Genomic DNA, 278,005 nt, shown 5'->3' with positions numbered 1-278,005 from the left:
GCAACTACAGGTAGCTTGTTATCGTAATATCGTCAAGAAGTAAAAACGTGTCTGTGGAGAAGCTGGCCAACATTTATCACAAATAATAAATAGCAAGAGCAAATAAAGTAAGAGCAAAAAAAAAAAAAAAAAAACTTTATTTAAACCAACAAACAAAGCAAACCAACCTCAGCACACAGTCAACTGCAAAAGAAAAAGGTGAGCTCTCCAGCCACATGCCTGTATTTGGTATGCTGTTAATTAGGCAGGTAGGCTGGTTGTCTACAATTAAATTACACAATGACAATTTCAAGGATTAAACAATTAACCTGTTTGGAATGACGCTGATAATATGACATCCGTCTGTTGCAAAAACAGTACATTGGAAGAATGAAGGATCCTTACACAGCTGAACACAAACACATGACTAACACCGTATTTCACCGTATTTAGTTCTGGAGACAGCTGAAGGCTACTCCTTTACATTGCCCTTAACGTCTGCACACTTCCACTTTTTTCTTGACCTTTTTACCTGTGAGAATGATGACACAAGTCCCGTCTCAAAGGGAGGTGAGTTGATCGAGTCCATTTCAATGTTGTGTTTTTAGCTCAGCAGTTTTTCCTGGGGTTGTTTCTCTGCGGTGGACAAATGCTGTGATGTGGTTATATGCCTCCGCAGTAATTTAGGGGATGATCATTGGGTTGGTGATGGCTTGCATTCGGCACCACACTTGTTCTGTGATTAAAAAGCTCCCAAGTCTGAGATTGTATAGCTAGCTCATTTTCCCCCATTGTGATTTGATTTCGATTTGGGCAACAGTGAGGCAGTTAAGTACTGGGCCACAAGATGCCCATCTCTGCACCTCAACTGTTCTTTCAGGGTCTACCTCATTCCTACCGGGACCCTTTCTTTCTTTATGTAAAGTATATCATTCGCTCAATTTCACTGCAAGCATTTTGTTCAGTTACGTACCAAGAATGTGCAGTTTTCCCTTTGAAATAGGTTAAAGTGGAGGCTGAAATAAATGCACAGATAATATAAATACAATGCTGTGATGGGGATCACGCTAAACCTGTACAGTCTTCGGGTACTTTATTATGAAAAAGACACTAAAACAGGTGTTGTGTTTTTATGTGTCATGTGAAGCCTCTGAATGTCTGAATCCACATTTTGAACCAAAAAAATGTATGGTTTGTGTGTGGCGGTATATATTAGAGGTGCACCAATTCTGTATTTTAGGTTTTGGTCAAATACAGAATCTAGCACAAAACTATTTCATTATTTAACATGGCTGGGCTACATATTGGTTGTTATTCTTCTGGAAGGATCTATGGCTGCAGTTACCGCTTATATCTGTATCACTGTGGCTGTACATGAAGAGCATGGAGTTCTTCCAGGCAGGTCCCAGCTGACGCTGTACAACAGGGTATCCAACCCATTTTCTGATTAAAGAGGTTTTTACGGTAAAGCTGTTCTTGGGAATCAAGTTCTCTACCTCAGGGTAGAGAAATTGCCTCATAATGAAGAAGAAAATTGTGGTATTGTTCTTGTGGTTGTGTCAGTGTGGTTCGCCAGATCGCATTTTAAAAATTCTTCATTTGTGCTTAGCCGGCCGGTCTTGTACTCGTTAAACTGAAGATGCAAAAACCATGCTACAATGCCTTGTTTATATTGCCTTTGGCAACGATTTACAAGTAAAATTTGAAAGATGTGTATATGTATTCAATATCCCCCTTGGGAGATGCACACAAATTCACTTTACTGCAGCCTTGTGGGCAATTCTTTGCAGCATTTTTTTCATTACAGCGTTCCACGATACGATAAATATAGACAGTGACACAAACCGGTTTCACAATTTTTAGCTCGCAACATTCCTAACATCTTCAGTTCTGAACTGACTTAAGTGTAGAGGAATTTCTAATTTCCACAAGTTCCTGCTGTCAGCTGTGATGAAGGACCAGGGTCCAGTCTTCAGCTCAACAGTCAAAGGTACGGGAAATGCATGGGAAAGCGTGTCTGCCACTCTGAATAAAGATGTGGGTGTACCTCTCTATTTCCAGGGCTGATCATAAGGATGCGTGAAAGGAAATGACAGAGACAATCTATCTGGACGCAACCCAAATCTTACTGGAAAAAATATGTTTGACCGTGAAACTGTGCGGTCGTGTCTTTCAAAAGGAATGCTTTTCACTGATCATTTCTGAATCTTACATTTCACGCTGTTGAAATGTTTATGATAACAAAACCAACTATGGTGGACCTGAGCCAAGAGCCGTTTAAAGTGCAGTGTGAATTAGACACGCATGGAAGGAGTAGTCTTAGGACACTGTGAGTCCAGGGTACTGCATATTTTAAGTTTGAAAGACAAGATATGACAAAGACCTTGTGGAAAAGTGCTGCCATGAAATCACTGAAGCATACAGAAGGCTTTTCTGTTTAGGAGTGTAAAAAGGTACATTTTGGCAATATTTTTGATAGCATATTATGGATGTTGATGTTGATATTGTACACTTTCTGATCTGACTCTCACTGTGATGTGTTGTTTTCAATATGCTGCCTACACTTGTACAGCACATTTGTTTGTATTTGGTTGTGTTCATGTTCTCAGATGATTTACACCTACACTAAAGTATGCTGGCAAGCCTTCACATTTGTGAGGTCATCAGCACGGGTCACAGTCACCTTTCATTGCGATAATCTTTGGAAATCCAAAAAGTCGAAAGTCTTCCAAAGTCCACAGCGGTATAAATAGAAGTTATGGCAAACATGGCAGTACCTAAAGGTTTTCTCCCTGACCTCTGACCCCATACAGGCAGCTATGGTGTAAGAGTCAGAATTCTGAGTTGTCCCATGATAGAGATATTTACACTGATGTACAATTAAACACGTGGTGAGGCTCGTGTTTTTGGAAAACAGATGTGTGTTCTTGCAGTAATCCCTTGTGAATGCAGCATGCTGGGTTTTGACACGGCCACGCTGTGATCTTCCTTGCTGCTGGCAGTCTCATTTCCTCAGGGAAGGGAGAGCGATATAACCTCAATGCTGTTGACAATTTTCACAATGAGCCTGACAGCGATGCCTTTGGATCTCCTTCAAGAGGAAAGTGATCACAGCTCCACTAGACAGACATACTGAAGGCCTTTCACAAGGCATTGGAGGTCATTCTATGGAAGGAGGAATCACTCACCGTAGCCCTGTTGACTCTCACTACGCCGGCACTTCTTTGTGATGTAACTGGAAAGGTATGGCCATCTACACTGAGCTTATGTCTAACTCCGCGGATTGCCTGACCACAACAGACCTTAACCCTGTCAGTTCCAACGGGGTGTGAGTAAAGCTGAAGACAGTAGAAACAATTCCACAGCACTTTACAGCAGATATCACCTAATATCACTTTTTGTTTCTGTGTAGCAATTCACATTCTGTGGCCCCTTTATCCTGAAATATAAAGTGCAAACCCCCTCAGGAGATTAACAAAGGGAAAGAATTGCCTCATCTCAGCCAACTAAGTCTTTGATGAAAAAAAAAAATGAACAAACTATTGTTATTAACTAAAACTGAAGCAAATAAAAGACATTTCATATCTGGACAAATATTCAATGTCTATTTGCATTTCAGCTTTTCAGAAATAGACTCAGAATGTGCATTAGCCAAGCTAAATGTTAGACATATTCAAATATGAAATACGGAACCAACAGGACTTTCTGGGCCCTTGACTATAATTTTCTTTGAAATGTGTTCATTTTTGTTATTTTTATCAGATACATATATATTTTTTAAAGTTTTAAAAAGTGTGCCTTTGTTCTTTTTTTTTTTTTTAGTCAGTTGAACACAGAAGGATGTGAAAACCCAGAAGATCCAGAATGCAGCACAAACAGTGTAAAGAGCATTGTGTTTAATTATGACCCTTTCTGTAGCTGAAGACAGTCTTTACTGTATACAAACTGAGAAACTAAGAGAACAAAATAACCCACTAGTGTTATTCACACTACTGTTAAACCGTTACTAAGACACTGTTACTAAGACTGAAACAGAAACGAACACCCCAGAACAAAAAAAACTGAAACAAAAATGAGGTCTTCTTAAAACAAAAAAATCTAAGCTGAAACTGAAATGAAAGGCTAAAATAGAATGGTAATAAGAACCAATTCAAAAAAAATGGCCTTCACCTAATTAGCTTAGTAACAGAGTCACTCGCTATCAGTCACAATGGCAATGCTAAAACAAACTTCTGATAAATTGGCAGAGAGATAAAGAGTTGGGGTCACGCAAGGTTCCTTAAAAATGTCAAGTCTGAACTGTGAGTCAAACTTCTCTAGTTTAGAGGGCGTAAAACAATAGTCTTTCAACATGTTCAGTTCAACTTTCAGACAGTAATAGCTAGGGAAAATTTTTGGAAGCTTAGTAGGGCACAATTTACACCTCAGAGAGCTCAGAGAATTGCTCTCTGGTTTTCCGAATCTATTCTCTGTGCCAGCTATTCTCAGATAACCTGGCAGAACCAATGGTGCTTTGGCACTTGTATGATAAATATTCAGTCAGTGATTTGGTGCCCATTATTTATTTTGTTGTTTGGCAGTCGTCACTTTGACAAAGCTGATTTGCTACAGCATCTTCTTCTAATCAAATTCAAGAAACCACACTGACATGAGTAAAACAGGTACGTAAAGCTTGCATGTCAATTATTAGTGAGCATTTTGTTCAATCTATATGTTTGAGTAGGTTTTAAAATTGCAGTTAAAGGTCCTGACCTTTTTAAATTTTGGAATCCACATTTCTGTTTATTTATTTATTCATTCAGAAAGCTCCTTACTTGTCCTCTTTGTTCCAGATTTTGGGTAGAGTAAGCTGACACCTGTTCACCTGCAAAAGAGAATCAGGATGTTTAGTTGCCTATACAGTAACCTTTGAAACTTTGCGATATGACATCTCTGAATCCAAAATTATGATGACAATAGGATAGATCCTATTTTTCACCTTTCATATCCCACATCACTTAAGCCATTTAATGCACAGATGACACAATGCACACCCCTCTACCAGCAAATCTAGTCATACAATTCGATTTTTAAATTCAGTCTTTTTCTCAGCTTTAATAAATTTAAAGTTGATGAAAAAGAATTAGCTCTTTAGTAAGTTGGCTGTTTTTCTGTGAATCACAAATGACACTTGATAGATAGTTACAAGAAAATATGAGGTGCTAGAACACTGCTCCTGCATGAATTTTTATAGGACGAGGAACAGTTTCTTGGCCCATTCCAACATATTCTCAGAAGATTGAAGGGGAATTAAAATTAAATCCGTCTATGGTGAACTTCAGAAAGATGGAGAGAGTCTTGCACTGGCCACACAGAAAGATGTGATAAATGTAGCAGAGAACTCAAAGTGCCTGTTGGAAATACAACTGACAAAGAAAAACGTTCTTTTAATTTGTGTAAGATGTTGGAGGATTAAGGAATACAGATAAACAGGGTCTTTCGAGCGTTCAAGTCAAGTTAAACTTGCTGCAGTTTTAGAAGGTTTACTTTGTAAAGCTTCAAAATGAAAAGTTAACGAATTTCAAACTGATTCATATGTCTGCTATGGGCCAAAAGAATTGAATCCTGCACCAACCATGAGTGTTGTTGATTTGCTGTCTGAAAATAGAACAGCAGCACATTTACTAAAAACACACTCTGCCACACACGCCACTTTAGATGGGGTTTTAAGATGTTTTATTAGCATCCATAAAGTGGTACGCCAGTAGTTAAACCAGGCTTTCTAATTGTAACTGGACTTTAAGAACAAATATACCGCCACATGTGGTATCAGTAGGAACGGACTGTGTGTGATGGTGTTCTCTCTGGTCCTATTTATTGCCACAGTGATTGTGTAAATGGCGGCTGTTCCTTTTATGGAACCACAAAGAGATGTAAAATGTTGATCATTAACTTCTTGTAATAACCCACATCACGACAACATTAAAACTGATCAGTTGTCAAGAATGCAGTTTCCTTGTGGGTGGGAACAGATTGATTGAGGTAGACGTGGCATATTAACCATTGTAATCACATCACGACGTTTTATATCATGCTGGTCGATCACAGCGTGTTGTAAATAACATCGTAAATACAGGCTACACAGACACATCAGAACTGGAATGGAGCAGGGAATGAAATCAGTGTGGTGCTGGACTGGAATGGAGGATGAACTGAACGCCACAGTCACATAATGTTCAAGGTGCTCTATGACTAAATAAAGTAGCCCTGACCATATGATAGAACCAGTGCTCTGTTTCTGATTCCTGTGATAAGGTCTACAAATATCCAGAGTTTTGTCATACTACAGTGATTACAATGGTTTTAATTGCACCGGGGAGAGATAACAACTTAAGGCTGGCATTAAATTCATATGGCAATTAATGACAGTAATAAAATTGTTAATAGCTTGATGAATTCTCAGTCATGGATGATGTTGTGTTGTTTAGTTTCAACACTCTGATGTTTGTTTGAGAGGGCTGGTGGATCATGCTGTGCTGTGTTTGATTTGTCTTTGACATGATCCAGTAGAGGATGCATCATACCTTGGTCTATGTTTTAATCTCATCCGCTGGTCAGCTGCCCACCATAGTATGAAAATATGCTTTAGCTTGCAGTTACGGACATCTGTGTATCCGTAACACTTGGTCAATATTACTTTTTCAACAAGCATCAAGTATGAAGCAAATAAGTAATCTAGAAATAAGCAATTTGATGGGATTGTGCCATTTTGAGGAAATGATTAACACTTGTAAATAGTTTTATTTTTTTATTTTGTCCTACAAAGAAGTGCACCAAAAAATCTCCCATCAGACAAATGATGTAGAGTCTTTATGCAGAGATTATCAACTGTTTATCCATATTTCTCTTCTTCAATGGAGATATAAACAAATTGAGCTCAATTATTGTAATCAAGGGAGAGCTGTCCACAGATGCATTCTGGAGAGAGTTAAAAGATCAGCTGTAGAGCTCTGCTCTGTGTGTGGTTCCATGAGTTGCCAATACACCAATGAAAATCCATCAAAGGTTTATTCAGATTGGTCTGTTAACTACAGGAACTCTATCTGCCATATCATGACTCAGAGGGGCCCGTTTAAACAGCATTAATGAACAGAGAACAGCATTTCTGAGATGTTCTTTGGCTTAACATTTTATGAGTATCCTACTCGCTGCACCCAGCAACCACCTTGGGTCATTTGGGCAAAAGTTTGTTAGCACATGTTTCCATATATCAGTAGCAATAAACATAACTAATTAATCTGACATCAGTGATTTTTTTTCCCACTTTTATACTTTAAGTAAGGGCTTGTCCTAAGGGGCAGCTCAACGAAGCGGTTTGGATTTTCAGTCACACACATTTAAGGGAGTTTTAAATTTAAATTTAAATTCTGGCAGCATTTCCCTCTTATTTCAAGCAGACATAAACAAATTGTGTTGTGTGAGGAAAAACAACAAAAGTCACACTGCTTTAAATCCTCTCTGCATGCTCCGTGCCTGCTTCTATGTCCCCTCAGTGAGGGCTTTGGTATTACTGGCTGTATGATGTGGATTTGGCTGAATCAGAGGCCTAATGAGTTCACTCACCATGTCAGCTTGAGCCAATCAGCAGATCTGCTCTAGCGTGAAATTTGCAATGACAGAACCAAACTATTCATAAAATAGAGGAAACACCCAAAAACAAAGGTCCTCTTTCTGGGCAGCACTACTGACAATCTCTTTAGTTAGGTTTTGATTCTGAAGAAATTATAAACATGAACACGAACCCCTAACCCTTTAGTACATCTTGCTTGTCTTAAGACTAACAGAAACGGCCAGGGCTATCAGTTGTTGAGTCTTGTATAGAATGTAAATGTATAAAACAGTATATATTAACATTACGAGTTTTAAGCAACAGATCATAGCTAAGGATTTAAAATTAAAATTAACCTGTATGACAGGTTTATGAACCCCTCTTCCATCACCTTAACTTGAATTGCTTCTGGCAGCAGTATGTGTTATGAACCCTGCTTGCTGCTTGTAGTGAAAAGTAAAAGACGAGGGCCACAGAATTCCACTCAAAGACTGAAAAGGAGACCTGTCTGATACATCCCAGAGAGCTGACCAGAATACTGAAATGCTGTTGTGAAAAGAATGCTGTACGCCCCACGCATATACCTCAGGATCCATCCAGCCTGGTGCTTCTGCAATTTGCCAACCTCTACAGACAGAGGGATCACCCCACACCTCCCTCCCTTCAGACATGTGGAGTCTCAGCTAGAGATGCCAGAGCCTCCACCTACCTCTCCTCACTCTAATATGTATATGAATCGCTGTCTTAGAGGCACAGCTATGGTGACCACATGAGGGCAGAGGATGACCAATAATCAGCTCCACGTGCACTGTGGGATCAGACCCAACCCATAAAAAATTCCCTGTGTTTTGGACAGAAATACAAAGGGGCCTTAATAAAACAGAGAACAGTAAATCTTGTTCAATTTGGTTAAAGGTAATTGTGCTGGTATAAAAACCCTGATCGTTTCCTCTCATGGTACTAAAAGCAATAATTAATATTTGCGTGAAAACATGGCCTTAGGATAATGTGTGCAATTCAGAGAGAGAAAGTGGTCAGGGTGGGGGTGGGGGTGGGGGGGCAGTCTTAGAATAAAAGCATAATTAAAACCAGTTATTACTCTCATTCCCTCATGTGGAATTGTGAGTTTTTTGTTTCATCCAATCAGCCTCGTTAAATAAATACAAGTGCCACTGCCAGCAGGTATTTCCAGTCTTAATCGGAATAGAAATACATTTTAGAATGGGAAAAAGTGGGCAAAATTAGCAGATCCATTCGAAAACACAACAGGAATAAGGATGTGGTTAGAATGGCTAATTACCAGAACCCCTTCTTGTCCGTAAGAGGAACTGAAGGAGGAAGCACAGGGGTTTTCATGTAAACAATCATCCCCCCCCCCTTCACTTTTCCCCAAACTGACTCTCTTTTCATCTCCAGCGAATGCGTTATTGACTATATGCTTTCGTTTTGCAGCTGTTCTGCCAGCATATTTGACAGCTAGTGTTTCTTTCCATGTTTTTTCTGTTTATTTTCCACATCATTTCATTTTAGAGGCATAATTGTGAGCAACAAAAGCATGACGAATTTACACGCATAACAAGCCAATACTCTAAAACAGGAAACAGTAACTAAAAACATTGAATATTACCATTTTCTTTATGTCTGTTAATCTGCCTGTTCAATATAAAACTGGTAATTAATACACTCATTTTCATAGTATAATGTATTTAAAACATATTTAAAAGTAGGAAGTGTAGCGGTCAAAGAGAGCTTATCATGTTGGTTTTTTGTATACCACTCAAGGTAAAGAAATAAGTAAAACATTTTACACTAAAAATGACAAATATGACTATTAATAATGAATGAATAATAATTTGACTGTAAACCCCTGACCAATATAAATGACAGCTACAAATTAGGATGTCTGCATACTGTACCTCTGATGTCTGAGAAGTGATTTGCCTTTCAAAGAAAAAAAACACAGTGCATTTTATGGTTTGCAGGACCATTTCTACAAATATAAGCAGCCAGGATCTCTGGTAAAGCTGAAAAGAGCTTCATGACCTGCATGGATTATTGTCATTTTCCTTATGCCGTGTGGAACTCAGTCTGTACCACTAAAACTTGCTGAGGTGAAGTGTTTCTGCCTCTGGGAAAGTCCCACAGGGAAAGTTTGGGGGTTCCATAATCAGTATAAAGAAAGGACAATGCTATCCTGTCATCAGAAGGTGAAATTCAAGATGTGAGGAACATAAAAATGCATGATTTTGGACAAATTAAGGCTTAAAGACCGTTCTTGTAGTCTGTTTCAGGTTACAAATGACATTAGATGTGGGGTAATTGTGTGAGATATGAGATAGGAGAAACTGATGGTATATTTATTTAACTAAGGTGATATTATTTCTTTTTTCTTCTTCTTTGACAATTTTTATAATTAGTTTTGGCTGAGACTTTCCCCTTTCACGTACATGTCATGCTCATCTTAAGCAAGTATTTGGGAAACAGACTTGTTATCTGAAGGTAATATTAACTGTAAAAGCAATCATTCACTCATTGCACATGTAAAGTGCACTGCAAGTGATATTAATACCATCCACAGCTTGATCCAGACTGTTCTTAAATAATATCCAATGCATATCAGAAGAGCCTTTTTTAAGAACAATTAAAAGACTAGACTTATTTGCTTCCCACAACTTTGAATACTGATGGTCAGTTTTGACGTCCTCGGTTTTATGCACGTTTGTTTACTGGCTGTGGTAATCGAGAAACCCCTTAAAAATCAGATCCAGATATAAACATCCAGGACCGCTTTCAGCAAGGGGACATACGTGCACAAGATCCATTAAGAAATACTATGAAAGTCGTTTGACCTTTTAAATCTGTAAAATATGTTGGAATGCCTTTGGATTAATTCCGCAAAGCTTTTACAGCCAGACGAACCCCCTCATAATGACTTTTTTTGTTTAAATCATTCACCCTGACTTATGAGCTTCCAGTGGTAAGAGGCTGAGAAGCTGAGTGCAATTGTTTTGTGTTTTATAGATGTAAGAGGTTTTATGATGTCAATAGCAAAAAGAATTGTCATGCACTTCAACTTCAGCCATTGACACCGTCCTTCCCTTTGTTTCTTTCGACATGGATGATTTAATTATGTGAGCTCAACCTACCCACCAGACCTACTCTTTTTTTTATTATTTTGGAAATTCAAAGCTTCATGTTTATAGCTGTTTTCCATAATCTCCCCTCACTTTTCCACTCACTTTAAGGAGAAGAGTCTGTAAACAGTAACGCTACACACAGCTCCATTCAGCTCGCAGACGAACCCCCAAACCACAGAAGATAAATACACCTGAACTGTCTCAGATCTCCCTGGTTCAGATTCACTCAGTGTTGTGCTGGTCTCCTGGTTACAGAGCCAGTCTGCTGACAGAGCAGCAAGGGTCTGTAGGAGATCCAATTCTGACCTCCAGGAAAACAAATGAAGACTTAAACGTGGTGATCATACAAGGGAGGCAACTTCGGGATCAGGGTCACATTGGTCACACTCCCTTGAGGCAGGACTCATGCAGTAGTTAGCAGAAGTGGTGACCACAAATATCAGAGTGGAGCACAGTCAGGCTGTACTCTGGAGCCTACCAGAGATGTCCTTTGATCCAAGCTGTCTCATGAATTAATCATTTTACTACGAAAATAAACAGGGACATTACAACATAGAAAATGCTTTAGTCATCGAAATGTTTCGCCAAATTTCGCCAGATCCACCTTGTTAAGAAGTCTTCATAAATAATTTTCTTTCAGCACTATTTAGTTGAGACACAAACAGTGTCCTGATTAACAGCATGCATTGTTCTGGTGTTTTTTTCAAGGCATTTCCCCTTTTTTTCCATCGCTAACTATGTAATTGGGAAATTGTGCATTAGATTCATCTCACCTCTGCATCTTCTACACTCATGAGGGAGCTCTGTGGAGTTGCGAATGCAATCCACTCACACACACACACACAAACACACACACACACACACACACACACACACACACACACACACACACAAACACACACTAACCAATCATTTTTCACACTACAATTCCCACAGTGCACCTGTACAGTAAATGCTGAACAGAGGATCGACAGGTCTACCTGATGTGATCTGAGCAACTCTTAGGCGTCTGACGAGTTGCAGGATGCCAAAAGCAGGTGAGGAGGGCCAGCTGTGTTCCACCACTGTGGATTTCCAGTTGCTGTCAGTAAATGTCACACCACAGCTGAGGTTCGAGTCTCGGCCTTCTGCTGGCGACAAGCGCCTTAACCAGCTGGACTGCTCGAGAGCCCCCATTTGTTGTGATACCTGATTTCCTGGCTGTGCCTTAAAGGACTCATATAGACACAAAGTGCTGATGGTTCAGATAATGAATTTTCTCTGTTAGTCACTCCAATGACAAGCACACTTGGAAGTTCAAAATGTCCTCCACCAGCATGACTATCATCTATGTACCTCGTGAGTCCCCTTTGTTAGTTTTACTTCAGACCAATTCCCGTTTAAGAACACAGTGATCATTATGTCAGTCATCCTCTCTGATCTCATCTAAGCTCTTCTTTTCCTTTTTTGGACAAGCTTCAGACAAAAGGCATCTGTTAAATGTCACGTACAGTGGATGTGTAAATACATGATTACATCTTATCACACAGGAGACAGATTATGTTACGAAAGTCAAAACGATACACCATCACACAGGCAGATAAGAAGAATTCAAAACAAGCTCATTGCTCTAAAAGAGTGGTTTCCAAACTGTGGCACAAGTACGCCTCGGTGTACACATTATGTTGTGATGGAGTCTGTGAAATAAACTGATCAAACGTATGTAATATGACAAAAAGATAATATATAGAGTTGATGTTTAACTGTTGCAAAAGTGAAGTTACATTTCAAACAAAAATGATAACTTCTCATACATTCAGTTCAAAGTCTGTCAATTCAAAAATGTAAAATTACCTGTGTGTGGCTACTGTCTCTCATACCATGTCTCATACAAAACATACCAAACAGCACCTCCAAAGTGTTCCATGGATTAGCCACGATCTTGCTTGAGTTGTTGATTTTACTCTGCATCTCATGACGTAATTAGCAAATAAAATGGAGAGATGGCTTTCAGTGTGATCATTTTGTAAACAATTCAAATGGAGAAAAGGCTAAAAAATAAAAAAGTGTAAGTATGTGATTCTACCAGTAAGAAGAAACATGGACAGGGAAAAAAAAAGAATGTTTAAAAAAGAATTATGTTTGATGACAACTATATTCAAATTGGGTTCACTTGGACACGACCTGAGGATTACTCAGAGCCACAGTATGCATTATGCGGTGTGTTATCGAACCACAGATAAAAAACCTTTACTTTTAGGCAGATATTTGACAATCAAACATGAGCAGCACAGAGCCAAACCACAAGCATTTTTGGAACAGGCTCTGGCATAGCTTGTGGCGGACTAAACACGGTTCTGCTATCCGTTTCAACAGATGGCACCACAAAGGCCCTTGACGAATCAGACTTGGTGAGTTAGAGAGTGACAAGGTCAGACAAGTCTCACACAAAAGCTAAGACACAAGCTAATACTTTCAGCAGCTTCAGACCTTGATGATTCACTAATTGGAGAGGCTGGGAAAAATGACTTGGGCTGTGCCTTTATCATACAGTTTTGTCACCTGGGGCTTTGGTGACATGGCAGATGAGGTTTTGTAGAGGTCTGCTTTTCAAAAGGAAGAGTCTAGTATTACAAGCTTTGTATAACTCATGTGAGGTATGTGCAGAATATATAGGGTTGACTTTTCCTTTTGTGAACCCAAACCACAGCTAAGGTGATTTTCCACCTGCCTGACATTTTCAACATGGCCTGCTATGGTCAAAATGTGCTGGAATGTGAACTGTGCACCGCTGATGGAGCGGTGAAGCACCTGCTGCCTCCATGCCACTATAGCTGCTGGTCACAGAGAACCGCTGGGCGTAGCTGTTTAAAATGGTGAACTTTATAAGGACATGACCTCTAACTTCACAGGTCCTCTCTGCTTTATGCTGTGAAGTGGAAAGCTGGCTACAGTCTGCTGCTTCACACAGTGGTCTGTGGAGTCTCACACAGAAAAGTGCTATCCTGGCTTTTCAGTCTCCTCTGTGAGGCTATTCCATTCCTCACACTTTCCCTTTCTCTAAACTTCTGCACAGTGCGACCTGGATTTCGCATTTTGGGCCACTTACTGTAGATAATCTTGCCTGGATTTTGCATTTGGTCTGCTTATCTGACATTACCTGGATTTCACATCTGGGATACTTATATTAGACATTTGCAGTCTTTTAAATGAACTGAACTACAAGGGTGGAGAGCCATGATCTTCAGGCCGTGGGGCAGATCGAATGGAGGAAACGCACAGCACTGACAGAAGCACATTTCCCCACATGACAAAAAAAAAATCAGCTGGATCTGCAGCCCTTCTGTGAAATTTCTCCTGACACCAAACAAACAAGGGTACATTATTGAAATACCGTATCTGATCATGAGATCAAGTCTGAGCTCTAATAAAAGCAACAGGCCAAATGTTTGTCAAGCTGAGCTGTTAGGGGTCTATTTACCCTTGCCACAACTTGCTCCCTTGGGCCCACAATTGCCTCAGGAAATATCCAGCTGTATAAATGGATTACATGTAAAAATTGTAACATGTGTAAGTCACTCTGGATAAGAGCCTCTCCTAAGTGACAATAATGTAATGTAATGTAATTAACCAGCATGAAAAACAATCATCGGCATGCACCAGAATGAAGCAAAAGCATCATCTCTAATGGTGAGTATCAGTACCCTGAGTATCAGCTCAGGCTTCCCTTGAAACACCACATGCATTTCAGCACATCCAAGCTGAAATCTCCCACGTACTCCTAGCCAGTGATTCACCTAACACAAAAAAACAAGATAAGCTAGGCAAAGCTCTGAAATTCCTGGACTTCGCCAGATGGGATTAGTTATAAGTGGAAAGTGATAACTGATTTCCTTCTAGCTACATCTTTTATGTGTCACATGCACATGTGAAATTTTCCAGTTCCCCCCACAATCTTTTGTTAATATTCCAGTATATCCAAATCATATTTTAAAGGGAAAGATTATTCATCAGACATCATATGTAACAGATCCAGTTACTTGAAGATAGATCCCCTACTTGAAGATAACGGTGGTTCAGATGGCTCAGATCAGAAAATACTTTCTCTGACCTAAATCTTAGAAAGACTCCTACTACCCAGGTACACTGGCTGACCCCTTGGAGGCTTTTTGATAACATGATGATGAATTGAACAGGTAATGGTAAATCAAACAGGGGTCTTATGGTTGCAAAAGTGGATATGAGTTTTTTTTAAAAAACCCAAGTTGTCTCCACAGTCTGTCCATATAAATGTCTTTAACACAATGCTGATCTCCAGGCTCCAAAGACAAAATGCTGGATATGACAAGATGGACATGATTATTGTTGAACTGAGTTTAGCATACTGTGAGCAGCCACCGTGGCCTGCAGGCTGGAAGTTCACCTTTAGCTGTGCCACACGTCACCATAATGACAGCTACAGGAAATCCTACAATGAAAGCGACACTAAAGCACAACACGAAAGTGTCAATGGAGCATATTTTCAGCCTATTGTCTTCCTGAAGGGACGGAGTAAGGGGGCTGTTACCTGATTCAGACTCTAAGAGTTTCACATTCAGAAATCACTGAGATCTCGTACAAGGGCATGCAAAAGGCCTAAGCCTTGTACAGCTCAATATCACTTGCCTTCACAAAAGGTGAAAACACACTAAGCCCCGTAATTCAATGGTGTCCCATTCCATATGATGCACCTTCTATCTAACCACTGCTACTGTAAATCCACTTTCCCACAAATGCATGCAAGCTGCCGTTCCAAGAGGGGTCCATTAGATCATTGCTGTTAAATCCTGGGTTTGGCAGATGTTCTACGACTTCTTCCCCAGAGCATGTGTTACAAGATCTCCCCAGCAGTTGCCTTAGGTTTAGTTCCATCATGGGCTTGGGAGGATCAATGTCCATGCTCCTCACCTCATACAGTTTTTACGAGTTTGCTTGGGACACAAAGCAGCAACACAAATGATCTAACGCTCCTGCAACACCCATGTGAGAATCATGTGATAGAGAAAATTGTAATAAGAAAACACAGCGCTGCACGGCTTACAGAACAAGGCCTGGAACCCAAATGTTGCCTAGTTAATCAGTAATAGCAGTGCCCTATTGTGCTCTTCAGCAGGATACCCTCAATTGCCTCAGTAAACATCTAGCTGTATACATGAATTGTATGTGAATCGCTTTGGACAACTCATGTCTGCTAAGCTAATTATGTTTTCCTTTAATTCTGTGACAGAAAATAGTGGAAAACAGGAAATGGAAGGATACCCCTGGGGATCCATCAAATAATTAATGAGTAAATTAAGTTTCAGTGCCCTGGAATGGGTTCTTACTAAAAAAGGTCTTCTGCGCTGTTATTTAACCACCCGCTGCATTTTGGGAAGCAGAATCAAACATTTTATTCAGTGTGTGGTCTGTGGCTGGTGAGGGGACGGACACCCCGCAGCATCTCAGACCTCCGAAACAACCAGGCTTCTTCAGGATTTGCCTTGGTGCACCCATACTCGTATACTTTGACAGAGAGGTTTTAAAACCCTGATTCATGATGAAATATTACCTCTGTGTGACTGTGCGTCTTTACAGTCCTGTCCCATGGCTCTCAGTCAGACCGCATGAAATGGAGCCCATGCCGGAGGCCCATGCTGTGTTCTGGTTAGCTTTGCCGCCACTCATTTTCCGGTGGCCACTTTCATGTGTTTTGTGTAACACGCAAAAAAAAAAAAAAAAAGCAGAGACTTTTCATATCCATTTATCCCCCCCACACCCACCACCACCATGTTTCGGGGTTTTTCAGAAAGCCCTCTGTTGCAACCGAATATCCAATTTCACAACAACAACAACTCCCTGGCCTCATCGGTTACGGGAGGCAGGGTGTTGAAATCGGAGACCGTCCGACTAATTTCTTCCACTGTTTCTAAATCCCATCAATATAAACACACGGTAGTGCTCAGAGCCCCTCAGGACATCTGATAGGCCTCTGCATGTGCCACTTGTAGTGGTTAGGCTGGCCCTGTCCTTTGGGATCGGGCGCTGACACCACTTCTTACTTCTCACATCCCTCCTGCCCCCGCGATGTCTTCACTTTCCAGTTTGTTTTACGGCTGTTATTCCAATTTCCATGGATACTTAACATAATGAAGAGGGGCTATTTATACGGTAATGGTTTTTCGTGTAGTTTTTTCTGAGAAAAAAAAAAATAATGGACCAGGGGGAGCCGTGCTGTTAATTATTCATGACAGAGAGCAGCTAGGTTTGATATGAAGTATCATTTTACAGGCCAAAGAACACATCACTCTGCCCACCACAGGAGTCAGGCCTCTGGCTTGGCTAATCCTGGTAAACGTATCATATCGTTTCTAAGAGGTGATAATATATTTATGGCTATATTCTTAACGGCTGGGACGCCTGCATTCAGCGCTTCCAGCTCTGCAGTCAAGTACAGGCTAAGTGCACCGGGTTTGTAATATTCCATACTTAGGAAGGGGTCAAGTTGTCTCTTTTGTCACACTTAAGTGTAAATGATGCTCCTGTGTAATACACATTGGTGGGGGGAAATGCAATATTTTTTGCGGTGTGGAATACCTGGCGTGTGGCTCTCATCAGTATCAGGAGCTGGGGTGATATTGTAGTCAGCTGGAATACTGGGATTAAATAACTATGAAATATAATCAGTAACAAATTTTGTTTAGTTATACCATTATAAATGGTACTCCTATCAGTTTATGGCTAAACAGTTGAAAGAAGGGGGTGGTGGGGGTTTCATCTTCTTGACCTCCAAGTTTTGACAGACAGAGCAGCTGAGAGGCGATATTCAAAGTCACGTTAAATCAACTTTAGAGTCAACCACAGGTGACCAGATGCTTGACTCTAAAAAAATCCTCTCCATCTGCCATGGAAGGAGTATGAAGCCATCTCGCCTACTCTACAAATGCAGTAGGCTTCTGATGGGCCATCATCAAGCAGCCTTAACCAAATTAGCCAGTGAAAGAACAGGAAGGCACCTGAGGACCATTTCAAACTCTCCATAAAGTAAACTATATATCAGAAAGGGCACTGTGCAGCCAGCGTTCACTATCCAGAAATGAACCTCTAAAAATCAAAGTTCATTTACAGGGCTCGATTACAAATACTAACACATGGTAAGGCTCGCATTTTAAATGCTACGGGCCTTTACTGGGTCTAAATTAAAAAAAAAACCTCTAGCACCACTTTGCCCTCCCTACGACTGCTTTTACATCTGTTGTTTGTTGAGTGTAAGGCACTGACAGTGGTTGACGTAACTTGTTTATTCGCCCCGTATCCTGGACTGTGAAGAGAGCAATGAAGCTGCTTCACAGTCTTCCACCATGTTTGTGTTGTTCCTCTGCACAGACCTGGCACCAGTTCAGGAACGGACGCTCGCATCTGTTTACCCTGAAAAGTAGCAAACAGTCCTCACCAATTGGCAGTCCTTGCTAGTCGAGTCACCTATGGGTTGCAGGTTTCCTTTTGGGTTGGAAGGGCATTACTGTGAATGCCCCCCAGAATCATGTGCATTGCATTGATACCTTATTAAAATTCTTTATGCATTTATGCATTTATGCTTTATGCATTTATGCATCAGCGGACGTCTTTATGGAATGAGTTATCAGCATTCACTGACTACCATATTCATTATCTCCATGGCACAAGAGGTCACCAAAGATGCATCACTAAGGACACCTTCGCATAATGTTCACTTGCAAATGATCCAGGTCCTGGTGAACTGTTCGGGTGAAGACTGAAGTTGTGTTTCATGTTCAGTTCAGGTTTCAGTACAGGAAATTTTATTCAAATTCCAGTATGACCCAAAAACCCATGACTCTCCATAAATAAAGTTGTGGTAAAGAGGAGGCCTTATTTCTTGACAACTTTGAGAATTTCCAACGACAGCCATTCAAACATAGAAAAACAACGGATTAAAACCTCAGCAAAACAAACCAGTGATTACAATCTACAGAATACTAGCCCAGTGAAGCTTCTTCCCTCATTTGCATACCAGCATTTCAGTTTCAACTGAATTATTTCCAGATACATATTGTAAAGTAATCATTGATTCTACCTCACACACACATACACACACTCAACAAATTAAATTTTTTGAACTGAAACTGGTGATCAAGATGCTTGGACTCATAAATAAATAAATTCTTTCATTCAGATAAAAAATTTCACATGGACACATATTGGTAGACACCAGATTTATTTTGGGGTTAACTGTCCACTGTCAAATCAAAATATTTACAGTCATTTTCTGGGAGATAAGCGAAGGTTCATTATCACACTCACCTCAAGTAGTAAATAAGAACACCATTTCAATTGTTGGGAAAATGAATTGACACTCCAAAAAGAAAGAAAGTAGATCAAAAGTTGCCAGTTTGATTCCCTGGTAGGCCATTGCTGTACCCTTGTGCAAGGTACCTAACCAAGATTGTCTCTGTAAATATGCAGCAGTACAAAAAGCACAATATGTAAAAAATTGTACGCCTTGTGAGTCACCCTGTGTAAAAGCGTCTGCCAAACACATGTAATGTAAGCAAATGTACTTTAATGGACAAAAAGTCCAACGGGTTTAAATTTTCTGGGTGGAATTTGGTAAGCAAGACTCTCAACCTCAGTTGTTCCAGTGAAAATCCATCTGTTGGATTGCATGACAGAATGTGTAGGCATTGGAAATCGGCTTGCATAAGGCCATCTGCTAAACAAATGTACAATGGTTACAAATAATGAAGTGTTCAATTTAATTGTTGTTTCTTCCATTCCACAATTTTCAGCGCTCCCTATGGCTGGTAACAATTCGAAAGGGAAAACAAATACAAATGACAAAAACTGTTATGCTGTTAACTGTGAACATGATTGAAATTCCCTGAAAAAATTAATGAGATTCCTCAAAAACGAGCCTTCACTTGACACGCATTATGCTCAGGATATCTGAGCATCTCTTTTCCAGACATTTGTAAGCCTGAGAACGGCAGGGGTGGAGTGTTAAAACAATGTTAAAACGTATTCAAACATTCATCGTCTGTTCAGGCAAGTAACATACATTAAAGTATGCATTACTAAATGTTCCTGTGGTACACTTACAGTAACAGACTGATGGGTTACAAGAGGAGTAAGAGAGAAGACGTGTTCTTCTTTGGAGGTTTCTGTATCATTTGTACTTGTCTTTTCTGGGTTTCTGGCAGGCAGCAACAAGAGGGGAGAAATGCGCTAGAGGGGAACATTTTCACTTCTTCTCAGTTCATTTTTCTTCAAGCTTCCAAAATATTTGATGTATAAATATTATCGCAATTATTCTTACTGTCTGCAGTTTATGGCCGTCCATTAAGGAATGGGGAAAGTTAGTGCGCTCTCAATCAGCCTGAAATGAGGAAGAGGTGAGCCTCGGCAGGACCCTGCGGGGCGCTGATGGCTTGTGGAGGGAGGAGGAGGGCGGGGCTAGGGGAGTTGGGTGGGGGGGGGGGGGGGGGGGGAGCAGTGAGCTATCCTGTGAGATCTGCTCATTGAAGTGGGCCTGGCACTTTTTACAGGCAGGGGAAGGATGTCTCCTGCCTTGATGAAACTCTGGCGTCCCTTTGTTGTTTGTGAAAACAAAAAAAAAAAAAAAAGAAAGAAAAGAAGGGTTTTCAGCCCCGGACAACAATGGCGTCTGCTCGGCGGCAGAGACGTGATGTCATGCCGTGGCCTCCCTGGTGTAGTCCGTGGGGTGGGGCTCTCTCTCTCTCTCTCTCTCTCTCTCCCATCTCGGATGAGCATGGGAGACACCAATTACACACAATGGCCCGGCTAACGGCTTCACTTCCGCACCGCGGTCATGTGAGACGGCAAAATTTCCAGGTCGTCCATTCACGCCGGTCCCCACTGGGCGCGCGGGAGCGCTAGGGGAGGGCGAGACCCGTAAAAGATCTCTGCCAGGGGAGCGCTGTTTGTCGCTGGTGAAATGGAAATAGGATCGGAGGCATTTGGTGTCTGAATGAGCGCCGTCAACCACCTGGGTACAGAAAGCATTCTGCTCACGTGAAGCAGCTCCCAGCCAATGAAATCACTGCGTGAGATTTATCACTAAACTCACATATTAAAAAATTCACTCCATTTTAAGCTCGCATTTCGGCATCTGCTTCAGGGCTGAAAGAATTGACCGTGTCAAAATGCCTGTTATTAAGAAAGCGCCTAAAAGGTCACCCTTTCCAGCTCTAGCAAACCATGTTTACAGAACAGCATGGGAGATGCACTGCTTTTTGTCAGCATTTGTCCCAGTTGATTAGAGTACCAATGAACAGGGAACACATACAGCTTCAGTCATGTGAATGCATGTCTGTGGTCAATGTTTTAACTGGTAGAATATGTACCATAGACATAAAAGACACTAATGTTATTGGTACTCTTCTCCAGCTGTCCATGCCAATGCCTCATATCCAATTCCCTGACACAGAAGAATTCAACTAATCTTTGTGTAATACCCGACACAATTTACAGTGGAACGGAATATACTCTGCTGGCATGAACGGCTCATCCCAGCACTCAAAGCATGTCAACATGAAAATGAATTTGAATGATTTCATTTAAACTCGGCAGATGTTTTTATTTGTTGTTGACTGTTCAAAAAGGCGGCATTCTCCAGCTTCTTAAGTATTAAACCGCAGCTTTGGATCATTGGTTCGTTTCTGAATATAGTATGGGAAAAATAAACAATGGCTTTGGAATTCACCACTGAAGTAATGCTAAGGTTATTCAAAGGTGCACTCAGATGGACAATATTACACATTAATTGCTCCCCTGAACCAAAGAATTGCACCTCTCAGGTGAAATTGCCAGAACGGAGACACTATGATAAAGTGTTCTTCAAGAGATGAGGAATGGCTGGCTCTTAGCTGGAAGAGAGGCCGTTAAGAGCTGGTCTCCAGGGGGTGGGAGGGGCAGTGCCACTGATTTCCACTGTTGAAAAGTGAACAATGACCCAGGGTTTCACATGCTCCGGTCTGACAAATAGATCCCAGCATTGGCTGCAGCAGGTGCAGCTGCTCTTACTTGGATTCAGCCATTGGTGTTGGTGATGGTGGGGGACACACAGCAACATGCTGTCTGCAGTTTACTCTGAAACTGGTCAGATTACCACAAGGCCTCTACAGATAAAATGGCTTTACATATAAAAACGGTTTGGTGTGTTCTTAAGAATAATAAAAAAAGCACTTTTACCTTTTACCATAGCAGAGAAAAGAATGCATTGTATTGAAATCATCTATATTCTATGCACATTTACAAATAAATGTGCGTGTGTCTGTGTGTGTGTTCAAATGTGTGCGCACTGTATTTCGATAAGCACTGAATTGTTAGTTAAAATATTTAGATTTTCTTTGAAGAACTCAACGGCATTGAACCCATCAGAATAGATTTGGGGAGTCTGTGAGGGTTTGTGACAGACAGAAATAACACCGCCAGCCCATTACTTCTGACAGTACTGACTGTGGCTTCAAACTCTCAAAGCCACAACTGAGTCCATTTACAAAATATACATCACATTGTTCTTTTGAGCGCCCATTTCATAAATAAACACTGCAGTAGCAGTCTCTGTTTGTGTAATTATGTATTATGTATTCTGTTCCTACAAAATACGTATCCACTTCTATGTATTCTTTCAGCTTGGTTTACAGTTTGACACAATTAAACATAAGAATCAATCAAGAGCTGTGCTTGACTGTTAAGTTTACTCCACAGCTTTATATTGATACCATACAGCTGCCATGCTCTGAATATTCCCTTACTGTTTGACCGGCACACAAAGGAACTGAATGTACATAAAATAGCTACGTATTTTTGGCGGAGATTTTGATTACATCTCTTGCTGATGTGAGTGGTAGGCCTCAGTACAAATGAACGATATTGCATCTCACTTTATCAGTGAGGGGATCAGGTTATATGAAAGAAATTCAGGACTGCTGACCTCTCTTTCATGTCTGAGAACTGAATCAAGATGGCTAAGATAGTTAGCCACTTTGCTAGCAGGATTTCAGGCTTTTTTAGCTATAGGGCTAACTTTGGCTGCACACTGTGTATGAAATAAGGGTAGTTAAGCCTAATGAAAATGCGTAAATTGGCCATTTTTGTCACCTCCATATTCAATCTGCTATTAAATCCAGCAGGACCAAGAGATTTTCTACCAAATCTTGCAAGAACGGTGGCTGCAGCTAACACTACAATCCTGCTGTTTTGATAAGGGCAAAGTGCACAGTATGTTAAGCTTTGATTATAGCCAGTCAGAGTGAGTTACAGGCTGATTTGCTAAAGTTCATGGTCCAATTCTACTTGAATAAATAAGAGTTAAAAAATGATTAGATACAGAATTGTCATTTGTAAGCATGTCAAGCCAGCACTGGCCATGAAACAAGTGCCCCAACCCTCCAAAACCTAAAATGATCCTAAAATGAAATTTATTTATTTTTTTCCAAGGAATAATGTCAAGTTATGATAAATATATTTTTATATATATTTGAGTATCACTATGGAATGTAACTAATTACATCAATTGACATAATAACTAATTACTTAACAACACTAACTACATAATAGCCCCCAAGGACTGTGGAATATAGAGAGCATAACAACATTAGTATTACATCAGTCATATTCATGTCTGTATTTTAAGCATACAATAAAGGGTTTTGTTTTGTCTGGGGCAAGCAGATTGAATGCCGACTGTGTGAAACTCATATCAGACAAAAAGCAACAGAAGGAGAAACGAGATATTCTGTGGGACATTTGAAACGTATTTGATGGATTGAACAGAATCCATAACCCTCCTCTAACACACCTGGACACACAGGGGATTGACTTTATAATGAAACCCCTTTGAAGCAAAACTCTGCTGTCCTGAATTTATTTTCCCCTATAAAAGCATGCACAAATCTTCAATCCGGGCTTGTAAATCAGGCAGGATGTCGATCAAAGGGCCATTGTGGATCTTAGATGGCATACCCGGCATTCCAGTTTGAACACATTCACATGCTTCAAAGTCTCCGGGAGATTTATTGACCCCCTGCTCGTTTTGTGTCTTGACTTTCTTAAATTGGATTTGTATTTTTTTGTCCAACCATGTCACAGGCATGGAAGCTAGGCTAGCTCCACGTTCCATACCGGAAGGGTCCCAGAAGATGTATTGCAAGGGCCAAGGCCAAGAAATATGCCAGTTTCTGTCATTTGTAGAGGACAGACAGTACAGAGAAAGGCTGCTGCAGGGAATTGGCCGAATACAGCAAGTGTAAAGCCTAAAAATGTACGATTTCAAGCCTGCCCATACCAGAAGATGACCCAGCTGAAATGTCACGTTGTTATAATTGAGGCGTAAAATCTGCAATGTACATACAACAAGATTTACAGAACTTTGTTTTTATGCCTATAAACAATCAACAGATTGGAGCTACTCTGTTTGCACAGCAGATATATTTCTATGACACCAATGGCAAAGATATACTTTTTAATTTGGGGGGTAGCCCAGGTTATTATGCATCAAGTGTCAAGTATCTCATTATCCGACGTACTTCGACATCTAAATCAGCATAAAAGTATCAATCCGCCAATTATTCATTAATTTGGTGCGGCAATAACAACGCCGCAGATAGTATTTATGAAAACGTGAGAGTTAAAATGATTAATTTTGTATACCAAATGTTTCATCAAAGGAGAGCAATGCTAGCTAGCTAGTGGTTCCTACTGGTGAATATCTCTTTAAACTGTTGGAGATATAGTTCATTCTTTCATTTGTTGTTGTTCTTAACACTTCCTATTTACTTCAAATTTGTCCCTACTTAGTTTCACGATAATTTTTATGAAAATGCAGCTGTGGATATATGTCCAGACCCATGGACTGCAGTGCACCCCTGTGTTTTGAGTTATAAATAAGAATTTATATCCTGCCAATGATGAAATAAAATACAGCTAATTCCCTGGGGTACAGCTGATACATTTGATGTGCTCTGCCTGGCTTGTACAGTTATCTAAATAGCCAGAACAGATGGATTGCATATTGAAGTAATAAGACTGAAGAGAAAGGATCATAAAAAGAGCGATAAATAACCCTTGTAGTCCCAAAAACATGTGATTGGTACAGTATACCCACATTTTGCTTAAAAATTATAACATAATGGAGGATAGAGAAACAGAACTATATATGTTAATATATGCAAATCTTACATCTTGAGATTAAAAGCATTTTGAATAAATTCCTCTGTGTTTTTTTCTAGTGCAATTTAATCCTATTTAGTTTTGTGTTTGACTGTGCACAGCTGAAACATATATATACAGTGTAACCCATGCTATTTTATATCCACACTGTAGTGACAGTAGGAGTACTCACTCTAAAGTCATCACTGTGATGTGACAGATGGTGAATGACCACATCGTACAGTATCACATCTGCAAGCACCATTCTCCTGACTATGTTTCTAAAAATAGAGATATTTAACCCATAAAATATACTTCATTCCCTCACTCCATATCCTAAACCACAGCAGTGTAGTGTAAAGGTAAGGAGCAGGGTTTGTAACCAAAAGTCTGCTGGTTCAATTCCCCACCAGGGCACTGCTGTTGTACCCTTGGGCAAGGTGCTTAATCCACAGTTGCCTCAGTAAATATCCAGCTGTATAAATGGGTAACATGTAAAGTTGCTCTGGTTAAGAGCATCTGCTAAATGATGATAATGTAATGTACATGTATGTCACCTAACATTTCAACCTCATGTTTCCTGCATATTATCTCTCATATTTTCAACAGGGCTTTTCTTTACTGGTGACATGAATTCTGATCTTTTATTATTTCCAAGTAATTTTAATGGTGATGCAGAGTGATTTTGATACTGATGTGAGACTGCCATCCAGCATAAACCAGCAGATGTAAAAATGTGTTCATTTTGGTGCAGAGAGAAATGACCAGGTATTATGGCATTTTATTGGTCTCTATATCATAATACCTGAGATATTGGTCTATTTTGTACAAGTCTGTAGACTTTAGATACATGAAATGATTTATTGTCATCATAATCAAAAAATGAAGCATACGTAAAACAACTTTATTATTCGGCATAAAACATGTTTGACTGTGCAGAACACACAGAGCTGTCGTGTCTCTGTGATGCTGTGCCAGGGTGTGTCTAGACTGTATATTCTTAGTCGATATAAAAAAGAAACAACAGGAGCCTTGCAAATTTGGAGCTTTCCCCACGCAATGAGTAATGAATAATAATGATCTATGCCAACCTGAGTTTCTGCTTAAAGTAGAAAAATGGATGCCAAACTGAGTTTCTGCTTACTGTGAGGAAAATGGACAGTGACATTTTTTTCGGGTTGGCTGCACTGGACTGTTTAAAACATCTCACTTCAACCTCACATAAAAGGCAAACATGAAAACCCTCACATATTTCTGCTGACACAAATAATCATTTAAAAGCATCAAGCCAGAGCCACTCATTAGTCATTTTTTCATGCAATAATTTAATAATCCTATCCTCATTCTTTTTGTAATGTAGTGCTCGTACTCTATTATATTAATAATATTTGAAATGGAACCTGTCAAGTTTAATTTTTGCCCTTAGAAATTCCTGTTGTAGCTTTGGGAAACCATAGGTATGCACATTTGTCTGAAGGATTAATGTACTGTAATTAACAGGCAACCTCTAATTATTGCATACTGCTGTGACACTGTACACACACCCAGACCCATGCACATAACAAGTGTAGTTGAGTAAGTGAAGTCAATGGGACTGAATTAAACCACATGCATGCTATGCAGTAAGAAGGAATATACAATTACCAAATAGGGAGTTAGACTGTAGAGAGATATCACCTTCATGTTTTTATCTTCATGATCCATGTGTAATGGATTTAGTATGACATTTGCATCATATATTTAGAGGACCCACAATCATTCAAAAATTGTATTGCAGAATGTATTGTTTTATTTTATACATAATTTGTTCATTTTTAGCTAGGCTGTCTCAACTTTCTTCCTGTTTTTAATGATAACTTCCCTAATGGCATCACAAACAAAGAAGTGACAAGGGGCCTTTTCTGCCACCTCAAATATAAAGCTGTTTATGAAACAAACCCAGCACACTGTGGGAACTAGTAAATATAAAGTTGTCTTTGTGCTGGTGCAAAGTGCTGGCACAGATAATACAATCTGAATAAAGGATGCATGACTGAGTAGAATTAATAGTAGAATCTGGTAGCTACTTTTCGGGGGAGACCAGTGAAGTGAATACTGCCCTGATTCATTATTTTCTGTGGTTGTTTTTGCTCATTTACTCCTAATTGGTCTAATAATTGATAGTGTTTTTTTGTGTGCTGTGAAGAAAACAACAATGAACATTCTCATTTGGGTAACACTTTTAGTTATAATCCTTGTTATTGGGTAATTACACTCTAATAAACAAAACATTGATTACAGAATAAACTACTCATGCAGAGTAATTACAGTAGAAAGACTTTGCAGCTTTGTTTCACAAAAAAACACACATGCTTGGCTTGAAAAGATGACTCTAAAAATAAAATTTATTTTATAGCCAGGCTGTACTCCAGAAGTACGGAATTCGCCAAGAACATCAACAGCGTGTTTGTATAACCTTTGAAATGAAAACTGTATTTTTCTTGGAGTTTAGGTATGATAAATTTTGGTGGAAAGAAAATGACTTGACAATTGGATAGAAAATATGTATCGCATCACTTGGACGTTAATGTAGCCAGAATAAAGGAAAATGTGACCATCTGTTGAAATTAATGATGATAAACCTCTCGTTCCGGCCAACCATGATGGCAACAAGAACACTGGATCAGAGCAGAGGTAGGGCTCCAGTTGAGATGGATATATAGTGCATACAAAAATGATACAGACAAAATCGAGACGGTATTGTATTGGCATCTGGTTTTTTGCAGAGGTGCAAAATAAATGTTTCAACATCCCCACAGAGCTGAGGAGCAGTACCAATCTCTGACTCCAAATTCAAAACATATGAAAGGCTGTCATTATTTTTTAATCGTCTTTGATTTGAAATTGTCTGGCCAAAGCAATCTAGTGCTGTATAAATAATTAGAATAATCTTTGTATATTTTTTCAAGGTAATACAGTGTGCACAGCACGTCAGATTTAAAGTGCGCTTGTTGCAGGATTCCGTGTATCCGGTATTAATGGATTCCAATCGGCTACTTCTGTTGTGTTGTCCATGCCATTTGCTCTTTTCTGAAAGTGAAGAAAGTCCCCAGATGTTCTTGCTTAATGTAAGGCCTTCAATGCTAGCATTGCTTATTAACACATTTATATTTGTGCTTATGTGTTCTACTGATTTGCAAAGCTTACTTTAAGACTATGCCATGCTTGTTAGCTTTATGATGCACTGTAAATTAGGAATATAAAGGAGGAACCAGAGAGAAACACTACGTGGGTTCATGTGAGCATAATGCCTGAATCTGCACTCAAAGCAATTGACAAGGACACATAAAGGGTAAAGATGGCTGCTGCCAATGAATATTGCATGCAACCTTGTGGTTTCATTTGATACGAGCTACAAAGTTATGTCAGCTGTAAAATGAGGAGTTCTAACAAAAGATCTTAGTCAAAACACTGATGCTCCTTTGTTTGAGGTAACGATATGCCTTTCTTCATAGCTTCTACAAAAAGTCAATTTCTAAGTATTATTCTAAATAACTGAAGCAAATAATCCCATAGATGGGAGAATACAGAGCAGTGTATCTGACATCAGTTATACCAGTAGGTCTAAGTTAATTTAGTTAGTGTTTTTTACTTTAAAAGTTATATGTAGTTATATTTTTTATAGACATATAGAATAATGCGGACAGAAACATCAGTAGGGATTGTTCTATCACATGCTGTAAACTTGCAACATGTATTGTCTACAGCTGGTCCAGCAAAGCAGAATTGCAGGTACTTTCCACTGACAATGTTTTGCGTTTGTTGCTTGGATGTGATGTGTAAAGTCTGAAAAATCAGACTCTCTTCCGATGGTGAAATGAGAAAAAAAAAAACACAGGCCAAGAAACAGGTTTTTTTTTTTTTTTTTGCAAACATTATTTTGAAATAGTTTTACTGATTTGTAGAGAAATATTCATTTTTGCACATGACTGACTTTGTTGTTGTTTGTGGAGCTACTGTTGTATAAAAATTGAATAGCAGTTTAGAAGAAGGAGGTGAAGATGACATCACGGCCTTCTTAAGAGGAAAAACTGAAATGTAGAAAAAAAACTGAAAAGTGAAAAAACACACATGGCATTTATTTGAAGGAAGCTTCAACAGGTTTAATTAACTGATCATCCATCATACCACTGAGAAACCTCAAAATATTTCCTCACCTAATACACTTATCATGTTGCACATTCTCTTCGCTACATTTTGGAATAAAGTAGGATTTTGAACAGAATTGTTCCCCAAAAATAGCAGCTCCAAAGCCATTCTGTCCCTCTCAGACTTGGATGCTACCAGCCGGTTTGGTTCAGCGGAATGTGTTTGCTTGTCTTTGCTGAGTCAGCAGCGGAACCTTGAAGTCAGAGTCACGCTTGCAGCCTCATTTGTCAGAGAGACAGATTTTGATCAGGTCTTTACACCCGTGGGTGGCCTGTCTCCCAGGGAGACGTCCTTTGATACGTTTCCACAATCCTTGTAAGCTGTTCTTTTTTCAGTTTCCACCAAAAAGTTCAAACTTGTTGTTAGCGTTCAGGAACTGCCTGCAATCTGCTTCAATGTACATATGTTTGCCTGCCAATGTTAAACTTAATGATAATAGAAACCACAACCGGTTTGCAATCTGAAGATATTTAGGTGGATCATTATTTTCCATCAAAACATGCGGGAAACATTAAAATCACAGCTGCAGAATAATTGGATAGAAAGGTAGTTGTAACTTTATTAACCACGGATAAATGGGTCTGTAGTTAAAATTAAAAATGGGTTTGCTTTGTTACTGATATGAGTGAGAAAATGACTTGTTATGACTCCGTGTGCCATTCACTCTGGGGTTCATATTATAAGTGAAAATTCCATTATAGTAACCATAATACTAACCATGCCTTTTAATGCTTTTTTGGCAGTTGGTGCTTTCCAGAAATAGGAGTCTGTCTAAACACAGTACTGAAAATGGGACAACTTTCCTCAGTATATTTGCATGGGATTTAAAAACATGGCTTCAGTGCGTTCCTATTTCCCATGGTCTACTGCAGTAATCCTTCCCATCTCCCATTTTACAAGTCATAATGGCCTCTTTTGATGAAAAGAATCTGGTGCCATAAAACAGAACAGGAAAAATTCATGGTACTAAAGTATATTTGGAAAAAAATATCTTTACTTTTTGTTCAGGAGGAAAAAAGAAACGAATATTTGAAATGAGGAAAAAAACAGGAAAAAGTATTATGCTCAACTGGCAGTATATTTACCTACTGTATTAATAATAGCTCAAGAACTATTAACGTAACATACAACACAGACACAGTGGGCCCTGCAGTTGTCAGTTAGTGAGACTGAAAACAATTAATTATCTTGCGCCAGGTCTTGTACCAAGTCAGCTTCCACAGATCATCAAGTGGAATCAAGTAGCTCTGCTTCTTGTTGGTTCCACTCAACAGACTCACCAATTTCCCCCGGTCCTTCCTGTCTCCCTTGCCTTACACCTGGGCTGCATTCAACACACAAAGCAGCTGCACAAAACATTCTAAAACGGAATGGTGGTCAGCTGAACCTTCAGTTGCAAAACATTCCGGGTACTGTACGGCACAGATATGTACTTTCAATAGCCAACAAAACCTGATGATACTGAATGATGTAAATGATGTTTAAGCTCCCTGACCGCTAATAACATAGGAGTTGTTGTCATGGTCATAGCTGCACTTTAACTTGAAATGTAATACAATTTTTGTGTTGTTGACTGTTTTATGTCAAGTACTCCTGATGCTGTCCACAATCTTTGTTGAGTTTTTATTGTCCAAAGCTGGTCCTTCACTAGCCTCCTGTCAGGTACAGCCAGCACCAGGATGGCTGACACACGAGGTTAAACATCTTTGCTATGGTGACAAGGCCATATAACTAACATGATCTCAAAAAGGTTGTTGCAAAATATTGCTTGCTCATGAGCAGCGCCTTCAAGGCATTCTAAATTGTTACAGACATTGAATGCAATTTGGATGCCCCTCTATCTAGTCATCATTAGGAAAAAACACTGTCTATTTGGTAACTGAAAAGTGAAAGAGATTAAAGTAAGGGCCCTGTGTCAGTCAGCCAAATAGCCCTCAGTTTTTTATGGCTGAAGAAACAGGATCTGTACAAGACCTGTACGACTGTATATAGAGCGTACTCAATACCTACCTTATCTGCATACCTACAGCAGTTGTTGGTTATGGGTAGGAAGGATTTTATTGCATACAAATTCATTCACTTAATACAGAATCTTTATGCTTTGGCTTGGGAGTAGTTAAAGACTGTTCACTCATTTAAATGTGCTATTGGTGAAAATATTACCGGACATCTGGGAAGCATATTGGAACACATGTCGGGTTTGGAATTTCCAAGTCTGTTAAAGAGTTTAATAACGGGGAGAAAAATTAGAACAGGAGAAGAGCAGACCTCCTTGTGGGACACTACAAAGCACCAACTATGGCAAACCTATCAAACTAATTACAGAACGGCTATGCAAAATGGCATTTTTGTAAAATGAAAAAATGTGTTCATCATCGTGATTAGCAGAAATGTTGTGTAAACGACCAAATAATGTTAATGGAATTAATTGCATTATTTTTCCCACATGTGCATAATGTCTTGGCAATACCTGGAAACAAATCATGTGATGTTTGTACCAAGAGGAAAATTATCTGAAAAATATCATGAGAAATTAATATATCATAGTGTACTTGGCTTTTGCTGGCTAGTCAGGTTGCACAAGTTAACTTGTGGTAGGGCTTGAACAATGAAATGCTCACATTCACTGGTCTGGGAGTGTTGTTAGCCTGGTCAGACACAGTTGATCATTTAACTTGAATGGATACGCTTCTGTTCTTTTGTGCTGCAAGTCACTCTGGATAAGAGCGTCTGCTAAATGCATGTAATTTAATGTAATGTAAATGCCGGTACCTGTTGAAACAGCCTGTTGGAACAGAGTTTTATGAATGTAGCGACATCACAAAGGCAAAGTTCTGTTTACATTCAATTTATGAAGAAAGAAATACATGCCTCTGTACCAGGAATACACAGCAATTATCCAAGATCCAAAACAGTTCAAACTGTTTTTAATATAGGATGCATGTGCATTCTAAATTTATGAACAAATATGTTTCAAATGTTTCTCATAGGAACACCTGTTGTGAAAGCTGCACGGATGAAAATAGAGGATAGAGCAGACAGTACAGGCTGCTGGCCAGGGATTAGTGTTCATACTCACAGTGAAATCTTTACTTCAGCCACAAGGAGCCATCAAGATTGTATATAGACACGGTTATGATCTGTAAGCATTGATTGTGATCTCCTGGCTGTAAGGCAGCTCTACTCTTTTGAGAAATGACGCAATAATGGCTCGTTAATGACAGACATTAATGTTGTAGGATCAAATGTGAATTTTTGAAACATGTGGAAAGCACTGATTTGTATCTATTTACTGCTTTTTAAAATGATGCTAATATTTTAGAAAAATATGACATGTAACTCATAAATATCTGATCTGGCTGAGAATACAAAGCACAATTAAATCATACAATAAAAAAACAGTATAAAAATAAAGCAGATTTGAATTATGAAGTTACCTCTGAATAATGGTTGTGCTGTTTGTTTTGCTCTCACTTTTATTTTGTTTTGCATTATGCATAATGGTTATACAATTTCATAGTGATGTTATCTTCAACAAACAAATGTAAAGGCCAGTTCTGTGCCTTATTAGTCAGACATGAGGTACAACGATTGCACTGGTGCATTGAATTATTCATGAGTGGAATTTCTGTGTGAGTTTGATTTCTGCTCTGCAGCGGTGTTCAGTTTTCAGATTCTGACTGCAGATGTAACTCTCTTGGAAAGGTCAGATGGAAAGAACCTCATACAGGTTTGCCTTGCTCTCTGAACAACACTGACAACTATTCATCTCTATTCCAACAGTGCTGCACAAACGTAATGTTTCTTCGTTAAATTAAATAAAGCACAATGGCACAACCTGACCCGCACCGTGTCATTTGTCTGCTATTGTGTGTCGCTACGATGAGAATACGTGGTGCAAGCTAAAACGTTGCTCTTTATTCGAGATGTTTCCCACGTGCAGAGTAGTGATGCTGATATATGACCGTTAGCATCACTATTGCATACGTGTGTACAGTTGCAGTGCGGACACATTCCCTACCAGCATCACTGCTACACACATTTGGATCAGATATCCCTGCGCTGTCAACAGATGTTTCCTATCAAACAAGAGGCTTTGAGGAGCCCTGTACATCTGGACTGGCAAGTTTATGGCATTAGAGAGTATTACCCCTAACACAACCCCCATGGGTGGAATGCTACTGTATGACTGTATTCTACTGTATAACCACATGACAAAAGAAGGGTGGATAGTGAATTGAACAGCACTGTAAGGTTTTCCATTGTTCTGACAGCAACACAGAGCAATCAGGCTTTTTGAGGTGGTTCACTCCAGATGGAAGAACTTCTTGGTGGAGTGGCCTTGTGTTTGTGGCCTGACCTCAGCAGGAGCCGAGAAAACCTGTTTAAAAGGGTAATCAACACACCTATGTAACACATCTCTTGTCATGTGTTTCTGTGTTCATGCCAAAAAATAAAGTGTAGCTTCCAGAAGTGGGCCTCTGTGCCACTCAGTGTTGCAACAGATACTAATTGAATGACGATGAGGATGAAGGATGAAGACGAGGTGTCACCCGCAGAGAGTCAGAGGATGGGAAGTTACAGCGATACAAAAATTATTTTTCACGATTGCTTTTTCCATTGAATAACTTTTTGGCATTAGTTGCACAATGAGTATATCAAAAAATTAAATAAATATAAAAAAATCAACAGGAAATTATTGCTTCCAGAGTCACCACTTAGTGTGACAAAACAGATTAAAATTCAAACTTTCTTATGCAATATTATAACCCAAAAGCAGTGAAAAACAAAACACAACAGATGCAATAACCTTTGTGCAACAGCCACTGACCACAGTTTTGAAAAAATTAAGAAAAGGTTGATTCATTTGGCTCGATGTGAGAGGAAAGAATGACGGGCGATTCTAGAACAATCCGCCCAGGCTCGCAGCATCAGAGCTTGCGCTGGGTTGGCCACATGGAATTCATTTCAGGACTTGGATAATCAGTAAAACCTAATTCATTTATGCACTCGGAAAGAGAGTTTCCGTAATTCAGGGTCGTATGATTCTCAGATGCAACTGCAAAATGCTGTGCCTTCACCTCAGTTCCCTGGGCAAACTTTCAATGCGCATAGATTTTTTTTTTTCATCCATTTAATATTGTTTCTATAACTACAGGTATCCAGGTGTTCAGCCGCACTGCTGAATAGATGTTAATAGCATGACATGACCACCTGGGGTAAACCCACGCATTAGGCAATCTCATTGGCTTCAGCAGTGTATTTGCAATCCTCCAATTTACAGAAAATGTGGAATTCAAATTCAGATTTCTTGCTTTGAGGCTGGTTCCCAGAAAAGTTTGTTATATTTTCATTCAAAGGTTACCAATGTTTTGATGTACATGGAAAGCTTCACCAGAAGCTTCAACAGGTAACTGAAGCTACAGAAAACTTCCAAAATTGTTTTTTTTTTGTCTGCAATTTATCGTCTCTGCAATGTATTCTTTAAATTGTTTTCTGTTTTCCATGTTTACTCCATATTCATTCACAGTTGCCATAGCCAGAGTTTGCCCGCTTTAATGAGGTTGCTGCTGAATTGAGTTCAGGTGTCTGTGTGATTCTGTGTAAACCTGGATAAGAGTGCAAAGAGACAAGATACGAGATGAGACGTTTGCAAGATATATCAGCATTTGCAGTCAGAGTTATGTAACAACTGTGTTGTCTATGTATAAAGCGGTTTTCTATTTGATTGTCAGACTGCACTCAAAATTCCATTTCTTATACTGTAAGCTACAATATTGGGACAACCCTTTATCAACCATAACAAAACAAAACACGGAAAAGACGATATTAAGATTTGATATTACATTTTGCACTTAATCTGGATCCTTAGCTTGGTTGGTATTTCTGTACTATCCTTTGGCAAGACAATAAAATAACAAGACATCAATGGAAATGCCTGCATGGATGTGTATGTAGGTGTCTTGCATTCATTGTCTGTCAAGTTCTTTGATTCCAGCTCAGAAACTCAAGATGAATGTCAGAGTTCTGGTAGGATTCAGCATTTACGGCTCTTTTCTGGTACAACACCCTTGTAAATGTAAACAATTCCTTTATATTGATTTGCTCCTCATGAATTTCAATGAACTCTGACAGGATCCTATTTTGTTTTGCTTTATTCATACCTTACTTTGTTTGTGCTTGAAGCATAGTGATATCTGTCTATTGGCAGAACTGGGGGTTTTCATTTTGTGTTTCCTGTAAGGCAATAAAAGGTATAACGATGCAGACCAGATCTTTTGTTCTAGCCATGTCATTTGAAGCTTCTCCTTCAGGAAATATCATAGACCTTCAACATATCCTGCATAAAGTTTAAATGAAGTATCAATGTGTTGCTGATTACGTTCTACAGGTCTGTAGCTCAGTTTGAGTGGAGGCCCTATGGGAGCACTTCCTGTTAAAGACAGACTAAAGTCATGGTATTTGGGTCTTGAGGTAATAAAGGAATATCCTGGACATTATTTATTTTTGGTTGGCTAAACATCGGGTACCTTTGAGTAAGCGGATATCAGCCAGTCAGCCGGACTGGTTGTAATTAATTGCCCAGTTTGTATCCTTCCAGCTCTTGTGCTCCTGGCCTGCTATGCTTGCTTGGGAATACATTGGCGGAAAATGCAGCAATTACAAACATCCTTTGGCAGAGAACTGAGGAAAAGGTTTCTCATTACAATTAAAAAAAAAAAAAAAAAACATTCGCCTGAAAAGCCAGTTTGACTCACCTTTTCGAAAATATCAAACAAATCTGCATTCAATTAAACACTGTGAGGATCACTTTGGCAAACGCATGGCAATAGAAGTGTTTTTAGGCCCTGCATTTTTGAGATGTTCCTAGAGATCCAAGCTGTGTTTAACTTTGAATATGCAGGTGTTCACCAAATGTTGTCCTTTGAAATGATTCAATAACCTTCCTGGATAATAGTACGTTTCCTGGACTTGTTTTGAATGAATCTTTGATCTTTCTAAATAGATTGTTTTACTGTGTATTAAACATGATTCATGTTGATTGGTGTTGGATTGACTGTGATTGCACTGCTTCTTTTGATATTTATTAAGGACAAAGCAAAAAAAACTGATCACTGCAATACAAAATGCATTTAATTTACAACTATAAAAGCACAGCATTTGTTTTGAAGTTATAAAACCAGCTGCCCAGCACATCGGTTGTATCACCAGCTGTCTCCAGAACAAGCAAATCCCAATGACATCTCTGCACCTGACAAATACCTGACAAATCTGTTGCAGCTGACCAAGCAAATCAGCTGCACTTCCTACAGGGACATTTTTTTAAATTATTTCTCACTCAGACTTTGGTCTGTAATGCAGCTGTCTTCCATGTGTTCTCTGGCAGCTTAACATACACAAGGAGTAAATCCTCCTGTCCTTTCAGTCGGACGCCATGTTGTCCTTTAGCATGTTGGCACATGCAGTTGCCCGTGTGACTATCTGCATATCCTGATACCGATGCTTTCTACCCCCACTGCTTGCAAAGCCAAGCAGCATTTTTGTGCTGGTCCCAAAACCGCTTCTGATTTAATCACCGTCCTTTCTTAAGTACTTAACTGCACAAACTCTCAATTCTTAAATAAACTTCAAAAGGTTTCCACTTTATTTACAATATAAAAGCTTATTGCATTTGTTTAAAGACTACAGAACTAAATTGTGTAGAAGGAACAACAAATGAAATGGACCCGCTACAGGAGACACATGGTACACACTGGATTAAGTAGTATTCCGGAACACAAACCCAAAGTTAGGTTTCAACATAAAACAAGCCTGTTTCCAGAAAACAGCATTGCCTTGGTGCATTTTCCTTTAACCAACGGGACTTTTTATTAACAGTGCAGGTGGTTAAAACCAGTTCAAAAACAAACAATATTTAATTTAAATGATCTGAGTAGAAGTACATGTCATGAAGTGCATTCAACATGACAGCTACATTATCCAGGGCTAAATCCATGTAAACCTTTGATTATTCTCAGGGGAAAATAAATATCAGGGAATTCTAGGGCAGCATTGATATATTCTGTAGATTTATAAACATGATTCATTATTTCTAGAAGCCTTTAAATATGATTCATTCCATTTGAATGTACAAGCATGCAGGTTTTTTTTCTTTTTTTCCATTAAAATCTAATGTTCTTAATTAATTAGCAGATCCCTGAATCATGCATTACATTTTGGTGCCATTCTCCTCATGTGGATGTCATTGAAAACAGAGCTTCCAACATTAATTTCCGCTTTGCTGCAGCCACGTACAATATTGCGGTTTTAAATGTTCTCTTTTCCTTGCAGCACAAAACAACAATGACCACAGGGAGACAAATCTACAAAGCATTTTACACATAAAAAAACTCTTTAGTGCATAAAATGAACAAAGCACACATGACATTGGTAAATATTGTTCATTTTCTATTGCGACCAGGTCAGTCTCAGATGAACACGCTCTCGATGTCTCTTAAAAGGCACCTAAGATAGTTTTACGAGAAAGCAAAACAGGTACGCAATCAATAGGGTGTATAAAACTCTATTCATGTGTACAAATGCTAACTGTAAAGTTAACTACGTATCATTTTAGTGGGCTGTCCAAGGTGCCTTTCAAATCCATATATTTGGTATCTTTTCCCAATTCAAATAGTTCATCTATTCTTTGGCAATACAAGGCTTTCTGCATCACATTTAAGAGGAAAGATATACGTCTACGCTCTTGACTATACAAAAATATATGTATTTATTTTATTATAGACTAAATATACCAAATTTAGATACTCTTAATGTTGCTGCTATAAAACCATGAAGAGGCCTTACCTAGTTTTGATAGCTGTAATGAACAGACTAAAATATAGACTTAAATCAGCTCAGTTGATGCAGATACCACAATAACTCAGATAATAAGGATATATATACAGATTCTTCAGGTTTTATGTTCCTGTGAAAAGCTAGTCCGTATGATAGGAGTGATGTGTGTGTGTGCGTGTGTGTGTGTTTCCTTCAGAGATACTGTATGTGCCATGAACAAAGTAAAATAACAAGACAGCAAGTGAACCAAAGGAACTGAACCATTAGCTGTGCTACAAAAAACATGACTCTTTTCCTTCCACGCGTCTTAACAAAATCAAAACAATGCCTCCCAATTCTCGCCGAGCTCCAACCACTTGGAAAAGGTGTGTACCGTTGACTGAAGGAGGTTAACGTGTATACATGGCTTTAGATGACTGAAAACTCTTCGCTGCAGGTTACAGTGGTGCTCGCAGCTACTGTCTGGGAGAGATATTCAAGAAGGGAGGCCAGGTGAGTATTCCGCCGGTGCAGGCGATGCCCCCTTCCCTCCCTCCCCCAACCCCCCCCCCCCCCCCGTCACTCGTCCACCCAATTCTGCCACCAGCGCCTCCGGAATGCGGCCCCCACCTCTCTCCTCCCCAGCCCGCGTGTGTCTCTCTCGGCCGCCCCGGGGGGGAGGCGACCCTCGCCCACCCACCCAGGCCCGGCCTCACACCCGCTGGCACATGTGCAGTCTGGACTTGGAGGAGGAGGTGGCGTCCTTCCACACCTTGCAGGAGAGGCCCTTGGCGCAGTCGCAGCGCTGGAAGATCTCCAGGCTGTGCGCGCCCTTCTTGCGTTGCCGGGTGCACACCTCCCCCTGCCGCAGCACCGGCTTGCAGATCTTGGTCCAAAAGTGGCGGGCGCAGCAGTGGCCGTCTGCGCAGTCTGACGAGCGCAGGCAGGGGTCCCCCTCATGGGCTGCGGGGGGGGAGACAGAAGGCAACGGGTGCGCCATTTCAATTTGGGCATCATTTAACTGTGTCCTTACAAACACCATCAAGAGAAGTGATACTAAACTAACCCATGTAGCTACAGATCACAACATCCTAACGAAAACACTATATCAGGAGTACTGATACTAAACTAACCTATGTAGCTACAGATCACAACATCCTAACGAAAACACTATATCAGGAGTACTGATACTAAACTGATCCTATGTAGCTACAGACCACAATGTATCGTGTCACCATTTTGTTTCATCCTTTAATCAAACTGGTCCACCACCGGCTGTTAATTTGTCATGGTTATTACAGTAAGTTCATATTTATGTCTTTTTATGTGTTCAGACTTATCCTCACCCATCTTTGGCTAAACATGATTATGGCATATATAAACAACAGAAACACAGACAACAACAGAACATTATGATTTGGCAAAACAGAGTTAGACTCAAAGGCTCCACACAATGTTTTCTTGTCTGGGGCTTTTGATGTTAAAACTGAACACTTGGCTCTGACTGCATGCTGCACTGCGATTATACTGCAGTGGTAGAGTGTCAGATCCATAAAATTTAATTGTCAGGTAACTGAACCCCCCATTATTAACTCATTGTGCCCCATTTAGGTACAGTTTGATATTATCTAATGCAGATATTGAGGTTTATCTCAATCCTCCAAAGGCATAAATTTACCAAAACATTTATGTCCCATTAATGTAATGTATCCTTTTTGTGAAATTATACAGTACTCCTCTTTCTCTTGCCAAAGGCTTTTTCCTCACACACAAAGAGATGCTCAGAATCTCCTCCTGTCCAGATAGCCTAAATGAAGCTCCAGTCAACAACATGAAATGACATTGCACCTGTGCCCATGATCCTACTCATTACAAAAGAAGGACAATTTTGTGACTTTAAGAAATCAGTGGACATGCTCAACCCAAAAGAAACTTTATATCATGTGTTTTTGGGGTGCAAACACTCAAATCATCTAAAATAATCTACCGTTATGATGTATTCATGAATAGGAGAAATACCTAGTCTGCAGTCACCCAAAACTGAAAAATTGCTTATGCTGAGTACAATATTTGCTGCTGCTTATACATTTGAGCCATGACACTTGTTGATACTTGTCCACCTAAACATAACGCATTTTATATACAACACTTGCTGCTGGTGGATGTGTATATCTTTTTTTATATAGGTACCAAACCACAGTGCTATGTGGTTTAGTCTACACCTCACGCTGTGCTTTCGGCTCAAGGCTTTGCTGACACAACAGCAGCAGGTAATTATGGGAATATCTCTGGACTGGCGTCTGCCTCTCAACATGAGACTCCTGAGTCAGGACACTGCTAGCTGTATACACAAAGGTCACTGCAGACGGAAACCATGTGAATAGCTGGAGGCAGTGAGGTGCAGTGGTTAAAGAGGTTGCATGTTTGATTCCCCTCTGTGTCCTTGAGCCAGAGTTTTAGTCTGCATGTGTCAGTGCATAGCCAGCTGTGTAAACAGATGATGTAAGATCTGAGCTAGGTACGTCTCCTGGGATGTGTGCTGACTGGGCAAACAATCAATGTCTTGAAACTAACGCTTTGTTAGGGATTTCGTCCATTACAGCCAAGATCTCTCAAAAGATGAACTGTGGCAAGGTTTGTAATAGTCACACCCTTTCAGGAGTGTTGGTTTGATATTGCAGTTCACCAGACCGACCTTTGACAAGAGCAAGCTTCGGCTGTGTTTTTCCACCCTTCCTCCAGTCCTTGGTTGAAAGCTTGTTGTGGTCCTCTAATGCTGGTATATGAGGGGAGAGAACTCTTTCTGATTCAGGAACACAGATATCTGCAGATATAGAGGAAAGGAGAGACACGGAGAGCATCAGATAAAGTGAGATAGTTGAAGTAACACTCAATATCGTTGCATAATCTGAAGTTATGGCCTGCACAATGCTGCCTATGAAAATGAATTACATCTTGCTAAAGGTTTTGAATATATCCATATGTGTGTTATCAGTAAATAAAAAACACACCAAATAACAACAGTGTTGATTTGGGAAGAGGAAAACATCTGTCTGAACCATCTTATTTTTTTCCCCTTCTTTTAAATCATTGTTAATTGTAAACTATGTTAGCTATTCTTTAACTAAATATGCTGTCGATATATGTGTATATATCCTGCAATTTAAACAGCCCCTACAGCATCAAGTCACTGTGTCAGTATATCAATAAATCAATTAATCTTCATTGATTCAATCAGTCACCCATTTTTATATTCAATCATTCAGTATTCTACAGATATCCAAATCCATGTGTGACATAAACTGTAACATTTTATGATCCTAAGACTAATTCTCTGATAACTACAGTTTATTTTAGTTGTCGCATATGACAAATAGGTATGCAGTAGGACACACAGCATTGTCTTCATCTGATATACTTTTTGGCCCAAAATATCCTCATTTTCTTATTGGTCTTTAAAGACACGCTGACCACGACTATCAAAGCCATACATCACAGCTCTACATGTCTGTCAAGCGGAGAGCGGGAGTGGTGTGGACGTACAGTTGCTGCAACGGTTGCCAGGGCAGCACATGGCATCTCTGTGGCAACGCTTCTTCCTCTTCCTGCAGGTAAGACAGCGGGATGGGGAGTGCTGGGGGCTCTGGCAGTAGCTGCCCAAACTGCACTCCTTATCGCTGCTGCAGGGGTACCCCTACACGGGCAAAAAGACAGAGGGAAAACACTAAGACATAAACCAACCAAGAGCAATACTGCCGGGGCTATTCATAAAGCATTAGATCCATCTTCAACAACCAGAGTCTCTGCTAATAAAACAAAATGTCCTATTACATCAAAATGGTCAGGTATGGCTTCCCACAATAACATTACTTAATATAAGATACAACAACATAAGATTAAATTAAACAACTTCCACTTTCAACGCTGTTATTTTTTCCCCCACTGTAAATTCAAGAAGACAGCACTATGTTTTTTATTAGTTGTCAATGGCATAAGTACATTTTAGAAGGTAAAGTGATGGAATCAGGCTACCTTGGGAGATATAAACCATGGGGCAAATCTCAGGAAAAGACTCCTCAGTGCAACATATCACTTCACGAAATAAAATGGACAAGACAGGTGACAAATGTCCTTTGACTTTTCTCCAATAATCGACAACTTTTCTGTAAGTATTGCAATAAAAACATACATTAACAGAGCAAGAGAACAGATTTGGATACAAACAAAACCAGATAAAAACAGGGAAAACATGTCTTCAAAGAAAACATGTCATATGACAAGAACCATGACTTTAATGCAATTACACTGTTCAAAGGGATCACTGGAAAGACAACAAAGGGAGTTTGATGGCAATTTCAAGGAAAAGAATCTAGCTTTGAACTACTTTGCCCATAAAAAGTACATTTTCTGTCTCTAATGGTATTTAATATGACAACTATAAATCAAATTATATCACAAAGTAACCAAATTTTCAACGTATTACTTCCCTTATATGTGGAAAATTTCCAGTGACTTTTCCTGCTTATTCTAGTAGTCTGTACCAGTTGAGACCAGTTAAAAAGAAATTATTGTCAGAATATAGTCAATGAGGGCTTTGCCATTTCCCATCATAAACCTGCAGGTCAAGCTTCCATTCAGAAGTATAATAACCGAATTGAGATCTAACTGGAAAAAAATTTTCCCTGGAGTCAATGTTGGTTTTGTTACCTGCTGTTTTATTTGGATAGCTGTTGATTTTTACGAGCTGTTTTGCACTGTAATGACAATGAAATCAAGGTAAAAGGTAGACACCTTTTTTTCCCCCAGATTTGACATTTTCCATTGGCATTACGCTCACAGAGCTCTATTTTGGACAACAGGCCACTGCCGTTGTCCACCAAAGCAAAGATACTAATTTAATGAGGATTCCTTAGCCATTCCGTCTGCAGAAAACACTCATTAATGTGACCAAAATGGCAGAGGTAAACCAGACCATAACCATAAACATAGCAACCGCAGTCAACAGCAGTGAAAAATAGAACCAAATACCAGCTCACTCTTTCCACAACAAGTACACCAGGAGATGTTACTGGAACTGCTGTCATAATGTAATTTTTTACACATGGCATGTATTTCCCCCTGGCTTTGAATGTTAAAAAAAAAAAATATATATATATATATAAAACTATGTTCCTCAAGTATATCATGTCTGAGATTTCAACCTTTCTTGTGCTGGCACCCATGCTGAAGCTAAGAGAGGCTGAGCTTGGTTAGTCTTTGGATGGATGACGTAATGGGAAAGCCAAGTTTCTGCTGGAAGAACCACTGATGGGCCACTAGGGGACATTTTCCCTGCTGGACCCTGCAAAAAAAGATGCCCCAGCACAGCGGTGGACCCGTCACGCTGTAGGAGATCCTGTCTTTTGGAAGAGACCTTAAACAACGTCCTTACTCACTGTGGTCTTACGCTGTGGTTAATTCACAGTCTGTCCATTTCGTCATGCTCTTGTTTTATGGGCTTTACAAATCCTTGCCTCTCCGCAGCAACGCAACAACATGTGTGGTGGGTGTTCTGCTACAAAATGGCTGCCATGCATCACCCATTGATGGTACTTCGGGGGAGTTTCCCCCTCGTAGTAAAATGTTTAAAGATCATTAAAAGGCACCACGTCAGAAATTTAAATATGACATTTTTACAAATCCCCCTGTCTAAAATGACAACTCAAAACAGTAAAACGAATTGAAGCAAGTCTGATATCAGCAGTCTGAATCCAGGATCTGGCCAACCTCTGACATAAGCATGACCTATATATTACCTTAATTCAATAGCTAGAAGGCTCTATAAATTTATATGCACAAACCCAACATTAGTAAACTAAGCTGCTACTGGGAGACTTATTTGCATCTATGAAACTGGACAAATTATGATTTAATTCAATTAATGACTTTTAGAGTGCTGTCATAAGGTCACACTTTTATCTAGAATGAAAGGACTCTTGTCAGAGCATTATAGATCAAGCTACTATTTTGTACTTTACAAATGATTTAAATCCTCTGGGAGATAGCAGGAATGATTAAAAGTCACTATAGCTCTCAATCATATGCTCACATTTACTGGTCTGGGAGTGTTGTTAGCCTGGTCTGACACTGTTGCTTATTTAACTAGAATGGATATACTTATTACATTACATTATTGGCATTTAACAGACACTCTTAACCAGAGCGACTTACATTGATAAGTTTTTTACAATGTTACCCCTTTATACAGCTGGGCATAACTACTATGCTACTCTGCCGTCTATGTTCCATTGTGCTGAATGTTGATCTGGATAAGAGCGTCTGCTAAATGAATGTAATTTAATGTAATGTAATGTAATGTAATGACTGATTACAGTAACATGATAACTAAGAACTAAAAATACCTGGGTGTCTATTACAAGCAGGCGCTGTCCACCAAGTCCAAAGAATCCAGATCCACCGTATCGGGGCGACAGTGGCTCAGGAGGTAGAGCAGTCGACTGGGGATTGGAAGGTCCCTGGTTTGAATCTGGCTCATCCCGGCAGAGTGTCGAAGTGTCCTTGAGCAAGACACTGAACCCCCAACAGCTCCCAGTGGCCAGTTGGTAAGCCTGTATAGCAGCCTCTGCCACTGGTAGGTAGATGTGAGGCATATAACTGTAAAGTGCTTTGAGTACTCAAATGAGTAGAAAAGCGCTATATAAATGCAGTCCATTTACCATTTGGCCATTATTTCACCTGCCATTTGAAATCAGGATCCTCTGGCAATCAGGCTCTTCAAACTGAATCTCCAGAATGCACCCCTGATAGCTCTCTCTTTACCGGCGGCATTTCACAGAGCCCTCGGGGTTTATGAACCATACAGGTACTCTGGGTGGATTTACGAATGCACCCACAGACAAAACAGCCACCAGAATATCATCATACATGATGGCGGTAGCTTAAGCCCTTGCACTTTATTAAACAAGAATGTTTAATATATAATGAACTTTTTAACTTTTTAAACATAATGAAGTCTGACTCCGCTTAGTGCAAACACTACTAGACTGAGATGGCAGGGACCTTTACATAAGTATTGGACAAAAAATGTGGGGGAAACATAAGACTACATATATAGATCAACAGTATAACGACCAACTAAATATTTACTCAAGGTTTATAACCACCAAATGTTGGGAAGATTTTTAACATTGATTCAGATAATATTCATCTTGCACCACCCTGCTTTGTAAAGACATCAGCAAGCGATTATGACAAGATATCAGGGAGTCACTCGATGGCCCTCTGTTCAGGTCATTGATACAGCCTGAAATATATTTGGGTACATCATCATCATCATCTGTAGCTTCAGTGACTGGGTTCTCTCTCTCTCTCTCCATTTTGAAAAAAAGTTCCACATAATATCAGCTTGGTCTCAGCCACAGACATTTGATTTCATAAAAGCTCATAAAAGCTTTTGTGACATTTGGTGATGTTTTAACATTATGTTTTATATTCAGAAAGACGTATACAAAGAAAGGAAAAAGGCACTGCATGCTGATACATGTCATTTTGAACTAGCAGAGCTGGCTGAAGTGAAATCTTGCAAGGCCTGGCAGCAGAGCCAAGGGTCTGATCATTGTAATATAATTTAATAAAGGCTGTATAAACCGTGCAATTACTGTGTAATTACAGCTTGGCTGTTGTTACAAATGAAGCTGTCTCCTTATACAGTACTTGGTGCTGTTCATGTTCCAGACTCAGCCCTTACCTGAGTCTGTGAACTCTACTCTCAACAGTTCTGCCTAATTGTATTACGCGTGTGTCGTCATCCAAGATGATTTTGTAAGAATTAGTCCTAACAAACAGTTGCGTAGTGTTTACACTGTAAACACAGTGTGATTTTTATGGCCAGTGGAGCCACTAAATTTGTTCCTATTGTGTGTCGGCAGGGACTTTGCCAGACGCCGTCCTGGTATTCACAGGGTTTGAGATTAGTACTGTCAAACACTAAGCCCAAATCCAAATACATCAACATCCAAACGTATCGTCAGCAATAAACAATCTGATTTGACAAAAGCACAGGCTGTTTCCAGATTGGAAGTACAAGGGTTACATCACCACAACACACTGATTTTAGTGCAAATGCATAACATTTTCAGAATTACTCATAGACATATATCTCAATACCAGCCAATAATATAACGTCAATCAACATACATGGGAAACATTGAAAAAAGAGGGGAAAGCACATTGTGTTTATTTAATTGAAAGTACACAAAAAACAACAGTCAAGGTATCCTGCACTGAAAATGAGAAAAGACAGGAAAATATGGATAATTCTCACATGACACATATGTTAAAGTAAAATCTGGCCTACATTGTTTTACATTTGCACTCAATGTATTGGGATACTGAGTAGGTAATTATTAAAAAGATGGACCAAGTCCAGTTTTAACTGTCGGGGTTGCATACTCCATCAGTTAAATGAGACAATATGGGTTTTCAAAAGCAAAAGTAATGTTTATTTAATGTTTATTATTGTTACTATCGTCATTATTATTATGAAAACTGTTGTAGAACTCTTTAGAACATATGATGCAGAGTGTGCTAGAACAGTACACGCCCACAAGAGACAGAAATAATGTCCCATGCCTCAGAGCATTTTGTACAGTAAAAGAAATATTTTAAAAAGGGTCTTTTTTTCTCCCACAATGATGTCATTGAGGAACTCTGAGCTTGAGTCAATGTATCCGTTTAAGCTCATTAAACTCAAACACGCTTATGGACGGCCACAGACAATCCACCAGCACCAGGTTAACCACACAATGCCCCCGAGGGCGAGGCTTATAAAGTGCTCACAAGTGTAGTCTTCTGGTTTGAAACAGGCTGTTGTCTCATAAGGAGAGCACAGAGACAAAAGGCTGGCGGCCCTGCGGAACAGTCTGTGTGATTCCTATCAGGGGTTTCTGGCTGGCAGTCTAGGATTGATTACATCATGAGGGAGGGGCCTAGCCAATCACGGGGCTCCGTGGTTTCACAGGCTTCCCTTTGAAACCCAATGACACGGCGGCCAATCGCGGGCGATAATCGCCGCTTATCTCCCCGTGTTTTCAAATGCCCTTTTCATGGCTTCTGACGGGCTCCGTTTTGTTTGGATGGATTTCATTGATGTGTCTATTTTTTGTGTGTGTGTGTGTGTGTATGTTCTTTATACAAAGCCCGTCTCCCGCATTTTCTTAAGAAAATATTCTATAAGAAAAAAAAAGCCACAGCTCTTTGTTGCAGCAAGGAAGTGGGTCGAGCATTCTGCAGTGTCCTGTGATAGACTGGTGAAGTGATAAAGGACAGAGACAGAGGCAGGCCATGGGAGTGTGGCTGAATGGAAGCACAGAACCATGTGTGACATCACTCAATGACATCGAAAACCGTGTGTGACATCACTCAATGACAATGGACAGTTCCATCCCATTGAAGGATCTGATCAGTGCTAAAGTGCTGAAAGATTATTACACAGCTGTCGTTGGAGACGTTGAGACATTGCCAAGAATCCACATTTTATAAGCGATCCAGGAACTTTAAAGGCACAGCACATGGGAACTGCAGTCTCTCCTAACTTAACTAATCAGATCTCCTAATGCTGCTGTCCTGTACTTTAATGCCTGTATTCTAGACAATTCCTTAGTTCCTCACTTCCATTCCAGACAATCCCTTGGGCAGCAGTGTAACATAGTGGTACAGAGCAGGGCTCATAACCGAAAGGTTGCTGGGTCAATTCCCCGCCTGGCCACTGATGTACCCTTGGGCAAGGTAGTTGACCCAGAATTGTCTCAGTAAATATCCAGCTGTATAAATGCATAACATGTAGACTACATAAGTCCCTTTGAATGAGCATTTCTGCTAAATGACATGTAAATGTAATGTAATGGATCTGATACTGGAACACTGTTACAGATAATAGAACAGCGTATGAATGCATTGTGTGTGTGTGTGTGTGTGTGTGCGTGTGTGTGTGCGTGTGTGTGCGCGCGCGCAGATTCACAAAGAGATTGCAGCAAATGACCAATATACACATAAGTCCCACAGCGCACTATAGAAGAGCCGGTGCCAACTGGGGGATATAGCACTCTTAACTCACTGGAGTCACAGAGATACGGAATGCCTTTCAGCTGCTTTGGGTGATGAAAGAACCAAAGGGCGGTTATCATCTATGTGCAGAATTGCTGAGATGTCTGAAAGGATCAGTGAGCTGCCTCATGTGAGTGGTTCCATATGAGACCCTGAGGAGAAGTGAATAAAAGCAGCTAAATAAATCATGGCTTCAGCAGGGAATGCCCTCTGGAAATCTGGTAGCTCCACTGACGTAAGAAGGAATTTGCATTACGCATCACACGGCCTGTGCTTGAATTCTGGTATGCTTGGATTTTCCCCTCTGAAAGTAAACCACACCAATTTGCCACCTCTGGAATCGATCTAGGGGTAGTACACCAGAAAACAGATTTCACGGTGAAAGCTTTGCATTCTGACTTTGGATCCTGGCATGTCTTATTTATAGCTCAGAACACAAACAAGGGAATTTCAAAAAGAATTCAAAAATGGTATTCAACAGGAAAAAAAGACACAGTGCCTGGTTGAAAATTAATTTGTTGTTCCGCACAACTCTTGTATCAATGACAGCCTATCGGGAACAAATAAGTTTGCATAATGCCCGGAACCACACAGTGGTTGACTGAACAAAGTAACCAATGGCAAACATTCCAGCTGGGGTACTTTAATCACGAGTTCCTAAACTACATTTCTGTGATGTGACTCTCACTGTGTACGCTCCTGAAACATAGAAACAACACTACAGAAACAGCATGGTAATACATTTGATCTTAATGGTGTCAACCTTTTCTTAAACCATTGATAATGACAATGGGTACTATTAATGTTCTCTAAAAAAACATTAACAACAAAACTGACAATTACTAAGTGATAAAGGCAACAGATTACACAGAGCATTAAGCCCTCATAAAGACACAATGTTGGAACAGCTTCATATTTACAATGTGAAATTTGTCTCACCATATCATCGGGTTAAGCGTGCATTTTGCCATTTTTACATATGTTTTCTTGAATTTTATGACCATATAATATGCAATAATTTGTTAAGGACAAGTGCTGTAACACATTAAATGTCCCCTTTGCCTTAATATCAATATCAGTTTTAGACAGCACTATGTCACCTGTGATATTACTACAACATAACCTAACTCAGAAAAATATCCTGTGCATAGAGTGATTGCACTGATGTAAGTGAATCTACATTCATAAAAATAAAGCCTATGTGAGGTTCAAAGGCTTGCCATGGATATCTTTATTAGTCATGTTAAAATTTAGATTAATAGCATTAGGTTCAGAAGTAGAGATCAAATGTATATTGAACTGCCACTCCACAGAACATTGCTTAATCATATAAATATGTCTTGATGCCTCAACTGAAACCAAAACTATGTTATTTTTCACCTAAAGTACCCGTGTTTCCTGTGTGATCATTGTATCTCAGTGGATGTATGGCCTGTCTGTCTAAAATGAGAAATATTTGAAACCAAGCCAGATGGGCAGTTTATTGAGAGCTTATGTTATAATAATCTGATATTGTTTACTGTCAGAGAGAGAAGCCTTGAGGAGACACAGTTAGACATTTAGCTTTGAAAAAGTTTGCTATGAAAAAGTACATCGCTCTTGTGAAAGTTGGTATTTAAGAAAGAAAAGGACGAAGAAAGTAAATGAATGTGAACATTTAGCTGCACTAAGCAAAATCTCTACCAGGGTGAGAGCACAATTTCTCCTGTAAGTAAGTATATCCATGGACGCCTAACTAATCTTTTAGTTTTTATATGCCGCTGATCATTAGTAATCAGCGTTATCACAGTTCATTGCTACATCTGTCCTGTGAATATTAACAAGGATTTAGGGTTTTAAAAAATATTCAACCCACAGCTTAGATACTATCACACCTACATATATTTAAATAGTAATGGTGCAGGCTCATGCACCATACATAAAATCACAAGGACAATGTTGTACAAAACAGAAATCTTTTGGTCTAAAACTAAATTAAAAAAAAAAAAAAAAAAACCAACCAGCTGCAGCCTTGACACAGCAAAACTATGTCAGTTTGTTTTCCAGCCACAAACACCTGTAATTAATACGCCTCTAATCAGGCAGGTGAGGCTCGTCAGCCAATAGCTGATCAAACACAATTGAGCTCACGGCCAGTGGCAATCACAATTCACCTGCTTCGAATGAAGATGATGGAATGCATATCTGTTATTGGAAAATTGGTTAATTGGTGATTAAGACATGGATCCCATTGATCATTTTATACAAACATTTAACAATTTAAAATACCATTCTTAACAAATTCACAGGAAAATGTTCTCCTTCTCTATCTCTCTCACACACACACACACACACACACACACACACACACACTGGGTAGATATATTATTCTCATTGCCATACATGATTCATGATAATTTACATAATATATTAGAATAAAATATAATATTCAACTTTAGTAAACAAATTATTAAATAAAGCCACAATTGATCTCATGGGCCATACCAAAACTATTCAAAACCAAAATCTCATTTATAGCTGGCCAGCCCACAGGACAACATAAATCAGAGCAGACTAAAGGCTGATTTATATTTCTTGAGGTCAGCATGACCATAGCTGTTGCAAGAATGAAATGGTGCGATTGTGACCATAACAGCCGGTTGCACTAGGAGACAAGCTGCCTGTTGCACACCTCCTAGATTTTGAAAAAATCTGAAGGAGTCAACCCCAAATCACTGCATTTGATGACTGACTGATAATGAATACTGTCACGGCAAGAATGCAAATTAACCAATAGGAACGATGGGTTGGAACTAACCGATTTGGCGGTTGGTACATATGGAACAAATATTGCCCTGCAAAAATGCAATAAGCATGAAGGGCCATCAGCTGGCAAAGGGCAGCAGTGTGGTATAAGTGGTAAGGAGCAGGCTCATGACTGAAAAGTTGCTGGTTCAATTCCCCACTGGGGTACTGCTGTTGTACCATCGGGCAAGGTACTTAACCTTCAATTGCCTTAGTAAATACCCAGTGGACAGGCTCTCTGGTTTAGTAAAAAGCTCTAGGCACAGAAGATACCTTTTGCTTATTCAAAAACCTAAAACACAATGACAAACACAGAACAGATTTAACTGGGATGCTTGTGGAAGAGCACAACTATCCATTGTGTGTCCATTGTTTTATTCCAACACAACCACATGTGTGCAAGTTAAAGGGCAATCCTGCCCTGAATTTAACATCCAGCGAGACATTCATCATCATTGTTTCTCGGCATCTATCATCTTTAGTGAAGTCTTTGACTGTGTAAGAATGGCCGACAGCACAAGGCTTCATATGGTACAGGCCCTCTCTCCAGCAGGGCACACATGTAAGATCTGGGCTAGGACTAGCTAGCACTATGATGTCACCCTGTGGTCAGGGGGTACTCCTTCATCAGGACAGGATTAAGACAATGACCGCCTGAGTGACTTCCACCATAAACTCACCTAACTCACTCACAACCACCCTGTTAATTAAAACAATAAAAAAAAAACAGAAACAGACATAAGGCAAACAACTGGCGCTCCACTCACAGCCAGCGCACCTCCACCCTGGTCATCTTTTTCACACATGGAGCGACATGCAGCCGTGCCAGGCCAGCCAAACCACGATGACAGTGCAGCTGCTCTGCTCTGTCCAACTTCATGTACGTGGCTGAGAACTGCAGCGTGTCCCTGGACTCGGTGGGGCATCCGGGTGCTTTCATATGGTCACACCGCCAGGCGTCAAAACCATGACCATTCCGGGCCACCAACCAGCCCAGTTTAGCCGCTCTCTGTGGTGCTTTCTATCACCTTGCAGGAGCCACGCCCTCATATACAGACCCGCACTCAAGCTGACCTGGTAGAGCTGCATCATCAAAGGGGGCTTCAGAGCTGAACTTCAATGCTACCAAAAAGCTGGCACTGAACCAACCCAGAGTGGAGATCATACATCTTTGTCACCTGTGCCACCTCCGGTTCTTATAGGTGAGGACGAACAATTGATGATAGACGTATCTGCAGTGTCTGCATCTTATGTCCATACTCTCACTTACAAATAACTGGGAATACAATAAGAGGTGAACTATGGCGGCAATAGCTTTTAACATGTCAAATCATTCTGAAATGTAACAAGAGCACATTTGTTCTTTTAAAGCATTTTTTTTCGATTCATGAACACATCATTCACATTAGGCTAATATCACACATCTGAGGCCTGGTATGTTTAGCTATTATTCTTGTTTGGCTACGATGTTAAATGCCTAAAAACCATCAAGACAGAAATCCCACAACCCATTAAAGTTACAACCGATCTTTATATGCATGGGCTGTTAAATGTAGCATGACATTTCAGTCACACAACAATATGGTGGTCTCCACACATGTCCCTGTGGTCCATTCCTCAAAACCACACTGGTCTATTAGCACAGCAAGGTTGGGAGCGCTGGGAGTGCTTTCTCTTTGAGAGAGAGGGGCCTGGCAGAACAACTGGGTTGGGCATATTCCCTCTCTATAGCTCCATGTCAGGAATCTTCTGGCTACTATCATGTGGGCTCTACACAACTTTCCTCCCTGCATGGTGCAGAATCTTTATCATTGTAGCTAGACTGAGGTGACAAAAAAATCGAGCAAGCTCTCACTGCAGCTGTGGCAGAACTTTAAACGGCTATGCTGTAATGACACTGTAGGGATACCACATACACCAACACCATCAAACTCTCTTCAGCGAGCGTACTACCTGCTTATTTATTACACGGTATCCTTTATCGGAAAGTGGAACCGTAAAGATACAGATGCAATTCTGACTAACACTACTGAAACTTTAATGGATGGTTTGCTTTGCATTTCAGCAATGCACTGCCCAGTTTAACTGTCAGATTTTTAGTTTATCATTACAGGGGCTGTAAGGGGAAAACTATCTGGCCACATTTTGGATGGGCACTGGAGAACAGCAAGATAAATAATATAAAATAAATAAATAAGTATCCTTAGCAGAGGGCATGTGGCCCACTACAAGTGGTCTTATAAGAAAAAAGGGATTATTAACAATCAGAGGAAAACACACCTTCAAAAGTGGATAATCCTGGAAGGACATACTCTACAGCACAAACAAGCTTTCCCCCTCTTTCCCCTATGGTTACTCTTTCTATTAATATAGGCATTCTTAGTTCTTTTTATTTCCACTATCTTTCTTCAGATTACAGTTCCATTAATCACCAAGCCTTGACACTGACTAAACTATTACAACAAAATAGCAACAACAGCAAGTTCATTTGTACCACCTTGTTAGTTACAGATTGACAATCTTAACTTCCATGGCTGTACATCTCAAATTAGGGACATTAGGCAAATTTGGGGGATAAGTTGTACCCATAAATTGTACCCAGGAGGTATTAAGTCATTTTCTCCTTTTTTCTTTCAATGATGTGCATTTTCCCTACTCTTTACACAATGTTACCTCACACAATAACTGAAATGATAGTAAAATTAACCCAAAATATACTAGGTACAGCTACATCAAAGGGAACAGAAGTACATGCACACATTTCTGTCAGTTACAACGTCATCAAATAATGTATTAACATGAAGGTCATATAAATTAAAATACTACAATAAGCATTTGTTGAACAACTAAATGTGTAACAGTTTAACTCACATAACATTACACAGTAAATAGGTGCAAATTAAAACACTGGTAATAAATGCAATGAGTATGCTTACATTAATCTGCCATTTTCAGACCGATAAAATTACTGTGATTGTGTTTATCACGGGCACTGATCAACGCATTTGGTGAAGTTCATGCAGCGGTTCTTGCAAAAAATATTATAGAGGCACACCTCTCAAATGTAAAACGTGGAAATGGGACAGTATGGGAGGGTCCACACTTCAATGCATACTGTATTGCCTGGTAGTGTAAATACACTGTTTATATAGTGGAGCTGAATTACTGCTGTATACATCTGGGTTGGCTTAACAACCTTAAGAGCCAGACAGCGAATGTTCCATGCCGTTAACTTTCACTCACACTGCTGCTCACATTCAGCGATTTAAGTGTATTTTACCAAATACTGGCGTCGAGGCCCGAAATTACTTTAAAGTTTTATTTCTTTTATGAGGGGTCCTTTCCCCACAATTTCCACAAATTATTAGCAGGTCGGAGGGACTTTTTACGACATTTGGCAAACACTCTCAAACTTCAGATTCAAGTAGTATAGGCCAGTGTTACATCCATTGTAAATCTGCCACTTTGTGCGCTATTTAAAAGTATGTTTACAGCCACACGCAGTGAAGCGCTGCACCATTGGGCCAAACGGCTCTCCATTTCATGGAAAACAGCTCCCCCACGCACTAAGGAAATCCACTATCACTGATACACAGCAATGCTAGGGCTTCTTCATTCGGACACATTCACATTGTAGGCTACTTCTTGTTGTGGCTCATGAGCAAGCTGTCAGGACAGACTGCACTTAGGATTTTGATAAGGAAGAACTGGTATTTGCAAAGTCCCCTATAACAACATCCAAATGATGATGTCGAATGATCACAGCACTGTGTAGATCCGCCGATTTCCTTGAAAGAAGAGTCAGAAAATATTGGAGATGCGTATTGTTGCAAATGACCGAATTTAGGATAGAAAATGTCACCTTTCATAAAACAACTACTCATCGCCTGAGGGAAGTTACACTTGGAGGAAAGTACTTTAAGAAAGGAATATCTTCGTCCGTTATATAGAAAACGCCAGAATCCCTCCCCTTTACGGCGGAATTACATGGCATGTGATATGCTATCTATTCATTCGTGCAATTATTTATCTGTTGTCAAGCCAACACAATTGTGAAACTTGTAGCCTACTAAATTTCCATGTAATCGAATCCATCAAACCAAATAACCTAATCGCTTAGAGCAATGACATAACTCATCCAACTTTGCCAGCTTTTACAATTCACCACAAACATCCCACAAATTGGCCAAGTGTTCAGTTTAAAGGGAATAACAGCGTTGAGACTGTGAAACACGTTCATGGTTAGCAAAAGGCAGATAATTCATGGAGTACGTTAAAGGTTTTGCGAGCCTGTCCACAGCACTTAGCAAGCGGAAACATAGAGTACGCCGTTTACCTGTGCGGGGTGGTTGCCTTTCTTGGTGACTGCACTCCCGCTACGGTTCGTAACCGAAGTTGGAGGCTCTCCCAGCAGAGTCGTTTTGATTGAGTTCACCTTGGATTCCGTTTCTGCATTTTGAGGCGCTCCGAGCCTCAGTGAGGCTCCCAGCAGTACAAAAATAAAGCAGCACCTAGTCCACGCCAGTCCTAGCATAATTGGCAGAAAATCTTGATGATTTGTATCTTAGTATACAAACCGGAACAGCCTTGGTTATTAACTATAAAATTCTGCAGCTGGAGGTCAATTTAATCAAGAAGTTGACCCTTGGCTTTAATTTCCATGTATGAATTAATTCGATTTTGATCGAGCGCTGCTGTGTGCTTCAATATTTTGTATCCGGAATAAATATGATCAATTGTAACACATCATTCAGACAGACAAATGTAAAGTTCCTATATCAACAACGATAAGCTGGGATGTCATACAAAATAGGCTTAATCGATCTCGTTGTCCATAGGGTCTTGGCAAAAACTTCTGTCAGGAACCTAGCAGTCTGTCCCTGACTGTGTGTGAGCACTTTCTGGAGCAGCGCAGTATTTTATGATCTCAGATGCTTGCTTTTTATAGGATCTTAATGGGTTTGTTTCCTCCGCCCCTATTCAGATTTGACAAAGAATGAAACGGATCTCCCTGCGCGGCTCACTCCAGCGATGAGCATTGTTGTCTGAGCGATCCTGTCTCCGACACCCGAAACCCCGGTGGGGCGAACCTATAAAATTAAGCACTTTATATCTAACTATTCATTTCACCTGTTTAGTGGGAAAAGGTAAGGCACATTAAAAAAAGAGAAAAACAGCCGTTCCTTTTTGATTTTGTTTCAAGGGTCATTGTTTTCTTCAAGTTCATGCCCTTAATTTATTTAAGTGTCGATGAAATTATTGTTCACATTTATTTAAGGATAACAGCGATTGTAAATCATTCAATTTGATCATGCGCTCTCACCCTATAATTGTTCAATCAGCGCAGGAAAAACAACAATGCATTAATGAATTAAATTTTAAATAAAGACCAGAATTCAATCTAACGTTTTATTCATTTAATATAGTAATGAACAAAGTCCAAAGCGGTTTCATCTTAATTTTTATGACTTGATTCAGGCTTGGAAAATGATTTTGTTTGCTGTCAACAACGTTTAACTCTCCCAAATTCTTTTAAAGCTATGGTTGCAACTTTTAAGTTGTGACAAGCGTTATTTTACCGCTATACGTACGACTTCAGTGAAAAACAGTGGTGCAAATTAATGCATGTATCCGCTTTTCTCTTTGATTGCGTCGTCGTTTGCAAATGAGACACGCGATCCTCTCTTCCCAAAATGAAACGCGTATTCAAAACACGATCAAAATGTTAATCTTTTGATAAGATTTGTTTTGCCACAAGGAGGCTACCCCCTCACGACACGCGGATGTATGATAAAGACAAACATTGACAAGATTAAATATAGGATATTGAGGCTCTTTGTTTGCTTGATAAACAGGTTTATGTTAGTAGTCCGTGCCTGCAATGTTATTTTTTCAACATGTAATGGTAACGTTTGTTTGATAAAACACATCTAAAAGTTCAAGACCTTCCTTCGGGGATAGACTGGCCTTTATGTTGCAGATCACATAAATTAAGTTGATATGCTGATTTGATGTAGTTACCATCTTTCCTGACTAAAATACGCAATGGAAGATGTGGTATAGATACTTGTTTGGGCCAGTGATTAGAGAATCAGGCTGGTTTCAGTGAGAATGACCTGTTTGACCAGTGACTATATTTTTGAGATTCAGGTTTGTTTCAGTGAGAATGAATATTTCCAACTGTGTTTATTCTCAGTTATAAGTACAAATCCCTGTATGAAACAATATTCTGCGTGGGAGTGTAAAGTAAAACTGTAGTTTTGTTTTTAGCACGTTTCTAGCCATGTGAAAACATGGCCATGATTTCCACTTTGTCCATCCTCTATATTAAGTAATGTTCATGGAATTCATTTTATATTGTTATTTATAAATAATACAGGATATATATGCACATAAAAGTACCAAATATTTCTTGATTTCAATATATGACATCTATTATGAAAAATAAAATGTGCATATTACAATGTGTTCTTGTGTTTGTATGTATGTCATATTTCATGTGTTACATTCTTTATGATCATCAAATCTTTAAGGCTGTATCTCTTTTGGGGGGAAACGCTGTGCAAAAGAGGGTTTGGAACTGCTGTGGTTTTGAGGTACCTCTGTAATCAAAAGCATCTTGTAAAGTTGTAGTGTGTTTGCTCAGTGAAGTCTACAGAAACAATGACACCACCGCATAGACCGCAGCACAGAGTCGTTAGGGGCCAAACGCTGACTCACCTAGAAGCATAAGCGCTTTGTATTGTTAAAACTGATACGACTGTTGTGTGCACATTCCAACTTGGACCTTGCAACTGGAAACTTGCTTTGCTTTAGAATACACATTGGGGAGGCATTGAAAATATGTCTTCATGCAGAATCTTTCCTCACCAGCACCCACTCAACTGTTTTTTATGGTGTTCCCATGAATCAAACTGACTACTGATGTACTGTATATTGGACAACTCTCCAATTCTCTTTGCTTTGGGGGGGATAATCTTATTTTAGCTAAATAACTACACGTGCGTTTGAGCCAATATATTAATTTATTGCTCTCCTGAGATTAACAGTGTGAAAAAATATTTTAAAAACAACTGTTGAGCTGTTGTTTTCAACTGCGTGTATACCTGTGTATTGCTTGCATGTGAAATACTGGATTTAACTGTTTGCAGTCTCCTATCCATCTGCAGGTATTGGTTTAGTACACATAACCCCGTCTTTCGTACACAGAAGGGTGTGGCTAACCTGATCCACAGTAGGATGGGGTTAACCTGAAATCTCTTTGCTCAAGAGCGCACTCATGTTTGTCCGGGGCTGCACTGCATTTTCCTAATTTCACAGAACTCAAACATAACGCCTGTAATCACAGGAAGAGTCCAGTTTTATGATGAACATGTTTTTTTTTCCTTCATATCCACTTCAGCAGCCACTATGACACTTATAATACATAATACATGATACATCATGCAGCTCTTTGAGTGGTAATGAAGTGATATTGACAGGTCAGACATAGCAGAGTGAAATATTTTATTACGACAGATTCATGAGAACTGACAAACAAAATTTAAAAAGTGAAAAAATGTCATATGTTTCTTTGTGTCATGAACATTGTGGTGGAAAAACTTGGAAAATTCTGATTAATGAGTGATTGAATACATTATAATACCTCATGTCATGTACAATTTTGAAACTGCTGCCATAAGTCGCAAATTATACTACCCTATAATATGGAAGTCGATTTATGCCTTCATTCATTATCATTCATGGATTGTGAATGTAAACCTTGAAACAGCAAATATTTTAAGTCTTATGTAGGACCTCTGATTAAAAATAATACCAAAATAAGAACGTCCATATGCAATGCATACAAATGCACATTCATAAGTGTGAATTGATCAGATGCATCCCAGGAATTAAAATAAGTCTGAGTAAAGTAAACAGCTGAAGCTTTTTGGTTAGTTTCCAAATCCTCAGGAATATAGCCTACAAACAATATGAGGTGGACATAACCAGTGTTAAAGACTGTGGACTTCACGATCAACATTTATAATTAAATGTATTCATTTGGCAGATGCTTTTATCCAACGCAGCTTACAAGTGAGGCAGAGTACAACACAAGATCAGGAAACAGTTAAGAAGTCAATCCGCATTTAGCTCTGACCAGTTGTGAAGAACTTTTGGCGTTTCTTCTTTTTCATTTGTTCCATTCCCATGATACATTGGAATGATGTTTGTGCCCACAGACACCGTCATCACTGCTGCATACTGTAAGCCGGGCCTTTGAGATCCATCTGTCATCATAGCGTGTTTACATGTACACATACACTCCATAATGTATCCTCAAGGCAGGGCTTTACCCCTCTCAAAACATCTGTAATACAACAGTCAGAGAAATTATAGCTAATTGACAACAGAGAGCTTTATTTCCGATGGAGCCGATCTCAGCGTTAAGAAAACAAAATGCTCGCTGAATGTAAGGTTATGTGTTCAGTTGCACTCTGCCTGCCTTCATATGAAGTACACTTCTTGTGACTGGACGGTATCCAGCTATGTGGGGAAGTTATGGCGTTAATGTGTTTCAGATAAACACTTCCTACATGATTTAGAGATAAATCAATGGGTGCTGCAGGTGTTAACACTTTATTTTGCAGACAGCAATAAGTCGCCATTTTCTCGTCCTCTTCAGATTAAACAATACTCCTTTGTCAGTCCTTTGTCAGATGACACATTTGATGATGACATGCTCACAGTTACGTCTGTGGATATATGTGTAGTTTCCAGATCTATCATCTGGCCTTAACATTAAAAAATAAACAATGAGATCACCTAGATCTGATAAAAAAAAGAAATCACCCCCATCATAGTCGTAAGTACTCACTATTGGGGGACATGGAGCTGATGAGTCAGCAATGAGTTTAGAATGCCACAGTGATGGGTCTCTTATGGAAGGAAAAGGTAAACTATCCTGAACACAAACCATCTGCTTCTGGCAGTTTTTGAAGTGTTAATAAAATGATCTGTGCCAACTCAGAGAAAGGGCCCCAAAGTAATAAAAGGGAAATTCCAGAGGGATTCCGACTGCTCGCATTTGTTCTTCGCAGCTCCATACTTCATACTGTGCACCTGCTCCATCAGATTGTTTTTTTTTTCCTCTTTCCCCGGTAACCAACCTGCACACTCAAACTTACTTGCGTGTCAGGTACTCTCACAAAATCTGCCATATTTGGCACACATAAATCAACCCTAACATTCTGCTCCTTCAGGTTAACGACACCATTGGGAGTCAGTGATTTCAGGAGCATATGATGCAATATAATTATTAAACAATATAAATACAGTATACAATCATATAAGTAACCATTCTAGGAACCTTGGCAAAGACTTCGGCTGACAGCTTATGTAACTCGGACATAAATGCTTACACCTCCAAAACAGACCAATATTACTTAGTCACCTCTTAGTTTCCTCTGTATTTTTATTTGCCTTTCTCCAGCTGATAATGTATTTGCAGTGTATTCATGATTAATGACATTGGCAGAACCTGCGTTGGCTACTGTGAGATGACTGTTGGACATGTGTAAGTTTTGTGTGCGAGCTCTTTTTTGGTTTTTCTACACCCCCTGAAAACTGTATTCTGTCCAACACATTCACTTGTAAAAATATGCTGTAATAAATATATTTTGACACATTTTGGACAGGCAGTGGCAAAGACACACAAAGAATGTGAACTTTAAAGGTCACCATGGACAAACAACCCATTTCTCTCAATTACAGCTGACAGCCAGCGGACTAACATCCAACGGGTTGCCCAATCAAAACACGATTAATTAATGGGGAATTCGCGTGGAATGAGTTGGATGAGGAAGCACTTGTGTAGAGCCATGTTTCCTGAATGGATACATGTTCAGTGAATGGAGAAACAAAGAATGCAGGATTCAACAAAAGGGATGCATTTCTTTAAGGAAAAGAAACACCCTCAAGTTTACTGTAGCAAGCACCGCTGGCATGGAGAGCTCATGGTCCGCTCCCCATCTTGCTAACAGGGATGAAGTATTCAGTCTGTGGCTCTAAATAAACAACATGTCAATCCTATGTTATTATCAAATGGAAAATACTGCTGTGAGAAACGGGTAGTGGAGGGGAGAGGGAGTGGCATGATACTCTCTCTCTCCCTTTTTTTTTTTTGCCTGTTAGACTTCGCTGCAGCTTCGGAAAGCTGGGAACTCGGTTAAGTAATTGTGGTTTGCGTCTTTGAAGTAACCCATGTTGTTGTAATCCCACTGACCCCAGCGAGTTCAACTGTTTTTTATTAATGGATCACACAACCAGCCCTGGGGTCCTCCCACCACTCCAACCCATTAGCCACACATCAATCTGAGACGTCCGAGGGGCAAGCTCTCGTCCTCTCTCTCTCTCCCTCTCTCTCGCCAGAGCCCACCCCGACTTCGATTCCTTGCTTGACTGGAAGAAACTGGAGTCAGGTCCCTGCGACGTCTTGTTTCCCACAGTCGGGTTCCTGTCAGAGCGTCTTTAAATCATCGCTGGTGCAGACTAACCCCGGCGAGAATGCACTTTGATATGATTCATGCATGCAGATGGGGCTGCTCCCTCACAGGACGATAAACAATGATTCGCGCCGGCGCAGGCTTGCCGCAACCTCTGGGCCCGTACAGATGGAAGCCATTTAATGGCCCTCCGTGCTACGGCAGGTGGCTCATTCGCGACACAGCAAGAGAAGACCGAATGTCTCATGTAAGAACACTAACCGATTAAACTGCGTATGGGGGAACCGAGTAAAACCCCTGGCCTGTTCTTAGGTATTCATGTGTGCACTTTATGTCGTATTTAACTAAAAAAAGAAATGATTTTAGACTGTAAGGTTAAATCAAAATTAAGTTCCAATATCGCAGCTTAACAGTAGATCTGCAGCACCTGACAGATGGTTTAGGTGGTTTAATGGGTTTACTTAATGTAGTTTAATAATGAACACACCTTTAATCCCTGCACATACATACGCTGATGTAAAGGATTATTTAGACACACAAGTCTATACTGGCTATGTCATACCATTACCACAGAATTATCCATGTCTTTAATTATGCCTCGTATGTTTTTAATCATAACACTTACTTTGTTCACACCATATTCATCTGCGTGTGCTCCAATTGCAAGTTTACAAAACTGTAATTATCACAGTGCCACATCCTGCCCTGTGTGTTTATTTTTGCCGTGACATGGACAGTTTCATTTATGTTCCAAGTAGCATATTTATGGTCCTTGATGATCGTGTTTTTTAACCATTGCTAATTACGTACACTTTTACTGCAGTGTGCAGAGATATAAAGATGGTATTTAAGTACACACAATGGTGCATATGACATTTTCAGCTAAAGCTAATGACCTACCTACCTCTGAACTACATCAAAGTAGTCCTACCTACATAACGATTAAGCATTTTCCACATAAATGTAAAGATAATATGGCATTATAAAACTCTGAAGCTGGTAGGTGTAGGTCCTTTTTGTTGTTCAAATGTATTGGGATTTACACTGTCTCTAGAATACAAAGGAACTTGTGGATATCTGGTAAAACTTCACCCTCAGCCCAGCCTTTAACTACTTTCCATGTTAAAGCAGCTAGAAATGTAGGGATGCCTGAGACAGCATTTTTTTCTCATTTGAGCAGTTAACAGAGAACACCTTAACATCTGCAGAAAAGGAGCATGGTCTGTTTCAAGTTGTCAGAGGGTCGTAAAAAGGGCCTTCTAAAATACAAAGCTTTGTTTATTAGCAGAGAAACCTGAAGACTACAGGTAAGATCAGAGCACCGTAAGGATAAACATTCTATACTTGAGATGGCTGCAGTGTGATAAGACCATCTTCGAATTCTGGTGCCCCTCGCAACTGTGATGACCCAGCTGTTGAATTTGCAGGTGTATCAGTTGTGGAACGTGATGTGTTCTTTGGCAGTCGAGGGATGGGTCAAAACAGGGAAACACACAGTACTTCTAATGTAGGAACAGCCTGTTTTCAAGCACCTGAACTCTTTAAGCTTTGTTTGAAACTCTCCCTCTCAGGTGCTAGTCAAAAAAACGAATGACAAGCAGACAGTATCAAAAGACTGTATCCTCTCTGATAAAGGTTGATGTATTAACTATTACCACATATGAGTGGAATAGCAGTCACAAACAGATACTGGCAAGTATGTTGCCTGAAGATTACTTTAAAACAAGCAGCCAGTGTATTTGTTGGAGAAAGCAAAGTCTCAGTATAGAGATAAACAATGTGAGAGAAGCTAGGAGAGATTCCAAATGGAGTAACTTAGGGGAACAAGATGGAAATACTATGCACCGTTAACAGTTAACATCATATCAAAGGCTCTGTATCATACATATACAGTATTGTATGTTTACTATCTTATTTAGGCATGTATTTGTGCTGTACTTCAGTGACACCAAGGAAGAGTTTCCAGGTGTTGTTTATGCTGTTAAACTGTTCCTCTGCGAGGCTCTGAGGTGTTCTGCAGTATAGCAATTAATCACGATAATGAACCAGTGATTTACAGAGAGCATGGACCAGTCTGACTACCTGAGAGGGATTATTCGTTCTCTGACTGCATCATGAGGATTGGCGTAAGATTTTCATATTCGGTTGGGTGTGTTTGTCTGAGCTGACAAACGGTCACCATCAATGTGTGTGTGTACAGGAAACATTGGTGTAACAAACCATGAAACGAAGAGAGAATAAACTGAAAGAGTCAAAAGGTATGTCACGGCATTATTGCCCACCTGGGCCGTGTTAAGTGCCCTGGCCTATAGCACTGCACATAGCTAACATCCCATAAGTATGGAAACACGAGAACATCTGGCACCATGACAACCAGACCGTGCCAGGACAGTGAAGATCAAAACTAATTTGAAACACATCAATAACTTCCAACGTGCTGATTTGGATTGGATTATGAATTCCACAAAAGGATAACACAGTACACTCAAAAAAAAAACATTCCTTCAAAAGGAACCCTAATCTTAGTCTATGTCATATAAATATGCATATGTTTATTGTGGAGGACTGGATGATTGTGGCCATACACAATGTACCTCTCACTCAGACTCATATTCCAAACAGGTGATTACAGAAATCCTGATGTGAGCTAGCTAGGTCATTACCAATCAAGTTCAGCCTACAAAGTCTGTGCTTTACAGCATTGAGTCTGTACAAAAGTGACCGTTCTGTTCATATGCCAAGCAATAATTGTATAAAGCTGTGATAGGAAACTGAGGAGCTGTTTCAGCGTTTAATCTAAGCACTCTGCCACTTGTTCTCAACTTTAAGTACGGAGTTTAAGCATGCATTTCTTTTTTCAACAATAACACAACATTCTTCAATGATTACTGCAATGAATACTCAACTCATCTAAGAATAAAGACACTTGCTCAACAGGTTGTCCGGTGCTGAAAACCAAGCAGCAAGAGAGAATGGTCAGTACTGCTCTTTGCGTTGGCTTTGTTCTGCCCTACCCAGGGCACGTGCGTGTCGTGATCTGTATTATTTACTCCTTGGCCCATTACGCGCTAATCGAAAATGCCTGACCGCAGGATTTTCCGCCAGTCCAGATTCTTACAACACCGCATTCCAGCGATTTCAGCTGTAGGTGGTTGTTGGAAAGGGTGTGGGGGTATGACTCAAGAGGAGATACACTGCCCCTCCGATAATTGGTTTTGTCCTCTTATTACACTGGAGGATGGGTCAGACCCTTTCCCACAGCTATCCACAGCCAGGAAACGAGCGCTCCCCATTCCCTTCTTGGATGACTAACAACATTTAATTGATAATGGTGACCTCCCTTTATCCGAATGTCCGCCACATGAAAGAGGCGTTCTGGTAATCGAAGGCCTGTGGGCCTGTCCCCACCTTTAAACTGTGTATGTGGATTCCCTTTATTCTTTGATTCGAGCCCGAGGCAGCTGGGACGCATGAAGACCTGTGCTTGGGGCACGTTCGCGGCAGTCACAAGGACGGCCATTGTTGTCGTTGCCACTAACAGGCGTAGCTGTTTAAAAAACTGTTTCTTCTTACAGAGGAGTACTGACAGTTGCTTACATTCTGTACAAGGAGGCATTTATGAACAGTGGGTTAAGCATTTCCATTGCGGCCATCTCCCTGTTCTAGAACATTCCAAAGTTACATACCATGCCTCCAGTACAAAGCCATGAAACTTAAAACCATATCTAACGTATCATATAATAGATCACACATTTGCTGTTCTCCAGTAACACTTTTGTATATTTTGTAGATGTCCTATGCTGTCCCTTACACAATGCAATTCGCTGTAGCTACTGCAGCTAACAAGACATCTCGGCAGGGTCCAAAATATGAGTTAGCATGTACTTTTTTCCTGTAGGTTCAAAACACTAATGAACAAAAAAAAGCAAGGTATTTCAAAGTGCAGTGTATACTGTGACCAAGCTCTTGCAGCTTGCGGTGAGACTCACAACTGTGATTTATGACGTGCCTAACCAATATAGCTTATAAAAGTTGTGTTCTCATGATAAACTGTGATTTTCCAAATATTCCAGTGAATCAGTATGGTAAACCATAATGCGAGCTAATATGATCTGTGGGATTTTTAAGCGCACATTTCAAATCTGAGAGAGCACGAAGAGAGAGAGTATAAATTCCACTGTTACTCTTGCAGTCCTGATGCCCTTGAAATGTGTTGATTGTGTGGGGAGCAATAGTGTTTTAATGAAAAACAGGAGTCTGAACACGCTTTTACAGTCTGGCTGTTGTGGCACTGGCTGTGTTCCATGTGCATAAGCGCTACGCGGTGTGTTACAGTGTTCTTGTGAACTGGATAGGCAAGGTGACTTGAACGAGCATGGCACTTTACAGGTGAGAGCTTGAAGGGCATCTAAAAAAAAACTGGAGCACAACTGTAGTGTGCTGTAACTGCAGAAAATTGTACAAAAATCCTTTTCAGGAGTCTGTGTAAGGTTTTCTCGTTTGCTCCATTTAATGTTTCATTTGTAAATTGTACAATATTTATCACTTATTTATTTAAAAAAAAAAGTTCCTTAAGAAGGAGGATTTCCTTGAAACCTCGGTTCTTAGAAGACTGCATTATTGCACCAAATTGCAGCTTGCAACTGAAAACTGCTCATACCCTCAAGCAAAATATTAACCCTTCAATTGCTTCTTTCTTATTTGTTAGGAGTCAGCTAATCAATAAACAGTGATTGTGCACAGTTGCAGATATGTGTGACCTTTGAATGTTCAACAGTGTGTTTAACATGTAAAAACATGGGCATGGTGAGTCACGCACAGAAATATTCTACATAGTGGTATAGATACTGTAATACAATTACAGAGTGCGATCCACTCAAAGTGAGGACTACATCAGAGATCAACTCAAAATCAACCTAAAAGGAAAATATATCTCTGCCGTTCCGAGAAAGAAGTACCCCGGGGTACTTTAATCTGTGGATCCATATAAGTTATTCGTTCCATTTCCAGTGATCCCGCACTTCAATCGGACCGTAGACATGCCGTGCTTTAAGCCTTTCTTTGTTCTGTTCACCAACAGCAGAGGTGACATCATTTTCATATGATCAGTCACTGTCAGCAAAGCTCCCCTGCCCTGGATTAAATGTCTGTGGTACAATGTGGCATTGTCTTGGAAGCTGTGATGTGCACATGCCAAAAAGTCAAGGAGTCACAAGGTGAGAACATGCTGATCTCTACTGTTGGTTTCAATAAGCATCATTCAGTCTGAAAAAAATGTGATGGTACAGAATGGTAAAGTTTTTTTTTTTAATTCTCACTCACTGCAGATTTTTAAGGCAGCTGTACATTTTGTAAGTGAAAGAAAATGTTTCTTGCCTTCGTTAGCCCACACACCAGATCTCCACAATGTTTTCACAGTCTCCACCAGCTTCTTTGCTTCTCTCCATGCTTTGCCAATGGTCTACCGTTCAGTGTCAGTGTCCTCCATTTCTGCATTGGCCTGCTCGTCCCCCACTTTCCTAAAGGGTTTGAATCACATAACTGACTGGTTACGTCGGGAGGTGGTTTCAGCAATGATTATCTTTGCTACTTCTACCATCTTTCTTGCATTACCGTTTGGAATTGTGTCCCATCTGCTCTTATTGCATAATACAGCATTATAGATCTGGTCCACTCCGAGGCAGGTTCTCTTCTGGTCAATTTATCACTGTAACATTAATAATGCCTTTTGTTCAAAACCACAAAAAGCAAGATGACGAACTTGCGGTGACTGTGATGGTGTCAAAACTGTCCTTCAGATGGCCTCAAGCATTAAGCAACGCCATATGTGTGTGTTTATGAGGCAGGACGGGATGATGGGGTACGGACCCATCATCACAGGGGCACATAAAACAAAGCGTTTGATAGAGCATTCAGAGGCAGCATTTGATGCATGGACCCCAGATCTGTCTTGGGGTGTTGAAATCTTGTGTGCTACTAACCACTTATTTCCTAATGCCATAGTAATCCGCTTATACCCCCATTTGTTCCTCTTGGGTTCATCCAGATCGGTCGCGGGTCAGTGAGATCTGTTAGTCAGTGCCGGAATACTTGGGGTTTGGATGAAAGCGGAAGTATTTTCGATAGCATCGGGAAAAATACAGCTTCACACTCCCATCATTTATGTATCTGGGCGCTCGCACACATCCTGATTAGGGACGGAGAGCTATGAGTAAGCGTGCAATCAGCACAGGCGCTCCGACCACCTTGGTCCCCGCGGAGCACAGTAATTACACAGCTGCCTGCAGGCCTTCCCTCTGCTGACAGGACTCTCATTCCTGCGCTGATCACATGCACATGTCAGTCCCATTAGCACCGCGGCAACGGCAAACGCCGGTGACGAACAGAAGCTCACGTACAGCGAGGAGGAAAGGCATGTTCCCAATCTGTTGGTGCCATCAGCGTCGGTGGCGTATGACTGAGTGTGAGGAAAACGGATAGAGTGGTAACAGACGTATGAGGAAAGAACACTGCAATGGCACCGGGCAGAGGTATTGAGTAAACCCGACGGAAAATTTCACAGATGTGCAGACTTTGGATTTGCCCGTCACGCTGAGATCTTGTGAATTAGCAGCTGGAATTCACACTAAAAATGTGTTAATTGTTCCTCATTTTTTTTATTCCTTCTGACCCTTTCCAATATGATGGAGATGGGTTATAGAAATGAAAATTTCCTGATGCTTATTTTTACACTTAGTCTAAGCATCTGAACCCTTTGCAATAACAGCTTTAACAGTCAAACCCTCTCTGACCTCTACCATTTCTTCCAAGGCTTGGCTCCCTCTTTCCCAGGTGCCTGTTCATTTGCAATGATCTCCTTATGATCTTTGCTCTGTCCTTCTCAATTAAAACATATTCTGTCCTCTGCTATAACTTCATCAGTACGTTGCTTGGAGAGATGCATAATGTGGCCACTGGATCAAACCGGCTTTATTTGAAATATAAACCTAATATATATATATATGTTCAGCAGAACTCCCATGGCATGTATAGGTATATGGAGCATGAATTCTGGCATGGCTACTATATGCCTTTTTTTGTTCAGACATATAAAGCTAATATGAATGAAACCGATCTCATCCTTTATAAGAGAATCCAGAGTATTGCTATTGGGAGAGAGGTGAATTGGATTATAAACATATTGTGCCAGTAAGCTGAAAATCTCCCCTGAGAGGCAAGGTTGGGTGTTTCAGAGCGCCTTGATGTTTTTATAGGTTTGAAATGATAGCCCCAGATGGTTTCAGGTGGTAAGTTTGACCTGGTAAGTCTGTTTCGTGTTCTTTGCTCAAAGTCCACTTTCAAAAAGAAAGTTGAAAAGATGACCGGTCAAAAGCGGGTGTGTGTTTCCAATTTAACAGAAAAAAGTCAACCCATCAGCAATTTGTAAGTTTCAAACATTGATAACGAGATTAGAGTGTGTATAATGCCTCAGAAAGATCTCCAGATTTTCACTGCTCTCGTGAAAGTACAAAGCAAAGCAGCGGACTCACAAACTGAGTCAGGCGTAGAAAAAGGCAAACATTTCAGTGAAACAACCTCCATCAAAGCAAGCACAGGTACAGTCAAGCCTGCCAGCAAATGTGTACTGACACCAACAACGGCTGCTTAATAGAAATGTTTGTGAAAATTCTTGCACAATCATGTTGCAATGGATATTAAAACCATGATTTTTTAAATGAGGGAGCATCAAATATTTGATATCCTGATTCAGTGAGTGAATCCACAGCTTCATATTTTGTTTTTTGATCACCTGGGGCACATGCATCCGAGAGTACCTTTCAGTTTGGGCTCAAACAAAAGCACAGCCTTTCTATGGTGACCAGGAACACAGCCTCTTCCAAAACCACTCATCTATGTGTCTACAGTTACTTAGAGGTGTGTACAGACAGCACTGAATACTCGCCTTTGTATCTATCGCATCTGTTCAGTTGCTGTGCACACATCTGTCATGATCTCCCGGTTCTGAGACCTGTTTGCTGGACCTTTGTGCAGACCTTCCAGCTGGCGACGAAGACTGTCCCTCACCAGTAATTACATTTAATCATATCCCTCTCCACGTTTCAGTTTGCAATTATGCAGTCGAGATGATAAACCGGTTTGTTTTATCCTTTCCCACAAGCCTTCTGCATCATCCCTGTGTCCAAACAACCAGAACCTCCAGTGACAAGCTCAGCCAAACCACCAGAACAAATGCATTCCGCATGGGGGGGGGGGGCCGGGGTTTCGGCGCAATCTCGAGAAATATTTTAGACTTTGACATAATAAGCCGCAGCGCTCGGGATAAACGGGAATTGAAATTGCTTGGTTTGAGTAGCGTGCGCTTTCTTAACTTCTGCCCCCAGTTTGGGTAAACGCGTGGCATCAATTACAAACCCGGGCCAGATACAGAGAGATGTTGATATACACAGCCCGTTACGAGCGGACAGAGGGCAACGCGTGCATATACACACACGGCAGAAATATGTTTCAGCACTGTAGCACACAAGAGGTTGTGGCGGTGTATTCATTCCTCCATACACAGGGAAAACTCTACACACAACCTGCCTATCTGGCATAAAGGGTTCATGTGGCACCATCTGCCCAGACCTTGTTAATGTGACTGGCACTGACTATGTTAATCTGAGCTGCTGCAACAGTTAATGATATCATTACTTCAATGCTCAGAGTTTGGCAGAATGTGTATGCATGTGGAGAATACAGATGTGTTGGGGGCATGTTCAGCTACTTGGAATGACCAAATATTTCACAACTCAAACTATGTGACCAAAGAGTGGAGCGTAGATATGAATATGTGATGTTTATTGTTCTTATGTAACGTCTACTAAACTGGTTTAAAACAGTGCGATGCTACATCAACAGAATAATAGTAATGGCTAAAAATGTAAAAAGAGGCACATGAAACAATATGTGAAACATATTCCTTCAAGCAATGAGATATAAACACATTAATCAAGTACGAAAGGCTTTGAATATAGCTTCAGAATTAAAACTGGTGTACAAACTGCTTATTCGGGAGATATGAAGGCTAATGACCTTGGCTTGAAGTCTGAGGAAGGTGCTGCACCTGGCCATGAGGCCAGTGTCACTGACCCCCCATTTGCTCATCATAAACAGGGGCAAAAGAAGGGAGAGGGGGCAGAGGGAAGCCGGGAAGAGCTGACGCAGAAAGAAAGTCATCAGTGGAATTTTTATACTTGTAGATGGAAGCAGGGATCATCCCAATATTCTAATCTTAGATATGTGCATGGAACTTCGGTGGTCATTATGATAGGGTAACTTTGGTGTAAATTTGCTTCAGTTAGTTTTTTTCTGGTCCAATTTAAGCAATAATGTTTCTTGTAAATATTGATTAATGATCTTTAAAGATTTTTATATCTGCTTGTAGTTTTTAATCTGTTATTGATTTATATGATTGTCACAAGCAAAACTACGGCCTGCTTTCTGAAGGTCATGGCAACATGTAAATTTAAGATATTACTCAGGCGTTTGCCACACTTTCTGTTAGATGTGCTTGGAGCACTGAATGAGAGGGTGATTTGATTGATTGCCACATGATGAACATGTATTTACATGACAGATGTTTCTCTTTGTGGAGTAAACTCTGGAATTAAATCTGTCGGGACAAGGCTGTTTAATTGAATTGCCTGCTCCAAACAAACGGTGCTTAAGTTAACCAAAAGTCTCGACCAAGAATGGTCGGATTAACCAAACAAAGGTTCAGAGGCTTTGTAGAAGTTTAGATAAGTGAACCACCGCTCGGGCTAAGAAAATTAGAGTCACATTTAACTGTGCTTCACGCTACAGTATGTCCAGGGGAATTAAAGTCCATAAACATCCACCAAGTCTCTGTAGAAACCTTTTTGGCGTGGACCACATGTGTTAGTGCGGTTTCCCTGCAGTCCCTCTCTGAGGGTCTTGACAGTGTCGCAGTGTCATCTTGCCCACAGAGCCCCTGGGAGTTGTTATGGGAGGGACGTCTCAGGGCTGTTCTGTTTCGCTATACACTCGCACCGCAGGGGTTTTGCCTCCACTTACAGTCCTGCATTCAAGAGGCGGGATGAAGTGTCTGAGGTCCGATGGTGGAAACCGCCAAGTGGAAATGCCACAGAAAATATATTCCCCAGACAGCGGCGAAGAACAAAATGTTCTTTTTTTCTACATGAATGTTAGTTTGAATGTTTCCGAGAATTTTAATTTGCTTTTAATACGCTGGCCTCATACCATGTGAATTCGAAACATTCTTTTTTTTGGTAAATAATGTAAATAATCTTTGAAATGGTTTTAATCTAAATGGAAGACAGACATTTCAAGTTACAGATAATCAAAGTAAGGGTTTATAACAAGCATTTTAAAGCACATTGATTTGGTTACTGCAATTATTATGTTACAGGCTAGAGCATTTAACTTTATTTTTTATCTTAATTATGCCCCTTTATTCTGATCTTGTTTTTAGCTCTCGGGTTTCAGGACATTAGATGTATATGTTACCCTTGCATGTTCACTAGTAATGTGTTTTTAACTGATATTTTCACTCAGAGTACTTATATCCTTAAACGCTAGATACCAGCTCAGTGGAGATGTATTGCTTGGAGATGTCAGTCACATGAGGTAATTGTACTTTTTGAAAATTTAAGCAAGAGTTAAGTACATGTACAGTAGTTGTCAAAAAGAGTTTCCTAAGAGGGTTCCTTCCTCAATCATAGAAAAATTTGTTTATGATACCATGCATTCAATTCTTTTAAAGGGATGTCTTCAAGACACTAAACAGTTTTCTGTATGCATGACATCATGAGCAAGTTTTGCTGTCAAATACAGCCAGGAAGTGGTCAGATGGTAACCAGTTACATGTGATGTTCAGAGCGATCCAGAGCTCCCAGTAGGTTCCCAGGGTTCTACTCATTTATATTGCTTGGTACTTGGAACCAAAGGCCAACAGAGTGACTATGAGGGCCACATCATAACCAGACCATACCTTGGATTTCTGACACAGTGACAAGAGGTGTTGTCCCGGTATCCTGTGCCAAAGAGTTCTGCTGTATTGCAGTTTCTCATGGTAATTATCTACGTACTGTATCTGTCTATATGATGATTCATGATCTAGTTATAGTCATGATATTTATGGATAAGGTTTAATGGTAGTACGCAACATGTTATGCCTGCTTTTCGGAGGTCATGAAATTTCCACTAAAGTACGCGGTTTGCACTTCCAAGTTGGTTTTAATGTATTCCCAGTAAAACTTAATGGAGCCCATCTGCAAGATCCCCTCCCAGAACTAGTACATTCATACCAGTACCACATATGCACAGATATCGAGGATGAACAGGGCACTATCCCTGAGAAACAGTTCCCAGTTGCAAATCAACCCCCTTGCAACTGGTTAGAGCAAGCCGCTCCGCAGTGTACACGCAGTGCATCTGGCAGCGTGTCTGCTGTTTTCAGGACAAGGACAATCTGAGAAGCAATAATATGTCAACAGCCAGCCAAAGTCCTCCATATCCTTTTTTCTCTCCATTCTGTTTCAGCGAGAGTTTGGAATGTCCATTCCCTGCTGCCTCAGCCCCTGTCTTGCATACAAGCAGCGCAACCTCTTTATTTTCTCCTTCCAACACATGGGACCCAGCTGACAGCAGTTCCAAGAGAAACAGTCATCCATGTTTGGGCCTTCAGCCTGACACAGGTTTCAACACAGAGACATTGGAGCTATCTCCGTCTACACGCTTAAAGCAAACTTCAGTTATCATATGGCCGGTACAATTGTTGTAAATAAATAGCTGTCTGAAAACAAATGTTTCTCTGCAAATTTTATGTTTTATGTTTCAGTTCATCAAAAGCATTGTTTGAATTTTATTTTAGAGTAGCCCTTGATCCATTCTTTTCCAAACATCGACCAAATGCATTCCTGTGTGTGGAATTTCATTTGTGGCCACCCACCAGGCTTGGGCTGGAAGTCTCACATCGTCTCAGTATCTCAAACACCACAGTCAATGGTTATACGTTGAACAGTGACACATTATTTGGCTCATCACAAGGGGGAAATTTCCCTACAGGGCAACCCAGCCACTTGTGTAAGTGAGTAATCAGCTGGAATGCTGAAATATGTCAGAAGATGAATATGTCAGGGGCTTGGTATTGACAGCGTAGATCTACAAGAACAAAACAAACCTGTGTCTAAGAAACAACAATTACCGGGAAAGAAAGAGATTGATGGCATTTTCTCAGCTCTGATCCTGAAGCCAATGGTAGCTACCTTTATTGATTTGCAAATGGAGAAAACAGAGAAAACAGAACCATCAATCCAAATCCTGTCTCATGCATTTTCTTTGGCGTGACAGCCGTGCAGAGTGGACATGCACGTCGTTGCTCTGGGTAAGAGTTTAAAAGACCACATTCTCTTTGGATGGTTAGATGAAGAAATGCATGGCCAAGTTACACAAAAGAATTTGGGAAACACTGGGTTGCACTGCATTGGAATAGTTTGTGTTTGTGTTTCCCAAATTGTTAAGTGTAACTTGGCTTCATTTTTATATCAATCATTTTAATGGCAAACCTATTTTTGCAAGTTGTTTTTATAGACTTATAGAGGATACTGCTTTGAACATATCCTTTTTGGCAATTTCTATACTGAAAACATTTTGTGGAGATATATGATATTGTTCAATATTCCCTATTGCCATCCCTAGGGAAAAACTTCCCAGGGGACATGTAATGTTAATTAAATTCAATTCATGTTAATTTATATATGCTACATTTACTTGAAGTCAGGGCATTCTATGATGAAACCAGCTGTTGCGTTTTATAATTGGGAAGGAATGTCTTCCTGTTAAAGAATAAATTCTTAAGTTTTCAATTACATTTCCACTGGGATTTTAGAATGATCAAATACATTCTGTGCTTCCACCACACTTGTTTTCATTCCATGACTTTGTCGTTTTTAACGTTTATTCCTGTTTTTACTTAATTGCCTGTTTTCAATTCGATTCAAACAAATGTGATTAGCGCAAGTATTGACCACTACAAATGGGCCGCTTGTTCCATTGTTTTCTACTGGACATTGTTTTTCTATGTATGTGACTGTACTCTGGTTAATTTGACTGCAAAGCGGTTTACTCACTGTTTGTGTGCTCTTCTGTATTGTATGTGTAAAAAAAAGTCAAATGCATATTTCTTCGCCTTCTTAGATCTGACATCTTTGGTGTGGAAGCATGTGACAGTTGGCCACACAGCTGAGAAAGTGACCAACCTCTGATCCGGATATGACAGATCTATGATTATGTTGTCTGTATTTAGAGTAACACTGGCAGAGAAAACAAGCTTTCTTCATGGGGTCTGTGAGCACTGACTGTTGCAGCACCATCAGGAATTTTTTAATAATGTCAATACCAGTAGTACTTATGACTGACAGGGTATGCTAGCCTGAAATACATATATGACAATCTGTGGATGTTTATTAGATTACAGGTGACGTTTTTATGTTGACATCAAATACAGGCCATTTCCTACAACCATGCAAAATCAAGTAAAGCTTTCATACAACAGGGTATGTCACTAGCACAGTTTATACCATTGCCTGGCACTTTACTGCTTAAGTTCACTTTCTGAGGCAACAGCATTTTTTTTCTTCCTCTGGAATGCACTTAAGCAAGTGCTTCCGAGAAGGTCATCGTTTGCCAGCTAAAAAATGTAATCCGTTTAAATGCGCTGGAGCATCTTCTAGGAAAGACTAACATTTCTAAGAACCTGTGGTATCTATGAAAAAAACCCAAGAATTTACCATAGCTATTTATGTTAAAATCTATTTCTGCCATTTCATAATTCTCAAGCAGCATGCACAAGTGGTTTTCCTTTTATGCACTGGATAAGGAACTATACTTTGTAACTCTAGGGTTGCATGTCTGATTGCAAGGTGGGCAGAAATATCTATTTGGAAATGTTGGTAGTAATGCATGGTTTCTATATATCCTACTGTATGAAATGTTTTAAAAGCAAATTTGCCATTGATAAGTGTGTTTGAAGGGATTAAAATGTAAAAGGGGCTTGATTTGGAGGGCGTCCATTATATTCTAGCCTATTGTATTCTGAAGACAAGCATAGTAGTAGTTGCTTGACAAAGGTTGTAAGTGTCTTGTATGTGTTTGCCTGTTATGAGTCTGTTTTTATTTTTACTTAATTTAATTAAACCACAATGAATTGCTAAAGCAAGGAATGTCAATAATGCATATAATCAGTGAAGATTATCTTTGGCTGGTCAGAAATTGTTACGTGCCAATAGAACACAATACATCAAAAGACACTAACCTGATATGTTAGCCTTCACGTTTAACACCACTTTGTATTTGACAGTGGGGCTAAGAATAATGTATGTGTTTGTCAGTGGGGTTAACATTACCTTGTGTGTGTGTGTGTGTGTCTATGGGGTTAACATCACTTTGAGTTTTTCAGTGGGGTTAAGATCAATGTGTATTTGTCAGTGGAACTGAGAACAAGGGCCAGGTGAGTCACACTTGCGCTCAAATCCCGGCTGCACGAAATCTTTAAACGAACAAAGCTCTCCATTCACCTCTCAGGTTTTATTCATTTATTTATTTTTGTTTAGAGATGCGAAGATAAAAAGAGGAAACCTGGTTCAATTTCATCTCCTCACTTTTCACGTCCGGCCCTATTCATACTCGGGGGGGAAGTGGGCATAATAGCAGCGGAATTGCAAAACACATCGGTGAAGAAAGCATAAAAGAGGCATTTAATTGGGCCGTTTATATTCTCATTACTCTTGAGCTGTACCTACTGTGTGCTTGCTTGTAAAGCTCCAGGCCCTCCTGTTCTGCCCTCTTCCACAGGAAAGTGGAGCAGGAATAATTACTGCAGTTTTAAATCAAAGCAAGAACAATGTCCAAGACAAATACAGGGAGATCTCAAATGACAGCACCTCTAATGATGGGAGGAAATTCGAGACCTCCAAGAGCACTCTGCGAAAGGCCTGTGGGATGACATCACTATTCTTTATTTGCACACACGAACGCAGGAAGTCACTCACAGGTAATAATGGCACAGGCCCTCTAAATGAACACAAAATGAATGCTGAACTTCCAAGTGTGATCCTTGTCAGCACGATTGTGTATATATATCTTCAGTGGATATACTGGCAGGCTCCTCATGGCATCTGGAGACTGATATATCTGGTCAAGATATAATTAATCTGCTCGTTTATGCACATATATAAGTAGCATTAATAATGATAATTAGATCAAACAAAACAGGAACGTTAGGGTGAGTGTTCATTTGTTCCCACTTTGGATAAGTCTTTCACTGCAAATCCAAATCTCACCAAGCATATTTGCCTCTTTTCAAGTCAAAATATCTCTTTACACTTAATATAAGACACAGTCACCAAACAAGCAAAATTTCCTTGAGCTACAAGGACTTGTTTTTAGACGGTGCATCTTGAATATCTGTGTATTTCCACTAGTTCCATTGGCAGATTTTTTCACTTATTACTAGCAAAAAACACCTTGTATTAATTATTTTATTTCTTAATTTTGAAGGGCTATATTTTGCAGTGTTCAGTTTAGGTTATATATGCACATAATGGCTCACCAGGATCCTTAGTAGCAGCAGAGACCCTTGGAGTTTTGAAGACCAAACCTGACACAGTGATGGATCAGCTATAGAGAGATTCCAAACAGACTATAGGCAGATTGACAGGCCAGGCTTGGCTGGATGGTTTGCTCACCTCATTAAACATTTTTATGTTCGTATACAGCTGGGTATTTACCGAAGCAGTTGATATTAAGTACTTCTCTCAATGATACATCTGCTGTGCCCACTGGAGAATCAAACCTCAAACATGTAGGTTACAGGTCTAACTTCTTTACCGCCGTGCCATGGAGCTGTCAAAGAACTCCTCATCTGGCCAAGGCAGTAAACCTTAACCTGGAATCAGAGCGGCATGTGGCTGACTCACCAGCCTGGTGTCCACAGCATTCCGCATGCTGCAGGAAGCAGGTTAGCGTACTGCACGTACAAAACACCAGCCAACAGTTTGGACGCACCTGATTAAGATAATGGGAAACACGCATTCAGAGATATTTTCCACTAAAAACTTATGCTTAAATGCTTGAAGTTGTTTCTTAGACAAATATAAATCGTCAAGTTGATGCCTATGTATGAATTTCTCATTTTAAAAACATTTCTGGGCTACTTTGAAGAATCTAAAATATATAAGATAGTTTTGATTTGTTTAACACTTTTTTGGTCACCACATAACTCCATTTGTGTTATTTCATAGTTTTATCGTCTCTACTATTGTTCTAAGAGGCGGACAGTAGTAAAAATAAAGAAAAACCCTTCCTATGAGTAGGTGTGTCCAAACCTTTGACCAGTGTCATAGGCAGAGCAGCTTGCCCGCCCTGGACCACGTGCTCCTCTGTGAGCGGTGCGGTACGCTCCTGTCTCCAGGCTGGGCAGCCAGACATATTCCTGAGTCACACGGCCTCCTCTAAATAGAGTGTGAATGCCATGACACATTACACACCTCCCCTGAGACATGTGCGTGTGTGAGTGCGTGCCCTGTTTTATGTGCGATATGTTATTCCGCCGATGAAACGACCTCTATATTATGGCCTATATTATGACTGTAAAGGTGTCATAGCTGTGTGTCACGCGTGCATTGAACTCATGATCTCTTGCTCAACTCCAGCCCAAGGGTGCGCTTGTGTGAGCTGGTTTTCCACACCAGCTCAGTTCTTATTTAATTAGGTTTACTTGAGCTGTCGGCTGAATGCTGACTGACACCACTTAACAGGCGTTTGTTGGTTGTCCTCCCTGAAAGAAATGTATTGTGTGATTAGGCTGTAAAGTTTTCAGTTTTACCCCTTAAACAGTGATTTATAGTGATCAAAGAAAACTTCAATAAAATACAATACAATACAATGCAAAACAACCTACAACAATTAATTGAAGAGCTAATTAAGCCTAACTGAAACAGTTACTGGGGTATTGTTAATGGGTTAATGGGTTAGAATGGGCTAGATATAACAGCAACACAAGATCGATAGACCTATGATCTATGATATTAGATTAATAGGAATATGAAGATCTTTATCTTTGTATTTTTCTGTTTTTCACAAACTCATAATACATTTTCCTCTTCAATGACTTCAGACACTTAACAGGTATAAAATCCAGGTGCGCATACAGTTAGTATCAGAATGAAACCTAATCGACTTAAGGCAGTCACGCAATGTTGACACTGTACCCCCTGGACCACCTCTGAGGAGCTCTGCATTACCCTGCTAAACTGCTCACACCTTAACTATGAATGTGTCATTTTGGGAAATGAGTTCATGAGTGATTTTTTTATTCTGACATTACTGTCTGAATACATAAAGTATCTCTGGCCAAATCAGAACTCTTCAAGATCTCATGGTGGCCCACAAGAACAAGCCATACAACTTGTGATACAATGTGATATAACTGCACATGTTTGAAGGTGTCGCTTTTTAGTGTCTAAATAATTTTTGCAAAAGATTATCAAAACCTGAAACAAAAAAACAAATAATCTTTGTACTCACAATAAAAAAAATGTGACGAATGTTAAACAATGTCTCACGCTTGTGTCTCCTTTTGCCTTGTGAAATGGCTGTCCTGCGAACTACACAAACAACATTATCCTATACATACAGTACCGTGCTGGAACATCACAGAGGGAGCACCTGATTTTCGTAAGGCGTGAAAACCGCTCACCTTGTACCCTTTGGGCTGCAGCAGTTTCCAACAAAACCCCTGTGTGTCTGTAATGGCCGCCCTGGCAGGGGTGCGATGTGTTGCGCAATCACGGCACGGTGCCCTGTGGTTGGAGGGGGGGGGGGGGGGTTCCGGACGGGGGGTGGTAGGCCTTAACCAATTAGCCCTGAGCACATCACTCCATTTAACCTTGATCTCATTTGCTCTTTGAAGTCCTTGGCACACGTTGCCGTTTCCTTGTTCCTTTATTAATTACAGCACAAAAAAGGGCCCCCTCTGCGACAAACCGCACAGTGAAAACAGAGCTGCCGTCTGACCCCCGGCGTATGGTAGGATGTTTTTCAGTGCGTGGAGCGAGTTCCCTGAGGGTGGTCCAGATACTAGTGATGAGCACATAACCGCAGATAAAATCGGAAACCGCGGTCATTGTTTTTCAGCGCGCGGCAGATAATAACTCCAGTTTCCTGTTCCGCAGAACAAGAGACAACGCAGGTGATGCCAGCACCGGTACATTTCCACTTCTGTTTACGTTACAGAAGCTTGGGGGGGGGCGAGTCTGAGCTGTGACATATTACAATCTCAGCCTACGTGTCTTATAGAGCTAGATCATGCATGCCATCCTGGTGTGTGTTCAGCTAACAAGCCCAAGATCAATGTTTTTCAGCACAGCCTGTTCGCATGCACTTCCAACAAATCATTTTCAGATTACCTTCGGACCCATGGGGCAGGGGGGGGGGCAAGTCTTGTGAGCCCTTTCCAGCGGGGGGCCAAACACATGTGAAAATAAAGGTGTGAGACTTGAAGGGCACGTGGAAATAGCACCATCACATGCACAGCAGTTTAAAGAGAACACTTAGCAGAAAGGTTCTAATCTATCTGAGATTGCTGCAGCAGAAACACAATGTTTTCTGACAGATTCATCTGGGGTGCAGGTGTCAGTGGTTTGTATTGGCCTATAGAACCTGTGGAAGCAACGCTTCAGCCAGTATCCATGAACGAAACGCTAATGCTCGTACGTGAATGTTTCCCAATACTGCATGATGGATTATCGAGTCTACTTCCAGGGAGCAGAATGAATGTGTGCAATGGATATTTCTCTCACATTTTCTTGTCTGAAAGTAGCAGCGCTATCAAACGTTCATATTTAAAAAGCACACTGCCAGCTAGTTACTGTTTCATCGCATAAACATCATGCTCTCTGACGGAAAGCACAACTTTGTGTTGACTGTATTAAACGGAGCGTATTTAATATGAGGTCGTTAATGTGGCACAGTGGAAATCTCTTGATGTGAATCATTAATAGTCATCTGCACTCATAAGCATTATGTTTCTGGGAATATGTGTGTTCTAAACAAGGTGACTTTATAATTAATAAAACTGTGTGTGGTCTTGCAGCATCAAAGTGTAAAAGACTAAAATAAACAGTCTGGTGAGATTATTACAAAACACATTTGCTTTGAACCTGTGTTTTTCTGATGTGATCCCCCCTCCCCCCCCCCCAAACAGATACTGTCCTTCAGTTTGTTTTGAATCTTTATTAAATTAAAAAGTCTTTATTACATTCTATGCATATACACCTGATGTGTATTTTTTTATATGAATGTGTTTATTAAATGTCCTTGCAGTTCACATAAGTTTTGTGTGTTTCACAAGAGTTGTTTTCTATTGTAAGGATCACACTTTTTGTTCATTGACCTGTATGAGCTCATCTCCTGAATGACATCATCATCACAGTATAACATCATAACCATAATCACAATCAAAATTAAAAACTATCCAGATGGCTTAAGACACTGGTCTAGAATTGCACATCTGATGTGGAAATTTCCATAGACAATCAGAGATGCTGTCTGTCCAATGTAGGTAGCAACATGCATGCTTTTAGATGTGTTCAAGACAGGGGCCTGAAACTGCAAGAGACATTAACCCCCTGCCCCCCTCCAACACGCGCGCACGCACGCGCACACGCGCGCACACACACGCACGCACACACACGCACACACACACACAAACACACACACACACACACACACACACACACACACACACACACACAAACACACGCCCACCTCCTCACCTCTCTTTTACCTCCTGCCTGATTCCTCACCCTGTTTCTCGGCCCCAGGAAATGCACCTGCCGCCGCTGTGACAATGATCCCTTGCCTCTCCGTGTTGGTGGCAGCAGGCCAGACCCTCCTTATCATTGTAGTACAGCACTAAGCAGGTGGGGAACTCAGGACACACGCAGGGGCTCTCCTCAGTGGCTGCCAGCTGGTAGCAACCCCTCACCAGGTGCCCCACTGCCATGGAGCAGCTGCGTTCTTTGATCTGAGCTGGCAGCACCAATTAATGTGTGACATCCATCCCTAAAGGTGATATCTCTGTATCTAGCTGCGGCGTTATGAAGTCATGGAGTTTTCGCAGCCTTGACTGAATGTTATGTGATAAACTGATCCAGGAGTAACACAGAATATTGTATCTACCATCTAATGTGTCTACAGTGATGTATGTTCAGGGCAATACTGTTGTTTTTAGCTACAGCTAGGAAATCCTACATATTCCTATAATATGTTCTCTATTAAATATTTGAATACTCTGGCCACAGTTCTTGGTTTGATATTTCATTTTAAGTCAGACTGGTATGGATTTAATTTCAATCAAAAATGGAAACGTGGACTGTGCTTGCATTTGAGGAGCTCTTTCTGGTTTTCTTTGATTTCCCTATTCATTTCTGCATGCAGTCACCCTGCTTATGTACAGTACCACTGTGATCCATTTTGCCTGAGAAGCCACTCATTTTTTATCACAACTCGCTTTGAATGAAATGCAAACCAGATGGAAGGAAACTGTAGCTGGAAGCGGCAGAATTCATGTAAGCACTATACCTACTGGTAGAGCTGTGATGTCATCGGGTGCACCACACAAGAGCAGAGCGCAAGACCGTGGAGAATCTGTCTGATGGAGGATAGTTTGTTAAGCTTTGGGCATGGAGAGGACTGGCCAATCACAAATTCCAACTTCAATTATCTACTTCAAAATCTGGCTCCTGATGCCTCTTCAAAATAATTGTATAATTGTGCACATAATCGGTCATTTCTAACAGGAAGACTATGGCGTGAGAAAATCTGGGAGACCAAATCAAGGAAGAATGAAACTGAATATAGAACTGAGTGGAAAGATCAGTTCCCTAAAGGCTGATCAATACGGTCTTCACAAAACACATCTAGGACTGTTCCCTTCTAATAAAGCCACACTAACCCACTGTTTTTAGATCTGTATGCTCACTCTGACACAAAGAGGATTTCTATGTAAACTTTAGACCACAAACAACAAACCCGGTGTTTACTGTTCACTGGACTCCTGTGTATTGGGGTTGGAGTCTGTGGTTTGCTGGGAGCCCACAGTTTGGATATAATCATGTTCATATTGTTGTGTTCAAAAATACAACAATGTGACGTTTTATTTTCCGTCTTTAGGAGAAGACTGGTCTCTTTTAAAGACTTGGACTCAGTATTTTGAGAAATGTCTTAAGAAAATAATCTACATTTCATAATATTGCCTGAGATATTTTTCTCCTCTTTAAACAAAAATATTTTTTTGTCTTGGCAAAATCTGATTTTTACTTTAGAATGAATGCTTTAAGGATATCAAGATGGTGAATTTCATACAATAGCAATCAAGATTGATTATTCACTAAAACAGAAATTGCCTGATCGTGGAAGACTTTATCTAGTCATAATAACATTCATAGAACAAATATAAGCTTAATATCTTGTAGATCTTCTGCTTTAATGACTGCTATCAAACAAGATGCTCCTATGGTAGGACATCCCATGTGCTAATTAGATCAGTCTAAAGAGGGTTTTCCCAGGTCTCTGTTCATGTACATTGGTAACAATTTATACCCATAGTTCCTCAATGAGGATTACGGAGACAGTGACGACCAACCTCAATGCCCTTCTCCTTCAGCTGCACACTGCCAGCCAGTAAAAAGGCGTAATCCCTTAAAAGTGGACACCTCAGCTTAATGCTGAATTACAGTAATGACATTATACACTAATGAGGTTCTGATTTTAAACGTGGCCCTTTAAACAGCAATAACAGTGCACGCTTCGCATGGGACAGAGATTCCCACTGCAGCAGAATCCAAGCATTGCAGCACACACAGCGCTCCTTTTGAAGTGGTGTCAAGGCCCAAGCTTGACTGCGATTTGAGATTCAATTTCACAAAAAATTCAATTTCATGAAGACAGGGCGGCAGTGTAGCATAGTGGTTAAGGAGCAGGACTCGTACCTGAAAGGTTGCCGGTTCAATCCCCGCTGGGACACTGCTGCTGTACCCCTGGGCAAGGTACTTAATCCATAGTTGCCTCAGTAAATATCTAGCTGTATAAATGGATAACATTGTAAAGAACTGTAACTAATGTAAGTCGCTTTGGATAAAAGCGTCTGCCAAATGAATAAATGTAAATATAAGACAGCGTTGCTGCTGGCAGGTCTCTACATTACGCATGAGGCAGAACACAAAGGTAAAGATCCAGGATACCTCTCAAGAGGGAGCTCCTTTAAAGAGCAATTAACCCTCTCTGTTCCACTTAAATCTGCATCTGGGAACCACCTGGGAGTTTTTTCTCACCCTGCTGTGCGCATACTCTGAACTACCAAGCCTTTGTCTGAGGCTTCAAGGGAAAATGACAGCATTTTCTCAGGCACATTTTCGCTTACTGATACAGTACCAGTCAGAGGTTTGGACACACCTACTCATAGAAGGGTCTTTCTTTATTTTTACTTTTTCTTTAGGAAAGACATTCATAAAGACATATATATATATAGTGAAGTTTAAAGAAATTTCAAGAAGTTCAGTCTGCATTTTAGTCCTAAATGACAGTTTGTACACTCAAGGACAGTTGGGATTGTGGATGGATGCTGGTATACTGAAAGACAGCTTGACATTGCAATGTTTTGTGTCAGTGCCAGGGGGTGCCCTGGATAGCAAATTTAAATGCACTTGCATTTGCATGCATTTCAGACACATTTGTGAAGCTTTCAGTTTGGAAATGAACACTTTCAACGCAGTTGTGTTTGCTAGGAATGATTTAATAGAGAGTTACAGGTACAACATTGCTGCCCAAATCTGACCATTAACCGTCACATCGACAAAAACGACTCACTGGCAAACAACAGTAACAGAATATCCAAACAATCAAATAAAATCCAGAGCTAAGAAATAAAGAAATCAAGCAACACCACGCTAAAAAAAAAAATGTAACAATCACTGACACTAACAGTCCTGACATGTCAATATTCCTGCATGCCTTAAGGGCCACTGCATGCTAGATACAAGAGACAAAGAAACATTGTTTCAAATCAGTATGGAATCCCAGGTTTACCAGTGACATTGTTTTCATCTATGGGTTTAATTTAATTTGAGCCTAATAAGGTTTTGCATATCCCCATCAAAAAATTTTGATCTGTGTGGGTCGCATGTTATTGCTGCAGAGGTATTTCCCTGCTCTCTGAATGAGTATGATACAGAACTTTCTTTTCAAAGAAACCTGCAGCTGCTTCAGTCAAAAAAATCTTCTGTAGTCATGGTATGTGGCATGAGCAATTAATGGCTAAAGATCAAATACAATCATTTTTCGTTGTTCAGTAAAAGCTCAAAAACAAAATTAATTTAGTTTTTGCCAAAGACATTTAAACAAATTTTGTCAAAGCACTGCAATTAGCTTTGGCGTCTACATGATCTTTGAGATCCTGAAAATCATCTGACCAAGCCAACACTGGTCTTAGCAATTGTTATTTCAATTGGATTAAAGTTTAAATGCCTGAAGACTGAGAAGCAGAAGAACATATTAAACTGAGTCTTTAATAGCAGTGGCCTGAACTTTCCATAATTAGAATTATGTATTATGTATAAGAAATGCCCATATGTTTTAGTTATGTCTTTTTCCATAAGTAATGAGCTTTACAAATCATATGTTTTGATCCTATATCTAGCTCTGTCGTCAAAGTAAAGCTTCCTTAAGGACAATCATACCTTCCTACAAGCAAGGCTTGTTATTGCCATGTTTCTGAAAGGCCAATGGCAAAGACTTTAATGTCCAGGTTACAGTACAAAACAACAGGAGGTTGTGAAGGTCAGCAACCACTGCCCCAGGCATCAGTGGTAGCACACTTCAGGTAAGACTGCCAATTAGACTGGCCATTGCGGTTATTATTGCATCACTGAATAGGGGGCCAATGTCCGTGTAAATGAAATATTAACACAGTAAGACACTAATTATCCATCAGTTACACAGTCTAACTGAGGTTTGGCAAAGACCACCACAATTAACTCACCTCAACCACCTCGGACACCTTTTTACACATCGCTCTGCGATGAAAAAATCTGAAGTTACAAGGAAATGAAGTTTTTCTGCAGTATAAAAAAGAAAACTGGTAGTAATACAGTGCAATCTATAATCCTGTTAACATGCTCTTTTATCCATGGGGGGAAAACATAATTGATAAATTAGAACATGATGGCTATTACGCATAAATATTTTCAGTTAGACACAGCGCATAGACATTTAGCATTTCAGGTATTTGTAAAAGGAAACCTGTCCCTCCAAAAATGTTTTTAAAAGCCATGAAAATTGCACAATGAACCGTTGTCCCTTTCCATAGAAATATCTTTTGAGATCAACAACCCAAGCTAAAACCATTTGATCTTTCAAATACATTTACCGATTTGTATTTATGTAAAATGGAACAAATGATTTGGTGCATTGTATTAAACAACATCCACACAACAGTACTTTTCAGTGTGTTAAGACTAAAAACAGTGACGGGCAGCTTTAAGAGTGTCTTTGTGTTTGGGAGTGACTTCCTCGTAGGAACCACAGAAAGGGTGGAGGAACGCAGTTGTTGGGTGGTCCCACTTTTAAACCCTAACCGCTACAAGATCTGCTCTGCACTTAATACAGCTTAAGCTTTCTCCAAAGACTTGTAGTACTCCTTCAGCACGGTCCAGGCCTTGGGGGCCATGAAGCCTTCCGGAGGGTTCTGGCCCTCTCTGGCCATTTTGCGCATGCGCGTTCCTGAGATGAAGTCGTAGTCCTGGTGGCTGGAAGAGAGAAGAGATGGAGCGTTCGCTCATTAGCGTCGTTCTGGCAACGGCCCGTGTGTGCAGTGTGCTCACCTCTCACTACAGCAGACATTTTCACACAGACAACATTCCCGCCAAAGGCAAAAAAAAAAAAAAAAAAAAAGTCTAAAATGTTCAGAAATACCACACATGTGATGTGAAGACTGCCGCACGCTGGTCCCCTTCCATCATGTGTTCAGTGAAACAATCTCATGGTGGTGGTGGTGGGGGGGGGGGTAAATAGCTGATCTTCACTTCAAGGCAACAGAAAAAGAGGCAGGAATCTAAACCTCAGGCGTCCGCCATTAAACTGAAACCTTCTGCTACACGTTCCAGTTTAAACAAATGGTTCAAAAAATAAACAGCGGAGCAAAACGTCTGATAAACACAACTAATCAGTCTCTTCAATTTACATGCAAAAATCCCCGCGAACAATTCACCAGTCTAAATACAGCCCTCTGTGGCTCCACCATATTAGCACACCGCACAGCTAAATGAAATATTCGTCCTTTATTAGATATCTCAATCCAAACACAGAAGTAGAAAAATAAATCTCCGTACAAAAAGCTCATTCCAGGCCTGCCACCACAACAGAGCAATACCACTGACAGAATGCCATTCACCCGCTTTGATTTGATTCTTTCATATCGACCTTTTAGTTGCATGAATTTGTCCCAATGCTTTTTTTAATAAAGAATCTTTTATCATAAGCTGTTTTTTTTTATGACAGTTTTATGTCGTGCCGTTTCAATAGGAGGGTTGACCAGAGAAAGGTTCTGACATAGTTGCCTGGGTATTCCCTAATTGCTCACACACAAAAGCCTGTTCTCCACACAGTGACCAGACTGGGGCTCCAGTGTTCCCATTTAGTGTTAATCCGCTCATTTTATTTGCTATTACGACCAAGTGTTAATATGTCTCACTGGTGCAAACAGCCTATCCCAGGCCCCAGACATGCTCCCCAAACTCGGCGGACAGGTGGCAGAAAGCTGTCGAATGTGCCCAATTTCCTGAGTTACCAAACCCCCCCCCCCCCCCCCCCCCCCCCCGCCCCCCACAGCAGCTCCTGACACAAACACGCTGCCTCTGGCCTGTACGCATTCCCACGCCGGAGCAGGACGCAGAACACCCTGTGCCGAATTCACAGTACTCTCAACATCAGCGTGCCCTCAGCATTCAGGGCAACTTGGAACACGGTCTCCAAAAAACAGTGCTGGAAAACACACGTCTCTCTTGTCAGCCATTGTAGAATTCTAGTTCTGCATCACTGGGTTGCTCAGTTTAAGGACTATCACGTTCTCAAAGTCCAAGGTGAAATTACAACTAAACCGCATTTTGAATTGGACAATAAAGTATTATCAAAGAGTTTACCGAGTCACGGGACTGTCTGAAGCGGGGAACTGCAGCACATTGTTCAGATAGTATTAATTGGGGGGGGGGGCGGCAGACTGCAGAAACCATATTCCGTAGAGACAACTTAGTATGCAGTCAAATGAGAAACAGCTTGCATTGATTTGAGCCATTAAGCCAAACTTTAAGGGAGACTTTTAGGGGGATCGCTGGCAATTAGTCTTCGGATCCATATTCATTTGAAATTTGGCACAGCCCAATAACGTGCAGCCGAGCGGGGGGAGAGCAGACGGGCCGCCATAAATTTCAGAAGGCGCCAAGCGGACCCTTTGAAATGCAGACTGAGTTTTAGCCTTTGCTCCCACCAACCTGAGCTCCAGCTATGAGGGAAGTGCCAGCGCACGGCTATGAACCCAGCTCCACACAGCGTGTCTGAAACTGTCTGGAGAAACAAAGGCACTAGCTGAAAACTACCAAGCTGAGGGAAAGCCTACCACTTAGCGTTTGAAACGTATCAATTTCGGAGGTAGCCAGCAAACAGCAGCGCCCAGGCTTCACTCCATATGTGGGGCTGCTGAGTTGTCAGCAGACAGGCGTACAGACACACCCCTTACACAATCATGCCACCACCATCAAAGCATTTATATCCCAATGGCTTGGAAATGTCCCTGCCTGACTGTAAGCCATTTGAGGTGTCTCCACACCATGTACTGCCCACCAAAGACCTTTTAGAAGAATGCTCTTATACACAAACCTTCATCCTACACACTAACTCTCCCAGTCAGCCACCCCATATAGAGAGACACCAGAGAATGTAGGTGTAAGGAGGCATAAGAAAGAGTCTTTTTCACAGAGCAGTGTCACACTGGTTGTGACCAGTTGCCAAATATGGCAGCATTTTTTGCCAGTACATGAACCATTTTACCATTTAGACGAACTGAACTATGATGCAATGCCCGAGCAGGTCTTCAAACGCTGCCTGAAAACCGTGCCAGGTTACTGCTGCAGAGGTCTCTGCGCTGACAGCGTTTTCAGTCCTGATCTCTGGCAGACATGGCTCATTACCACCACAGCTCGGGTGTCGGGGCTATTTATCATCACAACGATGACAGACGACGTTCGCTGGTATCCGCGGTCTACGGTATCCGTATACAAATACGCAATAAATAACAGCTCCGTCTGATTTTCATAACACATCAAAGCTTCCGGAACGGCGCAACTCTGCAAAAGGGTAAGAAAATAAAAAGCGTTCCGGTTTACCCCCCGGTTCAGATTCGTGCAGATAAGAAAATGAAAGGAAAACACACGCTGACGTTGCACTTGAGGAGCTGAATGATAGTTCTGCCGCTTTAAACACGGCACTTAACTGTTTACATGCTCTACAGAATTTTATCCATAACAGTACTTGCTGTAAACCAAGTTTCTCTCCTCCCTAAAGAAGAAAAAAAATAAACTGCTGAACTAGTTTTGTGGAGACGTTTATATGGCTGTAAATCTTACCCATCAGTCTCTGTTGACAATGAAATGTACACTACATCCAAGTGTCATGAATATTTTTTAGAAAAAAATTCCTTGCCATTTTGAAGAAATATCCATTTGACTTTTCCCCCCATTCCTACTTATACAGAAGGTTAGTTTTGTTAAGGGAATTTTTTTTTTTCCAGGAGCCAGAGTACCCAGCCAGCCTACCTGGGATCTACCCGGCAGCTTTTATCTTTCAGCGGGTTAACTTTAAATCTAAGGTAAACACTTTGTATCCTCAGATAAAGCTTCAAAGGTGGTGGATATTATTGTTATCATTACTGTTTGTGCGCACAGCAGAGGAGAGGGCTGGAATCTGGGCAGCATTAGCTGTGTGGGCGTTAGGAGAGTAGACTCACTTTTTGGGGTCGTAGAAGTCCATGCACTTCTTCACCTTGTTGTAGGCAGCCACCTTGAAAGGCACAATCTCCAGGGTGATGAGCCCGGGGGCCATGGTCAGCACCTTGGCCCCATGCGTGGGCTCGTACAGGTCCTTCCCTGTGTCCGGGTGGGGCATCCCCGCAGGGTCACGGCCCACGATGTAGAAGTTGGCCCCGGCCACCATCCGAGCCCTGCAGTGCCACTGGACCTGAGGAACGGCAGCGAACCCAGTCACACACGAGAGCTGAACCCAGCCCCGCCCTCTCTCAAAGGGACATTCCCCACTGCAGCTCCTCTCATACCCAGTCCATGACTACAGACCAGGTCTAACAAACAGCCAACCTTTAAGGGTAGGAAAGCTGTAAACTGTGGTTCAAATGAACACCTTTCAAGAAAATAAGTTTAAATGGATCCTATTTTTTTTTAAATGTGACTACAGACACTTCATTTAACATGTATTTTACCTTAAAGTATATTTATAAATTATACTGTACAGCAGTGTAATTATACAGAATGGTACTACCATAGCATCAGTAATTTATAATAAAATAGCTACCAGCACAGAGAGGATGTCTTAATGCATGCTATTTCAAATTCAACTGCACTTCAAACAGTGCCCCTAAAATAAAGCCAATGGCTGTGTACAGCTCAGCAGCCTCAGCCAATCTGATTCCCTGTTGTTAAACAGGTGTGTTGAACATGGACCCGCAGTATTGGCCACTTCCTTCTGATGTGCCTTAAATGTTAGGACCATCTGCACTTCCTGCCCATAGCCGCACAGGCTGGCTGGCTTATCTGCATCTCAGCTGACCGATCGAAACAGATCTGCTCACGATGCTTTTAGAACAACCTTCTGCCATTAAAGAAGTGACTTCAGATTACCCCCGATCCTTTACTGGCAAGAACCTTTGGAGATGTTCCAATGTAGAGAATCTGTGTTATTTCTGTCTTCGGAGTGTTTTAACCATATGTGTCTGGAATCCACTAGACAAGCTCATTTCGTTCTACAAACCTCAAGAGGCACACAAATTAAAACTACACAGGGGAAACCTGATATAGATTATCCTCACTCTACGACAATAAAGAAATCTTGTCAAATCTAGTCTGGCACCATGATAAAAACAATGAATCAGGTCTCACCCTTTGACCACTAGTCTTTCACACCCTGCCATTTGCAAATATTCCTTAAGGTGTTCAGTACTCTGCTCTTCTATAAAAGTAAAGCAGGGTTTCCACTCAGATGTACATTCTCAGTGACCTTTCTGTGAAGCTGCATTTGGCCTTGAACACAGGTCGCCAACAACCTCCTGTAGTGAGATTAATGTGGAAGCCAGCCAGATAGCCAATTGTCTGCAATGTCACTGAGGAGAAACATCAAGCTAGTGAATTAGAACAAAAGATCAATGTATCTTGCTTGCTGTCATATAAAAAAAACGAACTTAAAATTTTTGTCAATTTAACAAGGATCTTCAGCGAAGTTCATATATCTATCCAGCTTCCATCACTTTCTCAGGAAGTGGAAACCCTTTGCATTAACCAAGACCGTGACCATGCCAAGGGGCGGCAGTGTAGCATAATGGTAAGGTACAGGGCTCATAACGAACAATGGCTGCCAGTTCGATTCCCTGATGGAGCACTGCTGTTGTACCCTTGGGGAAGGTACTTAACGCACAATTGCCTCCAGCTGTATAAATGGATAACATGCAAAAACTATAACCTCTGTACGTCACCCTGTATAAGAGAATCTCTTGACTGGCAATAATGTAACGTAAAGGTAATGTGATGTGACTGAGGCTGCAGTGCTTACCTCAGTGGGGCCTGCGTACATCATCGGGGAGGGGAAGATGGCCACGATGGTGGAGTCGGGCCGGAGCACACCCTCCTCCAGCACGGCGGCGTGCTGCCTCATGCGCCAGGCCAGCGGCACGTCGTCGTCCTTGGTCCACCCCCCCAGCGGGTGCAGCAGCAGCACGGGCCGGCGGTAGCCGCGCTCGATCAGCCGCCTGTGCGTGTCCTGCATCAGCAAGGCGTGGCCGTTGTGCACCGGGTTCCGCAGCTGGAAGGCGAACACCGCGTCTGCGGGGGGAGAGAGAGAGAGAGGACACGTCGCGGCTGAGAGGCAGGCAGCATCTCCATAAAGCAGGACAGAGCCGATTCTCCAGGTTTATTCTAACCAAATCCTCTTTGGTATCACTGACTGTGAAGGACTGAAAAGAACTGTTATGAACTATAAATAACAGAAAGAACTGCGAATAATGGCTACTTGCATCACGCTTGTATGCAAGTAATACACAAATATTGCAGTGTTTGTATTTTGTAGTAATGTTGTATTGTATAATGTTAATAAAAAATAGAGAGATACAACAGATACTGTGTGCAACAAATAATGGAGGAAGTCTTTATACCTGCGTTCAGTTCTTTGAACTTCTGCTTCAGCTCGGTAGGAGTCAGGCGATACTGGTCCAGCCCATCATTCCAGTAGATCCGGTCCAAAACCTGGAGGTCCCCCCCAACCAGCCAATCCCCGCTCTCCATCACCATCTGTGACAGGAACGCCAGGGTTAGAGGGGAACAAGCCGCACCAGAAAGAACCACAGTCCCATCAGGCTTATTATAAAGCGGGGGTAGAGAAACCAAGCCTGCAGCATGTTGTAACTCATGTACACGCCATGATAAATACAAACTGAGCACTAAGCATTAGCACCAGGACAGAGTGGGCACTGCTGGTCATGCTACTAAGCTAATGATAAACAGCCCTTGGTTGAATCCATGTACATTCAAAACACTTAGATGTCTACATAATTGACTCCAGCAACTGTCCCATGACTTGACTGCACCTCAGTCTATGAAGCCAGATATAAAATGTTCCACACGACCATGAAAGCATGAGCTTGCGACCACACTGAATGCGAGTCCCCCCCCCACCCCCACCTCACAGAAGTATTTAACATCCAAAAAGCCATTTCGCTTAAAAGCTATCGTTTCATGCTGTAATTCTCCTCTGCCTTCAACAGCGTTTACAAGGCATTAGCTGGCACTCAGAGAACCATTAACCTAACCCAGCATGTTCTCAGAGAGGAGGAGATGCCACAAGTCTTAACCTCACTTAATGACTGTCAGGATCAGAAATTCAATTTGACGATTCTGTTTAACTTAACCGCGGTGGAAAAGTGGGGTTTCGCTGTGCCAACCCGTGCTGTGTGTGCCTGCCGGAGGAGAGCGGCTCCTGGATGCAGGCGACTTGGAGAGCCACGCTGTCCCACATTCCTCTGCACGGAGCGGGGACCAAAAAAAGAATCGCCTTGGCAACAGCTCAAACCCTGTCTCAGCTGGAATGGTTAATGGGGTCGGGACCTCCACTGATAAATGGACCATTACGCGGGGCGAAAACTGTGGTCCTTTCAACTTCGGGGATCATCTCGAGTCTGAAAAAAAGGAGCCCGGTAAGAATTCGGTCCAAGAATCTGTCAGGTCCAATCTGAGGACGTTTGCGCTGCAGAAGATAATGGACTCTGCCATCCACGTTTTCTTAATAAGTGTGCGCTTCCAACATGCCAGATATAAAGATGCCGGTCAGAGTTACTGTTTGAATTATGCTTTTTACTGCAGATGAACTTGTGCTGATATTGGCATGAGGTCATATGTACGTGCAAGCAATGGCCATGTGCTCTGGGGTACTAAGATAAAATCTGGGACAGGCCAAAGTGGAAAATGGCACTATCCTTAGTCCCCTATGTACCCCAAAACTAGCCTTTAAGAATGCTGCATTTGCAGAGAATAAATGCAGTCTGCATTGTGCCATTATGATCTTCACATTTAAGCTTTTCTTTAAGGAAATATTTCTGACAACACAACACTGACTTAATCCCTCACACTGACAGACAGGAAAAGGGATTTAGCCCGGCCTACGGCACAGGTTATTCAGCCAGGCTCTGTGGGGCTCTGCAGATTAAGCTCTGATCCGTCTCCTCAGGGCTTTCAGTCCTACCCGCCTGTGAGGGTAACACCTTAATAACGTTAAGCTTTCTAAATAGTCTACCCTATAGCAGCAGATCACAGCCACAAGTGCGTAATCAAAATTCAAATTAGCACACTTAGTTGCTACAACCTTGTATGCCAAGCAGGCACTGGAGAGGATTGGGGGTATATATGAATATACTGACTGGCTGCTAAAGTGGTCTATCCAGGCCAACGTACAAATAGAGTGAAATTTCATCAACACCACATTAGGTGAAGCTATCATGTCGGAACCAATCGAAAGACGGTACTCCACAGAAAAACACCAAGGCTGGTTTAAATCTGCGAGTATCTGAAAACACACAAAAGCTCCACCCATTTTGGGTTTCTTCTTCACTCCATGTGAAGTCCCCTGGTCTCACTGCACATGGTTGAACATTCTGCTCTGTTCCAGTGAGGTCCAGCCCCACTGCAGGCGTCGCTGGCAGATAGAGGCACCTCATATTGAAGACCCTTAGCTTTGTACTTTTCAATCATCAGGCTCTTTAAGGACTGAGCGGGTGCACTCTATGCTCTTTCTGCCTGCTCCAGTTCACAATTCCTGCTACGGCTCCCAATTTACTCTAGATGATGAAGCTGTACAGCTGATCCCCGTTTAAAAATGAGGTGACAACTAGAAGAGAAGAGCAGCTTTAATGTTCCTATCAATCCTGATCTCTTTAACGAATGTTGCACCGCGCGCTCCCATGGCAAACAACGCCGGATTTTCTTGTTGAGTTTGGAACGGCCCGGTGTTTTTTCTGATCCGAAATCTCACTTCAGCTGGCACAGGGGAGCGTACGCCAGAGCGTTCCGGGACTCTTCAGAGCCATCGAGTGTACCTGAGCGGCCTGTCAATGCCTGCACATGGAAACAATTGCGCATTATTTATTCCGAGATGTCTGGAAGGGGGAAGGTGGCCTGCTTTTGGCAGGAGACTCGCTGGAATATAAAGACCTCGGCCAGAAGAAGAACAGGCTAGGGGCTGTGTGAACAGAGTGCAGTTGAATTTAAGGAAATGCAGGGGTAGGGATTGCTCAGAGGGCTCGCCCACGGAGGCCCTGTGGGTCGATTTCCACCTGCCTACGTTTCGGAGGGGGGGGGCCACTGACCTTGATGTAGGGGTGGTCCTTGCAGGTGGTGCCCCACTGCCGGGCGCAGCGCTCCTCCTTGCGGTGCTCGTAGAACTCAGGGTTGCGGAGGATGGCCACTCGGCGCCCCCCGTAGACCAGAGCGAAGGCAGTGCATCCATCAAGCCTCTCCTTGTCCTCGGTCGAGACAGGCAGGACCACAGGCACCGACAGGTTAATCACTCCACCTGGGGGGAGGTCACAAAGGCAGCAGAATGAGGGCAGCGTCCAGGCTCATGCATGACATCATCACTTCAACATCTGCTCAGCCTTCATCAACATTCGACCTCATGGAAAAACACCAGGACTTGCTGGTCCACAAGGGGAAAAAAAAATCTGGATGCAGACACAATGGCTTTCAAAGGCACTAGAGATAAATCTGTTCTGTCCAGTGGGGTCATATGCAGAACATGACATCCTCCAGCCACAAAACTCTAGCCAATACATCATCCGTCCAAAAATGTGTGATAGGGAATACACTCTTTAAAACCATAATTGTTATTATGAGGGGGCCAAACAACTAAGGAGTGAAACTTTGCACACATATTCCATTTACCATAATACACATTTTTTAACATTTGCATTTGCTGGTTATACCATTGTGAATGCTAGACACATTAGTAGAAAGTATATCTCATCACTCGTGTGTACAATTCACACTAAACTTTGTACGCATTATTTGTTGCCTCTAAGATGACAGATCTTTTTCAGTTAAAGAAATGTGGCCATCACAAGCTAACCATAGAATGCAAAGAATGAATGTGCATTTGCTTGATGTAAAATGTTAGTAGAATTATAGAATTAGTTTTGTATTGTGTGTGTGTGTAGTGCATGTACAGTACATCTAAACCTCCAAATGAAGAGAGATACCAAAAAGCTGTAAAATTAGGCCCATGGTGAACTCAGTCCAAGGGTAACAGCACATTAGTAGCATGGCTATCAGTCATTTCTACTTACTTCAGTGAAACTCTCTAGTAAAAGAAGCCCTATGCAAACAGCACACTTTTCTTTACCACACCAAACATTTCCAAACATATCACCCATGGATTATATTTAAGAATAAGAGAGAGTGTTTGATAAAATACAGAGTAAAGATACAGCCTTTATAACTAAATGCCAATACACAAACAGCTCTGTCTCTAAATACAGTGAAGCCTTCCACAGAAGGACCTGTAAACAATCTGACAAAGAGGGGGGCTGTTTCCTCTAGGACTGCACTGTAAAACAGAGCAGGACACTTTAATGCGGGGTGAAATTACCTTTCACTGCCATACATTTCACTCTCCCAAAAACGGTTTCAGCAGGGAGCTCTTTCCCCCGCGCAGACGTTAGCTTGGCAGATTCGTTTAGCCCCACACCTTGATTAAACCAACATGGTCACGGCGTTTCACATCGGATTTACATCCCCCCCCAACCCTCCCCTGCCCCTGTGCCGACAGGCCTCCCATCCCGCACTTTTAAAACAGCATAGCCAGCTGGTTTCCATAAGATACCGCCCTTTGTGACGCTCCGCTCCAGCCAAACGAGAAGAGAGAATCTGACAAGTAAGCGACAGGTTGAGGAACCTGCACTTGTGTGTTAAGCCTACAGGAAGTCTCAATTTGAGACTTACATTACATTATTGTCATTTAGCAGACACACTTATCCAGAGCAGCTTACATGTGTTACAATTTTTATGTTACTTATTTATATAGCAAGATATTTACTGAGGCAATTGTGCCTGACCAACGGTACAGCAGCAGTGCCCCAGCAGGGAATTGAACCAGCAACCTTTTGGTAACAAGCGCTGCACCTTTCCACTAGTCTACACTGCCGCCTCTATTCAGGCTGTTATTACAAATGTGTTCTCTCAAGGTGAAAATCGGATAATCTCCGACACACAGCTCTGTGGTTCTGGAGGCCGACACGCAGATGCAGTTACGAAAGACGAAAAGACATTTCCAATAGTTGGGGTATTTCGACAGGACAGCAGGCATTTCTATGTTTGATTACTTTGGCACATCTAATTGGACTCCCATACAGCCCATAAAGAGACAAACGACATTCTGTGGTAGCAATTATTAATGGGTCTGACCCCTTCAACTCTGAGACAGTTTTCCTGGAATGAATATCCTCGAATCTTCTTTGATCGTAACCCCAGAACTCTAGTAATGTGAACATGGTGCCCTAAAACATTAGTTCAGCAATGGATTCCTCTTCTAAAGGGTATTTTTCTGGCAAAGGAGTTCAGTTTAAGTGTAGCATGGGAAAACTAATGAAGCACAGGCCTTATCTTTAAAACATGAGTGTTAGCTTAAGTATTTTATTACACAGGAGGGGATTTTCTGTCAGAATGTTTGGCTGCACAATGTACAATAGAGAAATCATTGTTATGAGGCAATAAAAAGTAATTTACTCATTTTGGAAAATCATACTTTGTCTTGAAAATTAATGTGATTTTATAGTCTCCTAAAATGGAGAAGATCATAGAAACTCCTGGCTTTGATCACTTCTCAAAGATGGTCTTTTTCTGATCACATTTATGGGCAAAGGATAAATGAACGCAGTTTTAGTTCTGGTCATTTTAGCATGATCATATTACTTTACCTGCAATTTCGAAGTTTCCTTTATGTTTTATTTTCCCTTATCTCTTTGGTCTTTTGTTACTGTGCAGAACCCTAATCTTAACCCTAACATGTTACATTCATTTCCTCTTTTTTGGCCTTCCGAGAGCTTAGATCTCCCCCTAGTGGAATCTACTCATCTCAACAAGCTTTAGCTTTTTTAAGCAGTCAGTAGGGATATCCAAAGTGTTTCTTCTTTCTTTACAGCAAGGAAAACGATTCTTACCATCCAGGAGGCAGTCAAAATGAAGGCACTGCAGGTACTCCCTCTCCCTCATGAAGCCGTTTAGAGGAGTCGCCCAGCCTTCTGCCAGAACCTGAACCCACTGCATGTCAACCTGAGACACAAGAGACAACACACGACCTGAAGATGACCTCCTTCAAGAGCCAATAAAACGTCAGCTTCAGTTTGTCCACCGCCCTCCGATGCGTCTCGCTCCGACGGTGTAAAGCGGGGTGAAGAGAGGAAGGCTACCTTGCTGATCTCCACGGCTGGCAGCGTTTCTGCGTCTGCCTTGGCCAGGTCCAGTTTGTTCTCCGGCACGTACAGCTCCTTCACCTCGTAGGATGCATCCACGGGCACAATGTCCTAGTGAGACGTGCAATCAGTGCAACAGGGAAACCAGAGATATTAAAGACAACAGAAAACTGCTACACGACATTCAGCTCCTGAATGTGCACCTGAACGGCTTTTTAATTTAAGCAAGTGCTTCTGTCGACCCCGATTACCTGCAGAAACTAGGCATTTGAAGTAACTAGTAATTATATTTCATGATGTCGCACTACATTTCAGGTCTATTTCCCCACTGTAGTCATACTTGGAATTGCTCTATTGTGCCATCTAGAGGTTCCTTTTTTGATTTAACTCTTATTTTATGTGATTTCAAGGGGAGTTAGTGAGTGTGCAGACAAAAAGGACAGACAGACGGAGGTAAAAGAAATTCCCTCAGTAATGGTAAGCATTCAGGAAAACTTCCCTATTACCCATGTTAACCTATGAAGCTTTAAATCAGCCAAGGAAGCCCACCTTTCCCCACCTTGCTAAATTTGTTTTGTTTTTTATAGTGGTAGTGTACATTGTGGGAATTTCTGAAGTCATTAAATAAAACAGGTTCTTTAACAATTACAGCTAAAACATACAACTTCTAAAACCAATACCCATTGCCTATTTAAAGGAGTGCAATACCAATGTTTCACCACCATCAAGGTTATGTCAAAGGAGCAAGGTCTGCAGTCTGTGATCAGGCTTGTACGTGTTAAGCATGCTGCAGAATTCACACTCCCTTACCCTTTCCTGCAGGAGATCAACCAGCTGCTGTATACACTCATTCACACTGCAGGAATCAGTCTTCAGTACAAGCTCGGGGGCCTCTGGTCTCTCATACTCAGAGTCTATGCCAGTAAAACCTGTGAAAGACAGAGAAATACAGGGATGCACTGAGAACCAGCTGTCATCCTTACAATATTCACCACCTCAGGTCTTATCTTTCTGATGTGTCTATTATTAATTATCTGCTTTTATTGTAGAAAAGTAGTCAAGCATGAATGCTCCAGACAGAATATCTCAATGGACTGGCTATGTGGTCCGCTGACAATGACTGGGAGCCCACAGCTGCAGAACAAAATGGCTTTGCTGCACAGGGAATATGGGTGGTATAACTGGAATTGTACCTATCCTCCCACCAGTGCTTATTTATCTGTAATGTATGTTGTGTGAGTAAATACACTTTTGACGTGGAGGTGTATCAGGGCATTGCGCTTGCTACGCCCAGCACTCCTGCACACGCGGTTGTTGCAGTGAGACAACCCTAACAATCACGCTGGCAATGCCAAACAGGACGAAAAAGGTGGAACATGCATAAAAATTTTGTGTCTCCTGGAAGAAAAACACAGCCCTCTGGTTTCTTAACAGGCTTTACATTCGGCAGATTCTAAGTGCTTTACAGAACATACCCTAGTCTGGCCCTAGACAGCCACTGAGGAAACCACACTGCTGCAGTGTGATATCAGCTCGAGAAAGTCCAGCCTGCGGGTGGCTGAGCTGCATCTACTGCACTAACGCAGAAAGTAGGCGCGTGGTGCAAAATTTCATATCTAGGAAAATCAGATGACTTTAGCAAGTGCAGACCGCAAGATGTGTAGTGCAAAACTACAAGACCTACAAATAGAAGAGCTAGGAGAAAACATTCATTTCCTCTGCCTACAAACTCAGAAGACTGAAGCACGCAGGCACACACCATTTAAAAACCAAAAACAATTCAATTCCACTCAAGAATTTCAAATGGCTTTTTGGTACTTTTGCCTATGTTAAGATACTAAAAATACAATTATGTGGCAAAAAATATAAATTATAGGTTTCTTGCATTGCATTAACTAGAAAGATAAAAAAGGCTAAGTATGGTCTCTGAGATGATGCAAAGCCTCACCTCTGATTTCTCCAGCTCTAGCTCGCTTGTAGAGCCCTTTCACATCCCTCTGCTCACACACATCCAGCGGTGCGTCCACAAACACCTCGAAGAAGGGCAGGCCCGCGGCCTCGTGGATCTTCCTGGCGTTCAGACGATCCTGGGATAGAGAGATATAGCAAAAATGGTCACATCTAATACTAGTAAGAACAGGCTCTCATCCCAGACCTGCCTGGGGAGAAAGCCACAGGTGTGACACTATCTCATGGAGTTTTAAAGCTCTGTTTTCCATTAAAAAAAAATTCATATCTATGGTTTTCATGCACGTGTCTCTACCAGCTAGCTTGTACCTTGTCTGGCCAACTACTGAAACTTGGTCATACAGCCCTTCTAATAATGCTGAGTCCTCACATGGCTATTTGCTTGTGTTGTACTCGGCCTCACTTGTAAGTGACTTGGGATAAAAGCGTCTGCCAAATGAAAAAATGTAAATGCCAAGCTGAGGGTCTCACCCTGCTGTAGGGGGAGATGAAGCTGGCGATGCACACCAGCCCTGCGTCAGCGAAGAGCCTGGCCACTTCAGCGATGCGCCGAATGTTCTCCTCACGGTCCTCGGGGCTGAAGCCCAGGTTCTTGTTCAGGCCCTGGCGGATGTTGTCCCCGTCTAGAGTGTAGCAAGGGATGCCGTGACACACCAGGTACTCCTCCATAGCCATGCTCACCGTGGTCTTCCCGGCCCCTGACAGACCTTTGAGGAAAACAGTAGCATATATGTATTAGTCATAAACTCATCAAATGATCAGTCAGTGAATTGTTGCACATTTTATTCTAAAAACTTAAAGCATTATGCTTCTTCAACCAGTAAGACAACATAGACTCATCTCGCTAGCAAGAAAAACGATTCGCTAGCTATGACACGCTTGTAACAACGGGTATAGTAACAAAAGATTAACGACAGATTAAACTGGAGTTGATAAAACTACCCCCGAAGTTTTGAGTGTGGATTTAAATGTAAATGTAATTCAACACTACGCACCCGTCAGCCAGACAGTGCATCCCCGGAACCCTGATCTGGTGCCCACCACTTGTCCACGCTTGTTCCTGCTAACGTGGTGAGCCTGGTACGTAACGTTGGTGGCTCTCTGCATCCCCTGAAATATTTCAGCAAAAAAAATACATCTGAAAATTATAAAAACGATTAACTGAGATCAGTTTTTTATTACTAGTATTATAGACAGCAAAAGAACACTCAGCTTAGTCTAGCATTGCGTTAGTCTAGACTGCGTTTTCGCTATACTATTGACGTGGGAGGATGCAGGTACTATGTCCAATCAGTTGTAACGACGACTGGAATTTAGGTAGCAATGCAAACGTAATTTTCCAGCTAACGTAGCTAGATTCATTAGTAAAAAAAAACAGACGGCTTGACAACAACAGTCCGGTTGCCGACTAAAGCGAAAACATAATGAAAAACATGACTGTCTGCAAGTCCGAACATGATTACATATATTAACTAATCAGGTTTACAGATAGTCTGCAAAATAAGTTCTAGTTAAACAATGGTTGTAGTTAGTGTTAACAGTTGCCCACTGAGCCGGTGAAATGAGATTAAAGTTAATGTAGCAACCTGGCAGCCTCTTGCGAATAGAACTAAATGCAATCATGTGTTCTTCTGTGCTAAATGCAAATAGCTATCGAGCACTTCTGCAGTGTTCACAATTAAAAGGTAAACCATCTCTTTTCGGTACAGTTAGCTTGCCAGCTAGCCCGCTAGCGACGCTAACACCAAGCGCAAGCGGTGTACGTGGCGGAGCGGGGGTGTGATCGTGTGACATCCTGAACTCACCCAATTCTCAGCGGTGTTGCTCAGTTTCTGTTTCTTGTGCGAGGTCCCGGAAGTATCCATTGCGATCTGAAGTTATTGATTCTGTCGCTGGTTGTGTATGTAAGCTAATCAGTAACCAATTTCCTTATCTGTTTAGCAGACAGGCAGCTTCATGAATGAGAAGACCTCAGGAACCGAGCAGCATTACGGCCAAAACTTATGCGAGCTCGTCATCGGAAGTGATGTTTCTGTTGGCTTCGCAAGGCGTCGCTATGACAACTAGCACAAAATGTCGTAAAGGGGAAGAAGCAGTTTTGTCGCATAGTTTGTCGCCGACCGAAAGCCTTCATCACGTTAGAAACATTTCTATCAAAAGTTTATTCATATTACGAATACGTCACGTAGGAAATCATATATATGTCAATGCATACTCATTTTCAAGAGCAGCGCTGTCATTCAAAGAACTGATGGCAATATGATACCAATTTTAAGCTAGTATGTACATAACACTTAGCCTACTAAAGAGACAAGTCCAAACTTAAGTTACCGAATGGTGACTCAAGTCTTTTCGTCCTTTCTTTTATTCTTATTGGCAGGGCAGCAGGTGCTCTTATCAGTCAGAATATGCCATGCAGTTTTCTTTACGTAATAAATACATTTTCTATTATTTTACATTTTCTTTAAAATAATATGGAAGTAACTGGTTATAGACCAGGTTTATCTATAAAGTCATAGCTCACACCACTGTGGACTTTCAGAGAAATTAATGCATAAATCTCAGGGGTTTGAAATCTGAGTTTCAAGGTAAAGTCTTCACCTGTTTTATTGCAGTTGAATTTCTACAGAAAGGTGACACGCTGGAGTGACCAGCTTCCGCATAATAACTGTTCAAGGATAAACTCTTTGAACATCAATGTTACAGTTACTAAAGTGTTTTTAGTGACAGGAATGCCTCAAGTAGCCTATTTCTGGTGTGTCTGTCTATGAGTGAACACGGGAGAAATATGGATGACTGTTTTTGAAATCATTTGTATTTTATGACCTGAGACTGTGTTTGTATTAGACTGTACATTATTATTTATCATGAAATACAGATGCATCCAAAAAGTCTTGAAGTTGAAGCATTCAGATTAGGGAGAATTAACTGATGTAATTTGACCTTCCTCCTCAAAGGATATAAATGCCCACAAACTTGTTCATACAGTGCCTATGAAAATATCCAACTGTTCAGGCCAATTATTTATTAAGCTACCTATCACCAAAATGCCAAAACATTTGACCATTATATACCAAAAAGAGTGATATCTCAGGCTCACACCAACTTCAATTCCAACTGCTCCCTATAGGTGGAGACAAAATAAATGGTATTTATCCTAGCAACTGTGTTTAACATCTTACCTTCCCAGATCTGGAACTGAATAAAAAAAACTTCAGAAACATGCATAAATCATCAAGCAGTCAACATTGCAGTAACAGTCAATTGTTCATCTGGTAATACTGCTTTTTGTCCTTGATGGACCAAGTAGTGAGGAAACATTACATTGCAGTTCCTAAGCCAGAGAAGCATATCTTATCATTTTTTTAAGTATTATCTATTCATACTGCTGGATATGTTCTGCAGATTGCGCAAAGGTACCACAGCAGTGCCCCAAAGGTAACTTGTTCTTTTCCCCAATGGAGTATTGCTACTGCACCCTCAAAACTTGTAAGATGATTTGCTAGGTATTACAAACATCTAGCAAATCACATTGCAGGCTTTTGTTTCTGATTACTGGACTTAATAGTTTGTGGCTATATGTCTGTAAACTTGTAGAGATTAGCTGTATTTGAAAGGTCTTGGACTGATGCAAAGAAAGACTTGTTTCTCAATTTTAGCCACCTAAATGGCAGACTAACTATCTTAACAAACATCGCCATGGCAACAGTGGTGCTTTCACTATATGCAATTTCCTCAGCTGAATTACTGTGTTTATGCAAATTTTAGTGAGCAGTAGTTCAATATAAGAAGTTAGCTACCATCTAATTAGCCACAGAAAATAGTTTTTCCATCATGGAAATTTCAAGTTATAAATAGGTGCAGGATCACAATTATGGAGGTGCAACATGTGGTGTTGGTTATTAGTTTTCATTATTCATGAGAAAAAAAGTATTTAAGCATGCAGTATTTTACAGCAAGTCTCTTCATTTATTTCCTTTTCCACATGACACAGAGCACTGGTTAATATAACAACTCACCCATTTTGCCTACATAGCTATTTACTTTTCCCACAGAAGAATAGATGACCATTTTCAGAGTCTTTATTCAGCCTGTCAGACTTATTATTGTAGATAATATTTTTTTAAAAATTTATGAAGTTTGAACGCTGAGGTTTCATGAAAGATGCACCTCATTGACATCATCTTGCCCCAATTTATCCCAACAAATCCAAAATAGATTTGGGATTTTTCTCTGCTGAGGGTCTCATATATTAAGAAAATCTCCTTAACATTACTGAACACAGCATAAGCCTGAGCCCAATGAACTGGGCAGATTAAAATCATTTTATAAGAACGGTAGCCCCATGTCTATTTGTTCAATAGGATGTGTGAACATGCTTAGAAAAAATATTGGTATAAACTGATTACATGCAAGTGAACATTAATTCATCATTGTGAAGTATGCGCTAAGACTGTCTTTAATTACATATATGATTATCTTTGCTAAATTAGTGTAGGTAGTTCATATTTAAGAATCAAATTACAGTCATAGATCAAAGTGCATGAGGATTAAATGTCAGAGGTACAGATTTTGTGGTAGAGGAACCACATCTGTATATAACCCAAAAACCTGTGTTTAGGAAAAGCCACTTCCACATCTAAAGGAGGAGCTTCTAAAGAATTATTTGATGTCAACAGGTCCTTTATTATTCCAAGGAAAGCCCTGTAAGTGGCCTATTTTTAGAGTAACCATATCTTATCATGAAATTATGCAGGCGCGGTCCTTTAATTTCCCCCTTGCTTGAGTATATAATTACCTTTTAGAAGACTAAGACTAATGTAAAGCTTATGTTTAAAAAATGTTTTTTATGTAGCAAAATATTGCTTTTAATTTTGTTGGTCATTTCAGATGGCCATTGAGTTGATAAATACAGACATTTACTTATTATATTATATATATATTAAATTAAACGTTCATATTGCCAATAATGTATAGTTTACTGCTGAAAGCCTACTCACTTTAATTCATTGGTGTGCTGACGTAACAGCGATTCTCGAACAGCACGAATTTCATGTGACTCCTTAATCATGAGAACATCATTTCATTATCCATACGCTCTGTTGTTACTGAGTCCGCATTAGACTGCCAACCAAAACAAAAAAGCAAGCAATATAAAATGTATTATCAATGTACATATTTTCGCGTTGTTGCTGGTATTGGCTGTGAATTTGCTATGACAAATCCAATGAGTAATTAAGGAGGTCTAGGGAAACCCAGCTCATCGTAGAACGCACGTGTATCACCCTTAGCCTTACTCTTCTGTCTGGAATGACGACGTGGATTCACTGCGTGTTTGTTTTTACTCAATTCCTCACGTTAATACTGTGCTTTGCGTTATCCCGCTGCTTATACGCTTGTCTTAGTTGTCAGTTTGGAGCGATACGCGTTCACAGTTTCAGCCTTTTTTTCTCTGATGGATTCACGGTTCGCTTTCTCATTCATTTCCGGTAAATCCGTCCGTCGAAACCCGTCTTCTGATGCTAGGGATGAGTCATGTCTTGCTGAATGGGAGTGTGTGGAGGTGTGATGTCAAGCGACGGGGAGGAGCACGGGAGAAGGCAGGGGGAGCGCTCTTTGGGTTTCAGCAGTGTAAACACCAGTAGGAGGGAGAACACGGAAAGCGCTGGCCACAGCACAGGTCAACTCACAGCGAAGGTAAGGTGTTTCACCACATGCGAGATGTGATCGATTTTCATTAATCAGGGCACGCTTAAGGATGTGTGGCTATTTGCCTTTTCATTTGTATTATTGTAAACTTAGGTAACCAAGGCTCCTTCCAGATTTGTACACGGTTGTATTTACCTGTGGAGTATGAAGTTATGCTTTTAACGAAGTGGAAATATATTAAAGTATTGGTGAAAGACTGTACGTTACCTGACCCGAAGATTTACCTTAAGTACGACTCAGCAATGTTGAAACTGTGAGGATATTTTCAGCCTGAGCTGATATACTCTGATGACCCTTGAATGACTAACATGCACTTTCTTCAGTTAATGCAATTCTTTAGAACATCTTTGGAAGTAACTGGGGTAGAAATCTTGTAGTTTGTAGATTGTAAATTCACCGTTTGGATTTTGGATAGTTCCAAGCATATGGAAAACCAAGCAACAAGGAAACATGACTTGACTGTTTGTTTCCAAAATGTAGTTTTGACTCTAATGTTAAAGTGAAAATGGTTGTTGATTGTCCCATCATGTTGTCTGGGACTTGAATGAGGAAAGAAGATAAGTCATTGACTTCGTCACCTGTCAACGTCTCCTGATTGTCAGATAGATGTGGTTGCCTTCGCCATTGGAGTGAGGGATTCAATGTAAATGCTTTCAACAACTATTCTTAAACTTCTTACTTACTGATGTGAATAGCTGAGGTGAAGACACCTATGCCAATGTGAACCTTGACATTTGTCTTGTGGGTGCTAAACATTTATATTCTTTATTGTTACTATATGAAACATTGCCGCCGTCTGTCCGAGGAGTATTTCCAGCTAGTACTGAAAACAACCCTTATTATTTAATTCCTGAGAAGGTAACAGAGCAACGTAATGTTTCTATTGGTAATAAAGCAGAGCCTGAGCAGGTAATGGAAGCCTTGCCTTTCACTGTGTTCCATTTTTGGATTGCGGTAATGACACATGGGGCTCCAGTCCCGTTCCTCAAAAGTAAGCGCACGGACCTCCTGCTCCCCGCGAGGGCACACCCTCTCCGCTGCTCTGTAATATCACAGCTGCGCGTTCCCACAACACGAAATTAGCCCTCCTCCAGTGGTTTACCCACCGGGGCGTAGCAAAGTGGTTTCACCAAGGGATTGCCTTTCAGCCTTCAAAGGCACGAGGCTGAACGCCACCTTATGCAACCGCCAATCCCTCTCCTCGATATGAAGTACAGTAGAAGAGCACACATCCTCTTTTGTTGTCTGATGGACAGGCCACGCTGGCCCTTGTTTACAGTATTGGCGCACCTTCCAGGATCTCAGCCCAGGCTGAGTAAGAGCAATGGTCTCTGGCGAAAGAGAGATTACTGTAATTGGCCCGCAATGATTCACAAGACTTTTATGGAGTTTTGAGAGAGTGTAGCGCCCAGTCCTTAACCGCAAGTAAACCTGTGTTGTCTTTTCCTCATGCTACTCAACTGAGTTCTCGACATGGGACATGGGGCAGCAAACACGCTCAAGGGTCTTCTGCCTCTGCAGCAATGTCACATAGAAGAGTTTTTTCCTGTCCTGAGTGCCTTCCCACTGAACAGTTCACATTGTTTATCACAATTTGGTAAACCAATTTACTGAGGTATTCATTGGATCCACATTGGACATAGCAGGGTTTTATATAAACTTAGTCAGCGCTGTTACCTTTATGGCCAGTCTGCCAGTTTTATCGGCACTTTAAATTACAAGCATGTATGCCTTTCTGTCCTCTGAGTCACATGTTTGTATTTATATTTGCATGTCTGTGACAGCATTTGTATCTGAGTACAATTTGCGATGTAAGTGCATACTAATATAACATGTTTTTGTCATCTTTTCTTAGATGCAAAGACTGAATCCACTCAGTATTTTTCAGAAGAAAATTACCATGAAAGTCGTTGGAAACTGAAATGTTGTGTCAGGACATAAACTATCCTGAACACACTGGAGACATTTAAAACATTTTTCAGGGGCTGATGGATATATTTCCGCACACTGTAAGAAGCTGAATCACATTTAACACGAGAAGATTTATCTTATAATGAGAGGTCTCATTCTGGGTTCTCCGGTTCATTTTTGGGCAGGGCCGCTTCTTCCATCTGACCGTTTATTTTTAATCCTCTCTTTGAAGCTGAATTTGAACTCTAATTTAAGAAAATGAGTGGACAGTGCACAGTAGCATGTTATTATGCACACATACAAATTGGTGTGTCCACAGCAGTATGCAGTTTTCTTGGGTAAATTTATGCTCTTGAGGACAGCTGGGTGGTTGCTTGAAATAGCAGGATGAAGACAGGTCCAGCGCAGCCAGCCAACCCATATATTACTGCATTTGTTCCCATGTGGCACGGAGCTACGAGCCAGTTTTCCACCACACGCTGTATCCCATTAGGTTGGGTGTGCGACTGGTGGGAAAACAGTGAACACGCTACACAGAGACAGAGTGGGGAAGAGCAGGCAATGATTTACATGCATGACAGAGGACACCCTGCATTGGCTAGCCCTGATCAATGTTAGTGAGTAATGAAAATGGGAAAATCCAGTGCTATCAGTGTAACTAGATTTGCCTGTGTTTGAGATCGGATTCCCAACACGTAGTCCCAGATGTACTAGAATCTGCTGAGTGCAGTGGCCGGTCCTTGCTTTGGTACAGTTCCCTGCAGCTCAAGTTCTACCTTGGGCGACGCAAGCCTGAAATTGCCGAACATGTAATTTAGAGTCAAATATGGGTTGTGGCATCCAGGTCCAGGGACAAACAGGGCAACCACATTTTCAGACATCCCGCCTAGCAAAACCTGGATGTTTCCAACCACGCCTCAATCTGGTGTCTGGATGACAGTATGTTCAAGAAAATGACTCAATCCTAAATACAGCATGTATCTAATTTAAATCAAGGGGGAAGTACCACTTTGATTTTTTTTTTTTACTGCCTCTAATCCTCTCACTTCGCCCGGGTGTCTGCCGGTTTGCAGTAAACGCTCTCGATGGGTCTCAGATGATTGGCGAAATCCATTTCACTGAGGGCACTGCAACACCCTCAGACCTGTTAATGGAGCTTTTAAGTGGACCAATGCCTTTTAAGCACCACAGAATGGGAAAATAGCCATTCTTGAAATACTCGTATGTCATTAGTTTAGAAAGGTTTGAGGGGAAACACCTGTATGGTGTGATGTATTTCTCTGCTTTTACAGAATTTTACTCACACACTGTTGTTGTGCAGGCCAACCTAAAGAGATGTGTCTGTCATAACTTTGCCAAAGATTTGAGGCTTAATGCATTCTTCGAATTATGTAATCCGTTGTTGCAGTGTAGGGATCGGTCGACATTCGTAGAAAAACTACCGTGGACAGGGATGACCTCAAATCTGAAAATAAACAGGTCTGAATGTTTGTTTGAGATGTCAGGAGGAAGATATAGGTGGTGCTGCAGGTGCAAAGTGCAGTAGCGTGTTGCCCAAATCCCCTGGATCAGCCTTGGAAAACATAGCAAGCAGGTAAATACAGTACGCGTCACCACGTTAACACTGTTGAGTTTGGCACTAGGATTCCAAATTAAAGTTGGCTTCAAACTGCGATTTGTTTTAAAATGCCTGAAAGGTTGCGGTTTTTCACCACCTTTGCACACTGAGTACAGTCAGAGTTTATATTCAGAGTTCATGAAATAAGTTGTAAAAGTGAGAGCTTTTTCTTATATGTAGAATGGGTACCTGTCTATGAGAACCAGATGAGAGTTTCCTTTCTTTTTAGTTTGAGTTGGTTCAGCTCATGTGGCTGGAGTGGATGTTTGCATTTTATTGCTGTAAGAGCTGGAAGGAATGTGAGACACATGGGTGTGTCAACAGGTTTCAGTGAACATCTGCAATTACTCAGACATTCATTCGCCTTTACACTGGTAGCCATGTGTAACTTCCTACTATGGCGTTGAGCAGACTACTCCTGCGATAGTGATTTAAGGTCAGATGTGGCAGCACATAGCTTCCTTCATTTGATCCATTGCTGTCTCACAAAGAAAAACCCTTACTAATTTGATATAAAACCAATTCTTTCTTTGTGATGTGTAACGTTTGCCTGGCACGTGAAAGCAAAGACATTTTATGGTTTGTAAAAAAAAGTCCTCTTGTACCTTATTTAATCCTTTACCTTTGCTGGCATTGTCAGAACTATGGATTGTAGAGGAAGCTTTGACTACTGGGAGCCACATTTGCATGTACAACAAGAGAAGCTGAGAGGCACTCCTCTGTTAAATGTGCTTGGTTTTTTTTTTAACCATTTCACTTTTAATATATGTCATTGCAATCCAAAAAATATATGTATCCGATAAATGAATAAAGAATGTGAAAGTTTCAAAATCACTAGCTTTCATCATCAGAGCATTTCACCATCAGGACCTCCTCTGCAACAGATAATGATCTCTGCCTACAGGCAAATGCCAATCTAATTATTGAATATTAGTTTAGTGTGTGGCAGGGTTTCCTGAAGAATGAGAACTGATCAGAATGACTCATACTTTCAAGGAGACCTGGCTGTGAGCAGAGATACCCAACCTGGCTGGCAGTTCAGTATCGGTTACTACATATCAACTAGTGTTCAGTGTGTCATATAATTCAATAAAATATCTTTTACTTTTTGCCACCCTTGAATAAGGTTGTCTCTGTGCGAGTTTGAGTTTCTGTCAATACATTAGGCAAATTTGCTCTTTTCTGCTGTTTTCCTTATGTCCACAAAGCTGATACATGTTATGTTTTTTAAGCCACTTTGTTCATGGACCTACACTGTCTCCCTTGAAAGTGTTTTTGTTGCTTATTATTGCAGGATTGCTGTTGTTGATTGTTGCTAAGTGTATATTTTCCAGCTGTACATTGTGTGGTTTTTTTTGAGCTGGTTTCACTGAATATAGTTTTTGTCAGCGCTGGCCTGCCATTAGCTGCCTTTGATGGGTGTTATCAGACGCGAAATAGCAGGTTGGGTTTGGTGTCACATGAGGAGACTGATGCAGACGTCAGGCAATGCAGCTGGCCAATGAGGTCCGCTCCTCGCGTTCTCAGATGAAACTGCAATAACAGATCCATATCTCGGACGCGAATAGCTTGACCCCCTTGATGCCATTTCAGCCACTGGGAAAGAGGAGGCCCAGAATAGAACTGAGCTCAGTGTTTGTGTTTCAAAACCTGGCGCATTTATTTCTGTTTATATGAAAAAGCTCATTGTTATTTTTAGCCCCCCCCCCTCCCCTCTCCGTGCCGTGCTATTAGTGATGATGGTGAACGTTACAAGGTACCACATCTATCCTAAAAAGGCATGCGGCAGCACGTTCTGTTTAAATATTTCATGGATTAGCTAAATAAATCTGCAGATTAATTGATCATTAATGACACATTTGCATGCACTAGAGCGGTTAGTTAGAAGTGATTATTGTTAGCAGGTGTTGGTTTGAGCATCTGGATTTATTATTATTTTTAAAGCAGAGCAAGAAACTGATTTTGCCTCACATATCCATGACATCTGTTTTTAAAGGGTCCTGTTGTGAGGTGCTGGGAGGCTGTACTGAGTTCAGGCTGATTGTGAAATATGAAAGTCCAGTTTCAGATCCACATTGGGTTAAACCTAAGGGTTGAGAAGTTTTGCTCAATTACCTTCCACTGGCATGACTAAAATCAGAGCATACTCATGCTCTACTAGTTTAGTGATCATTTTTAATAAAAAATAATCACATATAAATACGTCAAAGGATTTAATCATTGCCCTTCTGTTCTTTGTCTGGCTAAATTTTTATTAATGAATATTTAATCATGATTACGTATTGGTGTTCTTTTCAGGAGTGTGCTCAGTTGAAAGGCCTCTGTTGCCAGGCCAATAAAACAGAAGCCTGCCCTGTGAGGTTTATCCAGCTGCTGGAGCAGCCACTTGGGCTACCGTTTCTGGGTTCTGCGTGGTTTCCGCAGCACCCCCCGTCCCGCTAGTGGGTGCCTGATGGCATCACCAGAGCTGCTTGTGGAAAGAGACTCTGCGGACACCCGTCTGGACATGCGCGTGGAGGAGGGCCACGGCGAGCTGCCGAACGGCGCTCCCTGTGCCGGCCACGGTGCCGCCGGTGAGGACGGAGGCAAGAGGAGCCATCGGAAGTGCATCAGGAAGCCACGAGACTACATCAAGATCTCCGTGCCCGACGGCCGGAGCAGCCAGCTGCCCCTGGAGTGGTGGAAGACCGGCATCGCCTTCGTGTACGCCGTCTTCAACCTGGTCCTGACCACGGTCATGATCACGGTGGTGCACGAGAGAGTGCCGGACAAAGAGGAGAACCCACCCTTGCCTGACAAGTTCTTTGACTACATTGACCGCGTCAAGTGGGCGTTTTCTGTGACGGAGATCAATGGGATGGTCCTTGTAGGAATCTGGTTTGTGCAGTGGCTCTTCCTCAGATACAAGTAAGTGTCATTTACGGCAGAGGGCTACTCTGATGTACAGAGAACGTTTATGTCTTTTGGTGTTAGGAGTCAGCTCAGATTTAAAGATAATTTTTCTGTACTGCCACACACCTTTACACTCGAGGGGTTTGATTAGATCTTTTGCAAATACTTGTTCTTGGCATATAACTTCGTTTTCATGAGCCCTATTGCAAAATGAAAAGAACTGGTTTTAAGGTAAACATTTGGTGCAAACTCTTCTATGACCTTGTGAAGGATGATTGCTCTTCTGATTATGGAGGTATCTTACAGTATTGCTGTTCTAATTACTGAAATATAGCTCAGTACTGTCTCTCTAAATTGCCACTAAACTGCTTTTGATGACTTTATCCTTTCATCTCACGTGCTGTTTTCTGTCTGCTGATTTGGACTTTGGCTGCTTTACAGAGTGGCCTAAATGGTCTCTTGATGGCACTCTGCATAGATTAGAGCGACACAATGGCAACATGTTGAACCTCACTGCTTGGGGTGTTAGAATTAACACTCAATGAACACTTTTATCTGTGCCTTAGGCTGGTATCGTACCAGTACCCCTTATTAAATAATTCTAATTCCAATCTCTTGTAGGAGTTAGTGGCTGGCTTGGGAACACAATAATCTCAGATGGTCAGACTGAAGGCTCATTCAAATATAGTAATCTATAACAGTATGAGATATGAAAGTCTTGTTTAAACATGGGCAATTTTTATTTATTTTATTGTCACTTAATTTACATTCTGTTAATACATGGTATCTTCCCAGTTTAAGATAGGGATTAAAAAAGCAATTTGCAATAGCTTGTAAGTCTTCAGATCCTTGTAAATGCAATCTTGTCACCGTAGGTGATTTTAGTAGTTCTCTGCCTGTCCTGATGACTTTCTTTTGCCATTGAATGGAGTCATAATTCCTGATATTCTGTGGCTTCATAGCATGCATTTCATGTGCTGTGCCAGTATTGACCTTTGACCCTACATTTGCAGGGCGATAGTGGGCAGAAGATACTTCTTTCTAATGGGAACCCTGTACCTGTACCGCTGTATCACCATGTACATAACCACCCTGCCCGTGCCCGGTATGCACATGACCTGCGCCCCCAAGGTGAGTGCTGGCCAGACGGGACACAGCTGTGGCATCCCAAAAACGTTCCCCTTTCATCCCATGTCCTCATCCAGGACTTAATATAGGAGCCGTTCACATGAACCGCTGGAGGGGAAAAAAAAAGCCAGAAAAACATTCATTTCCATAAACATTCGCCTGGGGAAACCAACAATATTGCAGTCTGTCTTCGGGACGTTCATAAAAGCATGCTTTTCCAACCACTGCTGCTGGAACAGGGAGATGACACATTGATGCATAGGGAAAGGGTTTAGCTTAATGGAGGTTTTGTTTATGGATCTGTAAACCTCCACTAATAAACACAAGTTCTGGGAACCACCTAACCACTGTAGATGTGTTGTTTGTGTGCAGTATGTCACTGTATAGCAACACCAGAAGATGTTTTTTCTCTGTTAAATGGCAGTGTCGTAACTTGCTGTTACCCATATGGGTTAGGTAGTGATTCCCTCTGACTGAGACGAGACAGTGTTCACTAAACTGAACTGGCCCTGGGTCAGCTGTTAAACTCTCTGAGGTCCTCTCTCGCAGCTGTACGGAGACTCCCAGGCCAAGGTGCACAGGATCCTGCAGCTGATCTCCGGGGGAGGCCTGTCCATCACCGGCTCACACCTGATGTGCGGGGACTTCCTGTACAGTGGACACACAGTCATGCTCACCCTGACCTACCTGTTCATTAAGGAGTGTAAGTGTTCAATAACAGCCAGCCAGTGGGGGAGAGTATAGCATATAGCAACAATTGCCATTTGTGCACTGGCTACGTGGCAAATTACTCTCGGGGAGTATTAACTGGACTTAGCTAGTTGTTAACTAGCTAATTATAATTGGGGAGAAATGTAAAGTAATGATATATACTGTATATAAATAGTAGCTAGCTAGGTATTTGAACAAACTAGCTAGCAAGTTGTCTTACTGAGTTGTATTTTACTGAGTTGTACTTGTAAGTTATAGTGTAGCTAGGGATATCTTACTATACTGTATGCATGTGGTCAAGAAAGTGTGTCATTTTTTTCTGCCTTTAAAGTAAACAGCTTTTATTGGAGGCCACCTTTTATGAATATACTACTGCGCACCTGCATCATCTGTTCAAGGGCAGGGATTGCTTGAAGAGATACGGCATGTGGGCTGAGTTAACACACCTCTCCCATGTGCCTTCTTCCCCTCCCAGACTCCCCGCGGAGCTTTTGGTGGTACCACCTGATGTGCTGGCTTCTGAGCGCGGTGGGCGTGGTCTGCATCCTGGTGGCCCACGAGCACTACAGTGTGGACGTGGTGGTGGCCTACTTCATCACCTCCCGCCTGTTCTGGTGGTACCACACCATGGCCAACGTGCAGGTGAGACTCTCTGACAGCCGGTCTGTGAATACCCGCCACACCCATCCTTCAATGCACAGTGCAAATAAAAAAGTTCTCAGAAAACCTCCCTTCCTTTCAGCTACCCGATAGTGATTTGTTTGCCTTGTGGCGTTTGTGGTTTCACATTTACCTGAATCAGAGAGAGAGAGGAGAACACATCCTGTTCTGTCAGAAGCAGGGTATAGACCACCTGGGAAAATCAAACAAGCAGAAAACTGCAGAAAGCTACACACTCTTAAGTTAATTCTCATTCTGGTGAGACGCTATTATATGACACAGTTCCAACGTTAGGGCACTGGCTGTATTTCTGAAGGAAATATTCTTCAGCTTTCGGTGTGGTCTAATATTCACCATGAGACAGGTGAAAAATACAATATTTTCCTAAATACTGTTAGTTTGGAAGTGCCTTTTTAGCAATGCCATCAAATTGCAGTGGTTCTGTCTTTATTTACTTACTTTTTGGGTACCAGTTTCTTCCCCTCTTAAAATCTGTGACTCAGAATGAAATAATCGCAGTCGGGGCTGACAATACGATGATTGTATGATTGACTTGATCATGAATGGACAAATTTCCTGAGACCTGTCAACACAAGCGGCTCTGAAGCTTGTCTTTTCGTAATAGTTTCATTCCGTTTTAGCTTCACGCGTCCATCAATCCTACACTAATGACCTGACTTAGCAGCTCTGTGTTTATTAGAGTTGTGTGTCCACTGAGCTTTGAGTACGCTCTGCGTTTCAGTGGAAAAGCAATAGAGATTCCCCATGGCACGATAAAACTGAGAACACAAACACTCTCTGAACCTCCTAATGACTGTGCGTACGAGAGGGGCTACATGTTTACCCATTTTCTCCTTCTTTCTGTCCCTGTTGAACTGTGCATATTGAGAGTCAATTCCTTTGCAAAACTACCGCAAAAAGCAGCATCAGGGATATGAGATAAAAAAAGAGGTCCATTTACCTGCCTGATTTGAAATAACCTGCTAATAGAAATATTTTCCTTAATTGTGGAAATGCAATACATGATTAATATAATTAAAACCAAAGCAAAGTCTGTGTACAATGTGAGTCAGATTAATCATTCATCCAAAATGACTTTTTCAAAAAAGGAGCTTGCTAGAATATTGTGAAATACCCTCTTTAGGGTCCAAAGTCCTTCCAGGGGAAAATGTTTCACAGAATATTGATTCTCATTGTCTTGCTTTCTGCCCCCTGCTGGACTCCCAATCACACCTCATTCTATGTGTGTAGAACAGTGATCACACCAGCGTACATCCGCTTTCCACCACCTGGATGGTCTCATTCTCTCAGCCTATCAACCAATCCACATATTATAAAGATCAGTTTGCCTGATACAAATCTAATCCAGGAAAATGCAATCAGTGATTCTCAGTCCTGGTGACCCACTGTTTATATTGGGTTTACCTCCAAAAATAGTTTTAACTGTTTTAACTGTTAATAGAATACTGATCTAGAGTACTGATCACATATGCTTTGTTGTTTTGTACCTATAAAAAGAGAAGTTGAGAAGTAACTATACTTTTAGTTTGTTCTTTTGTGCCTCAGACAGATTAAATAGTCAGTGAGTTATTTTTTACATAATTGTATTGTTATACTGTTGCAAGGCAAAGAGATCAATATCAAACAACAAATTTAAATTTAACAACTAAATTTAAACTTAATCAAACGAAATGGCCTTTTTCAGTTTGTTTAAGGGATCGATATGAAACACAAGCTGAAGCTGAAAACATTTATTTTTATGTTTTTATTTCAAAGACTCACTCACATTTATTTTACAGAGAACTTATAGCACGAAACTGTCATGAAACAGGAGGAAATTCAGTTGTTTCAAAGATGACAGTAACTGGGTGAATCAAGTGGAAAATGAATCTCCTTTCCTGGGCCAGGATTGGACACTCCCTCTTTTTTGCAGTCTTGTGATTTGACTTGGAGGAAGATGTTGTGTTTTGCCTTGCTGCCCTGCCCTTTAAATCAAATTACAGATAATTACATTTCATTAATTGAATCTGTGCCGTTGTTAATCTGCTGCATAATTAGCTTATCTGTATATCCACTCCATTTCTGAACCTGTGTCAGACAGTCATCGGGAGGTTTGCTAACATGGTCCGGTTCAGGCTTCCAGTTTGTCCTGAAGGCTTGAATAAAGGGGCCTTTTTTAAAAAGGCGTCTCACATCTGTTAATCCCGTTTTTTTTTTTTTCTCACTGTGTCGACAGACGCTGAGGGGCTGTCCGAACAACTACCTCACGAACACCTGGTGGAACCCCGTGTTTAACTTTTTCGAGAGGAACGTCCAGACCCAGGTGCCTTGCGTCTTCTGCTGGCCGATCACCTGGCCCCCCGCCTGCTTCAAGAACTCCTGTAAGAAGTACTCCATGGTGCAGAGCATAAGAGAAGAATGAGGAAGTTTGACTGCTCCCCTGCAGCATTCACCATCAGTGATGCAATTAGCACAAAACCTTATCTGTGGCCCACAGGACTAACAGGGGCAGAAAGAGCCATTGAAGCCCATGCCAAAGACAGTGGAGAGAAAAAAAAGTGTCTGTTGTGTATGAAGAAAACGCTGCCAGTCACATCAGGCAAAATTGACAGTTTTATCATTCTCACAATGCCTAGGATCCTCCATCTGCTCCATTTATGTGTTCCAAAATGAAAAGTGTACTGAGAGGTAATCTTGAAAGAATTTTCTTTATTTAAAATTATCCGTTGTTACTGTAACTAAAAGTCTACCGCCTGTGTGATTTTTGGATAATGTCCACGTGCTAACGCGGCTCACCGGGCATTGCTCCAGTGGGCGTGTTGTTTTGGTCAAAGAACCACTCACGGAGCCTGGGACCTCCTCGACCTGATGCAGAATGCACTGCATGGGTCAGAGGAGCGCAATCTCGGTCTTTGGGAGCACTTTTTTTCCTGCCATGCAGAGAGGCCATTGCATCTGCGGAGTTGAGGCAGCCGTGCACAACATGCTGTGTGACAGGTCTCTAAACAGAGTCTGATCAGAAACGCACCTCTGATTCACCTTCACAGTTTCACACCTGCTCTTGCCATTGCAAAAGCATCCTGTTTACGCCAAGGCAGTGTTCGTAAGTGCTCTTCAGACAGAAAAAGTTAGAAATTAATCCACAGGTCTTCTGTGGAGTAGAGTTAGATATCTGAGGGTCTGTAGACCTGCTGTTATTTTACGAAACTGAAGGAATCAGATTTTCACGTATGAAAGTGTCTTTATTTTGTCAGTGCATGCTTTTTCAGTTGAAATGGAATTTTTTTTTTTACATGTAACGTCATCACTGTTACTTTGTTTTCATATACATTTTTGTACGAATTTCATTTATTTGCATCACTAAACTGTACATTTAAGTCCGTGTTACATGTACATGAGTGTTGATTTTTAAAAAAAGGATGGACAGTACCTCCCACATGTGTGCAGTACGTCGACTTCTTAAATATCCAAACAGCATCTGGGACCAGCCCTGAAGTCTGACATCATTCCCTTGTGTAATTTGGTGCCACTATGTGATGTGGAGTCAAGCTTTATTTTTAAATATCAACAACAAAGTTTTTTACTTTATCAACGAAATGTTATGAAATCATTTTTTACTTTTGTATCATCATAATTTATGACTTAATTTTTTGTGGAATATTTGTCCTGTCTTGTTATTTATAGAAAAAAAAATCCCTAAAGGCCTCTAAAAATAATATCATGGCTGGGAATATTCAAGGCCATACCCCACACTACACAGAGAATATATGCCACCATAATGCAGTGCATCTTAATGTCTCCACCAGTGTGTCACAGTGCACACTTTACAGATAATAAGTGCCATTTAACGCAATCTGCAATGCTTGTTCAGATTCTGAATGCATAGTTATACACACAAAGATACAGCACAATGTGAAATGAACAAAAGAAAGACTATGAGTGTAGTAGCTGTTGGTGAAATAATCCACAGTGATGAACTGGGTTAGCTAGGTGGCACGCAGACAGACTATTCCTGACAAGCTATCCAAATGAGGGAACTCATCGATATCTTGCTAGCCAGCTGAGAGGTATTTCCCAAATGCAATTGCTGCATTCACTGTGCGAATACAACACAAATTTGGCATTAGTGCTGACTGAATTGTATTATTGGTGATACATGTTTGGACAGGTGGTGCCATTTAAAGTGGCAACTGCTGTTTTCTGTGTTTGAATGACAACCATCTTTGACTACAAAATGTATATGATTGTCCAGTGAGCTAGCTCGCAACAATCAAGTTCTAAGTTACACAGTGGGATATTTTCTGATAATGTTATGTACGCATGGCTTTGGATCCGGAAATTTCATATTTTTAATTTTAGTACTTTTAAGCACCACCCAGCCAAACAAAGAGAAACAAAATGCATATATCCCCTTACGTATTAATTCCCTGCACATAAAAAATTGTCTACCCCAGCTTTAAATTTCAGGCACCCTCTGTAAATCTGTAGGAAGCAGCATATGACCATCCCACGTTGGTATTTGTCGCTTAATTTGTTGAAGTTGATCCTCTGCAGCAACCATGTGTCAACAAGGTTCGGGGATGTCCATCAAATACGTTTACAGGGAAACCTGAACAAGTGAAATGAAGATCTGAATTGTATAAAGATGTGTTAAAGTATCTGGTATATACTCCTACTATAAAGTACAAATGCAAGGGCAACTGAAGTTCCCTGGCAATCTATGACATTGTAAAGTCTTTAAAAATATAAATGAAGTCTCTAAAGTCTCTGATCTAATTAAAGATCGATTTTACCATTTAACCAGGGAAACAAATCAAGATCAGTGTTCATGTATTATGTGCCTTAAGAGTTGTCTGACAGTGAACCTAGATTATAAGATGAGTTATATTAATTACAATGTGTCAATGGCATTTATTTGTGTATGTGCTGTATGCCTGCAAAAGGTCCTTGACCGTTATGAATGAAATATGCATTAAATAAATGTTTTGATCAATTTACCTTGCAGACTGTAACACATTTAATAAAATATGTAATAAATATGAAGGACACAGTGTGTGAGTGTGTGTGTGTGTGTGTGTGTGTGTGTATGTGTGTGTTTGTGTGTGTGTGTGTGAGAGTGCGTGCGCACGCGTGTGCATGTGTGTGTGTGTGTGTGTGTCTGTCTGCTGAAATGGTTGCATCCAAGACAGTTTTACCTCATTGTACTGTGAGGAAATAGGTCAGTAGGAAAATTCAAACTCAAGGCCAGCTTCTTTTCTGAAGTCTCATGATTCTGTGATCTTGAATTAACTGTAAAACACAGCATCATCAACTGCTCCTCAAATTTTTTGCTCATGTGCACCATGAGCCCTTCCAGAATAGTCTTCTGAATTTAATAATACAGTACAAATTATGTGCACAAGCAGCAAATAATACCTACCAGAAGCTACCTGCATTTTATGAAAAGGAACTTTCTATAAGAAAATCCATAGACCCGCGAAGGCCTTCTGATGTTCTCTGAGTAATTGGCAATTTTGACACCTTTTCAGTACAAAGATGTTGGGAGTTATTGTGCGTGAGACCTTAGACAGAGAATATATATATATATATATCTCATCTGTCTACATACATATATATATATATATATATGTATATATATATATATGTGTGTGTGTGTGTGTGTAAAAAACGTTGGGGCTACGATAAAAAGTGATGTGGACATGTCCCCAGCGTCCCAGCGTAAATGACGCCTATGTCTGTAAGATTTTTTTTAAGTGTGCAGAAGGAAGTAGGATTTATTATTCTTTTTCATATGCGGCATGGCCTGCGCTTAACTCCGCCTATTTTATTCGTCACTACGCTTTGCAGCCAATGACAAGCACGTTTCCCGACCAATAGAAAAACAGGAACTATACATGTGGCCACTGAGATCTCATAGCGAAGAATAAACCGACGTGCTTACTTTCTGCAGAGTTCCAGTGGTAACACAGACTGGCAAACAAAATGTTGCGTGGATTGACGCTGAATGGGGATCAATCATAACTGTAGTTTCTACGAATTTAGCGTTTAAATGACGTGCGCGGGCACCATGTTGCGGGAATTATGGCAGGGACTGCACAGTTCTACTTTATTCACGAATGTCTATTTTGTGGCCTTGGTCGTTTTCTTGGCGGTTTACTATGTATTGCACAAGCTAAGAACTCCAGATTTTTCCAACATTCCTCCCGGTCCAAAACCCTGGCCATTCATTGGCAATTTTGGACAGTTTTTGATACCAAGTTTCATTTCAAAGAGGTTCAGAGGGCGCCGTGGAAAACATGACCAAACAAAACCTGTCTCCTTATCGCCGCAAGTTTTTCTAATGGAACTGTCAAAATACTACGGCAATATATACAGCCTTTTCATCGGTAACCAACTAATAGTTGTGCTAACAGGCTATGAAGTCGTCAGGGACGCCCTCTCCAATCGAGCGGACGTGTTTTCGGACAGACCAGATGTTCCTGTCGTGACAATAATGACAAAGCGTAAAGGTAAGCCTGAGTCGTCTGATCACAGTTATAGTTAAATGCACCTGGCAGCAAGCTGCATTTAAATCTAACTTTTCGTACATAATAACTGAATTATACAGTGAATTGGATCACAATAATACGTTACAGCAACTAGCTAACTGCTGCGGCACGCTAATGCTAATGAATTACAGCCGGTGCGGCGCTGTTGGGCCCATTTCGTTAGCTTATGTTTGTCATTGTCTAAATGTTCATGCAGCTTTGTGCGGCCTTGCGCAGAAGTCATGGGAAACAACGTAACAAATATCATTTTATTGGTTAAATTAAAGGTACTTCTTGAACGCTTACCAGCGACTGGGTAACCACTGCATGTACATTAACGGCAGCTGTAAGCGAGGTATCAGCGTTAATTGATCGACAAACTGCTTCTTCATTGCAGGTATAGTGTTTGCACCCTATGGCGCGGTGTGGCGGCAGCAGCGCAAGTTCTGCCACGCAACGTTGCGGAGCTTCGGCCTGGGCAGGCTGAGCCTGGAGCCATGTATTCTGGAGGAGCTTGCAGTCGTAAAAGCAGAGCTGCTGAACGCCTGCGGCGAGGCGGCGGCTGCGACCGTTGACCCGGCGCCGCTCATCAGCAACGCCGTGTCCAACGTGATCTCCTCCATCAGCTTCGGCCAGCGCTTTCAGCCCGGGGACCGCGAGTTCCGCACGCTGCTGGACCTCATGGCGCGTGGCCTGGAGCTGTGCGTCAACAGCCCCGCCGTCCTCATCAACGTCTTCCCCTGGCTCTACTACCTGCCCTTCGGCGCCTTCGGGGAGATCCGGCAGGTGGAGAGGGACATCACGGTCTTCCTGAAGGAGATCATCGCCCGACACAGGTCCAGCTTGGACCCAGACAACCCCCGCGACCTCATTGACATGTACCTGGTAGAGGTGGCCCACCAACAGCAGAGTGCCGGAGCCGGCCAGACCAGCTTCTCTGAGGATTACCTCTTCTACATCATTGGCGACCTCTTCATCGCTGGAACTGACACCACCACCAACAGCATCCTCTGGATCCTGCTGTACATGAGCATATACCCTGACATCCAAGGTGTCTCCTCCCTGTTTTAAAGCTGATGAATGTGTTAGCAGCAGTGCTTTATGTTATAAGTGGAATTATACTGCAGCTGTATAGTTACAGTTTTGTATGTAACAGGTATTCAGCTAGTCCGTAGCCTGTTGGTCCTCTATTGATTTTCATTACTGAATGGCCAGGTGAGATATTGTTGAATTAAACAATGTAGTACCTATTTGTTGCTAAATAGTTTTTAACAATGTTCAGCTTTGCTAAAGAGCTATTCCGCATAGTACTTTTAGCATCGTACATAGTACTTTGTTCAGTGTGTTCATGAATACACTGAACAAAGCACCGGCCCATTGTTCCCCACATCAGTTGGATGGATCTCTGTCGCTGTTTGCTTTGCAGAGAAGGTTCAGGCAGAGATTGATTCGGTGGTGGGGTCAGACAGGGTCCCATCACTGACGGACAAGGCAAGCCTGCCCTTCACAGAGGCCACCATCATGGAGGTCCAGAGAATGACTGTAGTTGTTCCTTTGGCGATACCTCACATGGCTTCAGAGACCACAGGTGAGAACACTCATCAGGGCTACCGGAGGAAGGATCTGATCATAATGCTTACAGATCAGGGTGTTTCTTTAAAACATTTTTATATCTTACGGTTGCTTCATTAATTAATAGCATTCATTGGACTGAAAATTACATGTACGTTACAAATGCACTGTATGACCACTGCATCACAGTACAGCAAAGGTGATTTTACCAAGTTTTACCACATATCGGTGAAAGACGGTTTTGTTCACCTAAACATCAGTACAACGAAATGACAAAGAATTCTGTGGCTGTGTAGCAGTTAGCAGTGTCCACAAACAGAAAACAGGACATGGTCATTAGTTTTATTATTAATCAGAATAACTGTCTGTCAGAATAATTGGTGGCTGCAGTTCTTCCTTTCTGTAAACATCGTAACTCTAGCCAAAGTCAGTCAGCTGGTAAAATAAGTGATCTGCCACATATCAAATAAAGGGAAGTAGAAACCAAGGAATTTCTTGGGTGTTATAGCTGTAAATAACAATAAATTGTGCCCAATGAATGTGGGCACATAAGCGTTTATATATATTTTAGATACATTGGAAATTTTACAGGTTCAGTATCTGGTAGTCATTTAAAAGACAGACAGTTTGGTAACATGAGCTTGCTAACACTGATTCTGTAGTGACACTGACTGCATATTCCCTTCAACTGTAGGCATCAAAACAAAACAGAAAATAGATTTTTCTCAACCCATTGGTTCCCATTTTCTCTTCTTGAAAGTGTTGGTAGACAGGAAATGAAAAATGCTTATATACCCTGAAAAAGTTCATTATTTTCCTTGCGTTTCTTTTTAGTGTTTCGAGGGTACACTATTCCCAAAGGCACAGTGATTATCCCAAACCTTTGGTCTGTGCATCGGGACCCTACTGTGTGGGACAACCCAGATGACTTCAATCCATACAGGTTCTTGGATCAAAATGGGCAAATTGTGAGAAAGGAATCCTTCATTCCCTTTGGAATAGGTAATATCCCTGTTCTGATTTCAAGACAAAGTTTAATGTCTGTGATGCTAAAAACATATTCCTGCTGGAAAAACAGTCTATTTGGTCAATAAAAACATTTTATTTCCATTACACAGATTGCTTGCTAGGCCCAGTTTTAAAAAGTAATAGCCCTCAAACATAGTCATAACTTTAATTGTACCATAATTGTAGTTCTACTGTAAGGCATGTAATTTACTGTAAAACTGGAAAAAGCTATGGCAGATGTCAGTGCTTGTGCCATACCATAATTACCCATGGTGCTCATCAACTATAAATAATCTTCTGACAGTGAGGCTATTGTAAGTGTATGTACCTGTACATTTGTATGTGAGTGATTGTGCTGTGGAGGATCTCGATGGCATGAGCTCTTGTATCTGGTCTTTCCAGGCCGCAGGTTGTGCATGGGCGAGCAGCTGGCTAAGATGGAGCTCTTCCTGATGTTCTCGAACCTGATGCAGGCCTTCTCCTTCAGGCTCCCAGACGGCATCCCCCCTCCAGCCATGGGCGGGCGATTTGGTCTCACTCTGGCCCCATGCCCGTACACTGTCCACATCACTCCCCGCGGACACGGGCCCAGCAGGACTACATAGTGGAGTCGTGGATACTAGGGCTGGGCGGTATGGCGATATCGCAGTATATCGAATAGGTATTTTTAGTGCAATAACAGCTATCCCTGGTAGGTTTCTTCCCGTATTGTTTTCTCTGTAGTCATACCTGATGCGGGAGCACACCTCCAGTTTTCCGAGGCCATGTGAAATGCTTCCGGGGAAAAAACGCCACTCGTATCTGTTCAATGTTGATATCACAGCAACAGCACTATGCTGCTTCCATGTGGTACAAAGAAACACTTGGCTACAAAGATGAAGAATGAAAATATATGCTATGTGTTTTTCAAAGCTAATAGGTAAGTTAACCAACATATAGATAAAAGTGATATTTTTCTGCCCCAGAAGCATTTCACTGAACTTTGGAGGTGTGCTCCTGCGTCAGGTTTGACTAAAAGGGAAAACAATACAGGAAGAAACCTAACGGCACATACTGGAGATATGGCTATAGCTATTCGATATATTGCAACGGCTATATCTCCCAGTATCCACTGTCCGTAAGAGCAGTGTAGTGTGGGTTCCACTTGAAACACTGTGAGGAATAAGCCAGTAAAGAAATTTACTGACAGTGAAAGACTGAAAGACAGTTTCCCCAGCAAGCTGACTGTAGCGTGACATAATCGCACATGTTTTGGTTGGATGTGGTTAATAGGCTGAGACCACATTGCGGACCTTCTGCTTGGATGGATGAATGTTTTCTTTTTTGACAATTGTTTCAGTTTGCTAAGACTGAAGACTGACAGTTTTATGGAAATGCCATGTCTGTAACATGGCTCTTAAACCAAAAGACACCTGTGACAATAAGTTTATCATGATGATTTTTTTATTATGATTTTTGCATTGTGTCCCCATACCATAATTATACTACTGATTTCTGGACGGGTAGCGGGATTAGTCTCTTAGGTCTAATTTTTAATAGATTTGGAATTCTTGTACTTTAAAGATGTTTGGTTTTCATATCATTTTAAGGTGATTCAGATTGTGATGAATGGTGAATGGTTATAGCATTTGTGCAATCAAATGCACACACTTTATTTGATGACCTAATGAAAGTCATAAGACGCTTCAGACAGCAACAGTACCCGCACAGCGTATTAAAATATTATACTAATTATAGCATATTTTACCATATTATGTACATAATATAGGTATATAAATAATAACCTGGAGTAAGTGCAGACTTCATAGGTATATTTTTCACACCTAATCAGATTTCAGAAATCTGAAAATGAAAATGAAAAATCTGGCACATTTTTTTATTTGTCTGTTCATTTATCTGATGATCTCTTAAACTGTTGCCAACCTTTTAACAGAATTCAAATGTCTTTGGTTGAGTGAATGCTTGGTTGAAAGGTGAGGTTTGTTTTTGGTCTGTTTAATTTTTAAAATCAGTTTGAATGTCACTGCACTTTGAAAATGTGCTCAGGGAAGTCCAAATGGTTACAGATGATGATACCTCCATCTCAGGGTTGTTTTCAGATTAGACATAATATATTTGATCTGACATTGGACAATTAAGGCATAGTATACCATTACTTTGTGCCAAGGTGTACGACTGAAAATGTTTTATTCTTAATGCTTTTGACATAATTTAAATTTAATTTTAACCAAGTTAATGAGCCCAGTGTAGCCCTTTTTTAAACATACCACTTTGAAGTGGCTGGATCAAGAATTGAAGTGTGCTTTGAAACTGAAGCAAGGGGTAGATGTGAAAGCTTAAGTGATTGGGTTTTTTTGGTCGACCACGTCTCACGTGGCCCCCTAGTGGACTCGAAAGGAATGACAGGACTTGTCACCCACAAAGGAGTACTTCCTGCCCAAGCCACATCAGTGTTGGTTTAATTTTGTGTTTGCGGAGCAATATAACTTCAGATGCAGCTAAGAGTGCACTGATCTGACAAACTCTTGTTCCTCTTCGCTGGTAATGCCTTGAAGTTGAGTGAACTCCCATGCTGAAAACCACAAGTTGAAAACTACGGTGACTCTTCCCCTTTTTCCCCATATATGTTGCTTTCTGGAACACTGGATTTGTACTTGTGCACATTTTCCTCAAGAGTGATGAAAGTGTGAGTTAGGGGACAGCATGAAACTAAACAGCCCGTGATCCAGACTGCAGTGTATTCCTCAGTTGTCTCAAGCCAAACTGACTGAGAAAGCATTTTATGGAAGGGAATCTGTCCGATGACTCATGGCAGTTTTGACCAGCAAATGACATTCTAGCTTTGATGTATTTTGAAATGTGTTTTTGAACTGTGTGTTTCAAATACAATCATTACATATCATAGCATTACTTTTTCTTGGTAATCTAGTGTGGAAATCCTGTTATTTCAGATTATTTTTTTTATTATTTATTTTGCAGTAGTTGTGTTGAAAAATTATTTTTGCTTAAATGACAAGCAGTATATATCACTAGCTGTCGATCAGATGTTTTGTTCTAATATATATACTTATACATCTACATATTCATCTAATATTGTGAACTTAATTTCGTCAGTTTTAGCCACTGTGTAGGATGGATGGATGGATGGTGTAGAGCCTAACGATTAAGCTCATTTACATATTGCAGGACTGCAGTTTCTTTGAAAATAATAGCCATCATTATTTTCTAGAATTAATCAAGACCCATGTTCTGATTGGACATTTTAGAACACTGCTTTTCTGCCTAGTATGATACTGTATGGGGGTCCAAATCAGACATGTTGTTAGGTTACAGAATATTCAATTTTTTCCTCATTTTCTGCTTTCTATATTGTACTTTGATTTTAAATAGCTTTTTGTGTTGTCCTGAATAGTTGGTATCTTCACATAGAATTCTTTGAGTTCAGACTCTTAAATAAATAGCTAGCTTTCACCCACAAGGAGAAGGGAAAAAAACCCAGAACCAGCACATTTAGAGGCACAGCCTCAACACAAGGTGTTGTGAATGCATGTAATGTAATGTTCAAGCTCCCACTCTCCTTTTGGGTTTTGATGGCAGGCTGAAATACTACAAAATGTACTGCTGCCACCTACAGGAGTGGTGGTCACACAGCTCTATATAAAAGGGCAATAGCTGCATCCTGGTATGCTAGCCAGTAGCAATTCTGGGACTAAAGAAAGGATGCTTGAATTGTTCTTGCTGGATCTCAGCAATAATCACACCCATGTCTGCCAAACAATACAACTCTCTCCTTTTCCTAGCATGAACTTCACACTCTGACAGTACATATGACATGGTCTCAGGCATTCTGAACCTATCACAAAGCCCACTAGGATATTTGCCCACTGTTAAAAGTCCCGTCCCTAATCCAGTGTCCCAGCCTTGGCCTAGCCAGCAAGTTAATCTATTTGACTATATAAAGGGCCTCTCACACCTGAAGAATGTTGGATAGTGTAAAAAAAAATTGCTTCCCTCTCATCTGAGTCTCACTCCTATTGCCAAATGAGACCTCCTCCCTTATACAGCTCTTCGTGTCAGCATTGTCAAAATCTGTAGTGTTTTGCCCCTAAAGAAGCCTTTGCAGCCATATAAACTACCTTATTATAATTTACACCCACCCTCAGTTTCCTGGAACTCACACTAAACCCACCTAAGCCACACACCTGTATTTATTGACAAGCTAATTGCTAATTGCCACAGGTGGAGCTGGGTAACAGATGGCTGACATCACATGACAGCGACAATGGAGTTGATTGAGCGCAGTTACTTATAAAGTTGCATATGAAAAGAAGGTTCCTCATCAACACAAATAGTCATATAGCACAGTTCAAAATACAGTTTTCAACATTGAGGGGGCGGGGTGCATAATTAAAACTTCACCATGCATACACATTCACAGGCACACACATGAAACCTTGCACATTGATCGGCAACGTTCGCATTTTTACACCAGCCGTATTGTGAAAAAGCCTTTCGTAATCATCGATTTTGGATGTAAAGTTACTTGTTACATTGGAGATGCTACACAAATATTACGAATTTTTGTAACAATATATGGATGAAGTAGTGGGCACAACTGATGTTATCAGCCACGTGAATGGCGTATTTAGTAGTAGTGAATCTGCGCAGAACTTTGCGCAGCATGACACCCTTGAACGCTTCACTTTTATACGGTACTTTACTTTTAGATCTGTGTGAAAGGTCGTGGAAAGGATTGAACAAATCACGTGATTGGGGTATCTGTGACCTTCCTGCGCAGACGGAGAGTAGTTGCACTGTTGCTCGGCACTGTGTGAACCCGGTCTGCAGTCTGCAAACACCATGGCTTTCGTTACCCACCAGTTTATCAGAACGCTGTCTTCCACAGCTGTACGGAATGCGGCGATAAAACATGTTACGATTATTGGAGGTGGGCAGATGGGCGCAGGTATTGCACAGGTAAGGCAAAATAGTCTACTAGTAGTCTAGTTAGCTGCACTCGGCCCAGTTGGACGATCCCAGCAGTAGCCAGCCAGCTACTTTTGTTGCTAATTTTCAAGTGAGCTAACGTTACCTAGCTAATCATCGATAGGTGCAAACTCGAGACGTTTAAATCAGCGCCGAAGTTCAAGCCCATGTTGTTATTGTAGCCAGCTAGCTATTTTGTTTTTTTATTTCGTTGTTTATAACCAGCTGGTTAGGTATATGTCAGCAGACGAACACCAGCTAACGTTAGCTAGACAGGGCATGTGTAGAGAGGTTGGATTTGTAGATAGACGAGGTGGTTAAGTTACACTTGACGTGCAGAGGCATGGTTGAACTGGTCGTACAGCTAACGATAAGGAACGAGGAACTTAAGTTTATTTTATTTGCCAGCCTCCTGTTATGTCTTTGGCAGTATGACATTTCAGCCGCAGCCATTACTGCAGCTTCATTGTAGTTATATATTGGGTGAACTTTGCACTGCCCATTTTGATTTATTTTAAGGGAATGCATATTAAGGTATTTACAAAGATAAAAAAAACTGTGACTTGTCTTTCCCATACAAAATATCGCCACCAAAAAGATTATCACGGTCCGTGTTTCACTTACTTCGAATGCGAGGCAATAATATTGCCTCTCTGCTATGCTGTGAACTAAAAATGGACCGTTAGGTGCTGAAGTTCGGCCACTGTATATCTGCGGCATGTGCAACTGCGCATGCACACGCACTCCGTAGAGGGTCAATTACCATGTCTGTGGCAGGAATCATAATCACTGGTTTTGACTGAATTCTCAAATACATGTATCTCCAACAACGTCTCTCTGTTCTGTTTGCCAGGTTGCTGCAGCCACAGGTCACTCCGTGGTATTAGTGGACACTTCTGAGGACATCTTGAAGAAGTCCGCTAAAGGAATTGAGGGCAGCTTGAAAAGAGTCGCCAAGAAGAAGTTTGCAGACAAACCAGAGGTCTGTTTCACATCGTCTTGTAACCTGAGCAGCTGTTGACAACATTACTGCGCAGCGTAACACAGTCTCTATGCCATCCATTGTGTCATTCGTGGGCTGCAGCCTTTTTAGGCGTCAGAACCAGATAGAGGTGATTGGGTAAACGATTTCATGTTCTGTGTGCTGTAGGCAGGAGAGGAGTTCATTCAGAAGGTGATGAAGAATGTATCGACGACCACCGATGCTGCCTCAGTGGTGTCGGGCACTGACCTGGTGGTGGAGGCCATAGTGGAAAACATCAAAGTCAAGCAGGGCCTCTTTGGTGGGCTGGACAAGGTTGCCCCTGAGTGAGTCACATTTCCTGTCCTTTTCTTCATTTTGAGACAATAGCGGACCTAAGCAGTTTCTAGTGAAAGTTATTTCATTTTCGATTTTTATTTTTAATGTATATTTCCTGGTACATTGCAGCAGTAATATATTGTACAGAAAGGTGATAGCAATATAAGTGATGTAAGTCTGTGCTTCTGGGCAGCACAGTAAATGTAATGGTAGCATTCATTATTTACTTAGTAAATATAGTAGCTACAGAAATGACATGTTTCTGATCCTTCTGGTTCCTGTGTTGGGTTTGGTTTTTTTCTGCACCCGTCAGGCATACCATATTTGCAAGCAACACGTCATCGCTGCCCATTGCTGACATTGCCAGCTCTACAGCCAGGCTGGACCGATTCGGGGGTCTCCACTTCTTCAACCCTGTGCCTATGATGAAGCTTGTGGAGGTATGCTTAGCCATTCAGCAAAGCATCAGTGCAGAGATCCTCCCAGTCAAACATCATACTGTGCACTTCCTCAGAGGTGGAAAGATGGAAAAATGTATCACGTTCCTTTGTCATTAAAAAAAAAGGACTTGATTCAGTTTTAGTATGTGTCATTAGCAAGGGTGAAAAAGCGTATCCATTAATGAGAAAGACACTATATGACACTTGCTAGGAGGAGGTCGGGAGCAAATATTGCAACAAATGGGGCCCTTTCTGGCCGTAATGCTTTTTCAAAGAGGGAATTAAATTACAATTTAGGTCATGATTGTACCTGTCTATTGTCCCCGTTCATGGCAGTGGTGTGTTTTGTGATATGCAGGTGATTCGAACACCAGCGACAAGTCAGGCCACCTTTGACTCTCTGGTGGACTTCAGCAAAGCGTTGGGAAAGCATCCAGTGTCTTGCAAAGTAGGAGCCTTTGTTTTTCTTCTTTCAAATCTGTGAGATCTTCAGATGTGACAGCCATTTTCACTTCTGTGGAATGTTTTTTCTAGAGGCTTGTGTTTTTCTGATATCAGACCTTCTAAGAACTCCAAGTTCCTTTTTTTCTGAGTTGGATCAGCTGTAGAGCTGTTGAAACTGGCATGTTGTGTGTATTTTCTGAAGGACACTCCCGGCTTTATCGTGAATCGCCTGCTGGTGCCCTACATGATGGAAGCAATCCGACTACACGAGAGGGGTACGGCCAGCTACTTATCATCCTGAATTCATGTTTTTCTGAATCATATTTTTATTAAAATTTATTAACTACATTAAAATATAACAACTCCTAACAGAATGTATCCACACTTCTCTGTATGTATGTGTGTGTCTCTCCTTGGAGAAGAACAGTGAAAGTATTCATCTTCTACCTCTTCATCCTCCAGGCCATGGATCAAAAGAAGACATTGATGTGGCCATGAAGCTTGGTGCAGGCTACCCCATGGGACCCTTTGAGCTCCTCGATTACGTCGGGCTGGACACTGCAAAATTCATCATTGACGGTGAGTGTGTGAATTTGGAATATCACAGGAATGTTTTATAGTAATATACCTTTTCCCAAAGGCATCCTTCCTCTGAAAAACTGCAGGAAAGCTCATTCTCTTGTCAGCTTGTATTTAGCTCTTGCCTGTTTGAAGACGGCTCCTTTGCCTGTTGCCAGTTTTTTCATTACCAAAGTTTCAGACACTGTGGTTAATAGTTTATAACTGACAAGTTGTCCAGTTTCTTTTTTTCTTTTTTGCTAAATGGATACATCGAGTGTGGCTCACCAAGCTACACAAAGCTCATTCTGTTATAATAGCTAATAACATGAAAATGTTTTAAGCGGGCTGACTTTATCAGAAAGGAAATCTTGGTTCCCTGGTGTCTTTTTATTGCATCTGTACTGCATAGTTTTGAGGTGAATCTTTATTCCTTGATTATGGATCATATTCAGATATTTATTTAGTGTACTTACGGATAGAATCTAGTGTTGACTTAATGTACAGGGGCTAACAAGCCATAGGCAACTAGTAGGCCTATATAACACACAGATTCTCCTGGTCTTTTGCCTAACCCATTCAGTATTGTGGTTAGCCATAGTATTTTTTTTTTATTTTGTGTTTTTTGCCCAAGCCAACTTATTCGGTTGGGACAGAAGTGGAAATGAATGTCTTCATTACTCTGTTTTACTTGTTGCCTATGCTGTGTTGCTCTGATCCCAGGCTGGCATACGATGGAACCTGGAAATCCCCTGTTTGCCCCCAGCCCCATGCTGAACAAACTGGTGGAGGAAGGAAAGTTTGGCAAGAAGACGGGAGAAGGATTCTACAAGTACAAGTAATGCTACAGTGTCATGATCAGCTGCTGAGACTGACACAGCTTCACAGACACGTCTTTATCAGAGCAATGATTGCACTAGAGAAAAATGGCCGAGTGCTCAAAGCTGGGGAACAAGGCATCAACCAAGGACTGTAAAGGCTGAAATTGTTCAAGTTCAGGTACAACCCTGAGTGCCTTTCTGAAAAACTGTTTAACAATTTATGTAGAACATGATTCCTTGCCTTTCACTGCACATTTAAATGTCGGCATTTTGTGTCTGTTGATCATGTGACTGTTATATGGCATTAAAGGGATTTTTCAAATATTTGACTTGCCTGATGGTCTTTGTTCTAAGTCCCATGATTGTAGTGAACAACGGAGGTTTTGATGTGAAGTTATTTCAGGCATGGCGTGAACACACACACTGAAAGAACCACAGTTTCTTCCTCTTCTCCATGTAGACACAGTCTGGACTGTAATAGACTGTGTGGCACAACAGGGAAACTTTTACAGTCTTGACATTCTTACGCAGACACTGCAGTCTGTCATATAATGTGATCTATGTAATGTCAACCTGGTAACACTAGGGGGCACCAAATGACTGTTTAGCACCACTTTCTGCACTGGCTTTTATGGATACAGGAAGTTTGTGCAAGTCTTAAAACATTAAGAATTGTCATATTAACAGTATGACAAAATTGCAAAAATTGAATGTCCTGGATTAGAGGATGAGGGCTGGGGGTTAATATGGGGTGGGGTGGGGAGGGGGGGGTCATCAGGGGTCAGTAGTAAAGGCAGGTTTGGAGTTGGGTTGTGGGAGGGGGAACACTCACCAGAGGACACAGATGGAGAAATAGTTATTTTTTGTTTTTGAAAAGTATTTGAGCTGTTAAGTTGTTTTCAGTATGACAAAGAAGGGGATGGTGGGGAATAAGGGAAGAATTTAATGTGAAGAAATCTTGTTCAAAATTTCCTTCTGAAAGCACAGGACAATAACACATTGTTTCAAATTACACTACAGTGGCCACAGCCTTTACGGTATTATTGTACGTTCTGTGCCATGTTTGTATATAGTGTAATCCAATGGGTTCCCCAATATTGAATGAAACATTTTGGGTGAACAAGAAAATACTTGAATACAACATTTCCTGTTACAATCAGGAAAAGGTTACATGTGAACCTAAAAAAAAAAAAAAGATTTGCCTTGATTTTCTGACATATAGCTAATCGTAAGATGAGAGAAAAGGCATTCTGAAACGCATGAAATTGTTTTCTGTATGTGTGAACCTCTGAGTATCTGATGGGAGGAAAGCAGTGTCTGTATTCACAGTGACAGATGGGCCACTGTAAGGTCACATCGACCAATAACGTCTCCTTGACTAAACCAACTGCCAACAGAAACCATTTTTAGCTCAAAATTAAAGTCCTTTTCTGTTCAATGTGTTGTTGCCTTTATCACCAGTAGGTGGTACTGTTTACACATGAATGATTGTCAGGGACTATCAAGTATGTGTTCATGTAAAATAAAATCAAAATGACAACTTGAACAGTTTAAAACAATTTAGAGCAAAAACTGTTAGCTCCCAAACATTTTAAAATTCAGAGACAAAATTCAGTCAATGCTGCCTTTTTATTTTCTTTAAAAAAACATGTTGAAACACATATCAAATGTGACCACTTGGGAGCAAAGTGCTGAACCAAGATGACAAGGATTCAAAATAAGACAAAGAATAAAAATGCATCAATCAGTACTAAAATCAATAAAACATTACAGAAATGCTTGCATGGAATAAACATGGCAAAAGACCACACTATCAGCTACCAGAAAGAGAGGACAAAAGTACATTGCAATAAAAGAAAGGCGGCCAAGTGCTGGGGTAAATATATATATATTTGTATCATTTGTCAGTTTAGAACAATAAAATATAGGCTTTGCACACCTAGTCCTGTCTTCATCCTAACATCACCTGCAAAAATACCAAGACAGGTTAACCAACATATCCAACAAGGTTTTAAAAAGTACACATATTGAGCTCTATTGTACATATGAGAGATGACTGAGAGGTCACTATTTGTTACAAATAGTTTTCAAAAAGAACCCTTTTCATTTTTCTTATTTCTGCGAGACGCTTCAACAGGAAAAACAAAAACAAAAAAAAGGCTTTCCTGTCTCCAAATCATATTTTCAAATATAATGATATATAAAAATAAAAAAGTAACAGCAACAAAAAAAACAACCACTGAAAATATACACCAAAGAAATAAAAAGTTCAAAATACAAAAGCATTCAAAATAAATTTGAAGCCAAGATAAATGCTTGTCGGTGTTGATCCTTGTCTGCACCGAACGGTCTTTTAAAAATGGAATCTGGGGTGGTGGTGGTGGTAGGGCAATCTCCTTGAGAGTACATACATCCCCATGTCCCACATGGTAGCACGGCCTGGACAGAGGCCAGACGAAAATGGTGGCGATTCCCGGTGTGGATTCGAAAGTTTGGTGAGAACAGGTAACGGAGAGCGGTGAAGAACGCAGTGGGTTAGGAACGACAGAAACCGCGGGGTGGAAGGTGACAGACTGAGCACCTGTGACTGGGGCGGAGAAGGAGAAGTGATCCGTTAAACGTTTCCTGTGCATGTGCTGTCTGCTTTCTGTGTGTCTCGTGCACAAGTGTGGGGGCGGGCTTTTACAGCGGTGATTGTCTTTTCAGTTCAGGACGGGGGCCTGTAAAGTACTGACTGCAGGTGGGGTCCTCTCAGGCAGGTGGGGGTTGTGGAGGGGGGGGGGGGGTATGGAATCTAGCAGGCTTCCATCTCTAAAAGGGGCCCTGTAGCTGCTGCCTTTGCTTTGCATGATGGGAAACCGTTCCTCTTTCCTCCTGCGAGACAGAAACACACAAACATTAATATGCAAGATTATGAAAAAAAGAAAAGCTGCTGCTCAGGGCAAAAAGAAAACCCGGGCTGCTCAAGGCATAGCAGCCGAACATATTAAGCATCCACAGACCAGGCTGGAAACACGGAAGCATACAGTAAGAGGTGCAGGCCCCTACCAGAGCATGCCTTAAGTGGAGAGCCGGGGGGGTGGGCAGAAGCATCAGAAGGGAATGCTGATGGTTTGGGGGTTGTGGCTTCAGTGCCTTTCATCTGAGCTGAGAGGCAGGGTTGTTGTGACCAAGGCACAATCTTGTTGAGACACACCCAGTGCTCCTCCCTGTACATACCTATCCATGATGTTTACAGTACAGCACAGGGCTGATGGGACACTGAGCACAGTTTGATGCGTTTCTGTTAGATTCACCAATTCCCTTCCCCAACGGCTCAATTTTAAAATCTATAAAAAAAAAAAAAACATAAAACAAAAAAAGAATCAAACTAATATAACTGGATGGTAGTTTTCTTTCACAATCTTTCCTATATCCAGTTGTAAAAGTACCTTAATTTAGTCATCATTAGCTGAAATGAATTTCGTGCATTTGAGTACTGAAAGCAGTCCAACTTGTGTCAAAAGACCGTGACTTCTTTTTTCACACTACACCCTTGTGTTGACATGCCAACAAATATATATACCATGGCTGCCATTCCACAAGCAGAACCCGCATCCATGTAGGTGTGAAAGTCAACATTGTGCCTGCGGGAGATCTGCTTGTCTGCTCGGGCCTGGGAGTAAGGCCCCCCACCAGGCTGATGGCTTCACCGTATGGGGATGAAAGGAAGCACCACTGGGGCTACTGTTCCCAGAGAAGGCTGACCCCCAGCCCAGGAGAGGTGGAGGGCTCCCAGCCAGGGCTAAACCCAAGCCCAGGAGAGGAGGCGAGCTCCCAGCCAGGGCTAAACCCAAGCCCAGGAGAGGAGGCAAGCCCCCAGAAAGAGTTGACCCCAAGCCCAAGAGAGGAGGGAATCCCCCAGCCAGGGCTGACCCTGAGCCCACAAGAGAAGCAGAGCTCCCAGACAGGGCTGAGCTCCCAGCGCAAGCTGACCCTGAGCTCAGGAGAGGAGGAGAAGCCATGCCGGCCAGGGCGCCCTGTTGCTTTCCTTCCCCTCCTCCTCTTCCTTTCATCCCCCCCGATTTCAAAGCCGGACACGCCCCTTCCTGGCCGGGCCCTCCCCTCTCTCCGCCGCGGATGAAAAGCGGTGGGGCTTCCTGTCGGGGAGGGACGGGAGCGGGCTAGGGTGCGGCGGAGCGCCAGCGCTTCACAGCGCCGCCGACACAAACGGCGGGATTCAGCCGCCTCTCCCCATTAGCGCCGAGGAATGCCGGCTGGGCGCGCTCGAAATGAAACGCTCCTCTGTTCCGAGGGGCTGGGGCGTGTGGGAGGTCAGGGCGGCTGGCACGGCCACCGGCTCTCACTCCCAGGCTTCACCTCCAGTGCAACATTAAAGCACTGCCAGCTGGGCTGCCCCCACCTTCCCCTTCCTCTTCTCCTGATTCCCCAAACCCTTGGGTTTTCTCTTTGGTCAAATCAAATACATGCCACATGAAAAAAAAAAAAAGCTTTTTAAACATGTGAAATAAGGGTGTAGCTGAGGCTTTCACCTTGTTGAGGACTTTATAACGGCAGAAATGCACTGGTTTTGAAAAAAAAATAAAAATTCTTCGAGGAAAGGAAATGCCAGATGTGTTGACGCATGCTCCGTTTCCCTCCAAACCTCTCCTTAATTCTCAGGCCTGAATGGATAGGTCTATTTTCCTCTTGATTTTGGAGCAATTCAATTTCACCGAAAGCAAAAGGGCACATCTCCATTAGAGGAGACTACTGAAAAGAATGTTCCAGTTCCATCAGCCATTTCCTGAGTAAGACACTGCTGACAGAAACACGAGATGCTCGGTTGTGCCATTCAGTCAGTGATTTCAGAGAGTTGTGCTGGTGTGAAAATACCCCATGTTAAAGCAGGTGTTTACCTTCCTGGAGGATACTTTTCATGACCATTGAAACTGAGAAAAGGAAGTAAACAGTTTTTATTAAGCCACAATATTGTTTTTATATTCACAAATGTACACTTTTTATACTGATACGTGTTCCAAGTGCCCTTAAATTGAGCTTCTATTTAGTAAGATTCTGTAATGCAACTGTCCTATAAAATCCAGACACTACAGAACACAGAATGACTTGTTCCCTGCTTGGTGAGAAAACAAATGACGAAAGTGCACCTTGAGGAAGACTTTTTTTTTTTTAAACCAACTGCTTCATTCTGTCAGCACTTAATTACAGCGTCAAGACACCGACACTACAGGGAAAACCCTCAGCAATTATGTCTTTATACCTTAACTCCTAAAACAAAAGGCCGAATGTATCCAGGTCTGGGGGGCCTGCGCGGGGAGGGAGGGGCTTTCAGTGCGAGCAGACTCAAAGGGGGAGCGGTAATCCGGGGGCGGGGTGTGAGAGCGAGCGCCGACCGCAGGCATGCACCGGAGAGGCCGGGGAATCGGCCACATCTGAGGCCGGGCCGAGAGCAGCGTGTCCCTGCAGAGCCGGAGCTCCGCACTGCCGCCGCCGCCGCCTCGCAATCAAAGGGCCCCCGCGCCCGCTCCCTCCGCTGCGGTCGGCTTCAAAGGCCCAGCTGAGACTTGCGCTCCGAGGAGGGGGGGCAGGGGCGGGGGCTCCGCCTGCTTTTACAATGGGAGCCAGATTTACTGTGGAAACGAGCTGCAGCTCAGCCAGAGCGGGTCCTGCTGTAAAAAAGCAGGGCTCTGCTCGCCTTCTGTGTCCCTCTGGATTCCGTCACACGCTGAGGGGCGTGTCATGGGGGGTCACCCCCCCCCCCCTCACGGCATGTCGCATCACCCGTAGGGAGAGACATCACAAACGCACCGGAGCCGTAACCTCTGACCCCTTGCACAAACAGTCCCCGTTACTGCACAGCTGCCACAACACAAAAACAACAAACTTCACAGGCCGCGAGTTAAGAGTGCTTCAACATACAACTTCAGCAGTCTCGTTTCACCGCTGTGCTCGCTCAGTGCACCAGCACTGGGGCTGGAAAGACCTGAATTACTCAGAGGCATTCGATTGCTAACGCCCTCCTGAGGAAGCAGATCTGCAAATGCATTCTGCAGTTAAATGCATTCTGGGAAGGAAGTTATCCGCAGTCCTTTCGGTAGGCCACCCTCCAAAAAAATCCACTGAACAAGCAAGGCCTGTGAGACTGTTATATATAGCCGAGTTAGAGCCGGCAAACAGACAAGACAATGGACTAACCAGCAGTAAACCAAGTGATACAAAACCTCAGGAGTGCCAGTGCGTGTAGCACAGAGGCTGAGCATTAAACAGCTGAACATGGTCCAGAAAAAGGCAGACATTTTTGTGAAGATTAGGGATTTGTTTCAGGAACGGGGGGGGGGGGGGGGGGGGGGGTGCCAGAGATTTGGACCACCGTAGGACCCAAATACAGGCCTTAACGTCCAAGGGTGATAACAGGAAAGATGAGCACTCCCACATCTGGAAGTTCCCAGAAATGAAGGGACACTTTCCCTCTTGCAAAGTGATAGCAAATGAACAGCTTTAAACCTGTGTGAAACTAACACCTCATACCACTTTTCACACCTAGATGACACATCAAATGGTGACAGGCTACCAAACACCAAATGCGAAAATACCCCTAAAACCCACGAAAAACTTAAATTATACACAAAATGCGAGGCAAGAACATTCCCTGACTCATTCAACCACAGCGAGAAAGGCCAAAGATTAAGACAAGGATTTAAAAACTCAGACGCTCTTTCCTCTCCCCAATGCCATAAACACCGACACACTGACATTCCAAATGCTACAAAACTGAGACTTCCTGAAGCAGCTTAATCACTAAAACCTTTTTTTTTCCTAGTGGAGTAACATGCACTGGGAAACATTCCCGCAGAAATATTAGCCAAAATACCTCACATACTTCATTTATGGGCCGGCTCTCTTGGCGAAGCTGTCCATTTTTTTTTTAATCTTTTTTTTTTGTCATTTAGTCTGTGGCACTATTATGCAAGCGGCACCAAACATCACCCCAGTTCCCACCCCGGTTGATACGAGTCACAAATAAAGCAAGAGTCAATCGGTGACAGAGTGCTGTGGCCTTAAGGTAAAGTGGCCAAAGTGAAAGGCCAGGGACAGTGCAGACAGACTGTCTAAATGTGTGGTGGTGAGTTTGACAAGGAGCAGAGGGAGGTCCTTGAGGGCTGTGCTTGTGTCTGCTCAGAGCGTGACGGCTAGACCCTTCCGGGAGGAAAGATGCTCTACATTAACAGCCATTCCTTTCATTTCAGAGAACCCAACCCCTTTGCTTCAGTCCAGACAACCCCCGTTATACAGACCACCAATCAGAGGCTGAGCTACATTCACATCATTTATGTGCTGATCACACTCTTAAACTGAGTGTCGTACAGAGCTTACACATCATAGACAGTTACTGAGGCAGTTCAGGTTAAGTATAGTGCTCAAGGACACGACAGCATTGCCCATCTGGGGATCAAACCACCAACAAGACCTGCTCCCTACCAGCGCTATGCCCCGCTGCCCTGTGTAGGTAGAGTAATGAGAGATGCATAAGGCAGATAACCTTTACCCAAGGGCAACATAAAATGCTTACATTTCACACATTATCCATGTAAACAGCTGTATATTTCACTGAAGCAGCTCGGGTTGTGTAGCTCGGGGGCACAGAAGCAGTACCCACATGCACCCACCATGCCACTCCTCCAGCCCCCCGAGCAACACAGAGAGGGTGTTTGCAGGTGTTCGCAGTGACCCAGATTCAGCTGCACCCCCGTGCGGCCAGGCTTCCTCGGCTCACATTCCCACCGGCCCCTCAGCCCGGCCAAAGGCTGGCCCGGCAGAAGGAGGGGAGCTAATTAGGCAGTTGTGGGATGTGTTTACGGGTATTATCCATAAACAAACCAAGCAGCAGCGCTAATTCTCAAAAGGAAGGGGAAGGTACAGAAGATGAATTCTATAACTACCACCTTTTATTCCAGACAGGCATTGTAATGAATGAGGATTCCCTCAAAGGGGAACACGTTCCACTAAAAGAGGGTAGTAGTCAATCTTCATCTGCGGATATAGATATGTGGATGTGTATACACACACACACACACACACACACACACACACACACACACACACATATGTGCCCATTTAAGCAGCTCTTCAACAGACATTGTGCTCCAGACTGCACAGACAGATACCGAAGCCACAGACACACAGCGTTGAATGCTGTTAATGGGTGGTGTGCAATGTAATGTGGTTTGCCAATTACGGCCATTCGTGTGTTAATGTAGGCCAACTACCTATGATTTCACCCTTTATTTCCACAAACAGGCCGATTATATGCATGCCAAATGAACTTATCAAACTACACAAAAATGCAAATTGCATGTTGCTAATTAAAGTATAGCAGATATATCAACAGATGTGTCGGGGGGCTACGTTTTAAACTTAGATGGTCAAAAATGAATAATTTCAAAATGAAACTCCAAAGTCACTCTTTGGATTGACATCACTATAATAAATAAGTCTTGAATGGACACAAGGAATCTCTCCTCTTCAATATGAAAATGTCAGAGCGGCCTCAGTATTTTATTTCCTGCTTTCTAGTCTTCATAAACACTCTACCACCTGGGCATCAGTTTACTGTATGCTGGTGCTTTCACGATTGCTGACATTGAGCCCTCCTGAGAGCTTCAAATGACCTTCCAGTGTTTTCCAAAGACCGCGGCCAAAATAATCTATAAATAAATTGTGATGAAAACCAACAACATGGCGACGGCTTTTAGGAATGAGGGGCAGGTATAGTTGCAGTAATTTTGCGAAAAATGCAGGACACCATTTTGAATGGTTCCATTAGTTACACGATTGTCCTGAATGTGAAAGCGCTGGCAGACCAGCAGAAATCCTGTAGGGTGAATGTATGTCTCTCACAGATAAAAATCAGAAAGGCTTTTTTCTGAAACAGCTGAGAAACCATGGAGCAGGAGACAGAGAGAGTGGGACTGCAACTGAAGGACAAATGGGTACTGCTCAACGTACACACGGACTAAAAAGCACTGTTATTCGAGACATCTCTACTCTTTCCTAAAAACCAGTGCACGAGCTGGTTGGAATCAATAAGACATGATTTTAAAAAAACGCTTTGAAGATGCTACAATGATAACAGCACTGGGGAAATATCATCCCATTTAAAACCCTGGCGCTGGAATGACTGTCAAAACCTTGCCAGTGCCGTAACAGTGCTGCTTTCTGTTAGACAGCAAACCTCCCCCATCCATCAGTATTTCCTCACTTAAAGAAGAAGCAAATGGATTCATTTTGCACCCCTGTCACCCAAGAAGCAGAAAACAAGCATAATCAAATATTAACTCAAAACATAATGTTTGAAAAATTTCTATCTATTGACGTCCACACCAGTGTGAAGTCATTACTGTCACGTTTCGAATCGTTTCTTACTCTGAGATGTGTCTAGGGGTTTTTTCCCCCCAAACTGTATAAATTGTATTAACATGGATGCACACCATTGCAATATCCATGTTACAGAGTCTAATGGAATGAGGGGGGATAAAGGCAAGAGACAAAAAAAAAGTTCATTTAGAGAGGTTTTCTGGAGTCTAAGCTAAACTAACCTCAATCCAGCTCATGGGATATGCATAAATTGAGCGCTTTTGAATTGCTCCAGTATTCTTGGCATTATGCATATTAGTTTAAGGTTGTCACATGGAATCAGCAGTGGTGTCTCTCCAGACTCGAGGAGGTGCAGCTAATTATTGGATCAGTGCTGGGGTGCTTTGGCTTGAATTTTATTTTAAAAAATAGACACCAAAAAACCCAACTGTTCCAATTTAGGAGTCACAGGGCCATCTATCAATAAACCCTCAAGCCATCGTCTAGCTGGCTTGATTTAATTAAAGAACCAGGCTTGTCCCATCGGTACATCTTAGCAGGAAAGGAAAATGGAACAGAGCAGCACTCAAAGGCTTCTGGGTAAACAGTCCAATTATGCAAAGTGTGACACCCGGCTATTTATTTCACTTTAACCATCTAACGCCAACACAGGGAAAAAAAAAAAAAAAAAAAAAAAAACGCCAGTCTTGACAGCTCTTTGATGCATGGTTAGGGTTTCCCCCCCGAGCTAATCTGCTCAGAGCAAACATCCATCCCCCATAATTCACTGCAGATTTGGGAATGACCGATTCCAAAAAGCCTCCTTTGCTGTGATGCCGAAATGGCAGCTTGCTGCCGTTGTGTCACACAGCATTTTTCCTGGGTGAAAAAGGGAGCATAAGCAGGCCTCACTCAGACCCTCCCCTACCACTGCCAATCCCATTGTGTCTTTTACATCTCTTACTCAAGCTGAGACACCTCGACAGTCACCAGCAATAAAGGAGCGGGTAAGGGGGTGCGGATTTGCCAGAAACCTTTTCTTCAAGAACATTCACTTAATTGTGGAAGCCCTGTTTTCCTGCGGCAGAACTTATGTTCAACCATAATCAACCTTGCAACTCAATTTCAACCGCAGAGGTTATGAATGATGATTCACCTGGATTCAGACCACTCCGTGCAATTTTGATAAAAGGAATGCAGTGTCATTAACTGCTGATAAATACATATAATATAGAAATCAATTTGGAGCTTAGCAACAAATAAAACATGAACATGTTTGCTCACCCATGTCAACCACAATTATAAGCCATGCAAAGGAACAAGTATCTCAGAAAGGTGGTTAGGGAGGGGACTTCCACTGATGAATCAGTCTACTTACCGGACACAGCACCCGCCCCCCCCCCCCCCCCCCAATCCTTCACATATTTAGGTCAAATACTGCACTAGCCCTGAGACACATACCACTGACATTCACTCTACAGGCATTTCAGTCATTTCATGAAAATGATGGTGTTCAGGTAGACTTTCAGGATTAGTCTGGAAATACATACCTGTCACACTGAGTGATTTCAAAGTTTTGTTAAAGTGATTAATAGGAAGGAGAGGGAAATGTAACGGAGGTTCTCTTACCATTGTTCAGATGTAGGCAGTTTTCATTCTCTGGCCTGTACCTGCAGAAAATCGCAACTTTAACATCTGCCGTCTTACAGGAAAGACACGTGCTGTGCAAGTGTGTGTTCTGCCGCACTACGTTCACAGAGAGCTGGGACTGGGGTTTTCCCTGTGATTGTCTGTGCACTGGGCCGCACTGGAGGCCCAAATCCGCACAGTGGGCAGAGGGCGTTTGGGCAGTGTATGGGGGGGGGGGCAGTGAGGACAGGCCTGTGGCGGCAGCAGGCCCTCACGCCCCCACGCTGGGCTATTCACAGACTAATCCCAAAGTCAGGCTGTTGCATGATGGGAAGGATGACGGGGGGGGGGGGGGGGGGGGGGGCTGGGAACAAGCCTGCAGAGCACTGTGCACCTGCTCGCTGCGGCAGGGCCATTCAGAGCCCAGCAGCCGGCCTACAGGTACGGAGGGGAGGGGCTTATTCAGGCACGGAAGACTCCGCCCTCAGAGATTCCCCCGACACCCACACATTCCATGGCTTTAATGTCGTCTGTGGCCAGGCTGAATTGTTCAAGGACGCACAACACAAATGGATGTCTAGCATTCTGAATGGCTGGCATCGATGCGGTACAATAACTGATGGTCTAAAAAAAAAAGAAAAAAAAAAACACCAAAAAGAGAGCGTGAGTCACCTGATGCAGGCTCCTGGAGCTTCTCCCTCTTCCGCTTCTTCTTCTTTCCCTATAAAATATCCGGGTGAACGCTTAAAGTGTGGCTCCAGCACTCACATTCACTAGACCACTTCCTGCCATTTGCCATGTCTACTCATCCCCTGTAGGACACCCCGGGCACTGACACCTCTGCGTTTCCACTACTGACTCAGCCCTAGGGCACTGACCCCGAATCAGTTAAAGCCTTCCCACACAAGGGTGTGTGCAGTGATTAGGACTGGATTGGCAGATCCTGGGTCAGTGCTCATGAGCACTATTGCCATATAGCACACTGAGAGCACAGCAGTCATTTTTCTGTCCTCGTGACTCTACACTGACATTTACACTGAGATTTAAGCCACTCTGCAGCCTAAGCTGTTATATACACTGAAAACCTGAAGTCAAAAGCTGCAATAACGATTGCCTATATTAAAGATTAATAATAAAAAAAATGAACACGAATACTCGTCCCCAAGTTAATTTACATAAAGATCCTCAACACGGCAGCAGCGAGCTGTCTGATTTATTATGGAATTACAGCTTACCGCAATCCCGAGGGAACAACTATAGGTAGAGATATGAGTATACAAAGTCATGTGTAGTGAAATATTGAGGCTCGCTTTGGTCTCCTGCTGTAAATTCTGCTAATCCACTTATTGGGGGAGTTAATCTGTCTTGCTGTTGCCGTGCGCGGCAGACAGTGAGAGCAGGCAGATTTGCTCTGTGTATGAAGCTGTATTGACTGTCAACAGCTCGCACCGCGCGACTGGGAACAGCATAAATCACACGCGCTCTCCCGTTCCTGCCGCTAGCCAATCCCTCCCGGGAGAAGAACCCGCTTCTTTTGGCTCTCCCGATAAGGGACGTGCGAAGTGCAGGTAAAGAAAAAAAAAAAAAGGTATGTGACACAAATAGGCACAAAAAACTCAACCCTTGAGTAGTGTGCGCTATTTTTGCTAAGCCATGTGCCCATACATTTGTTGGAAATGGTTACTCGTTAGGTTTTCGGCATACACAAGTAGGAAGAGATAAAAAACATATATACATATGTATTTTCTCAATTGTTTCTTTCCTGAGTATTTTCCACCATTATCAGATTCATTTTTCCCATAACGTTTACTATTAATGTATTATAGATGAAGCCCATAGAGGCCACTTTCTTTTCTCTTCAGGTATAAGGTGACTACCTTATACCTAAAAGTGACTTCAGTATTTTCCCTAAGGCTGTTTCCCCTACAGCTGTTAGCAACAGAACACCAAAATGACAGTTTTCCCTATTCTTCCAGCTGACTATTCTATAATGAACACACTGTAAAAATGAGAGTTCAGCCGCACATCACTTGGTAATGCTGAGCTGATAATCTTCCTGCCGTTGCTCAGTGAGGTGAAAACGTAACTTGAGAACAAAACGAGGTCAGGAGGTGCCAGGGCTGCCCAAGGAGAGACGGATAAACACCACAAACCACAAACTCCTCAATGGCTTAGTGAACGTGAGTGCCGGAGCCACACTTATAACAATGTCAGTCACTCCCGCTTACACTCCCAGACATGCACACGCACACAGCAGACCCCGTGCCTGAGCCATTTTATACCTTAACCTTTTCATTTTTTTTCCCTCAAATTCAAATTCTCAATGCTCTGTTGGCGAGGGGGTAACATATCTCCACACGTTCACAGCTCGCACACAACCTCTCAAGCTGCCAGACTGTTCTGTTCATACTTACATAATTGTCTCTGGCGGACCAGCCTGGGTAGAGCTGCATGTGGAGCTGCCGTTCCTTGCGGGCTAATTCATAATACTTAGCCTGCTCTTCGCGAGATAAAGCGTGCCACTGTTCCGTACCATGGAGATGGAAGGGAAAAAAGAAAGAAAGAAAAAAAAAGGCAGTCAATTACTGGCATGCACTTTCAAGTTCCTTCCAAAGAGACGCGTGCTAGTGTTTTGGTTGAAGAAAAAAAAAAAAATCCTTTTTAACTTCCAAATGATTTGTATAAAAAGGGAACATGATGAAGAGATTAACATATGCAGGGAAAACTTTGATTTCATATCAAAACACTGGTTCCAATTTAACTGTGCTCCTTTTTTTTTTTTTTTTTTTTTAAAACCATGTCAGCAAGCAATTACTCTGCAAGGCTGCAAACCGCGCTTTGCTGTGGCTCACTGCCTGAACCACCAAAGCTTTAGTTAAGGCATTAAATATGTTTAGCGGTTTTTCCTTTTTAAATTCAAAAAAAAGAATACATTTTGTCATTTCAAACCCCTCCAAACCCCACCAGCCCCCAATCATCATCCAGGAAGTTTTCAAGCTAATTTGGTTAAACGTCCATTTGTCTAGCAGTGCGCGTGGTTAATAGGTTGAGGCAGAGAGATGGTCCCGGTTGATCCTGGCGGCCCGCGTCTCCTGTGGAGACGCTGATGAGGCCCAGGCCGGCGCGGGGCTCCACCCACCCTCCTGCCCAGGATCTGGTTGATGGCGGCGCTCTCCTTCAGCGTGCACTCGGCCACCACGTTGGCCCGCATCTCTTTCATGTAGAGCATGAAAGCGTTCAGGGGTTTCTTGATGTGAGGTCTTTTGGGCTCCTGCTCTTTCCTCTGTTCGTGCTGAGGTTTCCTACGCAAAACACATGAGGGAGGGATGGGGTGGTGGGGGCGGGTGTGGGAAAGGCGGGGGGGGGGCGGGGGGGTCCCAAAAAGTACAATTAAATAAAGATCACCAAGCCGAACAATGGACATTGTTGGCGCGGGGAGAGGGGGGTGCCGTCGTGGCGGCGCGTAGCCGGCGCCGGCCCGCGTGCGAGAAGCGGTCTGGTTTCCCTTCTGCCAATCAGAGCGCCGCGTGAGAAGGCGACAGAGCTAGCGAGTCATGCTTCACCCGCTAATTGAGTGCAGTTGTGCGTCTTCATGCAAAGAGATTACTCCCAAAAGTAATGGCAACCAAGTTTCTCCCGCTGCTCGCAGTGCCAGTTGCTGAAGAAATGAGCCCTCTCCCCTCGTTGACGGTAACTGCCCACAGTGAGAGGGGGACTGCTATCTCTGGGACAGCTGTGACTGCTGCCTCAGGGCCATTGGAGCATGGCTGCTTATCGGCTCTGTGGGGCGCTTGCGCTTATCCACCGTTACCATCAAAGTGCGAGCTCTACAAACATTTTGTTAGTCTTCCCGGGCCTCAGTAAAATGTGCAAAGCTACAAGTGCAAATACATATCCTACATAACCAACCATGTGTGCGTGTGTGTCTGAATGTGCATGTATGTACGTGTGCATGTACGTGCATGTGTACGTGTGTGTGTGTGTGTGTGTGTGTATATATGTGTGTGTATGTGTGTGTATGTGTGTGGAGAGAGAGAGAAATACAAACAAGCCAAAAGACAACTCCACCAAACTCCATGTTAAATGTTGCTTTTCTTGTCCTCCTAACAAATACCCTATTCCTTTCCATCTTCCAGTACATATTGAGATACAACCAGATGAATAACAGTAAAACTGTTAATGACATAAATGAGACTTCATATCTCTGCTGAAACCACTGAATCATGTGTTTGGTGCATAAACCATTTCAGGGCTCTTTGCTTTCTTGACTATGCATAGTTTATATGGAAAACAAGAACACAAAGACACACACAAGAAACTTACTACTGACAAGTTTCTTGTGTGGTCATGACAGGTCAAACCAGCCATGAGGACAGCACTGTGTGGAGTAACTCACATGTGCATGAGGTCGCTGTCTTGGTGGGGTTCGTGCTTCACCTGGGGGTTAACGATGGCCGGGTGGGGGATGCCGGTGGCGTGGGGCCCTGGGGGGCCAGGCACCATGTGATGAGGGAACCTGAGAGAGCGAAAGGGAACGAGACAGAGACAGAGAAGAGAAAGAGAGGACAGACGGACAGACATTTACAGACCATTTCAGAAGAGCCTCCCGGTGCAAAGGCAGCTCTTGCACAATGCTGCGTGGGATTCCCGCAGTGTCGCACACGGACACTGAGCTCAGCGCGAGGGAGAGAAAGACAGATACAGCGGAGCGGAGAGACCAAACAGCACCAGCTGCTGTGCAAATGGGAGGAACACCCGTTTCTGCAACTAGCAGATTCCAAGGACAATTATTTCTTTAAAACATAAAATATGCAAATACCAAGGTTAAGAAATTTCCGTTTTTTATGATTTTTAATACAGTCAAACTTAAATGAGCCAATCCATCTATGAATTCAACATATCATAAAACCACATATGTATCATAGCGCTACCTTCACTGATAACAATTCTTTGAAATCATTTCTATTAAAACAGAATCTACGAACAGAACAACTATTGCCCATTGTCAAGCTAAGGCAAATCATCTGGTGACAACCATGCTCTAGTAAGAAATAATGCATATACAAAGGCCAAGCAATCAAAAGTTACTGGTGTTTCACCCACTCAATCAGTGTTGTAGACATTTCTCGTTATATCGAGGATAAGCAGGTACCAAACAGTGGTCTGTACATACTTATCTCAGTTAAACACACGCTTGTCACCAGATGTACATAAGGCTGCCTGGAAGAGGCAGGCCTCACACATGGTTGATTAGATCTAGTACACACACAGGCTTTGAAAATGTAAAGTGTGGACACTGGGAGAGAACCCGACATGCCTTTGTAACTTGGCTACTGGCAAATGCGTGGAATCGAGGTTCATACACCACTGGATATTAGAGATGGGGGAGTCACACACTGCCACCGATGCAAAGAGCAGTTACCTTTAACCACCTGACATTCTGAACTATCTAATGTTTTTTTTTTTTTTTTTTTTTTAAATTACATCCAGCTGCAGCATGAACACACCAAACTTCAATAACAACCACAGCGAGCGTGTTCCAGCTAATAAAAGAGCCAAATCAGGGCCAAACCTGGAATGTGTGTGCTGGCAAGGAACCCTGATAAGCCCCTGCAGCCAATCACAGCTCCGAGCTGCCCTCCAGCAGCCCTGTCATGGGGCTGCACCATAACAGGTGTTACACGCTGCTGGAGGAGGAGCTAAAGCAGGGCCAATTGAATTTACCTCAAGCACCCTCAGCACAGCACCGCACACGACAAGCAAGCCAAGGCTTTGCACACGGCCAGCACTAACTGCCCTCAAGCTGTACCCAGGGTACGAAGCAGGCGTGGTCTGCTCCTTAAAACAGCATTCAAAACATTCATGTGCTCTCATGTAATCAACAAGATAATTAGAATACTGTGGGGATGCATTTAAGTACCATGAGTATGTGAAAAGCTCTGCGTGATCACAATGATTTATTACTATTATTATCCTCAGTCAGTTGCGGTAATTGATACGGTGTGTGTCATTAATTTAATTTCCGGCAGACTGTCTGCATGTGCCTACAAGGAATACACCTGTGCATTTAAAGCGGGCGTTTAGCGCTGGCTAGCCCACACACCCCTGCGCCTCCCGCTCGCTCTGTGAGGTCTGTGATGCGCTGGAACACTCCAGACCCTGCCGAAGCTGAAGCTGCCCTTCCAGGCAAGCGCTGGCCCCGGGGCAGGAAGCAGAGAAGCAGGGACGGTCACTCCGAGGGGCGGCAGGCTCGCCCCCCCTCGACCGGCCAGAACCGGGCCCAACCTACCTGGCTGTGGGGTGGTCAGCTGGGTGAGGGGCGGGGTAGAAATCCCTAAATCCGCCTGAGATTGGGTACCCAGGCGGACCCTGCCTGAGGGGCCCGGAGAAAAACAAGAGGGACGGATCAGCACCCAGCCTGTGTCCCTCCCCCTCCTCTTGAACCCCAGCCTGACTGCACTTCACCCGGCTCTGTATGCAAAGCCACTAAAGGCAGTCCTCAATAAGAGCATTTTTCTACACCTGGGACCAATGTGAGAGGGGGGCTTTGATTGTATAATAGCAGGGCCACTGAGCCACAAAGCTGAAAATGCATGGTCATAACATGAGGGCCTGCCTGACATGTGCCTAACGAATCAGACGCAGCCGTCTTAAGCCGCGTTAATTAAGGGCAGGTGGCCAGGCCAGGGAAGCAAGCCTTTTGCCTTTACATGGACCTGCGGAGTTCTCTTAATCTTGTGGGTGAAATGCCTCGCGTCTCATAAATGTTGCGATGTACACTTGTAACCTGAATGTGATACAGATGTAAATTCGCCGGGTGGATCCCGCAGACTCACCATCCCAGGGGTGGGGTGATCTGTCCGACCGAGCCAGGAGAAAGAGGGTAGAAGTTGGGGATGTCAGGGCCTGGGTGATGCCTGTGCATACCTAGAGGAAGACACATGCCTGTTAATTCCCTCCACGCTCATCCTGAGCTCAACATCTGTAATGCACATCGACTGTGGACCAGGCAAGAGACTTCAAAATAAAGGATAGTTTTCAGAGTCTTAGCGTTGTAGGTGCAGGACCCATACCGACTGTTATGTTACTGTTACACAGTTCTGGTTTAAAACATAGATGGTACATGGTGCATTCACGCACACAGACGGGGCAAAAATCACCAAGCTTAGTCTGATTGTAGAGGAAGATGAGATATATGGTGACGGACATACTGCTTTCAGGTCAGATACTACAGCAGTTTTACTGGGTCAAATTTGCTAAATTTTTAACTCTTGAATTTTCACCAGTATAGTCATGAAATGCAGGTCTTTAGGTCCCTCTCCTCTCCTGCCATAATGGATTCCCCAACATCCTGCAAAAAAAAAAGCTCTCTTCTGATGAACCATAACTCTGAAATGAAAATTGACGCACACAATTTAAAAAAAAGTATTGCAAAAGAACAAAAAAATCTTCCTCTAACAACTTGCAAGTCCAATCAATGTGAAATTTAGTATGTAGGACTTTTAAGATGTGCTCCAGAAAAACTGGCCAAGTAAAATAACAGGCCATAAATGACAGATGTTTTTGCTTTTTATGCTTTTGAATAGATATGAAATCATAATACTATAAATTTATGATAGTAAATCAAAAACACAAGAATTTGCAGTTCAGTCAAGCAGACACCTTGAATTTAAATTCATGCAAATTCACCATCACACACAACACTTAAATATGGAGTCCTCATGAACATGTTTCATCTTATAACATGAAACTCAATACTATTGAGTTTCTCTTCTTAAATTGTAATAAAAAAGTGTTTACACTGCAGCCAAAATCTCATCATGACACTACCATCAGTAAATGAGCATTCCTTCAAATTCTGAACATAAATGACTATACATAATAATACTAACAATTATGTAATTAATTAATTACACAAGACTATAAACTGCAACAGAGGACAACAGTAGCTTTTTTGTCTCTTAATCTTAACCCCGGTGAAAATGATCTGATTGCCACACTACTGGATGAAGATAATGACATGTCAGAGCTAGTGTTCAAATCTGATCAATGTTACCCATGAATACATCATGACTTTGTTCTACTAAGCTGAGAAACCATACTGTCATTCATAGCAGTTTTGTATGGTTTAGAAAATACAGCAGATACAGTGTCAGGGATAGGGCTTATACTTGTGTAGCACTTCAACTGGGATCACACTGATTTCTACACAGTATGAAGACCCGAACACTAAAGTCTACACTTCATCTGATATTACAACAGGACTGTGATGACAGTACATTTCAATTTCATCAACCTAAATTCATTTTCATGAGAAGAGACGTATATTTGTCTATTCAGCAGCAGATCATATGACATCCTCCCAGGGATTGGAGATGGATACGCTGCATTCTTTTTGCCAGCTGTATATGATATTTGGACAATAATAAAAAAATTAAAACAAAAGAAAATCCACACAGAAAAGCATTAGATCACCAGCTCTGAGCCTGAGACATAGTCCCAATAACATGAGGCAGGAGGTATCTCACCAGCGGAGCTCTCAGCTCCCAGCAACCATTAACCACGACCAGCTTTGTGCTGGGACTGAGGCAGCCATATGGAACGGTGTATGGTTCCAGTTCCACCCCTCAAAAAGACAGTGGAAACACTGACAGAGGGAACAAGAGTTCCCCCTGCTCTGGTTTCCCCTTCCTACTTCCAGCCCCAACATTGGATAAGCCAATGAAAACCGGGACCAAGGATCGGTCAATCACATCACGAATGTGTTCTCAAAGAAAAGGCAAAAGAGCGTTGTGTAAACTTTCCGACCCTCTCAGCTCGATACAGCGCCCGCCCTTGCTCTAGCGGCAGCGCACTGTGAACCCGGAATAACAGACTCCAGGCCCGTTAAACAGAGCGGCGGGGGGCGTCCCACATGCAAAGCGGCTGGAAGGAAATTACAGCCCTCCTGTTTTCAGCCGATTCCCCTCAGTCCGCCGAGCGCGCGGAAAAGCTCCACCAAAGCGGATCACTGGTTAATTAGGGCTGGTTTCTTGGTCCCCGTAATGCTCCGTCTTGATATGATTCATTTGGCCCGAGACTGTCACTCTCGGTTTCGCGCTAAGCTCCCCCTCGTCAAGGCTGTTCCTCTGGGCTTCAAGGTCAAGAGCTTTCCGCTTGTTGTAGCGTTTAACAGGAAAAAATAAGGTCTGCTCTGAATGGATTCATCAAACTAGCACCCCCCCCCCCCCATTACAAAGCCCTCCAGCTATACAAAAAAAAAAAGTCAACTGCCTCAAGATTAACGACGACTCATAATCCCAAATGGATCCAAGATTTTCTCTGCCCCTCTTTTCAAAGTTGGCTGAAAAAGCCCGCCCCAATGGAGAAGCGTACCAGGGGCTTTTATCTCAAAAGCCACTGTAGCAGCCCAAGGTTCCACCATACACAGTTAACCTCTGGCCACTAATCCCCAACTTGGTTTCCCAGTACTCTGTGCTGGCAGAGGGAGAGGGGGAGAAGTGGAGGGAGAGCAAGAGAGAAAGAGAGAGAGAGCGAGCTTCAAAATTATCCTGCCCACATGCATGCATAAGGCTCTAAAGCTGAACATTTTCTGGAGGAATGCAACCAAAATGCTCCTCAAGTGTGTTAGATTGTGTTGGTGTGTGCCTAGTTGAAAACTAAATCTGTGCCTGAATTACAAACCAGTGTCTGAAGTGGCTAAAACAAGCTTTTAATATCGGATTCCTTCTCTTTTTTTTTTTTTCTTTGACATATCAAAGGCTGTGGATGTGTAAAAAGTGGACAGTGAACTTGTTTGCAGAAGGAGCCACAGAGCAGCACGAAAAGCCAGGGCTACACGAGGGAGAAAATCGAATGTGCCCCCCCCCCCAAAGCCTCATTTCCATCTTCTTAGGACTTTCACTCTTCAGGCGCTCAAACACCAAGGGACTTCATTTGCAGCTAATTCCAGAGAAAGATTTCTTTTAAATAGTCTCTTTGCTGGAAATGCTGGCTGCAGTCAAGGTCCTGAGGATGCTGATCGATTCAGAATGGGAGATCCCCCTCCTGGGTCTCTCTAATACTTATCAAGTTTCACATCAGTATGACTACAGAGACCAACTGGAATACATCTTAAAAGTAGAAACGTTACCCAGAGGGATTAATTTACCTTTGCAGATAGAGATACAGACACACACACACATGCACGCACGCATGCATGCGCACGCGCACACACACGCACACACACACACAAGCACCCTGAGAAACAAGATGTCCTCCTCCTTTAAAATATAACATGTCCACATTCTAGCAGCAGTATGGTGTAGTGGTAAGTAGCAGGGCTTGCAACCCAAAGCTTGCTGGTTTGATTACCAGGAAGGGCACTGCTGTTATACCCTTGGGCAAGGCACTTAACCTGAATTGCCTCGGTAAATATCCAGCTGTATGAATAGATGACATGTGTAACTGTAAGCTATGAATTTGCGCTGGGTAAGATCTTCTGCTGTACAAACAATGTAATGTCTCATGTATAAAGACTCATTTACAGATACCGCTAATAAGCGGCAAAAGCTGCAGGTACAAAACAAAATGAAAAAAAAAAAATTTGTTTGACAAAAGAAAATTTTATATAAAATTTTATAGAATTATTTTTATAGAATTATTTAGGTGGCAGAACAGTTTCTTTGATGCAGAGAAGTCATATTTTTAACAAGCCAATTTTAAAAGGAGATTCCATTCATTGTTGGAACAGGCACAAAGCCAAAAAAAAAAGATGAAATTGACCTTGTCGCGGAAATATCATTCAGAACAGTCATGAGCAGCGCCGATAACTTTCACAGCGTGCTGCTTGTTCTCCAAAGACAAGGGGCTCAGCCGAGAGTCAGTATGTAAAAAAAAAAAGTTTAATGCTTATTTGACACACTACCTCGTGAGGCTATTTATAGGCCCAGCCTCACTTCACTGCGACATCACATCCTGTGTTGGGCTTTCCTGCTTTTAAGTGGCTCTGCAACGAATGTTGTGCGGAAGGAGCTGGCACATATAGAGCCGGGTCTGTGTGTGCGTGAGAGCGCCTGCCAACCGCTGCCCCGCGTCGCTTTGAAGGCCTCACCAGCTCGCCTCGAGAGCGCTTTCAACGCCTGTCAGACTGTACCTTGACATTTACTCGAGAGAGAGAGAGAGAGGGAAAAAAAAAAAAAGAGGCGCGCCTTGTTTGCACAAGTGCAGAAAAACCACAGGCGCTGCTCTCCGAAAACCGGGCTCGTTTCTGCGGAGGCATGAGGGAAAGGCGCAGTGGAAAATGTCACGTGCCCAAACCTCCCCGGCTTCTCAGAGCCCTCTTTGTAACCCTCTCCCGCCACAGAAGATGCGGTGCGTTTTACACGGCTGGGTGGGAACGCATTACAGCCAGGATGTTAGAGTATAGCTGGCCTGACCCTGTGCGGGTTCAATTGCATTCGTTACCTTCTTGATTCAAATGCACCCACCGTCAATAGTGATCTACAGCAATATATATTACATTACTTTATTATCATTTAGCAGATGCTCTTATCCAGAGCAACTTACAGTTTTTACATGTTATCCACTTATACAGCTGGATATTTACTGAGGCAATTGTGGGTTAAGTACCTTGCCGAAGGGTACAGCAGCAGTGCCCCAGCCAGCAATCGAACCTGCAACCTTTCAGTTACGAGCCCTGCTCCTTACCACTATACTTCACTGCCACCCCAATATTTTTGCACACGCTGAATGTGATGAATGTTATCAATGGGAATCCAACACATAGAGAGCCCCTCCCAGTGGTGGTTCAGCAACACCTGCCCCCAGAGAAGGTGCACCGGTACGGACAGTTGGCGCTTACTTACCTTGTTTGGAGTTGACGTCTGCAGGGTGGTGTCCCGAATGCGGCCCGGGGGCGAAGTGTTCATCACTGTATGTGATCAGAGGGGTCAGGGGGTGGACCGCGTGGGACGGCTGCACCACGGGAACTTTGTTGGACTGCAGGAAACAAGAAAGGAAGAGGGTGGTCACACACCGTAGCCTCACTAGGGATGAGTGCAAATATTCCACTACTCGAATATTAAACCATGGAAGTCACAAGTCTGTCTCGGAGCAGCCTTCAAATGCTTGCTGGTTTTCAAAAGGGAAAACAAAAAAAATCTTGTTAGCTTGCAAGGGAACCCAGAAGCCCATCATGAAATTAGATAATTTGTTGAAATTTTTCATTTTCCTGCTTCAAAGTGTGAGTGAAACTGGTACCGCTGAGGTGAGTTATTCACAAACCAGCTATTCATATAAATGACCCACTATCGAGTATTTGTTGGCTGGAGTCAGAATACTCGCACATCACACACTTCAAAATGCACACTTATACACTAATACACAGCAGAATCTATGTCCACTATACCTCACTGCTAGTGTAAATGAGGTGTGGCCTGACATGTACCACTTGGCTGCTTTATGCAGAAGACAAACACAGCACACTCCACACATCATACATTAACATTCACTCATTTCATACAGATTTAAAAAAAAATAAAAAAACCCTTCCTCTGAGATTTTGCTCCCAGCTTTAAAAAGCACCGCTTCCCTGGTTCATATTAAGGCAGTTATGTGTGGTGTGTGGGTTATAAATATGCACCAGCTCTGCGCTGCACCACCAAACTTTGTTTAGTCAAGGTCCAGAATAAGCATCCGTCCGCCGCCGTTCAGAGGAAGGGAAATGGCTTGCTTTAAGGAGGGGAAAACCCCCCAAAGGCCAGGCCCGGAGCAGAGGTCTTAGGTCTGCGATCAAAGCCCGTCATTAGCAGCCGAACGGGGGAGTTGATTAGGGCACCCAGGACGGGCTTTAAGAGAAACGTCCCCCCACCCCCGTGGAACTAAGCAGGGATAATCACGTCAGCGCTGGTCCGTTCGCACACTCCCACCCTGGGGCTGGCCAACAAAGAGCCGACCCATAAAGCACGTTCCACCAGATCCTGTGGGGGAAGAGGGGCAGAGCCGCCACTGTACGGCTAATACCCCACGAGGGCGCAGATTCCAGCGCTCACCCACACCCGGCAGGGAAAAAAAAAAAAAATACTGTGGACGTCCAGCGGGAGTCTGCAATTTCAGAACTGCTACCACGAGTCCTCATCTTGGCAAGTACTCCCTTCACTGTTCTATCGTACTGTAGGTGCTTATCAATTTGTCAGCGAGGACCCTTCAGGGGTTCATTCAAACCATTCAGACACCGTGGACTCTGCAGTGCTGTCATCCTGAACAGAGGTAAATGGACAGTGGGACATGCTGATGTGCAGCGCCCCCTTGAGGCAGGTCAGGGAGCAGCTTGGACACTTGGCCAGTTCCAGAGTCACATGGAGTTGCACCACCCCTCCACTGGAGTGCGGGGGGGTGGGGGGGGATGACCACTGGCCAGGGATCTGAGCCGTTTCACCTCCTCACAGCGTTGCAGATTCCTGGGCTGTTTGGAGGTGGCGTGCGTGCAGCGGAATGCAGCATAACAGACGGGCGTCGCCCTTGCGGCCAATCAGACGGCCGGCCCCGCTCATACACACATGGAATCACGGAATCTCCCTCTTAACTGCTTCCGAAAAGGCCGCCCGTCTGCCTGCCTGCCTCTCCCACTTCACAGACCATTAAAATGTGCACGACTCATTTAAGGCTATATTCACCACCGTCTGTGACAGTCTGTGACATTCAGCAAAAGCAGACAATAAGTCCCAGTGAAGAAAGCGATTTGTGCTGGGATTGCACAACAAAAGCTGCATTTCCCCTGTCTGCATTAACTAAACAGAAACATCCCTTGTCGTTTTAAGATCAGGAAATCTGAGGAGACTAAATGATACCACAACAAACACTACAACCAAACTGTGACGACAGGCTACCTGAGGCTAATAAACCATTCATCTTTGATACCGTGTAGCTAAGATTAATTTCAAAGGCAGGAAATGGCCTTAGGATGTGAGAAAGTGTACCTTTTACTAGCATAGAAACCATTCTTCAGAACACAAACTACTAAACAATTATTAAAACAGAATAGAGTTATTATATAATTGACAGAAATCATGCAAAGCGCTCATGAATGAAGAGATTCATGAGGACAATGGGATAAAGTTTACATAAGTCTCCCTTAGCCCATCATCAATTTCCAGCCAATGAGATGCAAGGCACAAGTGAACGAGCCAAGCTCTCAGCTATAGCAATAAATTAACTGTTCTATACCTCAGTGAACCAGGTCAAAGGGAAAAAATAATCTAGGCATGCTGAAAAAAAAGAAGTTTTAATAGGGCTTATCCTACCTTAAGAAAACATATCAGTGGCTAGGCCCCCCTATTAGTGTATGACCTGCGCCTGGAGCTACATGGACATGCCACTAGCTGGCTAAATGATACCATCCTCGCTCTTCTCCTAATTTCACGCCTTTCATCTCACATTTGCTTTCGTGTGGGAAGCAGATAAGAACCTTGAGGATTTTCATTTAAGCTCCAGTCTTGTCTTTGACTGGGGAAAGAAGGGGAGCATGAGGGAGAATTGGGGGGGGGGGGGGGAGTTTGGTGTGCTTCAGCTACCAGCAACGCACATGCAAATGGTTTTCAGCGTCATGCTTCAGCCTCTGCCAGGCAGGAACAACACGGGACAAATAAACACACACACATGCACGCGCACACACACACACGCACACCTACCTGCAAGCACACATACATGTATACATGCAGACACACACACACACACACACACAGACACACATATATATGCATGCATGTAGACACACACACACACACATGCGTGCGCAGCCATGCATGAATGCTTACACACACACACACTTTTCCTTTTAATGCAGCTTAAAACCCTCCCTCTTCATACACTGACAAACTAAGACAAAAGGTGTGTGCTGCTTCACCGGAGCCCAGGCAAACAGAGGGCCTGGAAGCACACGCCTCACCATCCCAGAAAAGAGCCCTTTTGTGCTCTTCTGTCGCGGCTGTCAGCCCTGCTGTCTCAGCTTAATAAACCCTGCGTCGTGCTTTTTCCTCGGGGAGCCTCCACTAAAAACCCTGCGACCGAGACAGCCTCTCCGCAGCCAGAGCGGCCAGGCACCTCTCTGGACCTCACCGGCTGCAGGAACCCCGTCCTGGATTCAGACACAGCGGAAATACGTCAGAATAGTACATCACCGAGATGCACAGCATATTTACACTATCATGTCTGATGTGCATTATGCGCTGTGTCAGCGGGCACACTCTCCCTCAGAAAGAACAATGACAGTTACCGGTCGACCAAGACAACGTACACCAATTACATAAGATATTTTCTTCTTGTCTCTGAATAATCTACTTCTAATCTAATTCTAATCATCTAACGCTTTTATCCCATCTTGTGAAATGATGTGTAGGAGAAACAGAGGAACATAAATATTGATATACAGTATGTGAGAGCCACTGAGTAATGTTTCACAGTGGGATTAGCCTGTGCGTCTATAGCAAGCTTCACAACAAACACACGCACACACAAACGAACCCAGGATTTCACAGCCTGCCCCTCCTCCAGCCACGCTTCCACTCCAACAGGCGTTTTTTTTTTCTTTTCTTTCTGGGTAAAAAAAAAAAAAAAAAAAAAAAACCTTGCATTCCATTCCAGCAGTTTTCTTTGCACGCCGCCCCCACTGCCACCATGTGACTTCCTCCCTGGTACGTGATCGCCGAGCTCACTTTCATTTCCGTCACAATGCTTTGCAATTTCTTACCCTACTGGAATGAAAATTCCACCAGCGCTTAGGGACCCAAACAGGGACCCCGACTCGCACGATTATGGTGTAAGATGACACGATACTAATTATACATTGTGCTTCAAAAAGCACCTTTCTGGGACTGAAGGTCACGGTACTTAAGAAGGTGGTACATTTACAAAGAGTTCCCATTCTAATCAATGCAACCATTTCATGGACTTTTAAAGATCAGATCTCCAAAAATCTGCAAACCCATAAAAATGCATAGCATGCTATATCACAGCTACCAATAAAGCCATGGAAAATGGAAGACATACACCTGAAATGTGCTGACGACAACACAATAAATGGAAAAGAATTCAAAGCTTGCTTTTAAATTCCCCATCAAATCAAACACTAGTTTTGCAACCATTTAAGTCTTGCAGATGGCCCCATATGTTCGAATCACATTAAAAAAGAATGCAAAAACAACTTGCCACCTTACCATTTCTGCAGGTGCTACAAAGCTCACACAGGCATACTGCACCAATACACTTTGGTCCAATGAATACAGTTTATATTTACACACCCAACAGTCAAACAATATGAACCATGCTCCCCTTCATGCTCATAATCTCTGTTCAAGTGGATGGTCTAAAAATGAGATGTGGGCCTAACAACATCCAGCAAATGAGCTTGTATATATGAAAGAAAAACATGTACATAGTTCAAGGCTGGCACAATATTTCAACTAAATGACTCCAGGTAATAAGATTTATTTTACTCTTATTTACTGAACGGGGATTGTAAATGTAATTCAGGTTCTACTGAACATTTTATGTCATGTCATGATAATAAACTCCCCACGTGAATACCTACTAGTTTAATCTTGACTGTTTACACTGATATGAAACATATCAATATTTTTACCAATATCATTAGATGAAAGCATAGAGTTTCAATTACATTCTCTTAAATTACCGTTTTCCCCAAACCCCTAATTATTAGGCTTAGAAGGAAAACAGCCTTGTTTGATTGCTGCAGATGTTTCAGAGAAAGTTAGCATTGACGGCTTACGTTTTCATCCTGACTACATTCAAAGACTGCACACACTGGACAGGCATACAGCATATACCTTCATACTGGAATCAAAATACCCCCCGCGTTTAATGGTGTGCAGTGATTGGTTGGAAAGGCAGCAATGATAAACAATGTTAAAGCAGCCAGCAGCATGAAACACTACAGCATACTGTAGTGTGCATTAACAGCAAGCCTTTGTTGGTTAGGTGCAAAACAGACAGACAGCTAGCTGGTTAAAGCACTTACACTCACGGCTATCTAGCTAACCAAGTAGTGGAATGTTATGTTCGTTTTCAGCGTTATGTTCTCCACATACAAGTAAACAAATGGAGAATATATTTAGCTTGTCATACTCATATTAAATGGGTTTGTTCCTTCATGGGTGGGGTAATAAAAAAAAAAGATCATTATGAAAATAAGCAAAGACGCCCACATCAGTTTGGTTTTGAGCAGAAGGTAAAATACAGGCTCTCTTTAGGCAGCTTGTTAAGCACAAAAAACAGCCCCATACATCATTTATCCTGCGCCCTGTTCAATGCTGACAATTTAACAAGATTTGATTATCTCATCATGTGCAGCAACTGATGGGAGCAAAACAACTGTTGATAAGTTACATTATGATCAATGTTAACAGCAGACTATGGGAAATTAACTATTCCCTTTGCTGTCCAACGTTTTTTTTTTTTGGGGGGGGGGGGGGGGGGGGGGGTGGGGGTGGGGACTTTCATATACTTGCAAGGAGCATGGGAACGCAGCTTTAAACAATGTTTAAAAAGAAATTAAGACTAATAAAATAAAATGAAGCAAGGTCCAATTTAAAATACTAGCTGAAATGGACACACAATGAAAAAGATATTGCCACGGATTCATCGGTGGTGAACTTTGCTTTGACGTCTTACGCGCCTCCGGACACTTGTTAACAGAAGGCCTGGAGCTGGCGGTGTCAGCTCCCCCTGTGAGCGTGCCGGGAGGCTGACACCGGTGAGACGACGCGGCGGCCCAGGCCGCAGGCAGCCCCTCCGACCTGCGCCGCGTCGATGCCGCTAATTAGGAGAGAGGGCCTCGGTCCCAGCCAGTCAGCCGCATGATGGCGCAACCCGCCCCGATATGCCTCGGGGCAGACAGCACACCTCAACACCCCCCCCCTCTCTGCTGGCTTATACACGCCTCACCCAGAGTCTGTGATAATCAGTGCACCCTGCCTCACTTGAAAAGAAAAATAACAGCCTCCTAATCACAGAGGTTTAAATAGGTATGATGAAATAGTTTGGGGAAAACGTGGACACAGTGCAGTGTAACTTCAGCAAGGCTGTGCTCAGGTTTCATATAAGGTATAATATTACCTTATTATACACTATTGTCATTACGCTACTGTCATTTAGCAGACGCTCTGACCAGAGCGACTTACATACAATAGGTTACAATTTTATCCATTCATACAGCTGGATATTTACTGAGGCAATTGTAGATTAGGTACCTTGCCCAAGGATACAGCAGCGGTGCCCTAGCAGAGAATCGAACCAGCAACCATTAGGTTAGGAGCCCTGCTCTTTACCACTATGCCACGCTGCTGTTTCTACGCAGATTAAATGCATTCAGGCCAATCAGAAACTAAGGAGCGGTTATACCTGAGTCCTGATTGGTAGATTCAGCCGCAGCTCTCCCCTTCCTAACACCTCCGCAGTTGTTCCTCATTACAAACGCTTTTACTAACCTTGCGGCGAGAGAGACGCCGGGGCGGCTGCAGCTGACCGCGGCTTCGGGTCATGCAATGTCATATCAGTTCAGCCCTAATTCCGCCAGATGGAAGTTCAGCGAGGTCCGCCGAGAGATGGAGGGAGTCCATATCGGAGATCCCTTTTATTGTCAGGGCAAAAATAATAGGCTTGGGTTCCTCTATTCATATTTTTGGAGAGGCGGCACTGATTGAGGAGGAATGTTCCGTTTTGTGTTTTATAGCGGGGCCCGGGCAGGGCCCTTTGAAGGTCTCAGATGTGGTTTTAGGAGAACTCGGAACGCGGAACTCTCGCTGGCAGACGGGCTGTGGAAAATCCAGGACTCACAATGCACAAGCCGCGGGCTCGGCTCAGCCGCCGCGGGGAGACGGGTTCTGCCGGGTTTCCGGGACTCTCCGGCGAGACCTGCGCGGGTCGGACACCCCTCCCCCCTCCATGCACACCCCCATCCCGACCCCCACCCTGCTGCAGAGCAGCAGTGTAGGACAGTGGAAAGGAGCGGGTCTTGTAACCGAAAGGTTGCCGGTTCGATTCCCTGTTGGGTCACTGCTGTTGTACCCTCGGGCAAGGTTCTTAACCCTGACCTACCTCAGCAAATCTCCAGCTGTGTAAATGGACAACATGTAAGAATTGTAACCTATGTAAGTTGCTCTGTATAAGAGTGTCTGCTGAATGCCAATAATGTAATGTAAAATAATGCCTCTGAGGGGCTGGGTTTTCTGGGGTCAGGTTACACGTGGGCTAGTTTCATCACGCTGCAGGATGGAGGGTCCTTTGATGTGCACAGAGGTAGACCTTTAAGCACAAGCGTGAGCACAGCGAATCAGCAGTAGAGCACAGGAGAGACCACCCCCATGAGAGAGTGGACAAGCAGAGCTAAGCCCTTCAGAATGGGACCAATCAGCTGCTGGAATTCTGACCAAGACGCTCAATTACAGACAGGACTGGTACTGGGAATCTCTGTTGGGCTCTCCAGAGCAATCCCAGGCAGCGACTCCCACAGACAGTCAGAATGCTCAACCCCCCCCCCCCCCCCCCCCCGTTACCCGTCTTTCAATCCAGAGTCAATTATCCTAGTTTGCAGAGTGGGGAAATGGGAAGCTAGATCTTAATAATAATTACTTCCCAGTTCTGTAATTTATATGCAATGAGGACTTCTCTTGCCTGTGGCTACAATCAAGTGTGTACTAAACCGTGTGAGGGATTTCACTAACAGTCGGGAGACTTGAGTGGTGTCGACGGATTCTGATACCGGTAAATATTTCGAAAACCCCCTCATCATCGCGCTTTCATTCCTGTCAACATCTTTTCCACCTGTTAGCCGTTACGAGTCGCTTATTACCTCAGTCGGTGCGGTAAACATCCTGGAATCAAACAAACAGGGGCTTCACTGTCTCCAACGTGGACAAACTGAATGGTTTAACCGCGCTAACAGAAAAAAATTCACAGAACACAGAGCCTTAACGTTTGCATTCAGACACAACGCTGAGTCTGTGCAAATTTACCGTTTAAACTTGAAAGGAGCACGGCCAGACGCAAAAGAGAGCAAAACAGCGCGTCTTGACAAGGTCTTTACTTAGGTGGATTTCGCAACATGCAGGCTGAGGACACAGCTAGGGCGGGGTGAGGGTGGGCGGTGGGGTTGGACTCACCGCAAGGTTAGTGAAAGCGTTTGTAATGGGGGGGGCTTGCTGGACCGCAAGGTACCGCAGCGTAGCTCTCCCACAGGGCCAGCTGGCGGTAAAACAGATGGCAGTTAGGGGACAGAGAGGTGTCATGTCGTGTCCTTGCTCCCCCTCACCCCCCCGGTGTAATCTGGGCCGGCTTGCAGTGGCTCAGGAACGGGGCTGCAGAGAGAGCCCCGCCCCACCTCTGATGCTTATCGCCCCAGAGAGGCCTCGTTTCCCGCACCTGAGCACAGCGCTGGAAGCGCAGCGCACACACGTGCGCCTCACCTCTGACCCTGCTGTTTACTGTCATCAGAAGCAACACCTCAACCACAGTGGAAAAAGAGAACACACACACACACACACACACACACACACACACACACACACACACACCAACAACAACAAACCGCCGGCCCTCGCCCACGGCCTCATGTCACGCCTACAGCTTCTCAGCGCTTTCAAATAACACCGAGGCGGATTTCTAGGCAGAGACGGCAGCCACACCTGCATGCTCTTTCTGCACCTGTGCTCTCAGCAGTCTGACATGCTGCTTGCGCCATTTGCCGCACTCAGAGACCTGCAAACAGCCGCTGAGACACCCACCTTCCTGTCCCTCTCTGAACCTTGCTGTAGAGAGCGTTCGGAGAGTGGCTGAGGTTACCGATGGAGATTAGGGCCCAGGCGCACTCTGCATCAGAGCTGGAGGGAAATGGCCAGGTGTTTTCCTCCTGAGAAACATGCTGACTGCATGGCCTTAGGAAATGATATGATTACAATGAAAGGGTAACAGGGACACCACCTTTCTGAATGACACACATTACAGTGTAACACCTGATAACACTTTAGTAACGACACATGCATATGTGCGCACACGCACACACACAGTTTCGAAATCTGCTCTCTCCAAAATTGTACTCCAGTAGCGAAATAAAAAGCAGTGATTACTTTTTGAGCGGTATGAACTCACATCCTTCAATTAAGTGTTAAAAATGCAGCGTTTTATTGGCAGGCTGGCCCGCTGGCCTTTGGGCTTTAATGCAACCAAACCCAATTAATGGAGAAGAAAGCAGAGCCAGAGGCATCAGCCACGTGCCGCGGGTAATGAGACATGCGGGGGGGGCAGCAGATTTAGGAAGAGTGAAATCAAAATCTCCATGCTACGCCCTTCCCCCCCCCAATCATCAATGTTACAACAGTTTAGACAGTGTCAGAACTGAGCAGCTAAATGTTTTTAATGGGCTAAAATTCTTCTTAAACTGCTGGGAAATTTGGATTTGAAATGTGTGATGCTCCTGTGCCACTGTTGATGTGCACGGGCCATTTTTTTACCCAAACACATACACTCAAAAACAGATAAATATTTCATAAGTCTCATTCAATACTTTTTCCCTCCACATTGGCAAAAATACAGCACTTCCTTGAGGCCCCATCGGTCAAAGTTCCGGATAGGATAAGACAAAAGGCAGATATTTGCAAAAATAAGGAAAAACAGGCAACAATAATAATGAGATAGGCAGCAAAACAAGCTAAATATTTACAGCAACCCTTAGATCAAGACCTCCTTTATGAAGAGTCAGGGCACAACTCCATTTGAACTCAGCTGCGATCTGTGAGTGTGCAAGCAAAGGAGACCTCCGGAACAGCACAACGACTCCATTCCCAATATCCACGTCATTGCAAACCACAGATTACAGCATCCTTTAGTCAAATAAGAGAACGCGGGCGAGTGTTACTGCAATCCAGACCCCCTCACTTGCCTGCGTGCCAATGCCAGGCCACTTGCATTACTCATATTAGTTTTCCCCCCATCATATTTCCAAGGTGTACTGGAACTATGCTAATGCTATGATTAGCCAGCTGAGTGAGAACAACAGTTGTCACTGTGTGACATCCCTAGTCTCGGGAAGCCATGCGCACAACAGCAACAGATCACACTTCTCACTTCTATAGACCTGGAGGCCTTTCTCCCAGGCTTCCAGCACTACAATACTCATTACTCAAAATCCTACCTCAGACTCCCGACTACAGAAAACCACCACAAGGTTATGAATATAAGATGAATACGGGTCTTTTTATACTGCGTCTGAGTAAATCACTTAGGCGGAAGGCGAAATAAACAAGCTCTCGGAAAACAGTGGCTTTTCATCTGAGCGTGCCAGGCCTTCCCTTCATTTTCATCTGAATGGTGCTTAACTCGCTGCGAGGCGGCTCCGCGCTCTGTGGAAACGTCGGAGGAACCTGGCAACCCGGGCAGTCACACGGCGCTCCCGGCCCTCTGGCAGGAGCGTGCTGCGGGGCCGCCGAGAGGCCTTTGTCCGGAGCGCGGGGTCTGGCTCGGTGACGGGGGGAGGGGCGCGCACCGGGGCGCGGGGGGGGGTTTGGCAGCTCGCTCCTTCCCCGGCAGCCTCTTCACCTTGCGGCCGGGCAGGGGGCTCATTATCTCAGCAGGACCTGGTCAGATCAAAGGCCTCCGAAAGGTCAGACATTCCACTGAAGTGACACTGTTTTTCAGGCCTTTGGCTAGCCCTCTGATCCGCCCCCATGCCCCCCCCTTGCCCCCGTCACTTATTCGCCGCCCTCCAATTGCGAGCCTAGGGCGCACCTAGGCCACACCCACCGCCGGACACCTGGAGCCCACCCCCCCAGCAGGGTTCAGATGAGAACCGAGAGGGAGGGGTCGCTATGGTCAGAATTCATGAGTCTCCTTCACACACTGTTTTACTGAACACTAAGCAAGAAAGAGCCACAACTGTAATAACCACATAGAATTTTTTTAAAAAATCTCAAACATTTCCCTTGCGTAACCTCATCTGCTTTTAGCTTTGTATGGAGGCTGATGTGCTGATGAACATTTTTGATGGGTTAGAGCTGATGGGTTTGAAAGGTGATTCAAACGTTGCCTGAGGCCTTGCAAACAGCACTGGAAACGGAAAATCCTTCCTGCAAGGTGAACATGCACGCCTTTGCTTATCTCTCCGCTGCTCTGAGCAGGTTGTATCTGGAAAGCACTGCATTAAACCACAAGAAGCACCAAGATGTGGTGCAGCATGAACTCAGACTGATGAACGGACACATTCGTTGCAGACTCATCTCGCTGTGAGAGAGGGAGGGAGGGGCGGTTCGAGCAGACCAGAGGGCCTCCCAAAACAAAGTCAAATCACTGCCTGACAGATTTCCCAGCACCCTTTAACCTGAAATTTTTCACAGTCGTCAATGGCTGACAGATTTTGCACTTGTTTCAGCTGAGCGTTGTGTGCGACGCGAATCTGTCACGCAGGGACGACTTCACGGAAACCTACATAAAAATGCTAAGCGGGATTCTGACGCGCTACTTTTTGAATTCACGGGCAGACGGATTTGCCTGCTGTACCCAGATAGCATTCCCCCTGCTTTCTGACAGGTATTCTCTCTGTGAATGGCTGCCGCTTTGGATTTGCAGGTGGGTGGGAGCCAGAAAAAAAAAAAAAAGTTTACCTGTGCTGGAGACTCACAACCAGCGGTCATGTTGTGTCTGTATCAGCAAATGCTAGAGCTGTGGTCTCACTAACACGAGCCGGGAGGTAAATATTTAAGCTGCCATTGTGGGCAGATTGGAGGGAGGAGAGAGAGAGAGAGACAGAGAGACACAGAGAGAGAGAGAGACAGAGAGAGAGACACAGAGAGAGAGAGAGAGAGAGACAGAGGGAGAGAGAGAGAGAGACAGAGGGAGGGAGAGAGAGAGACAGAGGGAGGGAGAGAGAGAGAGAGAGAGAGAGACAGAGAAAGAGTAAAAGAGTACAAGAAAGGGAGCACTAAAGGGAGAGAGAAAGAGAGCAAGAGGCAAACAGAGAGAAAAAAAGGACAGACAGATAGTGAGGGAGATTGGGGGCTGCCTGATTGCGACAAAGTAGCCAGTGAAGGTTTCACTCAAGAGAATGGTGCAAACTGACTGAAATGTGTGTGAGAAGCTGCTTCATGGACTGCTCTGTGCATCGGTGGGCTGGGGGTGGACAGAGAAAGGCTCCAAATGGTGCATCCTCCAGCAGAGAGAAATGTGACGGAGTATTTAACTGGGCTGGATAAGAAGGGGAAACTGCAGATTCATGAACCTTTTTGCCACTGTGTGACCACACTCACTCTGAATTCACCGCTGCTATCATCAGTACCATCATCATCATCATCATCATCTTCATCATCTGTCCCATTCACAGTGTCTTGTTTGCACTTGGATTGCACATGGATAGAGACTTGAGCGTCTGAGCCAATCAAAGTTTCCACAGGAGTATACAGTGGTTCACCACTGTACCGCAAGGCGTATGAAGCAGAGCTCAGGTCACGTGCTCTACCCCCTATTCAACTTCTCTACATTTTCCTTGAGGAAGCCACACAAGCACAGACATGAATGACACGATAACTTCATGCTTAACATATTTAATACGCGTTTCATTTTAAATGTATTATGACCTCTGAATGCAGGTGGCCACTGAATGTAGGGTACTCCCATTATGACTGACTAAAACCAAAGGCTCATCACTGATGGCTTGCTCCATTAAGAAAAGTTTAGTACTTGGGCTGTGATTGGATAAGGATCCAACCCCTACGTCTCTGTTAGTCCCCAGGCCAGGAGTCCTCTTCTTCAGGAAAACGATTACACAGCACTGACGGCACGCTGCTCTGTGCAACCTCGGCCATGTTCCGGAACATTAGCCGGCAAAACACCGAACAATGGCTTTTCAGCGCCGACAGAGCCAGCGAGAGCCGCGCTGGAGTCTCGACGCACGCTTTGCCTTCACGGGTCAGAATGAAACACTGAACTCTGCCTCAACTTAATCTCCTCAAAACAAACCACAATTTTCACAACATCTCCCCCATCAATAGCTGCAGCACTCTGCCAGCCGCTTGAGATGCAGCTCAGGTGTAAGAACCCCCCCCCCGCACGCCCTCCGCTCACGTCCGTGGGGGACAAAGCTCACACAACACCATGACCTCGTGTAAATGGATCCAGTGCAGCCCCAGTGGAATTGTGGGGGTTTATTATAGAAGAAAAAAAAAAAACAAAAAAAAACACAGGTTCGCAGCACTGCAGTACTGATCTGATTTCAGAACGCGAGCGCAAACTTTCCCCGGCTCGGCTCCCGCACCTCTCCTCCACATTTTATGCGCCACTTTATCGCCATCTTTCTATTACCCGGCAGCTTCTGTGGATGGGATAAATAAATAAATAAACAGCACTCCATTACGCCAATTCCATTTCCCTGCGCCTCTTCAAGATAATAGGCTCACCTCTTCTTTTGTGTGCGACATTCTGCATCGAGCTTCCCAAAGGTTCCGCGTAAAATATGATGGAAATACAGCCGCCTGCTCTATCACTCTGCTGCATAAAAAGCCAATCTTCGGGTTCTTTTTCATTCTCAGTTTTAATCTAGATTAAAGACGACGACCCTAAACTGCGCTGCCTGTCAGGCTTGGGGGCGCCTCGGCCATTATCGTCCACATAATCAAAGATGATCGCGAATAACTTTCGAGCCTTCCTTTGCGAGTCAAAGAAGATTCAGCGTTTTTTTTTTTTTTTTCTCATGCTCATTTACGAGAAGTTAGACTTTAAAAGTTTGGCTAAAAGAAACGGGGCCGAACTCGGCGCCAGGGCTGGCAGACGAGACGATGAGGGAAACATGCGCCATCCTACCCCGCCCATCCATTCGGCAGTGACAGACAGCCAAAACCTGCCTGGTGTGTGTTTGACCAAAATAACGTTCTGTGTCTCTGTTTAAGAGACATCTTCTGCAAATGCTAGCTTTATACAGAGCAGCATTACAGACACAGGGACATAACCTTTGAGGCCAGAGGCTACACTGGAGCTGTAGGGATGAAAGGACGATATGCCACACAGCATTACCCCTCCAGTGCAACACCAGATATGGGACGCTCCCCATATCAGGGAATAGAGCCCTGGCAGATGGGGCATTATGAGCCTGCAGTGTGCTCACCACTGCTGGGTCAGGCCCTGTGAACATCCCCGTTCGGAGCCCTGATGGAGCTAGCCCCAAAAGGGACGCCGCCACAGCGGACGTCCCTGGGAGCACATTAGCAGCCATGGCGTGAGGATGCAGTGCCTGGTCAGGAGGTCACCGTTCCCCATCCTGGCCTCTTTGCAAAGTGACACAGTAACACGGCAGTGGATGCACAGGTGAGCTAGCTCATCACATGACCAGGAATCAGAGTGGGGGGCTGGTGGAAGCTGGGGAGGAAGGGGAGTCCTAAATGAACCTCCAAATTTAGGTGAGGAGGCTGAGGCACAGGGAATCGCAGTACGTACAGGACTTTTGGGAGGCTGAGCCCAGGGCAAGTTTGGCCCTTGGGGGAACAGAGATTCCTGTCTGTCAGGTCGGCAACCATCTCAGAACTGAGCAAAGTACCCAAAGACACAAGGCGGTGGAGAAGCCTGGGACAGCCTTCATGTTCATGTATGACGAGTCTCCTCACACAATGCCTGCCAGCTAACGCAGCGTAAGAGCGAGGCTGACTCCTCCAACAGAGTGTGGACTGAAACGAAACAGGATGCTTTCAATTAAACCATCAAAGGAGAAAACATTTTGAAAAACAAATATATACAGAGTGCGTGGATCAGGAGGTGAAACGCTCTTGCTGAATATTGTTAATGCTTTCATCATCTTGCCTCAAATAACAATTAAATGTGAAAAGACACCGCCATTCCCAATAGCTGGCAATAACAAAACTCAAAAAGACTACAGAAATATTTCAAACACTTGAGTGCATTAGGAGTTTTTCCCCCCACAGGTACTTAAGGAGTCACGAAGAGTGTGGAACCACCAGAATCCCGGCGGTTTGAGTGGTAATCTCTTATCGACAGGCCTTAAGCAAACACAGCAGAGAGAGAGCTGGCTGTAGGTCACTGCCTAAATAAGGACTGGCTGGACTGGAGAAGGCCACTGGAAGCGAACAGCGGGGAACACATGGGCTGCAGATGTGTGCATGTGTCCAGTACCACCCGGGGGGGCGGAGTCTGGACAGGAAGCAGGATTTGCCCGTCAGCTTCCCCTGTTGCCCCTGAAGCCGAGCCGTACTCCGGAACACACGGCGACGGTTGCCATGGGCGTTGTCGGGGCCGGCCCCTGTAGCGGGAACTGAGCTTGGCGTTTCGGGGCCGGGAGGGGCAGACGCAACGTGCGGGAGATGGAGCGGCGGGGGAACGACACCCGGCACGCGCTCGGCGACAAAAGGCCGGGCCCCGGGTGCCCTCGGCGGTAACCTCCGCCGCAACAAACACGGCCGCATCTGCAAGTGTAATCACTCTATTGTGCGGCGATTTTCCGCTCGGCTGGTCGGTGCGCCGGCACCGGTTCCCCCCCCCACCCCCCCCACCCCTCCCTCACCCACCCTCTGCTCAGCACCCTGACCCCGGCGCCGCCGCAGCGGAGAGAGAGGCGGCGTGTCAGATTACAGACCTCCAGCTCCAACCTCCATCCCTCGCAGTCACTCAGGTAACAGACCCGCTAATCTCCCTTTGTTCAATTACACATAATTGCTTCGGCATAGGTGATTGATTTCAGTCTGCAAAGGAAGAAAATCCCCCCCCCCCCCCCCCCAACCACCACCACCACCACCACCACCAACTCTAATTTCCCCCCCCTTCTCTGGCTCCAGCGAGCAGCAGCAGCCAAGACTCTCCATCTAGTAGGAGGCAGGAGGCTTTGAAGAGATCAAAGCCAGGGCCGCGAGCAGTGGCGTGCCCTGGGAATACGGAGAGAGAGGCTCTCAGCGCCGCAGCCCCCTTTACCGCGTCATGTCGGATTGCAGCTCTATTGCATTCTGCCAGTTTCCTTAAAGCTCCTGCTTTTCACTCTGACATCAGTGATCCTCCGCTTTTTTTTTTTCCAAAGGCAGGGAGGGTAAGGGGGGGGGGGCGGGGGGGGGGAGAAGCGAGAGAGAAAACTGAGGAAAGAAGGGGAGAGGAGGGGATGGAGAGAGGGGGGAAAAAATGAAGGGAAAAAGAGGGAAAGAAAGAGGTCAGGCGATAGCAGGGGAAAGAGAAAGAGCGAGGGAGAGAGAGAGAGAGAGAGAGAGAGAGGGAGGGAGAGGGAGAGGGAGAGGGAGAGGGAGAGGGAGAGGGAGAGAGAGGGAGAGAGAGGGAGGGAGAGGGAGGGAGAGAGAGGGAGAGAGAGGGAGAGAGAGGGAGAGAGAGGGAGAGAGAGGGAGAGAGAGGGAGAGAGAGGGCTACAGGCAGATTTTTTTTTTTTTATTATTTTCACAACTCCATAATTGGGCAGTTCAAAGGGAAGGGAAAAAATTCAGCATTTGTTTTCAATTTTGCGGCCGATATGAAAGAAACTGCAAACTTTTATGGGTTTCCCAAAAATTATAAACAGCCTTTTCTCATATCCAAAGAACAGCATGTTTTTTATGGTCTAGACCACACAAAACGAATTGATAGCTCCCCTTCTTCCTCTGCAGGCAGGAACTGAGGCAGGGTGCGCGCGTGTGACTGCGCTCGGGGTGGGTCTCAGGGGAGCAGGGACTGACGGGATCTTTTTTTCCACCACTTTTAAAAAAGGTCCAAATTTGACCATTTAACAGGTTGCCTAATGAAGCCCGGTGTCTCAGCAAGCTATGCAATGTAACCACGCGGGCCTGTACCATACTCCTCCACCAAGGACCATTAATATTTCAGCACGGTCAGACACACGTGCCGTTTCGCACGCGGCGCGAGAAAATAACGAGCTTCTGAAAGCGGTGGCCGCGGCAGAGCGCCCTTGTTATTCCCCCACCCGCGCGGCAGACACGCGCAGGCCAGTCCCCCGATTCACCGGAGGCCCCCGTCCCCCACCCCCACCACCCCCACACAGATCCATCGCTTTACTGCGCTAACTAGTGCACGGCCATCCTAGGGCTGCTCTTATCAGCCCGCCTCGGTTATTACGCCGCCAGAATTCAGCCCTTCAGCTCGTCTTCCTCAAGTGTTACGGAGACTCCGGGCAGCACCAGAGCACATCTGTTAGGCTAGAGTGGTCCGGAGTCGCCCGGTGAAGCTCAGCTCTGCTGAAGGAGCGGCTCGAACAGGAAAATCAATCTGGCAACGCTCTGCTCCGAGAGCCGAGCCGAAGCATCATTAAGGCAGCGTTCCCTCCTTTAAGGTCCAATCCACTAACTTCAGCCCTTCCAAAAAAAAAAAAAGAGAACTAAAGCAAAGGTCAGCTAGATGGTGCCAATTAATGGCACCAAACAGTCTGAGGTGAAGCACCTGTTATGTAGATGGCCTTGGTGGAGCTTAAAAGCAGGGCGTTCTCAGAGAGAACACACTGCTCAACGCTGCTGAAAGGAGGAGATACAGAAAGTAAATTAAAAGTTGCTAAAGCATACCGCCAGGGTTAATACTGACATCTCATAATGCGCTGGTTCATAATATTATGTATGCATGTACATATACCCATAAATATTTAAACATGCAATATATTAAATAGCTGCTGCTGCTCAATGTTCTGGACAAGTGTTATACGAAATCTGACGCCCACACAAAATGAGGCTCATGCCAGCACAGCTGAGACAGTCCGGATAATGTTGAGCACTATGACACGGGACAGAGGGACAGTGGGGTCAGCTCCGCTCCACTGCAAGCTGTGACATTTACCAGGTATCCTTCCCCCCGGCCTTTAGCCTGCCAGTGTGAACACAAGCGAAGGATACTGAGTTAGTGAAGGGAGGAGAGCGAGACGGCTCACGGATCATTGAGCTCAAACAGTGCGGATTAAATAGAAAACACATTGTGACGTACTCTCACTGAGGTTACGCAGAGAGGCACAAGACCAGCAATGATAACCACACGTGCAGATACACAGAGCGAGTACCACATACACACAAGCTCTCACACACATAACAAGCTTTCTCTCTCTCACACACACACACACACACACACACACACACACAGGCACGCACTCACTAACGAACGAACAAACACATACACACACACAAGCTCTCTCAAGCACATACACACGTACACAGGCATACACTAACAAACGAACACACACACACACACACACACACACACACACACACACACACACACACACACACACATAGACACACAGAAACACACACACATTGTTTCTCCTGCTCTCACCCCCCCCCTCCCCCCGGCTGCTGCAGGCAGAGAAGCCCCCAGCAGGTGCTTGTGCGGTTTGGTCGCGGCCCTTGATCTGCAGCCACTCTCCATTCTCTATCTCCACCCTCCACACACTCAGATAAGAGGAGAGCTGGACCGTGCCAGACACACATGCAGAAACACTCATGCACACACACACAGAAACACATACACACGCGCACACACAAACACACACACACACACACACACACACACACACACACAGAAACACACACACACACACACACACACACACACACACACACACACACACACACACACACGCACAGAAACACACACACACACGCACACAGAAACACACATACTAGCGCACACACAAGAGCACACACCCGCTTGCATATATGCACCAAAACACACACAAGCGCTTACACACACACACACACACACACACACACACACACACACACACACACAGAGGGAGAGAGAGAGAGGCAGAAAGAGAGGCAGAAAGAGAGGGAGAGAGAGAGGGAGAGAGAGAGAGAGAGAGAGAGAGAGAGAGAGGAGGTGCTGGGCTCAGTTTCCACACTGCAGTGATGGCCTTCTCCCTTTCAGCCCTCTTTATTCTCTCAGAAGGCCTCGCTTCCAAAATGCACAATGATCAAAACAGAACAGACATCATCACACCCCAGGAGAGACGAGACCTTCCAAAAATGCACATCTTCACATGATTAACCCAATACAGCTGGCCTTCCAACAGCAGTAATGCCCAGCCTCATTACAACAGACAGCTCTCCTGGTACAAATAATATTAACCAGTTTCAAATATTTCTGAGTGAAATCACCTGGAAAAACAAAGGCCTATTTTTCAAGGCAAGACAATTAAGAACACCACAACACCACACAATAATAACCATGCAGCAGTATCAGAGAGTCATATTCCCGATAGTCACACATTACTGTTTCTATAAAGCACTTTGCCGATGTCAGGCCTCGGATCTGTGAGGAAGCACAGGCCCCAAGCAAGAGCGTCCAAGCACCGCATCTTTCGGGACCCGCAGAGATCAGACAGAGTGCCTGCATGACCCTCTCCGAGCACAAACACTGCATGCGGGGAGCAGGGCGTAGTAATCACGCACTGGGGGCCGTTCCCACACCCCTCCCTGCTCCTGGAAAGCAGAGGGAGGGGGTACACAGCGAAGTGGAATGTGGGCGTAAACACAACAAGCAGGTGAAGGACAGACAGGCCTGCCGCACCCACAGCTGGGGGGGGTGTCGAACGCAACCTTGGGACGGAATGCTGAGGAGAACTCACCTCCCTTCAACAGGCCTAAAGAATACTCATAGCTCTGAAATTCAAACCCTATTTCTGTGATTGGTCTGAATGGACGGCAGCGTAGCATGGTGGTAAGGAGCAGGGCTCATAACTGAAAGGTTGCTGGTTCAATTCCCTGCTGGGGCACTGCGGCTATACTTGGGAAAGGTACTTAACCTAGGATTGCCTCAGTAAATATACAGTTGTATAAATGGACTACATGTAAAAACTGTGACTAATGCAAGTTGCTCTGGATAAGAGCGCCTGATAAATCACAATAATCTAAGCTAATGTAATGATTAGGAGGAGAGTGGCTTGACTGGTGACAAGCAATGCACATTCCTCCATAATTACCCCCAATGTTATCTGGTCAGGGGTGAAACAATACTATTTGAACCATTTATACTGCAAAGTCACAGTCCGGCTTATTGTGACAATCTTAGAAGCATCCAGTGAAATAATTTAGAGAAATGGTCTTGAAAAATGGAGATGTTCAACTGAAATAAGCATTTCAAATACATAAATATACAAATATACAAGACCCCAGAGTAATGCAGACCTCAAGGTAGTCCGAGTCCCAAGCAAACACAGAAATTCTTCTCCCTTTGGAAAATCACCAGTGAACAGCAAAGCTTAACAAACGAGCACATTTCTGTGCATCTTCCCCCAGCTGCTCCTCTTAGATACTCTTCATTACCTGCACAGTGTGAAAAAATGTGGAAAATATCTGAAATTACTGCCACCACTAAAACTACCAATTCAGCAGAAAACAATTCCTCTTGTTACATGCTAAATTCTCTTAGGACTGATGTTTTTTAGCGCAGTGTCTTTCTACTACTGAGTTTTCATCACTGCAAAAACTCCAAGAAATTTCATTGCTTAATGTGTCTGTATCACTGATGACTTCTCAAAGTTGATTAAACGTAACTGGTTTTGATTGACATGGGTGCCTAATACATATAAAAAATTGCCATGGGGCCTCAGGCTGCTAAAGGTTGTGAAACTGGAACAGCAACAGGGCCACATCTGAGAAACACATGAGCATATTTAGAAGGGCCGTGCTCTGCGTCACGTGATCAAATCACAGATATTGTCTGGGATCCGGTGAACTCGTCGTGCAAGATTACACCTAAAGCCAGCGTCCGCAATGAGATGTCACCCCCCCAGGGCTTGGTGATAACGAACGCGGCCAGTGAACGACACAGAGAGACTTAACCGCCGGGGGAGGGAGAGGGAGGGGTCCTGACAGTCCGGCGCGACCGGCGGAGCAAATCCCTTTCGGCACGGCGGGGTTGCGATTCCATGCCGCGCGGAGAGCGCCGGATCCGTCACGTTTCACATCAAAGAACCGGGGACGCACAACCCCGCCGCCTCCTTCCTCCCCACCCACACTGCCCCCGCCCCCTGACTCACACCACCTGCCCTGCCGAGGCCAGGGCTCCGCCGAAAAGAAACAAGCCGCTTTGCAGCCACCGCCGGCTGCTCATCTACCCGGGAACCGCAGCAGTGACCAACAAATCACCGTGAACGCCCGGACAGGGCCCGGACACGGCCGCCTCACGCTAATTCAGAGCGTTTATCCACAAAGTAATACATAAATACATTCGACACGCTGTGCTTTTTAGTATTAGTATCTCAGTAACATTTCATAGATGATATAAAGGCCGCTTGGCTCATATAGGCCTCCTGAAAGGAACAACAAAAAAAAAAAGCTTAAAAGTGGGAGGCTTTGAATCCAGGAGCAGAAGTAAGACAGACCGATGTGCAAAGAATCTATTTTCTACTGCTTATTCCATTTAAGTCATGAACATGAGGAACCACAACATCAGAAAGTGGGGACACAAATTGTTAGATATTAACAGGCCTGTGTTCATTTGTGAGAGGCATTCATTCTGGCAAGATGATGATCTTCTGGTTACATGTCAGTAAGAATGGTCAAAAATGCAAAATGTCTTTATATACTTTTAAGTTCCCATTTTTTGTATTTTCAGCAGGCCAGAAAAATATTAACTTTACAATAAAAAAGTGCTTCTGAATGAAAGGTGACACTGAAGCTAGCTGCACAGTTAGCAAATTAAGAAGATTACTTCAGTACCAATCTGAGGACGGGTCAATCAAAGTGCGCATGTTCAGAAAGTGGTACATTTTCATCATGCACATAACTTGCTATGTGTCTTGCATACAAAACACTCAAACTGCAGTGTTATTAATACATTAAGGTCACGTGTTCTCCATCCACAACCATCGTCTTTACCTGAGATTTCTTTAGGGAGACGCAACAGCAAAGAGAACATGTAGGGTGTGTAGTACTGTGATTAAATCCAAAGCAGCTGTGCAGCTGTGAGAATCAGAGGCAATCTGAGCTTCCCAAATCTCAAAGTCACTTTAATAATCCAGTACGGTTTTTAATAACAGTAAAATTTCAAACGAATCCTGCTTATATAGCCGGAGATGCCAAAATACGAAGTGTACAGAAGACGTGCTAATCTTTACAACACTTGCATTTAAAAATCACGCTGCCCGTGAGATCAAACTGCAGGAAAAAAAAAGCAGCCGCAGATAAGCTAATGCTGGATGAAAATTAAACTGTCCGAAAAAGAGGTGATAATTATAATTGCTTTTGGGGGAAAAAAAAAAAAAAAAACGCTCTGCCTCCACATCTCCACTTCCAAAATAATCACAAGTTCCAAAGGCAGCGGGGCTTCCAGAAAGTAAATCTTAAAATGATCCTTTTTTAACAAATTTCCAAAGCACCCAATGGATTGCACTGCTGTAGAGCAGTGAAAAAATTGCTATTTTAGTAGTCTGAGGCCTGATCTATATCTGAGTTTATGACACAACGGGTTCACCAAGAAGACGTGGGATGGAAATGAGTACAGAGTTGCTGATTTTACTATATTTATGTGCAATTTATAAATCTACGGGTGCAGTGGAAGTCATTCCATTAACCAAAAAACAAAGAGAGAAAAACCCCAATACCTCTTAAGGAGGCTGCAAAAAAAGTGGTTTCTGCTGTTCTTTCCGATGGCTGGACCCCATTAAAAAACAGAAAACAGCTCACACACCAGCAGCCCAGTCTGAATCTAGACTTCTTTCTAACCACCTTAAAAATTCTCCTATTCAACCTTATTAGAGACATGTCTGACAAGCCCATAATGGTGGTCAGCAGATGGATATGGGGGGGGGGGTTAACAGGAACATTCTGTAGTTCGGGTCCAGGGCCTTCCTCAAGTACCGTGTCATTATCTGATGAGAATCAGCCACCGTAACATGTTTACTAGCCGACATGCTCAAGAATGTCATGGCCAGTGGAAATTGATCTAAACTTTAAAATGAAAGGGAAAACCTGCCTTTGATCTCAATGAAATACAAGCCCAGGCTGGGAGATACTACTGTAGGGCGAAGGCTTGATCCAAATTGCCCGAGAACATGCAGTATTCCATTACTTCACAAGACTTATCGGGGCAATGGAAAACATGATTTGGCCAACATTTTATTATTATAGAGAGGGAGAATTCAGGTGCATTAAAACAAGCGACCAGAGCGGACCAGACAGAATCAGTATCAGTAAAAATAAGCACATCATCTGTGTACAATTCTTTACTGCGGTCGATTATGTTTCAAAGAGATAACTCGCATGGTCATTCTGTCTGAAATCAGCCATGTAGGACTTCATCTGCTGTAATTACAATAAACATTTCTACAACTGGGTCTAACTGAAGCTCATGCAGTCAGTGTGAATTCTGCACCTGAATGACCCTGTACCCTATGCACCTTTGACCTGGGAAAATACAGGATAGGGATCCAAACTAGAGCACCACTGTCCCCTGAGGGGGGGTGACCTCAGTGCTCCACAACTCTCAAACAGAGCATTTTTCTTCAACAGGTGAGAAGGTGTTAAGATGAAATTATTTTACAGCTGAGGTCAGAAAGATGACGTCTTCTGCATAATCAAGCCAATAGCTGTGACAGTTCATACATTTTAAGATAGACTTGCTATCCATTTTAAATGTATGGAAATTGCACAGAATTTCAGGGATGAAAAAGACATCTGTGGCAGGAGTAAGGTCTCTCCTTTCTCCTGTTATGTGGGCTCCCAGCCATTTGGAAGGGGTGGGTGTGGGGCGGGGGGGTCACACTGATAAGGTCGCCCTCCCAAAGATTTCCACCCTCGGCAGAGGGCAGCCATCTGTGGGAGGGACATGACGCAGTGATGCACTGCCTGGTCTCCGCACCATTTAATTGAAACAGTATGAAGAATGCACGAGTTCGGACGCAGTCATTGGCTGTGAGGGGGCCCGGGGGAGGGGCCAGAGCTATGGAGGTCCGGACCAGATCAGAGCATGAGAGGCAGATCAAATCTGTGAAGGTTTATATTTTGCTGACAAACTCTGAGCCAACCGCTGCAGCCATCAAACCAGCCAAGTTCACCCTGAAAAGGGCAGGTTTACTTTAATACCTCTCCCTCAAACAGAGCTCCCACTTCAGTTGTTTTTTTTTTTGTTCATTTTCTTTGAGGGACAGATGTCATTTCCACAGATGTCTTTATTTTGTGTTTCCTAAAAGCCACCAATGCCTGGAACGGCTAGGACATTCCTCTGCTGTAAATAAAGGGTTCCTGGAAGTACTTGATTCCATCTCTTCCTCTGCTCACCAAACCACAACATCTTCTACAGCATTCCCCCAACGGAAGCCTTCCACACTAGTGAGAGAATAACTGATCATCTGCTCCAGTTCACAGTTTCAGCCGCAAATCAATAGCATAGTGACCCCACATATGAAATAGTAAAATCACAACACAACCACAACAAACCATCTAAGGGAGAATTTCTTGGTTCTGGACAGTGGGTGTGTACGTAGCACAAGCTTAACTCTTACACACACACACACACACACACACACACACACACACACACACACACACACACACACACACACACACACACACACACACACACACACCTGCTAGTATCAGCTGGCTAGCTTGCATGTTATTATCTACACAAGCCAGATATTTATATAAACACATTCCCCACCTGGGCTTCACCCATGGCAATCAGCCATTCTGATTTTACCACAGCAAATGAAAAAACATTGTGCTGTTAAACTTCAAAAATTACCTTGCTTGGTATAGACAGTTATGTTACAGAAACAAACACTTACATAACATCTTCAATAACTAGTTATACAGCCATTTCAGTTGCATGATAATTCAGCAAAATCGGTACAATCATCGCTAGATAGCTCTACCCCACAATGTTAAAAAATACAGCCAGCAACAACACAGCAAGCTAGCTAATTATGTAATTAAAGCTAGCTTACTACTATAATGTTTTATTTAGCTATAAAGCTACAGTTCAGCGATGAACTGAACAATAAAGCAATACACAGGCCAAAAGAGAACAAATATACCTAAACAGCAGAAAGACAGACACCACCAGGCTAATGCAATAACAGCTGAATCAGTATGCACTCATTTACAAAGCCATGGCATGTGAGTTCCCCCACCCCCTGCTCCATCCCTGCTCCTACCCTGCTCGAGTGAAACCCCCCTGCTGTGAAAATTCAGTGTGAAAGCTAAGAAACCACACTGAAAGGCACCTACTGTCAAAATACGTGCCAAGAGCACGCTGTCACAACAATGCACTGCCACTTCCTGACTCACATGTGCCATAAGGTAACTCATTTGTCATTTCAGTCATGCTCAGCCTTTCAAAATCTTACACTTCTGCACCACAAACTTACAAGTCATCAACTAATTCGACATTAGCAGAGGATTTGAGTCTTGAATGGTAACAAGGCAACCCCCCCCCCCCCCCCCCCAAAAAAAATCTTTGCACTGGCATGGTGCTAAGGCAGCGGATAGCTGCTGGCTTTCAGAGGCACCAGGCCATATCGAGCCCAAGTGTCTTCCTAGCACAAAAAGCGCAGAACGGGATTAGGCTGGACAGCTGCTAGCGTGCTCTTTTTTCTGCCCGCCTTTCATTGGCTGGAATCACGCTGAGAACGCACGCTTGGAAGTGAGCAAACAGGGAAAGCGGAGAGGGCCAGCAGCGGAGAGGGCCAGCAGCGCAAAGGCCAGCGGCTCTGCTAAGCCAATCAACAACAACGCTAGAAATAAGAGCAGGGTCGCGCACGCACGCCCTGACATTTCCAGAACTTTCTTAGCGGTGGCCTGGAAAACGCAGATTAGCGTTCTTTTCTTTCAGAGTTATTCGTTTCACGTAACGTTTCCTAATTGCCCCAAGAGTTGTTGACCCTGCAAAGGTGTCCAACTCAATTTAACTGCCGACCTAACCACTAGGAAGTACAAAGCAAAACTGTTTACATGAATGTTAATATTTGCACAGAGTGCATTTTCACACATCGCAACACCAGTTTCAGACCGTTAACCTACCACAGGAAACCTGACCGCAAAGGAAGAAAGGAAAGAAGAGTGCACTCCTTTAGAAATAAAGAGCTCAATAAAGAAAACCTCTGTATTGAATATACAGGCCGGGCCTGCAGGTGACAGCGATGCTGATTGGTTGAGGGAACAGTGGCACCATCCAGGACTCACCGTTCTGGGCATCGTTGGGGAGATGGAGCCGTTGTTCATGTAAGAGTCATTGTTCATGTTTGACATCATGATGTAACCTGGATAGCCCTGGTAGGAATGCCCTTTGTTGTACACATCCTGATGCTTCCCTGCAACATTAAAAAACAACAGTCACACTGGCATGTCTGCTACCTGTCTTCTCCAAGGTATATATTTCCACAAGCAAAGTAACTAATAATAGCTTTAGAGGGCCAGAGAGGAAATCAGTACAAAGTATTGTTTTGTGTTCCACCGAAAAACCTGCATCTCACTAAGGGGTAGATTTGGAAAATTGCACACAGAATGTTTGCAATTATTGTTTTTATTTGGACTGACAGGGCTGCACAGAAATGAGAAAAACGAAAGCATTGTACACGTGCAAAGCAGACAAACTCATTCTATCAAAAGGGAAGAAATTCGGGGGGGGGGGGGGGGGGGGGGGGTCGCCTGTTCAGTGTCGCCTGTGTCGTGCTTTTCTGTTTGCCGACACTGCTTGTTAAACCACTCCCATCCACTTCCATGAAAAAGGGGTTACATTATTCCAGAGAACAATAGGGGCCCTCCATGCCAATTAGGGGCAATTAAGGGGAACAGGCAGATCATGTCAAAACCAGGACACCCTGGTGTTTCCCCCGGCCTTTGACCTGAAGGACCTGGCCCCCGGAGGCCGGCCCTCCACATCTGAAAGGCGACGGCCGCGGGGATCAGGGGTAAGACGGACGGCAGAGCCAGGCCCGCCGTGGAAAAGGGGCGCGGGGGTCTAAGGGGCGCCCCGTTTAAACTACGCTGAAGGGACAAAGGGCGGACACGCTCCGTTCCTCTGCTCTGACCTGCTGCTCTCCTCCACTCGGGACGGGGGACGGGGGCACAAACGAAGAGATCAAACAGTCGGTGCGCAGCGGCAGCATATTGTCAGTGACAACACCAGCGGGGTGCGTGTGAGGGACGGCACGCTGTGGGGACTGTACGTCTGCTGCCATAAGGGAATGATGGCACACAGCCACTCTCTTTTCACACTGTTATGTTTACTGTTTATGATCAGCAATATGTGACCACCTACACACTGGAGCACTTGCCCTGAAGTGCCATCCCTGATATCCCACACAAATTATATTTGTTACCATCTATAAATCTTAAAGGCTACAAAGAAAGCTCTGTTTGGGGGGGGATAAGGGGTGATAAATTTCAAATCACCACCACTAAAAACCACAAACGAATCAGTGCATTTGTTAATTCAGCTCTTTTTTTTTTATGTACATTTATTAAACATGTTAATTACATTTAATTTTAAATGTATTTGACTACATAACGTAGTCGGGCATTGGACTGCATGGTCTTATTTCTGTGTTTCTACACTGCTTCGTAAATTTGAGGGTTTCTATTTCTGAAATGCAAATCGACAGATCTTGCAAGATTATCATTATTCAGTTTCTTGAGGTTCTTTCCCTATATGCAAAATTATCTTCATTTCTATTTTGCATGAGATTTTTTTTATTTACAAGTAACCATTTATTTCCTGGATTTACTATCTTTATTTACATACAGCAAGACTACCGGATTGATGCCGGACATTTTGTACACAAAATCAAAAATCCCGTTTGACAAAAAAATATCAATTCGCCTTCATGGGACTTCACTCACGGATGCAGATAGCAAGGTAAACACAAGGTAATTTAGCAGCTTCGTTAGTTTTGACTTACCGTTGTCAGGATGGTCTCTGTGTTTTTCGTGGTATGAATCATGGGACTGTCTGTCTGCCTGTCAAAAAGAGCAGAGAGGCCTGTCATTTCGTCAATGAGTAAAAACGAAGAGGAAAATGCAAACCTCGCCACACAGTGAGAGCTCATCGGCCTGCCTTTTGCAGCTTGGAAAGGGAGGCATTAGTTCAAAAACCAGAAAATGGGGGGGGGGGGGGGGGTGTGAAAGTCTAAATCACAGCTCAAAGAATCTCTTCACTGGAATCAGGTCTTTAAGGAGCCAGAAAAAAAGCTTATTTGGGAAACCACATGAAATTCTAATTTCCATGCGTTTCCTTTGCCAATTACAGCAAGGTTGAAATCAAATGCTATTTTCATCCTTCGTAGCAGCTACTGTTTCTCAAAAATTGGCAATGGAGGAAAAAAAAAAAACAGCCCAGCAAATGATCATATTCCAGAAGCATCCAGCCGGCAGCTCCCTCCCTACTCCCTCAATCAGAATTGGTAAAAAGCCCTCCTTTTGGAGTTCAGCTGCCTCAGGGGGCCTACCAGCGGAGAATGTGAACTTCACTGGATGCACAGTTCATACTCACCCCCTTACCATTTCCCCCACATGACATTAATACAGAGTGGATCTCAAACTCAAAATATAAGGCATTCCATTAACATATGTTCAGAACATGCTGACATGGTAACTATCTATTTTATACTTGTAAACAAAGTGCACCAGGCCATATAAATAGTCCTCCTACACTCCCAACAAAAAAGGAGCAAAAAAAAAAAAAAAAAACAGTACATTATTGTGGGGGGGAATATAAAAGTACAACTTCCAAATGTTGTTGCGTCCAACAAGCCTGGTGCATTCAAAACATGTATTGCCAATAATTCCACTAAATAAATTCAGGCAACGTTTTAAAATTAAGTGAAGTACATTTAATAAATCTGTCAAACAATGCATTTTTGAGTGAGCTGTGAACAGAATCGTATGTAAATATAAAACTCTGCATTTAAAATAAAAGATTAACTCAACTCACCGGCCTGAACATGGCAACCTACCTTCATCAGTGTAGGTTTAGGCTGCTTACTTTGTGGTACCAAGACCAAAAACAAAAAGGGCAGAGTATGCGGGTCAGATACGGGAGAGGAGATGTGGGCGGCACGAGAAGGGATGCTGGTAGTTTGCATGCGTAAATTGTACAACAATGCGTGGTTTTAAAAAAAATCATTTCCGTTGCATGAAGGTAGGCTATTTATTTGGTTGTCTAATGTTCCGCGTCTTGGCTTCACCAATTTATTAGGAAATGGTTTCTTAATGCTAACGGCCACGTGCCAGTGCAGTTGCCAGCTTTTGAAACAAAAACGTAACGTAATATGAAATGAAATATATTCTCCATCCTAAATACATGAAGAGCACAGTACCCCGTCTCAAACTACACGCCAAAGTAAAACGCTAAATTGTTTAAACTTTACACACTCAATACATTTGCAGTAACGATCAATGCAAAACCACGAGAACATTTTATTTACAGCGTTTACGATTTACAGTGATAAGTTTATTTTAATTAATTTGTCTACATTTAAAAAAAAAAATGTTTATTTGAAACAGTCACGGTAACCACACAGCATCTGCCACTTGTTTCTGGTACCAGACATCGAGTCATTTTCTCCTCTTTGCTGTGCCTTGCAATTCGTTAAATAAAACACCCAAAACAATATTCTGCATTTGCGTTTTTCATCAGACTGAAATGTGTGAGTGGAAAAGAGTTATTGGTAAATGTCCATGTGTTTTTCCGTTTACGCGCAAGGATTTGAACAAACAAAATGGAAACTGACAACCGGTGGTCGTCTCAGTCACGAGTCTTTGGAAATGTCGCTTTTTGTAAAGTGCATCTGAGATGTGAACAAAGAATTATATTTTGAAAGGAACAACTGAACAGATGAACAACTGAAAAAAAAAAAACACTGAGTGGTGCGGCAAGGCTTTTTTCGTGTGTACATGTCTTCTCTAAAACATGAAAGGTTTCATTTATAGTACCAGTCACTGAAAAGTTAAGGTCCCTTCAAAACATCAATTTCATGAAAGCACTCACCTCATGACTGTTACTATTTGGGTTCGTCTCCGATTCATTCACCAAAGACGACTTGATATCTGCCAAATCCCCTTCTTCTTCCGAGTGACTTATTTCGGCGAATATCTGCTCTTTCTGCGGATCCCCTTCGTCTTTGAAAGGGATCATTTCATCGGTCGCGCAAAGTTCCGGATCCCCGCCGCCACCTCCTCCGGCTAATTGTGGCATTTTGGTTCGGGTGAAAGTCGATAACCCCTAGCAAGGCACTTCTAACCGTGTTTAGTAAATGATCTAAATCCCCCGAAAGAAACCGGAAAAACTCCTGGAAATGTTAGCACACTTGAAGTGAATGGTGAGCAGCCTCAGCGGTCTGCACACGCGGCTTGTGTTTTGACTAGAGCAACAGTAGAACTGCGTGTTATGACTCTGATTAAGCGGTACGGATTCTCTTGAGTCAGAACCAAAATACCAAACACGTCTTCAGATTTAATCGTTTACGGTGATGCTAGTGCACGTTTCTTGTGCGGCTGTCTTCAGTTTGGTTGCTTAAAATCTCCTAAAAGATCAACCAAAACGCTCATCTCAGATGTGCCTTCTTAACTGGAGGAACACGCTGGATTTGTTTCGGTGACGCTCCCGTAGAAATTGAATACTTTAAACCGTTAAAAAATAGGTGAAACTTCAAATATGTCCCCTTCAATGCTCCGGATGCTAGTGATTCTCCTCGGTGGAAAAATAAACAAGAAAAAAGTGAAACAAAAAATAAATAAAAGTGCGACTTGCCCAACGTGAGTAACTTAGATGGGTTCACCGCAAGTAACTCTCAGAAATCCCGTCATCCCCTCCTACGTGCACCGCGGCGAGTTTTTATTTCTGCTTTTGCAGATTAAATACATCCTCGTTTAGAGAGAAGTCAAAAAAATTAGCTCATCTTAAACTTGTAAAACAAAAAAATAATGATGATTTCAAAAATCAAAAGGTAATATTTTCGACGCGTCGCAGACTGAGTTACGAGCTGGGGCTCCGCTCGGCAAAGTAGTGTAGCAGTTGTGAGCGTGTGTTGGTAATGAAGCTTTCCACCCCCCTCCTCCTCCTCCTCACTTCGCTCTGCGTCTTGCTATTGCTGTGAGGGTAAAGATGAAAGCGAAACCGCCGCTCTGATTGACACCACACCGATTGACACTCCTGAGAGAGAGAGAGAGCGAAGGAAAGGGGGGGGGGGGGGGGGGTTATAAATCGCAAACGGCAAATGGGTAGACAGGAAAAAGGGCTATGGGCGGGGGGGGGGGGGGGGGTGTACGAAGCTAACACCAGTCTGCAGAAATACTTTACTACATTAATACAAAAATAAAAGGATAGCGTGAGACTACTGCTATACTTTGGACATGAATATGTAGAGGATCACGATATGAGTGTGTTTAAGCGTACTACGGCGTTTTTTATTTTGCGTCTCAATGAGCGTCCTATATTCATACTAAATTTACAACAATTCTTCCAATAATACAATACGAAAATGTAGATTTTTATTTTAAAAATCCATCAGTTTTCATAGACAATTACATGCAATATGGTATCTGCTTAAACAACGTATCACATATTGTTAATATTGTTACACAGGCTTGAGTATGATTTATGGCCAACCACAATATTTAGTCACATTTCAGTTATTTCCAAATAAAAATAGGCATTATCAAAGCTAACTGGCTTTTGCTAATCGAAGTTTAAATTTATTTTGCCTTTGGGAATGAATTTGGCTGTAAAAGTATTTGGTATTTTGCTTTCTATCGGTATGCGTTTGGTGATATTGAAGTTAATCATTCTGAAAAAAATATATCTGACAAAAATGATATGACACGAATTTCATTCGAAAAGGACAAGAAAGTATATTTTCTTTTTTGGTGGACTGTCAGAATATATCTATCCATCCAAACCTAAAATAATTAGAACATTTCAGATACATGCAACTAGGTCTGGTTAAAAATATCTTAATAGTATACTTTAAAGTATCTTTAGATTTTGTCTGACTAAAAAAATAATAATAATAATAACAACTCGTCACGTGGGATGTGTTTGGGGTGGAGTGCGACAGCAGGAATAATAGCTAGGAAACCACTTCATTTGCCAAATAGGAGGATATTGTTTTATTAAGTCCATTCAATTAGTTTAGATGTTTACTTTTGTAAATATTAGTTCGGGCTATTAGCGCTTTGGCAGGAGATCGTTTTGTTCCTTGCACAGGAAAGGTTGTTAGAAAGGAAATGGAAACAAATGACATTCCATTGCGAGAATGATGTAAATATTTGTGTGGTTTAAACATCGTGCAAATATTCCAGTACATCCATGCCGGCTGTTCGTAATCTAAAACGCCAGTTGGTAATTACGAAAATGAATGTATTTTTCTGGAAATATGTTGTCGAAATATTTAAATTGTTTCTCTTAATTTCCCATTTCTTTCTTCTTCCTCAGTCCCCAGTATATTTTGGTGCTAATGACGTAAATAGAACGTGAGAGCGGATAACGATTCATTAAATTTACAATTGATGGAATTACAACCCCAAAAGGTAGGCTTAAGGGAATAATTTTGTATGTGTTACATCTTTCCAACCAACTTCGGTAGTAATAATAATAATGATAAATGCGCAGAGTTTAGGAAGGATATGTAAGAGCAGGAAAAGCCTATAATGACATGATACAGTTTCCTCTCCCTATATTATATAAGCCAAAATACGGATCTCAATCAATTAAAACATTATTTTAAAGTGTTTTAAACAGCGTTAACCATGTATTGTAGATCTTTGCTAGAAGTAGAGGCATTGCCCTATCTTCAGTCAAACACAATTCTATGTGTATGAATAAGTAAATAAATACTGTTAGCTCCTTCGTGTAGGAAATGTTTCAAGAGACGAGACGGGGAAAAAAACGAAAACATGAGGGAGAGGGTTTCAGCAACTAGCGGTGCAGAGATTGCGTGAGAATAACTCCGGAGAAAGAGGCAGATCTTTATAAAGCACGGAGGAGGGGTTAGCAGGCGGAGCCGCGGCTGCCTTTGATCTTCTGGCGGCTGACTCTTTCATCCCAGTTCCCCCCCTTCCCCTTCCCAATGCCTTTGTATGACTAAATTTGGTAAGAATATGGAGTCGAGCCAGCATTTCCACGTGTGCGCTCCATCCCAGCTGAGAGAGAAGGCAAGGTTTCTCTTCCGGGTAAGGAGACAGCGAAAAAGATCAAAGGCTTTGGATTTGGACTCGAATGTGGGGAGAAAAGAGCCGCGGCTGGCCGCATTCCAGAGTGTAGCGGAAAGCTGGGCCGCAAGTACGCACAGAGGAGACGCACACACGGGCTCACGGGAACGACTTAACTCGGGGAAAGCAGGGGTGAGGGGTAGTTAAACCGTACTTTAACAAGAAAACACAAACAGTGATCTTTCTTGTCTTTCAAATCCGTAATTGCTGTCTTGGCAAATACTCAGTAATAATTTTAAATACATATAGTTTTGAGGAGGTTAATTTAAGGTTTTATTTAGTAGGGTTTTATTTAGTTATTTAGTAAGGTTTTATTTAGTCGTGATCATTATTTTTTCCTTCAGAACAATTATACAGTCCACACGCAAACCAGAAACCATGAGTTATTTTACATTAACTCCTAACATCTTTCACCCTGTCGCTGAAAAATAGCCTTTAATCTAGTCGTTGGATAATTAAAGCAACGATCACAAAATTGGCAGTCTGCATTATTTGCGTCTATCATAATTGCATTGCTCCTCTCAGTTCTGGAGCAGAAACGGCCTAGGAAAATACTTTATGGAATTCTAATGATATTAGTGACGTTGATCCTTTCAGGATCATATCTGATTTTGAACGGTGCGCCCTCCTACTAGAGGGCAGACGAGACCAGCAGTAGGCCAAACTGGCAAACGAATATACAGGTCGTTAGCGCTCATTAATATTTTTTCATAATACCGGGGTATTAGCGGGAGCCTACACGTATTTTCTGTTTTGTATGTATGTATGTTACAGCAAAAAACCAACAAATTAATCAACAACAGAAAAACCAAGTGAAACCTTTATAACGGTTAAGATGTTTATTAAGACTATTTTTTATGGCAGACATTTTATTAAAGCCAGGCAGACTGTGCTTTAGTTCTAGAGCAAGTATCTGTCCCCTTTAATTCGTGATCGGGAGGTCAAATGATAAACTGGTCATGGCGAATAGATTAGGTAGAGCCCATCTACTGTGATTAGTGGCTCCTAGAAGAAAATTTAATAGACCCCTTTTACATTCGCAAATTGAGCATTGAGCAGCCCACCATGAAATAGGCGTAGGTTACAAAGCAAATGTTAAAATATTACCAGCATCTGGCTGATGCGTGTCTCTGGCGGCTTCTCTCTGGCCAATTAAATCGGGCCACCTTTTGTGGCCTTCTGTTGAATTCTTGAAAGCTGCGATGAGAACTGAGTCATCTGCAGAGGAGTGGTCGTGTCGGCATTTGTTTGCTTTCTCATGGTGGAACAATATACCAGCACAATGCAGCACATGCACGCTGCTGTGAACGCGTTGGTCTAATGAAGAAACCCTCGCTCCTCCTCGTCGTCGGTCATACATTGGTTCAAACTGGACGTCTACACAATTGCTAACCATAAGTTTACAACTGAGATGGCTCCTCTGTTTTCTGTAAAATTATTTAAAGAGATATGAACCTATGCATTTATTTGAGTAGTGCACATTATTATCCTAAGCTTGTGTTAAATTGTGGCTTCTCAGACGGATTAATGTCTATTCCCTAGAGCCATCTCGAGCTGGAACAAATGAGAAAGAATGAATGGTGTGTTCTTAGATTACTGAAAGATTTGCACTTCATCAGATTAATTCAGTGCATTTTGACTATTATAACCCATAATGACAAACGGTGGGATGTATTTAGATATTTGGTCCAAGGTAGAGTAGTCTACAGTATAGCCCTGTACACTCTGTTAGATTTTGAATTTTGATTAATCTGCTCAGGTTGTGTGATTTTTTTGTTAAACTGAATGATGTTTGAAATGATCTTTCTCATTTTTGTCTCTGGATTATACATATGAGACATGTACACATATAAACAGCCAACTCTTGTGACTCATCTGTTTCATGTTGTTTCCGCCAAGTATAAATAATGGAGCCCACACAAACACAAACTGCACTCTGATGTATGCACCGCCAGTGCTCACACATTCGTTCTCTCCAGGAATAAAGGTAAATTGGCGTCCAAGATTGTCTGCGTCTTGCCTTATTGTGAATTGTAAGCCCTCTCAAAATAGAAATGTAGCAACGCTGTATGATCTGGCATCGCACTGGTTAGAGAATCCATTAAGATGAATGCAGAGGAGTTGTCCTGAGCCAGAGGTCAGTGGGAGCCTATTTCCCCTTTAACTATCTTATTCCAGCCTCACTTTGGCTAGCATGTCTTCATTCTGTTCCTTTCTTTTTGTACTGCGATCGCACCGGGCATGGGGGGTTGCCTCAGTATCTCAACACGCTGCTTATTAATTTAAAATAGTCCATGCATAATTTGTGTGTCCTGCAGCAACATTGCTCCCCAGCCGAGGTTTTTGATTGGGGAGCTACTGCGCGTGGACTGTCTTTGAAAGAGGAGCCAGAAGGGGGGAGGGGGGGCAGGTAGGGAGTTCACTTTCTCGTCCTCTTTGGCCTCCCTGCTTGTGGTGATACCCCAGCAATCCCATGGGCATTCTGACCACTGCGCGTCCAATACTGCCATGCAGTAGGCTCATTGTTTAAACCAATCAGAATGCTGACACATACACAGGTACCAATCAAAAAGACAGTGCCTCTGATCATCATCGTAATTGACACACTGCATAAACACAGCAGCATTTTCTGATAAATTGTTGGAAGATTGGAAACTATTATGCTACAAAACAAATTTGAGAAGATGGGGAACTTAACTAAGCTTTACTTTTTATACAATAAGGGCTTTGGAAAAAGAAGAATTAGAACATCCTCAGCTAATCTACATTTGTAAAATTATATGATCAGTTGATTTATCCCTCAGGTGTGTTTCACTTCTTAACACTTTGTATTAATTCATTTAAAGACTTGACTTAAAGCAAGTCGCCTACCCGGAATGCCTGTTATTCTGCATTTAATCCTAAATGATAGAAAGAAATATTGGGGACAGAAAAGGTCATTTAAAACAATTCCTCTAATACGGATACGATCACACAGAATACCAAATACTTGATGCCATATTTTGATGGAAGCACACTTTCTGTTAGGTGTGATATTTCCCCCTAGGTGATAGTTGATAGCTTTATGGTGTTCATGGTGCTTTGTTTCATAAACCTAAATCTGCAGTTAAATTGTTATAATACAAACTACACATATCTACCGGACAGAGTAGTGTGATGCTCATATGATGCCTTGGATATTTTTGGTTATTATGATTCCAACATTTCTTGCCACTGAACCATTAAAGAGACAGTTGTATCTCTCTGAAATGTGTGCTGTCAGTAGTTTTGTACTGGCTCTGTAAGCATGGCTCAGGGGTGTAAACATCACCAGAAACCTGAGTCTGAGGTCAGAGACTCGCCCCTCCACACACTGCACAGTATAATCCGATTCATTCAAGGCTGAAGCATCAATCTCTAAAAGCAGTTTTTTTTTCTAATGCTTATTTGTTAACAACGGTAATAAAACTGCTCTGCTTGTTTAATGAGTCCACGCGAATGTCCTCCCTGGGTCCTACAGGAAGAGAATGTTTTGCTGGCTACATGTTGACCCAAATTCAGTTCTGTTTTTCAGGCTTGGTGGCTGAATATTAAATGCTGCATAGCCTTCGAGTGCCAGGAGTCTGCTTGAGCACAGTGCACTCATTACCATTCTGCATGTTATTCCAGGCGAAGACAAACTCGCTTTCCTCTACATTCTCCCTTTCATTGTGGCACTTCTCGTGTGGTAAACTCACGCTTCTCAGAGATCTCTATTACTGTCGGCGTTCCAGAAACACACTAACCTAAAAGCTGAAACTTTTTAAACAAAAATGCCTGTGATTTCTGCAGTCACTGAATATGTATCTGGAGGGAACAACACTCCTATAGATAAGTAACTTCTATAGAATACTATAGGTAACTTCAAAAGGGTAATACATAAATTAGAACGTAACACAGACATAATTGAATAAAACAGTTAAAAAACTGTGTGGAAATGGAAGAGTATATGTGACACAGAACTCTCAATGGGAAGTGAATGTAAAAGGGGGTTCCTGGTAAGGGCTGCATATGTCCTGTTTCCTGGGTGAGTGGAGGAGGGGATTTTATGATACTAGCACCAGTTCCATTGCATTAGTATAATTTGGCTTGGATATAATGAGTTCTATTAATACATTTAAATTGAGTAGACCCTAATTTGATGCCTTTGATCATATTTTGATTCCCTCTTGTGTTAACGACCTCACTCCCGCACTGTGCTCTTAGTGTTTAATAAGCATTTATTGCTTCAGTGCTGTATTCTAGTTTCAGGGGAAGGTACTTTTTGTGTTCACTAAAGCATACTCAGTGCTGTGCTGCACTGTTTCCAGGGCCATTAGGGTATGCTAACTAACCGGCAACCATCTTTGTCCCTCAGAGTCGAAAACAAAGACCAGTACCTGTTGTGTGTGTTTTTTTGAGTTGACGTATGGGCGGTTTCCACAGTTTAGACAGTTAGACAAATGCACTGCAATCCATTTTCAATAATCACCCAAGGAAGAATCAGGCTTTTGTAACAATGAAAACCTTTGGAGCACCATTTCTAATCCATACCTGCTGCAATGTTCTTCTTATCAAACACTTAAGTGTGAAGACAGTGGGAGCGCACTCCCCGTACCAGGCATGTGCGGTTATTGTACGTATTTGACTGTGGTTTCGCTGAAGTGCCCCCGCTGCGATGTCTTTCATCTGGGACTCCCATCAGATCTTTCGGTAGCAGTCAACATCCTCTCCCCTCCAGTGCCGAATGCTGGCAGTATCCTCGGGTCTAGATTCCACCTGCCACAATTATGACATCTCTCGTGATCTTCAATTACAGCTGCTCCCTCCGAGCCGTTTCCATATAAAGGACAGGAAACAAACATCAAATTAAGATTAAACGCTCCGCAGTAAAAGTTTTAAGAAAGTGGTCATTTATCAGCTATATGAATCAGACAGGTGAGGTCTAAGGTGAATTCTGATTTCGGATCCTCTTTGATATGGAGAAAAACATTAGCAGCCAGGCTTTTGATGAGGGGAAAGCTTCTGCAAGGGGGTGTTTTCAGAGGCACTTTGGCCTACTCTATGATCTCCTGATTTATGGGGCCGACAGTAAGAGTGTGACACGGTGTTATTAAAAAGGAAGTGATTCTCTTGATGCAGGGAACGGAGGGGATTATGTCAGTAAATGTTTTGGGCCTTTCAAACATTCAATTTGTGAACACACACAGGTTGTCCAAACAGCCAACCCCTTCCAGACACATGCGAATGCATACATGTACACACACGCACACAGGTACACAACGTACAAGAATAAAATGTGACTCACATCTAGAAATAAATATGTCTTTGGTGTGTTGAGTTTTTTTTTTGCTTAATTTTGTTCTTTTTTGCATTTCAGTTTATATTGTCCTGGAGAAAGACGAAAGAAGTTGGAGTGCAGCCTTTTGGAAATTATCTATGAATATCTGTTGTCCTGTTTTTCTTTACTCTCCTTCTCTTCTCTTTCTCTCTTTCTCATCTCTTCTCTTCTCTTCTCTTTTCTTCTCCTCTCCTCTCCTCTCCTCTCCTCTTCTCTTCTCTTCTCTTTCTCTCTTTCTCTCCCTCTCTCTCTCTCACTGGGTTGGGTCGAGTTACACTTTCCAGCCTTCAGACAGAAACGCCAGCGTGCCGCCGTGGCTTTCATTGTGCGATGTTGACAGCGCGCGTCCACATCTGTGCGCACTGTGTGTCCCCGCACAGTGCTGTAGGTACATCACAGCGCTCACAAACACTGGATGCATTACCCTCTTGTCATTGCCTAAGACGAAAAGTCAGCTCAACACTTGGCTGACCCTGTTCCTTCAAACAAACCACTGACACGGCGAAAAGAGTATTTGCCTATAAACCTCAGATAGGTGGGGTGAAGCCCTTTTTTTCCCACTAATAGCTGTATTCCCTCATACAGTATGAATTTGTGTAAACCACCAGAATCCACCCTGTTGACCAAGGTAGACTTTTCCCTTTTTGCAGGAGTGCCCTGTGTAGGAAAGGCACTACCATAACGGTTTCCTAAGAATGTGCACATAGAAACATCTGAATCAGAAACATGCCCACCGGATCTCTATGAAGGCGGTGCCATGTTTATTTCCGCCAGTCAAAGAGTACAAGCGAAATTCTCAATGTGTCTGTAACATGAAGATTGTGTTGGAGGAGGTGGTGTTGCTACGGTGTCACATCAATGGGAACACAATGGAGTTTCCAAACCAGCCGTGTTCCCTCTGAGAAGGTTTTGGCTTTGGCTTTGCAGATGACTGAGAGAGAGAGTGGGGGTGTGGGTGGGAGGGGGAGGGGGGGGGGGGTGTTGCTGGGCCTGCGGTGGCAGTGACTCACCCCTCCGGCGGCTGCCGGAGACTGTCCCGAGCGCGTCTGACAATGCGTTGCAGTGTGGGAGCCGGGGAGGAAGCAAAGCAGCGGCGGCAGCGGCCCTTCCCCACAACGCCGGGCCCTTTCATCCTCGGGGCTCAGCGGCTCGGCTTCCTCCAGGACTCCCCGAGGGTCAGCGCCGTCCCGCGGAGAGGTCACCCCGCTCCCGTCCGGACTGTAATCACTCACACCACCGCGAGGCACACGCCTGAGGCCCCCCCTGACCCGACCCCATCCCCACCAACCCCCCCAGCCTCCCGTCTCCAGCTTAGTGCTGCCTCGCAGATCAAACACGCTCCCCCCCCCCCCTTCCCCCACTGCCCACCCCTCCAACGGCAACAAAGCCGGAGTCTCCACTCATCTACTCACCTCCCCGCAGGTACAGCCAACAGGCAGGTGTGTGTGCATGTGTGTTCTGCTGCCGCGTCCTTAAGGGGTCATACGCTACGTCACGGATGGCCCCAGACAGTGCATTTTGGGCATCATAGTTGTTATAGGAAACACACTGAATTAATGAACAATTTGAACTAGGCAGGGAATAAAAAAAAATGACTTGGGGCCACCAGAGTGTGAAACTGGCTGATCAATTTTTTTTTTTTTCATTTGCTCGGAATCTCCTGAAATCCTTTGTTGTATGTGGAGGGAAAGCGTTCCCAGACGCCGGCATATACTGCCAATTTGGCAGGTTTAGTCAGGCTCCCCCGCCCTGCTTTTTGGTGCATTAAAATACCAGCTTTATCAGAAGGTTCTCACTCAGGTGGCTGTGCTTTGTGTGAGATTACTTTGCTTCCCTCGCCTAAGTGCTAATGTATGAGTCATGCCTGTCCGGCTACCTTCAGGTACACAAATGAAACATGCTCATGTTCGTAAGTGGACACCACTGTTTTATTCATGAGCTCATTGCGTGTACTTGCTTATAAAGTGTTCTGCTTGAGGTTTCTTTGAAGCTGTTGGGGATGCATTAGTTCATGTTTGTGTGTCTTCTGCGTGCAGACGGTAACTTATACCCACACGTAGACCCCCTATACTTCAACCTATGCAAGCTCTTCTCTTGAGCTGTTTGCAGCTGGTTTTGAAAGCATTGCTAGCTTGCGTGTGTGTGTGTGTGTGTGTGTGTGTGTGTGTGTGTGTGTGTGCGTGAGTGTGTATGTACATGTGTGTGAGAGTGCGTTGAGAGGGTGGGCTGCCAGAGAGGATAAAAGTAACCACATTTCTTACCACACTGCTGAGGGCCTGGTCTCAGAAATGGGAACCTTATGCTTTTGGACTTGGAGTGGAGTCTGCAGGCTTGCAGAGTGGTCACAGGCGATGTTCCACGCAGTGTTAGTGTGCAAAGTGCGGGTGGGGGAAAAAAAAAAAACCTTTGCGCGTCTGCCCCAACAGGCCTTCACCCTGCCCCGCCCCATGTCCACTCCTCCCACACTCCACTCCAGGAGGGTTCTCGGCCCTTGCCTTATCCGCTCCCAAATATACACAGAACCTCTTATCATATACTGGCTATGAATCTAAACCTTTGCACTCAGATAACACAGTGAAGTCTGAGCTGATTATTGTTCCCAGGATGGACATACAAGCAGAGTCCCATGGGGCTGGGGGCGAATCTAGGATCCGATCCGCCTGACTACCCCGGCAAACTATTTATGACCCTAATGCTCCCCACGTGCAGACATACACAACATCCTTCCCCAGTTCCCCAGAAAATAGTGTTCTATGTTTAGCAATTTTTTTTTCTTTGAATTTCATCACCAAATGCTTTTCTGCAGCACTCAAGACTATAGCCTCCTTTGATTTCAGTCCCTCAACCAGAGCAGAGCAAAGATGTATGTCTGGTGTGTTTTTTTTTTTTTTTAAAAAAAACATGTTTAGTCATTACTCCGGACTTTGATATGCCTGTGTGGGATTAATCCAATGCAGCCAGGGGGGTCACGGTTTTTTGGGCTGATCCTGGGAGCGGTCAGCCAATCGCTTAGCATTACCAATGCCGACAGAAGAGACTCCCCAAGGAAATCTGATTCATAATACAAAGGTTTCCTTGCAAATGGAAAACATGTGGCCGCTTCCTCTCTTTGTGGAACGCTTCTGTTTCGGGGCCGAAATCTTAAAAGCGTTTCCATACTTTTTTATTAACCCTTGAGCCCTATTTATGAAGCCCTTGGCTGAAATCCATCTTTATTCAAAGCGCTTTACGGTTATAAGCATAACCTTGTTCGATGATGAAGCTTTTGATATGGAAAAATCCATTTCCTCTACGCGGCACCAAAAAAAAAAAAAATGGTATTGTTTTTACAGCAGACTGGGTGAGATGCTTCTGAGTTGTGGAGTTGTAATGATATATTAGTTCCAGTGAATCTAGGAGGATAAATGCAGTATCACAGTCACTCTTCTCATATCCAGCCAGAAACACTCAAACAGAGGAGGGAAGGATGTCCATCTGAATATTTATTTCATTTGAAGCTGTGCTGTGCTAGATAAGGTCGAGAGAACGGAGGCTCAAAAGAGACCTATTGGAGTCATAACATCCCCACAGAAAGATCTTTGCTGGAATCGCAACATCCTCCAGAGATGAAAGGAGAAGTTGTGCGGGGGGGGGGGGGTGTTGGCGAAAAACAGTGTGTGCGGTTCCGTTGTTGTAGCGATAGCTTGATAAATTCCAAACGGCAGAGCGCTGCTGCAGCATGTGCCACACTGACAGGGCCGCCGAGTCCCGCTTTCCAACCGGTCAAAACACAGCAACGCCCCTCCAATCCTACCCATATCTATTTCATTTTCATTTTGTATTCTGTAACGTCATTGTCATCAACCTACAACTGGGTTACATAATATGCGGGAATATACAGTGAGTTTGGGCTCTTTCAGTAAATCCGCACCCTTTCAGTGAGTCTGATTTTGCATATTTGACATATTTTCGGCTGACCTGTTGCTTTAAACTCCCACGCTACCCAGAGCACAGAAGATAGTTGCCAGGATAAAGAATGGAGCTATGCAGTCTCCAGTGAGCATGAAGGCATTTGTTCTTCCTTCCTAAGCGCAGTACAACCAGGTGCTGGAAGCTCCAGAGGAAGATGTCACTAACTGGTGTGTCACTTACAGGACACTGTGTGAGCTGCACAGGGACAATAAAGGTTTTAATTCAGTAGCTGCCTGTGGGCTCAGGTAGGCAGGACTGCTCACTCATGCAGGAGGATCAGCCAGTCTTTCGGCAGAGCCCATTCAGCAGAGCTGGAAACTTTGCTGTATCCCAGGGATTTTGGTGCTATTCCCTCACCAAGTGTGTGACCTTCGACCTTAACAAGTCCGGCCTGTATCTGTTTCCGTTCACTACCACATGAGCTGAGATGTCTTCCAAACAACAGACCTTGTGAAATGTTGTGGGTTTTTAGCTCTTTGAAAACAGCAAAAGAATAAGATGGAAAATAATTAATTGATATTTCTGTCTGTAATCTTCCAATGAAATAAACATCAAATGCTTTGATATCATAGTCCAAGAGATTTTTTCAAAGACTCGAATGTCAAGACAAAGGAAAGTGCAATAGAAAAGTTAGTTACATCAAATCTTTTTAATTTATAATTGAAAAAATTGAATAAATGATAATAATCCACCCAAAATGCATAAGAATAATATGATGTAAGTTCCTATAGATGTGTTTTGACATTTTCATATCTTAAATTTTAATGTGAAGATCCTTTGCAAAGTAACAGAACAGAATGTATTAATATTTTGTGGAGAATTATTGTTTCAGATCTATATACAAACACTGTTAATTATGAGTTGACCCAGTTATAAGTGTGACCCAAGTGTGTAATTGTCTTGGAATTGTTGGAATTATTTTCTCCAAAAAATCTCCATTAGCAATGGCATATTTTGAAGTTTTCTTTCAGGACATTTACTATAACTTAGCTATATAAAGCAGCACTAACTAAAAAACAAAACTGATATGATACCAGCTGATGTCACCAACTGTAATTAGTGTGAAGAAAACATAGAAAATAGAATGAAATTAAAAACTTAATCACTGCTGCGATCAAATCTGCATCACTAGGCTGGTAGCTAGCTAAACCTGAAGTGTATAACATAATTAGATACTCTTAACGAGGGGCAATAATTAGCATGTTGTTGGTTAGCATCAGCAAAAAGAATCGTGTTTCCATTCTTTAATCAACTGAAGATTTTGCAACCATTCTTTTAACCATTAGTGGATGCTAGAAATGTTTCTCCACAACACTGATAACTACAAAGCACACACGCATATGCACATACATACATACATATATTTAGCATATACATTATAAACAAGAATATTACAAAAATAATAAAAATCAGTTAATATCATTCTACAGTAATGTACATAAGAAAATATTACATTTCTCTGTGTTCATTTCAGTTCAGCTGTCATTTCTCATGCATGCATGCAGGATCTGAAAAATTATGTAAAAAAAAAGAAAATTGTTAAATTACCAATCTCATTTAATGAACCAAACAAACCCCCGCTTTCCCCTTTCCCTTCGCTAAGCAAAGTGTATTGTTTTAATATCTGACATCATCCTCCATGCCCGGCGAGCCGCTGAGATCCGTGGAGAGGCCTTTGTGCGTGGCTTATGATGCCCCATTGTACGGGAAGGGGACTTAAGGAATATGCAGTGGGTGCTGTGGAAGATCTTAATAGGAGTGGCAGCTGTATTAATCCTGCCTTTGTGGCCTCAGCAAGCCCCCCCCTGACGGGCGAGAGCACCCCGCTGCAGCGGCCTGCCTGTCTCCTCACGCGGCCAGATGGGCGCGCTCATCCCGAGAAAGCTGGGAGACGGGCCCGTCCCCACAAAAAGCTCGGGGGCCAAGGGCTCGGTTTGGGGTTTTGTTTGTTTTTGCTCAGATTTTTTCCCCTCCGTTTTGATGGGTTTTTTTTTTTTTCCTCGGCTGCGCCAGAAATCATCCCGGCGCAGTACATCTTCGTAGACTCGCGATCGTCGCCCGCAGGAAGGTCTGGGTCCCGCGAGCTGGCGCGCATTCCTGCGTTTTTAGCGGTTCTCGCTGTGATGTTTGAGGACGTTGTTTGTTCTCTGTGGCTTGCCGCCCACTCTCTGCTCCTCTCCGCGAGCCACCGGTTAGGTTTTGTCTTCACTGCATTGGCTTGACTATGCGCTAAACAGACATCTCAGTGGTGAGGTTGACAGCAGGCCAGCCTTTTCCAGCCTTTAGTTTTACTTTGGTGTTGCACTCACCCATTTTTCACTGCAACATGGATCACCCTGAAAGTGCTGCCAAACGGTCTTGTTTTTTCCCTCAACCAAAAACCACTGACAAAAGCTGAGACAACCATTTAATTAGCAGATTCATTTGATTATGTTTTTATCTGGCCAACAGCATACAAAGCCATCATAGAAATATGCGTAGAGTGTATATCACAACAGAAGAGCAAGGGCAGACGTACAGAACAGCAAAATAAAAAATGCGTTTCAGGTAAAGGTTCTGCTTTGTACTTCCAAACATGCCCTGATTACAGAGATGTCACGCCTGTTGAAGTGTGAAGATTAATGGGATAGTTCAGTAGAGTTACTTTAACAGAGACATAACCTCATTTTAAAAAATCATTAACTATTTACGCACAATCATTTCAGTTCCTCTTGCTAGTAGTGATGATGCAATGTTTTGTCAATAGCTTGCTTACCCATAGAGGTATACTATATATAGTTGGAATACATTATTGTGTGTGTGTGTGTGTGTACACACCTACACACACCACATGGGAAATTCCATAGATAATTCTATCTGTATGTTAGGTACTGTTCTCTCTGCATAGAACATTCTATTCTGGGTTGAAGTGCATAATTCTATTTCAGAATTCTACTTCAAGATCATCTAAAGAATGTCAAAAAAACCACAGCATTAATGGCTATTTAGATAGAAATGACAGGTCTTTGATTTTGAATGAATGGGCTTTTCATTTGATGAAATGTTAAGTAAAGGGATTTGATAGTAAAAGAAACTTCAAGGGTTTGGGGCATTATTTTTCCCTTTTATGAAATTGTCCTAACACCAAAGGATTTTCTGCCCTTTGAAACTGTCACTAATTCCTAAAGTACAGGCTCCCTCTTAAACACTTATAGATAATATCCATCCTGGGCCATTGTTTTTACCCTCCTACTGAGCGTCCTCATTTCCTAAATTTGACATTATCAATATAAATCCTTCTGTTGTCACCTTTCTAGGTGTATAATTATGTTTCTTATATCTTTTATAAATGGCATCCATCCACAAAAAAGGTACATTTTACATCTATGGTATTTCCCCAACCCCCACTGATGAATGAATTAAAATGTCCAAAAGCACAACGTGATACATTTCCCTCTCTGCTTTAAGAGCTATTACACACATATGATTATCAAGTGTTTTGTGAGTTTGTATGATTGAAGACTATAGTGAGAATGCACTGATATATCCAGGTCTAGGGCCCCAGAACATGTCTGTAGCTTAAACTGGTTGTGAAAAAAAGTGAGATGTTTTGCTCCAATGTACAAATCCTAACTAAGTGAATGGGGAAGGCAAAAAACATCTTGGGGCGAGGAACGTCTCTTTCTCTCAGTGTGTGACGAAAGATGAATGCATAATGAAGTGTAGTGAGTGAACCATATCCCAGCTCCTCGGTCTGGCTCCGTGTCTGCGGATCGTCTAATTTAAGAGGGGATTAGGAAACCAGGAGAAACTCTGCCTTCTTTTGTCCCTAATTGGAGGCTTGTAATTGAAAAGCTCCCAGAAATGGCATCCCTTTTTTTTTTTCATCATCGGCACTGAAGGTGAGTTCCAAAGTGATGGAAATCCAAAATCCTTTATTTTGCCATCCATAATATTTTACACCTGTCAGCGCAATTTCAATGGGAATGTGAACAAATGCTCAATTTCAAGACTTCTTCTCACTCCTGGTTATCGGGAGTGGGGGATCATAACATGGTGATATCCAGTGTACTTTACTTAGTAAAGCAAAAATGTGCGGTAATTTCGGCTGCTTACCTCCCAGGGCTGCTCTTCCCGTCCCCCTGAGGAAGCGTCAGACTCCGCCAAGCATGTCCGTAGCTGCAAATAGGATTTCATTAGGAATACAGGCTCGGATCACTCCAGGCTGTCTGTCCACTCTGCGTCCGCTCGTCTGTCTGGTGCACTGCTCAAATTGGCAAGTGTGTCTGTTTTCCATGGACAAGATGGCCTGCATAGATGAATCCTCTAGTTGATGTTCCTGGCCCGATCCTACCCATGTCACTTTATATCAGTGGTCACTTCCTTGTTACAAAAAATAACCACTACATGGATCAAGAGAGGAGTTAGTCCAACATAGGCCCCGACAAATGGATGATTGGCAGAAATGCCCTCAGGTTTATTATTCTCAGGATAGAAATGATCACAACGCATATAGTTGAGAGCCTGTTTGGAAGAAAGAACAAAATCTAGATGAATGTGGCACAGAACAGACTAACTGGACATCTGTGGGTTCACTAACACCATCTTCACTAGCATCTTTTTTAATTTCATGAATACACCTCTCTTCTCTGAAGAGTACCCAGTGCTAGCCATTGAGCTTTTGTTTATTTCTCTCAGTTCATCTTCAAAGGCATCAATCAAGCATCTAACCATTTAATAACACCATACATTTTCACTTCAGAGAAATCGATGTTACCAGCACAGCAACTGTGAACAGCTGTTGGTAGAATCGCAAGTGTGTTAATGTGAAATCAAAACTTAAGACAAACCAGGATTCTGTGTTTCTAAGTCAATTCAACAGTGAAACTACAAACTGCATTTTGCATTGTCTGTTCACAGCTCATTAAGTAATAATAGTGATATTACTTTAATAAAACATGAAGTAGTGGCAACTTGTGTGAACGGCCATCGTAAAAGTTTAGAAGGGGGAACTAAGTTTCCCAAGGCACGGCAAACTTCCTGCATCATCAAAATAATGAAACGGACCATATCTTTTTTAAGATTGGAAAAATCAAAGCTTTGTCACAAGCCCCCAGTTCCCAATCACAGCCAGACAGCAGAGAGAAGGGAGGAAACTAGCTGTGTGTAAAACACTTCACTGAAAAAATTCTGCATTTAACAGGAGAAAATTCTGTTTTAAGAAGCATCAGACCAGAGAACCTCACTCAGTTCAAGAGCACAGCCAGCTCCTTTTTTAAAGCCATAATAAGCATGTTTCTTTCCCCCATTTGATTGCGTGTAGAACTAAAAAAGAAATAGAAGTAAAAAAAAAAGTAGAGGTACTGAGACCAGCGTGAATGTGCCCAGTAGCTTTTAGTCAGTAGCCTAATGAGTTCCTGAGGGAAAGAGGGCCTGTCAGTCAAACCCACTTTTTTTGCACCAACACCAGCATCTCGTCCTATATCGTAGAACCATAGGGCATGAAATAATTAGAAACCGCCAAGTTGCTGCTTTATATTTTCATGAAACACAAGCAGAAAACACTGGTGCATTTACACGAGAAGGTAGCTTTCTGATATAAGGGTGGGGGGGTGGGGGGGGGGGGGGGGGGGGAACACTCGGCCAGGAAGTGAGCTTTGTGGAAATTAAAAAGTAATGCAATTATGCTGTTTATTTTCCCGGGTACAAGGCACTTGAGCATTCTGCGGAATCAAAAGAGTCCTCTCCCTAAAAGCAGGCTGATACAAAAGTATCAGTTATGCGCCTGTGTATGAAAGGTATTCAGGCTGCTGTGGCAGCCAGCTGTGAGTTACCTCTTCTTGACAGAGCAGAAAGACACTTGCGTCAGGGCTATTGTTAGGTGGAAATAAAGCACAAGGAGTACTTCAGTGCTGAGCAGATTAGGGGCATATTAATGCTAAATATTTGATATGAAATATTTATAAGCATTCTATAGTAAGGGAGGGGGAGATTTATTAAGTGTTGGGATGGTGAGAAACGTTAACATTTTTGCTCCACCTCTGCTGTTTTATTGTTACGTTTTAGTCTTACAACAAAATGACAGAAACAAAAAATAATGGATTGATAAAAAAAAAAAAATGCCACAACAAGACTGGATTTAGTGGTATCTGCGTGTGAGTAGGTCACCTGAATATGACTTAGTTTCAACCCTCAAGGAGAAAACACCCAGAAACTGCCATGTGGAAGAAACATGTCTATCAATATGGATGAGTTTTGGCTCATAACCAATGAAGGTAGCGTTCTGCTAATTATGCCTGGATCAGAATAGTCTGCCCGTGCTTTCGAACTGGGGGAGGAACAAGCAACGTATTTGCATCAAAGGACTTCCTGGACTCAGCTACAGAGTGTGTCATTATTCCAAATTTTCTAAGGCTGAGGACAATATAAGCGAGCGTGTTTTACGGTAAAAAAGAGTCAGTTGTGAATTTGTTGCAACGAGAAAATGAGCATAACAATTGTGTTTGTAGTGCCTTTATAGACTCTGAATGCATTCGTCATTCATTAAAGGCAAGTGATGAATTCTGGGTAAAATACACTGCATAATGGAACAGAACACTGAGGGGTGGGCAGCCCATTCCTAATGGCTAAGGTTGTGGCACTACTTTTGTAACCTTGGTGCTTCCCAAATTTAATTGTAGCGAAATGAGAGGCATAAAAAGAAGGCTGATCTCCCTCTTGTAAATGAACATTACCCAGCTGCTATGTTAAATGATTTAATATGAAGTATACAGAGGTATTTTTACCTCTTTACATGTCATCAAAAAAAGAATCACCAGCAGGCACAGCTATATTACTCAAGTACACACACATTACTTTTTCATGAAGAGCAACTCACACTAATGTCTCAAATTTCATTGAATCACGATGATAAAATTGGAAATTTTGTATCTTTCATTTGAACTACAAATCTGATAAAACATTTTCAGTGCTTTTCAAGTCAGTTTCTGAACAATGAGCACATGCCTATGCACAAATAACACAGTGATGAACTAGAATGCTTTTCCGCATGATTCTTGGTGTCTTTAAGCAACCAGAGACCTACTTGCAGAAAAAAAAAAACCATCATTTGTGTAGGGTTTTAGGCTGGTCTGATTCAGTGACCAAAGAGGGAGAGGGTTCTAAGGTTGCACAATACGGTTTGGAATACTCTATCACACAAACAAGTGCATATCATAATCCATATCAAATTTACATTTTGGCCCAAAAAAAAGTGCTTTCCTGCAGGATCTTTTCTCTTTACCATGAAGCTGACATGCACGGCCCGAAGTCTTAATTCTCCAACCTAATGCAGTCCAGTTTCTGCTGCTCACGATTTTGACTCATTTATTCTGCTGGCAGGCTGGAGAAGCGGCGTTTGTCCCCAGGCAGTGTGAAGTGGGTATGCCAAAACCCGGGACGTCACTTCATTTTGGGGGGGGGGCGAGGGGAGCAGGGGTCTGGCCCACGCAGGTCAGGCTCGCCCTGGCTCCCGATCAGACGCAGCATGTGAGGGATATGGATGTCTGTAATATCAGTGGGAACCCGGCCAGCTTTGATCTTCCCCGGGAGCTCGCAGGAGAGAGGCCGCTGCCAAAAAGGATTTGAGGACAAGGACCTTCACATGGGCTCGTTATCTGATCATCGCCCGGCGGACGGGGGAGCGGGCCGGAGGCGTTCCCGAGCCCCGCCGCAAAAAAACAGAGGGGAGCGGCATGCCTCCCGTTTTAACGCTTTTCGGCGCAGTTTTGAAATCAGACCGTGACTGATTTTTTTTTGGACCTGCAAGGTATGCAAGTACAGTAGTTACCCAGATATTTCATATTATGACCGGATGTTCCACCCCTGTGCCCCTTCCATCCTCTGTCTGAGAGATTCCAGTTGGTAACAGGAGGTTCTGGTGTACGCCTGCATTCCTGTGCTGACTGTGGATGGTCTGTTTTAGACCACACCCCTTCAAGAATGCTCATAATGTCCCAGCCAATCAGAACACTCACAGCTTTAACAATGGCATAAGTAGAATTTTCATTGTGGAGCACACCATAACACTAGCATTAGCTGCATTGAGCACATGCTTTCATCCATAGTGATTTACATTGACTACAGTTTATACAGCTGGATGTTTACTGAGACAGTTCTCGGTTAAGTACCTTTCCCAAGGGTACTGTAGAAGTACCCCAGCAGGGAATTGAACCAGCAACCTTTTGGTTACTAGCCCTGCTCCTTACCATTACACTACCTCTTTGCTACAGTGCCACCACACACTACGCTGACTATCTAGTCATTAAAATAGAAAATATGTGGTGGCTACTACACATGCATGTTATCACAATGTCTGTATAAAAATTGATAATTTTGCCCCTCCTCAACCCTAGGTGATCACCAGAGTGTCACAGTGCAACGGTAGCATACGGCAGTGGCTCTGTGGTTCTCTCCTTCCTGCCTGCCTTCAGGCCTCTGTCCTGCTCCAGTGTGATCCAGGCAGCATATGATCCCACCCCAGCCTGCACATTTCCAGCATGCGGCCTTTGATGAGCGGGATTAGCCAGCGGGATTAGAACACTTTACTGGCTGTTCCGCTGTCACTGCATCAAACTGTGATGCTTTACTTTTTTTTTTCCTGGTCACCTCGTTTTTAAAAGGAAGTTACTTCAAGCCATTTCACTGGAACTGGTTCTGTGAAACGGCCATCTGTGGGACCGAAGGCATGAAATGAGGACGGCGTCAGACAATGTGACGAGGTAGTTCTGTAATGAGAGAACAGACAGGGGCCGATCGCGGAGATGGCGAATTTCCCCCTCATGGTTTCCTGTATTCTGTACCACCGACGCAGCGGCCCTGATCTCCCTCCTGCTCGACGCCACACGGCGCAGACAGAGCGTAGAGTTCCTGTACAGCTACGGAGCATGGCAGCTCTCCACTCGGGGGAAGGTAAACATGTCCTAAGGTGTAGTAATTCCCCACGGATTGACAGACAGTGAGGTAGTCGCTGACTGGCGGCCAGCTTGAGGTGACGAGGGCCTGAGGGCGTATCTGAGTGAGTGTCAGTGTGTGTGTGCGTGTGTGTGTGGGGCGGGAGTGTGTGAGTTTGGGGGAGGGGGGGTTGTCTGGGGAGCATTCCCCATTACAGCCCTTGGCTGCAGTTGGAGCAGCGCTCTGTAACGCCTCATTAAGCCTAGAGCTGCACTGGATACACATTAAACACAAGGCAGCCTTTCAACATGTGCTGGCTAGCACACATCACTGGGAGAGACAGATCTGACTTTGCTTCTGTGAAGAGAGGAGAGATAGGTTTCAGTCACGGTCCCTGTGGGCTTTGACATGGCCTGCTGTACGGATGGGGAAACCCCCCTCGGTTTCGGAGAAAGCACAGAGAGTGGGAGTGCGGTCAAAGTGTGGTATCGAGTAAGAGCACACGGGCACACTGAAATGTCAATATGGCGTAGAAGTAGCCGGAGATGTCAATATGGCGTACAAGTAGCCTGAGATGCCAATTTGACATACAAGTGCACTGGGGTGTCAGTTTGGGGTGCAAGCAGACTGAGATGTCAATATGGGGTCACCATTTTGTTGACTGTAATTTATATGACCATCAAATTTGCAACCAATATGCAGTGAAATGCCATTTGCACTGGAAGAGGGCACAGCAAGTTGCCAATTTGTGTTGTAATCATGCTTATAATATATAGGCCTACACTTGACCTGTGATAAAATAACCAGACGTTTGAAAGTTCAGGTCCAGTAGTTGTGAAGGTGTCTCCCAGACGGTGAATTACACCATCAACAGCGCAGCTTCCAAAGCAACGTGGCAGACGTTACAGACAGGGAGGGATCAAAGAATTAAAAGAGCGATCCAACGCAGAGAGATCCTCATGATCTCCTCTCCATTTCACTCCCCGTCACAGTCAAAATAGGAGATGCCACTGTAATCCACCAAAGTCCTCGGGCCTCCGCAGGTACCTGGCCCGTGAAGTTGATTAAAGGATCTGAAGTTTGTTCCTTTTGTTCTCGGGACACTTAGCATTGTCATATATGCGGCGCTTTTCTTTTTTCAAGTGTGCAATTCAAAACTCTCTCTCTCCTCAGTCTTCTCCTGAGTTCACTTAAAAAAAGTAACAGTAAAAAATTGGAAAAAAAATAGTTACAAGCAAGAAAAATTGTGGAAAAAAAGTGGAGAGGACAAATAGGATAAAAACATTTTGCTGACTGTTTCATTTGTTCCACATTTGTGCAAAAATAGGTAAAGAGCAACCCTGATCAAATAATTCTTTAGCATTAAAAATTAGGTTAAAAGCAGTAATATCTGGCACTATGCTCTCCAGATCAGAAACCAGAAATCAAATGAGAAATAAATGCTTTAACAAGAAGTTAACACCAGTTTAACAAGAAGAACATGTTTTCTCTGTTTGGTCTATTGACTTTACTATGATGGACAGATTTCACTCTTAATCTCCATAAACATTCATACCTCCCATAGTCATTCCTTTTCATTCAGACTCAGCTGAGACAGGTCACTGTGTGTATTATCAAAGACACAAACCATTGCACCCTGATGGCTGTATAATCCTCAGCATTTTCTGCCATCAAAGATTACTTCAGAGAACGATGATGCTTAGCTTTTAGGGAGAGCCTTTTGAAAACGGCGTATGCTGCCTGCACCTGACTTTGAAAGAAAAGCTAAAAACAGAGGATCTTCAAAGGGCTTGTGTACAATAATTTACTGCCACTTTCCACGCATGACATGTATTTCTATTTTACTTTTTTACTTATTCCATTTATATTTTTATATCAACTCTTAAAATGAATATTTCATCATTCTATAAAACCTGTCAGCTATGCTGTTTGAAGCTCTGAACTTCTATTGCATGTTTGTGACACTCTAGGATATATAAAAAGATCAAACTCCCCTTATGTTGGAGAAACCTGGGAAGGTAAACATATATTTCATACCTGTTTTCAGAGATTAGTAATTAGATGAAATTAGTGGGGTTTTATGTATTTGACTGCTACAGTGGCCCAAACACACAAACATGAAAAAAAAACTTAAGAGAAAAGTGAAAATTAAGCGGAGAAATTTTTAAAAAGAGAAATGAAATAAATAAAGCAAAGAGATTAATTGCATGCAGTGACTGAATGGAATTATATGTCAGTTGCTCAATTACCAATCACACCTGGTATTATAAAAGAATACTTTGCGCCATTTTCCTTATAAGAATAAGAGCATATGGAATAGCCATGAATAAAATAAATGTTGTGTCACTTATTAGTGAAGAGAATGTAATGTATTAGTTTAATGTAAGGCTGCTACACAGTATTCATTTCAGACAGATGTTAGTTTCTTTGTTAAATTAATGGTCAGATAGGTACGTTGTACGTTAAGTCTGCATGACAGCCAGAGAAATTTCAAAATGAGTGAAATAGATTGAAAGAGAAACAAAGATAATGACATTTAGATAAAAACATAATTACCTGTGAAAAATAAAGAAAAAGTTAGTGATATTTTCCACTCTATTTTCTCTCCGCTCTTTTAAGATTTTATACTTCTTTTGTACGTATTTTCCTTTTTTTTTTCTTTACTTTTGATTGAATTTCCACCCTTCTTTAATTGTTTTCACAGCTGGGTTTTTTTTTTTTTCACGGCACTTTTAAAGAGTCCATCCCTCCCGTTGCAGTTGGGCACAGAGGAGTTCCCCTCTGCAGGGAGTCTTCCTCTGAAAACACAGTAATAAGGCTCAGACTTAAAGGCTGGCAAGGACAAGCAGGCCTGCTCTGCTATTCCACTACCTCCCTGTCTTCACCTGCAACAACACGGTAGCCGCTGTCAAAACTCTTTTATTTTTTATTTTGGCTTTTATTTTCACATCACGGGCCTTGAAACAGCCATGAAACAGTGCTCGGGGTGAATTCACCACCTTCTCACCACCCTTTCAAAATGGCACTGTTTTCAGGTGTTTTTTATGGGTAATGCACTGTTCACATATGCTTGCTTCATTTCGAAGGGAGCTTTGACAGGTCTCTTGTCTTTGAACTCAATGGCATAGATGAACAACAGGTTTGCTTTCGAGGAGGAAGCGGAGCAAATTGCTTTGATGATAAAGATGGTTTACAATTCAAACACCAAACGCATGAAGCTCTGCCCTCCCATTCTCATCTAGGCAAAGGTTTCAGAGCCCATGGTCTTGTGATAAAGTGAATTAGTATATGAACTTCACTTTGTGTTGTAACAAGAAAAATGAATTACACCGGTTCCCAACTGCTCGCTTTATTTCCACTGTTAAAAGCAGTAATATACGGTCAGCTCCGGCCAGTAGTGAATTATGTTGGCCTGCAGAATGCATTGTTTCAGGCATTTAATAATGGGTAAATAGATGGTCAGATGCTCTTCAGTCTGGATTCTCTTCCTGTTTACCTCCTGGATTTTGGGTATATTTCACAGAATTGTATGCACTACGTAGCCCTTGTAAATGATGTACAAAGGAAATGCATTACGGATGCCACCCGTGATCACATTCAGCATTGGTTTTGTTTTGTGCAAGAGAAGCATTTGAAGATAAGAATTACGGCTATGCGTAACTTCTGAGTTCAGGGGCTATGTCCAAAGCAATGTCGATGTCAATGAACATGCTGTAAGTGCAATACTCAGCTAGTTTCACACAGAACTCTCTGGTGAGATATGGAGAGGTGAGAAAGGACATACTTCATAGAATTAGATGATCTGATTGGATGACTCCCAGATGACTCGATTGGATGATTCCTTCTGACTGAAATTAGATTAGTGAGAGTCTGCAGCACACTAACTCTCTGTCAATGCCTGAGGTAGGAGACCTGAATTGGCCTTGACCCTCGAGACATTTGTAAACTTCTGAACTGTGTGATGTATTGATCAATTTCTTGCCATTAACAGGCACACAGGAGATTGAAACTGAACATCAGCGCACACATAACCTTCATTAATTAAACACAAAAAAACAGCTATTGATTCAAATAAAATATTTGACTACTATTCTTCCAGACTTCAGCATAGAGTTCTTTTGTAGATTCACATTCTTATATAAAATAGGGGCCAAAATAGGCATGGAAAGTGAAAACTGCATTTCTCACTGGTTGGTTACAATTACAGCCATAATTGGGATATTTTCTTTAGAGGGTGATGATACCACTTAAAAACCTTCGCATACATCCTTTCATAAGAAAATACAACACACAACAGAGCCTGCCTCTTGTGCACTAGAAAGGTCTGATGTGCTTTCTGTTTCCATGCCAACAAACATTCATCTTTCATCTTTCTTACCAGCTCATCCTACGCTCCAGATGAATTAGGTTTGTTACCGATTCTTTTGAAGCAGAGAGGCAAACCCCCACCCCCCATCCCCCCCCACCCCACCCCACTTCAGAGAAACAAAACAAAAGCACAGAGAGGGTACAAATGTAAGCCAATAATCTCTGTCATTTCAGCTCCTTGGCTAACCACAGGGATACTGCACACAGGAAATCTCCACTTCATCTCAATTTTTCTTCGCTACCTCCTATTTCCACGCTCAGCTGTTTCGGGTCTCAGTGCACCGCACAATTAATTTTCATTATGGGCTCCTTGCTTTTTACAGAATGCATTGTAGGTCAGTAATGATCTTCAATTATGCTGCCCCAGAACTAAAGAGGCTCTTGAGGTGAAACCATGACTTCCTCGAAAAAACATTCTCAAGATTATTATGAGTCCCGGGCCACGGATAGGCTTTCCAGAAGTGGGTGAGAAACAACAGCATCAGTGCAAAAAAACATTTGGTGGTTTTTGCACTCCAAGACCCTGGAGACTAGAGCGAAGAGCAAAAGATTCATTTTTCCCTGCTCTTACACTGATATTGTGAACCATGACCGCACATTGAATTAATATTGCTCTGAGTAGTGTAATAGCTATGAAATATCAATTCAGACACTTACAAAATCCCAAAGGCATTACAAAGGATCTGTATCTTTGATGGTGGTATTATATTGTTAGTCTATTGATGTTGCTCTCAGCACTGGTTCATTTAATGTGGACTGAAGCCAAATTATGTTGTGTTCAATACTTTTTCATCAGCTTCATAAATAAAAACAATCTTCATCTTCATCTCAGACACACATTTGTACGCTATCACTCCCTTTCCATTCATAATTAGATGCCACTGGTTTTTCCAAAAACCTCTTTCTGTTGCATTTTGACAATGCAACTAAGATTTCGAGCACTTTTATCTGGCATACTAATTACTTCACTTGAATGCTTGCTACAAGGATATACTGGGAGGTGTTTAGTCTTGTCAAGACTTACTTGAAGTTCTACTTAGATGAGAGTGATATGGTTTGATTTTGTTGGAATGTAATGAGAGTCCTTAAGGGATGAGGCTTGTATCAATACTTTACTCATATCGAAAGAATTATATTGTTTGATTACAGTTCCACATTTATCATTTTTAAATGTATGTCATTTTTCTGTCTGGGACATCTTCTCTCTTATCAACAGATGAATATCTTTCTTTTTTTCATTTTCCGTGTCTGTCAGTACTGTCTCTCATAAAACATCTCTCCCAGGATTAGGAACAAGAGTGACATCAATGTTGTTTCACAGTTTGGGCTGTTCATTTGAAGCTTTTTTCTACTTGAGAGAAAAATTTTTAAATAATAAAAAAAGAAAGTATCATATGTAATTCTTGCCGCTGGAGTATCAATCAGTTCTATATTAGCGACACATGACGCCCAATTCTGTAATTATTTCACTGGTGATGCAAGCTGTTTACTGCATGCATTACTCCATGTTTGAGAAAAGAAAGTGTTTTGAAGTGCATCTATGATTCTCATGATTTCATACACTTAGTCATATTTTGAGCTGCAGTATCAAAGTCTCTGATTTATTTGCATATTACGATCTCACTGTATGACAGCGGCTTGGAGGACGGACACTTTTCAGAGGAGGGAAACAAAGGTCAAATGTTCACGAAGACAGCGGGGCGGCAGTGTAGCATAGTGGTAAGGAGCAGGGCTAGCAACTGAAAGGTTGCTAGTTCAAGTCCCTGCTGAGGCACTGCTGCTGTACCTTTGGGCAGGTTACCTAACCCAGAAGTGCCAGTAAATATCCAGCTATATAAATGGATAAAATTGTACCCTATGTAAGTTGTTTTGGATAAGTGTGTCTGCTAAATGTAACGAACAAAGAGTATGCTTTTACTCTGTCTCTGAAGGCCACCTCCACAGGAACCATGCAAAAAGAACAGCTACTACACGAGAGGAGTGTCAGAAGGCAGCGCAGCTGAACTGAGGTGCTTCTTGTGTGCTGTGTTTAAGTCAGACAGGCTGTGGCTTTAACAGACCGCACAGTCTCTGTGCTCGCCTCTCTGAATATAGATGTCTGTAGCACAACTAAGTAGGAGAGGTCATTAAAACCGCTCGCCTGTGATTTATTCCATCTATATTGTTGGTGAGAAAATAAACCTTTTAGCTTCTAATTATTTTTCAATTAGCATTAAAAAGAATGCTGGCATAAGGGCCGAAACGCATCAGTTTGATCTATTAGCATCACAATGGAAAAACATGGCACATATGCCATGTGCCTGTGGACCCAATGCAACACACACACACACACACACACACACAAAAAAGTGCAAAAATGCTTTCAGCTCAGACCTGCGGACACAAAGATGTTTTGTAGTTTCGTACTTGATTCACTACAAATGATTTATTCACAGATGTATGCAGGATTTTGTCTTGGTTCAACCTCTCAGAAATTGCTAACATTGAAATATGTTAATGGCGGTTGAGCTCAAAGCCAGTTTACTGAAGGCAAGCCTGCCGCGGTGGATGGAGCTAAGGAGTAACCTTACGTTCAAAAGCAAAAACCAGTGGACAAAAGACCAGGGCAAGAATGCAATGAACATATGTAGCAGTTTATTAACTCACCTGATAGAACAAAAATGACACGGGCATGAACAGAATGTTTCTGGGTGACAAAAATCCTGGCAGAGATAATAGAAACGACAAGCTAAAGGTGACCTTCCTGAAACATTGTATTGATAGAGCTGCATTTCCTTGCCTCAGTGCACATGCGCAGTGTGAAATGAAGAGATCATACCTGATGATCGATAGATAACCCTATATTGCTGATGCCCCAAAATGGTCACCATGATGTACCTTTAGGCTGCTAGCGGTCCTGCGGTCATGAGGTGCGTTGGACGAGGCCAAGGAGGAGTAACCAATGAGAAGAGGCAAGGAAGACGGCGTGACTAATCCTGATGTGGGGCGATATCTGCACGCTACACGGGTGCAGTTTGTTCTCGCCGTGTTTGTTACTTGTTCCTCCGCTGTTGTTGTTGTTTTTTTTTTATGCAAATCGTGTGAGCAAGCAACAATCAGCCCCAGATTCCCAAATATGCTACATACGTTAACAATATGTAAAATAAAGGAGAAATCAAAGGTAGAGCATCCAGCCCACATCAAAATAACAGAGCCAAACTGACTCATTAACTTCAAAGAAGCCGATAGAAGTTTAATTAAAAAGAACTGGAGCTCAGAGACAGAGATAAGCCCCATTCATCATGGCAGTACAGTTAGAACGGCAGAACGCTACAGTATACTGAACAGAACGGAGTCTCACCATGCAATCCACAGCTCACTAACACTGTAAGATGTTATACACATTCTTTTATATTTCTATTATTTTAATAAAGCATGTGGATGCTGTTAGCAGTAATTCACTTTTCTCATTAGAGCAGAAATTATACAGCTATCATTAAATTACCTCTCTTTACCCAGAAGAAAAAGAGAGGGTGGGAAATTAGTGTGATGGTGTCTAATGGTAAACCACCTTTTGCACTGATGCACCACAGTTGTTGTACACATATACTAAGAAGACTAACTGTCTGCAAACAAGAGACGTGTCAAATTTCCATTCAAAGAAAATGTGCATATGTGAACACAGACTCAGCTCACTTTAAAACCTCAGCTGGAGGCACAGAAATCATGTCCATTGCAGTGGGCATAATGCTGTACAGCCATCATGGTCCTGTCATGCTCCTCAGGGTTCCCAAGGTGATGGGAGAGAGGGAGGCTTCAGGAACCCACTAATGGCCAGAGCTACAATAATCCATTAATCAATGACTAATTTCAACCAATCAAAATACTTTGTTCCCCCCCCCCCCCCCCCCCCCCAACAGGAAAACAGTGTGATTGGCTTGAATCAATAAGTCTCTCATTATGCACGATAGCGCCGCCCATATAGGGATTCATGACGTCACTCTTTCTCCCCCATCCTTAGTTTCCAGGGCCGGATCTAATGAAATCTGCCCCCATCTCCCTGGGGGGATGCTGGCGGACATTAGCAGTGCTGGGGAGAGGTCACAGGCCTGCTTTAAGCTTTGATCAGTCCTGGCTCAGGGTCTGAGGGTTTCCATTCCATTAGCAAGACATGAGCAGTTAGGAGAGGGACAGAGAAGCCTCTGCTGCTCCTTGTCTTGGCTGTGTAGCCGGCTCTGCCAGCGTGATTATGTGACACTCAACAGCTGGATGCAAGACTGTAGGCAAGAATCTCTCCCGGCTAATGTTGCATACCGGCATGGCGGTCGCAATGTCATTGCCAGTGCAGTGTGAGCAGTGCTGACGTGAGAGAACAATGAGTATGAGGGCGGCAGTGTGATGTAGTGGTGATGAGCTGGGCTTATAACTGAAAGGTTGTCTATTCGATTCCCCCCCCGGGGCAGTGCCATTGCACCCTTGGGCAAGATACGTAATCCAAAATTGCCTCAGTGAATATCCAGCTGTATAATTGGATAGTACTGAAAACTGTAACATGTGTAAGTCACTCTGGATAAGAGCGCCTGCTAAATGACAGTAATGTAACGTAGTGAGTGTGTGGAGTTACGGAAAGAAGACGCTGTTGGTCCTGTTGCTTTGGGTCAGTGTACTATTGGATTTCTGCTGTAGGCTGAATGGTGAGTGTGTTCATTTGCCCAGGTGATTCCGGGAGGTGGTGTTTAAGGTGGCTGGCGTTGCTGTGTCTGACCTCTGAGGGACCCCCCACACACACACACCCCCTTGGTGTGTAGCTGTGACCCCCCATACACCCGAGCGCCGCAGTGCCCCCCACCCCCCCCCCCCCGCTGCGGGAATCGATACCAGCAGGAGCCCGGGACCCCCTGAGGGGACAGCTGGATCAGGGGCAGATTAACTGCGGTACAGCAGCCTCCCCCTGCGAGAGCCGCCGCTCACAGGCCTCCCTTTAAACCCCACACAGACACATCCATCAGCGCCCGACCCAGATCAACATCACAACCCCGGGATGCCACTCCTTTGTCTCCAGGTAGCCGGGCTTGGCTCGCTGCCCGCTGTCTGCGCCTTTCATGTGGGTGAGGGAATTATCCCTTTGTGTGTGTGTGTGTGTGTGTTCGCATGTGTATGTATGCGTGTGTGTGTGTGTGTGTGTGTGTGTGTATGATTGCTGTGTCCTCACATTGTATGCATGCTGTGTCCTCCTATGATTGTATGCATGTGTATGAGTGTGTGGCTACATATGTGTGTGTGTGAGTGTGTGTGTGTGTGTGTGTGAGTGCATATATGTATATATGCGTGTATTATGTGTTTGTGTGTGTGTATGTATGTATGTATGTATGCACACATGTGTCTGTGTATGTATGTTATTATGTATGTGTGCGTATGCGGTGGTGTGCACAAGTGTGCTCATTCAGTGAGCACACACACACACACACACACACACACGCACAGCACTCAGATTCAAAAAGCAGTGTTCATATCATTGTCCTGGCACTGGGCCAGCCACCTGTGAAGGCAGCCTGTATCCCCAGGCCTGGCGCTGCTGTTCCAGAGCCTCCACCAGGGAGCTGGAGCCCTTCTGTGGGGTGGCAGGGTGGCAGAGCGGTTAAGGAACTGGGCTTGGAACCACAACGTTGCAGTTTCAATTCCCACATGGAGCACTGCTGTTGTACCCTTGAGCAAGGTACTTAACCCCAATCGCCTCAGTAAACAGCCAGCTGCATAAGTGAATAATATGTGAAATGCAAGCAGTGCGCTTGTCCTACATATGGACATCAGCCAAGATTAAAACAGAGCGCCCTCGTGGGAGGGTGCAGAAGCAAGGTGATACAACATTGTGCACAACACTGGACTTGCATGTGCGTGGGTGTAGCTACCGTTCTTCGTTTTGCTTCATAAGGAGGATAAACCACATTGCCGACTGCAGCTTGTTGCAAGACGCAGCGTAATAATAGTTATATTCTCCCAGCCAGCAGAACATTGTATCACACCTTCCCCAGTTTAATGTGAAATTTATTGCGGTAACGTGGACTCCTACTGTGGACCCTGCTAAAACCAAGGTGCTCCCTTACCAGTTTCCTCTAAAGCCCAGAAGCAAACATAGCCACAGAGGCCCTCTCCTCCTTATCGTGTTTGTAGACAAGCCTGCCCCTGAGAGATAAAGGCCAAGATAGCTCTGTACCAGAGCGGCCGAGGCGAACAAGAAGTGAAGGAGAACGTGCTTGTGCAAACAGCCAGCAAAATGTCACCTGGAGACAACAAGAGCACCCAGTGGAAAACCGAGAAATAGATCAAGGCATAACTCCAAATGGCAGAATCTTCCTCCAGGTTTCTTTCTTCACCCAGCCCAGACCTCTGTGGTGGTTATGCTTTACTCCAGAGCATGATTATTTGATGTAATAAATCTAGTAATGCTTTTTTTTTTGCAACAGGGGTATGAAATATGGAGCATTATTTCAAACTTTCCTCTGCTAGTCACGACAGTTCTTTGTTTCTCTGTTGCCGGTATGCATTGGTCATCGTTTCTCTGCCTGTATATTTATTTTTGACACTGGAAGGACACTAAAGTGAAAATCTGAAATGTGCCTGTCCAGAATTACTGTGGATGCAAGCTGTGAGAGATAAGTCTCTTTATAAATACCACGAAAAACGGGCAGCGTGTCTGAGTCACTGCTATCGTGGGCTGTGTCTGAGTCACTACTGTACCTGCTTATTTACTGGAAGGCAGCTAGGCCCCCCGATAACGAGGTTACGCCTTTTTATCAGTCTGATCTGCACCTGCGGCTGGGACTTGCCCACCAAACCCCGTCCTCCGATATCAGTTCTGCAGGTATGTTTATCCTAACTGCTCCCCAATGAGCCAGTATCCAGAAGCAGGTGTCTTCGTTCTCTCTGAAAGTGCCGGGCTCACATGTGAATGTTTTGGTGTTGGAGGAAGAGCAGCGTCTTCAATGTTCCCCCATTCCAGTACCAGGCCCTTTTAAAGGGCTGGTAAACTTGTGTAGTCTCTTTGTTCAGGAGCAGCCTTTTATCCTGACAGCATCCATTCTGAAGTTTTATGTTCAGTCATGGACACACGTCAAAACACAAACCACAGACTACTCTGTGTATTCCTTGTGTGTATTATTATTATTTTTTTACCGTAACTACCATGATAACAGGGCTATAAAACTGCCAAATGTCTTCTGAAATCAAATAACGTAATTGGTATTTTAGAAAGGAAAACAAAAGAATAACGCAATTAGGTCTGGATTCTGTGATACGGCACGGCATCCTCTAGCGGCATGAAAGCAAAATGCTTTACTGAGTGTTGCTCGCTGTCAATATCCGCTCGGCAAATTGAAACATGGCAGATCAAAGATGCAGGTGTTTGATGTGAGAGACAGTATTGTTTGGGTTTTTTTACACTGGAGACCAGCGACAACTGCATTTGAAAGCTATTCATTTCGGAAGGGTCTAAAAAAAAAAGATGCTGTGTGCATGTGTGTCACATGGAATGTAAAACCTGAATAAAATTAAATTAAATTAAATAAACAGTGCTTTGCTGTAATATTATCCGCTGGAGCAGATATCTCCGCATATCTGAATATGCTGTCAAATATTTCATTGGCTATGGCCACATTGCACCCAGCTCCAGAAAATATTGTATATTGCATGACTAGTGGGGCCTTAGATCAAAGGCATATCTTTCCATGGTAACAGCGGGTCACCCGATTGTTCCATCATTAAAGCTGTGGAAGACATTGCTCTGGTGAGCTTTTCTTGGGATTTCAGAGTTTAACTATAAAGAAGAAGTCCAAAGATTTGCTAACTGGAGCAAAGATGGGTTCCTACTTCTGAATATATCAAAAACTAAATGAATAGTGAAAGATTTCAGAGTCAAACCAACATGGACTGCACCAGTGTAGGCACAATAAAAACAACTGCATGAAAGCCTGGGTAATGTTTAAATTTTCTTCATTTCTGATTACAAATATAATTGTGAGCATTGTATTCATTGCTTTACAATAATTATTCGTACAGAAAAATACAAATATCTTTCATGGAAAATTTAGCCTTGACAATGTGTTCATTCACCAGTACCGCATTGCCGTAACAAAGGAAAACAGAGGCACAGATGCACGAGAGATAAATGATTTGTCGTAGGGCAGTGCAACATTTTGCATGGAATGTTGGCCCAGGGTTTCAAACTGATTTAGAATGAATTGTTTTAGGCAACACAGTGTAATAGAACCCTGAAAAGAACGTCAATAGATTTAAAAACTCGTGCAGAACAAGGGGTGCAATGTGCATTAGTGTGTGCTGGACTCCGGTATATGCACCGCAAATGTAACTTGTGACTTATATTCCAAAGTATTGGCAGGTAAAAGCTTCTTTTCAGACGTGGGATTTTCCCCAGCTAGCATTGTGTCTGAACATGATTGCCCGTGTCTTTGAATGCTCATTAATTGCTAGCTACAGGGCAATATATCTCAGCCCGCAGATCTTGTGTAGTTTTTTTTTTCTCCACAGATGGAAACCCTTCACTGCAATACTACTTAAACGGTATAAACAGATAGAAGTATGCCTTTGATAAGGATGGAGAATTGATTTATGGTTACGCTTTTATCATTGCTCTCATGTGGCACTAGCCCCGAAGCAGGCAGTTTAGTGAGGACACTACGGGGGGACCACCTGCTGTGATCTGCGGTTCGCATCGTTAGGACGTTGCGTCTGTTAGCTGGAATACCTGCTGCACGGCTAACTGTGGTCTCATACTGACAAATTCATACTCGCTGCTGAGGTTGTCGACGCTCTTGCGATACAGTTTTGTGACACGATGATGACGTTCTCATTCAGTAGACCCCCCTCCCTCACCCCAAGTTCAGGCCTTTCTTTTGGATGAGGGGGGAACGCGCAAATGCGAGGAAAAGGGATCCGGTTTAGAAACACTCTCCCGACTCCCCCATTTCTGATCTGCATTGTAAATGAGTTGTCTCCCAGGCCTGGGAGCACCTTATCGCTCCCATTGTTTTTCGGCGCTATCTGCGACACCCACACTCCGGAGTGGAAGTACGCCGGAGAGGGCCGCGGGATCTATGATCCTGCCTCCGATAGATGCACGCACGCCGGAGATTCCATTAAGCTTTAAATTAAACCCGGCACATCAAAGGCTCCGGGAAACACACGGAGGAACAGGACGGAGCGTGCAACCCCCCGATTTACGCCGTGGAGATCGCCGCGGTGATCGATCCAGAGCGCCCCGTCAATGTTTCTTCGTCGTTACGGTTCAGGCGCCCGATTTGCCGGGCCACGGTTGGCTGACGAGCGGTGACAGGGGCGTGCGGGGCGTGAGGTGGGCTCTCACCTGTGCGCACACACAGCCAGCTCAGCTATATGTATTATATTAACTGCAGTCGAATATGGCAGGTTACGTTTTGAATGATGGCGTCTCACCTACTGTTAAGCGCTGCTGTCCGCTGGCTCTGCAGCAGCGTTAGGGTTAAACTACACCTGCCAGTGAAGCATACATTTTTGTTAACGGGGCAAGATCCAAATTCATCTTGGCTCCATGGCTTATTATAGAAGCAGAAATCCTGATATTTGTGCTTTTGTTATTCCTGCTCTAGGCGACAGCTTAACAAAACGATCGCGGTGAATGGTGATGATCATAAATCTCAATTTTGCATATAGCAGGGTACATAAAATGATATTTTTATTTTCTTGTGTGAGCTTGAAGGAAGCATTTACATACTCTCTCTCTCTCTCTCTCTCTCTCTCTCTCTCTCTCTCTCTCTCTCTGGTCATGGCATTTTAAACAGGATAAGCATGTCTGTTTCTGCTTAACTCTCTTGGGCCCCTGGTGAACCTAGTCTCATATTTTCAGATGGTTAATACACTGCTTGCACAGGTTCATTCGCTCAGCTCACCTCGGGTACAGCTGATTAACAGTGCATCAGTGGAAATGCAGTTTGGCAGGACTCTTACACTAAAATGTGCCCGTGTTCATGGTGGCTGTGCATTGTTGCACTGAGTTTCCCTACCACAATGGCATAGTGCACATGATTTTGGGGTGAATCTGTGCATTTGTCTGCAAAGCTTCTAATGGATGCCTGCACTGGTCAGGCGGAAATTGGCAGAGGGCACCACTGAGATTGCAAAAAGCAGGGCAACCGTGCAGAACAAAGACCATCATATGGTGACCAAAACTGTAGAAGACACCAGGTGACTGTAATGGATTGCTTTTTAAATATTTTTAGCACGTTGTTGAAGACTTCTCAGATGTGTCACATGACCCTTGACCCTTATCAATGTCTTGCAGGGTAGGGTCACCACCAATCTCATTCTAAATAGGCCTGGTTCCACACACAGGAACACACCGCTGTTGAGAAATGGGTCAGCTGCAAAAGGAACATTGGAATCGCAGGCTGTTTGGAAGCTTGATTGGAAACTTCAAAAAAGTAAAAAAAGATCTAATGTCATGCTGAAACAAGTCAAGGACCAGCAAAGCTCAGATGTTGGGAGAGCGATTGAACACACTGCTCGTGAGGAGCACGCAAACATTTTGATCGATGAACGTCCACTGTGAAATAAATTTGCCAAGCACCGCTGTCTATCAGGCTGTGCGTGACTCTCTGTGACAGGTATACAGACACTCTAAAGCCGGTGGAGTTACTGCTACTCTGATAATTGCATTAGCTTGCTGTGCTGCTGGAAAAAAAAAACAAGGCTGATCTCTGGGGTGTGGAGATGTTTTATCACGCTGAGATTCCCCAGATTTTCCCCTCCCAGATCGCAGAGAGGTAAACAGTACGTGACTTCTCGGGACCTCCACGCATGCCGCTCCACGCGGGCGGCGGGGTTTTGGGGGCGGACGGGCGAGGTAGTGGAGCGCGGCGGCGGAGTTCAGCGTGGGGTCTGGGCAGAGATTTTCCGCTGAACTGTGTCCTGCTGCAGTCTGTCTGATTGCATCGCCACACGATCACAGCTTCAAAGCTCCGCCGCCGCCCAGTTCCACCAGATAAGACCTGTCATGCTATGGTTCAGCCCCTGGACAAGGGGGTCACGGAGAGGTCAGCGTCGCTACCATCTGCTCTCTGCATATTATATACATACAAAAACAGCATTTATAAGCAAGACAGACAGGGTGTTCTGCGTCTGTTTGGACTGTGCTGTGTTTGAACATGCTGTTCTCTCTGTACAGAAACATGCACAGCACAACAGTCAGCAGAGAGCATTTGCCTTAGGTACTTCACTTTTATACTCTGGTTTTATCTGAGTATTTTCAACCAGCTGAGGTCATTTTTGATCCTGCATCAGCGATTCATTTCTAATTAGCTACAGCTGGTCCTGACAGGAAACAGCTGACACAGTAAAGCAAGGTGTGTTTATCATGCTGCACCAGGAATGGTTTGGTTCTCAATTCTGAGTATGAGGTGGAAAGGTGGAAATCTTACTTACTGAGAGCTACCATAACAACCAATGCTGGGCGGTGTTGTGACAATGTAAATAAAATATAAATATCAGCACGGATCGCCAGTGACATCACACCCTGCTGTTTAACTTACGTTACATTGCATCACATTCATTTAGCATACACTCTTACCCAGCGCGATGTCCAGCACAAATGAACAGAAGTGTATGTACTCAAGTTGAATGAGCAACAGTGTCAGACCAGGCTAACAACACTCCCAGACCAGTGAGTGTGAGCATAACACTATTCAAGTTAACTTGTGCAACCTGACTAGGCAAGGGAAGCCAAGCACACTACCATCAGTCATTAAATCACAGAATCCAAAGCACATCCGGATACTACACATAAAATAAACAGCAAATAATACAAGTAATGCAAATAGTGTTAACTACAGCTTTAGTGCCATGAGCTGGTGGAAGGCAAATCAGTAGCAACTAAAGTACTCAAGTATTTAGAATAATAGTGGTTGGCTAATAATCCCCCAACCAACGATGGGATTTTTATACAATGACTCACCAGCCTTGTGGCGTGCTGTAACCTTGCCTCTGTACCCGTCATATCATGCAGTTTGTGACCATATATCAGAGATAGTATATCACCACTGCAGGGCAAGTGTAAAGCCGCTATTACGTCAAGCCTACCTGTGGAAGCTCAACAGTTTGCCAATTTGTAGGGACAAAGTATCGTCTTTCTATCAGCTAGAATAGACATATAACATCTACCCTGGCAGTCCCAATGGGACGTCCAGCTGAGTCTGGCCAAGCGGAAGTGTTCATCTTTCTTTCACAAGAGACAACTTATACAGAGATGGCTGACTACAGCGCTCGTGTTGTGTTTTCTTGTTCTGTTTTATTCCATTGGCTCAGACAAGTTGAGTGTTCAGGATTCTACATGGAGAAACTTGGCAAAACAGGTCCAGTTCTCCACCCTTCACTTCCAACTAGGCTGTCAAATTGACCAATCAGGGAAAAGCCAGTCTGATGTAACGGGAGCTTAAACCTTCTCTGGTTCGCTGTCAGCAGAGGATGGCTGACACAACATGCCGGTTTTTTTTTTTTTTAAACTTGTCATTAAGCCACGGGACTTCAACAATTGCAATATCAAGCCACCGCCTCACGCCAAAAAAAGATTATCAAAACAATTGGGAGATAATTACTGGAATTTGGCTTCATGGCACATTAAATAGTCATACACATAATGGGCTTACAGAGCACACACCTTTCTCCTGTCATCAATCACTCAAACCGCAATCTCTAATTACCCCAGGTAGAGGTACTTTCCATTTCACCGAGCCTCAGTAATATTGTACACACAGCCTACCACGAACTATGGTGCAATAACACTGCTTATAGCCAAAGCACTGCATGGCATGATTTAAAAACAGCCGTTTAACATGAACAAGACAAATACACAGCAGGCAGCAGCAAATCTGTTGTGTTTTCTCTGATGGCGACATGGAACAAGTTTTTCATGGGAGTGATTTTCTGTAATTGTATTAGGAATTGTTTTGGGTTATATTTTACTTGCAGTCTTTGTTGTTAAATGAATGGAAAGTTTTCATGATCTAAAGACAGAAGGCAGCGTCCAAAGGGACACGCATGCTGGCCTGACCAGGAACAGCCAAGAACATGTATGTGAGATAAATGAGGAGATCTGTTAAGAGCACATATCAACTGTCACAGTAAGAAGGGCCTTTCACAAAAAAGGCAAACAAACATGAAAATGCACTCTGCATAAATCATGCCAATCCCAGAGGCATGCTGGGAAGCCATGCAAATCAGCCAGGAGGTCCATGCAGGAAAGTGCTCCACTCTCAACCACCCTGAGGGTGGAGTCTGAGCGGAGGCAGATGCCTGAATGTGTACAGTAATCGGAATGAATTCCGAGTGTTTTAAAACAGAATAAAAAGACTGGCCTCATGTATACAGCGTTTTCATTCAGCATCTCAGACCACAGTTAGCATGAGACTTTATACCATTACACACAGTGATACAGCAGTGATGTTTTGTTGGTTTCCTTTAGCTATTCGTCTGCAACAATGCACATACAATTGCATGTACCCGAACAAAAAAACCTCTCTCCTGTTTCCAAAACAAATTGTAAATGATGTGCATATACGCTTTTGTTTCATCGTTCAATTAACGGACAAAGGCGCTTAATGTATTCAACGAATTCATTGCATTTAGAGTTCGGATGAAAGGATGAAAAAAAGCAGAGCAAATCAGAACGGAGGTGTCTGTGTGTGGAACCGTAATCACTTCACCGCGCTGGAGATCAGAGCGGCGAATGCACATGCAGGTCCTGTGGGCCTGGAACCTTTCCTGAGCTCTCTCCCCAATCCCGTTTTGTTTAGGAAGTCTTTCTGATTTTTAAATAGCGAGCAGCAAACTGCCAGAGCGGCGTTAACTGCTCTCCATCAAGGAAACCGCTAATCCAGCCCCACCAGAGGGGAAACGGTCTAGGAAAAGGATGCAATTGTACTGCGAGGGGTTCGAGCCGTGAAGCGAACGTGTTCAGCCCTCGCTGGCAAACGAAAGAGCCGGGGAGAAACGAGGAGGGAGAGACGGTGAGAAAGAGAGAGAAAGAGGGAGAGAGAGAGCGCAGGCTCCTGGCATGGGAACTAAACATGAATAAATCACGCTCTAATCCTTGTCACCACAAGAAAAAGAAATCAGGCCAAGCATATGGTTAAGAGAGAGTCACAGTCAGATCGCTCAACACAATGGCAGCCTTTCATTAGGGGACTTGTGACAGGAAGATAAGTGTGTGAAGAACGGAGGTGAGGGGGGGCATTTTAAGGGGATGGCATCAGCAGACACCATGACGCCCCCCCCCCCCCCCCCCCCCCCACCCGAAGAGAGAGGTAGAGACGTGTGCTGCCTGGGGGGTGGCAGTGGGAGGCCAAGGGGGCGCAGAGAGAGAGAAGCAGGTTGGCTTACTGACAGAGAGGGCCTGGCCTGGGTGTGACTGGCATGGCTCTCATTAAGAGGATGTTGACTGGGCTGGAGGGCGAGATCCTGCGTGTGGTGCAAGGGTGGGGCATCCATCTAGCTTAGACAAGAAAAGGCTTCCTTTTATCATGGCTAATCCCGCAAACATAAACATTGTAGCATCCGTAAAGTCTCTCCCCCCAGAGCTGGAGATGCCACCCCTCCCATTGCCTGTCCCTTTGGCCTGGGGGGGGGGGGGGGGGGGGGGGGGCAACAAGGTGGGGTGCGACTGAGCACCCAGGGTGGAAAGTATGGCGGGTGAGAGAGTGAGCAGGTTAAACGGCAGCTCAGCCAGGCAGACAGGCAGATTCACTGCAGGCGTGACTGAGCACGAGTTATTGCCGCGCCAGAGTCTTGTTCTCCAAAACAACCAACAATTAGTTATTTTTCATACTAATTATGTAACCCATAATTAGCGCGCGGGTTTCACTGGGGAGATGCAGTAAGCGGTCATTGCTCGGAGATATGGAAATGCTTGGGTGAGATTTGATCTGACGGCCCCTCTGATCAGCAGCCCAAAGCCCAAAAGGCGGCTCCCGCTGCAGCGTGTGAAGAATCTGAAAGCTCTGCGCTCCACGGGGGGAGCCCAGCGCACCCTGTGACTGGAAACGCGGTCCCCCCCCCCCCCAGTCCCCCGCGGTCCCTCGAGCTCCCCGGCAGCCCGGAGCTTCACGCCAGCGTTTGCAGGCTGAGGCTGCTCTCAGAGCATTTACCCGATAAGGCCGTGCAGTTTAATGCGGACACGCTGCTCTAATCCGGCCCCTCCCCTCCACACAGCCCCATACCCACTACCAGCGCCTCCCCCAGTTCAGCAGTGTATCTGTGACAGATTAGGCCAGATCACTGAGGATTACCTTCCGATATGGAGACCCCTCAGTGCCGACCTTGAGCCGGTCCCCAAACCTCCGAGGCGGCTGGGTGACCCGCCCTGTGTCCCCCGCTCCCTCTCATCCCATCTCACCGCTCTCCTCCAACGGACAGGACGCGGGATCATCACAGGCCTCTGGGCTCAAAGACGTGGCTTGAAGAGGGATAATTCCCCCGTATTGTGCAGGCAATTTATGAAGCCCCTATTGTGCTGTGCCTTGCAGACAGAGCTGAGTGCGAGAACAGAGTCCAGCCTGCTTAGATCCGAGGACCACCCTGGCAACCCAGTTGTCCAAAATGTGGCTCATGCATTGAACCCATCCCCTCATTCACAGAGACGTATCCTCAACAAACATTTGAGACAGAAACTATTTATCTTGTATACAGATTAGAGAGAACATATTGTATCATGTATACAGATTAGTAAGAATACAAACATTGACAGCGATATATTGGGTGTACAAAAAAATATTTTGAGACTATTGTTCAGTTGACGACAGTTAAGCAGGACAACAGACAGCGCATGCCAGCATTGAGGGGACTGTTCCTCTCTTCGATGAACGATGATACGCCATATCCTTTAATAAGTTTGAATGGTCTCTGTTGATAGATGAGTAAATAGTACATTGGCCCACAGCCGTCTGAATGGGTTCCACTTGCACTCATAGTCTGGGCAGAGCCAACAAGTAACTCCTCATTTGCTTTATACTTATGTATGTAGGTCACATTCTCCTCTAGAAAGCTCTTTCATTGTAAAGAGCAAACAGAATCTATATGGTTTCTCCTCCACGTGAATCATCGTCACCCGTTTAAGAAAATAATAGAATTCAAGAGGAGGAATCTCCCTCTCTTTGTTCCCCCACTGCATGACTTTTGCGTTATGTGCAGAGCCATCTAGTGGACAGTTTTAATGCTGCAATCAGCGTCACAAAGGAGCTACCACTCAGCTTAAATTGTGTGATAGCGTGATTGGAGTAGCCTGTTTTCAAGCCTGACCTTCATCATGGTACTTCTTCTCAATAGCTGTCAGTTTAACATGGGTTCTTTGTATTGCAGGGGGACTTTTTCTTGTGTCTGTCATACTTTTTTTTTTTTTTTGCTTCTTAAGGCAATAATTATTGGTTTTATGGGTACGTAAGCCATAACAACACTCATTACTCATAATCATTACATCATACTCATAGTCATTTCTTAAAATGGGCTAGCTGTCACCTTCTCTACTGTTTTCACCAGCTCTGGTGTTCATTTGATCCATCTTTGTCTTTCAATGACCTCATAAACACATCACTGGCTTTCTTCCACTTTGGAAATAACAATGAGCTTTCTTGAGCACACCTGATGCAAGAAAACTTATCTCCCCCATAGTCAGCTACTACAGTCAACTTGTATATAGTGTCTCTGATTAATATCTTCAGTAATTACGATATGGACAGAACATTGCTCCACAGATTGACTTACCTTTTCTGTGTTGCTGCCATATTCAGTAACCCCAATCCCTGCCACTCTCCACTGGTTGCTGGGATAATTAAGGATTGATTTAAAAATGCACTTTCTGCTTTTGAGAAGCACATATGTAGAAGAATCGCTGCCAAAAGAAAAGAGCCAGCCTCCTATCTGTGCCCAGGCATTGACTTGTACCATGGAAGACATGGTTATAATTGTACTATTGATAATAATTATATATTTTATTTATGTAGCAGCTTTCACAGATCTCAGAGTGGTTTTCTTTCACGTTACCCTGTATTAGTGTACAGGGCCCAATGAAGCGATGCACAGTAGCCAGGCTGTACCAGACCACTCGTCACAGGTCCAGCAGAGGCAGAGAGGGATGGGGAATAGCCCGCTCCTTACAACAAAGCACCGCAGGATCTTTACTGACCACGGTGAGTCAGGACCTCGATTCGACGTCTCACCCAGTGAGTCAGGACCTCGGTTTAACCGTCTCCTCCTGTGAGTCACTCTTTCTGCTTTGACCGGTGGGACGTGGTTGGAGCGGCCGTTAACCCGCCATCGCCGCTTCCAGTAGCAGCCTGCTTTTCCTGGAAGGTCCCCCGTCCGAGCACTGGCCAAACCCAGCCCCGCTGAACCTCAGTCTCCAGGCAGGGGAGAATCACAGGGTGACATGACTGCTGGCTGTAACAGCAGTGTAAGGTTTCCCAGTTAAGAGCAGCTTTAAAATAGTATCTTAAAACTCAGACTGGCCATACTGTAAAAAGCTCCTACTCCCTCGGTGTGCTGTTTAATCTGAGCTCTTTAATTACAATCTATTATAAATGATAATGCATTTTACGTATGTATGTAGTATGTGTTTATGCATGTCTGAATGTATGTGTGAATTTAAGTATGCTTGTGTGGGATAATGACAATAGAAATAATGATTGTTGGGGAGAGGACGCAGGTAGAGATGGGAGAAGAGGGGGACACAGGGGTGGTGGTTAAGACAGGGGAGGGGAGCAGGTAGAGGAGTGAGAAAGGCTACTCTGGACCTGACACAAAGAGGGAAGAGGGCAGGGCTTCTGGCACACCACCACTCTGCTACTGTTCCATTGTCTCCCCGTTTCATCTCTAATTTCTTCAAAATATTTGCAAGACCGCTCTGGCTCGCGAACCTGAGCGCTGACCGGACTGTATATTTTCCGAAGGAACTTTGGAACTCGCCGATTTTTCTTCAAAGAATTTTTTTTGTTTTGCTTTTGCGTGTTTTGATTTGGATTTTTTTTTTTTTTCCCCTGCTGAATGTGAAAAGAACACAGTTCCATGGGTTTCCTATTGTTCCAGATTTAATCTCCATGAGAGTGTTCTGTTTGTTCATCTATTTTTAATGCATTCCTACGCCCATTGTAATGTGTTCTCATTAAATAAGATCTTAAGTAACACACAATACATTATATTATTATTTAAGAATTTCCATTCAAATTTTCTTTCTATCTTTATTGGCTACTGAGAAGAGGATGGAATGTATTCATCATTTTGAAACTTATTTCTCCATGGTTATTGGAAGTGTTTATCACATAATTTTTTCACATAACATATTTATAATAAAAATACGTATATTTAACATTTAGCAATGTAGCTGCATACGGTATCATATTTCATATGATTAATAGAAAATCAATGACATGCCTTCAGCAACCTGAACCTTCCCTCTCTCCATTGTGTGTTAGATGGCACATTCCAAGGGAGTTCAGCATCGATTCTGCCCTCAGGCACCTCCTGGTCCCTCTGTATCACTGGGAGTAATTGACAGCTCTAATGAAGTGTGGTATCACAAGGCAAAACAAAGCCAAGACCTCCAGACTTCAATCAGGGTGCATGACACCCAAACAGTTTGATTTCTCAATAGTGGAGCGCACAGAGGGGCCCCGGTGGGACAGCAGCGTGCATCCTTTCTGCCTTTGAATATTCCGAGGTCTATTTGTAATTGCCCGGTTTTCAGGCCATTTTCATAATCAAAAAAAAAAAAATAGTAGACAAAGGAGGCAAGGATCCTCCCCGGTTCCTTATGATGACGTAGTCTTCCACATTCTCCTGGGACCCCGAGGGAGTCAGCATACAGCTGGTGGTGACACGGCATTGCGCGTGGAATTGATATTCCGTAACATTGTGCGGCAGCAGTCCCGGAGTTACCGCGGTTTCAAAGCAAGCCCGTGGAGGAGCCGCAGAACCTCAGAAGGCTGGTGCTAACTTTGTTCAATTATTCACCATCCTGCACTGCAGAACCCCCCTGCAGTGCCAGAGTCGGGCCCGCTCCACGGGTCTGTATCTGTCCTCGGGAATCTCTACAGCTGCATCACTCTGTGGTGGATATGGGGAGAAAACAACCTCACCCATGCCCATATAAACACATTAGTAGAATATACTGTAATTACCCTCACTCTCAGATATACACACCAGTAGACTAGAGCTAACATCATACTCATGCATACACACCAGTATACGCAATATAAGTGTTCTCATACTAATAGATATAAAGTAGTAGAATATAACAGACATGCAGTACACACCAGTCGAGTATAATCACCCCCAAACTCACGCATACACAGCGGGGGAATATAAGCACCCTCTTTTTTTTACACACCAGTAAAATATAACTAACTTCACACTGAGACATACAGTATACCCTAGCGGAATATAAACACCCTTGTACTCACACATACACACAGGTAGAATATAATTAACTTCACACTGAGACATACAGTATACCCTAGCGGAATATAAACACCCTTGTACTCACACATACACACAGGTAGAATATAAGCACTCTCATACACATCTAAAGACACCAGTAGAGTGGAACTAATCTCACACACAGACATACACACCAGTAGAAATATAAACACCCTCATTCCCATACATACACAGTAGAAGAATATAAGCACATTCATGTTTTTAAACATTCTCACTCTACGCATGCAAACTGGAGTTGCACGTGACTGAATGGTCTAATAATTGAGGTAGCCTTCACCTTACAGCCAAGTTTTCCATAGACAGGTTTTTTTTTTTACAAAATACCAGGCAGAATTCAATTCAACATCCTTTCAATGGAACATTAAAAAAAAAATCAATTTAGTTAGATAGCAGTTTTCCGTCTGAATTTCTGATACAATGAGATGTTTATTCAGCTAACTTGTTTGTCCCAGCATAAACAGTTATTTGCAAGATAAAAGCAAACATGTTGGTTTTTTGTTCTTTTTTCTTAACTCCCCACAGGCATTTATGAGCACTTTGGTAATAAGGATCAGTGGAGGAGTTAGCAAAAGGAGAACAGATTTACTTAAAAGGAAATAACTATGATTACTATAAAATCAGATGTGTGTGTGTATTATACATACACACACACACACACACACACACATGTATATATATATATATATATATATATATATGTAGTCAAAGTCAAAGTTTAAATGTAAATGAATATAGATATGAGATCAGTGATGATCCTTGTGCAACTGTGATTCACAGTGTAAACATCCACAACAAATACATTCTGGAATTAACCTGATGCTGCCCTATGTATTGTGTGAAACATGTCTGTTTACGGTCTTCTCCCAGGATAACTGTGCGTATCAAAGAGAATCTGAGGGTTCAACAAGAAAGGTTTCGGCGTGAGAGAGAGAGTGCTTCCAGTTAAACGCTGAAATTAACCAAGGCTGGTATCCTTTTTTATGCATGTTATATTCCTTTGATTAGTAATTCAAGATTGCATTGAATCTTTTAACATGTTTTTCCCTTTTATGCAACCCTGTTTTTAGAATCATCAGTTGTATACTACGGCCTTCTCACAGTGGCAACCTGAGATGTGCTGAGATGAGACAAATGCAGTCTCGTGACACACTCGCACGCAGCCAATGGCTATTTATTCACACTACAGTGGAGTAGCCGCACATTGGAGCACGGTTGCTACTCCACTGACGTCATCCAAACAACCTGCAGAACACTGACGAATCACAGGGTGCCCGAGAGTGGCGAGACCACAGGACTCAGCCTGCATTCAATGCAAACACCGTGCTGACTGAGCCGCTCAGGACCGCCTGCACTTAAAATTTAACAGTAGCACAGCGTATTCATTGGTAAGAACCATTGCACCATATGCACCGCTAGTACTATGAACGGTGACGGTGACGGTGATGTTCTGGTCTATTACTGACCTCTACTGGCACGCTGTAGAAATGTAAGCAGTAAGCCTAATGTGGCAGAAAGTCCATTGAAATGAAATTATATATTTTACTGTTACCATTACTACCAACCTCATATTAATGCTGTGAGCTGTCTCTGATGGGTATAGCCCAAGAAAACGCCACCAATGACTCAGCAAGACAAAGAGAAATATTTGAACCTGAACATTTGAATTAAACAGACTGCCTCCCGCTACTAGCTTGCCTGTAAGCACTAATACATGAAATAAGAATATGTAGTAACTTATCTATATATCAACTCAAATTTTGATTTTTGATTTTTTTAAAAACTGGTTCTTGACTCAGAAGACAATATCTTGTCACCATCATATACTTATAACAGAGATACTAATGTCCAAGCAGTAGCTGGAAGCACAGGTACAAAGATAAAAAGTTGAAAACCAAAACAGTACACAAAGTAAATATTCATGTGGGTCCTAATGTGTTTCTTACTTTAACTTTATTCATTTTTTTCTTTCTTGGAAGGCCACGATTTGACCTTGAAGCATCTTATCCATCAGGCTACCACTATTAGAGATTTATAGGTATAATATGATAGCTATATTGTACTTCGAATGCTAAATTTCTGCAGGATGGACAGCTTTTAAAGTGCTACTTAATTTCATGGCAAAGGCAACATTCTATGTGTGGTATAATGTTCTTCCATTGAAAACAGACCTGTATTCTCACAACAGGCTTGTATTCAATTATAGTCCCATAACACAGAACTGTGGTCTTTTGTGATTTTTAACAATTATGTAGAACTTTGTAGAACTAGAAATTTGGTTTTGGAGTTACTTCGCTGAATTGCATTCAAAATCACCAAGGTCTGCAAATGACTTTTTGCATTACAGGTTACAGGTGCAAACAGTAGGGCCCAATTTGTGTGCTGAGATATGTGGACCCTAGCTAGAAAGACCATGATAATTTTACACTCCTTCATGTAATTTGACAGTCAAAATCTGAGGTTATATTTACTGCATATTCATCGTCCTGTAGCCATTTGAACTACTCTTTCTTTTAGTTCTGGCATGTTCAATCTTTCAAAAAATGACAGCCTAACATCCTCGGTGTCCACACTTGAACCGGTTTCTGCAGAATTTATTCACGCTCAATTAATGTTGCTTGTCTACATGTGATTGGCCACAGCCTAAATTATTTAGGAATGAATTATTAATTGATAGTAACAGAGAGCTCTTGGGAGTCCTGGTTGGTCAATTAGGAGAGTGAATTGTTAGCAGTAACAGTGGGGGGGGGTTAGTGTTTTGGCAGTGGGTTCCTCAGTACAGATTTTCTACACTTCATTACCACCTCCATTCTGAGACAATTATCTCCATTTTATCTTTCTCAGCTCCAGACTTCAAACAGCATTCAGCCCCCCTTCTCTTTATCCATATGAACACGCCTCAGTTAGACATCTCCCAGACTCACCCTCTCCCTCTCCTCTCTTTCGCACAACCACACTTTCTTTCACTCTTCCTCAGACTAATTAATACAAATTTGCCTTATCATAGTTACTCTGTGCCTTTGATGTCCCACCTCAGTCAATCTCCTGATTTAATTAGAAAATGTGTGTGTGTGTATGTGTGTGTGTGTGTGTGTGTGTGTGTGTGTGTGTGTGTGTGTGTGTGTGTTCCTCTGTGAGTGACTGTGCTATGCTGTAACTGATCAGGTTTCAGTGCTAACAATTACCATATTCATTCACTGCACTTTGGCCATTTTGATAAGGTGGGAGTGGAGACGTAACCAAGCCACTCCCCATTCCCACTTGTGAAAGCTCAGATAGACAGGATATTGATGTGTGTCATTATTCATTACATATACCATGATTAATTATTATATAATGAGAGACAGCATACTTGACTTTTTTGGTCCATCTATATTTTAATCAGTAAATTGAACTATCCAAAAGTTGGAAAGGGACATGTTTCCAGCTAACATACATTGCCATTGTGAATGTTACATGAGGGGGGTGGATGACAGGTAGCATTACATAAGGGCTGTGCTTTCATGCTCCATGTCCCTGGTAGTCCATCTTGGTCTCCAGCAGTGCAGAAATGATGAGTCCAGCAGCAGCAGACTGGACTTTGATGTTATTCCCTCCAATGAGAAACTGTATCAGCCTAAATGGCTTTTCCTCATAACTTAGCATAATACATTATACACAACTGGATCGCGACAGACAGCAAATTAAGGCAAATAAACAGATGCATCCTCCTTGTGTTCATGAATTAAATTATCATTTCTAGACTTCTATTAACTACGTTAATATTTGGCCATGCATCGGTCAGGGGGTCTTACCGTAAATACACATCACCTGTTTGTCTAGTACGGATACTGAGAAGAAGGCTTAACATTTGTGGTGCACTCGGCATTTTCCAGGTAAATGAAACAACGCTCAAACAACATAGGTAAGACACGACATTGTGTTAATGTTGCAGGGAATCTTTTATACCAGTAGATGGCGCTAACTGACACATAAATCATTTGGAACGCCGTATCCGCAAAAACTGATCCTTGTGGCGATGTATGAGGACATTCTACCACTAGGGACCAGACAACCAGTCTAAATATATGCACGTCAAGTAATGTTTTAATAATCTGGCGATATTGAGTTACAATGATGGATTGGTTTCTGGATGGTGAGTACTAAACATGCCATAATATGATATCTGACCATTTGAGTCGGTTTGTGCTGACGGAGCTGATGTAATTGATGGATGTCGCTGCAGTCGAGGGGGACAGGCTAATTAAGTTAAGGGATTGCTCTGGTAATGCATACAATATATTTTTATGTCTCTTTCCTTCATTCGGATAGTGATCGGTATCCAGAGCGCCAGATGTACTCGTTTCTAGAGCTGGTTATGCATGGCGTACATTAAAACTTACTTGTCTCCCCCTGCGCCTTGTCGTGTTGATTGTCCTTGCATCGTTTTGCTGCAGTGCCTTTACATTTGGCCCTTGCAGTGCTGATATTTCACACTAGATGTCAGTGTGGTCCGCTTTATGGGGAAAGCTATCCAGTAAGCAGGAATGGCCAAGCTGTGACTGGCATGTGACCCTTCAGAGCTAAAGCTAAACCTAAATTCAACGTGAAGGGGAAAACGTGTGAATGCTATGAATAAAATGTTTATGTTATAAAACATATCATGAATGCCATGATTAGTGTAAAATAAAATTCAAACATGAATGCATGGATGGATAATAGAAAAATGATCTCAGATGTTCAGAAACAGATCTCAGAATAATTACAACAATATTACAGTTTTGAACACTTTTTACTATGACCATTTGAACATTAGCCTGGTAAATTTTGGCTCCTACAGGTTGGTCAGCAGTGAAATCAGATATTTCTTTGATTATTGACATTTACAACAAGCTTCTTTATGTATCTTTAAATCAATCTCAACGTCACATCTTTACACACTCTGTTTCTACCACAAAGCCATTGGGATAGTGGAGCTTTGTATCGTCTCATTTTGGTGGCTAATAGGCTCGCTACTGTGGCTACTGTTATTATGATCACTTAAATTATTCATGAAAACAGTGTTTCAATGCACAGTCTTAGACAATTGTTTATAACCTAACTAGACAGCTAACCAAGCACAGCTCTCCAAGCACACAGGCCACTGAGATGATCACAAACAGATTCACAGCCACTATTCTCCGCTGTTGGACATACCGCTCCGCTGCACTCCTCTGACAGGCAAAGATAATGCAATAAAACTTAAGAATTTAGACTCACCTTCATCCCATCCATCACTGAAGACTCAGCATCTGGTTCAGCTCCAAGACACCTTGAGGTTGAACGCAGATTTAATTTGTTCTTGCCAGTGAAATAAATGTTTTTATATAACTTTTTGGCCGTAAGCACCTTGCTTACGGCCAAAAAATGGGGGCGATATACTTCCCCCATTTTTACTAAACACTTGACAAGAAATGTGTCCATCTATGGCAAATGATCTTCACTTGATTTATATTCAATAGTCACCTTTTTTCCAAAGAGCACTTTTTGGAGTGAGCTGTGGATCCTACAAGCATCTCCGGTACATTCCCTTATGCTAGTGTCACAGTCTGAGAGCTGTTTACCCTACTCTGCTGAGAAATCCTTTCAACTGTGAGACACATTTAAAACATTTTCCCACACGAATAAGCCATGCTGTAGCTGCTGCTCCTTAGAGTCAATATGATCTTATAGAGGATGATCCATCACTGGCAGTCTGAGCCAACCAGATCCAATAATGCCGACTCTTTCCAGTTTTACAGACATAAATCTGTTACCCACAAGCAGCCGTAAGATCAACCACTTGGCAAACATCGTTGAGAGAAGTCTCTTCGAGCGGGTTTGATTTTTTTGAGAGTCAACCGTTGTTGTTTGCCAAAAGCGCACAGATTCATTAGAGCAGTCCAGTTGTTGCACAAGGCAGATGAATATCCCTGTTCACAATCAGCTGGACACAGGTTTATTTATTCCCACATGTCTATTAATACTGTTTAAACCTGGCAGGGAGACTCGCTGACGAACTGCAGCGCTGCCTGTCAAGCTGCTTCAGTCTCATTATTTTCTGTATTTTCTCTGGCATGACAATGAAGATGGATCTGACCAACACCAAATTAATCTGTTGTCAGGCAGGAAGATAGATGGACAATATGTGGAAAGTGAACATAAGAAACGGTATGTTGCCTCAGAGAGTGGGTGTGTGAAGGATTAGCCTTCATACTTCTTTGAGAAACAGCTGACTTCCAAAAAAAAAAGTTTGTCACGTCAGTAATGTGAATTTATGCTGGTTATGAATGTGTCCCTAAATGCCTGTAGGTGTTTTGTGGAAATATTTCATTTCAGTTCACCACAATAACAGATCTGTATTCAATCTGTAAAATAATTATTTGTGTATGTAAAAGTAGGAGTGTGTCTTAGCCAAAACAGTGGTTAAATCCTGTTAATGCATTTCAGGATGTAAAGATTTCATTATTGTCACTGGAAAATCCTCATCTGAAAACATAAATATATGCATAATATATCTGTATGGAGTGTGGGCAAACATATCACCCCTACAGGGGTGTTACAGGATGGACATTTTTGCTCACAGTTCCCTGGCCATGGCAAATGAAGACCACTCAGGTCATATTTATTAGATGTTTGCAGGGTGGTTATTGTCTGTTGGAACTGTTGCCTCATGCAATAAAGCCCTTATTTCCTCAACTGCCACGCTGCCACTCTGCCACATATTAACACTTAGAAAAGTGAGGGACACTGATTTTGTCATTTATTCTTAACGCCATGTGTATTTTGTCAGTTGCTCTGTCAGAGTGCAAAACATTTAGCATGCTAATAAATGCATGAGAAATTTATAATGAGATCTGGCAAGGCTAGCACGACTGTGGGAGAGGTGATTGCACCTGGCACATTAACATTGCTGTGGCTGCTCGGCTTCTGCGACGCGTTAACTTCCCCAACAAGCAGGAAGCGCTGAGTTAAAACATCAATTTTGCACAATTGCTAGTTCCTCGGACATACCCAAATGGTGCAATCGACTGTACCCATTTTCTACTAATCCCTTGGACATGCAGAAACTGAAAGCATGCTTACTCCGTGAACGTGCAGGTTGTCTGGGACTTCAAAAGTGTTGGAACATGGTGTGGTGAAATGCCCCAGATGTGTACATGACTCCCATCTTAAACAGCCATTTGTGTGTGGAGACGGCAGACAGGGATGTTGTAGAAGGCAAGAGGTTATTTGTGCGCCTAACCGGAAAGTGGCAGCAGTCATCACAGTGGTAGAATGGACGATTCGATTTTGAACGTGTGAACACTTTCTGCTTTTATAGCGAACCTTGTTAATGTGACTTACGCTTGAGTTGTTTGTTTTGTTAAAGGTGGCTGCCACTCACTCCCCCACATCCTGACACCCATTCAGAACTTATCCTTACCACAAAGAGAGCTGGGTAATATTTAATATTTAAACTTTTCATTAAATCAGCAGTAAATGCCTCACTAAACTGAGAATATGGGTGCATGTACATTTTTATAAAGCATAGCTCCATTGGCCCCATAAGCAGAGGGAGTTGTTTGTACAGGATTGCCACTCCTACACAGAGGTTAAAGTGACACAGTGGCACACCCTAGGTTTTATGTCCTTTTGCAAGGAAACGACCATAACAACCATAAAACAAGTATACGTCACTTCATTATCTTTTTACAACACTGTATTTACATAGCTACATTCTTGTTTTCCTATACTGTATTTTATTCTATATGCTCTTTGTTATGCCTCTGGATGTGAGTAATATTTTTATTCATACATCTGCTTGTGGAGATTTTATGGGTTGTACATGTGTAAGATGCCTCTTAACAGCACTTTGAAGCCGTGACAGTGGAAATATAACATGGATTTTTTTTTAATCCTTTGTTTTTATCTACAGTTAAGAAAATGTGAATTTCGATATCAGGATGCATAAATAGTTTGGTACATCCTGAAAACCCGTATGTGGACCCAGTTCCTAATACCCCACTAAATGATGCATCATGCCTCCCGAACAAACTTTTGGACCAAACCCCATCATCAGTCACATATACTCTGCAAGGAAACAATGTATATTTCACAGCTTCGGGGACAAGCTACCTGTACATCACACATAGTCCAATGGGCTGCCTGCCTGCCTAAGCCTAAAAATTCACATCCGTCAATACAACCTCATCCACATTTTCCAGAACATTCAGTAACCATCACCAACCACTTATCCCACAAAACTGACACCCCAATGTTCCTGCTATGCATAGATGGCTGCTTTTCTAACACAAACTTTGGTGCCTCTCCTTCCAGCAGTGACATTTGCACCAGACCCTCAGTGTATTTGCCCAGTAGGTCCGCAGCAGAGATGGACTGCATCATCCGTCACACCCAAGTGGTACTGGGAGCAAACACCTCCTAAAGTAAATCCATACCAGAAGGTGAAAAGGACAAGGAGATCGAACACAGCGGATGTGGAGTCAGAACACACAACCATCCATTCAGGCTTGACCTTCCTCCACCCACTGCACTTAACTTAGAATCCGCATCAATCCAGCGGAATACACTTACATCCCATAAATCAATCTTCTGAGCCATCAGATGCAGAGAGCTGATGCGTAAAGGCCTGATCCAACACGATCTGACCCAGCATCCTGGAAGCCATCTGTGTAAACCGGAAAAGAATTTTAAAAATCCTGGCAAAGTCTGACCCTGGATCAGCTTGTTCTGCTGACAGCCAATCAAGTAAAACCAAGCAAACTAGCAAATAAGTAAAATAGTTACAAATAGTAGTAGTACCGAAAGACCATAATTGGATATAGGGAGCTGGGGCATGAAGGAAAGGCCGTGAAAAAAACACGCTCCTGCGCGATGGAGAACCAGTGCGAGGTTATTTGTGGGTGTGTCAGCACAGAACAGGCATTGTCTTGGCTTTGAGAGCGTGACTCACACGAAAAGCAACAGCGATTCTAATCATCAGCCAGCTATCAGAATGACCAAAAACAAGACCGCTACATTTGGAAAAAAAAAAAAACAACAACAAAGAAAAAGCATGTCACAGCATGAAATGGAAAAAATATGTATATATATCACACACGGAAGGAGCTGTTAAACGATTTTTTTCCCTGAGAGACGCGAGCACCTCTCTTTGCGTTGCTACAGCACGTAACGCATTCATAAATTGCGCTAATATTGTGAAATCGTCACTTTAAGTCAAATACTTAAGATACGGACCTGAGCGCTCATCGGATCGGATATCGGATTGCACAGCAATTGTGTACAAAAATGAATATGGACATATACTAAATAATATCAACGATTTTAGCACTGTGGTCAGTACGCTCCAAGTCGCCAAATCCACTGAATCTGTTTAAATGCCGAAGCGCTTGAAAAGAAAGGAAACTTTGAAAATGTTGTACTTTTGTTGACTTTGAATTCCTATTTGAGATGTAAAGAATAACCCATCCCCTTCGCTGTTGTGTCCACCAATAGCGTGAGCGGAGTATCCACTGTCGGATGGAGCTATCAGCGAAACGCACCGCCGCGCCTTAGCAGCGCCTTTGTGCTCACAACGTCGAAGAGGAGTGGTTTACAAGTGAATAGACGTAGTATCCGATGAAATTTTCACTGGGAAAACCGAATCTCCACCGATAAATTACTCGTGGAGGCGTGTGCATTATGCTCCTGCCCCTTCTGCTCGTGGATTAATTTTGCAGCGATGGCTTCTTTGGGAAGGGTTGTTAAACTATCAGCGGGAGTTCTCCGATGTTCTCTACCCTCTTACACTGCACACAGGAAAACTGCGAACCCCATCAGATTACTTTCAAAGGTAAGTTACTAAAAACTTGTTGATATCCCTGGAGGTGAAACAACACTAGTTACATGCACTACATTTTACTTATATTTCTTTACAAAACACTGACAGACGCGCTGTTCCTTTAAAGATTTTTATCAAGTTGTCACCAGCCTCAGTATTAGAGGAAGTGTATTTGCAAGTTAAATACACAATGACTGCTACCAGCGATGCTTTGATAAGTACTTGTGATGTGTTAATGCTTTTCCTGAAGCCAATCTGTTATTTTAGTAGTTTTACCCCGGTGCAGTCACGGAGAGCCAATGCATATGTTTAGTTTGAACTTCTTTTACAGTACATCTTGTCTTGTGAATGTGTTTTGCACGATTGTCGACCCGCTGGTGTGCGTACCATCGCTTACTTAACGTGTTATTTGTTTCGGTATCTGAAGACATTTGCTGGGTGTAACGCTATTTGCGCTGTTTCCGGCAGCGAGGCACAGTGCTCCCTGGCGCGCTCCGAGCGGTGACTCGTAACAACAAAATGGATGTTTCTCCGGGCCCGCGGAGCGTGGAGTAATGCTGATGTAGCTCTCCTTCAGAGTTTTTCAGCCTGGGAATAAAGCGCAGGGAAGTGATTCATTAATTCCGTGCTGTCAGGCTTGCTATGTCCTGTGCTGAAGAATACTGTACTGCATCCGTTGATTTCCCAGTTGGTCCATCAACGTGAAGATGGAGAGCCCCCGTTCGGGCATTTTCTGGGGTAACTGAGATAAATGCAAATCACCTGAAGCACCTCTGTGATATGGATTTAAACCGGTACACGGCACTCTGAAAAACGCTCATCGGTCTCGTTCCCTCTCGCGTTCGCGAACGCATATCAGGAACACACACCCATTTGTCTGCGAATGACTCATGAAGTTATTTCACTCCAGTAAGCTGTCATGAGATTTCCATAAATATAGAGGACTTGGGCAGCGTTTTCAGAAAAAAATGGATGTAAAGTAATGACTTTATATGAGTCGTTTTCCTTTCATCAGAAATCTGGTAAATTCCTGGGCGCGAAAGGAATAGTGAACCCGGTGTTTTTCCATCTCTCTCTTCCTTGCTTGTGTGGGTGTAACTTTAAACATGTGCTTCAGCCCCATAAACAATAATTAATGTCAAGGAATGTGCCCGGCCTCCAGCGTTGTTGGATGCGTTTCCATGTTAACCAATCACTCATTTGCATGTGGCATTTTCACAGAGCTAATATAATTTATGAGATTATACTTGTAATTGAACAATTGCAATACAGTGGCTGAATGCCCTACTGATCAGTTTTGCATAGAAAGTATAACTTTGATGGTAACCACCACTTTAGACGCCATAGTCAGGAGACCTATGTACAACCCATTGAAGGATCCAAAAAGAGAGAAATGTGACACATAAATCATTATATGCGTGTAAGCAAAGCAAATACATCAGCGTGATTCAGGCCAGCATTGCTTGAGCTCTCATGTAGCAGTCAGCAGTATTTCACAAACCAGCTCTACCACATATTCTGCCCTGATCACCAGAGTGAATGCTTCATTTTTCTCTTTCCCACAACTGGGGGGAAAAAAAATCCAGTGAGTCGGTTTCTGAATGCGACATCTGGTGGTATGTTGGGCTTTATTGAATTTAGTATCACAGCAGCAATGCCTGGGGCAAAACTGTGCCACTAAGCATAATCTTCCTGTAGTCACGGTGAATAAACACGAAGAGCTGTGACATCTGTTTTACCTGCAGTAATCTATAGTGAAGCTGGCCTGCGGACGCTGTTTGAATATTCAGTCTGATGAAGTGTGCTTTATTTTCTGATCTTGTGAATAAAAAAATAGGAACAGGATATGCATGCCTGTCCTTGAGCAGGCTTGAACATCCTCCAGTTATCCTTCAGATTTGATCTTTTCAGAGTTTAGAAAGTGTCTCCCATCAAAGAGCATCAGTTAATGAACACTGGCTTCCATCCCCGAACTTGACGCTCTCACCGTCGTGAACTTGGATGTCCATTGCAAGTCACGCTGGAAGATGAGTGTGTCTCGTTCTGTTATGGTTCAGAATGTGTGTCGTCTCAAAGTCATTGCCCCTTGTGAAATATGGAAAGGATGGTTTCTGTTTCCTTTTCTCACCGGAGGGGTGGGATGGAGAATAATGGGGGCTGGGGCAGACTTACAAAATGGCTGAGAACCTCTGCAGCTGAGGGAATGGTATAGCACCTAACCTTTCGTTTTCACCCAGAGAGCTACTCGTGCAGGGACTAGTTTACCAGGGTTTATCTTGGAAGCAGTGACCGTTTCAAGACCAGACCTGACGCAGCGCAAAGATAAACCAGACTGTAGGCAGAGCTGCCAACCAAGAACAGCCTTTTCTCACCACACAGCCTCTTGTGGCTTTGCATACATGTCCTGGACTGCGTTGTGATTCAACAGACCACACTGTCCTCTGGAACAGTGATGTGGTCATGGCATGGCCTGTAATTTGGTTCTGAGACGTGGGATAATGGGAGCAGTGCATGACTCACTGCGTTACTCATCTCACCAGCTTCTCTGGTGCTTTGAAAACATTCGCAGCCGTGCGACTCCTTTTAAAAGTTTTTGGATGTGATTTATCATTCACACCTCACTTGTGTCAGTCTTCCCTACTCTGTGCTGTTGTTGCTGTAGCCATATTGGTTGATTTAAGGTGAAGTGTCTAGAAAATATTGACAGCGAAGCTGTTTGACAGAAAATGTAAATGAACTACTGTGAGAATAATGTGGCTGGTTGAAATGTTTTTTTAGATAAAGCGTGTGTTTGAAAGATTGAAACCTCTTATCTGAAATTGTTTCATTTAGATTTCATCACTGAAAATGGAATATTTTGACCTTCCTGTCACAAAATACGTGGTGAAAGCTTTATGTTGACCAGAACCAATGAAAGTGTAGAACATATGTAAGGAGTTTAATGACGAAAACTGGCTATTCAGCCCAGCGAGGCTTCTCATCTTGCCTTTAGTCTAGATTTTTATGCAGCACTGTCCCAAGTCAGGTCTTGAATGTACTAAGGAACACTGTCATGTAAATAATGGTTTACATTTTTGAGTACCCAGTATGTATTCAGATACAATGTTGCAGATGCTAACAAATATTTTATTTGTTATTTACATTTAAGATTTATTTCACTGCTTTGGTAATACTTCACAGAAAACACACCCAGTCTTTTCTTTTTAAATATCGCAATAGATTATCAGCCTGCAAAACATTAAGAATATTGTAGCATTGCAGGCTCCCCAGCAGAATGTTAATAAGGAACAGAACATAAAATTAGATTCATTATTTGGAAAAATGTTTATTTCCTTCTCTTGACAGTTGTGTGTTCCTGTCAGTCTGAACCGTGTCAGTAGCCGTTTGTTTTCAGGTAGCAGTTTCATTTGTTCAAGCAGCTCTGGGTGAGTTTCCTTGATTGGTCCCTCGTAAGAGTGGCTTAGAGACCCGTGTTATATAGGGCTGCTCTTTTCCTGAGCGAAGATGTGACATTGGGGGGGGCGGAGTCAGTGGGGTCAGAGGTGAGCAGCCTGTTTCTCTGCCTTGTCCTCCGCCCTCCCAGAAGCCTCAGAGGATATGAACGGTGTCATGCTGGTGCAGCTGTAAGATTTATCTGCAGTGTAATCTCAGAGGGTTTGGCTGAGGTTACAGTGTCTTCTGTGGTGTGCGACACTAATGTTGATGTAGAACGTCTCTTGCCGCTATTACTTTTTAATTTTTAAGTGGTTCTCCAGGGTGTCAGATGCACATTTTGAAAATTATTTTCCTGAAAATGCAGCCATCATTTTTCATGAGAAATGCTTAGCTAATACAGTGATATAGGCCTACAAGTCATAAGCACAGAGGGGAAAGAAAACAATTCCAACCGATTAGGGAAATTCAGAGATTAAAAGAAGCGGAGCGTGTACGGGAACTAATGCAAATACAGTAGCGAAATTGGTTCAGAAAAGGCAAGTAGATGCCCCTGCAGACCGCACACTGAACCATGGACTGTTCGTATGTTATAGTGGAGATGTACATCATGGTTGAGTTGCAGCTGACACGTGACCTACTTCTTCAGACAGACTACGATGGGTAACCATTGTGCCAGCCTCTAAACTGTCTCTAACCAGCTACTGCAGTGGGCGTCTTGTAATCAGCTTATTGACTAATGACTGCACAAGCGCAAACCATTGCAGTTTGTTACGATCTATTCAGTTAATCATGGTGTATTCACTTCAACTGTGCATTTTCCATCTCTGAAGGCTTGTGTTCTTATATAAATTAGAGGGGCTGTCCTGCCTATATTGCATGAAGACAAATGTCACAAAACCAGAGTGTAGGCCCGGGGCTTGCATACCAAACTGAAAGGCAAGTAGAACATCAAATATTACCTCAGTACGTAATGTTTTCATCCGTGATTTTATTTTCTGGTGCATGTGTTAAAATGGATCTCAGATATAGACTGCACCAGCCCGTGGGCAATGTCAGAGATAATGTGTCTGAACATTCTCTAAAACCAGAAAGGACACATAATATGAGGGACTTCTCCACAGTGCATGACAGTTGTAACAAAATCCAGCACGGTTTTGTCAGACCTGTTATGGTTCGATGCTCCTCTGTTGAACAGGCACACTACTATCTAAGTCCCTTCAGGATGTTATGGGGTTTGAAAGACATACTGTGCGGTCTTTCCACCATCAAGTTAAATGAGGACTGTTTTATTAGAAATCCTGTTTCAATCTGTCTTGTTATCCCCCCCTGTTTAGAGTTCATAAATGATTAATGAAAACGCACTTTTCTTGTTTTTATACATTGCCATAGTCTTATGCCCTCTTTGGAATGCTATAGTTAGCTGTCTGCTACACTTGTAATTAAACACATTTTAAATACCAGCCCGATGCATTAGTGTGAATAATGGAGGCTTGCATGAATGTTTTGGCATCTGACTGCACCAGTGGATCGTCCTGTGAGCACCTGGCGCGTGCCTTTATGAAATGAGACAGAGTGGCCATTGCTCACTGTCTCCCCATAATTAACCCATGGATCATCGCTGGCTTTCTGTGTGTGACAGGTGTTGGTACGGATGAGGGAGGAGAGTGGGTCAGTCTCCATCGGCTGACACTCGATAATGTTTTTAAAAGAACAGGTGGACGTTGGTGCTCGGAGCTGGGGCGGTGTGGAAGGACGAGACCAGTCTTTAACACGGGGCGGGTGTGAGCCTCTCTCCGAAATTAGCACCGTCTCCCAGGGGGAGTCTGGGCTGTTAAACAGGGCTGCATTATAGCCGAGCTGAGATGCAGTCACTTTGTGGAATGTTAATAGCACATCACAAGCTGTGCTGCACCACTCTGAAGGAATCTTGTAGACACAAACAAAAACAACTAAACTTTTGGCCCAGAAAGTCGTGGAGAAGTCATAGAAGTCATGGGAAAGCGAGAAGTAAAAATAGTTGTAGAAAATGACCAAAATGTGTATGGATGACTGTGTGTCTGTAGCTATACTCATAAATCACACTACTGTGATCTCCCCTTTTAAGGAGTTTCTCACTGGAATCATTATGTGGGCACTAGCAGCGTGTTCATGGCTTTGGAATACCTAGAGGGACCGCATAGTAGTTGACTCGGTTTCTGTGACACATCTCCAGAGGCACAAATGATCGCTCTCAGGACATGTCTGAACACTGTCTCCACCGCCTTCCTGAGGAGGTCCAGGAATGTGAGTGAAAATGACTGAGCTGACAGCTGATCTGCATGAAATGGTCATCATTATCATGATCAGTGACCATGGAAAATAAGGGCCCATATGGAAATTGAAGTAATGGATGAAATCAAAATGGTCATTGCGGATTGGACCTCCCAGGTACCTTTTCATTGTTTTGCCCTGACTGCTCAATTATAGCAAAGCAGTCCTGTTTCTGATTAAATGCTTCAGTGGTTGAAGGTGATTGCAGTTACTGACAGTGAAATCAATATTTGGAAATGAGAAGAGGTGAGGGGGAAAAATTGAGTGAGTATGTGGTCTGTTGCGATGACAGATACTTGATGGTCTGTTCTTAAAGACTCCCTGTCCTTGATCTGTGAGAATTTGTGACCTCTGTCTTGTGTATGCAGTCACGTGAATAATATGATACCAATATAACTCTGCCTGGATTTATAAAATGGCCAGAACTCACTCAAAATTGGGCTGTTAGTGTTTAATTGAAAGGCCAGTCTCATAAAAAGAATGAAAGACGATAAATAAAGGTTAAATTACTCTTTAGAATTGACAACAAATGGAAATATCAGTACAAAAAGTCAGAAATGAAGCAGTTTCTCAGGTAGGAATAGCCCATGAATAAACTCAACGAAGTGTGCCAGGGTTTGTGTCTGTGGCCATGGTAATCAGGGAATCCCACAGTGTACCACATGCAGCTGCCAATGCAGATAAGACCGTTTTCATCGTTCCTCTGCAACTGCGCTGGCGCGCCACATGACCTTTGCCACCGCTGTGCTCTTTGTGCATGACTGAAACAATGAAAGGGCAGGGAAGGGCCATGTGGTGTAATTGCAGCAGAATTTAACTAAACCCTTTGGCCCCCAGGTTGTACAGCTAAATTCGCTTGGAACAATAACACACCTGGTTCCTGTGAGGCTCAGCAGAGTCCCATTCTTGGCAGCTCATTGGGAAGTCTTTTTAAAGCATGTTTGTTTAATGTTGGTGAGTCGGTCTCGTGCAAATAAAATTCACTGTTGAGCGACTGAGTAAATGTAGTTTCAAGGCGTTGTTCATTAGAACGTTATTGGGTCTTAAGATGTAAATGGGTAATATTCTGTCATTTTCTTGTGACCATTTTTTAATGCATGGTTTGTTTCTTTTGATATTCAAATTCGGTTAAGAATGTTGGCTACACACGCACGGTGACCATTTCAGTATTTAAGCAAGTTAAGCCATTGAATCTCAGAGGAAATTGGCCTTTTTTATTCCCATCTTTTTAAGATCTTAAGTACAGGAACCAGGACCCATAGGCCATGTAACATCAAAACTGCACCCACAGATTGCAAGGGATGTTTGCTTCAACCTGACAAATTACTATTTTTTTTTTTAAGTAGAATTAACAGTTAAATAGGTGAGTCTTAAAGGATTCTGTGTAATAATTTATTAACTAAATACTTTTTATACTGACACTACTACTAGTGCTGCTAATAATCATAGTTGTTTTCTCTGTATTTGGAGTGCTTTTCACCCAGTCCATTTCATTGGTGTGATTCTGAGGGTACGCTTCAAAAAGGGCTGAGCGTGGAGACCTGAGGTAAAGACTGGCGTGATATATGAACAGGTACAGCCCTACTCCCCCGCTTCTCTCTGCCTCTGACAAGAAAGGAGACGCGAGACAAATGTTGTAATGCAAATCATTTTCATGGGAGCGAGAGGGCCCGGGTGACAGCTGTAATTTAGTTTCCAGCGCACACAGCCGCAGGCCTCTCCAGCTGAATGTCGCAGATGCATAGGGTCCCTTTTCCCCCAGAGGCGTGTCCGCGCCAACGTGATTCATGTTCCTCGTGGCGCACGTGCCGGCCCTCTCATTCATCGCTGTGATGAACACGGCATCCCACAATAGCGGTCAGACTCTGGGATCCAAGCATATAGGAACAGTATCTCCGCGACCGGGGTCGGGGCGGCCTGGCCTGCTGGAATGAGACCGTCTGTCTCAATGATGGGTGACATCCCCGTGTGGGTCACAGGTGGCGGGGTGCTGAGCGACCGTCAGGGTCCCTGCGTGTTCCTGCGGTCCCATCTGTGCGCATCACTTTGATCGCAAATCCCTCTTTGAAGAGGATCGTTTTTTTTCCCTGAGACCTTAAGGGTAAGCAGCGTATTAAGAGAAATGTCAGTTGTTTTTCTTCAATGGCCTATCGGCGAATGTCACGGAAGGTCCGTGTGGCAGTCGCTGTACGTGCTCTGCGTGCCGATTGGCTGGGAGGGGGGGCCAGTCAGTGTTTCTGATTTCACGGCCGGCGAGGCCGAACGGCAGTTCCATTTCCAGCATGCTCCTGCTCATAATATTCACTGAGACGTCACATCGGCACTGCATTCGTCTTCCGTTTCTGTGAGACTGATTTTCATTTCACGTGGGTGAAACGGTTGCTGTGAGCGTTTTTTTTTTTTTTTTTTTTTTTTACAGAGGTCTCTATGATTGCACAGGCATAGTAATTTTCTCTGACTGGTGCATTCATTGTTGCATAGAGCGATATCTTAACGGATGATTATTATTAGTGCAATTATCTCATATTTGTCTTATCTGTATTTGTTCATGAAGTCAGCCACCAGTTCATGTATGGGTAAATATCTCAACAGCACACACAGCTTGATAATGAGCTATTTCTATCAGCTTCAGAAGTGCTTACGGTGGTGCAAATAACTGATGTTGGAACCAGCCGAGAAAATCTCTCTCACTGCAGTGTAGCATCTTAAAATCTTATAAACCCCTTTATGTGAGTGGCACGTTCCAGTTTGGATAGTTCCTTCCCTGGTAGAGCAATCACCCCTTCCCTATTGCAACATTAATTTGTAATGAAACAGGGAGGGGCAGAATCCATTTCCTATTCTTGCAGTTGTGCCCACTGATTGCCAGCATCAGTGTCCTGTTATTACACAATCTCCACGCACAGCTATGTCTCCGGCCATGGTGAACGCCGGTGTTCGGCGCAGCTGACGGTTTAACCTCTTCTCACAAGTCGAATGTTTCACTGTGGCCAGATGCTGGTCTCTTAAATGGCCTCCCGTGCCTGGCTTCTGGGCTCCTCCTGTGAGGTTTTAATCAGATACGGCTCTGCGGGGTGGCTAGCATTTCAATCATCTCCACAGGCTTCGGGAATGCTCACTCCAGGCCGTCTCTGCATTCCACTGAGCCACTCTCACCGGGGAGACTGTGGTTTTGCTCTCAAAGAGCCCGTCAATCACATCAGACTGGTCTCAGGCCATTGATTTCCCATTTTTTAAAAAAATCCCAGATGGCCAGTATTTTTTAATGTTTTTTCCACCCATTGTTTTTTGTTTTACACTCATATTAACCACTACCAAACTAAGACCAAACCAATATACTGTCATTAATAATAATTTCAATGAGTACTTCATATGAAAATGAAACCCAAGGAGAAGGATTGGTTGAAAATACCAATTTTCCTGTCGATGGTATATCAAACTGTCCGCGGATGTCACATTCAATAGTCAGCATTTACCTTAGGGCAGAAAAGATATTAAGTTACTATCCAGAGCTCATTTGTAACTTCCTGTATGAGGGTGCTTCCCCTCGTAAGATCAGAGAAAATGAGCAGAACATGATCAAGCACTCCTGCTGAACCTATGGCTGAGTCCTGCGCTCAGGTCAGAGTCAGACCAGCTCCAGCACCAGTGTGATATTGTTTACAGAATGAAAAACTTATTTATGCAGTTCTGGAGTGTGGGTGCTGATAGACTAAAGACAAATGGGTTTTTGAAATCACTGTGCTAAGTACAGCTGGTGTAAGATGGATGTTTTCATATGGTGTAAAGAGGGCCAGATGCCTCCCCTCCTGTTATGCTCCTCTATTCCACCCACTCTACTCCTCTGTGTTCCATACTCCCACTCTACTCCTCTGTGTTCCATACTCCCACTCTACTCCTCTGTGTTCCATATTCCCACTCTACTCCTCTGTGTTCCATACTCCCACTCTACTCCTCTGTGTTCCATATTCCCACTCTTCTCCTCTGTGTTCCATATTCCCACTCTACTCCTCTGTGTTCCATACTCCCACTCTACTCCTCTGTGTTCCACACTCCCACTCTACTCCTCTGTGTTCCATATTCCCACTCTACTCCTCTGGGTTCTATGCTCCTAGTCCACTCCTGTTTTCCTGCCTCCTATTCTACTCTTTGTTTCATATTCCTATTATACTCTCTATTGTATACTCTATTGTATCTATAATATACTACCCTATTGTACATCTCTGTGTTCCACACTTCTGTTAGAACGAGGTGAGCGGATGTTATTGGTCTGTTTGATGGCCATAGGTTTGATGCGTCTTTGTCAGGTACACTTATGGCATGTGACGCTAGTTCCTCTGAGGATGTGTAATACAAGCATTTGGGACCCCGTGTAGCCTAACAATTTTATGTTGGTAACTGGGCGATGGGTGGGACCTGAGCAGTGTGAGGAAACTGAAGAGGGTGTGCTGGGAATAAGCCAGCTTCCCAATGAAGGCTGGCTGTGGAGAGGAGCACTGCGAGGCAAATCACCGAAAGAAAGGGAGAGAATGGCAGCATTAACCCACATAAGGATCCTTCTGGAGAAAATTGACTTGGGCATATTATAATTTCAGCCCCCTTGATATATTAAGGAAAAATAAGTGAAGCTAAGTGAAGCCTGACTTTGAATTTGTGTCACATGGAGTGCATGGAACTGTTCTCCGGTATGAGTGTATAGTGGGAATTGCAGGAGCTTATGAATTTTGAAACTGCTTATAGAATCAGCCAGGTGTTGAATGAGCCATGGTAATGGGGCTCATTGGCATAAAAGATTGCACTGTTTCAGCAGAGAGGCATTGCAGGACTCATACAAAAACTCTCTAACCCATTTTCCCATTAGCAGTGCGACTGTGCTGAACAATCAGTCTAGGATATGACCTGGAGCATTTGCTAATGAGAATGATGCTCAGAAAGGCAGTATCCTCTTCCAGAAGCCCCTTCAACATATTGGATTGATTTCTTTATTAATATTCGATTGATGCTTTAGTTAACTGGTGACAGGCAGAGCTTTTCTGTGGCTCTTGAGAGGTCCAAATTTATGCATGCCTTGACCTATGAAACCCAATATAGATTTATCAATACAAAATGTTTCCATTTTGAATACAGTTTGAATTTAATGGGTAGCTTGGCCTATAACCATTCAGCCTTAAGCTTTCTGTCATTTGGCAGCACATATAGGAAGGAATACAGACAGGTCTCTTTGTCTCCAGTGTTTGATGCCACTTTGTGGCTTTGTGTCATGTTTCAAATAGCATTCATAGAGCTTAGCGACATAATCCTTCGGTTTCCTCATTGCTATTCATAACCATTCTGCACCTCGACCAACACTGTCCACGACAATACCGTCTCATCATTTGCAGAGATAGTGCGGGTTGGCTTTATTTTACAATTTCATTTTCCCAGAGCGAGATTATTTGAAGCCAGTCCTAATCAGACCTGAATCGCAATAAAGGAAATATTGTCTTTCCTGTAAAAACTAGGCACTCTGTTTTCAAAATAAAAACATGCTACTGTTTTTATTTTATATACTTTTTTAAAATAAAAACATGCTACTTATACATAATGATTTTTAGATAAAATGCAAATGGTATATATAGCTACCTCTCCTTTGCAATACCCGTAGCAATTTCCAATAGAAACAACAATATGCATGGCATGCATCACCAAAAGAATCAAAGCTCTCAATTTCCTGTCCCAGTAGAACATATAAATCATGCTGTCCTGTCATTGGCTAGACTGCCCTCTCCTCGGACTCTTCTAACAGGCTGTTGCAGCTGAAATCTGAGATTCTGCTTTATCTGCTGGGCAGGAGGACCCCCAGGTCATCTGGGCACTGGAGGTGATGGAGGTGGAGGAGCTGGTGCTCTGTGCTTCAGGCCTTGGTAGGGTAGTTCACTGAGGCTGCAAGCCTTCCTGTTGGTGTCTCTGCAAAAACATGGCTCGCCTCAGGTCGAAGGTGTAGACCGGGAGAACAAAGGCCTCGGTTAGGGTCAGAGCTCTATCTGGGAGGTTAGACTGAGCCATTGATTGCATCTTGTTATGTTTGCCAGCACCTGGGTTTTCCCTCTGGTACACACAGTCTCTAAGGTCAATCTCTGGATCAGGGAGGAAGCCCTAGACTTGGTCATCATTGAATTTCCCATTCTAATTGGGTATGTTTTAATCCCATATATTGTTATTCGGTATATAAATGTTGGTCATCATGGAGTTTGAATACCAGGCACCACTGATACTTTACATTACTTGCAATGGTATGCAGGTAAAATATTGAATTATAAAGTTGTAGCTTAGTTGTAGCCACTGAGACATATTGATGGTGCAGTTTAATTAGCATTTGTCAAGGACTGAGATTAAACCAAATGAAATTAAAGCAATTTCCATGCTTCAGTTCATAAGAAATATGGGTTACACCAGCGGTGTGTCTAGTGCATATTCCCCATTAGAGTGTCTGTTCAATATCCATTTTCTATCAATTAGGGGTTTAAGCTAAAGAGCAGAACTCAGCGTACTTGCTTTTGTTTCCCGTATTCCCTTGCTCTAAGGTACTGTAATAGTGATAAACATAAAAAATTCCGAGAGGACATCCATATTTTTTGAGAGAATGTCATGCACAGGGTACAAATCAGTAGGTGGATACTGGAGCCAGGGATATTAAAAATGTTTTGGAAAGAATATTAAAAACCCATGCTTAGGACCCACCTTTCTTTGAATGATGACAATGAACCTTTTTTCCAATGCAAGGTTGGCAAAATGAAAAGGCACATTTATTATGCATTTAACAATCAACTCATTGAAAGATTTGCACAACTCAAGCCTTCTGTGACTCTAATCACCTTACTATTTAGAAGGAAGATTTGCAAAGTGATTAAGTCAGTCATTTTTGACTCCAAATATTGAATGTAAATGAGCTCCAAGTCAAGTTAAGTAGCCATTTTGACTATGAATTCAGTGCCTTTAGCAGATTAGCAATTTAGTATTATACTTAACACACATGAAATATAACACAGACTATTCAGCATTGGTACTGCTTACAAGACTAGAAGCCCTCAATGGGACATTCTTTCCCACTTTAAAAAGGATTGATTCCTTTTTGTTTATTTAAAAAGCGAGTACATACTGTTCAGTAAATGTTTGACATCACCACATTGCAGACTGGGCCCCTGACTGATGATGGAAGGTTTTGCCTAGCAGTGTCATTTTGCCTGACTGAATGCTCTAAAGAAGGAATTGCATACTGAGTGTTCTCCACTTTAAGATGGGCAACAATGAACAGAGACATGGCCCTAGCAATGATCATTCTCATACTGGGAAAGATAACAGGTCTGAATGTTAGAATTAGCATTTGATTAATGTCCGTTAAGCAATTTGCTGATTTGTGCACATCAAGTCCTCATGGATGACTTGGTGTCTGATGGAACAGAATTTAGGTTCTAATTCCTGTCAAGAAGATTAGTGTCCAGGCTCCAAAGTAGCTGAGCGGTTATGGTGCTCACCTTGAGAGTTCTGTAACAGAGTTCTGTAGTTGGGGTTCGACCCCAGACGTGTCATCAGCTGAAAATGACAGGGGGCCCGTAACAGCGGAACAAATTGGCATAGTTCTGCCGGGGACAGGGGTATGTAGGTCAGCCAGGGCTTCCTTGTCTCTCTGCTCTCAGGCACCCTGCGATGCATCAGGCACTGACAAGTTGTTGGAATGACATGGAGTTGCACCTATCCTCCAACAAGCATACACTGCGGGAGTATTAATGTCAAAAATAGCCGTGGGCTGCCTGCAAATACATTGGAGTGTTATATTTGTCTCGCTTCAGTGCTCCTATGTGAGTTCAGGGGTTGTTGCAGTGAGACGAGCCCAGGATACACTTGGGGATTCCCCTGCTAAAAATAGGCTTGCGTAAAGGAGAAAAAAGCACAAAGACCAAAATTGAGCTAATTTAAGTAATACTCATTTATAATAATAAAAGGTAATGGTAAAGGTACTGTAGCAATTGTGTTTCTTTTCTGTTGTCACCAGATCCTCATGTTCAGATTCTTACATAAACTATGTTTCCAAAAGTACCCCCTGTGGGGGGGACTAAGGTGTGATAGAGGGAAGAATCACAGATCAACACCAAATGTGCAGTGTGACCGGACATCACCACTGAGAGATGTCATTTAAAAAGTCATAGCTCGAAAAGACGGACTAGGCCGTTGATCAGCAGAGTACTTTTTTTGCTCAAAAAACATCCTAATCTGATTTTATGATATGTGAGGTCCAGCAAGCCTTTTGTTGAGATTGTTCAGATCCACTTACTCCCTCTGTGGACAAAAACGTTGTTGCGATATCTTTTTTTTTTTTTCTTAAGTCTGACAGCAAACAGTGACAGAAGATTAGGCTGGTGCCGTAAAAACACTGCAGACAGAATGTTCCATATTTTCTGAAGATGATAATCTCAGAGTGAGGCAGGAACCGAGCCAACACAAAATGTTCTAGCTCAATTAGAATTCTGGGTGTGCAGTTTGAACTCACATTAGAAATAACTTATTGGCGTTTAAAATATGGCTTTGCATTATAAAAAAGATTGTACGAAAATCAATAATGTAGAAGAGGCTATGGTATATCGGTACTTTTTAGTTTGTCAGGTACAAGTGAGATTTACAGGTAAGGTACCTTCTGCAGTGTTAAGGGAGAAAATATAACCATGCGAATGTGTGCTCCAGCTGAACTGTGGATTGTTCTTTTCAACGATCGATCAAACTGACAAAGACACCAGCACACAGACTGTGTCAAATCTTTGAGCACTTGTTTATGTTAGAGCTCTAATGCAGAGTTATTGATGCTTATTGCAGCACCGGTTCACTGATAACATGCTGCAAGTACTGAGGCAGTGTTGATGAAAAGGTCTTACTGTTCGTCATACTATTGTTGCACTGTAATTGGTATCTTACAGCCACACAAGCCTTTTGTTTCGTTTTATAATTTGTGAGTGACCTTTTGGTAGGAAATCATCCTCTGTCTGATACGAGCAACTCGCGTAGGTGATTCTTTGCCGGATGCGGGAGAGACCCCGTAGAAAGGAGGAAACCTTTCAGGGCAAGAGATCCTGCATGTTTCTGGAAGAGAAAGAGGATTGAGCAGGTCATCGGAAACCTGTGTTTCGCATACTTTGCACCCTTACCTACCTGGGTACTCGGTTCTGCAGGTCTCCAAAGGTTGCTTTGCACACAGTCCCCTTGAGGTGTTGTCGTGTGATCGATGAACAGTTTGGCTCTGGCCAAACAGAAAGAATTGGTTGGCCAGATAAGAGGCTGGTGCTTAGCGCTAGGCTTGTTTATGATGTTAATCTAATCCTCCGAACGGTGTGGATCTGTGATGTATGTTGCGTGTCGACTTTTTCGCTTTCAGTCCGCTGGTCTGTTACAGAGAGCTCACCCTCCTTGAACTCCTGCAAACCACAGGGACACAGCCCAGTGACTGCTTTTTATAAGATGGTTATTTGTAGCCGGTGCTTTCTAATCACAAGGCAAATGTGGGGTCTTGGGCTGAGATTATCCACTCAGCACATGAACCAGCAGTGACCCATTACAAAGGCGGTATGTTAAAGCCGAGCTGCAGGCGGCTGGAGAAATTGTAATTAACTACACCAGGCTTTATTACCCTCTTCCACTGGTTCACCACATTCTGCATAATGAAGCTCTCACCCTTCACTTCATTGTGCCATTGGCCCTAGAGGGTTTGTGTCTGAATTGAACATAAATTCACCTATGGACCTGTTTTTCTCGGTTTCATTGGATTTAATCAGGGGGTGGGGTGGGGGTCTCCCTGTTTCCCTGGGTTTTTTTTTTCCTTCAGAAAAGACCCCTAGGTCCTGTACGAAGCTCATAGAAATTGAATAAAATAAGCATTCAGATTCAGATAAGAAGTTACTCCACTACAAAAGCTGTTTAGGGTGTATTTGTCTGTAAATGCGCATGAAGGTGGTTTTCATACATCAAGTATATCTAATCTGAGGGATTAAAATCTGAAATTGCCACAAGGGATTATTTTAATGTTCCCTTTTCCTTTTCCTTTTTTTTGGAGGAGATGGGTAAGAAAATGATTGTTGGCGTCTACAGGGCGAGTCCTCCCTCAAGCCAAATAGGGTTGAATGAGGAGCGGGAATTGTTCCGGCTCGACCGGAATATTAATTATGAGAAGCACACTGTGGACGCGCCATACGGGTTCTCCCACAAACTGGCATGGATCTGTCAGGAATCCGAGTGCCTCCAGCGGAGTAGTCTTGCTTTTATTGAGACCTTCCCTTGCAGTTCTGTAGATCAGCAAAATGAAGCGGGCAGTGGGGTGTCAGCTGAATGTTCATCCAGTTCGATCGGGGGCCGTCGGCTGGTCTTTGTGTCCGTTTACTTCTCTTTAACATTTTAACATTATATCACAAGATCTTTAATGGATCCGCCTTGAAGTCGTTTGTGTCAGGGGTGAGTATAGGAAAAGGCTGAAATCTGACCGTCTCCTGTGTGAATATCTAGTGGAAATTTTCCACTGTGTTCTGATTCATTGGGCATGTTCCCACAGGCTGTGAGGCCTAGAGAAAGGCAGTGCTGGACTTCCTGGTGTTGCGTGCAGTGGTATTCATGGCCAATCTTTCTGGCAGGTTGTCAGAATCCAGCACCACGCCCTCGCAAGGATAAGACTAGTTATGTAGCTACGGGAGAGACAGTAAAACCCTGGGGCAGCAGCAGCCCAGAAGCTGCGGCAAAGAGCTGAGATAAAGCGCCGGGGTTTGAAAAGAATGCAGAAGGCAGAGATGTAAGCAACCCTCTGGACCTGTTCCAGCAATAGCAAAAATTTACCAATCAAGAGACAGTGTAGTCTGATCATACCATTCATTTCTGATTTCACAACTGATTTGAGAGCTTACTGCCAAAAATAAACGAGGAAGCTTGTTGCATGGTGAATTATACTGTACTGATGAGGAAGAATAGGAGGAGTGAAGCAATGTCTAAAAGTGGCACCCAATGAAAAACGCATTCTCTCCGCTTGTATTTCAGGTCCAGTCTGTGCAGCTCAAGTTTGGACTTCGCAGAGCTCTCTTCTGCACTACTGTAGCTCCCTCCAATGGTACATGTATGACATTACAGTTTTCCCCAGTGTGTTGACTGGATTTGAGTGCTACCTTCTGCTATAAAGCCTTCCTGTAAGGTTGGTAGAGGGACTTGTGGGTAAAAGTCCAGAGTGCTCTGTGGTCTTGTCGCACATTCTTTTTTCCTACCTCAGTCTTGGCCTCTGAAGATCTTTTATGAATTATAATATAAAGTGCATGAAAGGTTGTTTAATAGATGTGTCAATGTTCTTGCCCTGTGCTTTAGATATCTCTGTCCAGTATAAATATGGCCGTCCCGTGCTGGCCATTCCCCTACCCTCCAGGCAGGAGGACTGCCTCTTCTTCCTCCGCCCCCTTCTCATGAACGTGGGACAGTTCATCGAAGACGTCCAGAGAGAGGATCCAGGTGTAATGTCCGCTGCTGTGTTCACCACAGGTACTGACTCTGCTTCCTACAGAAATGGCCATGCTCACCACAGTTAAGTTTTTGTTCATCCACAAAAGCTCAGCCTTCGTGGCACGCCCCACTTCTCACTTGCGATATGGGGCGGCAGTGTAGCATAATGGTTAAGGAGCAGGACTCGTAACTGATTGGGTTGCCGGCTCGATTCCCCGCTGCTGTACCCTTGGGCAAGGTACTTAACCCATAACTACCTCAGTAAAAATATCCAGCTGTATAAATGGATAACATTGTAAAATACTGTGAGCGATCTAAGTCACTCTGGATGAAAGTGTCTACTAAATGCCTGTAATGTAATGCACTGTAATGATATGTCACTAGCAGTAGTGGTAAAGGAATTTGGCTTCTAGTCAGTAGGTTGCAGGGGCAAATCCCTGATGAACCCTTGACGGAGGCTGAATTGATTTGTTAAATATGTACACATAAATGGATAATAATGTGTAAATGACTGCCACATGAGTGGCAGTAGGTGGTGTGTGAAATAGAGATTGTGTACAGGCTGTCATTACTGTGACACTGTACCACCTGTCTGACCACCCTCTGTCTCACAGATGGAGAACGGGTATCGTGCACGACATCCTTGGACACGCTGCTCAACAAAGACTTCCAGCTCCAGATTAATGATGTCACCTATAATGTCCACTCTCCTGTCCAAGGTAGAGGAAAGCACCACTGAACAGTCTTCTCCCCTTCACTCTGCCTAACTGCAGAATTCATAACTCTCCAGAACAAAATCCACACAGTTTACCCAGCACCGATTGCCCAAGTTAAATTGTGTTGAATAGTGTTGTGCTCACACTCACTGATCTGGGAGTGTTTGTTAGCCTGGTCTGACACTGTAGCTCATTCAACTTGAATGGATACACTTCTGTTCTTCTTGTGCTGGAAATCACTCTGGATAAGAGTGTCTGCTAAACGACTGTAGTGTAGTGTAATGTATGCTGTTCCTGTGTGCAGTAAAGGTGCCCAATGAACATTTGGTGGAGATGGAGGACATGAAGACCACGGTCCACATGCTGCATGCAGCCCTGCACCTCCCTGGGCACCATCTGCTGAAGGAGAGGGAGCTGCTGGAGAGGTTGGACAGCCTCAAACAGGAGCTCTCCCCCCTGGAGAAGGTAGAGCACCCCTGCACTGCTGGTGTAGACCCAAAGGCACAACAACATCCTGTTATTCCTGTCAGTAAATGACTGACAGGAAGTGATGCAACCGGTCTAAACTGGAGTCACATGATCATCACCAGGTTGTTACTGAGTTTCAAAGATGCTGCAGCTCTGTAGTTTTTGAATTTTGTTTTGTGGCTGAGAGCTGTGCTAACAGTTGATGTTAACAGTGTTAACAAACCGATCACCCTGCATGTGACGGCTAGAGGCAACTGGCACTGCAGTAGTGGAAGGTTTTATCTTTACATTCAATGAGTGAATAATGTTCTGATATAATTTTTTCTATAGTTTACTTCCTTCCTGTCTGGCATTTAACCATACCCACATGTGAGTGGTGTAGCACGTACGTGCTTGTGTACACGTATTCATTTATAGTGATGTCTGAATGGTGTAGTGTTAATGTGCTTATGTGCATGTGTTCGCCCATATTGATGTGAAAATAGTGTGTATGTGCTTGTGTGCGTGTGCTCATCCATGCTTGGTAGTGTCTGTGGTTGTCCGTTCTTATGTATGAATGGTGTATTGTGTATATACTTTTGTGTGCATGTGTTTGTCCATTCTTCTGCATGAATGGAGAGAAAGAGTGTAGAGGAGTATGGCATAATGGTATAGAGCAGGGCCTGTAACCAAAAGGATGCTGGTTCGATTCCCCTGCTGGGACATTGCTGTTGTACCCTTGGGCAAGGTAATTAACCCAAAGTGGCCTCAGTAGGTATCCATCCAATAGGCTGTATAAAATGGATAAAATTGTAACATATGTCAGTCACTCTGGATAAGAGTGAATGCTAAATGACAATAATGTGATGTAACAAATGGTGTAGTGTGTACATGCTTATGTGTGTTGGTGTGTGTTTGTCCATGCTAATGTGTGAATGGTGTGTGTACACACTAGTGTGTGTGCGTTCATCCATGCTGACGTGTACACTGTGTGTGTGTGTGTGTGTGTGTGTGTGTGTGTGTCTGTCCATGCTGATGTGCGACTGGTGTGTTATGTGTTCATTGAGCAGATGAGAGCCCAGATCACGCGGAAGGCGGAGTTAAGCTCGTCCAAGGCAATGTGGGTGGGGCTGGCCCTGCTGTCTGTGCAGGGCGGGGCGCTGGCCTGGCTCACCTGGTGGGTCTACTCCTGGGACGTCATGGAGCCCGTCACCTACTTCATCACCTACGGCACCAGCATGGGGGTCTTCGCTTACTACGTCCTCACCAAGCAGGTAAGCTTACCGAGCCGCACCAAGCCTGCTGGGCTTCATCCATTTGAGTTCAATTACCAGTTTTGTGGTAATTGGTTTGTGGTAGTCTCCTTTTGGTTCTGCATTGTGGTAGAACTGCAACATAATGACTAACTCAAGAAACACTGCCAAAAGGCTTGTGTGTCCTGTAAAAGTGTCTGTGAGCACTGTGAGCCAAAGCCCATCATGAATATTTAGACATGAGCAGACACTCACATTACAGTATGCATGCCTCAACTGCCCCAATCAATAGGTGAATCAATAAACTGCAGAATGCCCTGACTCCACAATGACCTTGCTTTCTAATCAGTTTGTATGATAAGAGAGAACATACTGACAGCTTTACATGTAAGGAGAAGAGTAACTTATACTTAATGTGCTGTTCATTATTACATCATTATCATCTGAGTACTCTTATGCAGAGTGACTTGCATAGGTTACAACTTTATTCATTTATACTGCTGGATATATTTACTGAGGGTTAAGGGTGGGTTAAGTACCTTGTCTAAGGGTACAGCAGTGCCCCAGTGAGGAATCAAACCAACAACCTATAGGTTACAAGACATACTCTTCACAACATAACACTGCTGTTCCCTTCTGAAGTTGTCTGTAGTACTGGTGACCGAGTTTGGGAGTGAGTGGCAGACCTGCTGGTCCGTATGTATAGAGCTGTCATCCTGTCCCACTCCCCTCCCAGTGAAGGGTCTCCATGGAGACCAGTGGACCCTTTAAAGCAGCATCGCAAACCTGGCACTGTACTACAGCTGAGTTCTCTAAGAGAATTGCCTCCCATTAAGAGTCGAGTGTCTCCTCTGCAGGACTATGTTTATCCCGATGCCAAAGACAGACAGTTTCTGCATTACTTCTACAAAGGAGCCAAGAAAGAACGCTTCGACGTGCATAAGTACAATCGGCTGAAGGACGACCTGGCCCAGGTACTGTACTGAAGGGAGATGGGAGAGGATATGCGGAGTGCTGGGTGTGATGGGGCCTGGCAGTGAGCGATGTTACAGCATATGCAGAGTGCGGGGTGTGAACAGTGGTGGGACATGGTATTTAGGCAAGCTCTCTGCTTCCTCAGGTGGAGGAGGATCTGAGAAGACTGAGGAAACCCATACAGCTGAAGCTGCCTGTGGAGCAGATCCTGCCGAAGGACTGAGGAGCCTACACTCACTCACACACACACACATACTCTCATACACACACACACACACACACATACTCTCATACACACACACATACTCTCACACACTCATACACATCCACATGAACACACTGACACACACACACGTAATAGACGCACATTCAGCCAAGGATTTGACTGCAGTACTTCCTCCGTCATATTTTCTTTGAGTACGTTTAGATAATGGTGCCTTTGTTTTCCATGTCCTGGATCTCATTTTAATGCCTGTTTGACAGCTAAGTACAGTGTCACTGAAGAGATATTTTTGGGTAATAAATACAACATTGAAATGAATATCATAAACTCAATGTTGAAACATATTATTTTCCAGAGTAGCTCCTCCTTCATACTGTGCACCAAGGAATCACTAAGGTGGCAGGCTCAGAGAAATGTTGGCTTGAAGTATTTCAGCTCCTTCTGAAAAAATTGTGGAGTGACTGGAGAAAGGGACTGTTGTAAAGAGCTAGTGAAGGGGGTCACCGAGGATGTGGACTGATATATTTACACTAACTGGAAATGAATATTTCATGTATTATTGGTGATTGGTGATGGCTGGTATCATTTTATTAAAAAAAAAAAAAAACATGTCTTTCCATCAGCCATGGCTGAAGAAAACTGTTTCAACTTTGATAAAGCTCATAACATTACCTGTAAGAACTGGGGTACTTGTTTGTTGGTAAAGAACATGCCCTTTGACCTTAAATAAAAAGAAAGTAACTGGAGTACATGTAACTTTATTTAAAGACCAGATGCATACTGTAGAGAAATGACGTATTTATAATTTGAAAACAATATTTATTGTTTCTACTCCTGCTGAGAGAAGCCCCATCTCTCAAGTGTAAAAAGTGGAACAGCACAATGATAAACATGAAAAACAGATATGTAACAATATAACAATGTGTTGCCTAGTTTACTAATGTACCGAATTCTGTTGGTAAAAGGCATCATAGATACTGGGTTAGTCCAAAGGATCCTGAATTATTACAGTCATCCATCTGGACCAGGTACAATAAAAAATTCCCCAGGGCTGTGGGGGAACACTGTCCCGCTGCACATACCATCTTTCTGTTGGGAAGTTAACCCGATCTTAAACGATTCCTCAATCTGTCAAACTTACTGCATGATGAATGGTTTTCGCCACAGTTTTCAGCGATGAGCAGTCAGAATATCAAAGCTGTAAGCTTGCTGTGTTCATGCTTTTTTAAACTTGGTGACGGCAGTTGCCGGATTTTCCTGTGAAAGGCAGGGACACTGAAACTGGGTAACTGTATTACTCACACCAGCTGTGCACCACTTGAATTACAGTGCGTGTGTTTCAGGTACAATTCGGTACTCCCAGAGGTAGTTTCAGGTTTGTTCATTAAATCCAGGTAATTTGTTCATTTTTGGAGCTCTTGCACACTACACTGAGCGTAACAAGCACAAACGAACGATTTTCCCTTTCCCACCGAACCAACGCTGAAGTCACCGAGGAATACATTTTCATTACCCAAAAGCACGTACAGTTTTCATCAACCTGAAAATGGTTTCCGCAGACTGATTTGTTTATTAATAACCCCTGCTGGTTGAGAATGAGTCACTTCATAATTCCCAGAGGATGTCCATAAAACAGTGTTAGAACCTGGCACTCTCTTTCAGGAGCAAGCTACTTCATCAGAGACTGCTTTGCACTTTCAGTCACAATATCCAGAGGTGGTATTGGTTTTGTTTTGGTTGCTCATTCTAAATGGCTGAATGGAATTCAGGCTTTGTTCAGTGATGTCAGGTTTCCATCAGCTAAGCAGTTACTTCAGACAACATGCTCAGTACTCCAGCACCCCCCCCCCCCCCCCCCCCCCCCTACCCAAACAAGCATCTGAGGCACCAGCATGATAATGCCTGCACATTTTTTAATTATTAATTTTAAAATGGTGTCCTTCCAGATCTTCAAATTCCTGCCTCCCAAAGAGGTAAGTAAGGTGAAAATGGCTAAGATGCTACTTTTACCAAAAAAAGAAAAACAATGTTAACTCACAGTATCCTCATAGTTTTAGGTAACTGCAGTCCTGAGGCATTAGTTTTGCTAGTGTTTACTGGGAGGTAGAAGGAGAGTGACGCAACACAGGTCCGGCGCTATGGGGGTGCTTAGGGGTGCACTGCACCCCCAGACAGACCTCGATGCACCCCCAGTTGTCTCCTTATATCCTGATGTCTACACAGTATTTATGAGTTTTTGTGTCCCGCTGTGAATTGCAAGTGCATCCCTCTGTATTTTATCTGGCACCAGGCCTGGAGCAGCAGACCCTGACTGAGGAATTAACTCTGGACTGGAAGAGGAACTGCCTGAACACCAGTTTACATGTGCATCTGAGAATACACTGCCAAACCATTTGAAACTTTGCCTTTCTTTAGGTTCCACAATGTTAGGCCCTTATTAATAGTATTGCCTTTTGCAATATCCTTGGCATGACCTGGGAATGTTATCTCGCCCATGTAATTGCAGACTTTGGACAGAGAATGAAAACCATTCAGAATGAAGACTTTATGAAGATACCACGGGTTTGCATAGTCCTAGGGATTTAATTAAATACAGCTATGTATAATGATCAATTTGAGTTGTGTAAATAAAAAACATTGCAATCTTTGTGGCGTATCACATTTTATGGCAAGGAAATGCAGGGTTTAACTGGATGTAACGGTTATTTCTGAAGTTATCAATGAGTATCAAAGCAGCCCTTTTCATCAGTGGGTCTACAAGGGTTTTACTTGTTTGAAAAACGTAGTCTTGCCGTATTATTAGTTTTTCTTTGTTCTTCAATTTGACCAGCAGATGGTAGTATTGAAGTTAAAGGTTGGGGGTAAAGCGCACAAAACGAGCTTTTCCTTTAAATAATAAAAAAAATTCACTACACACACTGCCAATTACATATTACTTATCTTTATTACAACTGTAAAGATATGAGACTTATACAGGGACTGATTCATTTTCATCAGTCAGATTTAAAGCCCTTACACCGTTATCTCCTGAACACGTGACCTTTGGTATGTCCTACTTATATGATAATTAATGATTAGAGTGCATCTCTCTCTCTTTCTCTCGTTTTTATTGAAGCTGCATGGGCAACAGCTTATAGCCAGCAGTACAGAATATTCCACAATTTGTCATTTTACCTACATACCCACAACATATAATGCTGTCGTTTCACATTAACGTAAACATTGCAATTCAGTGTACAAAATCAGCTACTACGCACAGGGGGGACTTACTCACTTCGATGATCTCATTGAGTTTCAGATTAGGTTAGTTAAGCAAATCTCTTGAGGTAGGCTAATTCTCCAATTTTTGTCAGTGTCACTCAAACTTTTAATAGGCACTCATTAACGTCAGAAGAGAAGTACAATCTAAAATATTTGAAAAGCCAGAGCATGGTAATGCTTCATGCACATTGCATACAGTTACAGACTGAAATTCTTCTGGGTTAATTTAATATCAAAAGATGTTTTAGGTTAACTTATTTCGCTTTCTGGCGGTGCTATTTTTAAAGTTAAGTTTAATGGGTAGATGACTATTTAATGATCATAAGACTATTTATAGGATTATTTCCCAAACCTAATCTGTCAATTTACGATGAAACATGCAATATGTACACACATTTTGAGTGTTGTGTAATGACACAGTTTCGGTAACCCAAAGGTTGCTGGTTCTACTGCTAGCAGGTGGGGCACTGCTGTTGTACCTTTGAGCAGAGTAGCCAACTGAATTTCATTGAAAATTATCTTGCTGTATAAATGGATAATGGGAAACTAAATGGTTTAATATTTAATATGTATAACGTCCAGTAGAGAATATTCCACACACAGCTCAACATGGCCGGTTAGCTCAGTTGGTTAGAGCGTGGTGCTAATAACGCCAAGGTCGCGGGTTCGATCCCCGTACGGGCCAGAAACTTTTAGGGGCGCAGTGTCAAGAAGCAGGGCTCGTAACCCGCTATGGCACCGCTACCATACCCTTAAGTGGGGTATTTCACCACAAATACCTCAAAAATATCCAGCTATAAGTATAACATAACATGTAAAAATTGTGGCCTTTTGAGTCGTTCTGAAAGAGAGCATCTGCTAAATGATAATAATGTAATTTATCCGCGCAAAATGCTGATTCTACCTCAACTGCACAGCACGACAGTGGTTTTAATCCGGCAACACGAAGTCACTCAATCGCGATAAAACTAAATAATATATGTGGCCCATGGAATTGGAAATGCCCAGCCAATACAGCGGAACATGCATCTCCCCGTACGAACTCACGCTTTTCTCAAGTCAATCGAGTATGACTCTCATAACAGAGCAACAGACAACTGAAGCGAATGGTGCCCGCGGAGACTGAGTGGGGGGAAACCGAAACCGTGGGTAACCGTGGAAAACCGTTAAGTGATCTGGGAAGTAGTATGCTACCGCCGTGCGTTTTTCTCCATTCTCGGTTTCCATTTTACGTCGTAGTTGCTGGAGGTGAAGCCTGGACGCATTGATAGACTGCAACAAAAAGACACATTCGCCGGACCTGTAAGGGGGCTTGAGGTCCGAAGCTTGAACAAAGAAAGTGATGTGGATTTTGTATGCGGTGGAGTGGATTTGCACATTGCAAATTGACTACCCCTTCTGAGATGTTCCTCTTTGCCCTCATTCCTGAGTATTTTAACTGCAAAATTCACAGTGCTATTAGTCGTTTTACCAAGACTTGGCTCCCGTTTATTTCCCTTGCTGCTGCTGGCTGTAAAATATATTAAAGAAGCTATCACTACATTTGTTGCCATCCATCCTTCTTCCACAACTATGCATATTGCTCCGAGTAGGTGTGTCTAATGAGCGAGTTATGTAGCTAATGTGAAAATATCTTCAGTTGCTAACATCTTTATCTCCAAATGAATACGGAACCTTAATCAAAATCTAAAGACACTGTATGCTTGCTGACAGAAAATGAAAAAAAAAATCCAGTAGGCTATTAGCTGTGTTACAGGCTGCTAGCGTCAGCTGACCAGTTTTGAGAGGGTGAGTCTTCAGTGTTCAGGAAACACTGCTGAAAAGCAAGGATCCAGGGCAAAGCGAACATTACCTTCACTACTCTGACCATTACATTACAGTCCTTAAAACAAGAGTGTCCCTTATTGTAACTTAATTTTTATTACCTTCATCTATGACCGTATTACATCTTAAAACAATTTTGGTTCTAGATCAATTATGCTACGTAAAATTGCGTCAAACGTGTCGCAATTTTACGGAACTACGCGGGAGGAGGGTTTGAGTGAGAGACTACAGTAGACGCATGATCATATCCCCAGTGAGAAAGGCACGGTATAAGGGGAGTGCTGAAATCATCAGTTTGACTTTAGGACGGTAAGAAATGTGAAATATTTTTATGTCATATTTGTTACGTGTTGGTGAAGTCTAGACCAAGCAATAACTTCGGTGCATTCCACCTGCAAACTATCGCAGTGATGTTGGCTAGTTATCTAGCTCACGCAACTTTAGCATGTCCAAAAGGGCCATGGAATTTTTTCTCTCCGATTTTGCTTTGAACTGTTTCAATGGGTACAGTACTCCAAAATGGACACAAATGATCATCCGTTTACTGTTGCTAACAAAGTTAGTTAATTGCTACACCGAAAACTTAATTTGGCCGTGACCTTGTTTCCTGGGTTGACTTGTTCGACTATTTTGGTTTTGCTATCATGCAAGCCAATGCAGCTAGCTAGCTAGCTAGGCTGTAGCTAAAATCATACCGCTAATCAAATCGACGATGAGTACTGCTTGTCAAGTTAGTCAAATGTCAAATATTTACCTGCAGGTTACGTTATGAGGATAACCTAAAGGATGGGCAAAGACATGCATTGAATGATATAGAACTGGCTATACAGGATATAAATTGCCTTTGCACACGCCTACGTGAAGTTGGTATGCAGGATAGCTAGCTGCCTAGCCAGCTAAATATAAAGGGGATACGAAATGGCCGAATTTGCAGGAATGAATCCTGATGTTCTGATACGGCCGCGCTTATTTTACATGTTGCATTAAAAAATTGCCAAATAAATTGTGCCGGCGTGTTTAAGTGTTATTATTAGTAATATCTAAAACGTGTTTACTTATGGTAAACTGAACCTGAAGTCCCACGGATCCTTGCTTGTTTTTGAGTCTCTTTCACTTTAACTTGTCCTTCTAAACCTCAAAATACCACTGATCACGCTTGCAATATGCTCTTACTTGTAATACTTTTACATGGGATATGAGGGTGTAGTATAGAAAACAGGTTTAATTTCCTGTTGAGCATATTCTTCCTGTTCCAAGAATACCAACAGGTAGGCAAAGGTTTCAGTGACCTGCTGGTTTAGAGGACACTCAGTTGGCATTGCCATACACAGCTGTCATATGCATGACCACTTCCTGCATACCGTTCCCCTCCGACTCCTGCCTCCCAAACAGGATTCAGTTTACTTCACAATGCTCAGGGAATGTCCCTTCATTCTGATCACAATCCAAGTCTTTTACACAAGAGAATGCAGCCCAGAGTTTACATGGAAAACAAGGTAACAAATTAAGGAAAATGCTTTCACTCTCTGATCTGAGCAAAGTTCACAGCGTGTGCATGTACCGATGTGTAAGAGTGTCGTGGAAGGAGTACTAGTGCTTGACTTCTGCTTGATTTTATGCAATACATGGTTACACTTTTTCATAATGGTTGACATACCCACCCCAACCCCTGGCAGAGTAAAGATAAGTGTGTGTAATGTTTTACTCATTTTATGTCATACATGTCATGAATACTTGAACATACTTCGGTGTTTCACACAGTTATAGAAGCATGTGTAGTAGTCCATGCACTAACGCTAATTGATGTGTGCGTAGCAGAAGCTGTTAAGAAGTATAGGCTTGACCATGTGTTAAAATAGTTTTTCCTTTTTATGCGACCCTTTTATTGAATCACCAGTTGCACGTTAAGATCATCTCACCACGGCAACCTCTACACTCATGCAGGAGCGCTTAATCGAGATGAACGCACTTCTCAGGTGCACCCGCATGCAGCCAGCTGCCGTTTATCACATTACCACAGTGCACTACAGCGAAGTCGGTTCCAATCTCAAGCAGCTCGTACGCACCCAACAAGACGCGGAGCGCTTGGCAAGGACACCCTGGCTGACCTACCCTCCCGTACCCAGCGGGACGAAGCCAGTTTGTTCTGCTGCTGTTGGATCCTGGTCGTTGTTGGCAAATGACATGGCTGGTTTCAAAGTCTGGCTGTAGGGCTAAGTCTGCACTGAAGACAAGCACTCTGTCATCTGAGCCACTCAAGAGCCTGGTCTGTATCGTTATATGAATTATTTAGAATGTATGGAATGAATGTACTGAAATACAAAGTACCATTGATAGTTTTATTCTTAAACTCGGATGGATTGTGTCATCTACGGAAAACTCTGTTCTAAAAAGTCTTCCAGGATCGATTCAAAGGTGTTACATTAAGTAACACCTTTTTGTCAGAGCATGTCTAAATGCATCTGCCAGGAAAGTAACTCACACCTGCATGTCTGAACACATCATACCTGTCTCAATCACTGCTTTGTGTAAAACATTATTTGGATTACAGTTATTGAATGTAAGGCTGTAAATGAAATAGCCCCCATTCAACATGGAGAGCTCAAATTCTGTGTTCATAAAATCAGGGATTATTGATGGCACCCAGGTATCATCTCAAATGCTCTCACTTTGTGGAAAATTGCAGTGAAGACTGGAAACACTGTATCTCTTGAAAATTTTCAAGCCCAACTGAAAATATCTTTTTAAGTGTGTTTCATGTAATTGTAACTGATTGAATAGTGCTGTCCCTCTCTACTTATTTCGTTCCAACTTTGCACATTGCGCAAGGACACACCAGTGTGCTGTATAAAACTTTAAATGGAATTGAATTGAGAAGTGTTAAGTTTTTGTTAAATAACAAAGCACTTCACAAGGGAGTCACATTGAAAATGAGAGTAGGATATCTTGGTTGTAAGACATTCAAACAATATGATTTTATTAACTGCAGGTACATTTTAACAGTATTTACATTCCTGATGTTCAATTTCACATAAACATGTGAAATGCCTGTAAAATACTGTGCATCTTTCTAGGAATCAATTGAAAAACACCACCTATGAAGCTGCTTGATTTGGTACATAGCATTATGTGATCTATGCTATATGCTAATGCGAAACGAAACTCCTTCCCTTCAGAAGTGACAGCTTTCAAATGTAAATTCACCACGTCACTTTCAGTCCACATAAAAGATGTAATGCCGTTATGTTTGAAGCACACATTTTTAATACAAGGAGAGTGTTTTTACCCAGCAACAAGAAAAGCATCCTAGTGGGCTGTCATGTTTCTGTAGAGTTTTGTGAACATGAAATGTGTAGCTGTAAGCTGTAATGTATAGCTGTAAGCCTGTGTATGTCTATTCTCTGCCCGTGGAAGAAGGCCTCTGGACGTGTAAAAATATGCCTCCAACGTCTGGAGGTCATTAATTGCTCACTAGTTGGGTGCTGTCCAGGCTGTCACAGGATGTAATAGTTACAAACTTTCTGAAGAGCAGGTCTGCCATGCTTTTTTAACTGTATCGTCTCCAACCCAAGACACATCTTACATGTTAAATTGATTCTGCGAGTTTCAGATCCTTGCATGTGTTGTGTTTTTTTTTTTATTTCTGGGAATTTTAACCAAGCAGACCACTCAAGTGGTTTTGTCATTGTGGCCACAGACAGTGAAAGAATTGTAGGCTCCGTCAGTCTGTAGTGTATGTCCTCATACCTGAGTGTTGCAGAGGTTTAACGTTCTTTTTTCCTGGTTGATACAATGGACTGGGTGGAAAGTTATGGTTTGGACTGTAATTGCTCTCCTGTCAGCAGTGGAATGTGTTACAGAGTGCCAAGGGCATACCTCTACAACTATCAGTGTGTGTTTTTATTATTCTTTATGCTGGCTTTTATGTTCATTCATACCCAACTAAATTAGAACCAAAAAAATGCTATAAAAGAAAAAATGTGGCAGGAATCCACCTTAAGGTTTGTTACTGAACATTACACAGGACTTTCATTTTTAGTCACCAGAGTTTTTATTATTTTTTTCACCATGATGAAACAACCTTCTGTATGTACCATCATTGACAAATGATAATATAGCCACATAACACTTTTTTTCAATCTACGGTTAACTTGGGTTTGCACACATCCCATTTTCCTCAGTTTGGTGTAGGTGTTGTGTCTACAGTAGTGAATTATTGGCATTAAAATACCTGGAACGCTTCAACAACAGTGCATATACTTTGTGCATATACCCTTATTTTTTCATCTGCCGAATCAGTCAGTGAGTTTCACAGGTCTGTGTGGTATCCTATGTGTAATTATGTGTAATATGTCATTGGGCACCCTAGGTGCTTAATGAAAGTTTACTGTCAAATAAGCTTATCTTAGTTGTAAACATTTGCTGTAATTCCTATCAGCTGTATGTTTTAACTGCAAAGTGGCTGTTCTCTCTGATGCAAACGGACACTAAAAGGTAGATAAGAAGCTCAAGAAAAAGCAGGAGCAAGGCTTCTGCCACTGTGTTTGTTGAACAAATCATTGATCTGTGCTTATTGTCCCACTTTCACTTATCCTATCTGTCTGTCTCTTCAGGTCCTTAAGTGACTTCTAAGTTGAATGTGGAAATTCCCCTCGACTGGGTGAATGAATTTGCCCGGGAACTCCCAAATGATGACAAAAAGCATTTAGGCTAACAGAAAGAAGTGGTTCTTTCCCCCCCACAATGCCTATGGGAAAATAAACTTCATTCTTGGAGTGCTGCGTTTTTGTTTGTGGCAGGTCACATGGTTGAGTTAAGAGTGGCTTTTAGGTGAACGAGATCATTAAGCACCTCAATATTCTGTGCTACATTTTCATTTTCACTTTCGGTAGCTTCAGGGGAGGGGATTCCCCTTCCTTACCAAGCCCATTTTGGTACTTCATATTTCCTGTGCTACGGGCCCACCCTTCTTCACCATCCAATGAGTTTTCCGTTTCGACTGAGGATCAGAGTGGAAGTGTTTTAATTTGGGAGTTAGACAGTGGCTCTTTTTACAATGAGACAGTACAAAGTTGTTTGGCATCCTACAGTGAAAAGGTTAATCGGTTACAGCTTACAGCTGACAAGGCTCGACTGTTCTACAAAGCATTATTCTCATCCAGTGTGAACCTTTTTATGACTTTAGGATTCAGTTGGAGTTCTACTGGTGGAGGACACATTTGGCTGGAATAACACGAGAGGGCACACAATTATCTCCGTCAGTGGAAACGGATAAAGGTATGGTTTCTGACATGTAATTTCAATTTCCATTTCCAAACCCCATTCCAGATTAATGCATGTCTCTTAGTTTTATTAAATTGTCAACGGAAAGTGAATGACAAACAGGTTTTGAAGAATGAAACAGGTATTTCAGGAGTTTTCATTGAAATGTTCTCTTTTCATGACTTCATACAGCTTGAAAATGCCCTATGCCGATGACAAATTGTATCATGGATACCTCCGGCAAAACATGGGGAAGTTTGTGTCTGTAGTCAGAGTGAGAGAGATCCTCCCCCATCTTCCCTGCCTCACTCAATCAGACCGGGTGAGCTCCCCTTGATAGTGTGTTGTGTGAAAAGTCTTTCCATTCTCTTTTTGCACTGATGCCTCTTGCTACTATACAGTGCCTTCCATATTTTTTCATATTCTGAGTAAGAACAAAAAACACTATAAAAGCAAGGATGTGGATTTTTTTTTCTTATTTTTATTGTTATGCTTGTTTTTTAGTGTTATACCTTAATTTTAATAGAATTGCATTGTGCAAAGACATTTTTTGACGCATATTTTTTTTTCCAGAAAACACCTTTTTGTTCTTAGCTAGTGGAATGAATAAATATGGAGGGCACTGTATCTGCAGTGTTTGATTGTAGCTGCCTGTATTTATTCTCTGATTGTATTTATTGTAACTGATTCTTAGATTGTTTAAATCAGATTTAGCACCCAGTTATCAGCATGGCTTTTTGGTTGTGTAATGTAAAATTCATGTAATGTAATGATAATGATCGTGAGTAAACAGCCATAGAAATGGTTTTGTGCCCGACCTTTAATTTTACCTGTACCGTAGTGTTGCTACCAAATGGAGAAAAGGCACTAGTAAGGGGAATAAATTATTTACATCTACTGACCACTGACTGTTCTTATGCTAAGAAAGCCATGTAGCTTTCTTAGATTAGATTAGGCATTTGTTATGCCTTATCCATATGCAAATATCAATAATAATAATTTCACAGAATTACCGCTGTGCTCACTTCCATTGAAGGATGAAATTGAGGCAAAGCGAGACAGCACGGGCAACTACAATGCCATGCAACTCCTGCTGGATTGTCTGAAGAGGAGGGAAAACTGGCCCAGTCAGTTAATCAGAGCCCTGGAGTGCTGTGAGCACCTGGAACTAGCTAATGAAATCCGGGCTGAATATGAGTCTTTGAAAGTCCCACGCAGTAAGTCTCTGTCAGAATTGTTACTTTTCTCAGATGAATTTTGGGGTGTCTGAATGATACTGTCCATGATTGTGGTTGGATGAAGTCATTTAGAATGCAAGAAAGCCAGTACTTTGTCTCATCTGAGTGTTTTTTTTCCCGCAAATTGTGCTTTGTGACAATTCTTTTTTCCCCTCTAGATGGCAGTGTTTCTGCTCCTTCAGTGAATGCCACCCCATCTCCCGCTCCACATCCCAGCTCCCCAAGGCACACTACCCCTGAAACTCAGACCACAGCAGTGGTGACCCCCTCTGGGCATGTTGCTCCTCAACCAGGGGCAGCCTCTGGTGATGACAGTTTGGTCCCTAACCACATGGAGGTCCCAGCTGTAGCAGTCCCATCTCAAAGCCCTGCAGCACAATCAGAGGGAAATCCCCCTTCAGCTTCTCCCCAGGCTGCTCCATCGCCACCATCCAGTGCCCCCGTGGCCCCAGTAACCCCCACCTCTGCTCCTGCAGTAATTCCTCCTGCCCCCCAGGTGTCCCCAGTGAAATCACCAGTTCAGGACACCCACCCACCAGCTGTTGATGCCATCAGGGAGCCTGTAGAGAACTCTGATCCAACTTTTAATCAGGTAGGTTGTGTGCTGTCCTGTTGGAATGTACTGCTTTTTCATTCTTTAAAATACAAAGTTAACACTCCCATCCTGTATGTCTACCCGTTCACTAGTTTTGGAAAAGAGTATTCTGCAACCACATTTGGAAGATTAAAACCAAACTAAAGAGGAAGTGGGTTGTTTTTTAAGTGCCAGTAAGACTCGGAAGTTACTAAACTATGCTCCATTTCTCACACACATCTACCCACACATCTCTCAACCCAAAAAAGCAAATCTTGGTTTGTTACTATCATCAAATTGTAGATTTATATTTCTGCAGTAGGGCTCAGTGGTAGTAAATGGTTTTACTAAAACGTGATACAATTGTGACATACAGTAGAATTTTTCAAATATTGTTTTGTGTGTTCTTGCTCTTGTGTACAAATTGTTCTTACCAAATTTCATTAATGAGACACTTTAACCTGCCAGATTACTTTACAAAAGTATTGCAGATTTTTTTTAGTTGTTTTACCTTTATTTTTCAGTCCTAGAGCAACAGGCAGAAGGAGGAGTTTCAGCCTCATTATAGAGAGAATTTCCTTCGCCTTGTAGGATGTGGGATTGCTATGTACCATTTTTGTGGATCCTGTAGGCTGTTCCACAGTTTTCCTATCTGTGAAACCTTGTGCAATTTCTCCGAAAGGTCGCTGCAAGCCGTCGAAATGCACAGCCCCTTCAGGGGAGCCCCGCCCAGCAGGCCCCCACCAGGCCCGTCGTTTCCAGCGCTAACGCCGATCACACTGACAGCCGCGCGTCTCCCTCCCCCGCCGCGGGTGTGGCTGTGGATGAAGACGAGTGCTTCAGCAAACCGGGGACGCTGCGCTCCTTCCGCGATGTCCTCGTCCCCCGGGCTGTGGGGGGCGCAGAGGGCCCAGGGCTCCTGCCGGTGGCGGAGGAGCCGTACTCCGGCGGCTCCAGTCGCCTGCAGATCAGCGGTTCCACCTCGGAGGGCAGCGCGTCCGTAGCCAGTGCGCTGTCATGGAACGAGCCGGAGGAGGACCACTACGAGTCCGTCCGTCAGAGCCTCCTCAGCGGCCAGGACGTGCGGGTGAGCGTGGGCCATGTGTCCGAGGGCGCCCCCATCCCAAACTACGCGGGGCAGACCCCAGCTGCGCCCTCCGAGAACTGCCACCTGGGGACAGGTGCTGGCCCAGGGCAGCGGCAGTCAGAGCCAGAAAGAGAGCACAGTCTGCTTAAGAAGTACTACATCCCTGCTGCTGCCATTGCTGGTGTGTCTGCCCTGGTGATGTTGTGGAGGCTGAGAAATTAGATGGGGTTAAAGGCTAAGGGATGGAAGAGGGTACTGCACAATTTTGAAAAATCTTATGCACTGTCTAGAACTTTCAGTATAAATCTATTGGATGGATCAGGTGTATTACTGTATTATCAGTGTAGGCAAATTAAGATAATATCAATAATAATTGAATGTGTATCCTCCAGATATTGAGAAAAATAAGATCATTAATGATTGTGGATGATGTATCACTGTCGTCATTCCTTTGCCTTATTGAGTCTTAATGGAATAATTTATTTTTATGCAATATGCCTATTATTGCCCTTTTCTTAAGATCATTTTTTGTGTTTAGTATATGGGTCTATGAAATAGAACCAGTCCATGAAGTGACAAAAAATCTAAAGAGAACAGAAAATTTAATTTCCCTTTGAGGAGAACCAAAAACTAGACTACATGAAGTTCCAATTATTTGGAACAAAAGCATTATCTAAAATTATGCTTACTGGTTAGTTAAATTTTTAGTTCTAAGGAATTTTAACAAATATAGTGTGATTTGTAAAGAAATGATCACCACTGACAGGTAGCCAAAGTAAGAAATCCTCCACAATTTTTATAAAAACCTGTTCAGATCAGCTGCTTCTCTGTTGTCTCCAAAACCCCCATAGCCACTTGCAGCAGTTCATAAGGTGCTCCTTTTTGCATGCTTCCTGAAAATTACCTGCCATTGCATCATTTTTAGCAGATTTCTCTTATTTAGTGAGTGTAAGAGCTATGGCTTGCTTGTTAGCTTCTGTGGCTGTCTAGCAGTTGGTTGAAGATTTTAAATGCTTAAAAAGCTGGGGTGGCCTTTAAAACAAGCGTCAACAAAAAGCAAGAGGAGGCACAGAAATTCTAAAACACAACATGGTTTAAAGTGAGAGGGATGATGGTCTGGAACAGGGAGATGAGAAGCACTTGCTGTGTATGTTTTCTATGCTTTGATAGAAATTTGTAAAACAAAAAAAGCATAACAGTTCTTTATTCAATTTGAATATTTGAAGTACTATGAAAGCATATTGCTTTCAGAGAATAAAAATTAAAACCGTGTAGCCAAACTGTAGAGAGGAACCAAAGGTTTTTAGGCGTTCAGCGATATTATTATGAAAACATAAATCACCTTGTTTGTCGTGAATTGAACCTGTTAAATCCCAAGGAAGCACTTTGTACTTTAATTGTTCATACACTGACAGTGTGGGAGCTATGCATTTTCATGCCATCGAACAAGTAAAGGGGAGCATAAACCAATTTTTGCAAAAAAAAAAAAACAAAAGATAAAATACTGAAAGGAAATGAATGCATTTTGTATGTGGCCATTCACGTTTTAATCATGTCTTACAGATTCTTTGCTTGTACAAACTTGTCAATGTTTTTACTGCATTTCTGTTTCAGTACTTTATGATTGTATATTCTTATATCATTGAAAATGACTATACATTTAAGAAAAAAAATTCTGCGAGAGCACCTCTGTTCATGTCATTGTTGATCACTCTGTAGACGTCACTGTAAAGTAAAATGCATACGTTACATGTTATAGACATGTGCAGTGTCGCATGGATTTGTCCAGTCAGACTGCATTTAAAAAATAAACATGTTTCTCTTCCATGAAATCAGAGTCAAAGTTATTCTGTTCTGCGAAGTGGCATTTTCTTCCTGTAATAGATCAAATTTTGTACACAGACACATGTATAAGTTAGCTGCTCATGTAGTCTGAAAAGAGTACTTGCATCACCCCCAGCAAACACAAATTCTGATATGGTCTCAACAGTATGTTCTTGTTCCAGATAAACAAGTCCTGAACCTGTTTGAAGTAATGCCTATGAGAATGAGGACCATGCGTTAAAATCCTAAAATGTTACCAATGAGCGAATTTTAGACATTTAAAACATTTTATTCAAAAGTTTCTCCACTCGGAGGACATGTCATTGCATTTGTGTAGCATTGCGATGCTAGAAGTATACAACCACTGTAATCTTGAATCAAACTGTGTTATTACAGTAGGTACCTGGCTGTAGTACTTAATCTAACTCCTCCAGAACAGCACAGTAAATGCACCTTGCATCAGTGTAATCGAAGAAAATTAAAACTCAGTGGAGGCCTGGAAGCATAGGTGTCAAGGTGGCAGTGTGCCTGCACGCATGAGCCCATTCAGAGAGCTGTGAGAGGTTAGCTGTCTACCACCATATTACTCGATAAACTTAATTAGGTAAGGGAGGGTAGAAGGGTAGAAGAGGGGTAGAGGGTAGAAGAAGGCTAGGCAGGCTTTCTCTAAACCAAAGAAGCCAAAAGAAGCAAGGTAGTAGCTGTAGAAATCCAAAGCAGCCAAATGTAGCAAGGAGCAAGACCTCAGATAACATTATCAGGGCCGTCAACACTAGATAACTACCAACTAGGAGTTCCTGGTAGAACTTTATCTATGCACTCATTTGTGTGTGTGTGTGTGTGTGTGTGTGTGTGTGTAAACGGGTCTAGCTAGCATAGAAACTAGAATAACCCAAATTCAAATACTAGCCCAAGTCACTCAGTGTTATGATAACTTGGATCCCTTTTTCACCCAAACATATTTTTAGACAGATTTTTTAGCAGAATGTGTAGAGCAGTTCCTTCCCTCATTGCTTTGGAACACAAAATACATTGTTGCAAAATACATTGTTGCATAAAAAAGTTATGACCGCAAGTAACCTTAATAGGGCGCTCACAGCATTGGCGTGGCCCTGTGCTACCTCTTTCTGGTGGATTTACGTGGATACAACTTTCATTGCTGTTTGGGTGTTTTCCCCAGAATCCACACCATATTCACACTTACACTTTTCTTACTGTGAATGCGAGGTTTGAGTTAAACCAAAAGGAAGAATGCACTTCGAAGTGTCTCTTATTATTCATTGTTGCTATATTTCTCTTCAGTTTATTTCTTATCATTCATTTTGCACCTCACATTAGTCAAATCGAGATTAGCCAAATAAATCAGTATTCTTATCCGGCTAAGATTAATTAGTGTAACAAACAATTAATTTAACAGTATACAGTATGACCTAAAAACAATCAGCTGTGCATCTGTTTAAGACACTAGCTTTCTTTAAGCAGCGTATACTAACAAAAATATTGAATGGATTTAAATCTATTAAAAATATTTCTTTCACAAAGGATTAATAGAAAATTAATGCCCAAGACATGTTGAATTCTGCATTGATTCAACTGTGTATCAAAACCAGTCAGGCCAAAATGCCATATAGTGTTATCTTATTATTTGTGAAATAACAAATGGTCACGTTAAATATATAATTGATTATGAGCGTAATCTGGAAGGCTTATTTTTAGGCACGAACATCAAACATGCGTTTGCTTTACATTTTTACAGTTAGAGAGGTAGGATGAGCCACGTCTGCTACAGCTGTACAAATGTATTGTTTTTTTTCCAACAGGATCTACAGGAACTCAGTCTGTTGGTCGAGACAAGAGAACCAACCATCCCCAAAGTCAACTAGAAATCTGGAAATACTGCCATTTAAAACACTTGGATTACTCCTTTAATTTTCTACTTGGAATGAAATCTCTACCACGAGTCATTGTCAGACGGAGTTTCTAGCAGCTGTTGTAGCAGTGTCCTTCATGCTGCGTTAGATCACAAACATAACCCAAAGTATGATAGCCCAAACCAAAACATTCCAACACACTCTTTTGTTATCTCATTTCCAGCAAGGTTACAGGACAAGCGGAAGTCAATGTTCACCATATTAATGTTAAAACTGTTAGCAGC

The 278,005-nt window shown here is 42.7% G+C and overlaps 8 protein-coding genes and 1 non-coding gene across 10 annotated transcripts; 6 read left to right on the top strand and 3 right to left on the bottom strand.

Annotated features, from left to right (window-relative positions):
* Nucleotides 1-38,602: 38,602 nt before the first annotated feature.
* Nucleotides 38,603-55,312, bottom strand: dkk2 (dickkopf WNT signaling pathway inhibitor 2). The gene is made up of 4 exons (XM_036517429.1): nt 55,115-55,312; nt 41,434-41,584; nt 40,586-40,714; nt 38,603-38,853 (listed from the first exon to the last, which is right to left on the bottom strand). The coding sequence occupies exons 1-4, from the start codon at nt 55,310-55,312 to the stop codon at nt 38,603-38,605; spliced, it is 729 nt and encodes a 242-aa protein (XP_036373322.1).
* Nucleotides 55,313-84,131: 28,819 nt separating this feature from the next.
* On the bottom strand, nt 84,132-101,605 carry papss1 (3'-phosphoadenosine 5'-phosphosulfate synthase 1). Its single transcript, XM_036517257.1, has 12 exons — nt 101,403-101,605; nt 100,593-100,707; nt 100,069-100,304; nt 99,578-99,716; nt 98,440-98,558; nt 97,627-97,740; nt 97,378-97,489; nt 94,531-94,736; nt 91,828-91,963; nt 91,230-91,498; nt 89,401-89,630; nt 84,132-86,149 (listed from the first exon to the last, which is right to left on the bottom strand). The coding sequence occupies exons 1-12, from the start codon at nt 101,460-101,462 to the stop codon at nt 86,011-86,013; spliced, it is 1,875 nt and encodes a 624-aa protein (XP_036373150.1). The 5' UTR covers nt 101,463-101,605; the 3' UTR covers nt 84,132-86,010.
* Nucleotides 101,606-105,228: 3,623 nt separating this feature from the next.
* On the top strand, nt 105,229-117,477 carry sgms2a (sphingomyelin synthase 2a). The gene is made up of 6 exons (XM_036516942.1): nt 105,229-105,294; nt 111,134-111,742; nt 112,741-112,858; nt 113,405-113,558; nt 114,042-114,208; nt 116,463-117,477. Exons 2-6 carry the CDS (start codon nt 111,288-111,290, stop codon nt 116,646-116,648), a joined length of 1,080 nt encoding a protein of 359 aa, XP_036372835.1. The 5' UTR covers nt 105,229-105,294; nt 111,134-111,287; the 3' UTR covers nt 116,649-117,477.
* A 2,691-nt stretch (nt 117,478-120,168) lies between these two features.
* On the top strand, nt 120,169-123,963 carry LOC118769800 (cytochrome P450 2U1). The gene is made up of 5 exons (XM_036517122.1): nt 120,169-120,735; nt 121,151-121,804; nt 122,180-122,341; nt 123,160-123,327; nt 123,736-123,963. Exons 1-5 carry the CDS (start codon nt 120,276-120,278, stop codon nt 123,936-123,938), a joined length of 1,647 nt encoding a protein of 548 aa, XP_036373015.1. The 5' UTR covers nt 120,169-120,275; the 3' UTR covers nt 123,939-123,963.
* Nucleotides 123,964-128,028: 4,065 nt separating this feature from the next.
* On the top strand, nt 128,029-131,990 carry hadh (hydroxyacyl-CoA dehydrogenase). The gene is made up of 8 exons (XM_036517123.1): nt 128,029-128,310; nt 129,173-129,301; nt 129,470-129,627; nt 129,933-130,059; nt 130,418-130,507; nt 130,706-130,778; nt 130,966-131,082; nt 131,785-131,990. Exons 1-8 carry the CDS (start codon nt 128,194-128,196, stop codon nt 131,901-131,903), a joined length of 930 nt encoding a protein of 309 aa, XP_036373016.1. The 5' UTR covers nt 128,029-128,193; the 3' UTR covers nt 131,904-131,990.
* Nucleotides 131,991-134,661: 2,671 nt separating this feature from the next.
* On the bottom strand, nt 134,662-185,936 carry lef1 (lymphoid enhancer-binding factor 1). Of its 2 annotated transcripts, XM_036516569.1 has the most exons (11): nt 184,812-185,936; nt 182,725-182,782; nt 181,007-181,134; nt 154,712-154,844; nt 149,702-149,792; nt 149,155-149,238; nt 147,262-147,381; nt 146,005-146,167; nt 145,280-145,387; nt 143,538-143,586; nt 134,662-134,756 (listed from the first exon to the last, which is right to left on the bottom strand). In XM_036516569.1, exons 1-11 carry the CDS (start codon nt 185,016-185,018, stop codon nt 134,677-134,679), a joined length of 1,221 nt encoding a protein of 406 aa, XP_036372462.1. In that variant the 5' UTR covers nt 185,019-185,936; the 3' UTR covers nt 134,662-134,676. The 2 variants fall into 2 exon arrangements, with proteins under 2 accessions (XP_036372462.1, XP_036372461.1); XM_036516568.1 differs by lacking the exon at nt 149,155-149,238.
* Nucleotides 185,937-244,372: 58,436 nt separating this feature from the next.
* Nucleotides 244,373-260,854, top strand: LOC118769497 (calcium uniporter protein, mitochondrial-like). Its single transcript, XM_036516624.1, has 8 exons — nt 244,373-244,411; nt 256,717-256,786; nt 257,035-257,205; nt 257,781-257,885; nt 258,187-258,347; nt 259,400-259,603; nt 260,440-260,556; nt 260,703-260,854. The coding sequence occupies exons 1-8, from the start codon at nt 244,373-244,375 to the stop codon at nt 260,778-260,780; spliced, it is 945 nt and encodes a 314-aa protein (XP_036372517.1). The 3' UTR covers nt 260,781-260,854.
* Nucleotides 260,855-264,652: 3,798 nt separating this feature from the next.
* trnai-aau lies at nt 264,653-264,726 on the top strand. The gene has a single exon. It is a non-coding gene; the product is annotated as a tRNA-Ile (tRNA).
* A 1,291-nt stretch (nt 264,727-266,017) lies between these two features.
* On the top strand, nt 266,018-274,359 carry LOC118769741 (mitochondrial antiviral-signaling protein-like). Its single transcript, XM_036517031.1, has 6 exons — nt 266,018-266,174; nt 271,051-271,142; nt 271,320-271,449; nt 272,164-272,344; nt 272,524-272,957; nt 273,622-274,359. The coding sequence occupies exons 3-6, from the start codon at nt 271,327-271,329 to the stop codon at nt 274,246-274,248; spliced, it is 1,365 nt and encodes a 454-aa protein (XP_036372924.1). The 5' UTR covers nt 266,018-266,174; nt 271,051-271,142; nt 271,320-271,326; the 3' UTR covers nt 274,249-274,359.
* The last annotated feature ends 3,646 nt before the right edge of the window (nt 274,360-278,005 follow it).

The sequence above is a fragment of the Megalops cyprinoides genome, chromosome 22 (assembly GCF_013368585.1).
Source record: "Megalops cyprinoides isolate fMegCyp1 chromosome 22, fMegCyp1.pri, whole genome shotgun sequence".
Taxonomy (NCBI): domain Eukaryota; kingdom Metazoa; phylum Chordata; class Actinopteri; order Elopiformes; family Megalopidae; genus Megalops; species Megalops cyprinoides.
This window is presented reverse-complemented; position numbering and strand designations above follow the sequence as displayed.

What these genes read in the sequence shown, in the direction of transcription:
- dkk2 (XM_036517429.1), bottom strand. Translation starts at nt 55,312, where the DNA reads ATGCTAGGACTGGCGTGGACTAGGTGCTGCTTTATTTTTGTACTGCTG. An exon ending in AAGGCAACCACCCCGCACAG is followed by an intron (nt 41,585 to 55,114) that starts GTAAACGGCGTA and finishes TTGCCCGTGTAG; the next exon opens with GGGTACCCCTGCAGCAGCGA. An exon ending in GAAGCTTGCTCTTGTCAAAG is followed by an intron (nt 38,854 to 40,585) that starts GTCGGTCTGGTG and finishes CCCCCCCCGCAG; the next exon opens with CCCATGAGGGGGACCCCTGC.
- LOC118769800 (XM_036517122.1), top strand. Translation starts at nt 120,276, where the DNA reads ATGACGTGCGCGGGCACCATGTTGCGGGAATTATGGCAGGGACTGCAC. An exon ending in CATATACCCTGACATCCAAG is followed by an intron (nt 121,805 to 122,179) that starts GTGTCTCCTCCC and finishes TTTGCTTTGCAG; the next exon opens with AGAAGGTTCAGGCAGAGATT. An exon ending in CTTCATTCCCTTTGGAATAG is followed by an intron (nt 123,328 to 123,735) that starts GTAATATCCCTG and finishes TGGTCTTTCCAG; the next exon opens with GCCGCAGGTTGTGCATGGGC.
- hadh (XM_036517123.1), top strand. Translation starts at nt 128,194, where the DNA reads ATGGCTTTCGTTACCCACCAGTTTATCAGAACGCTGTCTTCCACAGCT. An exon ending in TGGGCGCAGGTATTGCACAG is followed by an intron (nt 128,311 to 129,172) that starts GTAAGGCAAAAT and finishes TCTGTTTGCCAG; the next exon opens with GTTGCTGCAGCCACAGGTCA. An exon ending in AGTTTGCAGACAAACCAGAG is followed by an intron (nt 129,302 to 129,469) that starts GTCTGTTTCACA and finishes TGTGTGCTGTAG; the next exon opens with GCAGGAGAGGAGTTCATTCA.
- sgms2a (XM_036516942.1), top strand. Translation starts at nt 111,288, where the DNA reads ATGGCATCACCAGAGCTGCTTGTGGAAAGAGACTCTGCGGACACCCGT. An exon ending in TGGCTCTTCCTCAGATACAA is followed by an intron (nt 111,743 to 112,740) that starts GTAAGTGTCATT and finishes CTACATTTGCAG; the next exon opens with GGCGATAGTGGGCAGAAGAT. An exon ending in ACATGACCTGCGCCCCCAAG is followed by an intron (nt 112,859 to 113,404) that starts GTGAGTGCTGGC and finishes CCTCTCTCGCAG; the next exon opens with CTGTACGGAGACTCCCAGGC.
- LOC118769497 (XM_036516624.1), top strand. Translation starts at nt 244,373, where the DNA reads ATGGATCTCAGATATAGACTGCACCAGCCCGTGGGCAAT. An exon ending in TACTGTAGCTCCCTCCAATG is followed by an intron (nt 256,787 to 257,034) that starts GTACATGTATGA and finishes CCTGTGCTTTAG; the next exon opens with ATATCTCTGTCCAGTATAAA. An exon ending in AGCTCTCCCCCCTGGAGAAG is followed by an intron (nt 258,348 to 259,399) that starts GTAGAGCACCCC and finishes TTCATTGAGCAG; the next exon opens with ATGAGAGCCCAGATCACGCG.
- papss1 (XM_036517257.1), bottom strand. Translation starts at nt 101,462, where the DNA reads ATGGATACTTCCGGGACCTCGCACAAGAAACAGAAACTGAGCAACACC. An exon ending in TTTTGACTGCCTCCTGGATG is followed by an intron (nt 94,737 to 97,377) that starts GTAAGAATCGTT and finishes ACCTCCCCCCAG; the next exon opens with GTGGAGTGATTAACCTGTCG. An exon ending in AGGACCACCCCTACATCAAG is followed by an intron (nt 91,964 to 94,530) that starts GTCAGTGGCCCC and finishes TTCCTGTCACAG; the next exon opens with ATGGTGATGGAGAGCGGGGA.
- LOC118769741 (XM_036517031.1), top strand. Translation starts at nt 271,327, where the DNA reads ATGCCCTATGCCGATGACAAATTGTATCATGGATACCTCCGGCAAAAC. An exon ending in GTCTTTGAAAGTCCCACGCA is followed by an intron (nt 272,345 to 272,523) that starts GTAAGTCTCTGT and finishes TTTCCCCTCTAG; the next exon opens with ATGGCAGTGTTTCTGCTCCT. An exon ending in CTGATCCAACTTTTAATCAG is followed by an intron (nt 272,958 to 273,621) that starts GTAGGTTGTGTG and finishes TTTCTCCGAAAG; the next exon opens with GTCGCTGCAAGCCGTCGAAA.
- lef1 (XM_036516569.1), bottom strand. Translation starts at nt 185,018, where the DNA reads ATGCCACAATTAGCCGGAGGAGGTGGCGGCGGGGATCCGGAACTTTGC. An exon ending in CAGAGACCATCCTGACAACG is followed by an intron (nt 181,135 to 182,724) that starts GTAAGTCAAAAC and finishes TTAATGTTGCAG; the next exon opens with GGAAGCATCAGGATGTGTAC. An exon ending in GGTCCGCCAGAGACAATTAT is followed by an intron (nt 143,587 to 145,279) that starts GTAAGTATGAAC and finishes GATATTTTATAG; the next exon opens with GGAAAGAAGAAGAAGCGGAA.